General features: G+C 35.6%; 10 protein-coding genes and 2 long non-coding RNA genes across 21 annotated transcripts; 5 read left to right on the plus strand and 7 right to left on the minus strand.

Moving 5' to 3' along the window:
- Positions 1–2108: 2108 nt before the first annotated feature.
- LOC131148839 (uncharacterized) lies at positions 2109–17152 on the minus strand. 3 transcript variants are annotated; one of them, XM_058098775.1, is made up of 2 exons: positions 16649–17152; positions 2109–2650 (listed from the first exon to the last, which is right to left on the minus strand). In XM_058098775.1, the coding sequence occupies exon 1, from the start codon at positions 16963–16965 to the stop codon at positions 16681–16683; it is 285 nt and encodes a 94-aa protein (XP_057954758.1). In that variant the 5' UTR covers positions 16966–17152; the 3' UTR covers positions 2109–2650; positions 16649–16680. The 3 variants fall into 3 exon arrangements, with proteins under 3 accessions (XP_057954758.1, XP_057954757.1, XP_057954756.1); XM_058098774.1 differs by lacking the exon at positions 2109–2650 and adding an exon at positions 8025–8383 and having other exon boundaries at positions 16654–17152; XM_058098773.1 differs by lacking the exon at positions 2109–2650 and adding an exon at positions 8025–8383.
- Positions 17153–20829: 3677 nt separating this feature from the next.
- On the plus strand, positions 20830–56836 carry LOC131147595 (lysine--tRNA ligase, chloroplastic/mitochondrial). The gene is made up of 14 exons (XM_058097094.1): positions 20830–21116; positions 22666–22884; positions 38869–38980; positions 39695–39803; positions 41130–41187; positions 42100–42168; positions 49768–49875; positions 50947–51039; positions 51198–51302; positions 51694–51900; positions 53104–53198; positions 54158–54248; positions 55410–55586; positions 56204–56836. Exons 1-14 carry the CDS (start codon positions 20889–20891, stop codon positions 56294–56296), a joined length of 1764 nt encoding a protein of 587 aa, XP_057953077.1. The 5' UTR covers positions 20830–20888; the 3' UTR covers positions 56297–56836.
- Positions 56837–57825: 989 nt separating this feature from the next.
- On the plus strand, positions 57826–70723 carry LOC131147596 (uncharacterized). 2 transcript variants are annotated; one of them, XM_058097096.1, is made up of 3 exons: positions 57826–58187; positions 68860–68940; positions 70247–70723. In XM_058097096.1, the coding sequence occupies exons 1-3, from the start codon at positions 58152–58154 to the stop codon at positions 70448–70450; spliced, it is 321 nt and encodes a 106-aa protein (XP_057953079.1). In that variant the 5' UTR covers positions 57826–58151; the 3' UTR covers positions 70451–70723. The 2 variants fall into 2 exon arrangements, with proteins under 2 accessions (XP_057953079.1, XP_057953078.1); XM_058097095.1 differs by having other exon boundaries at positions 57982–58538.
- A 9628-nt stretch (positions 70724–80351) lies between these two features.
- On the plus strand, positions 80352–88746 carry LOC131147597 (uncharacterized). Its single transcript, XM_058097097.1, has 3 exons — positions 80352–80572; positions 80911–81335; positions 88269–88746. Exons 2-3 carry the CDS (start codon positions 81001–81003, stop codon positions 88330–88332), a joined length of 399 nt encoding a protein of 132 aa, XP_057953080.1. The 5' UTR covers positions 80352–80572; positions 80911–81000; the 3' UTR covers positions 88333–88746.
- A 3860-nt stretch (positions 88747–92606) lies between these two features.
- LOC131147598 (receptor-like protein 46) lies at positions 92607–95951 on the minus strand. Its single transcript, XM_058097098.1, has one exon. The coding sequence runs from the start codon at positions 95334–95336 to the stop codon at positions 92814–92816; it is 2523 nt and encodes an 840-aa protein (XP_057953081.1). The 5' UTR covers positions 95337–95951; the 3' UTR covers positions 92607–92813.
- A 1109-nt stretch (positions 95952–97060) lies between these two features.
- On the plus strand, positions 97061–144271 carry LOC131147599 (beta-amyrin 28-monooxygenase-like). 3 transcript variants are annotated; one of them, XM_058097099.1, is made up of 4 exons: positions 97061–97714; positions 136518–136973; positions 142990–143177; positions 143475–144271. In XM_058097099.1, the coding sequence occupies exons 1-4, from the start codon at positions 97189–97191 to the stop codon at positions 143766–143768; spliced, it is 1464 nt and encodes a 487-aa protein (XP_057953082.1). In that variant the 5' UTR covers positions 97061–97188; the 3' UTR covers positions 143769–144271. The 3 variants fall into 3 exon arrangements, with proteins under 3 accessions (XP_057953082.1, XP_057953083.1, XP_057953084.1); XM_058097101.1 differs by having other exon boundaries at positions 97577–97714; positions 136522–136973; XM_058097100.1 differs by lacking the exon at positions 136518–136973 and having other exon boundaries at positions 97063–97714; positions 143475–144088.
- Positions 97804–150812, minus strand: LOC131147601 (uncharacterized). The gene is made up of 4 exons (XR_009134886.1): positions 150697–150812; positions 137890–137959; positions 137594–137771; positions 97804–98007 (listed from the first exon to the last, which is right to left on the minus strand). It is a non-coding gene; the product is annotated as an uncharacterized LOC131147601 (long non-coding RNA).
- Positions 150813–166391: 15579 nt separating this feature from the next.
- LOC131147604 (uncharacterized) lies at positions 166392–174079 on the minus strand. Its single transcript, XR_009134887.1, has 2 exons — positions 173670–174079; positions 166392–166947 (listed from the first exon to the last, which is right to left on the minus strand). It is a non-coding gene; the product is annotated as an uncharacterized LOC131147604 (long non-coding RNA).
- LOC131147602 (beta-amyrin 28-monooxygenase-like) lies at positions 173690–178324 on the plus strand. The gene is made up of 4 exons (XM_058097102.1): positions 173690–174239; positions 174581–175036; positions 177494–177681; positions 177876–178324. Exons 1-4 carry the CDS (start codon positions 173756–173758, stop codon positions 178179–178181), a joined length of 1434 nt encoding a protein of 477 aa, XP_057953085.1. The 5' UTR covers positions 173690–173755; the 3' UTR covers positions 178182–178324.
- A 285-nt stretch (positions 178325–178609) lies between these two features.
- LOC131147603 (protein MET1, chloroplastic) lies at positions 178610–182238 on the minus strand. Its single transcript, XM_058097104.1, has 7 exons — positions 181513–182238; positions 180255–180361; positions 179999–180093; positions 179695–179771; positions 179439–179559; positions 179149–179208; positions 178610–179050 (listed from the first exon to the last, which is right to left on the minus strand). The coding sequence occupies exons 1-7, from the start codon at positions 181935–181937 to the stop codon at positions 178913–178915; spliced, it is 1023 nt and encodes a 340-aa protein (XP_057953087.1). The 5' UTR covers positions 181938–182238; the 3' UTR covers positions 178610–178912.
- Positions 182239–183259: 1021 nt separating this feature from the next.
- On the minus strand, positions 183260–195025 carry LOC131149409 (pumilio homolog 12). Of its 5 annotated transcripts, XM_058099837.1 has the most exons (9): positions 194922–195024; positions 192500–193756; positions 192097–192430; positions 191822–191984; positions 185108–185271; positions 184658–184916; positions 183923–184037; positions 183650–183765; positions 183260–183546 (listed from the first exon to the last, which is right to left on the minus strand). In XM_058099837.1, exons 1-7 carry the CDS (start codon positions 194923–194925, stop codon positions 183930–183932), a joined length of 2289 nt encoding a protein of 762 aa, XP_057955820.1. In that variant the 5' UTR covers positions 194926–195024; the 3' UTR covers positions 183260–183546; positions 183650–183765; positions 183923–183929. The 5 variants fall into 5 exon arrangements, with proteins under 5 accessions (XP_057955820.1, XP_057955817.1, XP_057955816.1 ...); XM_058099834.1 differs by having other exon boundaries at positions 183650–183786; positions 192097–193756; positions 194922–195025; XM_058099833.1 differs by having other exon boundaries at positions 192097–193756.
- A 3135-nt stretch (positions 195026–198160) lies between these two features.
- On the minus strand, positions 198161–203660 carry LOC131149411 (ruBisCO large subunit-binding protein subunit beta, chloroplastic). Its single transcript, XM_058099838.1, has 15 exons — positions 203394–203660; positions 202167–202412; positions 201930–202055; positions 201644–201781; positions 201446–201541; positions 201052–201294; positions 200708–200942; positions 200393–200562; positions 200197–200274; positions 200030–200101; positions 199803–199907; positions 199502–199594; positions 199325–199417; positions 198529–198652; positions 198161–198403 (listed from the first exon to the last, which is right to left on the minus strand). Exons 2-15 carry the CDS (start codon positions 202404–202406, stop codon positions 198390–198392), a joined length of 1827 nt encoding a protein of 608 aa, XP_057955821.1. The 5' UTR covers positions 202407–202412; positions 203394–203660; the 3' UTR covers positions 198161–198389.
- Positions 203661–238276: the final 34616 nt, after the last annotated feature.

Genomic DNA, 238276 nt, shown 5'->3' on the forward strand with positions numbered 1-238276 from the left:
AATTTTTTGTTATTTTATCAATAGAATTTCTAAGTTGCTATAGGCTTATGCATCTAATCAAATATCTTTTGATAGATTATTAAGAATTTTCGTAATATATAGTTTCTTGTCTCCATGTGCTTCTTTCTCCTCTCACCTCTCTCTTCCTCTTGCCCAATATCCCAAGCCCTAATTTCTCAAAACTTGGCTAAATTTTCAACAAGTGCAAGCAATGAATTGCACCCAATTGATAATGCAATAGCAATTCTCCTTATTATTAGTCAATAAGCAAGATTACACAATAACTTTTATTTCTATCCTTCGCCCGGCCCCTTAATTTATGAGGGTGGGAAGAGAGCCGACACAATGTACGCAGTCTTAATACTATTTTTATATAAAAATACTATTTTTGTGGACTAAAAAGAATGACGTACCAATCATAAAAGAACAAATTTACTATTGATCCAAACTTGTCTCAATGCAATTTCACAATTGGACATCCATTTTATTCTATTTTTAAAGCAAAATCTTAGTGTGCTACATGTGTATATATACAGACATACATAATTGCACAAGAATTCATTTAATTTACTGAAGTTGGCCACATGGGCTAGCCTGCTTCAAGGGCAATACTCATAATTATTAAACCATAACATTTCCATCATACACAATAGAATATGCATGCAATGCTGTGCAGGGTATAGATAGTGAATAGATTGTATTTATTGAAACAGTGGACTGTGGGGTTGGGCATATATATATATATATATATAGCAAAGGTTATACACAGAGTATTATAGTTTGTGGGGTGGGGGCTAACTGTCCTGATGAGGAATCCTCAATAAAAGAAAAGAAGGAAGGAGGGTGGGAGGGAGAAAGGGGTACCCACACGTTTGAAGGAGACAAAGAAAGCCATAATTTAGGGGTTGGCCTCATTTCGGCTTATGCAGAGAGAGAGAGAGAGAGAGAGAGAGAGAGAGAGATCATAGCTATTAGCCACCACACGCCCTCCCCTCCCCCACCATTTCAGAAGTAGAAAAGTAGTAAGTAAAAAGGGAAACTCAAGAGTCGCTCAGACTATAAATTCAAAGCTGTTTTGGTTAAATGATTAAGATTCGACTCTTAGGGGCTATGATTTCTATTTGAGATAATACGGTAGAGAAGCGAATCCATTATCTAGGTAGATTATCTAGGTGAGAGAACACTGTGCTCCTTTTGCATTTATGTTATATTTCATTTTAATGCTAACCCCCATTCACTTCAAACAAAAAAATAAAAATAAAAATAAGATAACAGACACTAATCTTCTTGACATTTGACGAAAAAAAAGTTATAAAAATTCTAAAAACTTCTCCTGCTGTTTGTCAATATAGAAACCACCCCTTACATTTTGTAAAAAAATAAATTTTTTTAGGGGGGAGGTGTGCCTGTTCGGCAAACCTCAAAGAAGACGTATGATATTTTTAAAGAGGTCCGTAGTATTTTGAAAACTTAAGAGCAGTCTCTATCGTCGTTGCTAGAGGTGATTATTTTTTGGCATAAAAAAATAAAAATGAATGAGTAAAAGTTGGCCTATCTTCATTTTCAATAGATATGGATATTCTGTATAAATGAGGGAAGCATGGCCAAAGATACCCTTTCGGCTTTTGGTTGGAGTTATGGGCTCCATATGGGTTTACACTTTACGGTCATCCCGTGATTGGTGCAAAGCCGCCCCCCCACCCCCCTTCTCTCTCTCTCTCTCTCAACTTAATAATTTATCGTACATGTTTCGTGTGTGTGTGTTTGTTTTCGTGGGCCTCTGTTTCTTTGTTTTTTCGCTTTTATTTTATTTTATTTTTTATGTTTTTCATCAGTTTGATAGTTTTCACAAATCAAATCAAATCAAATCAATGGTTTTGGTGAGTCCTCTAATGGATAATTTATAAGTCTAAATTCAAGATTTGGAATTCATAATTGCCTGTTAATGTTATTGTTTCATTATTTATTATCCTCCACCTTTTAGTTTTGTCTATTATTTTCTTCAAGACAATTCCACATTCTCATTTTATTCCATAAATTTTCTAACCAACCCCACTTCAAACCTTATGTAACATAAAATGCTTTGACAAAATACAAAACTCAACACAACAAGTACAAACCATAGTTCACATTTCACAAGCCCTGAACTGAAAAACATTTTCTTAATTAACAATAGACAGTGCCTCTTAATTAATCACATGGTTAGTCCTCAAGGGGTCATCACCTGGTGGGCACTTTCATGCTCGGTGCCTCATTAGATGATCCTTCCCTTCCTACTTACCATCTTACATATCTAGTGAAAAAAACAAATTGGGCATCTGAGATTTTGGACAGATTTGGTAAAGTCGTCCAAAATGGATGGAGGGTGTATTCATGGATGACAGAAGTGTCACAGCTAATCTTGGAATTTGAGAAGTGATCGTACGGTGGAGATGATGGTCCATGGGTTGCATGTGATCCACTAGTACTTATTTTCCCCCTGTTGAATCACATGCCCACAATTTGACCCTTTTGTGCAATCTCTATTATCCATCCTTTTTGGCTGTGTCATCCAGCATCCCTCTTTGACTTTTGTATCCCCCTTCCCTTCTCATTTTCTTCTTCATAATGATGCTGTCCATACCATGACACTAGACTCTTGCCCTCTTACCTTTGATGCGTTAAAAATAAATAAATAAATAAATAAATAAATTTTGATCTCATATTAATTGTAAAAAAATTCTGTATTTGTGTATCTGATAAATTTGGATTGGCCTAGTATCAAACCACTTGACTTCAGCATTTTGGGATAATCAACCAGCTCAAAAGATTTTGGACTGGTAGACTTTGCCTGAAATTTTATAACAGTGTTAGGAATAAAGTGTGGAAACAATGCTATGCCCATGACTACCAAACTGTCATCTCTCTTCATTTCTACCCTATTCTATTATGCAAGCTAAACATAAAAGATATAATCACATACAGCCCAAGGGCTACTACAACTATGGTGAATTGCAAACATCTCTAGCTGAACAGAAATACAATCCTTGTAGTCGCATTCTCTTTTTAAGCATACAAATCATCTATTACAATGCTGTTGGTCACTCTTTTCACCACCATAATTTGCATAATTCCCGCAGGACTATATGCATAGGAACATCCAAAAAAAGTGAAAAGAAAAAACAAAGGGAAAAAGAAAGGGCAGAGGGCACAAGAGTACTTGTTCAGAAAGTTATGATGACAATTTAAAGAACTAAGCACCACCAGCCAGCCAATTTTGGAGGGTTACATTCAGAGGTGGAGAAGTTGACACAACACTGGAAGCCTAGACGTATTATTGAAGTGATGATGAGTGTTTTTGTTTTCTGGGGAAATGTTCTGATAAAATGCTGATAATGTATCAGTCACAAGTTGGATTATGAGTTCTTTGAACCTAAATTATCCTACCAACCACTAAAACAATAAATTTTGGGATGAACAGGATTGACAATGTTACCATTTAAGTATCTTCTTCTGTTTGTGCATTGAAAGAGTTTCTTGGGGGGGGTTCTCAAATCTCCACATGGAGAAAAACTCAAACTTTTCCCATTCCAAAAGATGGATAAACTCACACCCAACACACAATTCATAATGAGATGAATTATCCCATCAAGAAAACCAAAATCAAGTAGTCTATCGAAGAAATCTCCAATAAACTCTATGATAAGCTTTTGCCAAATCAATTTCAATAGCCATCAGCCCTCTCCTACTTTCGTTGCCCAAGAAGTTATTGAAGTTAATTGTATGAATAACTTCTTGGGCAGCAACGATATTACCTATGGTACCTCACACACAAATGAAACTACTCTCATGAGAAGAAATGACTTCGTTTAAATGAGGCCTCAAATGATTAAGAATCACCTTGGTTAGCAACTTGAAAACCACATTACAAAGGCTAATAGGGGCAAAATTGACATACCTATGTAGGTGTCGTTCTACTTTGGATTAAGAACAAGAAAGTATCAACCAAAAAATCAAGAACTAAACCATAAAGGAATGCCTGATTTATCATCCTAACAATCGAATGCCCCACCATGCACCAATATCTCTTAAAGAGGATAGTTTGGAAAGCAATAGGAAGGACCCATGGTTATGTTCGGTAATCTATTCTAGGAATATACGTTCTGGATTGCATTTCATTAGTCTAGATTGCATTTCGTGTTCCCAAAAGTTGTGTACACTTTTGGGTAATAGCGTGTGTAAGTCCTTGCGCGCGCACACACACACACAAAAAGGTGGGGTGGGTGGGACTTAAGTACCACGCTAAGTTGTGTGAACCACTGTTAAAATTTGTCGCGAGCCACCTGTTGAACATTGAAGCTTTGAGCTCATGATATGAGATAATGACATGGCACAACAAAGGCATCATGCAATTTAGCGAGGGAGGGTTGTGATCTAATTCCTGATCCCATATCAATAGTGGAGGGTATATTAATGTGACTTGTAAGGTTAAAGAAGCCTACCAAGCAAGTTAACTTACACAAGGCACTGCTACGCCATGACAAAGGACCAAGCAAGAGTTGACACTCTCCCTACCCTCACAAAGTGGGGAGACTTATGGCCTGGGGACCCTTTTTTGTAAAGTCAATTTTTAGCTGTATTCCAGATTAGGCAGAATAATACAAAGTTTTGTATGTTGGAGCCTTAAATGGCACAAGATTATTATTGGGTAAAAATATCTCTATGGAATTAACAACTTCATTTCTACCCGATTCTACTGTGCAAACCAAACATAAAATACCACATACAGCCAAACAGCTACCACCACGGCACCACTATTAAATGGAAACATCTTTAGACCCTAAAGCTGCACAGAAATACAATCCTTGTAGTTGCTTTCTCTCTTTTAGCATATAACTCATGTATTACAATGCTTGTAGGTTAGTCTTCTCACCACCATATTTTGCATCATTTTCGCAGGATATATGCACTCAGAACATAAAAAAAACAAGCAACAAAAAGGAAAAGAAAATAAAAAAGAAAAGGTAAGGACACAAGAGTACCAGAAAGTTATGAAGAAAGTTTAAACCTAAGAACCACCTGCCAGCCAGTTTTGGAGGGCTACATTCAACAGTGTCATTGATTCAACTTCAAGACAATATGGGAGGAAAACCATCAATGGAGAAGTTGATGCAACAGTGGAATCCTAGGCATATTACTCGCATAATGATGAGTGTTTTTTGCCTTTTGGTGAAAATTTCTGATAAAATGCTGCTAAATGGATCAGTCACAAATTGGATTATGACATCTTCAGTTGAACTTAAAGTGCCTTATCAACCATTAAAACAATAAATTTTGTGATTTAGAGGATCCATAAGGTTACTGTTTAAATACCCTCTTCAGATAAATCAATCTCCTAGCTCCGAGTTGATGCTGGCTACCACTTTCAGCTAGTTCAACTAATTCTGCACTGCTAAGCAACTCACCAAATGTGTGCGTGTTACGAATAAGACCTAGATTATACACATGCAAAGAGCTAACTGAAAGAAAAATAGAACAAAAGAGCAGATCAATTTTTTTAACATGATTGAGCAGTGCAACTATGTCTACGTAGCCCCTGGGAACTCTCCACTATACTGTTAACAAAAACTGCCATAGGATTCAACACCCTGCTGCAAGTATAAATAGTCCGCTAATCCCCATCGGAAAAATCCAAACTAGTTCCATTAGTCCCCATCGGAAAAATCCAAACTACTCAAAACTGGAAAAAATAAAAAATAAAAAATGAAAGCAACAAGAAGGAAATATAGGGTGTACATTTTCAAGACCTTAGTCAAAATGAGCCTATAACCACCATTAGTTTTTGGGAAGCTTTAGAAGCTTTATTTACAGTTTATCATCTGGAGTAAAGGATTAAAACTAGAAAGAAGGCCAATGATAAAAGAATTTAACCAAGTCATACCAAAGAATAAGCTACTTTGATAAATGTGATGTTGCTATTGGATTATTGGAAAGACCATCTAATGTAGGACAAGAAGCAAGCCATTTGGAAGATCCTTGTAGGAGAATAATTACAAAGAAATGAGATTGTGGGTTTAGTTAGTAGTTTCTTATGTGTTTAGTTTAATTAATATAGTATTATGTGTATTTGGGGGCTGGTTTGCAATACTTGTGTATTCTAGGGTTATGTTTGCAATGTAATGTAGTTTTAGGGGTATACATGTAGTTTCATGTAAAGAAGCTTTCTTATAAACAGTGTGAAAGCCATGTATCTCCTCTCTCCTCTCTTCCTTCTTCCCCTTCCTCCCTTCTATCTCTCATGGCTGCAGATCCTTGATGCTGCCCCTGCATCACCATCACTGACCTTTTACCAACATAAACATTACCAAAACTACCCCTGGGCCCCAGCATTGAAGATGATAAAATGTGGAACACTGGCTTAGCATTGAGGAAGCTTGAGCAAGGACAAAAATTCAAACCTGACATATTTTCAAGTTAGGTTCGTTTTTTTCATTTCTGTTATGGTGATAGGTAAAGTAAGTCTATAATACTATAACAAATATATAAGCATTTCCAGTATATAAGCATTTCCTCATTTTATACGTATTTTGTTTGCCTTTTGAAGTTCAATAATCTTTCTATAATCTTTTCACAATGCAATGCAAATAGAATGTATGAATCAACCCCCATTTCAATCGTTACATAAATCTACTTTACAGTTATTTTATTTATTATATATATATTTTTTAGTTTTAGTTTAGTTTTAGAAATTTATTCAATTATTACAACCAAACACGCAAAATCTAAAAATGAGTTTCAAAGAACATATGCCTAACACATATATAACTGACGTAAAGCATATAAATATGATTGGCTGCTTGGATGAATCTTAAATGGTCAAAATTTGTCTATTGGGGGTGGATTACTCCTAATCAACACACTATGTCTACAATAAGCCAAATAACTTGTTCCAAATCCTCCAAGAGAAAGAACAAACACATAAACAAACACGAGGCATATTCACAACTATCAAAGCAAAGAACACACACAAGTGGAGATAATTCTCAGAAGGCCTCCTCCTCTGCAACAGATTGTTAGTGTTAACTCTATTAAGAACCAACCAAATGCAAGCCTTAATTTCAGAGGGAACCATGCCCTTCCAAATCATATGAAAGAAAGAAAATGACATACTCTCTCAGATCAAGAACTCAAAAGGAAAAATTTCAAGAAAATTGTCCTGAGGAGTCCAGCAATCATTTCCTCACATCCTCACTAGTCTCCAATAAACTCAACAAAGTTCAAGCTCCTCCACCTCTATTATTCAAAGATCAATGGAAATTAAAATCCCAAGAAAAATTATCCCCATTAGAAAGCAAAAGGGAAGAAATAGGGCCGTTATGTATTGAAGAAAGACAATATAAACGAGGAAACAACATGGAAAGAGCCAAATCTTCTATCTATCCAAGGCTCTTCCCAAAAACAAATATCCCATTGCCCACGTCAAATTTGGTACTAGGAAATTAGGTATAAAAGTGGATACAGCGGAGATATAATCTCCAAGGACTCTTACAAGAAGATCTAAAACACACTTTAGTATCCCATCCATTTCCTTGTATGCCAAATTTAATTCAAATAACTTTATGCCAAAGTGAATTCTCCTATAAAGAAAATCTCCGTAACCACGTACTCGTTAAGGTAATATTTTTAGGCAATCATTTATCATTCTTTCCTTCTTTTTCTGCCAACAATTCATCTCAACAAGTACTTATGTTACTAAAATCTAGAAATACTTGTACCTTGCAACCATCTACAAAACCTTGATAGAATGAGTGGTTAAAAACTTTAAACATTTGGGTATACTGGGAATTGTGATATGGTTATACATGATAGTTTAGATATTCTGCTCTTTTTGGCGTGTAAATAATCTGCGATTGTACATGGGCTCAAACCCCATTGGCACATGTCCTCAATATAAATATAATTTATTTGTAAACTCCAAATCCATGCACTTTACCCCTTATTGGTGCACATGGGCAAAGTAAAGCACATTGAAACCAAAACAAGGGTTTGATTTAGAATGATCTTGTAGTATTAATGAGTAATATTTCAGTTCAGAAAAGTGAGTATCTGCATTATAAGTAGGAATGCCTACTTTATATGGGTTGGAAAAATGGGTAGCACCACTCAAAAATCTAGAAGACGATAAGTGAAGTACAATAGAGGCAGCTGGTTCTACAAGCATAATAATTTTCATTAGAGTTGAGAGAAAACACCAGGGGTGTAAAACACCAACAATGCAGTAGTGGTGGGCATGGTCTTAAATTTCCACGAAACTGTCGAAATTTCCGATTTCCGTCACCTTCGAAATCGAAATGGCAATCAATTTCCGTCTTGCATAATTTCCGCCGAAATCTCAACGAATCATCTGAAATTTATCGAAACCTCGAGAGTGAAGTGAAATTTCTATTTTAATTTATTTTATTGAAACAAAAGGTTATCACAAGTGCTTTTGAAATTATATGAAAAAATAAACTTATAGTAATATTTTATTTAACCATTCATGTCTAAATTATCAATATTTGTATAATAAATAATATTTAAATGATTTATGAATTTCATTTGCATTAACTGAATATGTTTAATGTACATTATTTTACAAACATGTTTGATACACATACTATTTTACAACTTTTCCACCTCATACAAAACATAGATGTATTTAATTTGTAATATATTAGTCTTAAAACTTATATTTTTATGTTTGTTCACCATTTCTAAAGTAAGAATTCCATGCTTTACTACTAGTTTCCGTTATTTTTTCAAATCAAAATCGAAATCGAAATCGACATCGAAATCAAAATTTCTGTCAAAATTTCCGTACTTTTGGAGCTTCGAAATTTGAGTCGAAATCGAAATTTAAGACCTTGGTGGTGGGACAAAATCAAAGGACATTCTTTCATGTCTTCTCTTTCTGACTGTGACAACCCACATCTTTGAGAATCAACTGCTCATTTTACACAATAGTTTATTAAAGGAGCCTTGAAGGTAAAAATTTGAGGCACAAGTAAAAAAATTTATAGGGTGTCGAGAATTACAGTGCATTCTTGCTTTTGTGTGTTTGAGGACGGGGCACAGAGGGTGACAGGCACTTGGAATGTGCAAACAAATTATGGAAACATTTGGATGTCATATTTATCGGGGATGATCCCATTTTGTTCCTGTTTACATCACATCCTTGTTTTCTATATTCTAGGGGTGAGAAAGATGGGGTGGCAGGGACTTAGGGGGAGGATAGCTGCGGCAGTGATAAACTAGGGGGGCAGTAGGCATCATGTATAACTAAGACCACCCAATCTTGGTTCTGCAAAGCATTGTACGTCAGGGATCCATCTTTTGCAATGACAAATTGAAAAAAATATGGAATAGAATAATTTCAACTGCAATTAAAATACAACTGAATTTTTGGAAAGATCAAAGTGGAAAGGAAGAGTGGAAATTAAGTCTGGGGCTTTTCTACAATTTCTTGTCGCAGTTACTGAAAGTTCCCTCTAAGAGCAAAGCATTTACTTGTACCTTGGCTCTTAACAGGATAAATACTAATGGTTTGTTGAGTAATTACAGGATAGGACCTAACAAGGCAATCAGTATGAATATTTTATTTACTTGATTGTACTAACTCTAACGAGACTGGTGAGCATTTATTTCTTTATTGGTGCTTCAGCTTCTAATGGAACCACCTTGATGCCTTTCCTTAATACCTCGTATATTGAAGCTTAAACATGCATATAAAACTCAAAGCATGTGGAAACCAATAAAAAGGGTTTGACGGAGCTCAATCTGTTAGAATTGGTGAGCAATATTGGTTTCGAGGGAAGAGAGTGCCCACTTTCTGGCTAGGTTCAGCTATGCATACTTTATGAGTAGCAAAAATGGGCAGCATCACATAAAAATGAAAATGTTAAGTGATCCATTATAGAGTCAGGTGGTGATACAAGCAAGAGGAGGAAGGATACCCACCGTGCAAGACTCCAACAATGAAGCAGAGGGGAGGAAGGAAAAATCAAATGACTCCTGGTCCTCTATTTCTGGCAGTAACAGCCAACTTCTTTGAGAGCTCAACTGCTCATTTTATGCAATAGTTTCAAGTCCAGGGATATGTGGGTACAAATTTGCAGCACAAGTACACAACTTTAATACAGTGCCAACAATTCAGTCTAGGGTTAAATTTACAATGCACTCTTGCAATTAAAGGAGAGAGTGCAGGGGGGAGGTAAAAATACATTTATAGAGAAAAGAATAGAGGAGTAAGAAAACCTCCAAAATCTTACAAAAGCTCAAAACAAAAGAAAACAGAACAGATACAAGAAATCAAAAGCTACAACACCATCCAATATCTTTGAGAATCAATGAAACTGTAGTACCACCAACATCCAGAGGCGAAAACCCAGGATGCTAAAAAAAAAAAAAAACAAAGGATTCTATTTCACTTCAAACCAGAAACTAGGATTAGATTAGCAACTTTGAATATAGGGATACTTACGAGCAAACGCATGGAAATAGTGGAAACAATGATCAGAAGGAAAATTAACTTGATCTGCCTTCAAGGGATGAAATGGGTAGGCGAAAAAACTAGAGAAATTGAAAAATCAGGATTTAAACTTCGGTACACTAGTAAAGAGAAACAAAAAAATAGGGTAGGAAGCATTGTAAACAAAGAACTAAAAGATAATGCAATAGATGTTAACAGAATAGAAGATAGGATCATTAAAATCGCGATAACTCTAGGCTTGGAAATAGTAAATGTCATTAGTGCATAGGCTCTCCAAATAGGCTCAGCCGAAAATCTTAAAGACAATATTGGGAAGATATGGATAGCCTTTTTACAAGGGATACCCATATGAACTGATTTGAATGGACACATTGGAAAGGACAATATAGGTTATGAGAGGATATATGGAGTCTATGGATATAAAAATAAAAATGAGGCCAACAATATAATTATAGATTTTTTCATATCTTAAGATTTGGTTATATTGAATACATGCTTTAAAAAAGAGAAGAACAATTAATAACTTTCAAGATTGGGCAAACTAAAAATCAATAGATTTCTTCTTAACTAGGAAGGGGGACAATCATCTTGTAAGGATTGTAAAGTTATCCGAGGGGAAAGTTTGGCTACACAACATAAAGTTCTAGTATTAGATATATATATATATATATATATATATATATGCATTTAAAAAATGGAAGAGAAATAGTAACATAAATTAACACAAGAGGGCTAGGTGGTGAAGCTTGAAGGAAGAAAATATAGTAAAATTTAAAGATAAAATTATCAAAGAGTGTGACTGGACAATATAGGATAAGGTATAAAACAAGGCAAAGCTGTAGAAATATAGAAAACCTTGAAAAGTATAAAGAGCCAAGAAAAAACGCAAAAAAATGCCATTAGTGAAGCTAAATATAGAGCTTACGATACTTTATATACTAGACTAGATACAAAAGAAGGAGAAAGAGACATTTATAAACTTGCTTGAGCTAGAGAAAGAAGATGCAAAGATTTAGATAATGTAAAATGTATAAAGGATGAGAATGATAATGTCTTAGCTAAAGAAGAATATATAAAAGAGAGGCGACGGAGATACTTTGATAAACTATTTAATGAAGACAAAATTGAAAGCTTGAGCTAGGAAGTGACAAATGAGGAAAAGACTAAAAGTAAAATATTTATTCGCAAAATTAGAGTCCTTGAAGTTACGATTAAAAAAGATGAAAAGTGGGAAATCTATTACACCAAATAACATACCAATTGAAGTTTGGAAATGTTTAGGGACAAAGGAAATACATGGCTTAACTAATATATTCAACACTATTATAAAAACCAAGAAAATGCCAAAAGAATGAAGGAAAAGCACGTTTATAACTTTATACAAAAACAAAGGCGACATTCAAAATTATAATAACTATCGAAGAATTAAGATTATGAGTCATACAATGATACTATGCAAAAAGGGTAATTGAACAAAGAATAAGACTAGAAATGAGGGTTTTGGAGAATCAATTTGGTTTTACACCTAAGCGATCAACAACAGAAGCTATTTATCTTTTAAGAAGATTAATGGAAAGGTATAGGGAAAAGAAGAGGGACTAGCATATGGCTTTTATTGACCTAGAGAAATCCTAAGTTAGAGTACCTTTGGGTGTTCTTTGGTGGGTTTTAGAAAAAAAGAGAGCCTACAGTAGATATATTAAGGTCATAAAGGATATGTATAATAGAATAACAAATAGCACTAGGACTGTAGGAGGGGAATGTAGAGAATTTCCAATCACAATAGGTGTACATCAAGGTTCTATTTTTTTGAGTCCTTATCGTTTTGTTTTAGTGATTAATGAACTCACGAAAAATATCAGAACGTGATCACTTGGTGTATGTTATTTGCCAATGATATTATCTTGAGTGAAGAAAGTTGGAGTGGTGTGGAATATAAGTTAGAACTTTAGAGAACCATTTTAGAGTCTTTAGTTCTAGGATAAGTAGGAATATGACAAAATATATGAAATATAATTTCAATAACGTAAGGGGGAGTATTGGAGAAAAGATTAAACTTGATAATCAAGAAATATAGCACTATAGATTTCGATATCTTGGATCTATTATGCAAGTAGAAGAGGAAATTAAAGAGAATGAAATACATAGAGATACAGCTAGTTGGGTAAAATGGAGGAGTGCATTACATGTGTTGTGTGATTGTAGAATATCCTTAAAATTAAGAGGAAAGTTCTATAAGATGGCTATTAAACTAGCTATGCTTTTATGGTTCAAAATGTTGGGCAACTAAGAAACACATGTACAAAAAGTAAAAGTTGTCGAAATGCGTATATTAAAGTGGATGAGTGGCATAAGATTCAAAGATAAATTAAGGAACAAGCATATACGCAATAAACTAGGCATAGCACCAGTTGAAGACTAATAAAGGGAGGGGCGGTTAGATGGTTTGGGCATTTGAAACACAGGCCAAGTAGTGCACCTGTGAGGAAAAGTGAGCTAGTTATTGTTTCTAGCATGAAAGGGGGTAGAGGTAGATCTAAAATAACTTGAAATGAGGTAGTGAGAAAGGATTTAGTAGCTCTTAAACTAGCAGAGGAAAATGCTCTTGATTAGATGAATTGGCAGAAAAAGATTCATGTAACCGACCCCATCTAGTGGGACTTGAGACTTCTTCTTCTTCTTGTTATATACATCAAACCAATAGTCATATAACAATCATGGAAAATGTGAACATGTCTCTTAAGCCAAATCATCCATAAAGTAATCAAAATTGCACAACATCATAAATTCCTTGCTCCTTTTTCTTCCCAAAACCTCTAAAAGTGATTGAAAGAAAATCCTCTAATGCGGTAGGGAAAACCCAACTCACCAAATAAATCAAACAACTTGCTCCAAAGACTCCAAAGACCAACACGATAAAGAAACAAGTGATCATGACTCTAGGGCCTTCTAGAGTACTTGTACAACTGATAGTTTGTGTGAACTATATTTAGAATGACCATCCACGCAAAAGCCTTAACCTTAAAACGGACCTTAGCTCACCACAAAAATAAATAAATAGAAAGAGAAAATGAATTTGGGGACTAAATCAAATAAAGATAGAAATATTTACAAGAGAACAAACTTAAAACATCAAAAGTTGAAACCCAAATATCGTATCTACTGGAAGGACTGAAGAAAATACGACAAATGAAGGACATAAAGTTCCTCTAGCTCTTTAGCATTAATGTTCCCACAAAAAAATAAAAAAGATCCCGTAAGGCACAATGTTCGTTAATAACAAGAAATTGACAAATTGGAGCATGCAAACACAAAGAAATGCAAAACAAAGAAGGAAACTCAAAATAAAAGCATTGCCCTCCCGACTCTGACTTGAAGATCCTCTTAAAGGAAAACCCAAGAACCATCAACTATTTTATATTCAATATGAGGAAGGAAAAGAGTTGAAATTTGCAAGAGAAATTTCCATTCACTTTTATGAGAAAATTTGTTTCCAATTTTAGCATCCCAATCATTCCCATGAAAACCAAATTTATTTTTGATAACTTTATGCCAAAGGGAGTTAGTTTGCAATATTTTTAGACATCAAATTTCCAAGATCAAGCCCCCTCTAATCTTACTCCTACAACAATCTCCCAACTCACAAGATGATCCCTCCTCTCCTCCAACTTTTATCAAAGGAAACCCCTCATAATCCTCTCCAAGCTGGCTGCTACACCAACAAGGACCTTAAAAATCAAGAAATACAAAGGAAAACAGGAGAGATGCTGAATTGAAGTAATATGACCCCCAAAACATAAAGAGCACTCTTCCTTCCATTTATGCACTTGGAGACCTTAGCAATAATTATGCCCCAAAACTGAACAGATCAAGAATTCCTACCCAAAGGAATTACTAAGCCAATATACATCCCACAAGAGTAACAAAAGGCAAAACTTCGTCGCGGCTCAAGTTATAGCCAATAAGCCGCACATACCCAAATTACACTTTAACCCTAACACTAACTCAAAGACTTGAAGGATGGTAAAAACATTACAAAAAAAGAAGTTTTATCACCAAACACGAAAAACATTAGTATCACAGCAATTGTAAATGTGAAACAATTGCATCATCATTCCCCAAAGATAGACCCTTACCCACACCCTCATCCTATTCAAAACATCACCCACAAGAATAAAGAAAAAAGGGGCAACATATCATCTTTCCTCACCCACCTGGTCCCTAGAGGCCAAAAACCAGGCCTTGGAAGCTCCACTTGCAATTACTGAAAAAATAAGTAAATAAAAGACATCCTTGCCAACCACTCCATCTTTAATTAAGAAAAAAAAATAATAATAATAACACCACTATACACAAGGTTCCCACGCCATCAAGGGCCTAGGGAGGGCATGATGACCATTGGGCTTGAATCCTTCCTATCTAAAACTATATCCAATAAAAGCCGATTCACTTTGTATAAGCCTTCTAAAAATATAGCTTAAAAGTTAAACTCTCCCTCTTGCTTCTTTTAATATCTTCAACAGCCTCATTAGCTATGTGCATAGAACAAAATCAGGGACTAAGAACTAGATACAATAATCATCTAAAACCTCCCTCATCTATCTACAACAATCTTACACACACTCGTATTCAAATTAATAGGTCTTAAAATCATCAACCTTGATGGGACGACCTTTTTGGAAATTAAAGTCATGATAGTGAATCATGTTTTTAGGAATTAACCCATCGCCAAAAAATTCCAAAAAAACATTCAACAAATCATATTTGACCACATCCAATAGTGCTCAAAAGCCTTCTCCAACCACAGCCCCTTATCCTTGAAATAGGATACCAATCCAACCCCTCAATTATAGGCCTACAACTAGCATCGTCTGAATAAAGGCTCCTAAAAAACTTGTGATCTCTTCTTTTATTATGCTCAAAATCTCGGATCAAGTGAGAATAGACCTTCTGCTAGCTTCCACTCTTTCATCACACTCTTCCTCCACCAACCATTAGCAATCAAATGAGAAAAGTTTGTGTTCCAATCCCCCTCTTTGGCCTACCTCCAACTAATATCTTCCTTTAAAATCATTTCTTAAGTTCACTCATAAGGGAAGCTCTCCTCACCCATAACTCTCTCAAAGCAGCCCCTATTCTCCAAGTTATATGGATTTCATGATCCACACATCTCCAAACACCTCCGTGTTCCAATTTTTGAAGCTAGCTTTAAGATGTTGCAATTTCCTCATAAACCTAAATCCTTCCCAACCATATTCCGAAGTGCAATGGCGGAAGTGTGCTAGTTTTGCTGCTCTTTCATTTTGTGGAAGGAAAGGAATTATAGAATTTTTAACTAGTTTCTCCTTGGGCTATAGCTTCTTGTGTTTTTAGGACTGTTTCTTTGAATGGTATGTAAAGGGGAGCGAACTCCAATGACTCATCTGTAATTTTTAGTTTTCTATTGAGGACAGCCTGTCCTTCCTTTGTATTCTCTACTTATTTCTAATTAAATTCTTCTTAAATCCAAAAAATTGAATGATTTCATTTCAATTGAAATCTTAATATTCCTAACCATGGGCATTATCTTCATAAATAGCCAATCATAAATTCTAAAGCATGAAATCTATATCAAAATTTCAATGGAATATCAGAAGAATCAGAAGCATGATAACTAATCTAATAATCTAATCTCAATAGCTTATGGCAAGTCAACAAATGAGCAGCATTCAAACATCAAAATTAATCCAAAACTTCCAATGTCTACTATACACGCAGTTTGCCAATCCAAACAATTTACCAAAAGCAACAACTAGTAAACCTGAGCTACCAATTGATCTACAAAACCAAAGGGCATCAAATTGAAGGGCCGGCTATGGATGGACAAATCGGATGGGGGGTTTTGCAGTATATTCGTCGTTATTAGTTCAAAGATCAATCTAACATTCTAATCTCAATAGCTTACAGCAACATAGCGAACGAAAAACATACAAACATCCGAATTGATCAGAAAAATTCCAATTCCAGCCACATATATACAAATGTACCAATCACGCAGTTAGCTAATTCAAACAATTTGCCGAGTACATCAACAAATTCATCTAGAAAAGCAAAGCACGCCAAATATACAGAAGGAGAGGAGATGGATGGAGAAGTAATTACTGTACACGCAGGAAGGGGCGGAGATGGATGGATCAATCGGAGTGAGAATCGTAGTAGTAAACGTCGTCGTCGTCGTAATCGGAGGATGAAGAATCGGAATCATAGTAATTGGAGGGATAGTAGTAGGAGTCCGGTGGGGGCAAGCAGAAGAAGGTGCAGAAGCAGATAGCGAGACGGCCAAGCTGGTGCAAGGGGAAGCAGCAGATGAGATCCAGCAACTGGTCGGGGCTTATGCGGTCGGGAATGCATGCTATTTGTTGCCATACGTCTGCAGATGTCTTCGCCACCGATAGAACAAGCAAGCTGTTGAACACCATCTCTCTCTCTCTCTCTCTCTCTCTCTCTCCTACTTAACCAGAGGACAGACGGAGAGTCGGAGAGAGAGTGAAAGAGAAGAAGAAGACGACGGGGAGGGGGGCCTCGGTTTGGAAATTTCCTGGGCAGCGCCGCTGCGGAAATGGGGTTGACGATGTTTGTTCAAACATGAAACGACGTCACTCCCAAAAGACGGTTTCAGTTCCCCCTACCAAGCCTACTTTGCTAAGGGCCCGTTTGGTTCGGGAATTATACTCGGAGAGAGGGGGAAAAACAGAAAGAGAAAATATAAGAAAAATTAATTTATTATTATATATATGAATCTATTTTGCTATAATTATAAATTTTTAAAAAGTAAATACTAATAATGTATAAATTAAAATTTTAAATTGATTTAACATATTTTTTTATTTTATTTTTTTTACTTTTCTTCTTCATCTAACATGAAAAATGAATTCATTCATTTTTTTTCTTATCTTAACTTTTTCAAGTTCCAAACAAGATTTAAAAGAATAAAATTATTCAAAGATATTTTAAACTATTTTTCAAATATAAAACTCTCCCAAATGTTTATAATTATTAAATATTTTTAAGGTTTGTGTTAGAAAATCAGTGATTTTTTTGAGTAAAAATTTTAACAAAAAGAGTTTTTAACTCCATGCGATTGAATTTAAATAATTGATTATGAACAATGACATGTGACTATTTGAAAATATATAAGATATATCTTCTTCCTCTTGTAAAAATGCAAGTAAAGACTGCATACTATAGACCCATTTGGTCCGCCCCTTCCCTAGACCCTACATACATGGGAGCTTTGTGTACTGGGTTGTCCTTGTAAATTATTTACAAATTAATCAAACTTTTTAAAAATATTTAATTAAACTCATTGTGTAATGTGAAAGTGAATGTTAATAATGAAGAAGATAATGAAATTGACTTGTCAACATTAAAATAAGTAAAAATTTACTACTTGTGAATACTTATCTCGTGTTTAGAAGCATATGTTTCGTGTCTTGTATTTCGATTTGTCTGGATTTGAATAAATTGGAATACAAAATCGTATTGAATTTATTTCAAATTCACACAAATTCGAATCCAAATCTAAAATTTCATGATCCTAAACACTACCTTAGTGATTTTTTATATTGAATTAAGGTTAATAGGTTGAATTGTAAAAGATCCATTGTGGTCCACCCCTTCTCCAGACCCGCATGCGCGAGAGCTTTGTGCACTAGGCTGACCTCTTTTTTTTTTAGGTTGAATGGTAAAAGAAGAAAGTTAATGGGTTTTATGATTTTGACTCATTGTTTTCTTTTAAACAAATTAATGAAATGATTGACTCAATTAAATGTAATGGTTAATGAATGTTTCGTATGGAATTAAATCAGAGTAATAGACTGACTTTTAATTTAAAAAAAAAATAATGAACTTATTTGATTTTAACCCAATTTTTTTTATGCTAACGTGATATGTATAATTAGTAGCAATTATGATGGTTTTAATTTTTTGGGAACAATCGACAATAGATTGATCTTGAGATGTCAATTGTGTGCACACACTAAATGATTCGTGAGGGGAAAAATCAACATAACTCGACATAAATAATTGTTAGATTTTAATCTAATATTCTGCTATAATTTTACTGAAATAGGATGTTTAATTATCATGATTTTCCCATATATATTACCTTTGATGCGGAAAATTAAAGAAAGCCATAAATTAACATACCGGGATCGTTCATGATATATATCAATCGGGAAGAACAATTGAATAAATCGTTTTTTTCGCTTCACACTGATCTCTTTCGGTACTTCGCCAGATCTTATGGGAGTAGGGTTGATGAGAAGAGAGCAAAGGTGGAGATAGGACAATTTCTATATATCTCTTTCTTTTCATTCCATTAGATTACTATATATTAGCTACTCCCCATAAGAGTAGATATATAGGAAAACCTTTCCACTTCCATCAATTAATCCTCACATTATTCTCAAAGCTAAACTCTTTATTTAACCCATAAATGTGACATTTCATTATCCTCATCATATGTCATTACTCTTATCATATGGGACATATTCTTACAATAATATCATTAAAATGGATAACTCATTATAAGAAATGTAATTGGGAACATGGGTTTTGAATTTTAGATTTAAATTAATGTAAATGTAAGAGAAATTCCATACAATTTAAATTCATACAATTCTATAATGTGTTTGGCTTAAATTTACAAAAATTCAAATTCAAACCTCGAGATGCATGTTCCAAACACAAGGATACAAGATTTTAACATGTAAATTTTCATGAAAAGTAAATTCGTGCATGCATGAAGATCCTAACATTAGCTAGATTAACAAAAATCCATTTTCTCTTTTAGAAAAAAAATAAAACTAAAGAGACGTTAATTAGTTAATTAAGCAAAGCCATTGAATCATGCATGTCCTCATTTCCCTCCTCACCCTTACACTTGGGAGGCTCCTCTCCACACCCATAATTGAAGACTAAAAATTATCCTGCAAAGGGATCTCCTTCTCATTCCCAATGGGATAGTAAATTGAAAAGGCAACAAGAAAGAAAGAAGGAAAGGAAGAATGGCAAAGAAGATGAAGCAGCTCATCAGGAGATTATGTCCTTCTTCATCATCACCATGGATCTTCATCTTTGTCACCATCTCTGCGTTAACGACGACAATGGCAGATGCTGTAGATACGACTAAGCATGATAGTGAGAGTAGTAGTAATCAAAAAATAGCAATGCCTGCGTGCTTGGAGGAATGCATGCCCATTTGCATGGGAATAACTCTAGCCACCAGCCCTGCTTGCACCTTCGCCTGCACCCTTGGTTGCACCCAATTGCAAGGCAAGGGTCGCACCCCCGGCACCCCACTTAAGTAATTCCTTACGATATGCCCATTGATCATGGGATCTCACTTCATCTACATACAAGACCATTCATCCCGCCATGGATGTGTGGTTGTCTTTCTCCATCTTCAAGAATATACATAGAGTTTCCAAGCATTAGTTTTATAGGTAAAGATCATTTTTGTAGATAGTGGCTTACTTAAACATAGTCTTGATCATGCCACGATCAAAAATTTGTAATATATGTTTTACTTTTTAAAGTACTAGTTTTAGCTTGATCATGCGGTACTAATACTTAATTTATTTGTTTAAGTTGTCGATATGTAATAAACACAACATATCTTTAAAATACATCTCACATTACTTACTCTACAATCATCATTCGTAATATTACTTGACAAAAATAGAAATGCAAAACTAATGCATTGCATGTGGATCGAAGTGTCATAATGTGTGTGTTGGGTGGTTGAATTTCAAGTTTTAATTAGATCTGAATTTGTGTGAATTTGGATAAAATGGAATACAAAAGTATATTGAGTTATGTTAAAATCGAAAACTCAAAATTCATTCACCCGACACAATGCGAATAACTTTCAATGAAATATTTTATTAGTTGGGATATATAGTTTTCCCAAATCAAACTATTGACGGGCTTCTTATGATTTCATTTAAAGTCAATATTTCGAGCCTACTTAAAAATTCATAAAAGAAGCAAAACTCACGAGCCAATAAACAAACTATATAAGCTTAATGGCGTAATTAATGTCGATGTACTTAATACTAATCTTTATATTAATAACATGCGTTGGGATTTAAAAAAGAAAATGCCTTGTTTCTACATAAAGCAAATGAGAATTCAAAATTTTCTATGAACCATAATATATAATGAAGGTTGAATGATTATTATCGAATTTTATAATTATTTTTATCCTATTTCGGGATGAATGTAATAATTTTATTTTATTAAAAATTATATAAATTAATTGAAAATTGGAAGGCATCTTCAATATATTCCTAAAAAGGATTTTTGGGTGGGGGGAGAGAGCAGATAGTAGAGAGTAGAGATGGAGGTGCTGAAGGTGTGGGGAGTGTCGTCGCAGCCTTTCAAGCACCTCATCCACTTCGCTTCTTCAACCTCCAGACGTCGACCCTCTTCCCGTTTGTTGCTCAGGTGCTGCACCACTACCACCACCACTGCCGTCGGCAGCGGCGGGAGGAGCCGGAGGTCCTCTTCCTCATCTTCTTCTTCCACCTCCGACAGAGAAGCCGTCCGCGCCATTCGTCTAAAGAAGGTTGTAAAATAACATCCGTTGTGTTGTTTACGAATTGATATCTTTTGTTTAGAGAAAATTGTTCGCTACTTTTTTGTTTTAATTCGTATCCGTTCTCTGGATTGTTGAACGCGACAATGCAGTCGTTGTATAATTTGTGTTATACTTTCCGAATTTTTTTAAGCTCCATATGGGTTACGCATTCTGTGTGAGGAAAGGAAGTGAAAAGATAAGTTCGAAGGAAATGGATTTTACATTGTCTCTGCTCTCTATACTGTTAGGAGTGAAAATATGTTCAAACATGATCGAAATTAAGAACATTCAGAGGTTGATGGCATGTAAAATAATTTTTTTGTTCATTTATCTGCTATATATTTTGTTTCTTCTCGGTTTTCTCAATAATCAAGCAAGAAAGATTGAATTCCTTTGTAGTTTTTTTTTTTTTCCCTTCATTACCCAAGTTATAACATAACCTTAGGGTTTGAATGTGCTTTAATATGATTTTGAATTACTTTCCTATAGATTGAAGCTTAACCTGGTCTGAGAAGCTATAACTGTTGCGGTGCTGCTATAAGTAAATTAAACTTTGTGCCTGGGAATTAAACTTCCTATTTTGTAGGAATTTTATTGGGGAAATGCTAATTTGAATATTAGCACTGTATTGACGTGAGCATATTTAGATATAATTGTGAATATAATGAACTAAACAACAATTGGGAAGAATAGTCTGTACAAAATCAAGAACTGATGGCTACTCATCCCTGCCAGAGTTATGTATATTGCAAATGAGGTTTTGGAGTCCATCTAAAGTGTTGCACTGAAATTATTTATTGAATTACATTTCCTATCTTATATGGCATATTTTTCAAAAAGAATAGGTTTTTTTCCCATAGATGAGCGTATCTTTGTTTGTTGAACTACTTGGATACATTTTTCTTGGATGAAGACCATGGATACTGTTTTATTGGATGAAGTATTCCATTGTCTGGATAGACTAAGCAGCCCTAAATTAATGCGGTGTTTGGTGATTTATAGTTGCAATAGTACAAAAAGTGACTTTCTTTGGAGTAATCTTGGTATAGTACGCTGGAAGTCAATATAGTGGTTCCTGGAAGTTCTTCCCCAAGTTGGCTTCAAGTGGCTTTTGGAAACCATTACAGTGGTAATTAGAAGTTGTTCTTCCTTAAAGTTGGCAAGCAATGCAGGAGCAAAATGGAGTTGCTGACAGATTAATGTTAAAAATGTACATAGGGTTGTTTGGAAGCTATTGAAGTTGACAAGAAAAGGATGAATGAACTAATTTAACACCCAAAATAAAGAGATCGTTAACATTCTACATCTTCAGATTATTTGAACACATACTATCTAAAATTATACATCTTCAGATTATCTGTACACATACTATCTAAAATTGTCATTACCATAACAGTGTGGTTGAAAGCATTTTAGACATAGGTTATTTAACTATTTGCAAAAAGGATGGTAATTTGCCTGTTATTTGAAAGAATTTGAAGAGAACCATTATCTACAATTTTTTATTCTTGGTCAGTAAACACAGTTTGTTTTCTAGGTTGAAGAATTGAGGGGCAAGGGTTTTGAGCCCTATGCATACAAATGGGATAGGACTCATTCTGCCAATCAGCTGCAAGATATATACAAGCATCTGGGGAATGGTGAAGAATCAAACACCGAGAGTGATTATGTATCGATAGCGGGAAGAATTGTGGCTCGTAGAGCGTTTGGGAAGCTTGCCTTTTTGACCTTAAGAGATGATTCAGGGACAATTCAGGTATAGTTATTTACCCATTTAAAGCCTTTTTACATAAATCTATGAGCCACTACTTGAGATGGATTAATTGGCCCCATACTTGTTTTCTCTACAACATCTCTGCTAAATATAAATTGGTTTGATGTGAATTTATAATTTGGAGTTCAGCTGCATTAGTTAGTAATTGTTTTATAATTTTTAAATGTCTTATTTCCTTTGAGAATTATTGTTGGGGCTTGATACACATTGTTGGCCTACAACCTAACAGCTTGAGCTTTTAGGTAAAGTGGTAATCTAACAATTTATGGTTTCACTGTTTAATAATTAAATCTATAATAAAGGCAGAATGTCTATTGTCCTTTCATACCCTTGAAAAGTTCCAATATTCTTGTGCTTATTCTCATGCAAGATTTTAGTTGTTTGTTTTGTTTCTATTTCCTTACCTTCTTGCTCAATGGTGCTTGAAAGAAAAGCAAAATTATAGCAATTTAAATTTTCATCTTACTTTATATAAACCTTAGAATGTGCATCTCTTGTGCTCGACTATTTTTAGTTGAAAACATTGAAAAAATAGCATACAAATTTCTCTTACCATACAATGCAACCTAATTTAGTGCAAGAAGCAATGAATATTAAATAATAGATTAACAAAGGTTTAATAGCAATATTGAAAAAACCTTATGCTCTTTTATTTGTGTGCAAATGAATTTTTTTATCTGGTTCTAATGTCTTTTAAATTGCAAAAATGCCTAAGTACAACTTTGTAATATCACACACTTGAATTGGCATTTTTTTTTTTTAATTTAAAAATTTTTTCAACGTTGGGCTTTTGACAAAGTGAAGATGCTTCATCAATCTCTCGTCAAAGGATGACATTTCTTGTTGATGAAAAAAATGGAAGCAAGCCCTGGAAAATCGTTCAACCTTAGGTCAGAGAAAATTAGTGGAGAGTCATTTGTGATTATTTGTGGGAAGAATAAGATTTGCAATCTGTTGGTGAAAGTGCCACTGTTGGTTATTTGGTGGACTGTTCAAAGCGTGACCTTGATGAAGGCTTAGTTGAGTTGCTTCGTTCTTAGGGAAAAATTGGTTGATTTGAATATCTGGTGGCAATTAGACCAACTTGAGCTGGAAAATTTCTAGTAGTGGTTTTGATTTCTAGAGTTAAGGTCTTGTAATGCCCCGAACCCTTAATCCTGGGTCCGGTGCGTTATACCTGTCATATCCTGATAAATCATAATCCATAACATATGTAACGGAAAATATAATCATAATCTCTATATAACATAATACCAGAGTTTACTAATTCTAATTATAATTCATATTAAATCACCCATCACCTGCATTTCCATAAATCTACATGACTTCCAAAACAATTCAGTATTTTTACAATCATTCCTTACCCAATAGCCTTAAAACATAAAGGCATAAAACACAAATATTTACATTCTCCCAAAGTATATAAAAATATACCCTTTCTCCTTATACAATTCTCAGAAGGCTAAAAACCCTCGAGCTCTCAAAGCTTGATCTTGAGGAAATCCTGAAAAAAAATAAATTCATATTTGGGTGAGACACATATTAGTAAAGGAAGAAATAATATATTAAAACAGTGTGTGACCAAGATGAGTTTATAATCAACATAATATTTAACATTTGCAAATTCTTAACATAATTTCTGAAATCATTTTCTGATCCTATTCAAACATATGCAAGATATTTTACCCACGAGATTACCCAAGGATAGGGTTGATCACCCGCCCATACAAGTAGCATCCCTCTGCTCTGATACATTTGGCAACCCAAATGTCACAATTAAAGCATACCAGGGCACTCATCTTACTCAATAAGCCCTCAAGTGATAAATTGATCTCGTACTCACATAGTTCATACAAAAGTTTACTGGCAAAGGCCCTAAGAATAGGAAAATCTACCCGCCCATACAAGTAGGTTCCCTTTGCCCTAGTACGTTATGCGGCTACTGCTGCATCTGTAGCTACTAGTGCATTCGCCTTACTTAGCAAGCCCTTAGACGAAAGGTACGTCTCGCCCAATCGTAACATGTTTTACATACATACATACTTCTAATATCATAATACATCATTCTTTTTATCATTATTCAATCATACACATCTGTTCATATTCATAGCTTAACATTGCATTGCATTTCACTTTAAGTGACTCTTTCCCATTCGTATCATTCACGTTTCACATTTCATTTCATTGCATTGTCATTCCATTGTCATTTCATTGCATAACGTTTTCATTTCATTCCTTTGTACAATAGCCGCTCTTTAGCCGTCATCAGTTAGTGCACATAGAAATGCACTAGAATCTGCTAACAGTTAGTCCACATAGAAATGAGTTAGATCTACTAACAATTAGTCCACATAGAAATGCGCTAGAATTTGCTAACCCGGCTTTCAGCTGTTTTACCCAATATCTTTCAGCTGTTTTACCTAGCATCTTTCAGCTATTTACATGATTGCATTAACACACACAAGTAACATAGTCCATTTCATGTTTTATTCACAATGCATTACTTACTTAACCTGCATCTCATACATTTAACATATATTCCACACAACATTCTATTTACTCATGCCACACAATTTAGCAATAAAATTCATACACTGCCTGTAAAATAAGACAACCAACATTTAATATTTATATACTGAAAATACCTTTCATTTTTTACATAATTATCCTGAAAATATTTCCCACTATCATCAGTTTATTTTCGCATATACATTATCTAATAAACAACCCTAAACTCGAAAAAATATAATTTAAACAGTTGGCATTTTACCCATACCGAAACATATACACGTATATATAACACAATTTATTTTTCCATTAAATTCATAAAAATTATGATTTAACATATATTTTTCCCCTTACCTCGTTTCTTGAACTACGCCAACAGGGACCCCGAAAAGATGCCTGCGGTGCTCACTCGGATCCTGAAATTAAATTCCTAGTTCCAATAAATTATTTCTAAATAAAATATTATTTAAATATTTCCTAGGGCCATAATTTCTAAATAAATAATAATACCCTTAAATATAGCTAAATTACCAAATTTCTCAAATCCCACTCTCGCTTTGGAGTGAGGTCTAGAAAACCCCAATTGAAAAATTACCTACGCCAAAATGATGACGACGACAACTAGGACCTTGTGGTGGTGTCCGATCGTCAATTTAACCGCATATTAACAGCGAAATTGAAAAAATGGGAAAAAATTACCTTTCCCCAGGAGCAGTACCTAAGCTGTTTCTATGAAAAATCTGCTCCAGTAGAAATGTCGGCAGCGGAACCAGGATTCTAACGACACCTTCCGTTTCCCGATCCGTCGCAAACTTGCCGAGAAATTGAGAGAGAGAGAGACGGAGACGGAGCGGCCGTAGGAAAATCTCAGAGGGGGGGGGGGGTTGCCGCCTCTGTTCTTCTCCTCCTTCTTATTTCTTCTTCTTTCTTCTTTCTTCTTCTTTCTTTAACTTTAACTTTAAGTTTATATATATATCTTTAACTTATACTTATTATATATATATATATATATATATTTTATAATATATTCTTCTTATTTCAATTAGTTTTTTTTTTTTAAAATCCTATGTAAAAATATTTAATTTAATAACTAATTATTTAATTTATCTTAATTTAATTTAATTTCTTAATTTTATTATTATGTTATTATTATTTTTTTCTTTTTCCCACACCATTCCTTTTATTTATTTATCTGTTATTTTATTTATTTATTTATTTCTAATTATTTTAATCATTTTAATTTTTCGGGTCTTTACAGGTCTATTTTATTTTCATTCTAGAGGGTTGCAAGGGCTTTGTTGGAGAATTTTTGTGAATGGGTTGCAAGGGTTTTTAATGCAACAGGGATTGAATATCCTTAAATCAAAGGAACTGCAACCTAAAAGTTGATAGGGTCAAATAATTTGAGGAGGGAGGACAAGTTGATGTTTTGTGCATGTGTAAAAAATGACTTCTTTTGGGATTAGTTTTTGAAGCTGGCGGTGGAGATTAGCAAGCGTTCTTTTGCCTTGTTGGATAGAAGGGAGGGGGCGGTGGGGCTGGAGAAAGGTTGTAAATTCAGATAATTTGAGGAGTCAAAAGGTTTATGCTCGGCAAAGGGAAGTGCAAAGGGTTTCAAATTGAGGAAATATTTTGAATTTTTTTTTTTTTTTTGAGATTCTTCTGGTTAGATTACAAAAAAAATTCTTGAAAGACATACAAATGGTGTTTTGTGTGTAATGGAGGAGCTAATTGGTGAGAGGGCTAGCATTTGCTAGGATTAAGAGGTGGGGGGCATTCTCTGAAGATGATAGTGAAGTAGTGATTTTGAATGTGATAGAGATTTGCTTTGAAATTTGGGAGCTATATTTTTAACTGTTCTTCTAGTTGTTTTGGGGATTTGAATTATGTGTCACTGCCCCTAATGGTAGTATTGGGAAGTGGGGGGGATGAGTATTTTTGAAGATGACAGTACGGTCACTACTACAATTAAAGAGCAAAAGGGTTGTGATGGAATATTGGCCACCCCAGCTCATGAGATTTGTAAGAAAGACCTTCAAGCTTAGATTTTGTGGGATAAATTGGACCTTTAGTTGGCTAGTTGTGGAGGAGTTTTTTACCAAAATATTAAAAAAAAAAAAAAAATCAAAAAACAAAAATATGAAGGAAATTGAGAAAATTTACACAAATGTACTCAACCGACTTTCCAAAAGTTGGTTTGGGCTTTAAAATAATAAAAAAAAAAGGTCAGCCGTCAACTCTTGTCAGCCAAAATAAAAAAAAAATGAGAACCTTCTTGACTGCAACAAGCCTCCCTGCCCCCCCCCCCCGCGGGTGCGCCCAAAAATAAAATACCACCCCTCCCTCCCAGTTCTGCCCCCTGCCTCCCCCCTCAAATCCCACTTTAAAGTGGGAATCATAAATTTTTTTTAATTTAAATATTAATATATATATTATTTTTAAAATTTTAATAAAAAAATATTTTTAAGTGTCATTTAATACAAAAAGGATTTTTTATTTTTTATTTATTTTTCAAATGAATTAAAAAAAGTAAGTTAATTTTTTTAATTTAAAAATTTTATATAAAAATGAATACAATAACAAAAAATTTTGAAATAATTTACTTTTCGGAATATTAAGACAAAAAAGGGCATCTTACTTCCTAATTACATAAAAAAAATTATTTAACATATAATTAAGAATGAAATAAAATTGAACTGAGTTTAAGTGTCATTTAATACTAAAAATATTTTTCACTTTTTATTTCATTACACTTTTCTTCCATTCCATTATTTCATTCTACTCCCATTTTTTTTTAATTTTAATATACCAAATATCAGTAAATTTATAATAAAATTATATTCTAGTGAGCGTAAAACAGGATATTTCAAAATGAAAAAAAAAATTATTTTAAATAGGAAAATATTAAAATTTAATATTTCTTACCTAGGCACAAAAAACAAAAACAAAAAGTCAGTTTGGATTTAAAAACAAAAAACAAAACAAAAAACTTGCACAAAAATCTAGGCACAAAAAACAAAACTGGCTTCTTAAAATATATATATTTCTTTTAAGAAATATGTTAGGTCAAAGTTCATTAGCCCGCCGGCCCTTTACTTCTACATGTTTCATTCATAAAACTAGTGCGCTCTGTCTTTTTTCTCTCCCTGTCTCTCTTGTCTCCCTCTCTGCAAGTCTCTCTACTTCCTGAAACCCTAGCCCTCTTGATTTTCCCTCCTCTCCGTGAATAGTTTCCTTACCAAGGAATTCAACTTCTACTCAAACTATCAAGGTCGTACGAGACCTCTCCCAATACCTTCATCAATTAGCAGTATCTCCTTCACCCCCCATGATCCCCCACAATACTCCGCAAGTTTCAACAATTTCTACTCCACTTTTGTTTATTGAATAATTATAAAAATATTACATTCTTTTTTATTTTTTTAAATTTTATAAAAATATTATATATTTGTACAAACCTGCAAAAAAATAAATTTAAAATCCATATTTTTATACTCTCAAATGTAGGCAAGAAATATAAAATTTTAAAATTTTCCTATGTAAATTTATAGATGCTTTGGTATATTAAAATAAAAAAGAATGGGAGTATAATGAAATAATGGAATGGAAGAAAAATGTAATGAAATAAAAAAATTATAACATATATACATATATATAATTACATAGACTAATTCAATTTTATTTCATTCTTAATTATATGTTAAAAAATTTTTTCTATGTAATTAGGAAGTAAGATGTCATTTTTTGTCTTAATATTCTCAAAAGTAAATTATTTCAAAATTTTTTGTTATTGTATTCATTTTTTATATAATATTTTGAAATAAAAATATTAACTTACTTTTTTTAATTCATTTGAAAAATAAATAAAAAGTAATTTTTTTTTTTTATTAAATGACACTTAAAAATATATATTTTATTTATAAATTTTTATTTACATATTAAAATTTGAAAAATAATATATATTTTATTATTATTTAAATTTTAAAAAAATTATGATTCCCACTTTAAAGTGGAATTTATTTTGGGTGCGGGGGGTGGGGGGAAGGGGACAGGTGCATGGGTGAGGCAGGGGGCAGAACCTTGGGGGGGAGGCCTTTGGCAATCAAGGACCGACTTTTGAAAAGTCAGTTCTCAATTTTTTATTTTGGCTGATAAGAGTCAACGGCTGACCTTTTTTTTTTAAAATTTTAAAACCCCAACCTACTTTTGAAAAGTCGGTTGGTACATTTGTGTAAATTTTTCCAATTTCCTCCATATTTGTGTTTTATTTATTTATTTTTTAATATTTTGGTAAAAAACTCAATTGTGGAGGAAATGAAGTTTGGCTTGATGGTGGTGAATTTGAGGCGAAGAAGTGTCGAAGGGAATTAGCGAATTTGGAATGTTTGGTGAATTATGATGGGAAGGGCTTAAAGAGGGGTTTTCTTGGTTAATTCTAAATTTGCATAAAATTTTTTCCTCTTTCAATTTTCTTTTTAATTTATTTTTAATGTTATTTCTTGTTTTCTTTTTGTGGATTTCATATCATCACCCAGATTGTATATTCTCTCCCTTTTAATATATCTTTTTATTATTTTTTATCATTTTTTTTTTTTACAAAAAATGTTAAATTATAGTATAAATAGCTAAAATTAGTAGCTCCAAAAATTGAAAATTATGATTAACATATTTAGTTCAAAATGACAAGTAAAAATTCTCTTGAAGAAAAACAACAATAATAAAAATAAATATTAAAGAATATTATCACAAATATTTTAACAAGCATCTAGGAGTGGTTTTGATTTCTAGAGTTAAGGGCTATTCTATTTTCATTCCAGGGGGTTGTAAGGGCTTTTTTTGAGAATTTTTGTGAATGGGTTACAAGGGTTTTTAATGCTGTAGGGGTTGAGTATCTTTAAATCAAAGGAACTTCAACCTAAAGTTGATAGGGTCAAATAATTTGAGGAAGGAGGACAAGTTGTTCTGTGCATGTGGTGGAAAAATGACTTCTTCTAGGATTAGTTTCTGAAGCTGGCAGCAGATCAGCAAGCATTCATTTGCCTTGTTGGATAGAAGGGAGGAGGTGGTGGCGCTGGAGAAAGGTTATAAATTCAGATAATTTGAGGAGTCAAAGGTCTATGCTCGGAAAAAAGAAGTGCAAAGGGTTTCAAATTGAGGAAATATTTTGAAAAAAATTGAGATTCTTCTGGTGAGAAAACAAAAAAAAAATTTAAAAGACATTCAGATGGTGTTTTGAGTATGATGGAGGAGCTAATTGGTGAGAGCGCTAGCATTTTCTAGGATAAATAGGTAGGGGGATTCTCTGACAATGATAGTGAAGTAGTGATTTTGAATGTGATAGGGATTTACTTTTGAAATTTGAGGGCTATATTTTTGACTGTTCTTCTGGTTGTTTTGGGGATTTGACTCATGTGTCACCACCCCTAATGGAGGGATTGGAGGGGATTAGCATTTTTGAAGACGACAGTACGATTAAAGAGCAAAGGGGTTGTGATGGAATATTGGCCACCGTAGCTCAAGACATTTCTGAGAAAGACCTTTAAGCTTAGATTTTTTGGGATAAACTGGACCTTTGGTTGGCTAGTTGTGGTGGAAATGAAATTTGGCTTGATGATGGTAAATTTGAGGTCAAGAAGTGTCAAAAGGAATTAGCAAATTTGAAATGTTTGGTGAATTATGATGGGAAGGGCTTAAAGAGGGGTTTTCTCGGTTAATTCTAAAGTCACTTAAAATTTTTTCCTCTTTCAATTTTCTTTTTAATTTATTTTTGTGTTTTAATATTATTTTTTGTTTTCTTTTTGAGGATTTCATATCCTCACCCAGATTGTATGTTCTCTCCCTCTTAATATATCTTCTTTTCACTCTCCAGGCTAACCATTGACAATAGTATAAATGTTGGTCAAACTCAGACGAGCTCCGATCTATTTTCCACGAATCCTAAGGCCTTTTCTACTCATCATAATATCCAAAAAAACCCAAGTCACTGCCCCTTCTCGAAGTCCAACTTGAAAACTAGCCCCTTCCTGCTCCTCCTCCTCAATTCCTCTGCTAGGATGGTAAAAAACACTCAATAATGTGCCAAATACCATGCATTGCTATGCCTCTGCCTCCAAATGAATGGTTTGCAATTGAATTGGGTTACTATGTCTTTATGACACTAGCGTTAAACAATGGTAAGCTTGCTTTGCCAAAGCATTCTTTCTATCAACAAAAGAAATAGCTCCTTTTTGAGGGAAAAGAGAATTCATTGTGTGTCATTGAGAAAATCAAGTGTAGTTTGTCCTCTAGCTCATTTTTATACATTGAATGTTGATGGTTGTCAAAGGAGTTGCTATTGTTCATCTTTGTAAAAACATCGAACCCATGGGGTGATGACTTTTAGGGCATCCAATGATTTCATTTTGGTTTGTTTGACGGCTAATGCCTCTGGGTACTTTATTTTCATGAATAGAATTAAGGGAGTCATTTGAAGGATCTGCTGCACACCAGATGGAATGGGGGTGTTGGAATGGAAGACCTTTTGGGAAGCAATGCAGAGGACAAAAGAGGAAGGTAATCCAACCAATCTCCACCTAAAGATGCAATGCATCAAGTGCGGATCTGTGAAGGTAGGTAGGGGTATAGAGTAAAGTCAGTCTTCTTTTGATCAGATGCTCAGCCTCGTCGATGATGACATAACTTCAATAAGTCTACTGGTGTAAGGAGAATTTTTGGGAATGGAAAATTTCATGATGAGGGGAGTCAATATGGCAGGTTCTTGCCTACTTAAACTTTGCACTTGGAAGGCTAGGGCCACAAAGTTTTAGTCCAATTGTGGGAGGGCCCAAAAATGAGAAACCAACAGGCCCAATGAGAAGGCTGGCTTTAAGAAGGCATCAAATAGGCCGAAAGCAAGTAATATAAGCCCAAAAGAAAGACCATCTTAGTTACAAAGAAGCACTTGTGCAGGGTGTTTCTAAGCCCAAGCTGCCATTTCTTTCTAGGGCTGGAGGCTTGGATAATCATGAAAAGAGGGAGAGGCCACATGGATGTTCTGGAGAGGAGGCACAGTTAGCAGTAGCAAGCAAGTCTTAGAAGGGTTTTGGATTAACCAGACTAGAAATGTTGGGCTACTAGACGTAACCTTGAGTTGATTCTCTGAGTTCTACAAGAGGGTGAAACAGAAGTTGATGGCAGAACAGGATAAGTGATTCAAAGGAGATGCATACTCCTCAGGTTTTGAAGACAAGGATTCCTCATACTCCTCGTATGAATATGTGAAAGAATGGCTACTGATTGAGCACTTTTGAAGGAAAGGAGGTGCATCCAAGGACAATATGGAGGCTAGCCATGCGAGTCTGGAGAGGTTGTGGGATCTGACAGAGAAGGTGGTAATGCTTTTAAGAGACACAAGTTTAAATGTTGTCCTTAGCAGAGAGGACCTTGGGTATTCTCCCTCGAGAACACATCTTGTAGTCTAGCCATTGTCTCATACATCCATTGTTTCCTAATGCAGATCCATCCTTGTCAATAGTGCACCTTGGAAATGAACAACTTGAGGTCCACTAGGTAAAGGTTGTTTCTTCTGATAGTGTTATCTCAGAATTGATGGTATCCTGTATAAACTTCCTGCACCACCATGCCATAAGGAGTTAACGGGTAACCAAAAGAGGGGGATAACAAAGATACTCAGGATCTCCTAGATGAGTTGGGTTGGTCTTTGGTGAACTCTAGTGGCGAGAGAGTTAAAATGAGGGTAGAGCAGCCTGGGGTTCGGAAAAAAGTTAAGAAGTTAAGCAAATAGCTGTTGAAGTTAGCTTTGTTGGTTAATTATGATAAGGAAGGCAAGTCCCTAGGGGTTCTTTAGATTGTTAAATGAAAATTCTATCTTGGAATATCTGAGGATTAGGAGGGTGTAGCAAGAGGATGGTTAATGGAACTTGTAAATAATACTAATCCTGATAGTTTGTTCCTGCAGGAGACTAGACTAGAAGTAGTTGATACTGTAATGTCCCCCTTTCGGGTGTTGTCACTTTTCTTATGGGCCTTGCGCCCGTGGCAATACCTATCAGAGCACTCACTAAGATTGAGGCGTTACGTATCGCCGTCCCTCAATCCAGCAAGCCCCCGGGCGGAGAGTCTTACTTCGCCACAATCGTTCATAAGCGAGAGTTCCCGAGGTAACTACCCCTTTGCTCTGATACTACAATGTAACGCCCCGAACCCTTAAACCCGGGTCCAGCGCGTTATACCTGATAAAATCCCTAAATAGTCCATAATTCATAATATATACAGCGGAAAACATAAACATAATCTTGATATAACATAATACCAGAGTTTACTAATTCTAACTATAACCCATAATAAATCATCCATCACCTGCATTTTCATAAATCTACATAACTCCCAAAATATTTCAGTATTTTCACAATCATTCCTTACTCAACAGCCTTAAAAAAAAAAGACATAAAACATAAACATTTACATTCCCCAAAATAACATAGAAATATACCATTTTCTTTTTCTATTTACCAAAAGTGTTATAAAATCTCGAGCTCTCTAAGCTTGATCTCGAGAAAACCCTGAAAAAGATAATTTCATATTCGGGTGAGACACATCTCAATAAGGGAAGAAATAATATATTAAACTCAGCGTGTGGCCATCATGAGATAATACATATCATTTTATAATATTTGCAAATCATTAACATAATACTGAAAGTCATTTTCTGATCCTAATCAAATACATGTAAATGTTTAACCCACGAGATTACCCGAGGATAGGGGTGATTACTCGCCCATACAAGTAGCACTCCTCTGCTCTGATATTTAGGCAATCCAAAGGTCGCAGCCAAAGCATACCAGAGCACTCACCTTACTCAGTAAGCCCTCAAGTGATAAATTGATTTTGTACTCACACAGTTCATACAAAAGTTTATCGGCGAAGGCCCTAAGGATAGGGAAATCTACCCGTCCATACAAGTAGGTTCCCTTTGCCCTAGTACGTTATGCGGCTATTGCCACATCTGTAACTACTAGTGCACTCGCCTTACTCAGCAAGCCCTCAGGCGAAAGGTATGCCTGGCCCAATCATAACATATTCTACGTACGTACATATTTCTAATATCATATTACATCATTCTTTCTATCATTATTCAATCATACACATCTGTTCATATTCATAACTTAACATTGCATTGCATTTCACTTTAAGTGACTCTTTCCCATTCGTATCATTCATGTTTCACATTTCATTTCATTGCATTGTCATTCCATTGTCATTTCATTGCATAATATTTTCATATCATTCTTTTGTACTACAGTTGCTCTTTAGCCATCATCAGTTAGTCCACATAGAAATGCATTAGAATCTAACACAGCTCCTTTTAGTTGTCATCAGTTAGTCCACATAGAAATGAGTTAGATCTGCTAACATGGCTGTCTTTCAGCTGTCTTACATTTACATGGTTGTATTTAACATACACGGGCAACATTGTCCATATCACATTTTATTCTCATTGCTTTACTTATTTAACCTGTATCTCGTACATTTAACATATATTTGCACAGAATCTAATGCCACACAGTTTAGTAGTAAAATTCATACATTGCCTGTAAAATAAGTCAACCAACATTTAATGTTTGTATACTGAAAATACCTTTCATTCCTTACATAATTACACTGAAAATATTTTTCCACTTTCATCCGTTCATTTTCGCATATACATATCTAATAAACATCCCTAAACTCGAAAGAAATACAATTTAAACAGTTGACATTTTACCCATATCGAAACATATACACATACATATAACACAATTTATTTTTTCATTAAATTCATAAAAATTCTGATTTAATATATATTTTTTCCCTTACCTGATTTCTTGAATTACGCCAACAGGGACTCCGGAAAAAAACCTGCTGCGCTCACCCGGACCTTGAATCAAAAATTCTAATTCCATATAATTAATCTTGAATAAAATATTATTTTAATATTTCCTAAACCCATAAAATTGCAAATAGAGCACAAAATATAAATAAAAGTATAGTAAAAAAAAAATTCGAAATAAAAATATATATATTTATATATAATATGTTAGTTTAATGTGTGTGTATCATATATATATATATATATATATATATGATATAATATTATTATGTTAAAGTAAGTAAAAAAAAAAAAAAAAAAAAGGGGGATTAGGAAGCCTGAAGAGGCATCCTGCGAAAAAAAAAAAACAGAAAGCTGCGCTCTCTCCTACGCTCATCATCCACTCCTCCGTCTTCTCTCTCTGTCCCCTCATTTCTTGATGGATATTCAACCGATCGGGAAACGGAAGATGCCGTTGGATTCCTAATTCTGCCACCAATATTTCTATTGGAGCGGATTTGTCATGGGAGCGGCATACGTACCATTCCTTGGGAAATGTATATTTTCCCTAATTTCTCAATTTTTTGGTTAAATCTACTGTTAAATCGACGATCAGGCACCACCATGGGGTCCTAGTCGTGATCGTCATTATTTTGACATAAGTAAAGTTCCAATTGAAGTTTTCTAGGTCCTACTCCAAAGCGAGAGTGGGATTTGGGAAATTTGGTAATTTGGCTAAATTTAAGGGTATATTTATTTATTTTGAATTTATGGGTTTAGGAAGTATTAAAATAATATTTTATTCAGGATTAATTATATGGAATTAGAATTTTTGATTTAGGGTCCGGGTGAGCGCCGTAGGTTTTTTTTTCAGAGTCCTTGTTGGCGTAGTTCAAGAAATCAGGTAAGGGAAAAAATATATATTAAATCAGAATTTTTATGAATTTAATGAAAAAATAAATTGTGTTATATGTACGTGTATATGTTTCGATATGGGTAAAATGCCAACTGTTTAAATTGTATTTTTTTCGAGTTTATGGCTGTTTATTAGATATGTATATGCGAAAATGAACGGATGAAAGTGGAAAAATATTTTCAGTGTAATTATGTAAGGAATGAAAGGTATTTTCAGTATATAAACGTTAAATGTTGGTTGGCTTATTTTATAGGCAATGTATGAAATTTACTGCTAAATTGTGTGGCATGAGATTCTGTGCAAATATATGTTAAATGTACGAGATACAGGTTAAGTAAGTAAAGCAATGAGAATAAAATGTGATACGGATAATGTTGCCTGTGTATGTTAAATGCAACCATGTAAATGTAAGACAGCTGAAAGACAGCCATGTTAGCAGATCTAGCTCATTTCTATGTGGACTAACTGATGACAGCTAAAAGGAGCTGTGTTAGATTCTAGCGCATTTTTATGTGGACTAACTAATGATGGCTAAAGAGCAACTGTAGTACAAAGGAATGATATGAAAACATTATGCGATGAAATGACAATGGAATGACAATGCAATGAAATGAAATGTGAAACGTGAATGATACGAATGGGAAAGAGTTACTTAAAGTGAAATACAATGCAATGTTAAGCTATGAATATGAATAGATGTGTATGATTGAATAATGATAGAAAGAATGATGTATTATGATATTAGAAATATGTACGTACATAGAATATGTTATGATTGGGCGATGCGTACCTTTCGCCTGAGGGCTTGCTGGGTAAGGTGAGTGCACTAATAGCTACAGATGTGGCAGTAGTGAGTGCACTAATAGCTACAGATGTGGCAGTAGCCGCATAACGTACTAGGGTAGAGGGAACCTACTTGTATGGGCGAGTAGATTTCCCTATCCTTAGGGCCTTCGTCGATAAACTTTTGTATGAACTGTGTGAGTACGAGATCAATTTATCACTTGAGGGTTTACTGAGTAAGGTGAGTGCTCTGGTATGCTTTAGTTGCGACCTTTGGGTTGCCTAAATATCAGAGCAGAGGGGTGCTACTTGTATGGGCGGGTAATCACCCCTATCCTCGGGTAATCTCGTGGGTTAAACATTTACATGTGTTTGATTAGGATCAGAAAATGACTTTTAGTATTACGTTAATGATTTACAAATATTATAAAATGATATGTATTATCTCATGATGGCCACACGCAGAGTTTAATATATTGTTTCTTCCCTTACTGAGATGTGTCTCACCCGAATATGAAATTATCTTTTTCAGGGTTTTCTCGAGATCGAGCTTAGAGAGCTCGAGATTTTATAACACTTTTGGTAAATAGAAAAAGAAAATGATTTATTTCTATGTTATTTTGGGGAATGTAAATGTTTATGTTTTATGTCTTTATGTTTTAAGGCTGTTGAGTAAGGAATGATTGTGAAAATACTGAAATATTTTGGGAGTTATGTAAATTTATGGAAATGTAGGTGATGGATGATTTATTATGGGTTATAGTTAGAATTAGTAAACTCTGGTATTATGTTCTATGGAGATTATATTTATGTTTTCCGCTGCGTATATTATGGATTATGGATTATTTAGGGATTTTATCAGGTATAACGCGCCGGACCCGGGTTTAAGGGTTCGGGGCGTTACAGATACCCTCTTGATTAGAAGCATTTGGGACTCTAAAGGGAGAGATTGGGTGGTTCGCTGCTCTTACGAGCGTGTCAAGGGGTCAAATGGTCATATTGAACACAAGGGTTGCTTCTTTTAAGGAGTTTCTTATGGGGTCCTCTTCTCTATTGGTTTTTCTTGATCTTAAAGGCTATGTCGAGTGATGTTTCACATTCCAAATTTTTCATCCTTGTGGAATTTGAAGAGTTATCTGGTGTCTAGTCTGCAGTGGGTGGTCGGGGTGACCTCAATGTTACTTGTAGCTCTAGGGACAGGCTGGATCATTCTTCTCCTCTCCTAATTGTTGGTCATCTGGGGCAATAGTGGGAAAAATGTGTCTTGTTAGAAAGTCGTTGCATCTCTCTTTTAGTTGGTTGAAATTGTTAGACAAATAGTTGTCATGACCTTTCATCTTTGTCATTGTTATTGCATTGAATCACCACTCTTTCACATCTTTTGGTAATTTGTAGGGCATGGAAGGATGCCCAAAATGTAAGAATGCGTGTGGGCACATGTATATATCAAATATAAATATGAGATCAATGCAAAGATGTCCTGAAATTTGGAGTGAGGAACATTTTTGAACTTGGGAATATAGAAAGTGAGAAATACATGTTGGAACACGAAGAGGCACACTGAAATATGGAAGAGAGAAAAATTAAGGACCTATAATGCTTAGAACAAAGACTATGATTGTAAAGGGGCACTAAAGGCCATTGGTTATTGCTATTTATTTTTTGAAATAAATCATAAATAAAAAAAGAAAAAAATGAGATGACCTATTGCTTAATGATAAGAAAACTCATCTTGAGTTTACAAAATTTTATATATGACAATATATTAGTTGTTTTTTTTTTTTTTTTGGTTTTTTTCCCCATTGTTGGCATTTCAAATTTTCTTGTCGTTACCATAACAATCCTTGAAACATTTTCCCGTTAAGCTAAGGATAGCAAGGTAATACCTAATATTTTTTGTTTGTGGTTGTAGCTTTACTGTGAGAAGGAAAGGCTTTTGAATGAACAATTTGAGCAATTAAAGGCGCTTGTTGATATTGGTGATATACTGGGTGCAAGTGGTTCAATGAAGCGGACAGAGAAAGGTACTCTGTTGCTTATATGATTCTTTTCTTTTTGTTCTGTTTCTTCATCTTTTTGATGTGGGTTGGGACTTTAGATTAGATTTAACTCCAGGTACATTTATTTTACCCTGCGATGTTGGCAAAATTTTGAAGATTGATAGCATTTTACTTTCAATTGATCTCCTTTTCTTTTTGTTCGCCTTTTGTGCAAGAGGAATATTTGAGTATTTGGTACCGTTTTCTCTTTAGTATATAATTGAAATATTTGTCTGGGGTCGTGCATCAGCAAAATTTTCTTCTTTCAATATGTGAATTGTTGAAAAGTGAAGCACACACAATGTGATTCTTATGCTTGGTACAATTGTTATACGTGATATTGTGGAACTGTCATGTTATTATTTTGTGGTTTTCTTTCAAAAAATACTCTGTGATCCTTATTTTGCTACTATTGTTGTTATTTGATATTTTGGGACATATCATGGTATTTTGTTTTTCTTCTTCTTTAAATAAACCTGTATTTAATTGAAGATTATGTGCTATTTAATGAATTATGTAATTGTGTTTTAGTGTGTTGCTTATTTATAAATAAGTGAGAAACCTTGTTATCTGGTTTGCAAGTTGCAGATACCTGTCTTTGAAATGAAATAAATGTATATTCCAAATACTGATGATTTGATTTCATATCTGGCTTACCTTCGCTAGACCTTAGTTTTCCTTTTCTGGTTGATTCTTCAGGGGAGCTCTCTGTTTGTGTGGATTCGTTTGCAATTCTTACAAAATCTCTACTCCCTTTACCAGATAAATATCATGGTTTAACCGATGTTGATAAACGCTACCGCCAGCGGTGAGTTATTTCTTTTCTTTACCCTTCTTGGACATGCAATGTGTCTGGATCATAACATAATTTGATGAGATGTTGGAGTGGTTTTTTATGTGAAATTTAATGGGAACATTCACTATCTAAGGGCTTATAAATTCACATGCAATGTGGTAATTTTCACTGTGTCTTCCTGTGAAGAAAGTTCTCTTCTTGCGTGTGTGCGCAAACATGTGCATACAGAGCATGCTCTTTTCAATCTTATTTAAAAAATCCAGATAATGATTTTTTTTGATTGAAAAAGAAGAATTATGTTAATAAAAAGAGAAAGTGTAAAGAAGGAGAATAAGGAATTGTCCTAATGAAAACAGTGAAAAAAAACTGAAAAAAGAAAAAAAAAAACAGTCAATGTAGAACAGCCAACAAATCGTATTAACATCCTTAGAACACATTTCCTTGTAACAACCTGCAGCAGCAGCCTCGTGTAAAGAAGCCAAATGTTGATATCTTGTACTATACCAAAAACCATGAAGTCTTATTCCCCTTAAAATGTGAGTGTTCCTTTCCATCCAAATACCCCACAACACAGCATACAACCCACATCTCCCCAGGTTGATCTTTCTTAGCTCATGCTAAAACCCCATAAATGGAATGGCCAACATATTCTCAACCTTTTTTTTGGATTTTGGACAAACTCAATTTTCCCAATGAAACCAGAAAGCTTGTTCCATATCCTCTGAAAGAAGGAACAATGCATAAACAAATGAGAGGCAGATTCTGAACTACTGAAACTTTGCAACAGATTGTTAGTGTTAAGGATTCCTAACTGAATCTGAGCCACCTAAACCGAGTCTAAGGATTAACGAACTTTTATCCTTTTTGCAGGTCTAAGCTTGACATGGTGTTAAAACAATTTAATGCACTTAATCCTTAGGGTTAAGCCAATCCAAAGTGATTTCATGCACTTGCATGCGTATCTTGTTAATGCTTGCTTGGTACTTGGGTTTCATTTTGCTTCACACCCGAAAAGTGAGTTATGTTTAAATATTGATGATGGTCTTCCTGGTTTGTTTGACAGTGAACTAGGACCAACCTTATAAGTTTATTTATTACTTTGCTGGCTTAGAAAAAATTGACTGGAACCTCTTTTCGTTTGTAAGAATGCATGCACATGCCATGATGCCAAAATGAATCACAATCAATATGAATTCTCCTATAATCAATTTTGAGACACCTTAAAATTTGTTTTTGACTTCCATATCCCATATATCTCCTTTGATGCTTCACTTTTGGTAATGCTAGATTCCTGGGTTATATACTTGACTGATAAGCATTGCCATTTTCTGTGCTTAGGTACGTAGATATGATTGCAAATCCTGAAGTAGGTGATATATTCAGGAAAAGAGCAAAGGTGGGTATTAAGGTGGTGGTGATGGCTGTAGTCGTTATCATTTAATTAGTTTTTTTTTTTTTTTGTGTCCGCTTAATATAAAAATTTTGATAAATTTAAAAACATAATGCTGCCTTTGCCATCATTTCCATGCTTAAGGTTCACGTTATATCTTAGTTATCTCATTGATTATCACTGAAGTGAGATTTGTTTCCATGTATGTCTTGAGTTTATTTGTGAACTACAATGTCAGAAGAATTAAAATCATGTTTGTGGGAAAGTTGCAGGCCTCAACTACATCGTATAATTTTGACTCCATTTTATCTGGTGTAGAATGAATCTAATGGAGGAAATTTTTTCCTTGCTGTTTGATGGGCTGTATATTATTTGTTTGACATGGGAATATGGGATGTGTGAGGCCGAAACCTACAGAAAATAAGATGTGCGAGTCCAACTTCCTGGAAAGTGGCTTCTAGAAAAAGTGAAAAATTTTTGTCTATGAATTGTGCTCATAATTATATGCTGCATGCGCCGCAGACGCAGTTTTCCTGTTGTCCTAGAGAACAATGGAGTGTTGATTTATTCATGGCCATTGGGCTTGTCTGGATGAACCTTGAATCTTGGCTTAAAAATTAAGGTTTAATAATTGGAAGTCAAAAGGGGTTATAAAAAAAAAGGAAAATTGGAAGCCAAATGAACAGCGCTATAGCCCCCAACTTCTTGTATTATAGACCAGATTTGAAAAATCTAGCATGGCTTAAATGAAAAGAACTTTGAAATTCTCAAAAATCTGTAGGAGCGTTCAGCCTTCACCTGTAGCGCTCCTGGATTATGAGCTGCCTTCACATATAAGTTTCTGTTCTTTCCTATGCTTGAACAGTATAGTATTTCTTGCATGAAATCTAGTATTTAAATTGAATCTGCTTTCAGTAGATTGTATCAGAGATTCGCAAGACAGTGGAATCTTTTGGCTTTATTGAAGTTGAGACTCCAGTTTTACAGGTTTGTCAATGTCTTTGTCACTGTTTATGGCATTATTTCATTAATGAACTTTATATTTGAGTAGTTTAATTATTTTGTTTATTTTTTTGTAATAGTTGAGGGCGGGGGAGGATAATAAAATAATATGTTTGCCCTTCATTGATTGGATTGTTTATGTTCATAGGCATATATGATTGCTTGACATGGGTTTTCTAAATGTTTGCTTGGACCGACCTTTCAAAGATGTTTTTAGTCAAAAACTTAAAGTGTGCTCTTGTCTGTTGCTGATGCTGTCATTAATTTGTCATTATTATTGTTGTTGTGTTTTGAAACTCAATTGTTGGTTTAATGTACACAAGAAAAAAATTTAAGAAGTTGAATAAGATGAGAAACATATTGAAATATGCTTCAAATCTTTGTTAGATTTTGATGTTTTGTCTTGTTATGTAATTAATCTGAAGTGACTAAAATTCACATTTCTTTAGTGAAAACTTCATATATATAAGTTCAAAAAGGAAAAATATATAAAGTAATTTGGTGGCGTCTTTCCATATAGGAATTTTGATTTGTTTCCTGAGATGTGAATAAGAGACTTGTGGCATACAACTGTTTTTAAAATCCAATTGGAATTGCACACCTTGGAAATTGAAAACCAGAGCAGTGAGAGCTAAATTATATGGACTTATGACTCTAGAAAGAAACCCCATTTTCTACCTGAAAGGAAGATTTGGTAGGGAGCATGGATCTGTTCGTTTTGGCTGTTTGGACATTGAACTTATGCAACACGATTGAGACATACAAATTCATAATCAATATGGCTTATGGAGGAGATTAGATGGGCTATGTTTGATATGGATAGGGACAAAACATTAATTCTACTTTTGTTCTCATTCCTAAAAAAGAGAGGTCTAGGAAGGTAAGGGATTTTAGTCCGATAAGTCCAGTTAAGAGGGGTTGTGGAAGGAACAGTTTCCAAATCACCATTTGAAGATGGTGGTTTGGGCAACAATTCAGTGTAGGGATGGAATATTGCCTACTTCTGTAGAGGAAATTCCCAGGGAGGATTTAGAAACTCAAGATCGTTTGGATAAGTTGGATTTAAAGTTGAGTGATATTGAGAGAAAAAAGGTTTGCATGGATGATGGCAAAAATCGTAAATTGAAGGGTCAACATTAGCAAATTTGAAGAGTTCAGTAAAATATGACGGAAAGGGTCTGAAAGGGGTTTTCTTGGTTAATTTTATCCAGTTTCATGGTGTGATCTTCAGTTTTTTGTTTGTGTTTTTTTTTGTTTTTTATTTTTTCTTTCTTTCTTTTCTGTTTTTTTGGCGGATTCCTTGTCCCTGCATGTTGTACCTTCTTTTTTTCCTATCTAATATACTTCCTTTTATTATAAAAAAAAAATCAATTACTTTTTCTAATCTTGCTGCAGCAGCACGAGCCCTTCCTGCCTGCCACAAATGATCTACAAATAGAAGGAATCTTAGAACAACGTGAGAGGTAGCTAACAAACTTCTAGGAGAGACATAATTGACTGCATTACTAGCATCTACAAATTCCTCACTAAGGTCTTGTTGAGGATTCTCAAAGAGGTCTTGGGGGAACCATATATTTGGCCCAGTCTACCTTTGTCCAAGAGAGACAAATTTTAGATGTAGTCTTGGTAGCTAATGAAGTGGTTGAGGATGTGAAAAGGAGGCGTAAAAAGGGCATTATCCTTAAATTAGATTCTGAGAAAGCTTATGACATGGTCAATTATGGCTTCTTGGATAAGATAAAAACAACAACAACAAAACCAAGCCTTAGTCCCACTAGGTGGGGTTGGCTATATGAATATTTTTCCGCCAATTTATGCGAGGCTTCTTGGATAAGATGTTGGTTAAAAAGGCTTTGGGCCTTTATTGCATAAATGGGTTAGAGGATGCCTTAGTTCAGTCAATATGGCAGCGATTGTCAATGGCCAGCTCAGGGTTTGGTTTGGGGTTTCTAGGGTTTAAGACAAGGGGATCCATTATCTCCTTTTTTTTTTTTGGATACGCTGGGTTTCTTGGGCTTACGCACCAGACTAATTCCACGCCTACGCCAGTCGTGCCCTCAGCCAACACGTAGGAGGTAAATTGCAGATGTGTGCTGTAGGCGGCAAGGTTTGAACCCCAGACTTCACCTTTGTTCAAGGCCTTCTGGTGAACCTCCTCACCACCTGAGTTTATGCCCGAGGGCCGGTTATCTCCTTTCTTGTTCATGCTGGCAGTGGATGATTTGAGTAGGCTTGTGCTTTGTGCCTAGGATCTAGGTGTGATTAGGAGGGTTGGCATATGGTAGGAAGGAGGTGGAGGCATCTCATTTGCAATTTGCTGATGGTACTATTTCTTTCTTGGAAATAGTATTGAGAAAGTTTGTAAGGCCCTTCCCTTGCTAAGAATCTCTTGGAAGATTTCAGGGTTGAAAATAAATTAGTCTAAGAGGCGCGTAGTAGGCATTAATCTGAGTAATAGGGTGATAGAGGACTTTAGATCTCTAGTAGGGTGCGATATGTTAACTTAGCTTGACCTTCCTTTGCGGGGTTACCCTTTGTCAGCTGCTTTATGGGGCCTGGTGAATTAAAGAATACGAAAAAGATAAAGAGGGGTCGAAGAAAGCTTATCTCTCTTAAGGAGGTAGGATTACTCTCATTAGTCCTTTCGTTTCTAATATTCCCATTTATTTATTTTTATCTCTTTTTAACTCTGCCTGTGATGCACTTAATGTCCTAATTTTTTCACACACAGCCGGTACCAAGCTCGGGTAAAGGAGGGTTGCGTTAGGTAGCTGACAGCCAGTGTAAAATTTGTTAGATCACTATGAAATGAATCTTTACCGAATATTTGCTAGGGCGTCCCCTACGAGCGACACGTTGCACTTGAACCACCTGGATGTAGCGAAAAGTGTGCGAGGGTTGGCTAGGTCGTCGCCTCAAAGCAACGTGCCGTGTTGGCGCCCAGGTACGGTGTCAAATATGCGAGGGTTCTTGCATCATTATGGACGTGGGCAGGTAAAGACGTTATTTCAGGAAACTAGGATTAGATTAGCAACTTGGAATATAGGGACACTTATGGGTAAAAGCATGGAAATTGTGGATACAATGATCAGAAGAAGAATTAATATAATTTACCTTCAAGAAACTAAGTGGGTGGGGGAGAAAGTTGGAGAAATTGATAAACCAGGATTTAAACTTTGGTACACTGGAAAAGGAAATCATAAGAATAGAGTAGGCATTATTATAGACAAAAACTTAAAAGATAGCGTTGTGGATGTAATTAGAGTAGGGGATAGAATTATAAAAATCAAGACGGTATTAGGACAAGAGATAATAGATATCATTAGTGCTTATGCTCCTTAAGTTGGCTTGGCAGAAAATCTTAAGAGACAATTTTGGGAAGATATGGATAGTACAAGGCATACCAAGGACTGAGAAAATATTTATAGGAGGAGATCTGAATGGACACATCGGAAGAGATAATAAAAATTATGAGAGGATACATAGAGGATATGAATATGGAGACAAAAATGAGTCTGGGGAGGTGATCTTAGATTTTGCTATGTCATATGATTTTAGTATAATGAATGCTTGTTTTAAGAAGAGAGAAAAACACTTAATAACCTTTAAAAGTGGACAAAATAGAAGTCAAATAGATTTTTTTTTAAACTAGGAGGGTAGATCGTTTATCATGCAAGGATTGTAAAGTTATTCCAAGTGAAAGCCTAACCACACAACATAGAGTGTTAGTGTTAGATATATGTATTAAAAAATGGAAGAAAAAGAATAAAATAAACCAGTGTAGAAGAACTAGATGGTGGAACCTAAAAGGAGAAAATATAATAAAATTTAAAGATAAAATGATCAAAGATGAGGATTGGACCATAGAGGATGAGATAGATTTCGAATAGATTAGTTCTATTAAAAAATAGAAAAAGAGATTTTAGGTGAATCAAGGGGAAGATTCTCGAATAGCAAAGAGAGTTGGTGGTGGGATAAAGATGTACAAAAAATCATAAAGACAAAAAGAATTTGGTATAAAACGTGGCAAAAATGTAGAAACAGAGATAACTTTGAAAAATATAAGGAAACAAGAAAAGATGCAAAAAGGACCGTTAGTGAAGCTAAATATAGATCATTTAATAGTTTGTATGATAGGTTATTTACAAAAGTAGGGAAAAGCGATATATTTAAACTTGCTAAAGTTAGAGAAAGGAAGAGCAAGGACTTAGGAAATGTAAAATGTATAAAAAGTGAGGATGATATTGTCTTGGTTAAGGACGAAGATATTAAAGAAAGATAGCGAAGTTACTTTAGTAAGTTTAACGAAAACCAAATAGAAGACTTAGAATTGTCAATGGAGGAAAAGATTAAAAATATCAGATTTATTCGCAAAATTAGAGTTAACGAAGTTAAGTTTGTACTAAAAAAGATGAAAAATGGGAAAGCTCTCGGACTAGATAAAATCCCAATTGAAGTTTGGAAATGCTTGGGTAATAACGGAATTATATGGTTAACTAATTTATTTAATACAATTATAAAAACTAAGAAAATGTCAGATAAATGGAGGAAAAACACTTTAATACCTATATACAAAAATAAAGGAGATATTAAAAATTCTAATAACTATCGTGGAATTAAACTTATGAGTCATACGATGAAACTATGAGAAAGGGTAGTTGAACAAAGATTAAGGTTAGAAACGAAGGTCTTAGAAAATCAATTTGGTTTTATGTTTGGGAGATCTACCACAAAAGCTATTTATCTTTTAAGAAGATTAATGGAAAAGTTTAGGGAAAAGAAGAGAGACTTGCATATGATTTTTATTGACCTTGAAATAGCATATGATAGGATACCTAGGGAAATTCTATGGTGAGTTTTTGAAAAAATAGGTGTATGTAGTAGGTATACCGATGTTATTAAGGATATGTATGATGGAGTAATGACTAGTGTAAGGACTATAGATGGAGAAACTAGAGAATTTTCAATCACCATAGGTGTGCATCAAGGATTTGCTTTGAGTCTTTATCCTTTTTGCTTTAGTGATGGACCAATTGACTGAGAGTATTCAAAAAGAGGTTCCATGGTGTATGTTGTTTGCAGATGATATTGTATTAATTGATGAAATTAGGGATGGAGAGAGGCCGAGTTAGAATTATGGAGAGAAGCTTTGGAATCTAGAGGCTTTAGGATAAGTAGAAATAAGACATAATATATGAAATATAATTTTAGTAATGATAAGAGGAATGTTGGGGACAAAGTTAAACTTGATGATGAAGAAATAAATAACACTTGTAGATTTCGATACCTTGGATCTATTATGTGTGCTGAAGGAGAAATTGAAGATGATGTAATGCATAGAGTTGAAGTAGGTTGGGTAAAATGGAGAAGTGCTTCAAGTGTGCTCTGTGATTGTAGAATACCCTTCAAATTGAAAGGGAAGTTTTATAGGACAACTATAAGACTAGCAATGCTATATGGATCGGAATGTTGAGCGACGAAGAAACATAATATTCAAAAAGTAAAGGTTGCCGAGATGAGAATGCTTAGATGGATTAGTATAGCATTGAAAGATAAATTAAGGAATGAACATATTCATGGTAAGTTAGGTGTAGCTCCTATAGAAGATGAGACAAGGGAGGGATGAGTGAGGGACGACTCAGATGGTATGGACACTTGCAACGTATGCCACATAGTGCACTTGTGAGGAAGAGTGACTTAGTTATTGTGGTGGGCAATAGAAGGGGTAGGGATAGACCTAAAATAACTTGGGAGGAGATAGTGAGTAAGGATTTAAGATCCTTGAATTTATCAAAAGAAATGGTCCATGATCGCATAAATTGGCGGGAAAGGATTCATATAATCGACCCCACCTAGTGGGACTAAGGCTTGGTTTTGTTGTTGTTGTTGTTGTGTTTATTTTTATCTCTTTTGACAGTTTCGAAGAAAGCAGCTGGGCGCTTGGAGAGTCTTATGAGAGATTTCTTGTGGTTTGGTTTTGGGAAGGATAAGAGGGATCACATTGTTAGCTAGGATGCAGTTAAGGTGGGGGCTGCGACTCAGCAATGTGGCTTCTAAGAACATCTCCTCAATAGGCAATGGTTATGGAGATCCCCTTTGGAGTCTAACTCCTTATGGACAAGGTATATGAGCAAGTATGGTATTAATAGGATGGGTAGGATACTAGGGGAGTAGCTGTGTTACTCATGGAAGCCCCTGGAAATTTGTTTCAGAGTTATTTCCCCCCTCATTCGTTTCATTTTTTGCATTGTGATGGGGTTTGTTATAGGGAGGTTAATTAGGCGGGTGATACTTCTTTGGAATTGGCAGTGCTTCGATTGTAAGACTATTTTCCATCCATAAATTTCAGAATCCTATTCTTCCAAGGTCTTTTCTTCCAAGGGGGGCTTTGTATCATGGGACTTCCATTTTTTCAAGAGTCTTAATGAAGGAGAGGTAGATGAACTTACTCTCCTATTGAGCGTTCTGAATTCCTTCAATCCTAGTGGAGGGGGGATGCTAGGCTTTGGATTGGGACTCTTCAGGAACTTTTTCTTCAAAATCTTTTTTTCATTCATCTTACAAAATCTCTAATCCCCACTTCATTCCTTTTGGATAAAGTTGGGCGTAAGGCTAAAGCCCCTTTTAAGATTAGATTTCGGCATTGGTTCTCCACAGGATTAACATGAATACTTGCTTTAGACTAAGAGGCCTCAGGCTCTCAGGCCAGATGTATGCATGATGTGTCATGAGGTGAAAGTGAGTAATTGTCATTTATTTTTGCATTGCAGGGTGGCGAGGTTTTTCTGGAACAATTTGTTTTCCTGCTTTGTTGAGGTTTGGGTGGCACTGCACACTGTTCATGAATTTATAGCAGTGTACTATTGGGGTTTTGGAAGGGATATAGAAGGAGAACCTTTTGGAATTGTGCAGTTTTTGCTTCCTTGTGGACATTCTGGCTTGAAGGGAATGCTAGATTTTTTAAAGACCAGAAAACTCCTCCGAGTTGATGTGGGAGAAAGCTACACTTTTGACTTCCTTTCAGGCTCTTTCTTTTGGGGTTTTTGAGGGTCTCTTGCTGTCTGATATCCGTAGGGCCTGGAAGGCAGCGATGATGTAATCTTTTGTATTTTTACCTTTCCTGTTTTGTCGACAATGTTGTAGATTGGCTCTGTGTTTAAATAACACAGTCCTGGAAAATAAGAACAGCAAAAGAAAAATCTAATGAGCCACGAGACATGGAGTTGAGATCTTAATATTAATTCCTTTGTGTGTGCATTGGTAAAGAACTTTGGTGACTATTAAAGCAATTGGATTAATAGATTGTAGATTAACTGAGCTAGCTATTGGAGATTGTTAATTATTATATTTTTTTACTAAAAAAAGTTTGCCAGTTATTTCTGCTAGTTGAGTGGTTGGGGTGAGTAGAATATATATATATATATATATATATATCTATTTTGTTGTTTCCCAATTTCTTAACGAATTTCATGTATCCATAAAATATATATTTTTTTCTTGAACATTTATTTAACATCTGATACTTGTTAAAGAAAAGGAGCATTTGCATCTGGAGCTTGGTTTTTAATCTATTTGATCAACTAGGGAGCAGCTGGTGGAGCAGAAGCTAGGCCATTCATTACATACCATAATTCACTTGCCCGGGATCTTTTTTTGAGGATTGCTACTGAGCTACACTTAAAGAGAATGCTGGTTAGACTTACTTATATCTTACCTTCCATTTTCCATATTGAATCTTTATTTGTCCTATTATTGCTTTGTTTGAAGTTCATGATAAGCTGTTGTTTGTGATGTTAAACATACTATATTTTGAAGCAATGAAGCATCTAAGTTAAGTGGAGTGGCTTTTGGGCGAGTTATGTTGCAAAGTGACTTGTAACCGGCTAAATTTTGTGTTATCAGTAAACGAAGATTTTAATAAAATAAGAAGAAAAGAGAGTGTTAGCTAAGGTGTGATATCATCTGCTTGTGTGATGGAGGCCTGGGGTGTGGGTCAAGTCATAGTTCCTGAATCTTCATCATATGGAACAGAAAACTCTCATCAGTATTGTCCCAAGCTTTTTTGAAGTCAAATTTAAATACACTCCTTGTTAAAATTTCCAACCAACAATGATTTAGAGGACTTCATTGAGTGAAAGAGAACTTAGGCAGTAATCAACTAGAGTCTAGAAGCCAGGCTATGGCCTTGAAATCTTGAGTTTCACACCTTCATCAGTCTTGAGTATTGTTAGATTACCACTATACCTAAAAGCTTAAGCTGTTGGGTTGTGGGCCAACAATGTATATCAAACTTGAACACTCCCCTGCACGTGCAGCCCGACTGTGTGTGGGGAGATAAACACATGATAGATAACACGCATTACAGGGAATACAATAATTTTTTAAAACACCACACAATAAACAAGAGCATGAAACTAGAACCTAAGACCTTTTGGTAACCAGATCTGATTCCATGTTAGATTACCACTTGACCTAAAAGTTTAAGTTGTTAAGTTGTGAGCCTACAATGTATATCAAGCTTTAACAAGTATCAAAGTGGTGCATTCAAATCAGCGCTCTTCTTGGTCATTCCTTTAATTTCAATTAATTCTAAAATTTGAATATCAAATATATGCATCAAGCTAAGTGGGCAGCATGTTCTAACTCCGTAGCAATTCTTTTCTCCCAAGTCAAGGCTAAAATATTATTGGGTATGTTTTCTTCTTCATATGTGCTTTGCTGAAGTTTGTGTCTCAAATAACTATCTCTATTCGCAAATGACAGGTTGGAGGGTTTGAAAGAGTATATGAGATGGGCCGAATTTTCAGAAATGAGGGCATTTCAACTCGTCATAATCCTGAATTTACTACCATAGAGGTAATGTCTCTTGGTATGCTATTTTCGTTTGATCTAGTACATTTTTGTGAATGTTTATTTCATGATAAAAACCATTAATTCAATTATTATAACATATATTAGCCATTCATCTCTATTCAAACAAGCACTGATCAATATTTTTGTTAGCTTGATGATAGATGTATGAAGCATATTCAGACTATCAAAGCATGATGAACATGGCTGAGGAAATTATTACTCGATGTGCTCTTGCAGTTCATGGGAAGCTTTCCATTGATTATCAAGTAAACATGCTTTTAAGCTATCATTTGATGAACATAGATATCTCAGTTGAAATATTGTTTGGTGAGACACAAAAGAGTACTAACTAATTTTGTTCTCGCCAAATCAATAAACTTTTGACAAAACCTTATATTTTCTCATGTTGACATTGCTTCCATGATTGGCTGAATTTATTTATTTTGTTTATTATTTTTATAACTGTAAAAATAGTCTGTGAGCTTTAATATTTGGGTGCTGCTTGTAAAGGACTGTGGTGGGTTATGGCACCCACCTCTGTGTTAGATACACTGTTGAACTCTTAATTGACACACTTGTATTCTAATTACATTGTCAAATGGCTTTGAACTCTAATTTTAGGCATTTAAAATTTGTAAATGATGGTGTCTCCTGCAGGGAGTGGAGATTTGTTTGGAGCGGCCTTGGAAGAGAGAAACTATGCACAATCTTGTAAAAGAAGCAACTGGGATTGACTTCAATGAGTTGGGTAGTGATTTTAAAGTTGCTCAAGAAGTTGCATTGAGGACGCTTAGAGCCGAGCATGACATTAAAGAAATATCTTCCATTGAAGCATGCCCATCTGTTGGCCATCTCCTTAATGAGGTTGATCTGTATCTCTTTATCCAAAAATTCAGCTCTTGATTTTATATGTTTATTTAATTACTCATATTTCCAACATGCCAGCTGCAGTAGCTGCACAGTATTAAATCCTGAAACATTAGATTATTTTTGGGGTTGAGATGTTCGTATGTTAGTCCTTGGTAGGGGATTTCACAGTTACATACTTTTTTTATTCCTTACACAACTTTTATTGGGTTGGTAGGCTCCTTATTAAGTTTGTTGGGTTGGTAGGCTCCTTTCCAAAGGAGAGACCCTTGTTCTCGGATTCTTGATTCTTCAGGGGAGTATTCTTGTGAATCTTGTTAATGAATAAAAACTTGTTTTTCCCACTAAGATTAAGGTTTTTATTTGGAAGGCTACAGTCCCCTCTAAGATTGAAGTTTTTATTTGGTTGGTCATTCTTAACAGAGTTAACACTATGTTGCAGAGTAGGAGGCCTTTCAAGGCTTTATCTCTAGATGTTTGTTCTCTCTGTTTTCAAAATTCAGAATTTGTTTTTCACCTTTACCTTCATTGTTCCTTTACTTGGAGGTTGTAGAACAATCTTTTGGGTCTGATTGGAGAGAATTGGGTGTGTTTGGAGTCAGTGGAAGATCCATATTTTAGGTTTTGGAAGGGGTAAGGATGCTTCGGCACTGTGGAAGAGTGCATATTTTGCAGTTTTTGTGGGGGATTTAGTTGGAATGGAATGCTTATATTTTTATGCAGAAATGGAAGTCTTTGGTTTTGCTTTAGGATAGATTCACTATTTGGCCTCCTTGTGGGTTTTTTCAGCTGTGTTTCAAAAATTCAACCTCAACAATCCAAAACAGCAAAGGACACTGGTTCACTGCAGTCAATGGCTGGGCATAGCAGGACTATTATTAAGGACTATAATGTAATTTTTGATTTGTGTGACACTCGTCAGGGTGCTTGATTAACTGTACCATGGGCTGGCATCCCTTTATCCAAAAAAATTGAGGGGGGAGGGGGTTTGTTTTCTGATTTACAGCATGATTGGTTGGCTGTGCTGTTTTTATCTATTTTTATTTTGTTTTTTTCTTTCTTCTTGCATCATGTAAGGAGGATTTTTTAAGCTCATTGTTGTACTTCTTCTTCTTAATAAAATCTTCTTTTTCAATTAAAAAAAATAGATTATTTTTCTTGTATGGTTCAACTGAGCTTTTAGATGTTTGATTTTTGCAGGTTTTTGAGATTGTGGTAGAACCAAAGCTTTTACAACCAACATTTGTTTTGGATTATCCAATTGAAATATCTCCTTTGGCAAAACGACATCGAAGGTACCGATGCCTTTCCAGGAAATGAGACAGTTTTGTACTACTCTGTGTATTGAAATATTTTCTGTTGTGGAATTAAGACATTAATGAACCTGTTGAAGGCCCATGCTATTTTGATTGAATTGGAACTCATAAACTTTTTGTTCATTCTCTTTTCTAATACTTTTGAAACTCAAGTTACACTTTGCTCTTTATATAATTAAGAAGTTTCAAGCTATTCTCTTTTCTAGTACTTTTAAAACTAAAATTGCACTTTGCTCTTCATATAGTTAAGAAGTTTCATTAGCTTGAACCTTTGTTATACTCATCTAGGGTGGCAACTTACTTTTTTTTTTTTTTTTGTTTCCAAGTGACAGTACTCCTAAATTAATCATATGTAGTCCCATCCTGTTGGTTGCCTGCTTCTAATTTAATCTCCATATTACTTCAGCTGAGAGCAAAAAATCCTATCTTTCATTTGATTCTGAAACTTTACATGGCTTTAGATGACTCCGGTTATTTGCTGCCAATTTTCACCTCAATTGGGTGTATGATGCAACACCTGTGTCCAGTGAATACTTGTATGAGTTTTATGCTGAAAATCAGGAGCCATGGCCTGATTGAATGAAATTTATTGGGTTGCCAACCTGTTTAAACCATCCATAATTTGTGGTTCAGTTTACATCACCAGTTTATATCATCACTCACAGGGATCTTTTCCCCCCTTCTAAGCAGAATAAATTGATCTTGTTGACCAAATTTCTCTTAATACTAGCATAATTAATTCTGCTTATAATATTTGTCACTAGTTTGTCTGCAGCCATGTTTAGTTTCTCTGTCACATGCCTTCTCTGTCATGTAGTCAGGAGTTTATGAAATGCGAAGTGGGGCAAATAAGCATTTTAGTGATATAAATACTGCAACTATTGAAATGTTTACTGTTTTGAGTTCTTCTTATCTTACTTTCATTCCTTCCACTATAGGTGTGCAGGCTTGACTGAGAGATTTGAACTATTCATCTGTGGTCGTGAATTGGCCAATGCATTCTCTGAGTTGACTGATCCTATGGATCAGGTAAGCATTAGTGCATCTTAGTGGATTTGGCTTCTTGCTGAAAGCAATTATGCTGGTTGGGGTTCTTTCACTTTGATAATTGTACTTTGGAGAGCCCTGATAAGGAAATTGGGATAAAATGTGGTAAATGAATTGTGTCCAATTTGGTTTCTCAATTTGGACAAACAAAGCAAGCCAACTTGATGGAACATATAACCTGGTGTGGAACTTTAGAGTTAAATTCTGGGTGCTCCTTGCCTCAATCACGGACCAATGGGCAGGTTTAGAATCCTTCACGATGATTTTTGTCCTAGTCTTATTCTCATTTTATTTGGAGGTGTAAGGTGGATAGTTGGATTGTGGTCCCTGCCCCTATCAGTATCTTCTTTTGATTTGCAAAGGTTCATATCTTTTCTCCATGTCCCTTTTTTTGGTTGCATTGAGTCCTTTTGATTGAATTTTTGAAATATTATATAGCAGTATATACTGTGAACGTAGTTGGAGATATAGTGTACCTCATTGGTGGCAACTTTTTATTTTGTTGACTAGTTTTGATGGAGAACTACCAGAAATGGTGTGATGGCTAAATTTCTGAAAGAGATGAGAAGGAACTTCTGACACTTGTAGATGGAAAAAATCTTGATTATTTATTATTGTAGATATCTTCACATTGTTGTGATTAGATAACATCTATTGGTAATAATTACTTGTAGTAGACCAAGCAGCATAAACAAAAAAAATGGCATGAGCAATAATCCTCAGTTGCTACAGATCTATAACCCTCCTGTTTGTAATTGGAAAATGCACTTTGATTGGAGAGCATACTTAGATCTACTTTAATAAAATTAAATTTTAATCTTTTGCCATTGTGATACGGAAATGAAAAGATATAGATGGCGTTGACCTTGATACCATTAGCTTCAATATTTGGTAGATTCTGGATTCATGCTGAGGCTGGTGTTTATTTATTTTGTTAGTTCTTTCTTTGGCATCCATGAGAATTATGCAGGAAGACTTGTTCCTAAGATTTTGCGAATGCCTCAAATTGCTAAACAAACTGAGCCAAGGTCCTTGGTTGGAGAAGAAAGCATTTGTTTTCCTGTTACCCTGTATTTTATTTTGTAGTATATCATGAAGAGCACTTGTAAAGCTAAAAATTTATCATTAATTTCTATGGTGCAGAGAGGACGCTTGGAAGAGCAAGTGAAGCAGCATAATGAGAAGAGAGCAATGAATATTTCAGAAGCACAAATTGTAGAAGAGAGCAAGGAGAAATGTGATGATGATTCGTATGAAGTGACACTCGATGAAGACTTTCTAACAGCTTTGGAATATGGAATGCCTCCAGCTTCAGGAATGGTACGGTTACCCATTCATCTGTGTTGGTTCACTGAGGGGTTGGCAGTTGAAAAAATCATCCAACTAATTTGATGAAGCTATGTTGACTTGTTCTTAAATACTTGTAGGCAGAAACCATACCAGAGACCTAGACTTAATACACTTGTACCCAAACTTCACAGATTGCATCATTAAAAGTCTGCTCTGTTTGCAAAATGTGCAACAATATCCAAAATGAAAGAATTATTTTATTAATTCGCATGCCTTACAACCATGCCCCCCTCCCCACTGGCCTAGCTTTCCTTCACTGAATTCCTAGCACTTAAGACTTTCTTGCCTATTTTCAAAATTTTGGCTAAATTCTAAATTATTTTATGCCAAGTAAGTACCCAATCTGCAATTCCTCAGATACACATAACAGATTGAAGTGCTGCAGCATCCCCCATTTCCTGTTCCCTTCCCTTGACAAAAAATTGTGGGTTGGGGCAGGGGGTGTTGAGGTTGCTACATGAGCTTTATTGTTGGATAAAATGACCAGAGGAACTAAATTCAAATCAATAACCTTGAACATAAAAACATAATTTGTGTTTAATTGCATTGCTGATAATCTTCTTAGTGACTTTGAAATTCATTTTTAGGGACTTGGAATTGACCGGCTGGTGATGCTTCTGACCAACTCTGCAAGTATTCGAGATGTTATTGCTTTTCCAGTCCTCAAGGTTCAGCAGTAATTCTGCAGCTAAAAGGTCTGCTGTTGTAGTTTTCTTCTAGATTATGAAACTGTTGAAGACAAAAGAGGAATTTAGTGCCCTCAGATTACAGCGCTTGTACCATGGCTGGATGGTGCTGCAAGTTTCTATCAATTACATCAATATGAAGAGGAAAAGTTAGCTGCAACTGTGGGATCTCAGTAGAGCTATATGAAAAGGAAAATTTTTGCTGCAACTGTGAGGACTTCTTGCTGTTGTTTGGATCAAAAGAAAGTTCTGATTTGATGATGTTATGTTGTATTTTCTCCATGCATTTTTCGCCAAGGTCACCTCTTTCTGGTTTGTGGGTCGAAAGAAAGCCTGGCTCCTTTGATGGTGTTGAGTTATACTTCTTCATACAATTTTGGAAATCTGTGATGCAAAAAAGGAAAAAAAAAAGAAAAAAAATATATTCCTTTAATAAATTTATTTGTTTGAAGTATATGAGTCTATGACAGGAATATTTACATGCACTTCATCATGTGAAATGTATTCCATAAATAAATTTATTTCTTTGACATTACTTTTGTTTCATGCTGCTCTAGAACAAAGATCCATCCTTAAAGAGGTTGCTTTTGTATTGCAGCCATGACATACAATTTCTCATAGCTTCTTATTACTAATATTTTCGTTCCTTTCTTTTAGTCTACTAAAATAAAGGAAAAATTGCAGCAGGTAACCGAGAGCGGGCATTAAGGGTAAACCAATACAAGTTATTTTTTATAAACTTTATTTCAATAAATGAGAGCAATTACCTTGTTTTGCTAAGTTCATTTTTTAAAAAGAAAAAAAAAATAAATGAAGGAATTTTCTACACTAAGAATTTTGGTGGTTGAATAAGAGTCGAAATTACTATTTTTGTAGTCGCGCCTAATTCAATAAAATAATTATAACTCAAAATATCTATGAAATAATACTTTTAATTTTGCATAAACCCCTTCATGGAGGGAGGTGGGTACACCTTCATTTTGAAATGGTATTATTGTTTGTATTAATATAAAAAGTTTTATTTAGAGTCACTTTTCTAGAGAAAAAGATAAAAGCAATGATGTACTGTATTTTGGACATTTATAAGTATTGCTTTAAAGAGATGATGACAAAAAATTGTGCTGTCTAAGTTTATATTTTTTTTGTCTGCATCTCTTTTCGATTTGAAAAAATTGTGGTGTCTGAGTTGTTATCTTTTATTGGTATCTCTCTTAAGCATGTGCGTATGTTGTTGGTGTTTTGCCGAATTAAGGGTTGCTCTTTTATACCTCTCCTCCTATTTAGGAATTAGTAATGAATAATAAAAAATAATGATCATATATTGCTTTATTTAATAGAAAAGATTAAAATGTTAATTAAAAATATTAATAAAAATGTTAGTTTATTTTATAATATTAATGGTTTGACATAATTTAGTTATCATACATTATTTTTTATTACGTATTAATAATATGTTATTATTATTATTATTATTATTATTATTATTATTAAATAATGGTACTCTAATAAATTCAAATAAGACTCATAATAAAAGCTGAGCATTCAACTATATCTTATTTAATAGATAACAATTTATTTACAAATATAAACAATATAAATACTTTATTCATGGATTGTGATTTCTTAGCAACACATCTCACATATATAGTTTCATCAAAATCAAATTCGTAATGCATGAACCCACAATTTTCTGCTAAAGAAAAAGCAAAAGGAAACGAAGCAAAAGGGTCGAGGCCCACAGGATCGACGGTGTTCTTGCTTCGTGCATCTGTGCAGTGACTCATTGCGTTTATCTGTGGCCCTTTTCTCATTCTCTCTCTCTTGCTGGAATATATTTGCAGCCAGTCGAATGGTGACACAGGGAGAGAAACAGACAGATTTAGCAGTGAGTCATTACTCGCTTAGTTCTAAAAATTTATCAACTGGAGAAAATTTTCTCTTTATGCAGCTCGATTTCTCAACAGCCCATTTGTTTTCATGCTTATTTGAATTTGAATTTGAATTTTCCTGTGTATAAACCATCGGCGATGATTTTGAGTTGAGGGGATTAACCAAAAAAAAAAAAAAAAAAAGAGAAATGGCACCGAAGAGGAAGGTAGAGCTCACTGCCATTGATGAGAGTGACGCTGCATTGTACCCCGTGTTCCGCAATGCAGCCAATGACCTCTCTCAGCTCTACAATCAAGCGCTCAGTCTGCAGAAGACGGTGTTTGAGGCTGGCCAAAGACATGCTCTTGTGAGAATTGACAACCCTTTGTTGAATTCCGCGGTTTCTGCCTGTTTTTCTTGTTCTATTTGATGGGATGAGACCTTATCTTTGCTGTTGATGCTGTTTGCTAAATGCCCATTTGAGGATGGCTGCTCTGATTGGCTTTTGGGGAAATACCTGTGCCAATTTGAGACTCTTTTCTTTGATGTTAATTGGAAGTTTTAAATATTTTTTTCTAATGCCCATTTGGTGGATGATTGCCTTGATTCCCAATAATTTATTCTTTTGATCGGTTAACTTTTGTTTAATTTGAAATTGAGTTTGCTACAGGGCCAACTGGCTTGGGTGGAGGAATAATTGTGTCCTATTTCAACTTAACTGATTGTTAATTTCCTTTTTAACATCTACTTAGGTGGTTCAGTTGTGTGTGCGTGCGCACCCGTGTTTTTTTGGGTGCACTTGTGAATGTTGACTTTTAAGGCTGAAAGCCTGAAGCATATTGGGGTTATGGCAAGAGCATTGGAGAAATTGGACAGAAGCAGGCTGGAGTAGTTGCTTTATCTTTTGCAACCATTCTATCTACTGATCGAAACAGTGACAGGTTTTATTTATTCTCTGTAGATGACTCTTTTAGGTATGGTTGCGGAATGGAATGGTTATAGCATAGAGATACAATAGCTTACAAAAATATATATATACATTATCACTATGAAGCAAATAATCATGCAAGATTTTAATTAATCCAAAATCCATAACATGAAATAGACAAGGTATAAGCAATTCTTAAATTTCACCGAATGTCTATTCATATCCTATTCATGTTGGATGGAATAATACAACATTTGCATGTGTGACATTTTTTTATCGTAAATTATTATATTCCTAAATTTATATTTAGTCTTCACCCTATTAATTGACAGAAGCGTTTTTGTTGTGATTAGGAAGCTGTGTTCTGTACTTGGTTTATTGGTATTGTGTTGAAGAAGAAAATGATGATCACATCATTAATGAATCCATAAAAATAGATTTTCTTCATTTTTGCTATCTTGAATACCTTATATATCTCGCAGGTAGTGAATTGCAATCCATAATAAAAATAAAACCAAAATACGATGTTCTTCTCTCTCTCTCTCTCTCTCTCTCCACAGACGACCACCTCTCCCTAACCCCGCAATAAACTATTTACCTTTTTGTTACTGTGGAACTTTATGGAATGGACTTCTATGTATTTTACATTCAATCTAAACTATAAGAAACACTGACACTTCTGGAAGCCTGAAGTTTCTTGCCTGGCACTTCTTGACACGTATCCTACATGTGTCGGAAATTAATTAATTAATTATATATTTTTGGACACAGCCGACACTTCTTGACACTTTCAAACCCGGCGAGAACACCTTTGGGACACTTCTCGCATTGAAATGCTGTGTTTTGTTGTCCCATTTAATTCTATTGACAAAATCCTAAGAGGAGAAGTCAAGAAACTGAGAGTCAAGAGGTTCTTTGACATTGGAGTTGGACATTAAGCCATAGCACCACTATGCCAGCCTTGCGGAGCACCATCAGACCTCCCAGCCCCCTGCATTCCTCCTCTCTCTAAAGCCATCGCTAGTTTGCAACATTCTGTTGATCTATTTCTTTTTTACTTGATGAGCCATGCTCATTGCCCACCATCAGCCATGCCCTTGAGTTGTTTTTCTATTGTTGGACCAACACTCTATAATATGAATGTAGTTGATGATTGCATAAGCGTAGTTTGTAAAATGTCTATTGATAATTTTGTGTAAGTGGTGCTTATACTTCTTTTTAAATCAAAGTTACTACAACACTTGTTATCTGAAAGGAAAAACATAACCTAAATATGTATATTTTTATATTAATTAATTTATCTTGCTGTGCCATATCCTCATCATTTCAAAATTGACAGATCGCCGTGTCAGTACCATGTCATTTTCATCTCTCGTGTCATTAACGGTCCTTCCTAGACTTAATTTTGTGTTAATTATTTAATATTAGATTTTCTGTTCTTTTACCTTTTTTTTTTTTTGGCATGATGTAGGATGTTGGGATAAATTTTGTTTTTACTTTCTTTATAGATTTATACTTCGTAAGCTTAAGAGGTAAGAATTTAATATGAGCTGGTTTCAACATTGATAAGATGTTTCATCTTTCAAGCTAACGTGTTGCAGAATCTAAATAACCTTTTTATACCATCTCCTAGATTTGCCTCATAATGTTACTCCACGTGGCAGCATCATGTAGGGAAAAATAGTTGCCTCATATTGTTACTCCACATGGCAGTGCGTGGAGAGAAAAATAGGTGAAGTCAAAGTGTTTTATATATATATATTTTTTTTTCCGGTCTTTCAAATGGAACTTGAGGGCAGGCCTTGGATCAACAGTAAGGTTGATTCATTGTGACCAGCTGGTCATGGCTTTTAGTCCTAGGAAACAACATCTTTGCATAAAAGCAGGTATAAGGCTGTGAACACTAAGATGACCCTCTCCTTTGCAAAGACAGGGAGCCTTGTGGCCTATGAACGCCCTCTTTTTTTTTTTTTCAGTTGGAACTTAAATTATGGAAATATCAAATATTGTGAAACCAACTGAAGCAATGAGACATTCCATGTTTGTGCTTGTATTTTTTACAGTTGTTGGATAAGGGAAGACTTCAAATTTGATAAAGATACAGAGTTATTACCCAATTTAGCATGTACATAAGGATACTGGAGTAGTAGTTATGTTACTAATAAGTAATTAGGGTGAACTCTATCATTTAATCGTTTCCTGCTTGTAGCTTCAAGACGAAATGGATCTTAATGATTTAATTATTGTTGAATATAGTGAAGACACTGTTTTCTCACGAGTAATATTGTAAGGAGCCATGAGACAGTTAAACTAACTGGTTTGATGGACCTATTAAATTCCTTATGTGATTAGTATTTGCCAGGAATGGTTGAACTATGGTTTTATGTATAAATATTATTTCAATGATCAACTGATTTAGAATAGAATTGCTGTCTTGAAGACCTAATTTTATGTACTTTGCTTAAAATTTTAGGCTTTTTTTAATTTTATCTTTAGTTATTTCGGGATTTTATGAGTTGGCTAGAAGGTTTAATTTTAGGATTTCATGAGTTATGTAGAAAGCTTGATTTTTGGGTTAACTCTAGAGTCTAGGCTTAATATTATTTTATTAAATTTCTGTTTAATTAGCCCTGTAAGGCCGCCATTCATTGACAATATTTTTGGATTAAAAAGTTCAGTTTTCCTTCTATCTTGACTCGAGAATTGGTGTAGGACAGGATTAATTACTTTTACGTTAATATCTTAAACACCTTATGCTTTCATTATGTGTTAGTTGGTAAGTGATGAGGCTTAGCTTGACTGATGGCTAACAATTAAGGAGGAAACAACAACTCTGTGAGCAATGAAGCTCTTACAAGTGTCGAAGCTGGCACTGCAGCATTTTTTGTACTGATGTATAATCAAGCAAAATATCTATGATGTAATCATAGATTGCAGGAGCAGCGAGAGTATTTTGTCCAAAGACATGGTCAACATTGCAATTGCAAACTGAAAAAGCATCCAATCTAATATAAGATCGGTTGGATTAAGGAAGTTGGCAAGATCAATGTAAGCAAGCCATGCTTAATTGTTAGATTACCACTTTACCTAAAAGCTTAAGCTGTTAGGTTGTGGGCCAACAATATATATCAAGCTTTAACACTCCCCCGCATGTGCAGCCCGACAACACGTGGAGAGATAAACACATAATAAATAGCACCTATAGTAAGGAATGCAATATATATATATATATATATATTTTTAAATTATGGGCAACAAGACTAGAACCCAGGACCTCCTGGTAACCAGCTCTGATACCATGTGAGTGGAATTCAATACTTCTTGAATTCTTCTATTAATTATGTACATCCCATTCTTACATTATATAATACAATCAACTATTCTAAATAAGGAAATAATCCGCCTATAGAATAATATATAATCTTCTACATTTACCCACTTTCCTAATTTACTCATTATTCACTAAGATACTTGGGATATTAAAACCCAGGCATAAAATCAAATTGATTTTCTGAGATCTTCGTTTCTAATCTTAATCTTTGTTCAACTACTCTTTTCCATAGTTTTATCGTATGACTCATAAGTTTAATTCCACAATAGTTATTAAAATTTTGAATATCTCCTTTATTTTTGTATATAGGTATTAAAGTGCTTTTCCTCCATTCATCTGACATTTTCTTAGTTTTTACAATTGTATTAAATAAATTAGTTAACCATATAATTCTGTTATCACCCAAGCATTTCCAAACTTCAATTGGGATGTTATCTAGTCCCATAGCTTTCCCATTTTTCATTTTTTTAGTGCAACTTAACTTCGTTAACTCTAATTTTGCGAATAAATCTTATATTTTAAGTCTTTTTCCCATTTGACAATTCTAAGTTTAAGCCTTCTATTTGGTTTTCGTTAAACAACTTACTAAAATAATTTCGCCATCTTTCTTTAATATCTTCGTCTTTAACCAAGACAATATCATCCTCACTTTTTATACATTTTACATTTCTTAAGTCTTTGCTCTTCCTTTCTCTAGCTTTAGTAAGTTTAAATATATCTCTTTCCCCTTCTTTTGTACCTAATCTATCATACAAATTATTAAATGATCTATATTTAGCTTCACTAATGGCCCTTTTTGCATCTTTTCTTGCCTCCCTATATTTTTCAAAGTTATCTCTATTTCTACATTTTTGCCACGTTTTATACCAAATTCTTTTTGTCTTTATGATTTTTTGTACATCTTTATCCCACCACCAACTCTCTTTGCTATTTGAGAATCTTCCCTTTGATTCTCCTAAAATCTCTTTTGCTATCTTTTTAATAAAGTTGGCTAATCTATTCCAAAGAGTATTTGTATCTATCCCATCCTCTATGGTCCAATCCCCATCTTTGATCATTTTATCTTTAATTTTTATTATATTTTCTCCTTTTAGGTTCCACCATCTAGTTCTCCTACACTGGTTTATTTTATTTTTCTTCCATTTTTTAATACATATATCTAACACTAAGACTCTATGTTGTGTGGTTAGACTTTCACCTGGAATAACTTTACAATCCTTACATGATAAATGATCTACCCTCCTAGTTAAAAAAAAATCTCTTTGACTTCTATTTTGTCCACTTTTAAAGATTATTAAGTGTTTTTCTCTTTTCTTAAAGCAAGTATTCATTATACTAAAATCATATGACATAGCAAAGTCTAAAATCATCTCCCCAGACTCATTTTTGTCTCCATATCCATATCCTCTTTGTATCCTCTCATAATTTTTATTATCTCTTCCAACGTGTTCATTCAGATCTCCTCCTATAAATATTTTCTCAGTCCCTGATATGCCTTGTATAATACTATCCATATCTTCCCAAAATTGTCTCTTAAAATTTTCTGCTAAGCCAACTTGAGGAGTATAAGCACTAATGATATTTATTATCTCTTGTCCTAATACCATCTTGATTTTTATAATTCTATCCCTTACTCTAGTTACATCCACAACACTATATTTTAAGTTTTTGTCTATAATAATGCCTACTCTATTCTTATGATTTTCTTTTCCAGTGTACCAAAGTTTAAATCCTGATTTATTGATTTCTCTAGCTTTCGCCCCCACCCACTTAGTTTCCGGAAGGCAAATTGTATTAAATCTTCTTCTAATCATTGTATCCACAATTTCCATGCTTTTACCCGTAAGTGTCCCTATATTCCAAGTTGCTAATCTAATCCTAGTTTTTTGAACTAACGTCTTTACCTGCGCATGTCCAGAATGATGCAGGAACCCTCGCATAGTTGACACCGTACCTAGGCGACAACCTAGCCCAACCTCGCTCACTTTTTGCTACACTTGGGTGGTTCAAGTGCAACGCGTCGCTCGTAGGAGATGTCCCGGGAAATATTCGATAAGGATTCATATCATAGTGATCTGACAAATTTTACGCTGGTTGTCAGCTACCTAACGCAACCCTCACCCTTAACCCGGGCTTGGGACCGACTGTGTGAAAAAATTAGGACATTAAGTGCATCACAAGCGGAGTTAATATTGTAAAAAGACAAGGATTCAAAATAGATCCATGATGTATACCTGTTCTCTAGATTCCCCTCCTATAGTCTTAATGCTAGTCACTACTATATCATTCATATCCTTAATGACCTTAATATATATACTACATACCCCCTTCTTTTTTAAGAACCACCAAAGAACTTCCCTAGGTATTCTATCATATGCTTTCTCTAGGTCAATAAAAACATGTGCAAGTCCTTCTTTTTCCTAAACTTTTTCCATTATTCTCTTTAAAAGATAAATAGATTCTATCGTTGATCTCTCAGGCATAAAACCAAATTGATTCCCTGAAACACTCCTTCTAGTCTTATTCTTTGTTTAATTGCCCTTTACTAAAGTTTCATCATATGATTCATAATCTTAATTTGCGATAGTTATTACAATTTTGAATATTGCCTTTGTTTTTTTTATAAAGGTAATAACGTGCTTTTCCTCCATTCCTTCAACATTTTTTTAGTTTTTAGAATAATGTTGAATAGATTAGTTAACTATATACTTCCTTTATCCTCTAAACCCTAAACATTTCCAAACTTCAATTGGTATGTTATCCAGTCCTATAGATTTCCTATTTTTCATTTTTTTAAAGCCATCTTAACTTCAAAAACTCTTAACTTTGCAAGTAAATCTCCTATTTTTATATTTTTCATCATTTGTCACTTTCAAGTTCAATCTTTCATTTTGGTTTTCATTAAACAAATTATCAAAGTATCTCCACCACCTCTCTTTTATTTATTTTTCTCTGGTTAGGACATTATCATTCTCATCCTTTATACATTTTATATTACCTAAAGTTTTGCTTTTTCTTTCTCTAGCTCTAGCAAGTTTATAAATGTCCCTTTCTCCTTCTTTTGTATTTAATCTATTATTTTAAGTATCGCACACTTTATGTTTAGCTTCACTAATAGTCTTTTTTGCATTTTTTCTTGCCTCTTTATACTTTCCAAGGTTTTCTATATTTCTAAAACTGCCATATTTTATACCAATTTCTTTTTGTCTTAACGGTTTTTTGAACTTCTTAATCCCACTTCCGACTTTTTTTACTTCCCGATACTTCAGGCTACCAGAAGTGTCCATGTTTCCTAGTACTCTACACTGACCATCTAACTTTGAAGTAATTCAAGAGTCCAAAAAATTTGAGCAAAATGCATTATTATTGAGTTTCGTACTTCAAGTAGTTCAACTTTGTTCTTGGGCAGGTCAGGCCAGTAGAACAAAGTGGCTAATGCGCTTAGCCTATGAGCTGGTCACACAAAAGAGATGAGTTTTGAAGGGGTTGTATGCGCAAGATGAGAATTTTCAGGATTGGTTGCATACGTGCCAATCCAACCAACTGACTTTAGTGATCTTGCAGGAAGGATTTTTGTTCTTTGGTAGTAGAATGTACATCTGTCGTTGATTGTTGAGGGAGAAGCTTATTTCAGAATTACATGTTGGTGGCCTCATGGGCAGTTGGATCGCAATAAGATAGTGTCTTTAGTGTAGGAGTGTTATTTCTGACCTTAGTTGAAGAAAGACGTGATCAAGTATATATATAATTGAGGAGAGTTGTTACCGTATATATATATATATATATATATAGAAAAGTACCTTTCTGGAAAAATAATTATTTGAAAAGTACTTTTCTGGAAAAAGTACTTACCTGAAAAAGTATATGTCCAAAGTGTGTGATTTGTCAGACTACCTAGAAAAAATCTGTAACACAGGACTCTACATGTTGCTGCTGTCGACCTTAGGAGGATATTTCCATGGATTTAATGTTGGGTCTTCCATGAACTCGATTAGGTATGAACTCTATTTTTGCTGCGGGTGACAGTTTCTCAAAGATGACACATTTCATACAATGTAAGAAGACATCAAATGCATGTCATGTAACCAGTTTATTCTTTAGCAAGGTGGTCCAGTTGCATTGAGTACCAATGTCAATGACACTTGACTGAGATTGACAATTCCTTAGTCAGTTTTGGGACTTCATGGCAGTTCTTTCCATCCTCATACAGGTGGTCTGCGTGAAGTAGTGAATTAAACTTTTTGGCAATATCATTCCATGCCTATGCAGTGACTGACCAAAACAATGGGATCTTAGCCTTCCTATAATCATGTTTGCCTGCAATAAGTGAATAGGTCTATAGAAAGATGTCTTTTGAGATCATTTATTAGTGGGGCCCACAACGAACCTTGATCTTCTTCCTTCATCAAAGATCCGATAGAGCATATGGCTAAATGAATCCAAGCAATTCAATAAGTCAAGCAGAAGCTGCAACAGTTGAATGCGAAGTACAAGGAAGCTGCAAACCAGCATCATCGCAAGATCTTTAAAGAAGTATAACCAGTGATGGTAGTTTTGCGTAAAGAACAATTCCCAGCAAGTACCTATAACAAATTGAAGCAGAAAAAGATTGAGCCTTGAAGGATTTTACAGAAGTTCAATGACGACGTTTATGTTTTGGATTTGCTATAAGATTTGGATCTCTCATACTATCCATGTTGTTGATCTCTTTGATTGTCACTTTCCCCAGATGTTCCTTTTTCATCCAAGCTCAAACTAGAAGGTGAGTTTTTTGCAAGTTAGGGGGTTTGTAAAATTGGATTAATGTCTTAAAGACCTAATTTTAGGCTACTTTAGCCGTAATTCAAGGTTTTATTTTGTTTATTTTATTTTAGATTTTTCTAAGTTGATTAGAAGGTTTAATTTTAGGATTCCATGTGTTATCTAGAACACTTGGTTTTAGATGGAATTCTTGGCGTAATTTTATGTTATTAAATTTATGCTTAATTTTTTGGGTTTTGAGGGCTATAAAAGGCCACTGGCCAGTAATGCTGTCTTTCAATTAAAAGATTCAGCTTTCCCTATATCCTTGTTTGCATGAAATCCTAGAATCGGTCAACAGGATTAATTGCGTTGCCATCAATACATTAAACACCCTACTCTTCGGTTCTGTGTCATCAATAGTCAGCATTTCTTTGCTGTTATGGGGTATTATAAGTGTGCCCTTTTGTTGAAATTCTAGTGCCGATTCTTGATTCATAAATTAAATGGTTCAAGTACATGGTTCAATCCCATATGATGCACTTCTCTCATTTAAAAATCATTCATTGGTAGAGCTTTTTTATATTTTTATGAGTATGATTGTTCAATTCAAGATTTGATTCCTTGTAATTTGATATGTTCTTTTTTCTTTTATTTAGTACTACGAACAATAAGAAAAAGTAGGCTCATGCCCATCTAGCAATATTTTAAGGCAATTAATACTAAATGATTGATGTTCAATTGAGGATGCCGTTACACCTGCTAGGGTGGAACAAGCATATACTGATGCTTTGGCAGGCAAAAGTAATTGATCTCTGTAGGTGCCTGCAGATGAAAAATTGACAGATAGTTAAAGAGGATGGGAGGAAAATTGCTCCCCACTTTTTTTGTCAGTGGCTGTCTAGGAAACTGCAATTTTATGTAAATATTCTTCGTGTAGGATGTGTCTTTTCTTGGAACCAACGAAAATGGGATGAATTATAAAGGTATGGCCAGTTTCTTTCCCTGGTTGATGATGGAACTTTAAAAATTGAGAAGATTGAGTTCAAACCTAATACAGTCAACTGAATTCTCCCTTCCAGTTTCTTAGCAAGGCTTATTTGAGATCATAGTTTTAGGATCATTCAGGCTTTCTATCTATGAGTATTTGGGGATTACTTCCTTCTATGATTCATGCCATTATTTTGTTGTATATAAATCTTTACCATATTTCTAGGTTTTGTGTAAATATTCAAAAATGGCTTAATTGACACTTTCTATGGAAAAACTCATTCTTAGAGTACAAAATCTTAGTGTATCTAATTAAAATCTACATTGCATTAAATTATATGTCATCAATATTGATTTTAATGGAAAAAATTTATTCATCATGAGTGCCTCTCTTCGGCTATATAGACAGTTTTTCTAGCAATTTCATGAATTCAGTTAATTTATTGTTTTTGTGATATGGCCAGTAGTGTCTTGATTTGGCGTAGTGATTTACTTATTGACAAATAAACATAGATTTAGAATGATCATCAAAATTTTGGATGCATCATGGACTTAATGTAATCATTTAATCTGTGTTTTGTTTGAACTGCAATCTGATAGATAAATATTATTGTTACACAATTGACATTTCTGTCCTCTTATAGTTTAAAGTGTGATTGACATGATCGTCATTCATTTTACATTGCTGCGATCTTGCAGGAGACTCTGAATGAATGGATGGCACGAAAACTGCAAGAAGGAATTATGATCACTGTAGGTGATATATATGCATACCTGCAGGTTATCTCAGACTCATGTTTATTTTTTGGTCATTTTCCCTCTTTTCTGTATGTTTGTTTCAACATTGATTAGTTATTTAAATTTGTATGTGCTTTAAATTTGTGCAGGCTTTATAATTTTGCAAGGAAACTGTTCTTGGATTTAAATAATGCTTTCCTGTGATGGTTATAAGCATATATTATTGGTGCTGTTGAATATCAGCCAACAATTTCTATGAATAACTTTGTATTGCTAACTTTCTCACAATTTGCAGATTTCTATAAGTGAAATAATTAATACCGGGTTTTCAATACTCTTTATTAATAAAGAGAAGGTCACTTCGCATATGTGGCAATAGGTGTTAAGCTAAGCCCTATACGGATCTATATAAGCTTTTTTTTTTCTTTGCCAAAAATGCTTGCAGTGTGTCCAACATAACTCTTAAAAGATCCTCGTATCTTTTTTAATTAGAGAACAATAGGTTGCGTGTATTTGTTAATGCTTAATGTATATATATATTTTTAACTTCCACCTTTCAATATTAAAAAAAAAAAAAAGGCCTTCCTTTTTGAAAATTTATCTTTTCCTTTCTTTCCTCCAACACCTTTTGAAAATTTTAAAAAATTTCTCAGGAAGGTTCTTTTGTCATTCGCTAAATAAATCTTTCTTTCGAAAAGTGGATTTTTCTTTTGCTTTTGTTAAAAATGCTTGTCTCTTCTCTTTCTCTATCACCATCAAATCCTATCAAAATTATTGGAATATGCTTCTAAAACTCCAGCTTGATTTATTTATTTATTTTTGATAGAATCACATAAATAAACTCCTCTGGGCTAGAATGTTGGTGCTTCAATTGCTTTCGATTTCAGTGCACTGTAAGGTAGTGTTTGGGAGTATGGATTTTGGATCTTAAATTTGAATTTGGAGGGATTTGGATAGATTTCAATACAATTTTTAACTATATCTTATTCAAACCCAATACAACTCCAAATCTAAGGCCTCTCCAAACATGGGGTAAGAAAACCTTGGATATGATTGTGAATTTCCACAGAATAGCTTTTTGGAGTAGGAGAAGATCCTGAAGTGATAAGCTCAAATTTCTAGAGTTTTGTCCGAATCATTTTGTAGCAGCTTTCTTACTCCCTTTTTAACCATTTTGCTCAACTTAGGGTACAATTTTATTAAATCCTAGGTCATATGATTCATTTCTACTTTTGCATTTGTCAATAATTGTTTTTTGGGTGCCTCCCCTTGCTGTGCTTAGATAAATACCTTTGGATAATCATAAAACATTTTCCAACTAAAAATCTTTTGTATGCTTTGGTTGTAGAATGAGCTGAACGAGACCCCGCCTGTTTCTCAGCCTCAACAGCCATGTAGTGGCAGATCTCACCAGAGTGGTGCATCCCAAAGTGGGCAGGTTGAGGTGAATTTATCTTCCTCTTCTTCTATGCAGACTCGAAATGCAGATGGAAAGGCATTTGATTCTCATGATATGGAAATGGTGATGAACATGGACGATCCTATTCATTAATGCCCTGAAGTTCATTGCTCACCATGCTGTAGTGTTGTGTGCATCTTAATAACAATATCACAAGTTTGGATAATTCTGTCGTCTGTCATCTTGTTTGGTATTAGCAATCTCTATGATCTGGGTCTTGTTCTTAAACGGTTCGTCGCTCGAGAAATACCTATGTATGGTTTATGACTTTGATACTATACATGAACCATGGTTAATGGAATGTGAGTCAACTCATCCAAGAGTTTTAGTAATATTTGAGGCTTTTGAGCCGTAGCTTTTGCTCTATTGTTTGAACGCTTGCAGCCGTGCATGCTTATTCAGCCCTCCAGGCTTGGACCGCTGCCTTCTGCGCAAAAGGATCCCATTTAAGACAAGCTCTCATTACTTTGATCTCATATTAATGTCTTGTTACTACATGACAATTATTTAAATATATATGAAATACCGAAACTATGCATCGATGCATATAGTAGAGGAGTTGAGTGAATGGTAGAGGAGTTGGAGCTTTCTCAATGCACAATTGAAGGAGTCGAAAGGCCAAAATCGATGCTCTTCGTGATATCGATTTAGCATTTATAGAAAGAAGTCAAATTTTGGAATACATTCTTATGGCAGAAGACAAATGCATTTGAAGGAGCTCATCCATTTAACTGAGTTTAATTTGCGAGTTTTGAATTTTTTTAGCATGTATTGAAGACTCCAAGTTTTCTATTAGGTTCATTGAAAGAGAAAAAGTTGCAATTAATTGTTTTGATCATTAATAGATGTGAACTACTTAATGTTAAAAAGAAAAAAATATTTTAAAATTTAGTTAATTATTCATTGCTTTTAAAATGGAAATATGCTTTTAATGTATAGCTCAAATGAAATTGCTATTAGCTCAAACATAATTCTTCTAACTTATGACCATTCGAAAGCCATAACTTAATTGCACCATCAGCTTAAATATATGAAAATAACATAAAAGAGCGGTTAGTAATTAATTAGTTCTCCTTGTATCAAAAATAAAAAATTTAAAAATATCCAAAAAAAAAAAATTGAGTTTGTTGAACTAAGGATGAGAATAATTATTATTTGAGAGGAAGTAATTTATTGTTCATTACCATAAAAGGTGCTCATGCAAATCAATACAACATTGGAACCTAAATAAATAAATATAATCTACTTCTTTATTAAATGTATGTTGTTTTGAGAAATAACAAAAATGGTTTTTTTAATAATTTGTCAAGGGAGGTTGGTAAATTAATGCTCTTATTAGTAATGGGTTAAAATATGTTGGACCTAGCATTAAAAGCATAATAAATATGTCTCCTTTTATTTTCGAAGAAATCTAATTAAATAAGAATAAGAAAAGAATGATTAGCATAAGTATGTGTACCTTCTTTATTAAAATAAAATATGTTTAAAATTTAAGATAGGATATTCAATTTATTAAAAAAATTATTAACCTTAGATGTGTACTAAGGAGATCTTAAACTTGTAAGATTGGTTTGGGCTCCAAGTATGTGAGACGCCATTTATAGAACAAAACTGTGAGGCTAGTAGGACATAGCAATAATACCTCGTTAGAGTTTAACCCAAGACCGTTACATTTGACAGACAGTTCCTTACCAAAGTTGAAGTCCAAATCATCCTTATAAGTTCAAGATCTTCGTAGTACACATCTGATGTGGGATGGTGACACTTAGCCTTTAAAATTAAGATGAATTTTGCATTTCCATTCAATAGCCAAAAATATCTAACTACTTGACTCATAACATACCTTGTTTCTTCAAAAAGTATATTGAATTAGTCATGTGACGAGAAGAATGCCTTGTCACCACACTCTGCAAGTATTCATAATATTGATATTTAGATAGTGACTACATGTTTTTATATTGTTTGGAAAAGCATTTTTAGTGAATTATGTGTCAACATTATAGACATTATATTAAGTGTTTTTTATTATAAAATGAGATATGAATAGTAATACCCTTGAACAAATACAAACCATACTCTCATCACACAAAAGAAATTCAAAATTATAGATACATGTTATCTAGCTCTAATCATTATAAAATTTTTAAAATAATGAGGGTGTATTTGGATTAAGAATTTTATTTGAGGGAAAAAAAAGAAAAGTAAGGAGAAAACTTATTTTTCCTTATATTTTCTTTCTCTATTAAATACTATTTTAAAAAATAAGAGTTTATTTTAATATGACTAAATATTAAGAGAAATTAAATATTAATGATGTATAAAATCTGTTAAAAATTAAACTTGACTGGAGATGGTCTGCAGCCCACCTCTGTTGAATTTGGGCTGGAGTCAGCAGCAATCTCACAAACTTTAGCCACCATTGTTGATTATATTGTTCTAACCTTACTATAAATAGATGTGTGTGTGTGTGTAATGTAAAATGTGGTGTAGAGAGAGACATTAACTAGTGAAAAGAAGTGTTTGTATATTTTGGATTCCTCTGTAATTTTTTCAGATTATTCATTGAAATTAATTGAGTGTATTTGTGTGCAATCTTCATTGAGTTTCAATCACAACCAGATTTTGAGTGAGTCTCCTCCACCCATCAAAATCAAAATTTTGTTCATAAATTTGGAATATTCTTATTTTCTTTCTTACTTTTCTTGATAATCAAACATAAGAATGTAAATTTTTTAAATATTTTTCTTTTCTTTTCATAATTTTTTTATAGTCCATTTGGATTAAGGATTGGTGGGGAAAGGAAAAGAAGATGAGAACAAAACTTATTTTTCATTATATTTTTCATTTTATATCAAATACTACTAAAAATGAAAGTTTGTTCTAATATAATTAAAAATTAAGGAAAATTAAACGTGAATGGTGTATAAAATAAAATTTTTTATTCTTTGATTTGATATATCTTTTATTTTTTTTAAATTTCTTAATAACCAATATAAAAAATTAAATTCATTTCTATTTTCCTTTCTTTTCCCTCATATTTTTCGAATTTCAAATGATTATGAAGAAATATAACCTTAAATATCTTACCACCCTCATTAAATAATTAAACCAACCCTATTAATGGAAATAACTTGAAAATCTTTTAAACTTGTTCAATCCTATTAGTGGAAATAACTTGAAAATCTTTTAAACTTGTTCATACATACATACATACATACATACATATATACATACATACATATATGTATGCATATATATATATATATATATATATATATATATAAGTGAGTGATTAATAGCAATGATGACGTGGGGGGTCATTGGAGGGGTATGATGGGTTAGAGGGACAGGGCTGCAAGAAGGGATGGGGCATGCCTCCCACAATGGAATACAGAGGGGCATGCCCCTGTCCTCTCCTATAACTGCTAACCATAAAAGTCAAAAGCAACAACAAACAAACTAAAATACCCATTTTACCTTCCTACCCACATCCATCTACATGGGCCTTTGTTTTTTTTTTTTTTTTAAAATTTTATGGGCTCCTTCCATTCATTTGATTTGGTTTTCCACTTTCTTCATTGGGCCCCTTGGCCCAATTCCTTCCCCTTTTAACACGTGTCACCACCATCACCAACTAATTGCAAAGGAATGTTTTCTTTTGATAATGGAAGTATGAGCTTTTCTTGCTTCTCTTTTTCTTTGTTTTAGAGGTTGAGCCCATGTGGGTGTGGCTTGGAGAAGTGTTATTCTAATACCAACCCATGATCAAAGAAAAATTTATTATTATCCTAATATAAAATGAAAAGTATATTTTTATTCTTTTTTTATGGTGTATTCTTTGCTCCGTAAGTACAATTGTGATTCTCGATAACATAGAATTTTTTAAACTGCTTATTTTAATTTGATAAAATTATAAAATTTTGAGTATAAAAAAGTTTAGATTTGATCCATTTAGTTAGAATTTTCGGAAGGACTTTCTGAATTTTTGAAATTCTAAACCATGTTATTCATTTCACTTGTTCACTTTCACTAGTTGTATGACAAAATATTGATGTTTATTTTGAGATTTTGTCAAAAGTTATAAAAAAAGTTTTAAGTATATAGGTAACACACCTTTTCAAGCATAGCCATCTTTCTCTGTTTTCTTTTCATGATTACGATGACTAATTTTTGCCACTAGACTTACTAATTACTATGGTCACTAATTAAAATTGCAGGTATTGTTCTTATAATTAATTATACAAAAATCTCTATACGCACACACACACACACACTCATCTACTGTCTTATGAATAACGAATAGATAGAAAAAAAAAAAAAAATTAAAGAGTCAATAATTTTGCTGATTAGTTGAGAGAAAGAGACCATTTGACTAATGCAAAAGGGGGAAAAAAAATCTCCTCTCGTGTTTTTCGAGCCTCAATTTCATATTCGTGATTACATTAATCAACACTTTTTGTTAAAATATTTTAGATTATTTTTTTTATAAATTGAACTTCATGAAAGATATTGATTTATTTGATTACATTGGGTATTCGTATTTGAGTTCACTTCTAAACTCATAGACATGGTATCCACTTAACAAACAACCCTTAACTTTTGATATAGGAAAATCACCTTTTTGACGAAAAAGAATTTTACAAAAACATTAAACGATCAATATTGAAACGCCCCAAACCCTCAAACTCGGGTCCGGTGTGTTATACCTGATCACATCCTCATAAATCATATTCCAAAACATACGCAGCGGAAAAACATGATCATAACCTCCATATAACATAATACCAGAGTTTACTAATTCTAACTATAATCTATAATAAATCATCCAACACCTGCATTTCCATAATTACATATATCTCCAAAACATTTCAGTATGTTCACAACTTTCTTTTCTCCACAGACTTAAAATATAAGGACGTAAAACATATATATTTTCATCCCATAATTAAAATAAAAATATACAATTTTCTTTTACTATTTCCCAATAATGTTATAGAACCTCGAGCTCTCTAAGTTCGATCTCGATGAAATCCTGAAAAAAAGATAAATTTATATTTGGGTGAGACACATCTCAGTAAAGGAAGAAATCATATATTAAAACAGTGTGTGGTCAACATGAGTTTATATATAATATAATATTTAACATTTGAAAATCCTTAACATAATTTCTGAAATCATTTCCTGATCCTAATCAAACACATGCAAATGTTTAATCCACGAGATTACCCAAGGATAGGGGTGATTATCTGCCCATACAAGTAGCACCCCTTTGCTCTGATACATTTGGCAACCCAAAGGTCACAACTAAAGTATATTAGGGCACTCACCTTACTTAGTAAGCCTTCAAGTGATAAATTAATCTCGTATTCACACCGTTCAACAATAGCTTACTAGCAAAGGCCCTAAGAATAGGGAAATCTGTCCTAGTACGTTATGCGACTACTGCCACATCTGTAGCTACTAGTGCACTCGCCTTACTCAGTAAGCCCTCAGGAAAAATGTATGCCTCGCCCAATCGTAACATGTTCTATGTACATACATACTTCTAATATCATAATACATCATTCTTTCTATCATTATTCAATCATACACATTTGTCCATATTCATGGCTTAACATTACATTTCATTTCACTTTAAGTGACTCTTTCCCATTTTACATTGTTCACATTTCACATTTCCTTTCTATTTCATTCATTTTCCTTTTCATTTCATTTTCATTTCATACTCATTTTTATTTTAATTCATAAATACTCGGCATCTTTCCAGCCGTGGTTGGTTAGTTTCGGCATCCTTTCAGTCGTGGTCAGCATCTATTCAGCTGTGATTGGTTAGCTTCGGCATCCTTTCAGCCGTGTTTGGTTAGTTTCGGCATCCTTTCAGCCGTGGTCGGCATATTTTCAGCCGTGGTTGGTTAGCTTCGGCATCCTTTCAGCCGTGGTCGGCATCTTTTCATCCGTGATTGGTTAGCTTCGGCATCCTTTCAGCTGTGGTCGGCATCTTTTCAGCCGTGGTCGGCATCTTTTCAGCCGTGTTTGGTTAGCTTCGGCATCCTTTCAGCCGTGGTCGGCATCTTTTCAGCCGTGGTTTGTTAGCTTCGGCATCTTTTCAGCCGTGGTTGGCATCTTTTCAGCCGTGATTGGTTCCATAATTGCATTAACACTCACATGCAGCAATTTCATAGATCATTTTCATGCTCATTTCATTTTCTGTATATCTTGCATCTCGTATATATATATATATATATATATATATATATATATATATATATATATATATATATATATATATATCATAATTCCACACAAAATTCTATTTTACTCATGCCACACAATTTAACAATAAAATTCATACAATGCCTATAAAATAAGCTAACCAACATTTAATGTTTATATGCTGAAAATACCTTTCATTTCTCACTTAATTATCCTGAAAATATTTCTTACTTTCATTAGTTCATTTTTGCATATACATATCTAATAAATAACCCTAAACTCGAAAGAAATATAATTTATATGGTTGGCATTTTACCCATACCGAAACATATACACATATATATAACACAATTTATTTTTCTATTAAATTCATAAAAATTCTGATTTAATATATATTTTTCTCCTTACCTGATTTCTTGAACTACGCCAACAGGGACTCCGAAAAATACCTGCGGCGCTCACCCAGACCTTAAAATTAAATTCCTAGTTCCAATAAATTAATACTTCTTAGGGCCATAATTCCTAAATAAATAATAATATTCTTAAATTTAACCAAATTCTCAAATCCCACTCTCGCTTTGAAGTAGGGCCTAAAAAACCCCAATTGACAAATTACCTACGTCAAAATGACGATAACGACGACTAGGACCCCGTGGTGGTGTCCGTTCGTCGATTTAACCACATATTAATGGAAAAATTGAGAAAATAGAGAAAAATTACCTTTCCCTAAGAGTAGTGCCTAAGCCGTTCCCATGAAAAATCTGCTCTAGTAGAAATGTCGGTAGCAGAACCAGGAATCCAACGGCACCTTCTGTTTTTCGATCCGCTACCAATTCACCGAGTAATTGAGAGAAGAAGAGAGACAGAGACGGAGCGGCTGCACATAGGAAAAAAATATTCAAGGGGGGCGGGGGCGCTGATTCTTCTTCTTCCTTCTTCTTTCTTCTTCTTCCTACTTCTTTTACTTTTCTTCTGTCAGCAACTTTATATATATATATATATATATCTTATTTTAATTAATTTTTTTATAAATCCAATACAATAATATTTAATTTAACAACTAGTTATTTAATTATTTAATTTATCTTAATTTAATTTAATTTCTTTATTTTTAATTTTTTTTCTCCTTTCCCACGTCATTCCTTTTATTTATTTATCTGTTATTTTATTTATTTTTTCTAAATTATTTTAATCCTTTTAAATTTTTGGGTTTTTACAAATATTATTGGTATAAAATGCCGTAAATTAATTTTATTACTTGTTTTGATAGTAGAAAGTAATTTTGGCTTTGTTAGGGTGAAGGTAATTTTTTATACTGAAGAGGAGGAAATACTCAAACACCCAAAAATGAGGAGAATGTTTTCCAAAGGGCTATTTAGGGTGAAACAAATGGAGCTTAATTGGGGAATTATTTTTTGAACATGTCCCTGGATAACTGCATTGGAACTTCTATAAAGGTCAATGAGGTGTACAACTCTGTTCAACAAATTTCTTTTTAAATTTTTTTTTAAAAATCCAACTAGGGGGATTTTTTTTTAAAATTTTTTATTTTATCAATTAAAAACTTACTCTGATTTAAGTTACACAATGGGAAGTAGCATATTCCTTATTTTATAGCTTTTAATTGGGTGAATGTTTAGTTGGTGTTGTGATTATGATGATCATTTTGACTTAGATTCACCTTGTGAAAGAGAGAGAAAATAAATTTTATTTTTAAATTAATTATAAAAATAGTATTTTGTATTTTATTTCTAAATATTTGCATAAAAACTTAAAAGATATATTTTTCAATTTTTTTTTTGTGAAAAATTTAAAAGATAAGAGTAAAAGACACTTACCTCTCCTGAAGTTTAGAAAAAAGATAAGGACCTCCCTTGCAAAATACAAGGGGAGATTTGTATCTTTTTAACAAATTTCAAGAAGAGTTCTTAGAATTCTTGAAACCTCAAGGAAAGTTTTTGGGATTTTTGATACCTTACGGGAGAGGTTCATGTCTTTTTGCAAAACCTTACGGGAGGTCAGCATTTTTTACCCTAAAAGATAATATCTTTAAGGGTTTTCAAAAATAAAGAATATTTTTTTTCCTCCAAATGGGATAAGTCACATTTGCACTTGAGAAGAATTAGGGGAAAAGAAACCGATTAAAGCCGCCTTTCTCATTTGGATTAAGGATACTCTTTAATGAAAGAAAAGAAAAATGATTTTTCTTTAAAAAAATTATTTTTCAATACATTTTCTCAATATATTAAATATTGTTAAAATGATTATTTTTTTATAAAAAATAAATAAATGTGATGATGTGTCAAAACTAATTTTATTCATCAATATATATATATATATATATATATATAAATAAATAAATTTTCTTGATAAATAAACATAAAAAAAAAAATTATTTTCAAAATTCCAAGAGAGCCTTATAGTCACAACCTTTAGAGCACTCAATGACTTGCTTTGGCCCCAAAGCTTCATAAATTGGTTGGAGGGAATTGAAGGTAATTAATCAATTAATTAGAATGCATGCACATGTACATGTGAGGTAACTTGGGCTGCTTTTGATGGCTAATCATTTTCAATAAAGAAGCAATTTCCCTCTTTTGAGTCATAAGCATGCATGCTGCATGAAATTAAGATCACTAAAAATATTGTCATACCAAACATCTTTTTGAGTAAAATTAATATTCAAAAATTTATCTTCAAATTTGAACCCCCTCTATAATAAGATTGTTTTGAGTCTTTGAATTAGTCCAAAATTTTCTAAATCCTAAGGCTATTTTGTGTTGAGGATTTTATTTGAAAAAAAAAAAAAAAGAAAAGAGAGAAAAATAAGAAGGAAATTCATTCACTGCATTTTCTCTCTAAATAAAATATTATTAAAAATAGAAAAATTGTTTTAATATGGTTAAAAATTAACAAAAATAAAATATTAAGGATGTGTAAAATTAAAATTTTGTTCATTGATTTGATATATATATATATCTTTTTCACTTTTCTTGATGACTAAATATAAGAAAGTGAAACCTTTCCTATTTTCCTTTCCTTCCTCAATATTTTTCCATTCACTTTCTACTATGTGAGTTAATTTTTTTAGAAGGTTAATCATTTACTTTCTTTTTGATTTACTCTTCTTTTTTTTTTTTAACTTCTTTTGTGTGACTTACAAATTACAAATTCTTTTTAGTAATTTGGGCATGCCTTTAATTAATATGAAGAATCTCTTAGATATTAATACTAAATATCTCATTAAATGATAGTAATAAATATAATCATTTATACAGATGAATATAGGGCTCTCCAATTTTGACTGGATATATAAACTATCAAGGGATCTAATTTGGAAACAAGAGCTATGTGTGAGGTGAAGTCCTGCTCATTGGAACAACAGCATAATCTTTTTTGTGTGTTAAATTGACACCAACTATTAGTTAAAATTCTCTTTCCAATATACTATATAATCCATGATGCGTGCATCTTGTTCTTATTCCTTTGCAGCTGCCTACAATCAACTTCTTATTTATTTATCATTTATTTTTTTCTGTCGTGATGGAGAGGATTTGATTTCATTGTAGCATCCATTTATATTGGATTTGTGAGAAGTCCTACCAAGTGTAGGAGTTTTTATTACATGTTGGTTGGTGAGGAAAGCAACTTTAATCCACCCAAAAGTATTATATTTATGCTGACAGTTACTGTTGTGAATTTTTTTTTTTTTTAAAATTTGTTTAGGGGAGCTACAGTTAGCTGTTAGATCAATGAAATTAATGAATAATGAATAGAATGTTTGGATAGCTGGGTTTGTCATTCACTCTGGTGTGTCTTCTTTAGGCTCTCCACCTAAGCTCTGCCTTGTTCTTTTGTCATTCTTTCATTTCAGGAACCTTGCTTGCTAGCCTGCCTGTTACTATTTGTTTCTCTGGAAGATCTGCAGAATAAGGTGTCTTTTCCTTCATTAGAAAAAAAACACCCACGAATCAGAGATTTCTGATTTCTGCGTGGTTTCAGGTTTGTTTGAGAAACACCCATTTCTCAGTTACGTCCAAAACTGAGAATCCTTTCTGGGTTTGGACCAAAAAGGAGATTCCTTTCTAGATTTCACTTCTTCCCCTCAGAAAGAAAAAGAGAATTGTATTTTCTGTCACCCAAATCTGAAAATTCAGAACTGGGACTACTTGGGTTTCTTAAAAAAAGAACTTTGATCTTTAATTAGTGAATGATTTGGGATTTTAGTCTCTTCTAGTTCTGTTTTAACTGTACTTCGATTTCCATATTCACAGTGATGAGTCGTAACTTCATAAGAATTGAGTTCCCATTTTCTGATATGACCTTGTTTTGAAATTCAGCTTCTGGGTATGTTGATTTGTGTCTAAATTGGACCTGAAAATGGTGTAGATATGAGTTGTGATGAATTGTTATCCTAAGCAAAAATTTTCATGAGGGTTTTGTTCTGCAAGATCCACTGTCCTTTCATTTGCTTCTGCAAATCCTCTTCTCACATATACGCTCCTGGGCCATTGAAATTGGAAAACACCCGGCGTCAACATCATGTGCCTTCATCCACAGTTGATGCCTCTGATCAGTTATCTGTTCATACTGTTGAGGTCAGGGAAGAAGATGGGAAGCAACGAGATGGGAACTTGCTCAGAAGCAGTTTGAGAAAGGCACAGCCTTCGGAGGATGGTGCTGTGAAAGAGGTCTCACAGAAGAAAGTACAATGGATGGATTTTTTAGGACAAGAGCTTGTTGAGATAAAAGAATTTGAATCCAGGTGCTGACAATCTCTCTCTCTCTCTCTCTTTAAATTAGTTGTGTGAAAATCATTACTTGAATAATATTGATTAGATGAAACTATACAAAAATCTGTTGCCAACTGTAGCTTACGGTTATGGAAGCATAATCCTTCCGATTTGGGTAAAATCTTTAATGTGCAAACATTTTTTCGATAGAAAGATGGATTACTCATATATTTTAGTCCGTTGTTGGATCTTTGAAAGGAGTGAAAAGGAAGAGTTTAAAAAAAAAAGCTTTTGAAAGAGATCTGTTTGTGAGCAGTTTGCATGTTTTCCTTTTCTTTACTTTCCCTCATGCTTTTGGGATCCCAATGGAGCCTAAGAGAGACAGGCTTTGTGTTTGCGTTTCATTTGTGACTGCAGAAAGGTTGAATGGTGGTACAAAATATCATGGCTTTCTTAATGGAAAATAAATGTGCTAGTTATGGGTATTCCATCCATCAAAAAGGTGAAAATGTGATGGGTTAGATGAATTTTTTGTGCTTTCCTTGGTGAAAGAGCATTCTGAAAGAAATCTTGAGCCAATCAGGGTTTATGGCATTATATCCACATACTAATCACAGCAGCATCTGGACTTGAAAATAGCATTTTGTTGCTCGTGGTCTATGTTTTGATTGATGAAATCAAGGTTGTTGAAGTGCAAATTTGACCATGATGGTGAAATATTTTTAGTTCAAACAATTGCCTTCTGGCCTTCTGGGCTTTCAATTATCTGCTTCAAGATGGTTTCAGGGGCATCATACTGGCTTTTCTGCATGTAACTGGATGACTTTGGAGTCTCGAAAATTGCAGAAATTAATTCTGTTATTTATTTTTTTGAGATGGTGAAACAACATAATGCTGTGCCACCATATGAGGGAGCCTACTCCCAGAACGAAACATGGCTTACATGCTACAAAGCTTAACCCTAGAATGAAACATGGCTTACATGCAACAATCTGATTCATTATTGAAGATTTACATTTTATTTGTCATCCAACAGTTCATAAGCATTCTTTCTGTTGTTTATGATGTGGCTCTTATATTTCTCGGGAGTTTATAAACAAAGGGAAAAAAACATATGAATGTGGTCTTGGTGCAGGGTAGCAACAAAGACTCGTCAACGAGTGCGAACTCGTCAATGAGGAGGTACCGAGAGTTAGGAAATCTTAGAGTTCAAAGCCTCGTCGATGAGTGGACAAAATCGTCGACGAGTGACCTTCTCTGGCTTGTCGACGAGTGCCCTTTTCTCGTCGACGAGTGGTCGCTGGGCTGTGAGAAAGAATTTAAATTTTGAATTTGAACGTTGGAGTGGTTGGGTATTCGGAGGGAAACCTACGAGGGGTTGTTATATATGTCATTCAGGGCATATTTCAACATTTAAGAGAGTAAGAGAAGAGTGAGAGAAGGAGAGAAGATCATTGAGTGTGTATCTTTGATTTTCATAGTGAAATTTCTTGCCGATTGTTTCCGTGGATGTAGGTTTTGCTGAACCACGTAATTCCTGGTGTCGTTGCTTTTATTATTACTCCCTTTATATTACTATGGTTGTGGAATGTTTTCTGTTTGTCACCATTTTGTTTGTTGCAAGTATGTATATGTGATCCTTTATACAATGTTCATTCCGCTACGCATTGTTGGGAGAGGTCGCCCTTATTTTTTTCACAACAATTGGTATCAGAGCATGTTGTATGACCTCTGAATTTAAGGATCTCGTGTTGTAACAAGGTATGGTGAAGGTTTATACAGAATTTCAACCGGATAGCATGGATGCAACGACTTGGAATAAATTGGGAGCAATCATTCATTTTTGTTTGGCTAAGGACGTGTTGTATTACGTCATGGATGAGAATTTTCCAGCATTAGTTTGGTGAAAACGGGAATGCCGATATATGTCTAAGGGTTCGTCAAAATCTGCAAGTGTAGTGGAGAAAGACTCAAAATGTAGTATTAGAGATATGCTACGTGTTTCATCGGGTTCGGAGTGCCTCACGGGTGATTCTTAAATCTTAGTCACCAGATGCTTTTATCCTAGAAAATGGTTTGACACCGACAGGTCAGTTTATACTGGTTGTATTTTGATGGAAAATGATATTTCATGCAAAATATTTGGTATTGGAAATGTCAAAATCAAAATGTATGATGGTGTTGTAAAAGCCATATGTGATGTAAAGCATGAATCGAGTCTAAGGAAGAATGGTATTTTCATTGGAAATTTTAGACCGTAATGGATATTGTTATGAGTCTAAATTCAAAGAAATGAAAATGTGTGGTAACTCGATAGTGATAAAAGGGGATAAAGTAGCGGGAAACATCTTTGCACTATGAGATGTTACAGTCGTAGGTGGAGTTGCAACTGTTGAGTATGAGTCGGGTTTCTTGTGGCATATGCGGTTAAAGCATATGGGTGACTACATGTATTCAGATGTTTGGGAACCAATGATGATAGCATTAGGGGATAGACATATGTTTTTCGTGGGAATATCACAAAAGGTCTTGGTGTACTTCATGCAGTGGCTAAGGTTGAGAACCAGACCAGAAGAGAGTTTCTCAAGTCAAACACTGGGGTTGAGTACGCTGGTTTTGTTCAACTAGTTTTGTGAGCTGGGCAGGTTATATGTAAGGCTTGTAGGGTACTTCTTGGTGAAGTCAGTGAGTATGACGCATTTCTCGTGTAATCGATTGCCAAAGGTATCGCTAGATGAGAAAGTTGCAGGTGAATGGTGGGCAGGTTTTGCGGTAGACTACTTGATTGTGAGTGGATGTCCACTAGTGCACTATTCTAGTGATGGAGGATTTAGGCTTAGTGTTGTGTTCGGACAATACATCTTTCTGGATTATAAGAAAGGTGGGTGCAAGTTAGGTGATCTTATGACAAACAAAAGGGTGATCAAGGACATAACTTTTGGTGATAAAGTCATGGGGCAGCGTACTCAGGTAAAAGGAAGAGAAACAAATGCCAAAAAACTGCAGTAGCAGCAATCGTGTTATTCAGGTGGAGTTAGGAACTCAGGGCAGGAATGCAAGGAGTTCTATCTCGGGTCAACAGTATCACGGTTTGAATGGGCATGTGATGCAGGTGGAGCAATAGACTCAGGGTAGAGATAACATTTTTTATATTGCAAGGAGTTTTCAGCTCGGGAGACCAGTAGGATCACGGTGGGCTCATGTGTACTATCAGACCACTACTCAGGTGTGTGAGTTAGTGAAACTTCCAGTGTGGAAGAGGGTGATAGGATGTCGTGGAGTGATGTATTTGTTGTGTGTGAATGACATGTTATTGGCTGGAAAGACTTTGACTGAGACTAATCAGTTGGATTCTTTGTTGGAAGGTTTTGACATGAATGTGTTGGGTACGGCCAAGATGGGTCTTGGTTTGCTGATTCGCTTGAAAAAAACTGCAGGGAGATTGATGTTATCTCAGGGTAGTTTTGTAGACAGGGCTAAAGGGAGATTGGTGTTATCTTAGGGTGGTTTTGTAGATAGACCTATAGGGAGATTGGTGTTATCTTAGGGTGGCTTTATTGATAGAGTTACAGGGAGATTGGTGTTATCTCAGGGTGACTTTGTTGATAGAGCTACAGGGAGATTGGTGTTATCTTAGGGTGACTTTATGGATGGAACTGCAGGGAGACTTTTGTTTGCTGTCTCAGGAGAGTTCTGTGGAGAATCTATATGCAATGTTTACCGCTTGGTACCTAAGGACGGGTTGTGATGTTTGGGATATGTCAAAGGTCCTCCATGATTGTACAATGGAGTGTTTCAGCAGGCAACAGAGTGGACTTTCAGTTGTTAGTTTTGTTGAAGACTATGCAGGGGGTTTTGGTAATATAAGGTTTGCAGTAGCTTTTGTGTTTACTGTTGTGGGATGGTCTTATTGGAAGCCTAGGGTAAAGTCTTCGGGTGTTGTATCTACAACTGTATCGGGGTTGATGGTAGAAGCTAAAGCTACCATCAGCAAGTTCAAGCGGCGTTGCTTGGACTTGGTGCATTTCTTCAAGTGCTAGAGGGGAGACGGTCTCAACCGAACGTTCAGAGTTCAAGGTGGAGCAGTCAGATATGTTTTTCGGGTTCTCCTAAGGGGTGTATAATCGCCAAGGTGAAGATTAGACTTTATGGTGTAGCTCTTATACTTCGGGAGTTTATAAATAAAGGGAAAAACATATGGATGTGGTCTTGGTGCAAGGCAACAACAAAGATTTGTCGACGAGTGGCCTTCTCTGGCTCGTCAATGAGTGCCCTGTTCTCGTCGACGAGTGGTCGCTGGGTTGCGAGAAAGAATTTAAATTTTGAATTTGAACATTGGAGTGGTTGGGTATTCGGAGTAAGAAACCTACGAGGGGTTGTTATATATGTCATTCAGGGCATATATTAACATGTAAGAGAGTAAGAGAAGGGTGAGAGAAGGAGAGAAGATCATTGAGTGTGTATCTTTGATTTTCATAGTAAAATCTCTTGTTGATTGTTTCCGTGGATGTGACTTTGCCGAACCACGTAATTCCTGGTGTCGTTACTTTTATTATTACTCTCTTTATATTGCTATGGTTGTGGAATGCTTCTATTTATCACCATTTTGTTTGTTGCAAGTATGTATGTATGATCCTTTATAAAATGTTTATGCCGCTGCGCATTGTTGGGAGAGGCCGCCCTTATTTTTTCACAACACTTTCATTCTCCTTATTCTCTTAATGAGTTTATGTTAGGTAATTGTTGTCAATGGCAAGAATAAAATGTGGAAAAGGAATTCCTATGTTTAAATGAAATTTCAATGTGTGAAATTCTTGTAAAATGACTAAAATGTAAAAGCCCATTAAAATTTTGAAGATGGAGGAAATTTCAAATGCTTGAAGTTTTATGGTAACTAGAGAATATAAAAGAGATCCCCTGGCTGCAGGTATTGCAATTAGCATTCCAGTCAAGCGAAGAGTCATAGAGAAAATAGTGAAACTGTGGCATTTATGTGTGTGCTTAGCATTAAGGTTACACTCTGTATATTGTATGGCCAAAGTAGATTTGAAGACAGCTTATGGAAGACTTTTTAAATGATTCATTTGTTGGATTTTAGGGATCAATTGAATAAAAATGTTACATCTCAAATTACCTGCAAAGGATTTGTGTAGCATGAGAACTAATGTGGTGAGATAAAAAAGGTTTTCAGTTTCGCATTAGATAAGGGTATTAGTTTTGATTAAAGTTACTGAGTTTGATTCAACTCCCTATGATAGAGGTCAATGTAAAATGATGGTGAAAGCTGATGATAAAGTGAGATCTCCGATCAGCAGTTTTGATACCTCAGTTTCATTTAGAGTAAGAAAGGTTGAGCATGTTGTTTATAGCATATGTTGAGGAACATAATGAAGTAGGTGTCTGTCTCCAGTTTTATTGTATTGATGGATCCAAATGTGAGTGGCAAAATCCTGAAAGTCAAATGGGTGAAGTTTGGAAGGAAAGTTAAAAAATTACTTAAATGGTTAATATATAATAAGTTGAACTCTTGAAAATCTCGAAAGAGGGAAGGATTTTTAAGTGCTTTCCCTGATAGCTGGGATAAGGCATGTAGCGTATGATATTTTGACATACTATTCTTTCTTGATGCTGGGAAGCTCTTGTTAGAGAAAAGTCTTCTCATATAAGTGACTTGGTCTATTCTGTTGTGATTTTAGTCATGGGACAAATCACATTCCCATGCTTAAGATATTTGTTAATGACCTTCCAATGGTGGTCAAAATCGAAGGGTAGCCAATCACCCTGGAAATATTATGGCTCGTGTCCTTTTCAGTTCATGAAGAGAGTCAACAAAAACCTGAAATGATAATTGACCGCATTTATTCATGCCATCTTTGAGTTGGGAATGTGGTAAAATTCTATCATGCACTTCCATATCTAGCTTGAAATGACATCTGTCACCCTCTCTGCAACTTTAAGTTTTGTTCTGTTCTTTCTCTTTCAGATTTCTTTGTTTTTAACTGCTCATCATGTGAGACAAGACAAAAAAAAAAGGGGAAAAGGAAAACCTCATTTCTCCAAATTCAAATATTAATGGAATTGAGTATTTCCTCTTTAAAGTAAACTGACATGTTTCATGATAGGATACTACTCACCTTTCACAGGAATGTAATGCACTTAAAACATTGGCTGAAATTGGCTTCTGCAGAAGAACAGGACATTAACATGCACATCTAAGTGGAACTGGGATCCCTAAATTGGTTGTATACTTGAATGGATCTGTGTACAATTGTTTGCTTTATTCTGTAATTGTGCCTCTCCAATTTAACTGAACTCGTATGTGGATCATATGGCTAAAACTTGTCAGTCATGCTATATTCATGCATGCAACATATATTATGTATGTCCATGTATATGTATTACTTGGTTCCACAGGTTTATAATTCTTTGAAGCATGTGGCAGTGAGATGCACGTGATGTAAATGCTTTTAGCCATACGAAGGTTCTGATACAAGACGTGTGCAGACTTTTCTTGCCAGTCAGAAACTAATCTCGTTGCTATTTACTTGGGAAACTGGAGCATGTCTATAATGCTTATTACATTTTATGCAGAATGGAATTTAAAATAGTGCTCTCTGTGTTTCATTTGGCTAAATGAATTTTTGTTGGTGAAACACTTAGAAACTACCTTTTTCCCCTCCCTCCCCCCCCCCCCCCCCCCCCCCCCCCCCCCCGCGCGGGGCTCAAATCAGAAGAAAACCATGGAACTTCCAAAACACAACTCAATAAAATGCCTCCACTTAGACAAATTCAGGAAATAATTGGAAGACTAATTTTTCAATGCATTTGAAATATCCCAAACTATTATGGGAACATTTTGGAATTGAATGTGCATTACTTGTTGCAATTTTTAACTTTCTGTTCATTCTCATGCTGAGTTATTGATTGTTGTAATCTGATGTTTTTTTTCTTTTGTGGTCCAACAGTGAAACTGAAGATGCTAACAATGAAGTGGAGGAGAGTAGAGGTTGTCTCTGCACTATTCTTTGACCCAGCTCCATCAGTTTATCCGCATGCAAATTCTTATGGCGGCAAGAAAAGAGCTAATGACTTCATTCCATTCATTCAATGTGTTTGGATCTAGAGAAGGGCTTCGAGTGAATTGTGGTGTCGATCTTCCTTTATTTTAGCCCTTGTTCACCAGCTTCCACACCAAGAGTTTTCTGTGGCGATTCTGTTTAGCAAACAGTTGTTTTTTCCTTGGAAGATTTTGAAGCTATTGTTTCTTTTTCCCTTACACTAGTATAGTGATTCTTCGACTGATTACAAAACCTCATACCAGGTCTGACACTTTTTCTAGTAAATATATTGCTCAATCAGTTGCAAAACTTCTGTATTTTAGGAACCATGTTTGAATAATGGTAATACAAACCTTCAGGCTTCAGATTAGCCATTTAAGTAAAACTTCTTAACTGCTAGCCTGGAAACACTTGGTAATTACAGTTCATTTGTTTGCTTAATGTATCTCGCAATGATTGGTTTTAACCGGTGTTTTAAAAAGCTCAATCAAAGCTTGCCTCAAGGCAAGACATGCTTCAAATGCCTTGAGGCTCAATCTAAAATACTAAATTCTAAAAAGGGTTATGCTTTTTAGCCAAAAGCACACCTTTTGCACCTTTTTAGTTGAGACTTACACATTTTGGGTGTGTGATTCTCAAGTTAGAATTGGTTAAAAAATAACTACATGTTTGTAGAAAAGAAATGCCATAATATGAGTTTATTTCTAAAACTTTTGAACCTCAACATTTTCAAAATAACTGTATCTTTAGTAATGAAAATAGTTTCAACTTTGTAATGGTATATCTCTTGTCATGATTTATGTCATGTATTTAAGTTAGTAATTTTTGAATGGCCGACAAGTATTTTGCGAAATACATCTAGTTTTTCTTTTTTACATCATATTTGTGATTTTCTTAATTTTTACTTTATTTTAAATATATATAATTTATTTAACAAATTTTTATCTTAAAAAATAAATTCTCAAGAGGCCTACTGTAAAAATCCTAGAAAGAGATATAAAGGATTAATAGAATGATTCCAAAATAAAAATAAAAATAATAAAATAAAATAAAATTAAAATTAAAATTAAAAAAATAAATAATTAATTAAATAATTAAACGAATTTTTAAAAAAAAAATAAAAAAAATTAAATAAATAATAATAATAATAATATTATTATTTATTATTATTATTATTATTATTATTATTATTATTATCCTCCTGAAGCTTCAACAAGCTTAAGGAGATTCAAACTTTTATATATATATATATATATATATATATATATATATATATATATATATATTATTATTATTATTATTATTATTCTTCTTCTTTTCTTTTCTTTTCTTCTTTGCAACTCTCTGAACTCTCTCTCTCTCTCTCTCCCCCTCTCTTCGATTTCGTGACAGATTTTCGCCTGATCGAAAATTCGAAGATACCACTGAACTCCATTCGCTGCTGCTGTCATTTCTACCGGAGCGGATCGGTGGTAGGAGCGGCGTAAGCATATTCCCTAGGGTAAGCCATTTTTCCCTTTTTCTTTAATTTCTTGCAAAATATAAGTCCAATTGACAAACGGACACCATCACGAGAATCTAGGGATGATTCTCTATAAGTCTAGTGGGACGGAATTTTCGTAGGGGTGTCGGACCAAAACCCCAAATTTGGGGTGCGGGGGTTATTAAGAGGCTTATTTTTAATTAATTAGCATTAATTTAGAAATGCTAAAATATTGAGCATTTTGGGTTGAAGTAGGATTTCTGAAATTAAAGGCCCACGTGAGCACCGCGGGTATAATTTTGGGACCCGCATGAAAAATTTAGAAAATTAAGTGAGTGTTTTAAATAATAGTTTAAATATTAATTTGAGGTATATGGGGCCTAAGGAAGGCTAGATGGGTATTATTTTGGAAAAATAGATTAATTAATTTGGAAAAAATGTAAATTGTAGGAGTTAAATTTTGGGCGCTAAGGGCGTGAAATTTTGGATTCTAGCGAGACTCTCAGTAAGCCAGGTAAGGGGAATAAATTATAGCAGTGTTTTTAAAATTATTATTTGAATTAATATATGAAAATGAGCATATGATATTTTGTCTGAAAATTATTATGATATAAATATCAGATAAATTATATGGCATTTGAGTGATGTTAAATTGTGGTATTTTGGAGTGTAAAATATAACGATAAGTAATTTCTAAGAAAATATTGAGATGAGAATTACTTATGTGATTAGTGAAAAATAATGTAATATGGTATTATTATATGAGTAGAAATGTTTTACTTGGAAAATGGGATTTTGTCAATTATTGATATTGAAAAATAATAAAATGTGGTATTTATTTGTGAGTGAAAATTATTTGCATGAGAAATAAGTATTTTGGGAAAATGTGAAAAATACATGAAATATGATATATGATATTATGAGATGATGAAATGTGCACAGAAAATTATGAGAATATTTATATTGAACTGAATTGTGATATACTAGAATATAATTGATGAAATGCCAATATCGCATAATGATTGCGGGTATGTGGTGGTAAATCCCGTTGGATGGTTATGATATTCGGCACGGTACCGTTGCAAGTGGTGTTAGTGCAACCACACGGACTCTTGGAGCGTGTGGCGTGACAGTCGACTGTGCCATTGTGTAGGGTTGTTGGGTCTCTTAAGTCCGGATCAGGGTATTAGGCCGGCCAGTTGTATTACAGACGCAATATGTGATATGATATTTGATCTAACCGGGTCGGCCAACCACGGTTAGATTCAGCCTTCGGGCCACACAACCTTGACCATGGAGGGAAGCATGACATGTATAGAAAGATCCTCAAGGTGGCCATGAGTTACAGACGCAATATTGGTATTTGATACCGAAGATACTCATGAGTCGGAAAGTAAAGTGTAAATGAAAAGTGAAAGAATGATAAAATTGGTTAAAATGAGGAATGAAAGAAAGAATGAAAATTGAGAAATAAAGAATGATAAAATTGAGAAATTGAACAGTGTGAGTTAATAATATAAATAATTAAGGTGAAGTGAAACTCTCCGCCTGAGGGCTTACTGAGTAAGGTGAGTGCCCTGATGGGTATCAGATGTGGTCATACCCGGCTACATAACATGTTAGGGCAGAGGGAAGTTACCTGTATGGGCGGGTAATCTTCCCTATTTTCAAGAATTTCGCGGGTAAATATGTGTTGGAAATCATTGAATTTGATAAATGATTTTAAAGCTTATAAAAGCTTGTGTTGTATATCTATATGATTATGTGTATGTCAATATTAGTGTATTTTCTCAGATGAAATGGTGATTTGAAAAGTAAAGTGTATTATAATTGTACTCATTTGGCCACACACTGTAAATATTTTATTCCTTCTTACTGAGATGTGTCTCACCCAAATTATCTAAATTTTTCAGGGGATAGAGATAGGCCAGGTGGTAGAGCTCCGTGATCATAGGGAGCTGGGACCCTGAGATACAGGGTGAGTTTTGACTAGGGAGGTGTGGTTCCCTAGGGTTGTAATATTTTTTGGTATGAAATAGTGTTATGTATTTATGTACGTTGATACTCTGGGTATTGTATTATGACTAATGTGTATATACTGTCTTTTACTGTTAGGTTGTTTAATAAAATACTTCCCAATGCGGGTCGGGTCGTATGAATGATAATAGGATTGTTGACGTGGCCGATTAATGGATTTATGACATGATTATTTATTTATTATTAAAAAAAAAAATTGTATGAAAACCGGGGCGTCACACCTACGTCCCAACGCCTTAAAGCTTATGCCTTGCCTTTTGAAGGTTAAAACACCTAACACATACGCCTTTGAAAAAACATTGGTTTTAACCACTTAAGAAAAGAATTCATGTGTCATTCTAGGCACACCAGAAATGGATCCTCCAGAGTTACTCTCCCTAGAATTCTTGAAATTGAATCATCTAATTATTTTTCAACAGTCCTGGTATTGCCACATTATTCATGTATTTGCCATGGAAAGGGAGGGAGAGAGAGAGTTTTTCAACTTCAAGCAAGTAACTCTAAAGGATCTTAATGCTAAGGGCATCATGCTGATGGGTTTTATGCACTGTCGACTGCCAAAAGCTTAAAAAACTCGTCAATGCTTCCATCTTCCATCCCAAACCTCTGCAACATTTAAATTATTTCAGTTAGTTTTCCTTGGGACTTTTTTTTTTTTTTTAATATAATTCTGTTCACGGAGTTAGCTTACATTCCTTGTGTGGAGAGAGAGAGAGAGAGAGACCTTTTAAATCCTCTAGCCTTTCAAAGTTCTTTTTAGCTAGATTATACTAGATACATGACATCTGTGCCCGCCTACTTATGTTGCTCTTAGTTTTATTCTGCAGTTCCACGAGAATATTATTGTTTCTAGCTTTCATTGTAATTGAGGAAAGAACGTTACTAGTATTCTTTACTTCATACTCCTTAGGCTCCTACGGATTTCAGAACTTTTACCATGGAAGCCAGAGCCTGGCATAGATCCCCCTCCTTGTTTGGCCACGATGATTTGTACGTGGTGCTGGGCCAAAGTAGCCAGCAAAAAACATGATTGCCACTGCCCAGAAAAATCCGACCGGGTAGCCAATCCCCATAGCTGCCCAGGAAAACCATCTTTTGTTAGTTTCTTTTTCTTTTTCTTCTTCTTCTTCTTCTTCTTCATGTGGCTCTGGTGGTGGCATCTGATCAGGACATGGCGTCTCAATTTGTGTTCCACACAATCCACTGTTGTTGGCAAAGTAATTTGGATAATTCATTGTGTCCATTTGGCCACCCACTGGAATATGACCCACGAGCTTGTTGTTGCTCACATCCAAAGTTGTGAGTTGTTGCAGGTTTGTTAGTGTTTGTGGAATTGAGCCAGAGAGTACGTTGTGTGACAAATCCAAGCTCTCTAAACTCTGCAAATTTCCAAAAGTAGCTGGTATGTTGCCAGAGAGGTTGTTATATGAGATGTTGAGTAGCTTTAGACTCCTCAGGTGGCCTAAAGAAGCAGGAATTTTGCCTGAAAGTTGGTTTTTTGACAGGTCCAACAAGGAGTAGATTTCAAGACTCAGACTTGAGAGACCTCGTTTCGACTTTTTCCAATTCACGATCAAGTCATTGAACTCGATCTGGAAGGTGAACATATAATCAAAAGTTGATGGTAATTTGGAAGTCGGTGTTTCAGTCATTCCAGTGAGATTTCCCAGCTGTTCAGGTATTTCTCCAACCAGGTTGTTGCTCGAGAGATCGAGGATTCGGAGGCTAGTAAAGTTGGAAAAGGTCTTGGAGATTGAGCCTTCAAGGGAATTGTTTCGCAGATTTAGAACTTGAAGGGTGGAGATTTGGGAGAGGAACTGTGGCAACTCACCAGTGATTTTGTTGCCATGGAGATCAAGGTATTCGAGCTTGCTCAGATTAGTCAGGTTCCAGGGCAAGCTTCCAGAGAATTTATTTCCTCCTAATGCAAGCATTGAGGTCTTTTGAGGGAAGGTCACTGGAATCTCCCCTGAGAACTCGTTGTCAGATAAATCTACGTAACTAAGGAAGGCGTCGGGGTTAAAAACTGGGAAAGTGTTGCCAGAGAATTTATTTCTTGACAAGTCTAACAGCAAGAGCCGATGAATTTGGGAGATGGATTTCGGAATTGGCCCGGAAAAATTGTTTCCGGCCAACATAAGAAGCATGATTGCAGCGTCTCCGATGGTTTCTGGCAGCTCCCCGGAGAAATTGTTCTGCGAGAGGTCGAGGACTGATAAACTTTGAGATTGAAATAGACGAGCAGGAAGAGTTCCCACAAGCTTGTTATCTGACAGAATTATGCTTCCGAGGTCCATTTCAGCAAGCCATTGTGGGAATGTTCCTTCAAGATTGTTCTCACTCAAATCCAGGAAATCAAGACCTGTTTGCGTTGAAATCCAACGTGGGATTTCTCCAACAAGGCCACAAGACCGCAAAGATAGTCGAGACAGCATACACTTGGGCACTATCTCAGCATTGTTATTCCAGGTAAGATTGTTTCCTCCAAGAGATAAGACTTTCATATCCTTAACGTTGAACACTTGAGCTGGGATTTCTCCCTTAAGCCAGTTGCTTTCCAGCTGAAGTGTTTCCAACTTGCTCAGTTTCTGTATTGATGGTGGGAATCTGCCAGTCAGCTTGTTCTTGCTCAAGTCCAGAATGGAAAGGTTGGATAAACTTCCAATGTCGGCTGGAATCTCCAGTGACAAAGAGTTGTTCATCAAGTTCAATTCTTCCAACTCCTTCAAAAGCAGAACTGTGGATGGAATTCCACCAGAGAATTTGTTTCTTGAAAGATCCAACTGATGCAACTTTGTAAGGTTCCCAATCTCTTCAGGGATATTTCCGCCAAGAAGATTGTCATCCAACTTCAGTGTCATCAAGTTCCCAAGCGAGCCCACTTCTGGACTTAGAACACCATCGATCAAATTAGAGCTGAGATCAAGATACTGTAGAAACCTCAAGCGGAAAATTTCAGGAGGAATGGGGCCAGTGAAGCTGTTTTGCGCCATTTCAAGGTGAACCAGGCTGAGGTTACGAAAGCCGTGCGCTGGAATTTCACCTTGTATGTTATTCTGAGATAGGACTAGCAGCATCAAGCTTCTGATGCGAAACAGTGGTTTCAAGACTCTGGAGGGAACCACCACGGGCTCTGAATAAGATTCAGAGTTTGGAAGAATGAGGGAATAGAGATCCAGGCCGATGATGCTCCTCTTCGTACTCGACCTTGATCGAGAATCATCGCACACGACGTGATCCCACCGGCAACAGTCAGAACTGGAATTCCAGAATTCCAGGCCCAAAGTGAAACTGTCAATGGGATAGTTACTTGTGAGGGCTGTGATGAGGAGTGATTTGAACTGGAGAAGGGATTGCTTTTGATCTGCAGGACAACAGAAACAAGAGAGGAAGAAGATGAAGAAGAAGAGGAAGGACAGAAGCAGTGGGCATGTTTTGGACATTGTTGGGTTCATTTTGCAGTGCTGAAGTGCATTGGAAGTAGGAAGTGGAAGAGAATGCTTTTTAAAGAATTCACATCTCTTTCGGTGGAGGATTCTTCAGGTCAATGGCAGTGGAATCTTTTTCAATGGGTAGAAGTCATTGCAATCTTCATGATATCCTTGATTTCCATGGCAACAAAATAACATAATATGGAGAGAGAGAGAGAGATGGAGGAAGGCTCATTTCCTCGTTTCTTTTCATGGATCATTTCACCATGACTTTGACTTTGAATGCTACAGTATGGTTGACCTTAACTACAGTGTGGGCGACCATCCTTCAAGATATCCTTCACCAAACATTTCGGAAAAGGGCTACTTTAGGGCAGAAGTTATTGACATCTCTCAAAAAAAATAGCATGAATCTCTCATGAGATTTTAAAAATGAGCACCTATTTTCCTTTGGTTTGGCAAAGAGACAAAGACTTCAAATATTTTCATGAGTTTCTATGGAAATTTATTTTTGAGAACACTTATATCTCCTTTTTGTGTTTAACGGTTATTTGATGGTGGTAGTATAGGTGTCTTAGAAATAGAATGGTAAGTTCTGTCATTTTTTGTCAAAACTCAAGTAAGGTTAATATTTTTTTACCTTTTTATTATGATATTTCTCATATAGCATTTCATTTTTGTTTACTTCACTTGCTTCAGAAATAAAGGTGTGTTTAGTTCGGTAGCTTGGGTCGACTTAAAACCCTAAGCCTAGGTTTGTTGCAACATACTAGTGGGAGAGGATTGGTCAAGGATGGCTCAACCCATTTATGTGATAGACAATGAATCATGAGAATGCCGATCTCCAAAGAGAGACCCAATTGAGATTTTAGTTAAAACTTCATTTGAACTTTTAAAACTAATTGAGGAATTTAGACATGAAGAATGTTCCAATAGAAAATCTCCCTATTACCCACCGGGGAGAGTTGTACGATTGAGGCTTGCTATTGGAGAGTTCTAAAAAGTTTTTTGTTCTCATTTTTTTTTTTGGGTCTTTAGTTTGATTGATTGTCTTTAGTGACAATAATGAAAAAGAATATGTTTTGGAAAATATTAGGCCTTATTTAGTTGTATAAGATAATTTTTAATTTTAATTTTGTAAAGAATTACAAATATATCACATTCTTTTTAAAATTTTCTAACATTGTATAGAAAATTTTGAAAAAAAAAAATGTATTTTTTATTTTTTTCAAGTTTTCTTTCAGAAAAAAACCAAGATAGCATTTTTTTTAATTATTTGAAAACTTAGAAATGAAAAATAATTCTTTTCCACAATTGAATAGACAGACCCTCATATATTATCAAGGCTGCCTACTTGCTACTTTCAGAATTCAAAATTGTTTTTCCACATAGAAAATTAGTTTCTATTTTTAATTATTTTTTAATTACATTCCATGATCTCCCATTAAATTTTATCAACCAGGGCAACGGGCGACGACCTTATTCCAATTCCACATCTGCCTCTCTTTGTCTAATGATTTCTCATGGAATGTAAGAATAGACTGATGATAAGAGTGCACCTAAAGGGCGTTGACAAAAATGAGTACCCCATGGAAATGAAATGGCCTTCCCTCTTTCTTCGCATAAAAATAGGCATACAAGTTTTCATATTTTTAGCTTTTTGTGATGGTACTTAAAAAATGACTTATGACTTATGACTCATACTGCAAAACCTCCATATAAAACAAGATTCCATTTCCACAAAGAAAGAAAGCAAATCCTAAATCATCCCCCATGAGTACAACTTCAACTCCATATAAGTGGGTGATAAAGAGGGTTTACCACTTGCTGTCCAAGTTGGTTGCACAGCCAGAGCTAAACTCTACAAAAATAACTGATGACAGCACCAACACTGCTACTGTTACTGCCCCTCTTCTTCCTGTTCTTCTTCTTCTTCCTCTTCTTCATAGTAAAAATCAAGTTAACAGCCAGGAGAGGAGGGGGGGCAGAGGACTCGAGACTTCCTCCTGGAAGCAAAGGATGGCCTGTGCTGGGGGAGACCCTGCAGTTTCTGGGAGCAAGCCGGAGGGGAAAGCCGGAGAGTTTCATCCAGGAGCGAATGGCGAAATACAATTCCCGGGTGTTCAGGACATCACTGCTGGGAGAAAATGTTGCTGTTGTGTGTGGACCGCCAGGGAACAAGTTCCTGTTTGGGAACGAGGGGAAGCTGGTGGAGATGTGGTGGCCGAGCTCCGTGCGGAAGCTGTTCGGGGACCAGTGCCTGATAAACATGGTGGGAGATGAAGCGAGGAGGGTGCGCAAGATGATGATGGCATTTATGGGACCTGATCAGGCTCTGGTGCAGTACTATATCACTGCCATGGAAGATGTCGCACACCGCCATTTCACAACTCAGTGGGAAGGTATGGAAATCAAATATGATTGTATACTATGTTTTGTTCAAATCTGCATAGATAATAGAACTCAAAATTCAATATCTAAACTCAAGACCTCCCAAACATGAGTTCATTCATTTCTCATGAGATAAGTTTACAGGAGTAACATAAATAATCAATATTGTTTACGCCAGTATACAATACATATATACATCAGCGCTGAAAAGTTTTTACTACAAGAAACTGAGATTGCTCTTTTCCTTCTCCTTTCTTTTTTGTTGGTGGCAAGCATCCAGTTCATGGTGTCTCACTCAGGTAGCCTGGAATTAAAATATATGAAAAAAAACATAAATGGGTTGGTAATATTGTAACTTCAAGATTTCAAATGAATTAAAAAAATAATAAAGTTTTAGTTGACTTACCTACCATGTTACACCCAACACTCAAGAAAAGAAGAAAAACAATTTACAAGAAAAGTAGTGATATTACACTCATCTTATCATGATTCAAGACCACTAACATTATTAAAAGTTGCTATATCCCCAAAAAAATAATGCAAAAATGAAATCCACATGAGTGGATGTGGATGAGAATAAATGGTAGCTATATCTGTTTCCTGTATTAAGAGAAGGTAAAACGTGGGATCCACATGAGTGGAGCAGTATTTTGTAATGGTTTTTGCTAACCAGTATTATGAAAATGGTGAGCCTATTCCTAGCAGAATGCTCTTATTATTGTATTTTCTCAAATGAAGAAAATTTGAGGATAATTATTAAAAATATTTTTAGCATTTAACCAGGTTCAAACCTCACCAGTCTCATTTGACCAAAAAAAAAAAAGACCACACTAATTTCACACTGACATTTCTCCTAGGGAAATAAACAGTAAAATATGGAAAATAAAATAATTAAAATAATTCCCCACAGGATTAAAATAATTCCCCACAGGAATCAATGTGGAATCCAAGGTTCAATGTCCTATTTTAATGCCCATTTGTATTGTATAGCGTTTAGTACCATTAAATTGGAGTCAAGTGGCATGAAAACTGGCTCCTAGGCAAAGAGGAGAGCAGAACAGGAATACCAACTTCTAAGATAGAGGGTTCATATATAGTTTTTTTTTTTTTGGCTAGGTAGGTTAATATTCAGTCTTGACCAAAGCAAATTGATGCAACCACTGGCACAGGCCCGTGGTTCTAGGAATATTAATATTTATTAAGATGCTGTTTGAAATTTAAAGAATATTTAAAAAAATATCAAAAAAATTATATTTTCATGTTTGGTTATTAAGGAAAATGAGAAAGAAAATAAAAGATATATAAAATATTTATAAATAAAATTTTGATTTTACACATAATATTTTTATTTTTCTAATTTTTAATTGTATTAAAACAACTTCATTTTTAATAGTATTTAATATAGAAGGAAAATGCAATAGAAAACAAGTTTCCTCCTTATTTTCTTTCCTTTTCTTTTCCTTAATAAAATCCTTGATCCAACCACACCCTAAATAATTACTTATTCCATTAAGTTTAGCGCAACATGCTCACGGTGGACTTTCTCATCTTATGACCAATTGTTTCGAAACTAATATGCTCTGGTTTTTTTTAATATTATTTTATTTGTTCCGCAGAAATAAAAGAATTAACAGTTAAAATCTAGAAACAAGCAAAATTACGGGCCAACAAGTAAAAAGAATTAAAAACAAAAACAACGAATTCGCACTATAACCATGGATCCTAGAGTTTTGTTGTCTCAATAATGTGTGCCATGTGTTTTGAAGACATTAGTTGAGTTTAATGTCTTCAAGAAAGAGAATTAAAAAATATTAAAATGTGAGAATTGATCTCTCTAAAAGTACAATATGACATTTAGGATTATATTTTATGCACAAAAACAAGACGACAATGTAAAAGACGCAACACAATAATTTTGCATTCATGTGCTATAAGTCCACCCTCCACCATGTCGTGAATGAATCCCATTAAGATTTTGAATGCTCAATTATAAAAATAAATAATTGCATGCAAATATCTCAAAATACTCTTATACAATAATATAGGAATACTATGCCTCAAACTCAAAATACTAAACCATCCCCTCACATTGCCCCCAATGCCCACCCTACACTCACCCTAATCACAAAAATTTTCCCCTCATAAATTTCAAGTAGACCACCCTCTCAACAAGACCCACAACTCAACATTCTCCACTATGTGAACAATCACCCTTAGGATCTTTTTAGCCTTATACTTCCACATGATTGATAAGAGATTATGTATTTTGAGTCTTTGATGTGTATGATGTACATTCCTCTTAGATATAACAACAAATTAAAGCCTTAGGTCCCACTAGATAGGGTCAGCTACATGAATCCTTTTCCGCCAATTATGCAAACATCCCTCTTAGATATGATCTATTTTTATTTTATTTTTTATATATTTGTAATTTATTCAATTTAATATGAAATATAAAATATTTTTAATTTAATAGTCTCAAGAAGCCGAGTGCATCTTCTCTTGCACATAAGAAGTAAGGATTGTAAGTGCTGCTAAGGATCAGTCTAATTCTATATTTGTTCGTTCTCCTTGAAGATAGGAAAGATCCCAATCGATCTTTCTTTAGTTGTTGAATTTTTGAATCTCTCTTTGATTGATCAACATGATATGAATCCTTACCGAATATTTGCTGGGGCGTCCCCTACGAGCGACGCGTTGCACTTGAACCACCCGGGTGTAGCGAAAAGTGGGCGAGGGTGGGCTAGGTCGTCGCCCCGAAGCGACGCGCCGTGTCGGCGCCCGGGTACGGTGTCAAATATGAGAGGGTTCCTGCATCATTCTGGACGTGGGCAGGTAAAGACGTTAGTTCACGAAACTAGGATTAGATTAGCAACTTGGAATATAGGGACACTTACGGGTAAAAGCATGGAAATTGTGGATACAATGATTAGAAGAAGAATTAATATAATTTGCCTTCAAGAAACTAAGTGGGTGGGGGAGAAAGCTAGAGAAATCGATAAATCAGGATTTAAACTTTGGTACATTGGAAAAGAAAAACATAAGAATGAAGTAGGCATTATTATAGACAAAAACTTAAAAGATAGCGTTGTAGATGTAACTAGAGTAAGAGATAGAATTATAAAAATCAAAATGGTATTAGGACAAGAGATAATAAATATCATTAGTGCTTATGCTCCTCAAGTTGGCTTAGCAGAAAATCTTAAGAGACAATTTTGGGAAGATATGGATAGTATTATACAAGGCATATCAGGGACTGAGAAAATATTTATAGGAGGAGATTTGAATGGACACGTTGGAAGAGATAATAAAAATTATAAAAGGATACATAGAGGATATGGATATGGAGACAAAAATGAGTCTGGGGAGATGATCTTAGACTTTGCTATGTCATATGATTTTAGTATAATGAATACTTGCTTTAAGAAGAGAGAAGAACACTTAATAACCTTTAAAAGTGGACAAAATAGAAGTCAAATAGATTTTTTTTTAACTAGGAGGGTAGATCGTTTATCATGCAAGGATTGTAAAGTTATTCCAGGTGAAAGTCTAACCACACAACATAGAGTCTTAGTGTTAGATATATGCATTAAAAAATGGAAGAAAAATGATAAAATAAACCAGTGTAGGAGAACTAGATGGTGGAACCTAAAAGGAGAAAATATAATAAAATTTAAAGATAAAATGATCAAAGATGGGGATTGGACCTTAGAGGATGGGATAGATTCAAATACTCTTTGGAATAGATTAGCTAGCTCTATTAAAAAGATAGCAAAAGAGATTTTAGGTGAATCAAGGGGAAGATTCTCAAATAGCAAAGAAAGTTGGTGGTGGGATAAAGATGTACAAAAAATTATAAAGACAAAAAGAATTTGGTATAAAACGTGGCAAAAATGTAGAAACAGAGATAACTTTGAAAAATATAAGGAGGCAAGAAAAGATGCAAAAAGGGCCGTTAGTGAAGCTAAACATAGATCATTTAATAGTTTGTATGATAGATTAGGTACAAAAGAAGGGGAAAGAGATATATTTAAAATTGCTGAAGCTAGAGAAAGGAAGAACAAGGACTTAGGAAATGTAAAATGTATAAAAAGTGAGGATGATATTGTCTTGGTTAAGGACGAAGATATTAAAGAAAGATGGGGAAGTTACTTTAGTAAGTTGTTTAATGAAAACCAAATAGAAGACTTAAATTTAGAATTGTCAAATGAGGAAAAGACTAAAAATATAAGATTTATTCGCAAAATTAGAGTTAACGAAGTTAAGTTTGCACTAAAAAAGATGAAAAATGGGAAAGCTATGGGACCAGATAACATCCCAATTGAAGTTTGGAAATGCTTGGGTGATAACGGAATTGTATGGTTAACTAATTTATTTAATACAATTGTAAAAACTAAGAAAATGCCAGATGAATGAAGAAAAAGCACTTTAATACCTATATACAAAAATAAAGGAGATATTCAAAATTGTAATAACTATCGTGGAATTAAACTTATGAGTCATACGATGAAACTATGGGAAAGAGTAGTTGAACAAAGATTAAGGTTAGAAACGAAGATCTCAGAAAATCAATTTGGTTTTATGCCTGGGAGATCTACCACAGAAGCTATTTATCTTTTAAGAAGATTAATGGAAAAGTTTAGGGAAAAGAAGAGGGACTTGCATATGATATTTATTGACCTTGAGAAAGCATATGATAGGATACCTAGGGAAGTTCTATGGTGGGTTTTAGAAAAAAAGGGTGTATGTTGTAGGTATACCGATGTCATTAAGGATATGTACGATGGAGTAATGACTAGTGTAAAGACTATAGATGGAGAAACTAGAGAATTTCCAATTACCATAGGTGTACATCAAGGATCTGCTTTGAGTCCTTATCTTTTTGCTTTAGTGATGGACCAATTGACTAAGAGTATTCAAAAGGAAGTTCCATGGTGTATGTTGTTTGCAGATGATATTGTATTAATTGACGAAACTAGGGATGGAGTAGAGGCTAAGTTAGAATTATGGAGAGAAGCTTTGGAATCTAGAGACTTTAAGATAAGTAGAAATAAAACAGAATATATGAAATGTAATTTTAGTAATGATAGGAGGAATATTGGAGACAAAGTTAAACTTGATGATGAAGAAATAAATAACACTTGTAGATTTCAATACCTTGGATCTATTATGCAAGCTGAAGGAGAAATTGAAGATGATGTAATGCATAGAGTTAAAGCAGGTTGGGTAAAATGGAGAAGTGCTTCAAGTGTTCTATGTGATCGTAGAATACCCTTAAAATTGAAAGGGAAATTTTATAGAACAGCTATAAGACCAGCCATGCTATATGGATCAGAATGTTGGGCGACGAAGAAACATAATATCCAAAAAGTAAAAGTTGCCGAGATGAGGATGCTTAGATGGATGAGTGGTACAACATTGAAAGATAAATTAAGGAATGAATATATTCGTGGTAAGTTAGGTGTAACTCCTATAGAAGATAAGATAAAGGAGGGACGACTCAGATGGTATGGACACTTGCAACGTAGGCCTTATAGTGCACCTGTGAGGAAGAGTGACTTAGTTACTGTGGGGGGCAGTAGAAGGGGTAGGGGTAGACCTAAAATAACTTAGGAGGAGATAGTGAGTAAGGATTTAATATCTTTGAATCTATCAAAAGAAATGGTCCATGATCACATAAATTGGCGGAAAAGGATTCATATAGCCGACCCCACTTAGTAGGACTAAGGCTTGGTTTTGTTGGTATTGTTGTTGTTCTTTGATTGATCAACATGTGATATTTTGAATTCTCATTACTAATGGAACCCAATCTCTAGATAGATCCTTTCCATTAGCTAGAATACATTACTTGAACAAAATTGGATCTTGTGGAATCATATTGAACATTCAATGATGCATCTCATACCTTACTAAAGAATGAAAAATCCTTGTTCGACTAGAATGGGGGGCAGTTTAATGTCTGTGTCATTAGTGGGAGAGGGCTGCGTCATGGGGAGAACGGTTAGGTTCCTTCAACGAATAGTGTGGAGATTTTGATTAAGGATTAGGAAGGGTGTGGGGAGGAATTATAGGTCAAAGGTGATAACAGGGGATAAGGTCAATGGAAAAGAAAGCTATAGCGAAAATTATATTGGTAATAAGGTGTACGTTCATCAGAGTGTTGGGGAGAGGTGTGGATATAGAAGAAGGTTTTGAATCCAAGTGAACTAATTCAAATCAGAGATAGCAATATATATAAAAAATAATTTTGAAGGTAGCTTGCATAGTGGACTCTTGGAGTGGTAAAAATGGAGATTTGAAAAGGGAAGAAGAAGAAAAAAATGAGGAGATATGTCAAATAGTGAGAGTGATGATACTAGCCATATTGATTATCATGGTTGCTGTCACGGGGTCCAAGTTCACAACACACAACTTGACACTGTGATGGCATCAAATGGCACACTTGGTTAATCACACTCACAAAATCATTGGTTAAGTACTACAAGTGTATAGCAATTGTGACAATAATTACAAGGCGACAATATTTACAAAAGCAACACCTCCAAACCTTTTCTCTTATTCAAAGACAAGGATTACACACTCTTAACATGTGCAGGAACACCATGCACGAATTTCCTGTGTCCTATGCCATCCACATGTTAAATTAATACATAGTTGACACCCCCAACTGCCTAGGTTGTGTTGGATGCAGCTAGCATTTGCCAACAAGGCTAAAAAAAAAATATGCTTCAATTATAGGGCTAAAAAAACATGCCCAGATGTCAACCTACGAAATTACCCTCAAGCAAAGCTGTCTGCCAACCTTACAAGGAAAAACTATCAAGTAACAGCCCTACCTGGTCAACATGTCAGCACTGAAGCATTTGGCATTGACATTGCATGCTATCCACAGGTCAACACTTTGTGTCAAGTATGCTTTCACCTTAACCATGACATATTTTGTGCCACAGCCACACTATATCTCAATAAGGCACTTAACATACCCATGTCAATCAAAACTAGCTACCATATGCGACCTTGTCAAGGACCATGGCCCCAACCATCCCCACCAAAAGGCACCAACGCCCTCATTCAGAGGCTGTCAACATAGTCCCTTATCTATTTCTCAAATTGCCATAGTGTGACATCTCATTCTCGTGTAGCTTATGCTCATGACAAACCCTTCCACTTCACCAAGTAATAGGTCCTTCAATTCTTCTTACTCTATCCCTCAGTTTTGTGATCAAGGATCCCGCCAACATCTCTGTCAAAAACTATTTCCTTATCGATGGTGGAGCTCTCTTTGTTTGCCTCTTTTCCTCATTTAAGAGGCCTGCATTGTAAGGCTTCAAGGAACTCATATAGAAAGTTTGATGAACCTTCGATCGGTCAAATAGATTCAATTTGTAGGCAACATTTCCCACCTTCTTCTGAATTTTCAAATGGACCATCATACTTGGGGTTCAATCCCCTATGCAGTGTCTTGCTACTAATCTTCTTCCATATCTCAAGTGTTAGTTTCATAAGAACTATGTCTCTTTCTTGAAACTGAACATCCCTTCTCTTTCTGTCAGCATATTTTTTCATCCTCAGAGCTGCCTTGGACAAACTGTCTCTTACCTCTTCAAGCATCTCCTGTCTACTGCGGACTAACCGATATGTAGCAAGACATTTCCCACCATATGTTGTACAAGCACGTCATGAAGGGTGAGTGGCTAAAATCCCAAATCCAACTCAAAAGGACATCCTTGTGGAAGAAGATTTATATAGGTTGTGACAGAACTGGGCAACATCAAGCAAATCAACTCAATTCTTTTGACTTGCACTCACATTGTGCCTGAAATACTCCTCAAGCAAAACATTCACCCTTTCAGTTTGGTCGTCAGTCTGAAGGGTGATTGTTAGTTGAAAACTTCAACTCAGTCCCCATCGGGTTGAACAAATGTGTCCAGCATCAACATATAAATCTGGTGTCTCTGTATATCCTTTGGCATCCCAAAGTGTTTAACCACATGTTTGAAGAACAACTTTGCAACCACCTCTGCAGGACAAGAATATGGTGCCGAAATGAACCCTGCATACTTGGAGAACATGTCCATAATCACAAAAATGGACTGCAGGTCCTTTACCTTCAATAAACCCACAATAAAATCCATAAATACATTTCTCCATAACTTTTCTAGAATAGAAAGGGGTTACAGCAACCCTACCTCCCTCTGTCTCTCCAGCTTGTCTTGTTGGCATACAAGACATGTCTTCAAATAAATAAGCTTCAACATTTTACTCCATTTTAGGCAAAAAATACGATCTGGTTAGTAGTGCCAGTGTTCTTTCCCTTCTCGGATGACCAGCTCATTGTGCATCATGCACCTTTCGCATTAAACTCAGAACTGTCTTCGCAACATCCCATACACGGTCTAAGAACCTGCATTCTAATTGTATGAGGGCTATGACATATGTCTCTACTTATTTTCAACTCAAAGCATCAGCCACTTGGCTTTGTCTCCTCAGGTTTCCACCCATTCAAAATCAAACTCAGCCAAAAACTCTTTCCACCAAGCTTGCATTGGTGAGAATTTCTTTTGAGCCTTGAAGTACTAGCCACATTATCAATCACCATAGTGAACCAAATTGCTAGCAGGTAATGTTTCCAAGCCTCCAAGCAATGCATCATTACAATCATTTGCTTTTTATAAGTGGACTACCGAGTCTCAACCTCTTTCAATTTTTTACTCTCAAAGGCCACAGAATGTCCCTCTAGCACAAGGACTCCTCCGATGGCTCTGTTCGAAGCATTTGTATATACCTCAAAAGGTAGATCAAATAAAGACAATCACTGTACCGATTCTGATGACACTGCTATTTTCAGGACATCAAAGGCACTCTGACATCCATCTATCCATGCCCATGTGGTTTTTTTCAACAAGTTTGCAATGGGGCAACTCTTCTTGAGTGCCTTTGAACAAACTTCTAGTAATAGTTATCCAAACCCAGAAATCAACATAACTCTATTAATATTTGATTAAAATGAATGACCTAACTTGAAGATAGGTCTCTCCCTCTTTTTATAATACAAATTAAATACATTCTAATGAAAATAATACCTTTCCTAACTCTCATTAATTAACATATTAACACAATCAATAATAATAATACTCCCCCTAACACTCCCCCTCAAGTTGGAGCATAAATGTCATATGCTCTTAGCTTGTTACAAAATGAAATTCACACGAGCACCCCCCCAATGCTTTGGCAAACAAAACAGCAAGCTGTATGTCTGACTTCACATAAGCAGTTGTAATGAGCTTCTACACAAGTTTCTCCCAAACAAAGTGGCAATAAACTTTAATGTCCTTCGTATGCTCATGAAAGACCGGGTTAGAGGCAATATGAAGAGCAGATTGATTGTCACGCATCAACTTCATAGGCTGAGAATGCAAAAAACCCCAATTCTTCCAACATGTTCTTCAACCAGACAAGTTCACAAGCAGTGTGTGTCATAGCTCTATATTCTGATTCAGCACTTGACCTTGCCACCACAATTTGTTTCGTACTCTTTCAAGAAACCAACTTGCCACCAACCAAGATACAATACCTGGTGGTGGATCTCCTGTCAAAAGGTGATTCAACCCAATCTGCATCTATATATCCATGGATATAAGTGTGACCCTAATCACAATATAAAAGACCTCTCCCAGTACACCTTTGAAATATCTCAAGATGCGAATTACTGCATCCCAATGACTTATCCTCGGAGAATCTAGAAATTGACACACTTGTTGCAAAATATGTATCCGACCAGGTAATTGTGAGATAATTCAAATTTCCAACAAGTCTCCAGAATTGTCCAGGATTAAGTAGCAAATTATCCATAACAGAAATTAACTTGCTGTAAGGATCCAAGGGTGTATCAACCAGTTTAGACAAGCCAGTTTCATCCAACAAATCAAGAACATACTTCCTTTGTGACAAAACAGTTCCGATACAAGATCTAGATACTTCTATACCCAAGAAGTATTTCAATGGTCCCAAATCTTTAATATGAAACTTAGTCGAAAAAGGTTTAAGACTCTGAATACCTTTATCACCATCACCTGTAATAAAAATATCATCCACATAAACAACAAGAAGGATCCTACCTGATAAAGTATGATGATAAAACACAGAATGATCCACAATACACTATCGAAGACCAAACTCGAGTACTACATCACTGAAATGACCTAACCATGCTCTGGGAGACTGTTTTAAACCATATAAAGCCTTCTTGAGCTGAGAAACTAAGCTCGACTCCCCTTGAGTAACAAACCTAGGTGGTTGCTCCATGTAAACCTCCTCCTCAAGGTCACCATGCAAGAAGACATTTTTCACATCTAACTGATGTAGAGGATAGTGATAAGTAGTAGCCAAGGAGGTGAACAAACGTAGTGATGTAAGTTTGGCAACCAGAGAAAAAACATCAAAACAATCCAGACCATACACTTGAGTGTGTCCCTTAGCAACAAGATGAGCCTTTAGATGAGCCACAGAACCATCAAGGTTGACTTTCACAATATAAACCCAACGACAAGCAACCACAGACTTGTCAGGAGGAATAGATAGCAAGTCCCAAGTATCATTGTCATGTCAAGCGTTCATCTCTTCAACCATTGCATCTCTCCACCCAGAATAGGCTAAGGCTTCCAAAACAGACTTAGGAAGGGTAGTAGATGATAAAGCAGTAACAAAACAATGATAGGAGGGTGATATGGAGTCATAAGAAACATAGTTGGACGTGGGATGTTAAGTACATGTGCATTTACCTTTCCAAACAGAAATTGGAGGATCAACATCATGGGGAGTATGATCATCCGACGAAACCAATGGCGTAGTAGTAGAAGCTAGAGGGGATTCTCTTCCTTGGAGCTGCCGTCGGGAATACACCTACAAATTAGGATGATCAAGACGATGAGAAGGACTCAAAATATATGGAAAATTAGATGGTTGGTCGGGCAAGGACAGCAACATTGTTTTAAATAACGGCAGTTACATAGGGTAACGGCTGTTGCATAACATAATTTCAAGGCCCCGATACCGATACGGGCTGCTATAGCGGTGAGGAAAGAAATCACGGCCATAATGGCCATTACGCTTTCGTAATGGGCTGCAATGGTCGTTATGCTTCCGTTACAGGCTGTTACATCCCATTACACCATCGTTCCCTGCCGACAGCCCTATATACTGAAAAATACCTCATTTGTTCCTTTTTTTTTTTTTTTTTTTTTTGAGTTTAACTGCAATTCTCCCTCACCCCAAGGTCATCCAGCTTAGATCCAGTGATCTATGGATGCCAAATCAGAAATGTGTGCTTAAAATCGCCATATGAAGGCGACCTACTGCATCCCCTTCCCTCTAAAATTTTATCCATTTGGGAAGAAAATTTGTTGCTATTTGGAAGTGATTTGGGTAGATTTGAGTAAAAAATAAAGCTAGAAACTTGGTATTTGAGTAGATCCGAAGAGGATTTTAGGCTTTGAGGCTTGAGCTTTGAAGAGGGTTCGAGAATGGGAGATGCTTTGCATTCGTGAGTTCCTAAGTCCTGACTTCCTTTTCGTGGGTCTGCCTACTGCCAGCATGTACAATTTATTCCACCCCACTCTTACTTTTTTTTTTGGCTAAAGCAAGTTAGGCAGCTTATTAGCTTAACTAATTAATTTGCTACTTATGAACATTAAATGTAACTATTTCACATACTGATATAAATTTATTGTGTATGTATAATTGAATATTGACTCATCTTATGTCTCTAATTAATTGGATTTCATTTTCAATTACATTTCTAAATTTTTGAATCATTAAAGTAGTGAAAAGTATTAAAAAAAATGACTTTTCCTATAAACAATGCACTAAAATTAGTATAAAAATAATGTTGCAGATTAAGAAGTGTTTGTTTGTTGAATAAAAGAAGTCAAAATTCATTAAAAACCATGTCTTAAAAGATTCCAAGCATATTCTTCAATTTTGGCATGGTTGTGCATGCATGAAAAAAATTCATGACTGCTAAAACCGCTTTTCGTTATGTAAGAGCGTGCTTCCTCTACGCCCTACGACATGCACGACCATTACGCAACGTTACTTGCAACCACAATTTAAAACCATGGACAACAACATAGAATTTGGAAGATTGGGCAAAGGAAGAGACTCATTGACTAGGTGTAGTAAGGTGTAGACTAGGTGTAGTTAGGTGTAGACTCAAAGAATGTAACATAGCTGTAAACAAAGAAGTGATGCGGACCCGGCACGAGACTATGACAACGATATTCCTTTTGAGTATATGAGTAGCCCAGAAAGACACATTTTATAACACAAGAATCCAACTTATCCGCGCCAAGAGTTAGTTGATGAACAAAGGAAACATCCAAATATACGAGGAGGAAGAGAAAATAAAGGTGAATTAAGAAAGAGAATGGAGTAGGGAATTTTACCACTACGAACAAAGGATGGCATTCTATTTATCAAATAACAAACAGTAAGTACAACATCACTCCAAAGTAAGGTGGCAGTGATTTCTAGATGTCTATTGTTCCGCTCTGTAACCCCATTTTGTTGAGGAGTGTGGGCACAGGATGATTGATGAACAATACCAAACTGAGTCATATAAGTAGTGAATTGTGCACTGAAAAACTCTTTAGCGTTATCACTTCGAAGTATTCGAACTGGCAAATCAAATTGAGTCTTTATTTTAGAACAAAAGGCACAAAATACATGAAATAACTTAGAACGATCTTTTATTAAATATAACCAATTCATTCTTGAACAATCATCCACAAAGGTTACAAACTACAAAGTACTGGAAACCTAACTTTGACACAACCCTACTAGGACCCCAAACATTTGAATGATAATTTTAACTTTTCCAATGAAGGATGATCCGGACGACAATGAACTTCAAAAGGTGTGGCAGCAACAATGTACGCAGTAGAAGGATATAGGGGCTCAAAGCGATAGAGTTCACTAGCTTCACGCTCTCTACCCATAGTCTTCCTCATCTTCAAATCCTAAATAACCACAAAATCAAGGAAGAATGTTACTAAACAATTCATAGATTTAATAAATTCGCTAACTGACATAAGATTGAAAGGAAATTTGGGAATATATAAAACCTAAGGAAGAGAAATAGAAAATGTAGGATTTATAGTCCCACTTCCCATGATTACAGTAATGGATCCATCAGAAAGAGTAACACAAGGTAAATTTATAGGATATTGAAGAGTGGAGAAAAAGAGGTGGGTATACCTGTGTGTCACAATTTCACATAGGATGTGTATTGGGAAGATCTTGGACTTATAAGGAGGGTTTGGGCTCAAACTAAGTAAGGCTCCGTTTATAGGACAAACTCGTGAGGCCAGTGGGCCAAAGCAGACAATACCTCACCATATGTAGACCCAAGACCATTACATTTGGTATTAGAGCCATCCAGGGAGTACTATCATGTGAGTGGATCTGCCCTAGGGGTATCACGTGAGTGGATTTGCCTTATGGGTACTATCATGTGAGTGGATCTTACACAAAGGTGTAAGCCACTTTGACTAGGACGTTAGAGATTAAACGAGAGAGCCTATCACGGTCTCACATCAGATGTGTACTAGGAAAATCACTTTGACGAGAACGTCAGAAATTGTACAGGAGAGCCTGTCATGGTTCCACATCGGATGTGTATTAGGAAAATTGCACTGACAAGGTTTGCCTTGAAGATCCCAACACTGCTCAATAGTATGATGACTCCATCCACAATGAGTGCACTTGTGAGTTCCTCTACCTTGTCTATCTCTACCACTACGACCACTCGAACCACCACGATAACTTTTGCGATTGTTTCGTAGAGAACTAGAAACGCCCTGTGTAGCAAAGGCTGTCCTCTCAAAGCCACATGCAAGAGCAAGAGAAAGTGTGCTAAAGGAAGTACGACATGTGAGAAAGTCGTGAACCTACTGAAGTTAGTTAATTCAGTTATTTAGTTGAAAAGTCAACAAACAACTCAGCTTACAGTCAGCAGAACATTCAGCAATAAAATTATTCAGTCAGCAAGTTGCAGCCAGTGTGATTCTTATTCAAAGTTCTGTTCAGTTTTCCAAAGTGGCATACAGCTGTCATTCATTAATAGCACAAGAGTGAGTTATTTAGTCTAGAAACTTGTCATATTCTTTGCCTTGTTTCTAGGTTTATTTAATGAGTTGTTAAGTCCCTAGAATATTAAAATTTCCCATCTATTCCCCATGTACTCTGCCCTATAAATAGTGGCCTTATCCTAGTCATTTGAAGTAGTGAAAAAATAGAAAAGAATCTCAAAATTCAGAAAAAAGTGTTGCAGCACTGTAGCTTTTTATATATGTAATTTCTTCATCAAGTCAATAAATTAAAGAGGCATTTTTTAGTATTTTTCTTCTCTGTTTTTTCTGCTTTTCTATTCTTCTGTTCCAACAAAATTTGGTATCAGAGCCATGTCGTCCAGCACCTCTTCCTCTGCTGGAACTATGTTTATTCTCAAAACCAAGTACCCATCTTTGAAGGGGAAAATTATGGGTACTGGGCCAATCAAATGAAAATTTTATTCATTGCACGAGACTTATGGGAGATTATTGAAGAAGGGTATGATGATTTAACTTCAGCAAATGATGATTCATCCTCTACAAACACAAGCACAAAAACGTCATCTCAGAGATCTGCCCAAGATAAAGAAAAAATAAAAAATAATGCTCTTGCTTTGAGTTATCTTTCATCAAGGGATTTGCAAGACCATCTATCCCCACATCTTTGGCATTCAAAAGGCCATGGGAAACACTGCAGAAGGAATTTCAAGGAAACAATGAAGTAGTCTCAATCCGACTACAATCTCTTTGGAAGAACTTTGATTGCTTGGCAATGAAAGATTATGAAAGCATCAAAGATTTCTTCTCCAAGGTTGCTAAAATAGTCAACCAAATAAGAGCTTATGGTGATCAGATAGAATAAAAAAAGATCATTGAAAAAATTCTCAAAAGTTTACCACCAAAATTTGATCATGCAGCTGCAGCAATTGAAGAATCAAAAGACCTCTCAATTATGACCATGTTTGACCTCTGGTTCTTTAGAATCACATGAGGAAAGAATTAAAAGATCTTTAGGTCAGCCCTTGGAGCAGGCTTTTCAATCAAAGCTCAATTTGAATCGGAAAAATCAAGAGAGGAAGGGAAATTTTCAGCAACAAGACCAGTCTCAAAGAGGCCAAAATAATCAATCCCGTGGTCGTGGAAGAGGCCGTTGCAGAGGCAGGAATTTTCAGCCTCAAAGGTCTAGCAATCAAGGAGGACAGAATTGCATCATATGCAAGAAGTCAAATCACACCTCAACTGAATGCTATTTAAGGTGTAAAAGGTGCCACATTCCAAACCATTTAGATCGGGATTGTTGGCACAAGAAGAATGAAAGTTCAGAAGCAAATTTCTGCAAGGAAAATGATGAAGAGCAAGTGTTTCTCACTTGTCTCAATGCTGAAAGCAACGACGACAAGGTTTGGTACCTTGACAGTGGCTGCAGCAATCATATGATAGGTAACTGTGAGCTATTTGTTAAAATTGATGAAAATGCTTCAAATTTTATTTTATTTTTTTGGTGATGGGAAATTTGTAAAAGTTAAAAGAAAATGAGTAATAGCAGTGCAGTCTAGATCAGGTGAGCAAAAATTCATCCATGATGTTCTTTTATGTCCCAAGTCTAGCTCACAATCTCTTAAGTGTGGGGCAATTAATTCAAAAAGGATATTAAGTCCATTTCAAAGGAAATGAATGCAAAATCATAGACAAGAAGAAGAACTCACTAATGGCTAAAGTTGAGATGACTCGAAACAAGGTTTTTCCACTCTCCATCAGCTAAACAAGTCCAGTGGCTTTGAAGAGTAAAATTTCAGACAAATCTCAACTATGGCATCTCAAATATAGGCATTTAAATCAAAAGGGACTGCAACTTCTCAAGCAAAAGGATATGGTTCGTGGTCTTCCCCAAATAAATCAAATTGAAGGAGTTTGCTGTATTTACGGGAAGATGCACCACCTTCCTTTCCCCAAAACTTCTTGGAGGGCCAAAGCTCCTTTGGAGCTTGTTCATGCAGATATATTTGGTCCCACAATAACACCATCTCTTGGAAACAAAAGGTATTTCATCCTTTTTATTGATGAATTTACTAGAACGATATGGTTGTATTTTATTCAGCAAAAATCAGATGCCTTCTCAATATTTCTGGCATTCAAAGCCCTCGTTGAAAGGCAAAGTGGGCTGAAAATGAAGACCTTAAGAACTGATCATGGAGGTGAACTCATACATCACCTGTTCATGAATTATTGCAAGAAGGAAGGCATTCAAAGGCAACTAACAGTGAATAGAAGCCCTTAGCAGAACGGAGTTGCTGAAAGAAAGAACCGGACCATTGTTGAAATGGCTCGGAGCACGTTAAAAGGTAAAGGACTTCCTAATTCTCTTTGGGCTAAAACTGTACATGCCACTGTTTTTATATCTTAAACAAGTCACCAACAAAATCAGTGAAGAATAGAATTCCCTATCAGGCTTGGAGTGGGAGAAAACCAGATGTTAGCCATCTGAAAGTGTTTGGTTGTCTAGTCTACTCACTCAAAAAAGCTCGTAATAAGAACAAGTTTGAATCAAAGGGCTACCGGCTACTGAATCTTGTTAATCACAAGCTGACAGTGGCAAGAGATGTCATCTTTGACAAAAGGGGAGTATGGTAGTGGACTTCCAGCAGCCAGAACTCAACAAATATTCTATATTTTGTACCAGCTGAAGCAACAAGACCTAAATCAGCTACTAAATCTCAAAATCCAGCAATTTCAGAAGTTGAAATTGCACCCGGGAACCTTAGTTCAAAATCTGAAAATTCAGAAAATGAAGGAACTTCATCCTCTTCACCTGTCCTAAGAAGATCTGAAAGAGTTAGAAGACCTCCAGGGAGGTATGGTGATTTTAGAAGCTATTTTTCTAATGAAAATTCAGAATTTGCTCTTTTCTCATGTGAGCCACAGAATTTTGAAGATGCAGTGAAAGATAAAAAAATGGAAAAAGGCCATGGAAGAAGAGCTGAACGTGATTGAAAAGAACAACACATGGAAGCTTGTGGATCCTCCTGAAGGCAAAGACATTATTAGTCTCAAGTGAGTTTACAAAACCAAGTACAACGAGGATGGTTCCATTCAAAAGTACAAGGCCATATTGGTTGGCAAAGGTTATTCTCAACAACTTGGAGTTGATTTCAACAAGACCTTTGCACCGGTTGCAAGAATTGAGACAATTCGGCTTATACTTGCAATAGCTGCCAAATTGGAGTTAAATGTGTATCAAATGGATGTTAATTCTGCGTTTCTCAACGGAGAACTGAATGAGGAAGTTTATGTTGAGCAGCCACATGGATATGAAGTGAAGGGCAAAGAAGAAAAGGTGTACAAACTGAACAAGGCTTTGTATGGCCTCAAACAAGCTCCACAAGCTTGGAATAGTAAGATTGATTCTTATTTTCAGAATTCAGGATTTCAGAAAAGCTCTCATGAACCAGCTCTTTATTTTTTTTAAAAAGAAACTGATTTCATCATTGTTTGCTTGTACGTTGATGATTTGATTTACTTTGGAAGCAATCTTCATTTACTTGCTGATTTCAAGCACTCAATGATGAAAAATTTTGAGATGACAGACTTAGGGATCATGAAGTACTTCCTCGGGATGCAAGTTAAGCAAGGAAGAAAGGAAATTTTCATTTCCCAAGAAAAGTATGCAGTTGATATCTTGAAGAAATTTCATATGGACTGTAAGGCTGTAAGTACTCCTATGGCTCTAAATGAAAAATTAAATTCTGATGATGGAGCTAAGAAATTCGACGAAAATCAGTATAGGAGTTTAGTTGCAGCTAGTGTGATTCTAATTCAAAACTCTGCTCAGTTTTTCAAAGTGGAATACAACTGTCATCCATTAATAGCATAGGAGTGAGTTATTTAGTCTAGGAACTTGTCATATTCTTTGCCTTGTTTCTAGGTTTATTTAATGAGTTGTTAAGTCCCTAAAATATTAAAATTTCCCATCTATTCCCCATGTACTCTGCCCTATAAATAGTGGCCTTGTCCCAGTCATTTGAAGTAGTGAAAAAATAGAAAAGAATCTCAAAATTCAGCAAAAAGTGCTGCAGCACTTTAGCTTTTTATATATGTAATTCCTTCATCAAGTCAGTAAATAAGAGGCATTTTTCAATATTTTTCTTCTCTGCTTTTTCTGTTTTCTATTCTTCTGTTCTAACACGACAAACATGAGAATAAACATCGGCAAGTGATGGCAGCTCAGCACTACGCCTTAAACTCAGGTCTCAAGCCTACTAGCACACGAAGAACTATTATTTGCTCCCTCTGCTTTTGCATCTCGTGAATGTCGGCAGTTATAGGTTGCACAACGTTCAACTCCTCATAAATATGCTTCATCTCTCCAAAATAATCTGCGATACTCGTATCTCCTTTATGCAACTAAAAGTACTTCTAGGATAAATCAAACATATGTGTAATATTACTGGAGTATAGAAGTTTAACATAATCCCAAATCTCTTTGCTTGTATCAAGATATATACACATCTGTGCAATCTGTGGGCTCCATCAAATTCCATAAAAGGGAAACAATCAAGGCATCTTCTTAAACCCACACATCTTTTCTCTTCTCATTAGAAGGATTAGATTGGAGCAAATGGTCAAATTTCCCTAATCCTGCTAAATAAATATTAACAGCCTTAGACCATTGAACATAGTTCTTTCCATTCAACTTTTGAGTCGTTACTTGTGGCAACGATGTAGGAAACAAATTTTTGGGATTCATAGATTCCTTCCCAACACTCACAAATCAGCAACCACACTATAAATAAAAAATAAAATAAAAAAAAAGAACAATCAAAACTAATCAGGACAATCACAAACTACGTGAAGCACCAGCAAAACCACGGAAAAGGTGAACTGCTCACCGACGGATATAGCACTGCCACAGCCTCACAACTGAACATATGAATGCTGCCACAGCTCCAAAAAAACTCACAAAGAAGCCTTCATAAACCTTGAATAGAAATTAACGAAATGCCATGAGTGCATAGCTGAAAAAGGTTGAATTTTTGAGCAAAAAACTTGCCTAACAATTTGATAATGGAGTCTAGAGAAGGAATCAGAGCATGGCAGAGGGAAAAGATGAGAAAACGAAAAAAGTGGCCAGAACTTCACTCACGCGCTGGTGCATGGGGTTGGCCTTGCCAACATTTGACCAGCACGATGGGCGTCCTCCGACGATGGAGTTTTGTGGGGTGAGTCATCAGGCAGGTCTGTTTATGGGTGTATGGTTGGTTTTGTGAAATAATATGGGATGGAGGTGGATCTGGGAAGGACAGCCGCGGGAATGGTGTTTTTCGGCGATGGCCGAGGGGAATAGGGTTCAAGTTGCATCACACTTTGATACCATGTTAAGATTTGATTAAAATGAATGACCTAACATGTACATAGGTCTCTCCCTCTATTTATAATATAAATTAAATACATTCTAATGACAATAATACCTTTACTCTCATTAATTAACATACTAGTACACTAAATAATAATAATAGTGCTGTTTTCTACTTTATTATAACGCGTAATAAAATATAATAATTGTTCGGTTTCAAATTTTTTACCATGCAGTTTTTACTGGTGATATCTATTATATAACACAGTAAAAGGTCCCTTAAAATTTCATCCCCATAAGAACCATTACTTGCTGAATTAAAAATTTTCTTGCACATTTCGCCAAATTGAATTATGTCTAAAATATTATAGTTTCTCGTATTCAAATTTCTTCATGTGCTGTTTTTTACCAGTGATATTCATAATATCATGCTTAATGGACTATTTATCATGCCCAATAAACTTATTGTCACACGTAACAAAAAGTCCCTTCAATTATATAAGAATCATTACTTGCTCAATTGAACTCAACCACCTTTGATGGTGCAGGCCAGTCAAGGAATGCCTTTATCTTCTATTCATCCATGTGCACCAACTCTTTGCTAACTTCTGGACAATAAAACTCACACTTCTCTGTCTTGACATACAATTGGTTTTCCCTCAACTCAGCGAACACTTTCCTCAAGTGATGCACATGATCTTCCAGAGAATTGTTGTAAACAACAATGTTACCCAAATAGATAACAATAAACCGATCTATAAATTCATAGAAAACATCATTCATTAAATTACAGAAAGTTACAGGGGCATTAGTCAACCAAATGGCATTACTAGGAACCATATCTGTCACACAAGCTGTTTTAGATTCATCCCCCTCTGTAACTCTTGCTTGCCAATAACCGGATAGCAAGTCTAGCTTTGTGAAGAATGATGCTTTTGCCAATCGATCAAACAACAACGCAACATTGGGGATTGGATATTTGTTCCATATTGTGACCTTGTTCAAGGCCCGATAACCTACACATACCGCGGTGAACCATCCAACTTCTTTTGGAACAGCACTGAAGCCTAGGAGGGTCGAACAAGTTCTGCACTCAGCAACTCATCCAATTGCTTCCTCAATTCTTCCAACTCCAAAGGTCCCATTTTGTATGGGGCTTGTGCAGGAGTTTAGAACCAAACATCAACTCTATTTGATGATCAATAGCAGTCTGGGTTGGAGAGATTTGGGGATTTCTGCAGGCATGCCATCAGAAAATTTCCCCAAAAGTTTTGCAACCACATCAGGAACTTCCACCATCTTGGTTTGATCTCCACAAGTGCAGCAAAGAATGTGGTGTGCCCTTTTCTTAATTTGTCATTCAATTGCATGGTTGAGATGACACCAATCTTCCGTTTACCACACTTCTTGCTTGAATCCTTGTACATTGTAGGAACAAACCAAGATGTCTTCTCATCAGAGAATAGGATTCCAGCAATATACAGCATCAACATCACTTTAGCCTTCACAAAGAATTCCACGCCAAGAATGACATCAAAATCATCTAGAGGCACCCTCATAAGACTACATTTTCCTTCCCACATCCCACGGTTAGGACAGCAATGATCCTTCCATGAATAGGCCTTGCTTTTGAATTTGCAACCTTGATTTGACTTGAATTCTAAGTGAGTTTGAGGCTAAACTTTGTCACCTCATTCTCTGTAATAAAGTTGTGCATAGCCCCAAAATCAACCATAGCACTTAGGGGTGAGCATAATTCGGGGAAACCCGAATTAACCAAATTAACCGACCAATTTTGGTCAGTTCGGTTCGGTCAAGAAATAGGGTTAGTTCGGTTCGGTTACGATTTTACCAATTTTCGGTTAATTGGTTATCGGTTCGGTTAATATGAATTATCAATTCGGTTAACCGAATTAACCGAATTGATAATTAATGATTCTAGTGATTCTACTCTTATAGTTTAATACCAAAATATCTTTTTTTTTAATAAAATTAATAGATGAGATGCTTAATTAAGCTCGAATTAGTAAAAAAGTTATAATTATATTATGTTTTTAATAATTAATTTCAAATTATTTCTGTTAAATTCGGTTAACCGAATTACCCGAAAAGGTAATTCGGTCGGGTTCGGTTCGATGAGCTTCCTTTGTTCGGTCGGTTCGGTTATCAGAAATCATTAACCGAAAATTTCAGTTAATTCGGTTAATTAACCGAATTTGGCCGAACCGACCGTTTGCTCACCCCTAATAGCACTTCAATACCATTGATCTTCACTGGAACATACATTAGGTCTTTCTAAGAGAAGGGCTAATGATAGCAATCAACAACTGCAGTGGGTTGACGTGCAAAGGTCCCTCTTCATCTAAATCACCATCCTTCTAATATGAGGCTACGAAGGCATTCAACTTCTCCAGCTTAAGACAATCATGGGCTTGATGAGGACCCTTGCAAATGAAATAACTAGATTTTTGGAAACTTTAGGAAGCACCGTCCCCTTTATTCTGGTTGTGGCCTTCACTTTTAGACTTCTCCTGTGTATCCTTCTTCCCCCTTCTCTTCCTTGGCCTTACCCTTATCCCTATCTTTCTTTGTCTTGGCCTTGGGACCCTCGGACTTGGCATTAATTCTAAAATCAACGAAGCCATCTGTTGCTGCAATAACTCCTGGAAGATCTATCAATCCTTGTCTACGTAATTCCATTTGTGCCACAGTTGTAAACCAAAGAGGAAGTTGAACAACTTGTCTTCCTCCAACATGTTCTTTGTGTCCAACATCAAGGAGCTGAATTCCTTAACATAATCTCACATGGCTCCAATCTGCTTCAATCATTTAAGAGCATTCCTTGCAAGCCAAGCCATGTTGCAAGGAAGGAATTGATCTTTCAACTCTTTCAATGTCTCTCATGTCTCAATTCGAGGTATGTTTGCATCTGAATCATCCTCTGCCCGAGTATGTCACCATAACTTAGCATCACCTGATAGATACATTGATGTTATGGCAACCTTCCCATTCTTTGGAATGTGCGTAGCCTTGAAATATTGCTCCATGTCCCATAGGAAATTCTCAAAGTTCTTTGAAATGTGATTGCCCTCGAAGGATTTCAATTCAGGATATCAAATTTTATGAGAGGTCTCAACCCCACCAGAGCTTGAGGAGATGGCCCTCTTTACAAGAGTAATTTCACCATCTATCGAGCCAAGTCTGCCATGCAAGGTTTCAACAAGCGTTGTGATGTCACTAAACAATGCTGAAATTGGCTTCTATTTCTAGCAATTCAACCAATTCCTTGGTTAAAGGCTCACACTGCACCACCCATGGAACTGCATCATCAGTTTGTGGAAAACCAAAGAAGTTCCCCAACCGATCCAATTGATCCCGCCAACATCATCAAACCAGAATTGATACCAATTGTCACAGGGACTAAGCTCACAGCAGACAATTTGACACTCCGATGTCACCAAGTGGTACACTTGGTTAAGCCATGTCACACACACACAAATTCGTTAGATAAGTCATGCAAGTGTATAGCAATTGAAACAACATTCACAATGCAATAGTATTTATAGAAGCAACAACTCCGAACCATTTCTTTTATTCAAAGACAAAGATTACACACTCTAATATGTGCAGGAACGCCATGCACGAATTTCCTCTATCCCATGCCACCCACATGTTAAATAAATAAATACACAGTTGACATCCCTAACAACCTAAGTTGTGCAGGATGCACCCAGCATTTACCAACAAGGCTAAAACAAGTTATGGTTAGAATTATATGGCTAAAGACATGCCCAAATGTCAACCCACAAAATTACCCCCATCAGCCAAGCTTGTCCACCAGCCTCACAAGGGGAAACTTCCAAGTAATTGCACTGCCTGGTCAACACTGCAAGCATTTGACATTGACACTGCATGCTACCCACAGGTTAACACTTTGTGTCAAGCACAGTTTCCCCTTAACCATGACTTATCCCACATCCCAACAACACCATTTTTCAATAAGGCACTTGACATACCCAAGTTAACTATCTAACCATGTCAATGGAAACTAACTACCATGAGCAACCTTGTCAAGGCCATGGCTCCAACTATGTCCATCTCTGACCACATCGAGTAGGCAACTTTGTGTTTGTGTTTTCTCCCTTTAACAACATAGACAAACCAACCATCAAATCTCAAGATAACCCATGACAGGCCATCTCTTGGAAAGTTTCCAAATTAATATAGTCAACTCTCCTAGATTATAGGAGAAATTTCTGTAATTATGTAAATATTCTTAGGAGATATTCTGGGAGATTTGTTAGCAACTGTCATTCTTTCCTTTTGTTATTCTTTCCTTTTAGATTATCCTTGTAGTCTATAAGACATTCAGATTGTACCTTATTTTAAAATAATAAGAAACACTATTTCAATTCTTCTCCACTTCTAGATGGTATCAGAGCCTGGTTTTCTTTTCCTTTCGGCACTCATAGTCTCTAAAACCTAGGCCTTATTGCCTTAACCCTATTCAGCCTCCATTATGTCAGAAATTTCCGAAACTTCCACCATGGCCAGACTTGAACCTATGGTCAACACCAAAACTAAAACCAAAGTAGCCCGTACCAAACCCCATTCAATCCAAATCACAAATATTCGTCTCAATGAAGCCAACTTCTTGATATGGTCTCGGTCAGTTCGAATGTATATCCACGGGAGAGGTAAGATTGGGTACCTTACAAGTGAAAGCAAGGCCTTTGACAGAGCAGACCCATCACATGCTATATAAAAATCCACGATTATGGCTTGGCTTGTGAATGCAATGGTGAAGATATTAGTGCTAATTGCATGTGTTATCCTACTGCAAAAGAACTCTGGGATAATGTAAGTCAAATGTATTCTGACCTTGGAAATTATTCTCAAAAATTGTAGCAAAAAATTGGCAAGACCCAACAAGGGGAAGACAGTGTGACTATGTATTTTAATGTCCTTGAGGGACTGTGGCAGGACTTGGATATGATAAATGATTATGAATGGAAGAGCCCTGATGATTGCAACTACAACAAGAAGATGGCGGAAAATGCAAGGATTTTTAAATTCTTGGCTGGACTCAATGATGAGTTTGATGAGGTCAGGGGGAGGATTCTTGGAAGACAACCCCTGCCTCCAATCGGAGAAGTATTTTCTTAAGTAATAAAAAAGGGGCTGATGGAACAGTGGAGAACTCAGCTTTGGTTGCTGCTAATCCTACTGTTTTGGTTGCTGCTAATGCCTTTGTACAGCGGTCATATCCCAATCAAAAAACTCGAGTATGGTGTGACTATTGTAATAAGCCACACCATACCCGAGAAACCTACTAGAAACTACATGGAAGACCATCAAATTAGAAGAGCAACAAACTCGGACTTGGAAACAACCAAGTAATTCCTATAGCAAATGAAGCCCAGACCAATGTTCTAAGTTAAGAGCAAAAGGATCAACTTTTTCAACTGTTGAAATCCAATTCGATATCCGATACATCGATTGGTCCCTTGGCCCAAACAGGTAATATGCCGAGTGCCTATTCCAGTTCTTTAGTAGCCTTTGCACCATGGATTACTGATTCAGGTGCATCAAACCATATGACTAGTATATCTCAATTGTTTCAATCTTACTATCCTTGTCCATGTAATAAAAAGGTGAGGATTGCAGATGGGAGTCTTCCATCCATTGCAGGAGCAGGTTCAAGTAAAATTTTTTGGAAAATAGAATTAAAATCTGTCCTTCATGTTCCTAAACTTACTTGCAATCTTCTAACTGTTAGTAGATTATCCTGTGATTCTAATTATCGTATCATATTCTTTGATTCTCACTATGAATTTTAGGACCAAAACTCAAAGGCAATGATTGGCAGTCTAGGATGATTGATGGCCTTTATTATTTTGATGATACCCTATTCAGCAATAAACATGCTCAAGGCTTGAGTGGTAGTACTAGTTCAATCCCCGTGCGTGATCTAATAATGCTTTGGCCTCTTAGATTTGGGCATCCTAGTTTTTCTCATTTAAATATTTGTTGCCGAGTTTGTTTAAAAATTTGGATTGTACTTCTCTTCATTGTGACATTTGTCATTTATCAAAAAGTCATCGCGTTCCTTATAATTCAAAAGGCTATCATGCATCAAAACCTTTTTATTTGATTCATAGTGATGTTTGGGGTCCCTCTAAGCAAGGTCTTAAATTTCGATTTCAACTCAAATTTCGAAGCTCCAAAAGTACGGAAATTTCGACAAAAATTTGGATTTCGATGTCAATTTTGATTTCGATTTGAAAAAGTAACGGAATTCCGTAATAAAGCATGAAATTCTTTGTGAAGCTTTAGAAATGGTTAACAAACATAATAATATAAGTTTTAGGACTAATATATTACAAATTAAATACATTTATGTTTTGTATGAGGTGTAAAAGTTGTAAAATAGTATGTGTATCAAATATATTTAAGATAATATACATTAAACATATTCAGTTAATACAAATGAAATTCATAAATCATTTAAATATTATTTATTATACAAATAATGATAATTTAGACATGAATGGTTAAATAAAATGTTACTGTAAGTTTATTTTTTCATATAATTTCAAAAGCACTTGTAATAATCTTTTGTTCCGAAAAAATAAATAAAATAAATAAAGATAGAATTTCACTTTACTCCTAAATTTCTCATTTGAATTTCAAGGAAATTTTATTGTATAGTTAAAATTTAGGCAAGTTTCGCTAAAATTTCGAGATTTCGATAAATTTCGGATGATTCATTGAGATTTCGATGGAAATTATGCAAGACGGAAATCGAATGCCATTTTGATTTCGAGGGTGACGGAAATCGGAAATTTCAATGGAAATTTCGACAATTTCGTGGAAATTTAAGACTATGCCTCTAAGGTTACTACCTTATCCGGGAAAAAAAATGGTTTGTGACTTTTACAGATGATCATACTCGGAATTTTTGGGTATATTTAATGAATGGAAAATCTGGAGTTGAAATATTCAAGAATTTTTAGAATATGATCGAAAATCAATATCACACAAAAATAAGCATACCTTGTACAAATAATGGAACATAATATTTCAACCAAGTTTTGGGAAATTTTTTGAAAGAAAGAGGAATTCAACATCAATCCATGTGTCGTGACACCCCACAACAAAATGGCACCGCTAAAATAAAAAATTGCCATTTACTTGAGGTTGCACGGACTATAATGTTTTCTACGCATATTCCAAAATATTTGTAGGGGGATGCTATTCCAACTGCTTGTTACCTTATTAATAGAATGTCTACCTGTGTGCTGCAGTATATCACTCCTTTGGCATGCCTAAAAAAATCCTTTCCTGATAATAGGATAATTTCTGATCATCCTCCAAAAGTATTTAGATGCATTGTTTTTGTTCATATTCCAGCTCATCTTAAATCTAAACTTGATCCTAGGGCTGAAAAATGTGTGCTTCTTGGATATGCTCCCAATAAGAGAGGGTAAAAATGTTTGAATCCAAAAACAAAACAAAAAAAAAATCACATCAATATGGATGACATTTTTGTTGAAAATCAGTCTTACTTTAACCAAACTTATCTTCAGGGGGAGAAAGAGAGCAGTGAAGATTAGTTTTGGCAAACTTCTATACCAATGGCTAATGTTTTCCTTGACATTGACATCCCTCTACAAAACATTCAAGGAACTGAAATTTTAAATATAAAAAAAAAAAATGGAAATCCCAATCTGCCTGTACAAAGCAGAAGGGAATCACAAATAGGGGGAGAATTGCTACAGAATAATCCCTCTTCTGAGCTTCATGTTTATACTAGAGGTAGGTATCGTTCTAATACTAAGGATCATCCCACAATTTCAGAGCGGAATCAATCATCACCTCCAAAAATTGGTCATTTGGTAATCCTTCTACTACGCTTCCAGTTGATCAATCTACTGACCTCGATGTACCTACAACCATTAAAAAAGCAGTTAGAACCTGTACCACACACCCCATTGCCAAATATTTATCAAACCATAGACTTTCTCATAATCATAAGGCCTTTACATCCAATATTTCTCACCTATTTGCTCCAAGGACCGTTCAGAAAGCTATGGATCATCCAAATTGGAAGTTAGTAGTTCTTGAAGAGATGAACGCACTATGGAACAACGTACTTAGGAAATTGTTGATTTACCAACGGAAAAGAAAACTGTAGGTTGCAAGTGCGTGTTTACAATTAAATGCAAGGTTGATGGCAATATAGAGAGATATAAGGTGAGACTCGTTGCAAAAGGGTTTACACAAACATACGGAATTTACTATCAAGAAACTTTTGCTCCAGTGGCCAAGATAAACTCAATCCGAATGTTACTCGCCTTAGCTGTACATTCTAACTAGCCCTTACACCAATTGGATGTAAAGAATGCCTTTTTAAATGGAGATCTATAGGATGAAGTGTTTATGGAATTGCCACCAGGTTTTGAAGGTAATCTTGGCAGACATAAGGTGAGTAAATTGAAAAAACCATTGTATGGGCTCAAGCAATCTCCGAAAGCTTGGTTTGAACGCTTTGGGAAGGCTGTAAAGGGTCATGGTTACAGCCAAGGTCAAGCTAATCACACCATGTTCTATAAACACTCAAGTGAAGGGAAGGTTGCTATTCTAATTTTCTATGTTGACAATATTGTTTTGATAGGTAATGATAGCAAGGAACTTGAGAAATTAAAAAAGATGCTTGCTAAAGAATTTGAGATTAAAGACTTGGGTGACTTGGAAGTATTTTCTCGGTATGGAATTTGCAAGGTCAAGAAAAAGTATTTTTGTTTCACAAAGAAAATATGTGCTTGACTTGCTTGGATAAGCAGGTTTAGTAGGGTGTAAAGCAACTGAGACACCTATAGAGCCTAATATTAAAATGCAACCTACCAAGCCTAAAGAAGTAACCAATAGAGACCAGTACCAAAGTTTGGTTGGAAGGCTACTTTGTCTATCACATACACATCCTGACATAGCCTTTGCTATCAGTATGGTTAGCCAATTCATGCACTCACCAGGGCCTGACCACTTTGATGCAGTTTATAGAATCCTGAGTTATTTAAAGGGAACTCCAAGAAAAGGTCTATTGTTTGAAGACCATAGACATCTACAAGTTAAGGTATACACTGATGTAGATCAAGCTGGGAGTATAACCGATAGAAGATCAACTTCTGGTTATTGAGCCTTTGTTGGTGGAAATTTGGTTACATGGTGAAGTAAAAAAAAAAATGTGGTAGCTAGGAGTAGTGCAGAGGCAGAATTTAGAGCAATTACTTATGGAATTTGTGAAGTGTTTTGGATTAAAAAATTATTGGAAGAATTGAAAGTCACTAATCCACTACCTATGAGACTATATTGCGATAACAAATCTGCCATAGCCATCGCTCACAATCCAGTGCTTCATGATAGAACGAAACATGTTCAGGTCGACAAGCATTTTATAAAGGAGAAGTTGGATAGTGGACTGATTTGTTTACCCTATATATCTACTATTGAACAAGTAGTAGATATACTTACAAAAGGACTACCAAAGAAGCAATTTGAAAATTTGATCGAGAGTTATGGTGCGATCCCAAGAGGGGGGGTGAATTGGGTTTTAAAAACTTTTTGGCTAAATTAAATTACGCTGATTCACCAACAATCATATCCCAATTAAATTGAAACGTGTAAGTAAAATAATTATAATAATGAATGCAAACATACACGTGCGGAATTTAAAGTACAGAAATATAAACGAGATACAGAGAAAGAGAGAGAATGACACAAGATTTTTAACGAGGTTCGACCAATCCTGCCTACGTCCTCGCATTGGGCAATCCCCCTAAAGATTTCACTAACCTTACTCACTTAATCGGGTGGAGCAGAAACCGTTTACGCTCCTTATAGGGTGAAGCCCCCCTAGCTCCCTTAACCAAGCAGAGTCAAGCTGTTACACACTCCTTATAGGGTGGAGTCCCCCTAGCTCACTTAACCAGACGGAGCCAAACCGTTTCTCCTTACAGGGCAGAATCTCCCTAGCTCACTTACCGGGTGGAGCCAAACCGGTTCTTCCTACAGGGCGGAATCTCCTCAGCTCACTTAACCGAGTGAAGCCAAACCTCTCCAAGTGATGTACGCTCACTTGGCCACGTTTCACAACCCGAACCGGGAAGGGCTGTTTCGAAAAACAAATTTTTCATACAATAAAGATGCTTCTGAAAAAGCTGATTTGTACACATTACACACTAATGCACTCTCATATGGTTTAAGAATGAAGCTCTGTTGAGTATATAAGAATCCTCTCAAAATATTTTTCAAGTAAATTGGTGAGAGTATGGAAAATGATTTTTCTTTTCAAAATGACCTTTTATAATTCAATTGCTAGTAGGTCTATGAGCAAGATATATGAAAGTGAATATATGCTCAAGCCATTATCAAGAAGTTTTTCAAGCACAATATATATATCAATGAATATATGTGCTCAAAGCATTCTTGAACAAATCCCCTAAGTTTTTCTCAAAAATATTTTCAAATAAAAGAGTGTGAGAAACTAGGGTTTTCTTTCAAACTATGATTGACCTTTTGAAATATAAAACACAAGAAGGCCCTCAAGCAGTATATATATATGTATGTGAAATATATGCTCAAGCCTTACTTGAATAATTCAAAAATTTCTCCAAAAAATAATTTTGACAAAGAAGAGTATGGGAGAAATCTTATCTTTGAAAAATACAATAAAAGAACTTCAAGCAATATACATGAAATGATATATGCTCAAGCCTTTTGAAATAACACCCTCAAAAATATTTTCTCCAAAAAGAATTTTCAAAATGAATGAAGGAGAAATTTTAACTTTGAAATAGCACAAGGGTAAGAAGTCTTTGGAGCAATATATATGAATTAATAGGTGCCCAAGACTTTCAAATATAACTCAAAGGATTTTCCTCCAAAAATATTTTTCAAATAAAAGAAGGGGAGGAATTTTGATTTTTGAAAAAACAACAAGAGTAACAAGGTTATCAAGCAAAATATATGAAAGGAAATACAAGCTCAAGCCCTTTAAAAATAAACCCCCAAAATATTTTCCTCCAAAAAGATTTTCAAGAAGAGGAGTAGGAGAAAATAGAAATTAAAGCTCAAAAGGGATATAAAAATGAAGAGAACCACAAAGCTATTTAACTAATCTTCCAACATGATTCTCTAGCATTTTTCAAGTGTTTTAGCTTGTGTTTATAGGCTAAAAACCCAATATAGCCGTTATATGGTCGTTGGGGGGTTAAAATATTATTATATTTCGAAAACTAGTCGTTTTACGGCTGTTGGGGCACTTTCCCGAGAGGGCCGGTCAACTGGGGCCAAGCTTCGGTCGGCTGGGGGCTTCAAATAAGCAAGGTATGGTCGGCTGGAGCGAAGATCCGGTCAGCTGGACTTGGGTTTTCTGTGCAGACACCCTTCAGTGTTTTAGCCATAACTTTTTCTATACAACTCCGAATTGGACGTTCTTGGTATCAAACAGAAAGTTAAGAGAAAATCCCACAACTTTCATGTTGAACACTTTTTAAAATATGAAGTTATGGATTAATAAAAATGCTCATCAATGATACGGAAGAAACATGAAGGGAATTTTCTGCTACAGACACCTTTTAGTATTTTGGGCATTACTTTTTCTAGAAAACTCCAAATGGGGCGTTCCTGGTATCAAAAGAAAGCTAAGAGAAAATCCCACAATTTTCATGTTGAACATATTTTAATATGAGAACTGATTGATCGAGAAAACTGCTCATCAATGTGACGGAAGAAGCATGAAAGGGGTTTTGAAAAACTTGTTTTGGAGTTTTTCATTCCAAAAATGATTTTTGCCCTCGTTTTGATTTTCAAAACCAATTTAAACCTTTTGGTATAAGTTTAACATTTTGAATAAAAGGTTTTCATTAAAATCTTGGGTCCTAAGGTCTTGGTCATTTTGAGAGATTGAGAGAGAACTTCAAATTAAATCAATGATCATGCATGCACACATTAAACCTAATTTACTATTGCAACCCAATAATAAATAAAGTCTCTAGTCTTTTGCTCCTAATGTTCATGGAATATGCCAGAGATTGTTCTTGATTGAGTGTTTCATGGCTTCCATTTTGCATTTCTCATTTGCGCCTTTTGCATCATAAATCTATTCAAAGACTAAACACACAAATGAGATACTGTGGTTTGTCATATTCAAAACAAAGATCGGACTCAAAAAGTCAACAATCGGCAAGTTGACTATGGAAGACATCTTCAAACCAGCTTGAGGGGGAGTGTTGGAAAGTTTCCAAATTTATCCAGCCAACTCTCCTTGATTATAAGAGAAATTTCTGTAATTATGTAAATATTCTTAGGAGATATTCTAGGATATATTCTTAGGAGATATTCTAGAAGATTTGTTAGCAATTGTCATTCTTTTCTTTTGTTATTCTTTCCTTTTAGATTATCCTTGTAGTCTATAAGACATTCAGATTGTACCGTATTTTAAAATAATAAGAAATACTATTTCAAATCTTCTCCACTTCTAGACCATCTTAAGCTACTGCCTTGGAACATGGGCACATGAGATGCCCAAGCCATGTGCCTTGGCAATGTGAAGCTACTCAAGGGTCTGACAGTTGCCTACTTAATAAATTTTGAGAACAATATGGCTACGAGTTTGGGAGGTTTTACTTTATTTGAGGATGATGGAGTGGGTTAGGAGCAGCAATGAAAGGACAAATTCCACCTATCCGTATTGAGGAGATTACTGGGAAGGGCTTAGATGTTCAATGATTACCAGATAAGATGAGCGGATGGTTCAATCCTGGATGTAATGAAGTTGTTTGTATGGGGTTAAATGCAAGAGGAAGAGGGGTAGCAATATTCGGCTAACCTATTGTATTTGGTGAATTAAAATGGGAAGGATTTAAAGAAAGGCTTTTTCATTTGGTTTTGTTTTGATTTTCTTTTTTTGTTTTACTTTTTCTTAAGGATTTCTCATTCTCTCTTTTAGATTGTATTTTCTTCTCCTTTCTTAATATAGTTTCTTTTTTTACCAAAAAATGTTGGGTTCTTTTTTTCTGCCCAACTTATTCTTAATCATGTACTCAATATTTCCTAAAGTTCCATTTGTAATTTCTATAATTTATTATAATACGTTTCCATTGTTTCTTTAAATAAAAATCAAAATTTCTATCAAAATCAAAATTTTTGTTAAAATGTTCGTAAATTGAGACCCTCAAAATATCTATCAAAATCCAAAATTTAGTCCTTACTCAACTATGAAAAACTCTACAAATCTACAAACCCTTTTTAAACCAACAAATAAAAGCCAAAGTCAAGAGATGAATTTGAAAATAGTCTTGCCACTATCTTGCACTTTTTCCTTGGAAAGTTCTGCATGCACCTAAGCCACCCATGATTTTTACCAACATGGAACCCATTAACTCATACAAAGTTTTCAATTTGAGATACACACAAGTGAATCCAATGATATTTTGATAGATTCAAAGTATACCATCTTGAAACTAAATTGAGGTCCTCGAAATTTCTATTGAAATCTAGTTTGTGCTCTCACAAATTGTGAGAGACTCCAAAAGCCCTTTTTAGACCAAGAAAGAAAGACAAAACCAAAAGATGACTATGGAAATAGTCAATTTACTTCCACCACCTTGCCCTTCTTCCTTGCAAAGTTTTGCATGCACTAGAACCGCCCCTATTTTTACCTACTTGGTACCAATTAACTTAAACAAATTTTTAGTTTGAGATACACAGGAGAACCCTTTTGATATTTTGATACCCACTAAAAGAAGGTTAAAGTATATGGTCGTGAATCTAAATCCAAGAGCAAAATGCTTCAATTCTATGCTTGTTGTCTTGATCTTTTCTATACCTACATTCTTTTTCGACATGTTTCTTTTTGCATGTCAACAAACACATCTAATATTCTAACTTCTTGAATGATCCTTCATGATGTCCCACATTCACTTAAGGATCCTCTAATAGCAAGAACTTCATTTCTACCTGTTGCTGCCAAAAATTGTTTGGAAGAATTAGAATCAATCACAACTTCGATCACTTGCCAAGAATGAGAGAAAAACAGCTTGGAGGACATGGGTGTACTTTGGGGAATCACTCTGATGCCTAAGTTAGGGAATTTGGAAGGATTATATGATAGCAAAAGTAGAGGAGTGAGTGAGAGTGAGATGAGATGAGATGAGATGTCTTACCTTCCTTAGGAGGTCCTTTCTATAGGCATTCGGGATACCTACCTACTGATTTCCCTGCTAATGGATTGCAGGGGTTACATTTTGGCCATAGATATGTTACTAATGAGTAAATATTGATATGCTAACCCCTTGCTTTAATTAATGGATGTTACCTCCTTTTATTTGAACCCTGGATGTCCTTTCATTTTTGGGTCTTACATAAGTTAAAGCCGAGTTTAATTGCCGGGTCTCGTTTTGGTTATATTAGTTGTCCCCCTTCAAGTATGCTTTGTGATCGTAGATTACCCTTAAAATTAAAAGGGAAGTTTTATAGGACGGCTATAAGACCAACTATGCTATATGGATCAGAATATGGGGTGACGAAGAAACAAAATATCCAAAATGTAATAGTTGTCCAGATGAAAAATGCTTAAATGGATGAGTAATATAACACTAAAAGATAAATTAAGGAATGAACATATTTGCAATAAGTTAGGTGTAGCTCCTATAGAAGATAAGATAAGGGAGGGACGACTCAGATGGTTTGAGTACTTGCAATATAGGCCACATAGTGTGCCAGTGAGGAAGAACGAGTTAGTTAACATGGGGTGTAGTAAAAGGGATAAGGGTAGACCTAAAATAACTTGGAATGAGATAACGAATAAGGATTTAATAGCTCTAAATTTGTCAAAATAAATGATCCATGATCGCATAAATTAGCGAAAAATGATTTATATAACTGACCCCACCTAGTGGGACTTAAGGCTTGGTTTTGTTGTTGTTGTACTAAGTCCTTGTATTATCATGAAATTCGAATTAAGTCATCAGATGGGCATCTTTGGGTCTTATGAGCGGTGCTCATCAGATGTGCCAATACTTTACCGAGAAGTGCCCGTTTCTTGTTGCCTCGTGAGCGATACTTATCATATGGGTCTATACATTGTTGAGCAATGCTCCTCTCTTATTGCCTCATAAGCAGAGCTCATAAGATGAACATTTTTGGGCCTCATGAGAGGTGTTCATCAGATGGGCCAATTTTTTTGTTGAGCAGTGCTCATTTCTTGTTGTCGCATAAGTGGTGTCTCATCATATGGGCATTTTAAATTTACTAGGCAAAGGGATCTCCATTATTTCCTTGGCAAAGGTGAAATTGGAAGATCTAAGGTTTCCTCTATTAAGGGTTGGCTATGAACTTCTTTCACCAGCTTTTCTAGTTGATCAATTTTATTAAGTTTTCCTTCAAATTCCTAGGATTGTTGCTCATTATGGCCACATTTTGGCTCCTTCTACTTTCTTTTTCGGATTTGAAATTTTTAAGGTAGCTTCATATGGTACCACCAACTTGCCCTTAAGTTCCATTTCTACTTGAACAATCCCTGGGTCATTTTTTACATGATCTTTTCTCTATTGTAAGATCATACTATACATGTCGTAACCCGAACCAAGAAAATAAAGAAATAAATAAAAGAAAAGTGAAAGGAAAATAAAAGAGGGAAATAGGTTTGGCATAGGGCCAAACTGTCGACGGTTTCAGAAAGGCTCAAAAAAACCGTTGACAGTTATGATTTCAGGAAGCGGAGTAAGTGCCAAACCGTCAACGGTTTTGTCAAGCTCAGGTCGACGGTTTTCTTGCGGGCCTGTTTACTTGAGGGCTAAGTTATGTTTTATTTTTCATAACTCTCATATCCTCTCTCTCTCTCTACTTAGACTTTTTGGAAGGCTCTCTCTCTCTCCCTCTCTCCTAAACCTCCCGGATCATCTTCGAGTGCTCTTCGATCTTTTGTCCCATCTCCCGGCATGTAGGTCGTCGATATTTGGCTGATTCGTGCGGTTAGCGTTTTCGTGGTTTCGAAGGTTTTAGACATTTTCTTCAAGAACAAGTAAGGGGATTATATTATGTCAGTTAATTTTGTAAGTTCCACCGATTAAAATGCGGTATATGTTTTATATACATATGATTAAGGCATTTATTTTCCAATCCAACTGTTCAAACTGAGGTTTTCGAGCCTAGGGTTCGGTTAATTGATGTTATTTTCGAAACCAACCGATTAAATTTGAATATGAGATTATTGGGCTAAAGTACTAAATTTTCTGAACGTTTTGACCGATTGAAATTATTGATTTTGAATTGTTATGCGTGTTTTATAAAGAACCAAAGTGAGTAGGATTAGTTATCTCCGTTTTTCCTTTACAAATATATATTCTTAGTTAAACAAAAACGGTGGAGATGATTAAATCCGTATTTTTAACAAAGCAGATATTTAGTATGATATGACATGTTTTCAGTCGATAATATAATTATGATTTATCAGATGAAAATTGTGTAGCATGAGAATGATTTAAATGGGATATATGAACAGAATGTTTTCATTAATACTATACAGTATGATATGACGGCTATATACCGAGATATGATGTGATGGCTAAAAGTCGATATGTATTATGCCAGCTATAAGCCGAGATTTGATATGACGGCTAGATGCTGAGATTATGATATGCTGATTTTTATACCGAGGCAGTATATGACAGATATTTTACAGAATTATGAACAAATTATGTTTTATACAGCTTTTATTGCGTAAATTGTCATATATGATTTAAGAACCCTGAGGATCAAATGTTGTATTATGAGCACGATACCGTAGCTAGTTTTGGGAGGTGGTGCAATCACACTGGGATGATAGTGCGATGATGGATAGTCGATTGGAGACATAAGTACAATACTACCTCGAGGCAGTTCCGGGGACCCCATCCGATGTAGTTCCGGGTGACCCTTCTCGATGTAGTTTTGGGTTAAGGGTAGGCACAATCGTACTTACTACCTTTTTCTAACTCAGCTATGATCGGACGGCCATATACTAAGTCCAGCCTTCAGGCCGCACAACCCATCATAGAGGGAAGCATGTCGTATGAGTATGTGAAAGTGTGACAACGCTAGTTCAGCAGTCCCAGTTGTATCTTCTACGCAAACATGGGCAAATTTACTATAAAAAGGGGCTATATTGAGCTAACAGTTTATTATTCTGAAATTATGTATTTTCAGATATATAGTGCAGTACATTTTTAAAATGTCATTTCAGATACAGTTAAATCATGACAGTAATGTGTTTACACGAAACCTCATGCTAGCCACACACTTCTAATAATATAATTCGTCTTACTAAGAAGTGTCTCACCCCATTATACAAATCATTTTTCAGATCCTACAAAGAATCGAGCCTAGCATACTATGGGGTTGGGATTAGATAGTTAATAGTGATGGTCAGAGTTGGTGAGACATTGGACAGCAGTTTTTGTTCTTTTTGGGTTATAATATCGTGATATGGAGTTATGTATGTATGTATTTGGGAACAGATAGAACTCTGGTAAAGTGTTTTGATGTTTTAGTATTTTCCGCTGTGTGTTTATTTTTAGTAATGACAGGACCACCCAGTTTTCCCTTATTAGGGCGGGTAAGGGGATATTATGGTATCAGAGTATTTTATTCATAAAGGGGCCCACGTGGCGGGTCAGGGCACTATCGGTGGTATCAGAGCATTTCTATATTTATAGCAGTTTAAATTTTCGGGTAGTTACAATACATGTCTTCCACCCGCCTTTGGAAGGATAGAGATTGCTCGAAAGACACAATTTGCCGTGAATTGCCTAATAGTGGAAAGTGAACCGATTAGGGCGCGTGATCCCCAACAATGAGTTCAGACTCGAAATTGCATAATGCAACCATGATTCAATTTTGGGAAGAAATCCTTCCAAGTTTCCAACAAACGATGCCAACTATTGCTGCCAAAATTTGTCCAAGAGAATTTGGATTAATCACGACTTCAATCACTTGTCAAGAATGAAAGAAAATAGGCTTGGAGGACTTGGGACATTCTCCGAGGGATTGCTCTGATGCCTAACTCAATGAATTTGGAAGGATTGTGCAATTGCAACAGTAAATGAGTAAGAATGAGATGAGATGAGATAAGATGCCTTATCATCCTTAAGGGGTCCTTTTTATAGGCATTCCGAATACGTCCCTATTGATTTCCCTACTAATGGATCACAGGGGTTACATTTTGGCTATGGATGTTCATAAGGAGTAAAGATTAATGTGCTAACCCCTTGCTTTAATTAATGAACATTACCTCCTTGCTATTGATCCCTTGATGTCTTTTTATTTTTTGGTTTTACATAAGTTCATGCCGAGTTTAATTTCGGGATCTCTTTTTAGTTATGTCACCACCAAACCAAAAACTCTCCACAATTACATCCCTATGAAGCTTGTTGGCTAATAATGTTATTGTCACATCATTTAACTTGAGTTTTCTCTTCCTTGGAGCAACTTATCATCATGACTAGATTATGATAGCTATCCAACAATGTGCATAGCAAATTCATAAATTTGTTTCATCTTCTAGCATCACATCAATTCTCACTAATTGACCAGATGTCACTGAAAGCATTAAGTGATTCGGGATCTTGATGCCATCATTTATTATTAGGAGTAGAGCTTCTAATTCAATAGAATCTCATTAAGAAGGGATTTATCTGGGTACAAGCTTCCATAAATTGATGATATTTTCTCCCTTTTTATGTTGAACATGAATGACTTGACAGACATAAATGAAATGTCGAAATTGCTCTCACATCCTTCTCTTCCTATTCATGATTGGACATCCTTTCTAGCTTGATCTCTTGGGAAGATAAACAAGCACGTTATGTAGGAAGGAGTTCTGCAAAATAACATTCACCAATTAACACCTTGCTAAAAAAACCCATGCAAGCCAACCAAACAACATTTAGCCTTATAATTGACCCATGCATAGAACCTACCAAAACCTTAGAAACATAATTGCAGCCACAGATTAAAAACTGCCATTCATGCCCCCACAACCTTGAACATGCAATGACTCCATTTTTCAAGTATTTTTTTCCTCACCATATTGACGGACAACCCAACGTAGATAGGCACAGATATTTTTCCATTTCACATTTTTTTTCATACCTTGTGTTTGAGGGCTTGAAGTTTGGAACTTGAATTTGGATTTTTATCCACACTAATCCATATCAAATGCACAAAATATGTACTCCTAGACACAACCTTAATGCATATCTTGAGTTGACATACAAATGAAGATTCTGACTAAATAATTTAATTCCTGCAAAGGTAGAAAGGAGGTAAAGGTGTACCCAGCAGTCAAATCCTACGCCTTCGAACTCGCTTGCCGCCTACTTGCAGACATTGAAGACCCAGAAAGCATTTCAAGGCTGGCAGCTCAATTTAGTGTGTTCCTCAAAGGGGTCATTCAAATTCCCCTCCACTTTCCTGGCACAAGATTCTATTGGGCAATGAGAGCTGCTGATAATATCAGGAAGGAGCTTCAAGCCATAATCAAGCAGAGAAGAGTGGCTTTGGAACAGGAGAGGGCCTCATCTTCTCAAGACCTTTTATCACATATGCTTGTGACACCAGATGAAAATGGGAGGTTTTTGGCTGAGGTGGAGATTATTAATAATATACTCACACTATTGTTTGCAGGCCATGATACTTCTGCCTCTGCCATAACAATGCTTGTGAAGTATCTTGGAGAATTGCCTCAAGTATATGAAAAGGTGTTCAAAGGTCAGTTCCTGTCCATCTAACTTCATTTTTTTTTTTTTTTCACATTGTGAGTATATTATTTTACTGCACTAAATTTTCATTTTATTTCTTATGGGGCATGACTTGGAAAATTAAAGTTCGCTTGATTCATTGGTTCTAGGTCCCAAATAAGAGTGGGCCATGTGATTTGAGACACCACTACCAATTTTAGACAGGTCCTACTGTTTTACATAGTGTGTGTACTCTTCTTGGAGACTAGCATGAAATGCACACAAAAAATTTTACCTAAATCCATCCCATTTTAACATACACATCCCTATAACCCACAATGTGGGCACATAATTTTGACTACAGATCAACGTTCACTTCTGAAAATTTTGTTATTGGTTAAAATGTTCACACCTCTTCTAGTTCTTTATTTTTTTTCCGGATCAGTTGTTACACGATTGCATCCTGCTACAACAAGAATGCAATTTCTACATGGACAAATATTTAACGGAAGTTTCACCAATGTTTTAGATGCTATTCACGTGCGTTGTCTAATACTTAGCCAATATATAAATTTATTTTCAAGGATCACAGCTTAGGTATTTTTATTTTTTTTATAAAATATGAAATGCTGGATACAAATGTAAACATACCTCGATTGGTTCAGTCAGATTATTTAGTAAGATATGAATTGATGTTTGAGGCATCACTTCATTAATCAGAGTCCATTCTTTGTGAACTCTGCTATCTACTAACAAGTCCATCCCTCTCCAAGTAGTCAGTCTGTTCTCTTCAGGAGAAAGCCTTAATCTCATCAACGTCAAATGTAGCCTGCAAGAGTCAAGAGGCTGTTGGGTGACTTCCAAATAGAAGATCTAATGATAATCACAATAGTTTATAATGGATTATAATAAGGGGAGGACATTGCAACACCTTTGGAGCTCGTTACCTAGATTCACTAAGCGAACTCAATTGTTCCACGCATCAAAAGAAGCTAAACACCAAAATCCACCATCAACCTAACAATTTCACCACAAGAAATAGGCCAATTACGCAACAAAAACCACAACTAGCAATTTGCCAATAAGAAAAAAAGGAATAAAAAAGAACTCCAAGCAAACACATGCAGCAATCTCTTATAGCACCTGGCTCTGATTGCAACTGGCCCAGGAAACAACACCTAAACAACCCAGCAACAGACACATGGCAACCAGCTACCAAGTCATGGATACAACAAACAACAACTACAAACCAAGCCTTAAGTTGGCTACATGAATCCTTTTTCCACCAATTTACATGATTGTAGGCAACTCCTCCAACAATTTGAGGGCTATTAAATCCTTACTATCTCATCCAAGCCATTAAGGTATGCCTATACTCCTTCTGCCACTCATAGTAACTAGCTACTCCTCACTGGTGCATTATTTGGACTATGTTGCAGTTACCAAATCATGGATCAACAACACAAATTCAGTAGCTTAAGACAACTAAAACAATAGAAGATCACACCATCCAGCAACTGCAGCAGCTATGCAGTTCAATAAACTCCAAACGGCAGGACAGAACACTTATCACCAAAAAAGCGATATGGTGGGCCAACTAGAAAGCTGGTAAAACACAATAATGGAATTTAAAAAACAATAGTTGTTAATATAAACGGTTGCAGCCATCATAGAAATTACACAATGGGAAATGAATGTCATGTTTGTGAATTCATTTTTGTATTGAACTCGTTAGACACCAATAGATTCACATGTTTTGATCCCATAATCCAACATAATAATGTTTCAAATGATTTTCATTTAAGTGTAATCAATCTATAATAATGCATCAAAAAAGTATTGAATGTTATCTAAGGGCCTGTATAGCATCATTTTTGTTTTCTATTTTATATTTTTATTTCTCCATAATGAAGAAATAGATTATAAAGATGCGTTTGTTTATGTTGTCAGTTTTCTATTTCTGTAGCCGGTTTTTTGTTTGCCAAAAAATTGAAAACCAAATTTTATAGTTTTCAGTTGTTTTGGCAATCTATTGCCATAAATTTTAATATCCAAAAATAGTATTTTTGGGTTAAGTTAGCCATTTATACACTTTTAAATTAAAATAAAAATTAAATAATCATATGAATTTAAATATAATTAAAATAAAAATATACATAAATTTAAAATATTAATAAAGCCAATTAAAAAATACATTTACTATTTTTCAATTGCCATGTCCAATAAAATTTTTAATGTAGAGTAAATTTCTAAATTAGAACAATTAAGTAAAATAATTATAAAAAATTTAACTTTTATTATAGTAATTTTTTAATGTGTATTATTTGTAATTTTATTACTTTAATCATATTTTTATAATATTATTTGAGTTAAAGATGAAAATGACCTTTTCTTTAATTAATTTTTTAATTTTTATTAGTTTTGTAAATGTTAACCAAACAGGTTGCTAGTTTTTAATTTTTAGTTTCTATTTCTTGTCTTTTAGTTTTCGTTTCTCTAACTTCTGACAATGATACCAAATGGCCCCTAAAAAATTTCTTTAGCCACTTTTGGCACAAAAAGGCTTGTAATTGCTACTTTTCCCTTCTATATTGAATTGAAAGGCCTCCAAGGTTCACCCTACAACAGTGTCCAAAAAGCCACCATTATTATATGTAGATAGCCAATACAACCATTAAGCATTGATTTTTAAAACTACGCAACACAATAAGAATCTTTTTTACATCAAATTGCCTAAAAAGGCATGGACAAACACTAAAACACTAGTCAATAGAAGATAGTCACAAGAAGAAGAATCAATCCAGGCATACCTCAACAAGGTTTCAATGCCAGATTTCATACGGGGGTGCTGAAGAGGAGTTTGCATGGTGCTCCCAAACAAGAAAACCTAAGGAAAAGGAAAAGAAGAACTAAAAGAAACGCAAAAACAAGAAAGTAGTGTCGCCACCTTATTTTTTTATTAAGGGGAAAAAAGAAAAACCCTAAAATATTTACAAAACAAAGAATGGGTAGAGGAGTACAATTGTGTGTAGAAAATGTGACTGACTAACCATCCTAAGGGAAATTTGCCAACTAGCACCCATAGGCACCTCTTCTACGAATGGTTACTATAGCACATTGTATATGTGTCTTGAACAAGAAGAATAATATAGTAGAACAAATCTCCTTTTGATCTTCTAGTGAGACCATCACCATTAAGAGTATACAAGATAGAGTTCTTGGAATCCAAAATCTAGTAATACTCTTTAAGAAGGAGGTGGCCTCAGAAAATCCTAATTTTGAAATTTGGAAAGACGGGATATGAAAGATGCGTTTGTTTGAAAATAATGATTGAGTTTGAAAGAGATTGGGTTTGAATACCAATTTGAATGAAAAAAAAAAATGTTTGAAAAAGATGAAATTTGAAAGAAAACATCAATTTGAATATTGATTTGACCGAAGCATGCTTGGAGAGATGAAATTTGGATGAAAACAAAGGGTTTGTATACCAATTTGAATGAAAACATGTTTGCAAGATATGAAGTTTTGAATAAAAATAAAAAACATCAAGTTTGAATACTGATTTGAATGAAAACAAGTTCAAAAAAAGAGATTAATTTTGAATGAAAACCCCCTAGGAATCATCAAATGACAAATAAAGAAAGAATGCTTCGAAAACATTTATTTTAGAGGTGTTGTTGAAAAGCAAGTTTAAAAAGACAAAAGGGGACTTCATGTAAGCCCCTGAAAGCTCATTCTCCTTGATGACAGCACCTACTTCCATCGATCATCTAGTTTTAAGGAAGAAATACTCTCATTTTGCCTTGGGAAGGATAAGAGAAAGGATCATCTCATAGAGTTCTCCCAACAATTCCATCATTAGCCGAGATGGATCATGAAAGACAAAGATAGACAAAACACATAAAAGCCAAAAGGATCACAACCCAAATGTACACTTGAGAGAGACATTATCAATTGAGAAAGGGATAAACACAAGCTAATATAAAAAATAAATGTGCAACAAACAAAGCTAAATCAAGCCCTGAGGGGTATTCCTTTAAAGTTCCAAGCCCTTTCTAACACTTTTTCCTGGATTTTTCCTTATTTTTAGGGATTTTTATTGCATTTATTTGAATTTTTTGTTAAAATCAGAATATTAATAATAAATGTTTTAAAATTAACGTAAGACAAAATCATCAATGATAATGATAACAATAATAATAATAATAAAAATAATAGCAATAATATAATAACCCTAAAAAAACAAAAACATGAAATTAAAGCACTTACTAGAAACAAAAAATACACATTTTTTGGAATTTTGAATTTATTTGAGTTTTTATGATTTTTTTATACTTTTTTGGATTTTTGGCATATTTCCTATTTTTTAGGGTTTTAACTCGATTTAAAAACAATTAATTAAAAAAATAAAACGAAAAGAAAAAGAAAAGAAAACAAAATGGGTTATGGTGAGTTGAGGATGATTTCTTGTTCAAGTTTGGTGACAGCTCATGGATTTAGTATGACCTTAGCATGATGAAACGTAAGAACATGCTACAAACATCAACAAACATGCAACTTCAACAAGAATACCATCAAAGGGAGAGTATGGAGAACATGCCTTTCAAGAAAGAGAAAAGATTTTGGCTTCCTCTCACCTTGACCTTCCTCCTCAATCTCAAAATACCTGAGTCTTTCAATCTTCTTGTGCCTCCCTTTGTCATTGTCCCCCTAAAGTGCACCCCTAGCCTCTATTATAGAGAAACAAGGCTAGGGTTTTGCCCTAAGGCTCATTTTCTGAGAATATCATTAAAAACAAGATGGCTTCCCACCTTGTCCTAAAGGGGTGCTTGGAAACAATCTTGCCCTATCCTAAGCAAAGAAAGCTAAGAACAGGCCAATGATGCAATACTATTCCTACAAAGTGGCCCCCAAACTCAAAAAACATGGAATTGGAGCTTAGAATTAACAAAACTATGCTCAGGATTTACCACATGTAAGGAAAGGTAGGGCATTCTCTAATTTTAAGGAAACTACAAGTTTGAAAACATGTTTAGTCAAAATGACCATCGAACTTAGTGTTTATGGTCTGCTATTAAGAACAAGAATTGAGAGAGAAATACTCTCATACAATGTCAACGCAAGAGAGAGAAAGAGAGAGAGAGAGAGCTTACAATCTCCCTTTCCACTCATATATTAAGATTAAAAAAAATGTAGGAAATTCTAGCACTACCCTTACACTTTAGCTTGTTTTCACCACATCTCATAATCAAATAGAAATAAAGCATGAAAATAATTATCAACTATTTATCATCATAGAACATCAATGTCCCACATTTGAAAAATTTTTAAAGTGTTTCCATCTACAAAGATACTTAAATGAAATCTAATTGACTATAAATGAAATATAGATAGCAAAGTTGAAGTTCTATCAATAGATGCCCAAATCAAAATTTCATGGGCCTTCCAAAGTTTTATCAAAAAATGAAATCTTCAGCGCTATCATAGGCTTCAACACTAATGCAAAGGAGAGAATGTTTGCATGTGAAAGGCAGATTAGGCAATATTGATTTGGCACCCTCTCTCAATGCAGGGACTAAAAATGTCTTGACAACTTTTACTTTTATGTCATAAAGAGGAGAAAACGAAGGGGGGGGGGGGGGGAAGGAATGGATAATCATATCACAAATTTACAAAATATTTGTGGACTGCACATGCAGAGTGATGGATCAAAACCACCATTAATGAGTTTCCATTTTTTGTTTTTTCTTCACAAACAAAGAATTTTATTGAGAGAAAGGCAGAAAGATATATCAGAGAGGACAAGGCATTCTCCAACAATCAAAAAAGAAACAAAACAGAATGAATATATATGTACCAACAGTACAAAACTAATGAAGCAAAGCATTCCATCCTTCCTGCATTTTGGTAACCAGCATCGAGTATTGCAATAAGAGAGGGTGCTGAGACAAGTAGAATTCTTTCCATAATCTTGATAAAACATTTACATTGAGGTTTAAGACGAGAACAAGATCTACATCTGACCTTATGATGATTGTGCACACCAGAGCAAATCAACATTGCAATGTCAAAAGAGCCAGGAGAATCGCTGCAATGGGAGGACATCCAGAAGATGAGATACTCATGGAGTGTTGTATCTGAAATTATCAGAATAGCGCCACCAATAATTGGTAGTTTTAGAGAAGCCTTGACAGATTTAACATATGAAGGTTATACCATTCCCAAAGGATGGAAGGTACATCATTTCATTTATTATCAGGTCTAATTTTTTTCACTCTGATTTCCAAAATGGTATCCTAAACTTTGAGCTTTTGCGCTTTTTCTTTTTTTTCTTTTTTTTTTTTTTTAGAGAAAAGGCTTGAAAGTATGAGGATATTTTAATTTAGAAAAAATAGAAGCAGGTGAACTAGAGTTTCTTAATAACAAAAAATTTAAATTATGTAAAGGTTGTTCAGTGCCCTTCAAACATTTAGCTTCTAAATGCACTCAAATTGCTGAAAACAACTAATTGTTTGGCTGTTTCATCAAACAGTTGTACTGGAGTGCTGCTTCAACGCACAAAGATCCAAGCTTATTCTCCAGTCCAGAGAACTTTGATGTTTCAAGATTTGAAGAAGCAGGAACTAGTCCATTTTCATATGTTCCATTTGGAGGGGGGCCCAGGATGTGCTTGGGGAAAGAATACGCACGGCTTGAAATACTTGTCTTTCTACACAATTTGGTGAAGAGATTCAAATGGGATTTAGTGATCCTCAACGAGAAAATTGAATATGATCCAATGCCTACCCCAGCAAAAGGACTACTAATTCATCTTCGACCTCACTAGTCCAAAGCCTAATATCTCCACTTTAAATTACCAAGTAGTTAAGCTGCAAAGCGTACCACTGTATCATAAAATGCCATCCAATATAACACCCACAAGCAAAACGTAACAACATCACATGTCTTTCATGTTACTGATGACCTGTATTTAACACCCATTTCCTGATGTGGTAGATCAAGTTGAAGAGTTCTATGGAGTTCTACATTACATGGACCTGTACATCCTGAAACAGCACTTTTATATTACTCCTAGCATGTTGTCATATACTATCCCATGCTATATGCATATTCAAGATTCCAAAACATACATATTAGAGGAGTCCCTAATCCAATGTATGTGTCTGTGCAATTGTGCATATGTGCAAGTACACCTTTATCTATGCATACACATCTGTGTTCAATTCTAGGCACAACTTTTACTTTTTTTAGCATAAGCATAGTGATTAAACAATGATTCTTAATAATGGGACTAAAACTAAACCTGCCATCAGAAATGGTGTTTTGTCTTTTCTCATGAATAATTGGAACCGCTATTCAACATTTATTTCCATAGTGTGCTTACAGATTTCGAGTAAATATGAATTAGGTGTCATGGTGCTACATATGTTTTCAGAGAAGCACTTTTCCATTAAATTTTCCAGTTAAACACTTTTCTGGAAGTATAAATGCTGCATTTTGGTGTTTAGATGCAAATTGTTATTTACTTTTGATGAAATGATGAATGAGTGTTTTTTAAGTTGCAAAGTGTTTGGGAGCTAAAGCAAATAAGTACTTACTTTCAAATATTTGTACTTGCAAATTTTTTGTTAGTCTCATTTAAACCCAATGTTGGCTTTAAATAAAATGTCCACATCATATTACCCAAAAATATGCCAAAATAAAATTAGTATGCAGTGTAAAAAATAATATATAACATCACTAGAAGAAACCTGGAGGAGTTCTCTTCTTTGTTGTGGGGGGTATTCGCTCCCCGATTTTAGATTCTGCAAACATTTTCTTGTAAATCATTTTTTGAGCATTTGGTTCATGCTGACATGCCCTTTTTGAAGCATCATACTATTTGGAAGGCTAAAGTCCCTGAAAATATTTATTTGGTTGATGTTTTCTTAATAAAAATGAACAGCAACATTCTTTTGCAAACTTGCAGAGTAGGAAACCTGTGAAGGCTTTATCTCTGAATATATAGCTCCAAATCTGCCTCTCATCATTTTTTTCTTTTTTTTTTCATTGTTCTTTCCTGGGAAAGTTTGGACTAAACCTTGATTTGTTTGGAGAAGACTGGTTCGTTCAGAATCAATGGAGGATTGTTGGCTATTTCCCATACAGGTTTTGGTAAGAGTAGACATGGCTCAGCCTTGTTGAGAAGTGGGATTTTTGCAGTTTTGCTGAGTGTTTGGTTGTAACAGAATGAGCTACATGAGGTGGATATTTCACATTTGTATGTATGCGAAATTGAATTTGAATAATGAATAATATTGCATAGGGAGGTATTTTTTTTCTTACCCCCACACTGCTGTTTTTTTGGGCATACGTTGTACATGATTTAGGGGGAGCACACATCTTTTGATTTACATGTTAGAGGGTAGTTTGTCATCATCAAAAAGAGGGAGCTTGATAGACCCAAGGTTTCAATATTTGGACTAAGAATATTTAAGTAAGAGTTATACATTTACGAGTTTAGATCAATTGAGTGTGAAAGAGCTTCAGGATCAGAGATCTTTATTTATTCTCTTTGCTCTTGAATTCATTGTGTATTTGTTTAAATTTCATGCATGCTTTTTTATATAGTAAAAGAAGATTTCATTAATAGGAAAACATTTTACAAAAAGGGGGATGAGAAATCTCCTGAAAATATTTTAGGAAAAAAAAGGGACACAAACTAAAAACAACAAAGAAAAAATAAACATCAAGCCAGCATGTTCCTCCAACATCTTTGTAAATCCAAGAAGCTAGCACCCCTAAAAATTCCAAACCTGCCACACCATAAAGGGCTATAAATCTTTTCCCACACCAGTAACCAATTTAACTTTTTCCCTATAAGAGATCCGTGCATTATGCTCCAATTATACAACCCACCCCCCAACAAGACTGCAAATATGACACATTTCCACAATGCTGCCCTATACTTCCTCCTTCCAAAAACTGCGAAAGATATAGTGAGCAAGCCCTCCATTGAAATACGGCAGACCCAACTCTCACCCAAAATTCCACATCACTAATTTCAAATCCAGTGCAAAAGAAGATGACAGAAGCAGTCTCAGAATTCTTATAACAGAGCACACAAACGTCTGGAGAAGAGCCTTCAGAGATCTTCTGATCTACAAGAAGTCATTGGTATTGATTTTACCAAGCACAACCAACCTAGTAAAAGCATTAATTTTGAGGGAACTTTGGCCTTCCAAATAATAGACTAGAGAGGAAATAAAGAATTGGAACAGGTCAAGAATTCAAAGAATGATTTGCAAGGATACACACCCGAAGGATCCAAGGACCAAGAGCAAACATCTCTCCTGAAGAAAGATTACAATTATTCAATAAGGACAACAAGGATGACAACCCCACTAATTCCCTATCATTAAGAGATCACCCGAAATAGAAATTCCAAGAAACCAAAGGACTCCTAAAATTGCCAGCAAAGAAAGAAATGACACTATTCTGCCCTGAGCTCAATTGGAAAGGATGAGGGAAAGAAGTGGAAAGTACATCATCCCCCAAACATGGGTCATTCCAAAAATGAATCCAAGAACCACTCCCCACCTTAAATTTAGTGTTAGGAGTGAGTAAGGGATAAAAATAAGAAAATAGACCTCCACAGACTCTCTGAGGAACATCTTAAAACTAGCATTGATAACCCAAACTTACTTCTTTTTACTCTATACCAAAGGGAAGAATCTTCAAGGTGGAAGCGCCATAACCATTGAGCTGAAAGAGCAATGTTTTTAGACACCAACTTACCAACGCACAGCCACCTCTCCTTTTTAGACCTACAAACCTCTTCCCAGCTCACAAAAGTGGTCCCTACCCACACCAGACCACAAGGGATCTCTCAGTTCTCTCAAGCTTGCTAGTGATTCTCACTAAATCTTAAAACAGACAAGAAACACAACAAAATACTAGAAAGACAAGCCTGAATAAGAGTAATTCTAGCCCCAAGAAAAAAAAAAGCCCCTTCCAACCATCTAAACGCTTCATTATCCTTTCCACTACCAAATTTCAAAAATCCACACCTTTAGAATTAATGTCCTAATTTTTTCACACACAGCCGGTCCCAAGCCCGGGTAAAGGAGGAGGGTTGTGTTAGGTAGCTAACAGACAGCGTAAAATTTGTCAAATCCCTATGATTCAAAAGAAATGGTCCATGATCGCATAAATTGGCGGAAAATGATTCATATAACCGACCCCACTTAGTGTGACTAAGGCTTGGTTTTGTTGTTTGTTGTATAATCTGTCTCCAAGGAACTAAGGGACTATTTGGTATCACTATAAAAAATTATGAAAATAAAAAATAGAAACAAAAACTAAAAATGAAAAAACAGAAAAAATAAAAACCAAAAACTAGCAACATATTTGGTTAATATTTCCAAAATTGAAAAAATTTAAAAATATAATTGAGCAAATGACCATTTTTATTCTTGATAAATAACAATCAGAAAATATAATTAACAAAAATTACAATAAAAAGGACATTCTAGTACATAAAGCTCTAGCATATGTGCGTTCCAGGGAACGGGCAGACTACAATGAATCTACTGTACACAACTTTACCTTGTATTTTTGCAAGAGGTTATTTCCATGCCACAGTTTTTAGCTGTTTTGAAACAACCTGAAAATCATATTTTATAATTTTAGGATAAGTAGAAATTGAGGTGGCAAAATAACTGCTTTGGAAGGGAGGTTAGGGAATCAAAGATTCGGCCAGCTCCACTAGGACCTTACTGGGGACATGCTTATGGAGATTTACGGTGAAGAAGGTGGAGTTGTGGACGATGGTTGCAAGGACAAATATGGCAGTGATATACTAGAGGGATAAAAGAACGAACTGTAAGGGGTAGAGTTATGAAAGGATGTAAGGAAAGATCGGCAGTATTTTGCTGACCATAGCACCTGCATTGGGGATGATTGGGAATCTGCTCTCTTCTGACTCTTCTTGGATGGCTGTTGGTGTGGGGGCACACCTCTGAACTTGTAGTTTCCTGACTTACTCCTACTGGAAAAAAACGAAAATGACATTATGAGTTCCTACTAGCAGATTTCAGCAATGGGGTTACGTGATCTGCCTTTCATTAGAAGGGCCCGGGATTGAGAGCTTGATATGTTCTATAGATTTTTCAATTATTTGTAAAGGTCTTTTGTTAATAGATGGGGAAGAATGGGGTCAAAAGGGGGAAAAAAAAAAAAAAGGATTAGATGTTACTACCCATATCAACAAGGTGCACCTTTCTTTTCGGGAACTTTTCCATAAGAACTTCACGATTAAGCGTGTTTGACTTGGAGTAATCTTATGATGGGTGACCTTTTGGAAAGTTTTCTCAGGAAGTGTGTGAGTGAGGACAAAACACACTTAAAAGGATATGTGTTGGTCTGTGGGGTCAGTCATTAGTCCAATAAGGCCTGTCCCCCGTTGTCTGGTCCAGGTGGTGGAGGAGAGACGCAGTACTCCCTAACAGACCCAGGTCAGGGTGTTACAAAATGGTATCAGAACCATTACCCAACCGGAAGTGTGATGAGATTCACATCGCCTAAATTTGGAAATGTGGGTTCGTAACGAGGACGTTGCGTTCTGTAAGTGGGGGAGAATGTGATACCCCGTGGAAGAAAGGCTTAAAAAAGATTAAATGTTACTACTCATATCAATAAGGTGCACTTTTCTTTTCAGGAACCTTCCCATGAGAACTTCACGGTTAAGCGTGCTTGACTTGAAGTAATCTTGGGATGGGTAACTTTCTAGAAAGTTTTTTCAGGAAGTGTGTAAGTAAGGACAAAACACACTTAAAAGGACACATGTTGGTCTGTGGGGCCAGTCATTAGTCCGATAAGGCCCGCCCCCCTGTTGTCTGCTCTAGGTGATGGAGGAGAGATGCAGTACTCCTTAACAGACCCAGGTCGGGACGTTACAGTTACCCTGAAAATCTACAAGGAAAACTAAAGATCCCACAAATGTTGCTTTATTCACTTGGGAAACTGCAACTAAAAAGATTTCAACACTTAATTTGAAGAAAAGGGAAATTGTCCTGGTGAACAGATGATATTTGTGTAAAAGTGAGGTTGGGACGGTGTATCACCTCCATGTCGACTGTAGCTGAACTAGGACTCTGTGAGAATGTGCTTCGAGTATGACTGAAATCCATTGGGCAGGTGGAGACTTGCTTCGGGAGCATGTGGGCTCGGAGGGGTATCTTGACCGAAGAGAGAGGGGAAGGATTGTTGATTTGATCCGACTTACTATTTTTTGGTTAGTGTCTAGGCAGAAAAACTGAGAGAAACCGAGAGCTTTTGAATGCTGTAAAGGATAATTGGCTTAAAACAGCTTCTTTTTTTTTCGTTTAGTGGGCAGCAATTTGTAAATTGTCAAACTGCCATTGATTTTGTGGATGTAATATCTCTGCAATTTCTTCTTTTGTGTTTGGATTGCACCACCTTGAAGCTAGTAATATACATTTCTCTTTACTTTTATATATATAAAGAGTTATTTCTCAACTTAAGAAACTCATTTCTCAAAATCTTCATGCATTTTTCTAAGCTTTTAAGGTTGCATAAACACATGGCATCCGCAGTGGTATGCAAACACAGGTAGGAAATAAATGCATTAATTCCCAGCAGAAACATTATAGATAGATCCTCAATCATCAAATAAATTATATATCACAGATAAGACCTCTATTCTAAGAAACAAAACTTCGTCATCTATTGCTAGGGCATTGGTGGCACTTGCAACCTGTTTTACAAGGCTCACTATTTTATTTTGTCCTTAAATTCAATGCGCTTAGCAACAGCTACACCATCTATTATCTCCTCATAAACTTCTTTATGGATCCATTTGGAACATGGAAAATGTTACCAAAAGTAAAGGAAAATATGAAAGGTTTGTTTGGTTAACAAGGAAAGAAAAAAAATAAATAAAAAATAAAATATACAACAAATCAATTAACAAAGTTTTAATTTACCACGCCATTATTATTATATTTTTCTTAATTTATAATCATATTACAAAAAATTAAATATTTTTAGTAATATTTCATATAGGGAGAAAGTATAATGAAAAATGACTTTCTTTCTTATTTTCCTTTCCTTTTCTTTCCCCAAACAAAATCCTTAATCTAAACATACCCTATGAGTCCATTCAAAGAAATTTGGAGAGGATACCAACTTCATATTACTTCTTTAGAATAACAAAAATACTTAGAGAAAGAAAGTTTATCGTTCTAGTTAAAAAATAAAAGGTCAATTTAATAAAATCGTCTAAAATCCTTCTTTTTTCTTCAATTATCCAAACAACGCAAGCAAGAAATCACCTATTTCCTTTTCATTTCTCTCTAGTTATACAAATAATATATGGTAGAGAAATCACTCACCATTCTTTTCCTTTCTCTTCATTCAAAGAAACAGCTATCATTTCTTTTCTTTTTTCCCCTATTTATCCAAACAAAGTGTAGAATCAAAAGAGAATGGGCGACGCAAATCAAAAACCCAACCAAAATCCCAGAAAAAAAAATAAATTAAAAAATAACACCCGTGAACTACACTCGAGAAGAAAGCCGAGATGAACCCAAATCACAGTAATTCCATATTTCAAGCAACAACCAGCGGTCAAACGTCACTCATTCGTATTCAAGCAGTACGAATTCATACCAGATAAAGTAGAAATTAACTTCAATACACAAAATTATGACAACACAAAAACGATTGATTGAATGAAGTTCACTTCCAAGCACCTTTAGGCTTCCTGCCCGGCCGATAATTTCGCCGGAAAGATCAAATGCCACTAGCGGCGAAGCGCGGTGGAAGAACGAAGGGCGGAGGGAACGACGTCACTTATTATCGTCTTAAAAACACTACGTGGGAGCATGCAATTGGTGCAATAGTACCTACTTGTACCCCCAAAAAAAAAAATACAATATAAAATAACATTAAAATTCGTTTAAATTTACACAAATTCAATTTTTTATTTTGAAATTATAACACCAAACACAATCTAAGGCCTCGTTCTTTTATTGAAAATAATTTTTTCTACTTCAATTTTCTAAATAACTTTTAAATGTCATTTAAAATTATATTTATAAATTTTAATTTTATTATAAATTTTAATTATATTTATAATTTTTTATTATTTTTCTAAATTTATCATATAGATATTTGAAAATAAAGTTGTGTTTTGTAATTATTTAAAATTTTAAAATTAAAAATATTTTCACAACTAAACAGCTAACAATTTTCACCTGAATCTTGTTCGTAATTTTTTATTTTCAAGTACTAAATCACATCTTTAAAAGAAATATTAAGTTGTTGCAGAACACAAAATAATCCTCCTGTTTGCAGTTAAAAATTATCCTCATTTTATAATTTAAAAAATATTTCTACTAATATTTATTTTTAATAATAAAATATATAATAAAAATAATGGAGTAATTTTTCACCAAATGCTCTCAAACTAATAACTAATTATGTTTGGCTTACTTGCATTTTCAAATGTTATAAGACAAATTTGAAAAATTGTCAATGCCATATCTTGCCAATAGGATATGCTAATGCATTTTTTTAATATTATACAAGGGATGAATATGGGCGAATGCATCTTGAGAGAAGGGAAATATATTTTAAAAAGACATGTGCATCTATAATTAATTATGTTATTGATAAATAAATTTTATAAATTTTAAATACTAATTAATCGAACTCACATATTTACTTGATCTAAATGCATCTTATAGGAGTTTATATATAATGAAATATCATAAGTATCTATTCAATTGTTATTTTATCAATAAGTTAAGAAGTTCTTTTGTATGATTGGTCTAAATCGCAGAGGGCTTGAATTCTTTTTAAGAGAAAATAAGGTTTCTATGCATATTAAAATCGTGTTTGTACATAATCTATTAAATTTTGTTCATTCTCATTTTTGTGCTAAATTCTCAACAGTGAACAATCGCAATATAAAATATTTTGTTTCACTTTCATTTTGGAACATCGATTTGTCTAAATGGAAGCTTGAACATTTGGAACTCATGAGATTTTAGCCTATAAATATTCCAATTAATGGCAATAAGCTTAGTTGTAAACTGTAATGCACCAAAAGGTATTTTGGAGATTGATTTAGGGTTGATTCAACTTTTTAAAGAGTTTTTGGTATTGTAACAAAGCACCATTTTGGTTAGGTGATAAAAAATGATCACGATTTACTTGATTGTACTATAATTTTACAATTTGTACAAATTTAGATAAAACATGAAATAAATTTATATTAAATTATATTGAAATATACATAAAACTCAATACTTTAGATCCATGCTCCCCACTCAACTTGTGAACTAGGGATGGCAAAATGGGTCGGAACCCTACGGCTAACCCGTGACCCGTCTGTTTAAGTTGGGTTTGAGTTTAGTAAAAGATTATCCGTTTATAGACGAGTTAATCCGAACCCAACCCATTTAATAAATGGGTTGGGCGGATTTGGGTTGGGTACTGGCCGGATGACCCATTTAAATCTTGACACTACATTACTCTTATTACTTAATGTTTTACATGCTGAATGGAATGAACGGAAAGAGTTAGGAAATTCAATACAAATATAACCAAAAAAAACTCAAAACAAATGCAAATAAGATTCACAATAAGGTTGAGGCACAGATATCTTGATCTTTTTAAGGAGACTCAAACCCTCTGCTATTTTTTTCACTTAACCCACAAATCGGTGCAGTAGAACTCTCCCCTAAGATACAACAACCCTATTTGAATCATGTGACTTTCTCCAATTCTATACAAAATGAAAGATTCCAAAGTTTAACAAAAGAACACTTTTCTTTAGTTATCAAACTTTTTGGACTCAAATGATTATGAGGATTATGTAAAGATGTTAGTATATAGAAATTATGTTGTGTAGAGCTAAGACTATAGGGATTTATTTATAGGTATACTAGACTTTTCATTACTCATGCACTTAATAAAATATGATAGGATGTATCTACACTAAATTAGATACATATCCAAAATCAAGATATACTCACATAAATGACTTATGGATTAATGGGATACAAGAATCAAAGACTCATCTAAAGATATATTCACTCCATATTTAAATTAATAATATAAAATATTAAAATACAAAGTGAAGTAAAATGAAAATTATATAGCAAAATTTTGTTTATATTAGAAAGGCTAATTTCATTGGATTTTCATTTCATTCATGCATACCAAACAAATCATTGGCATGATCTTTGGTTTCATTATGGAATGTGGTAGAAAAAGATGGAAATTAAAATTTAAAGAAGTGTAATGAAATAAATTATAAATTTGATTCCACTCCTCTCAATTTTATTTCATTCGTATGTGTCAAATGTGCAGTTAAAAGTATGGTATTCTCTAATTCTAACCAAATGCTTAGTACCTAGAAATGAAACAATTTGAAAGAAGATGATTTTAAATTAGTTGACAGTGATAATGATATGTCATATGAAGCAAATGTGAATACTGTTAGGATTGAAAGAGGTGTAAGAAACAGTCAGGGGGTCAGTCAGCGTCAGTGTAGCTTAAGTGAGAATTGGCATTTACAAAATGAATGTTGAGATTTCCAATTGCGAGTTTGTCCCACATTGGAAAAATTGAGTAGATGATGGATGTTTATATACATAGTTGGACAAGACCCAATAGGCTTAAACTTTTGGATCAAATTGGTGTTCACTCATGCATATAAAGCCAACCCATGGGCTCATCTGGTCCTACCAAGTGGTATCAGAGTCGACGATTCGTAACTCTGGGTGTGTGACATCGTGAAAATTCAACACATTAAGCTAATTCTCCTAACGTGCTAACAGTTGGAGGACCAAGTGTGTGACCAAGGCCAATAAGAATCATCTAGTCTAGGAGGTAGGATTGGTTTGTAAGCATGTAGAATGCAATCCGAGACACGTAAGGCGTAAGTGGTAAGACTCACTTGAGCAACTGTTGGGGAATTGGGGTTATTTCCATCAAGGAGATGATTTTCGTTCAAGGGGAAGCAGTTGGAACTCACAAGTGAGGGGGAGATTGTTGAGAATTCCACTTGTGAGTTTGTCCCACATTGAAAAAATTGAGTGGATGATGGATGCTTATATACATGGTTGGGCACAAGACCCAATAGGCTTAAGCTTTTGGGTCAAGTTGGTATTCACTCATGTGAATCAAGCCCACCCATGGGCTCCTTCGGTCAAGAGCAGTAGTTTGAGGATATCCAGTTCAATGAGTGTTTCATATGGTTAATCTCATTAAGGTTGAAATTCACAATTTATGTTACAATGTCAGCACAATAAATTATTGTAATTAGTTTGTGTGTCCAAGATTGCTAATGAGACAAATTGATGTTGGGAAATGGTTGTTTCAAAACTCACCACATGTTTGCAGAAATACCTAAGCCATCTTAATACAGTTCTCAATACTGCTTCTTTCACAGATAGAAGGTGAACTAAAATGCAAGCATGCATGTATTTGGTTGATAAGGTGAAGTTATGTAATAACCCCAAAAATGACTATACATGTAACGACCCGAAGAATAATGATATTTAAATAATAGAGAGGGTGGGAAATGGAAACAGAAACAGAAGGATGCAACAGGCTTCGTCAAAGAATGTTTCGCTTTCGTTGACGACATTGCACTTTGGACGTAATAACCCAGAAGTTTTACACAGGGCCTCGTTGACAAACACAGGGAGTTCTTCGTCGAGCTCATAAGTAGGTCTCATCAACGAAGCCATGCCTCGTCGACGACAAGATGCCGAGAGGGGTTTTTGGGCAGTCTGAATTTCGTCGACGAGGAGGTAAGGTTCGTCGACGAAATTACTTAAGAACTCGTCGACGAGATGACGTGTCTTGTCGACGAATCTGACCCTATAAATAGTTGAAACCCAAATTTTTTGATGATATTTCAGCACAAACTCTCTCTCTCTCTCTCTCTCTCTCTCTCTCTCTCTCTCTCTCTTTTTCTCTCTCTAAAATGCCTCTCCCTCCTTCTCTCTTCTATCCTAGCCCCATTTCTCTCCGAATTGAAGATCTGAGGCCACCACGACCCTCCTAGCGAAGTTCTCTACAAGTCTGCCGGAGCTGATCGTGGGAGAAGTTGGTTTGGAATTCATCCTAAATCCAGGGTAAGGCAATTTATTTAGATTATGTCTTCCTCATAGTTATAAGAAATGTTGTGGGTAAGAAAATACTGATGTTTTGTTCTAGGGGATGTTGTTTTCAGAATGTTGAGTGGAGAATCCTGCGAGTGTAGGGCTAAAGTTCGGTGAGAGGCTTTTCAAATTTAAGGTAAGGGAAATATACTATGCTAGGAGAATTACTTACGTTATCAGAAATTTTATATATATATATATATATATATATATATATATATATATGCATGCATACAAAATATTATACAGGATGTGAATTTTTAAAGTATGTGTGGCCTAAGTACATGATATTGATATGGAGTTTTATGCAGATTTTCAATATTTCAAGTTATACAGATATAGTTAGATAATTGCGGATTTTATACAGACAGAATATGTATACATATACAGTTTTATTCAGATGATTACATTGATAGATATATATAACAGTATACAAATATTTATTCAAGAACAGTATATCCAATGTATATAGAAAGTTATGTTTTCCTAAATGTCATAACACTCATATTATAAAGAAAGAAAGTACAGACAGATTATATAGTTATAACATCAAGATGCTACAGATATTATAACATTTACAGTACAACAATATAGTGTTATGGTTATTTTGGAAATATCATAAAAACAGTAAAAAGAGTATAGTATATATATATATATAGTATCAGATCCCTGTGGAAAGATTACCGACAGATACAATACAAATATAGAATACAGAGCACGGTACCGTTGCTAATATAGATAGAGTGCAACGATATATCTCAGATAGTGTGTGGGTACCGTCAACCGTACTCGGAGAGTATGCAACTTCCCAGTTCGCTGGGTTGAGAGGACCGATTTGATGAGGTAGCATCCAGTCCCGCGCCTAGGAGAGTACGTAGTTTGGTCGGGCAGAGGTAGTGTAGAGTATAGTGACTTATTTGGAGGACCGACCAGATTAAGTTTCTCCTACGGGCCGCACAACCCTATCATGAGTGTCACGCCCCGAACCTGGAAATGGGACCCAAGGGTGAAAATGTAACCTAACCTGTCCCTATATTATACAAATCATCACAGATACAATACAATGGATGAGGGTCTGACCCCGTGGGGTTCCTAGGCACCCTAAGCACATCCAACCACAATCATATACGCAGCGGAAAAAGTTATTCTATATCAACATATGCAGTACCATACTAGAGTCTATACAAGAGCAGAACATAACTCTAACAAAACGTACAAACTGGGTGCCTAAATACAACTCAAAATGGCAACCCAACAAACTACAGTCCTAGCACTTACCCAAGCGCTAACATAGTACACCGGCCACTACGCTCCCTACACTAAGACGCTAGTTCCGGTTACTCGAAGGACCTGTAAAAATGTAGGTACAGCAGGGGTGAGACGCCTCTCAGTAAGGAAGAACACAGGTTAAATCGGTGTGTGTCATTTGAGTGTTATCATGATACAACATACATGTAGTTGAATGCAATCCAATACTAATTCACACAGTGCATACACGCACGCATACGGAGGCCATTTATACGCAACCCCGTCACAATACACACACATGATCAGTAATACATAGTGCCATCACACTCATCAGCCCGAAGCCAGTCCGGCTTTCTGACGTTGGCCCGTAGCCAACCCGCGAAGCACGGCACCACCGGCACATGGCTAGTCCTCGACTCCCATGGCATCGTACCGGCGCTAACTGGTGGATCCACACCCTTCGGCCTGATATGCCAGAATAGGCTCACGCCCTCGAATATAGAGTCGGACACTCTTACCTACACAGCAGGCGATAAACACAAGCCCTCGGATATAGAGCCGGACACCCTCAATACCTGGAATCATTTTGGAACCGCGTTCCTATCAGTAATTCTGCATATCACACACACACGCATGCTCATATAACTAAACAAACCACACTCATTTGATAATCTAAATCATGGTTTTCCAAACAAATACAGTTTAAACAAAGTCAAGGTACGGCCATCCCAATATCACAGTATAAATCATACATATACTCGATTTTCAACACAACTCGGGATTCAGCCTATTGCCCATTTTTTCCCAAAACTGCAATAATGAAAAACCCATAGTTTTCCCCATTAGATCCCCCCAAATGAGTAGCCAAAACACACACAAGACCGTGGACCACAGTTCCACTGAGTTCGATTTTGAAAAGAACCAATATAAACATAGTTCCCCTTATCTTAACCCCGTATAACAAATCCCGAACTCCAAGGCTCCTAAACAACGAACCGAGTTCCAAAACCTACAAATCACAATACAAAATATACTCACAAGACCATCCTCTACAAAACTACAAGATCAGAAATGAAAACTGAGCCTTACCTCGATTTTTCGCCAAAACTCAAAAACCTCCGAAACAAGATTCCATTCCGTAGAAGTTGTAGAGAAGCCTTCCACGATCCTCGTGGCAACTTCCGTTTCCCGATTCTATCAACGATCAGCGAAGAAATCTAGAGAGAGAGAGAGCAGGGAGAGGTTTAGAGAGAGAGAGAGAGAGAAAGAGATAAGTTTGAGATTTCTTAATGAAGAAGTAATGAGAATTTCCTTTTATAGCCCTTCGACCCGGCCCAATTTCATCGACAAAATGGTGCCTTCGTCGACGAATCTTTCACTGGCTTCATCGACGAATCGGTAGCCTCGTCGACGAATCTGAGATCGCCGGTTTTTCCGAGACCCCTCGACTTCTCCTCGTCGACGAGAAGAACACATGCTTTGTTAACGAATCTGCTCTTTTACCAAAATGTCCCTCTCTTTATATATATAAATGCATTATCACGGTTTGGGTTCTTACAATCTCCCCTCCTTACAAAAATTTCGTCCTCGAAATTTGTCATCTCTCATTCACAAATTCATACATACAATCAAACACATAGACACAACTCAAGAGCGAACCGGCGATCACCACAGTGCAGTCCCATCATACATATACACATACATACCCTCACTTATGGCAAAGGAATACCGTGGCTACATATACAATGGTCTCACAAGTTGATAATACACACATACTCCCGACGACTAACCACCTATCCCAACCCATAGTAGGATCATGTACAAGTGCTCAAAACAACTGTGGATACTTCCGGCATATTTCCGTTTCCAGTTCCCAAGAAGCTTCCTCAACCTCGTGGTTTCGCCACAATACCTTCATTAACAGTATCTCTCTAGTATGAAGCTTCTGAACTTTACGGTCCAGAACCTGAATACGTATCTCCTCATATGCTAAAGTATCCCCAATTTCCAACTCATCATAACTAATAACATGTGAAGGATCCAACACATACCTCCTCTACATGGAGACGTGAAACACATCATGGACCCTCGAAAGTACTGGAGGTAATGCAACTCTATAGGCTACTGGATCCACTCACTCAAGTACCTCGAATGGTCTGATATGCCTTGGGCTCAGCTTGCCCTTTCTCCCAAATCTCATCACCCCTTTCATTGGAGCAATACGTAGAAATACCATACCTCCCACTTCAAACTTTAACTCACGGCGGCAAACATCTACATAACTCTTCTGCCGACTCTGAGCTAATCTAATCCTCTCCCGGATCAAACCCACCTTCTCAGATGCCTACTGCACAAGTTCAGGTCCTAACACTTGACGTTCACCAATCTCATCCCAACATAAGGGAGATCGACACCTCCGACCATACAAAACCTTGAACGGTGTCATCCCGATACTAAACTGAAAGCTGTTGTTATAAGCGAACTCCACAAGTGGCATAAACTGTATCTAGCTACCACAAAAGTCTAACACACAAGCTTGCAACATATCCTCCAATATCTATATCGTCCTCTCCGACTGTCCATCAGTTTGGAGGTGGAACGCCGGACTGAAAGTAAGCTTCATCCCCAATGTCTCATGCAAGCTCGTCCAGCATTGAGAAGTAAACCTCAGATCTCGATCCGACACAATGGACACCGGTACTCCGTTCATTCTTACAATCTCATGCACTTACAACTCTGCTAGCCTACTCAAAGGATAGCTAACTCTTATCGGTATGAAATTAGCATATTTTGTCAATCTATCAAAGATCACCCAGATAGCATTCTTCCCGTGAAGCGCTGGCGGCAATCCGGTCACAAAATCCATGAAAATATGCTCCAATTTCCACACCTGAATAGGCAAAGGATGCAACTACCCTGCCAGCCTCTAATGTTCAGCTTTCACCTGTTGACACGTCATACACTGCTCCACGAACTGAGCAATCTGCTTCTTCATACCAGACCACCAGAAGGTCTCGCGCAAGTCCCAAATCATCTTTGTACTACCGGGACGTACCGTATACATAGAACGATACCCCTCCTCTAGAATCATCCTTCTGATCTCATCATCGTTCAGAACATATAGCCTGGTCCCAAACCTTAGCACACCTTCCTCACAGATGTTAAAGTATGTAGCCAGTCCCTGCTGTACCTTTTTCTTAAACTCGGTCAACTCTACATCACTAGCCTGCGCGGCTTGTATACGCTCAAACAAAGTCGGTTGGACCACCAAACTAGTAAGATAAGCCTGATGATCACCAACCACCAACTCTATACCTAAGCTCTCCAAATCCCATCTGATGTGACACGGAGTTATAACCGCAAATACAGCTGTAAGCCCTGACTTCTGACTCATCCATCAGCTACCACATTAGCCTTCCCTGGGTGATAATTGATCGTGCAATCATAGTCCTTAATCAACTCTAGCCAACGCCTCTGCCTCATGTTCAACTCCTTCTGTGTGAAGAAATACCTGAGGCTCTTATGGTCAATGAAGATCTCACACTGCACCTCGTACAGATAATGTCGCAAGATCTTCAGTGCATATACCACAGCAGCCAATTCCAGATCATGCGTAGGGTAGTTCTTCTCATACTCTTTCAGTTGCCGAGAAGCATATGCTACTACCTTACCCTTCTGCATAAGCACACATCCTAGGCCTTTCAAAGACGCGTCGCTATAAATCACAAACACACCATCCCCTGAAGGAATGGTCAACACTGGAGCAGTAACCAGCCGGTGCTTCAATTCTTGAAAGCACTGCTCGCAATCACTGGTCCACTCAAACTGAACTCCCTTCCGGGTCAATCGTGTCAGAGGTCCAAACAGTTTAAAGAAACCCTCTATGAATCGACGACAGTAACCCGCCAGTCCTAGAAAACTCCAAACCTCCTGCACATTCTTCAGCCTTACCTAGTCGACCACAACCTCAATCTTGCTAGGATCAACTGATATACCATCCCCAATAACCACATGGCCTAAGAACGCAATCTGACTCAACTAGAATTCACACTTCTTCAATTTAGCATACAACCTCTTCTCCCGTAGAATCTGTAATACTAACCTCAAATGTTCAACGTGCTCTTTCGTATTCCTCGAGTATACCAGAATGTCATCAATAAATACCACTACGAATCGATCTAGGTACTCATGGAAAACCTTGTTCATCAGATCCATGAACACCGCTGGTGCATTTGTCAATCCAAAAGGCATGACTAAGAACTCGTAGTGGTCATATCTGGTTCGGAAAGCAGTCTTTGCTAAATCATCTGCTCTGACCCTCACCTGATGATATCTTGACAGCAAGTCGATCTTTGAAAAGACTCACGTGCCCTGTAACTGGTCAAAAAGATCATCTATACGAGGTAAAGGATAGCGATTCTTCACAGTTACCTTGTTAATCTCACAGTAATCAATGCACATCTGCATCGACCCGTCCTTCTTCTTCACAAACAGTACTGGAACTCTCCAGGGTGAAACGCTAGGTCGAATGAATCACCTGTTCAGTAATTCCTGCAATTGCTCCTTCAACTCCTGAAGTTCTACTGGAGTCATCCGGTACGGAGCTTTAGAGATCGGTGCCTTACCGGGCAGCAACTCTATCGCAAACTCCACCTCACGATCTGGAGGTAAACCGGGTAAATCTTATGGAAACACATCTGGGAACTCGCTGACCACCCGAATGTCCTCGAGTCTCAACTCATCCCATGGCTGTACTTTTATACAAACTAGGTACCCCTGACATCCGTCCAAGAGTAACCTTCTTGCCTGTAGTGCTGACAGAATCTGTGGTGCTGAACGCACACACGATCCCACGAATTCGTACTCCTGCTCCCCAAGAGGTCTGAAAACTACCACCTTCCTACGACAGTCGATCACTGCATAACTGGAGAACAACCAATCCATCCCCAGAATGATGTCGAACCCCGATATGTCGTATACCACAAGATTCGCTGGTAGCAGCTTCTTCTGAATTTTCACTAAGCAGTCTACTAACATCTTCCTACAAAAAGATACACTCCCCGATGGCGTAGTAACAAATAACACCTCATTCATGTCTTGGATCTCAACCCCACATCGTCCCACAAAATTCATAGATACAAAGGAATGGGTTGCACCCGAATCAAACAAGATAAAAGCTTTATTCGAAAGCAATAATAAGGTACCTGTCACCACGTAACTTGCATGCTTAGCGTCCACTGGAGTAAGAGAGTATACTCTAGATGGAGCTGTATTCGTCTGAGCGGTTCCCCAAGGTATCTGGTTGTTCCCTCGATCCCCACTAAATGCAGGCACGTCTCGCCTCGGTGCTCGACAATCATGAGAAATGTGGTCTGGCTGGCCACAGTTGTAGATCTACCCCCAAATGTCTGGCACTCACCCTCATACCGCCTGTGGCATCTGGTACAACGACCACCAGCCTGGCTCATCTGAGAATTCTGGCGCTCAGTATTCTGGAGGTAACCCGAGCCCTTGCTCCTCTTCTTCCACGATCCCTGACGAGATCTTGTCTAAGAACTAGAAGGTACTGTCCTCTTCCTTGATTCTTGATCTGCCTCATCCTCTCAAATACTAGTCTCGATCACTGTGGCCTTATCCACTGATACCGAGAACTCGCGAATCTGAAGCATACCCACCAGTCTACGAAATATCCTTCCTTAAACCCTTCTCAAACCTTCGAGTCTTCTCATATTCGCTCGAGATCATACATGGTGCAAAACAGGACAGCTCTATGTATCGAGCTGCATACCCCTGCACCGTCAAACTCTCCTGCGTTAGAGCAGAAAACTCATCTGCCTTTGCATCACGTACTGAAACTGGGAAGTATCTATCAAAGAACACCTCCTTGAAACGGCTCCATGTCATCTCCTCAGGACCACCTCTCTGCTTCTCCAGCAGATTCACTGCAGTCCACCATCGACCCGCCTCCCTAAACAGCTGGAAGGTGGCATAAAGAACTCGCTGCCTATTCGTGCAGTGCAAGACCTCCAAGATCCTTTTAGTCTTCTCCACCCAATCCTTTGTTGTCGTTGGGTCAGGTCCCCTAGAGAACGTCAGAGGATGCATGCGTGTAAACCTCTCAATGGTGCACCATGCAGCAGTAGGAGAGCGCTCGCATCTCCTTACACTCTACTTGATCTCTCGTAACACCTGCCTCGTCAAACCTCGAGGCAGAGAAGGAGACTCATCACTCGCAGTCTCCTCGGAGCCACTTCCCAGGTTATTATCCTTGGGCTCCATGCTGTAACACAATAGGAATCTATCAGTATCCCTACAACACATACAGTTAACACCATGATCTTCACTAATCGTATTAACTACTCCCTACCAGGTTTAGGTCTGTCCTATCATACCAACATGAAAGTTATTAATGATCTGCCCTGCTTTTACTAGAATCGTCATCCTAGGAAAAACACGGAATACCGTTGACAAATCCTAGCCTAGCAACTGAACAACCCTCAACCAACTCTACCCATATCCACATCCTATACTTTGGTATGTACTCATAACTAAGCCTAACCAAGTCTACAAGATCTAGTAACCTGGATAGCTCTAATACCAAACTATCATGCCCCGAACCCCTAAATGGGACCCATGGGTGAAAATGTAACCTAACCTGTCCCTATATCATACAAATCATCACAGATACAGTATAATGGATGAGGGTCCGACCTTGTGGGGTTCCCAGGCACCCTAAACACATCCAACCACAATCATATACGCAGCGGAAAAAGTCATTCTATATCAACATATGCAGTACCATACCAGAGTCTATACAAGAGCAGAACATAGCTCTAACAAAATGTACAAATTAGGTGCCCAAATACAACTCAAAATGGCAACCCAACAAACTACAATCCTAGAACTTACCCAAGCGCTAACACAGTACATCGGCCACTACGTTCCCTACACCAGGACGTTAGTTCCGGTTACTCGAAGGACCTGTAAAAATGTACGTACAGCGGGGGTGAGACACCTCTCAGTAAGGAAGAACACAGGTTATATCGGTGTGTAGCATTTGAGTGTTATCATGATACAACATACACGCAGTTGAATGCAATCCAGTACTAATTCACATAGTGCATACATGCACCATACAATGGCCATTTATACGCAGCCCCGTCACAATACACACACATGATCAGTAATACACAGTGTCGTCACACTTATCGACCCAAAGCCGGTCCGGCATCCCGACATTGGCCCGTAGCCAACCCGCAAAGCACGGCACCATCGGCACATGACTACTCCTCGACTCCCATGGCATCGTACCGATGCTAACTGGTGGATCCACACCCTTCGGCCTAATCTGCCGGAATAGGCTCACGCCTTCGGATATAGAGCCAGACACTCTTGCCTACATGGTAGGCGATAAACACACGCCTTCGGATATAGAGCCGGACACTCTCAATACCTGGAATCATTTTGGAATCTCGTTCCTATCAGCAATTCCGTATATCACACACACATGCATACTCATATAACCAAACAAACCACACTTATTTGATAATCTAAATCATGGTTTTCTAAACAAATACAGTTTAAACAAATTCAAGGCACGACCATCCCAATATCACAGTATAAATCACACATATACTCGATTTTCAACACAACCAAGGATTCAGTCCGTCGCCCCTTTTTTCCCAAAACTGCAATAATGAAAAACCCATAGTTTTTCCCGTTAGATCCCCCCAAAATGAGTAGCCAAAACACACACAGGACCGTGGACCACAGTTCCACCGAGTCTGATTTTGAAAAGAACCAATATAAACATAGTTCCCCTTACCTTAATCCCGTATAACAAATCCCAAACTCCAAGGTTCCTAAACAGCGAACCGAGTTCCAAAACCTACAAATCACAGTACAAAATATACTCACAAGACCATCCTCTACAAAACTTCCAAATCAAAAATGAAAACAGAGCCGTACCTCGATTTTTCACCAAAACCCAAAAACCTCTGAAACGAGATTCTGATCCGTAGAAGTTGTAGAGAATCCTTCCACGATCCTCGTGTCAACTTCCGTTTCCCGATTCTATCAACGATCGGCGAAGAAATCGAGAGAGAGAGAGAGAGAGTAGGGAGAGGTTTAAAGAGAGAGAGAGAGATAAGTTTGAGATTTCTTAATGAAGAAGTAATGAGAATTTCCTTTTATAGCCCTTTGACCCGGCCCAATTTTGCCGATGAAATGGTTTATAGCCCTTTGACCCGACCCAATTTTGCCGACGAAATGGTGCCTTCGTCTACGAATCTTTCATTGGCTTTGTCGACGAATCGATGGCCTCGTCGACAAATCTGAGATCGCCGATTTTTCCGAGACCCCTCGACTTCTCCTCGTCGACAAGTCTCTGAATTTCATCGACGAGAAAAACACAGGCTTCGTCGATGAATCTGCTCTTTTACCAAAATGTCCCTCTCTTTATATATATAAACGCATTATCACGGTTGGGGTTCTTACAATGAGGGGTCAAATCATGACATATAGAGTCCCGGGGAAAGAACATAGTTATGTATATGTATATAGTTTTACAGTTTTTGTCGTATGTAGTATGATATAGCAATATAAATGATAGAAATCTTAGATAATACAAATGTTTTAAGCTTCTATACCCGTGTTTACAGATTTGCCAGATCATGCAGTTTTAAATACTATTATCATAGTTTTATGACTCGGTCGCCACACACTAGTAATAGCATTTTTCCACTTACTGAGCGTCGACTCACCCCATTATTTTACCATTTTTCAGGTGAGCTAGCTAGGCGAGTAGATCAAGCTCGCGAATAGAGAGTCTTCTTAATTACCCTGGTTATAGGGTGAGTTTGTGACAGAGTTTTTGTATTTTTGGGTAGTTGACACTATAAAGAGAGATATGTATTATAAATGTAACGACCTAGAAAATACTGATATTTAAATATTAAAAAGAGAGGAAAAATGGAAACAGGAACAGAAGAAGGCAGTAGACTTGCGTTCGTCGACGACATCGCATTTTGAAGATAATAATAATTGGGGATAATATTAATAATTTCAAGGAATTGCCAGAACTCGTCGACGAATACAGGGCTTTGTCGACGAGTACATAAGGAAACTCGTCAACGAATACAAGGCCTCGTTGATGAGAAAATACCGAGATGGGTTATAGGGCAGCCTGAAATTCATTGACGAATACAGGGATTCGTCGATTAATTTATTAAAAGATTCTTCGACGAGATGATGTTTCTCGTCGGCGAAGACCACAGTATATAAAGGGAAAACTTATATTTTTATCACTTATCCGTGCCCCTCTCTCTCTCTCCTCTCTCTCTCTACAACTCTCTCTCACTTCTCTCTTCGTGTTTAGGCTTGTTTCTCGCCGGATCGAAGATTTGAGGCTACCACGACGCTCCTGACGAGATTCTCTGCAAGTCTGTTGGAGTTTATCGCTTGAAAAGTTGGGTTGAGTTTCGTCCCAATCTCAGGGTAAGGCATTTTATTCTGTATTTACCTTTTTCCTAGTTATAAGAAATGTTGTAGGTAAGAAAATACTGATATTTTGTTTTGGGGGATTGTGTTTTCAGGATGTTGAACTAGGAACCCTACGGGTATAGAGCCAGAATTTTATAGGGACTTTTCAAAGTTAAGGTAAGGAAAATATGCTATGCTAGGATTTTTCATAATGCTATCAGAAATTTCATAGACACATATTTATACCAGTTTATTATACAGTATTTGCAGAATATGAGTTTAAATGCTTGTGTCGTCTGAGTAGATTTTCATGTGATAAAGGAATTTATATAGCTTTTATAAAGTATCATACTATACTGAATATACAGATATAGACAGTATATATAGTTTATATAGTTCTTTTCTAGTATATGAGATTACATAGAATATACAGATATAGATTCATAGTCACAGAGAGTATTCAGAGAAATGTACATGCATATACAACTTTTATATGAATAGTTTCATGAAACAAGTATATATACATATACATGCATACAGTTTTACTCAGATCAGTATTTATATTACAATTTTATACAGAATAGTATATACAGAGTTATAGCATGTCATGTTTCCTATCACCATAACATATAGAGTATATAGATAGAGTATACAGACAAAGATACAGAGGTAGCATCAAGATGCTACAGATACAGTATACAGAGATTATAGTATTTACAGTACAAAAAGATAAAGTTATGGTAATTTTGGAAACATAATGAAAACATTAAAAGAGTATATATGTATATATATATAGTATCAGATCCCTGAGAAAAGATTACAGACAGATACAGATAAAGATTACAGAGCACGGTATCGTTGCTAGATACAGATAGAGTGCAACCACATATCTCAGATAGTGTGTGGGTAGCGTCAACCGTGCTCGGAGAGTATGCAGCTCCCCAATTCACTAGGTGGAGGGGGTCGATTTGACGAGATAGTAGCTAGTCCCGAGCTTAGGAGAGGATGCAGTTTGGCCGGACTGAGGTAGTGTAGAGTATATTGACTTATCTGGAGGGCCAACCAGATGAAGTCCCGTATACGGGCCGCACAACCCTGTCATGAGGGGTCAAATTATGACGTACAGAGTCCCAAGGATAAAGCACAGTTATGTATATGTATACAGTTTTACAGTATATGATGAGTATAGTATGATATTATCAGTATGAAAAGAAGAAAAACAGACGATACAATATATTTTAAATTGTGAAAGAAAGATATGTTATATAGATGATTTAATGCATTACAATTCAGTTACTATATTAAAAATATCTTTAACTTAGTTGTCACACACTAGTAATAGCATATTTCCACTTACTGAGCGTCGACTCACCCCATTACTTTACCATTTTTCAAGTGAGCCAGCTAGGTGAGCAGATCAGACTCACGAATAGAAAGTAGTTTGATCACCCTAGTTATTGGGTGAGTTTTTGTCAGAGTGGTGTATTTTGAGTAAATGATGCTGGAGGGGTATTTTTGTTTGGCTATAGTCTGTATATGCTGGATTTTGGTATTGTATAGTAAATATGTAAATGGTTATATAATATGTGTTTCCGCTGCTTAGATATGGATATGGATATATATATAAAAATGGTATGAATTTTGAGGGCGTTACAATTAATGTGATACCCCATGGATGAAAGGCTTAAAAGATTAGATGTTACTAGCCATATCAACGAGGTGCACATTTCTTTTCGGGAGCTTTCCCATAAGAACTCCATAGTTAAGCGTGCTTGGCTTGGAGCAATCTTGGGATGAGTGACCACCTGGGAAGTTTTCTCAGGAAGTGTATGAGTGAGGACAAAACACACTAAAAAGGACACATGTTGGTTTGTGGAGCCAGTCATTAGTCGAATAAGGCCCGCCCCTTGTTGTCTGGTTCAGGTGGAGGAGGAGAGACGCAGTGCTCCCTAGTAGACCCAGGTTGGGGTGTTACAATGTAACTATGGTTTGAAAATATTGAATTCTGGTATTGTATATATATGTATATGTGGTTATATGATTTATGTTTTCCGCTGCTTAGGGGTGCCCATTACATACAAATATTAGAGTAAATTTTTATTATATAAAAAATGATATAAATTTTGAGGACGTTACAATACAAGATTAGTGGGGTGATTCCGAAAAAAAATTTTAAATAAAAATTTTTTTTAATTTAATTTAAAATAAAAAATAATAATTAATTTTTATTTTTATTTTTATTAATTAAATAAAATTATTATTATTAATTATTATTATTATTATTATTATTATTATTATTATTATTACTCATCTTGAAGCTTCTTTAAGCTTCAAGATTTCACTCTCCTTCAAAACTGCGCAGGACTAGCCCCCCTCCCCTTTCCTCTAAAATTCTCTCTCTCCTCTCGTTCTCTCTCCCTCTCTCCTCAGTTTTATGACGGATTCTCGCCTGATTGGAAATCGAAAAATACCGTTGGACTCCATTCTCCGCTGCCATCATTTCTATCGGAGCGGATTGGTGGTAGGAGCGGCATAGACGTATCTCCTGGGGTAAGCTAATTTCTGCTTTTATATTAATTTCTTGCAAATTATAAGCTCGATTGATGATCGGATACCACCACGAGAATCTGGGAATGATTCTTTACAAGTCTAACGGAGCAGATTTCTCGTGGGGTCGTCGTGGGCATAATCCCAAATTTGGGATAAAGGGGTTATTAAGGGGCTTATTATCATTTAATTAGTATTAATTTAGAAATATTAAAATATTGAGTATCTGAAATTGAAGTAGGATTTTCAGAATTTAGGATCCGGGTGAGCGTCGCGGGTGTAATTTCTAGACCCGCAGGCATAGTTCAGAAAATTAAGTGGGGGTGTTTAATATTAGTTTAAATGAGCTTAGGAAAAGTTAGATAAGTATTATTTTGGGAAAATGAGTTAATTAATTTGATGAAAATGCAAATTGCAGGATTTGAGTTTTGGGCGCCAAGGACGTAGGATTTGGGTTCTACCGAGACTTTCAGTAAGTTAGGTAAGGAGAATAAATTATAGCAGTATTTTTTGAATTTCTGTTTAAATTAATATGTGAAAATGAGCATCTCCGTATGACAAGCAGTTTCCACCCTTGGAACCAAGATCATACGCAGACTCCAACCTTCATACCAAACCCTTCATCCAACCCTCTGAAATCCAACCAGACGGTTCCAGAAAGCTTCCATCACAAGCTGAACAAATTCTGAACCGGCAAACTCAGAATGCCAGATCACAGAATACAACGTTGACTGCCATTGATCACAAGGTTGAAACTCATACATCATGGCACTCAGATGGAACAACGATTTGGCAACCTTGATTCCAGAATTGAAGCTTTATATGTTGATCTCAATAGAAGAATTGATAGTCTTAATGCTGAACTCAGACAATTTATTTCTGCAGGATATTTTGAATCCATGTTCAATGATAAAGAAGCAGAAATCAGAAGGCTCAAAGACCAATTATCTCAGATTGAACGAGATCATCGTCCGATCCCTTCAGCCACCTATGTTCCTAAAGCTTTTCTATATACTCCACCGTACTCTTTCATTCCTCAGTCACCACCAACTCCATCCTACCAACAGCCAGATTATTCCAAGCATTTCAAATCCACTGCTGAGATCTTTAAGAGACATTCTCTTATTCCATCCTCACCCATTACTCCAAGATCTCCAATTCCGGCAAAACCTTTACCTTCTGAGCCTGTTGATCATAAACTTAAAAGCCCATTTCTATCACTTGATCAATCTCCATCTTTCCTTGCTGACATTATCCCTGAAGTACCCATTGATGATAACAATGACGTTTCCACCGAAACATCGTCCTCCTCAGATCAAGAGATTACTGATCTCACCGATATGATGATGGCATCTCCCACTGATCCAGGATCATCCAGAACCCAAGAGTTCCATGAAGAGACTGACACCACAGTTCCCATTGTGGAAGAACCTTCTGAGGCCACTTCAACTACTCCTCATTCGGATCCTCATCATTCAACCAATGGTTCTTGGTTCTCTTTTGATGGATTACCTCCAACTAAATGGCGTGATCGAATTGGTGAATTTGGTGCATGGATTGACCTGCAACTTTCAAAACCCGGGAATACTTTAGAATCAGTTCTCGTTGAATTCACATCCAGATTTACTGGAACTTTAAGAGACTGGTTTCAAAGTCTTGGTGAATACAGACAAGTAACATTCATTAAATCCCAGACTCCCTCCTATGCTTTGGGTACGCTCTATCAAGAATTTGTTAGAGATCCAGATATTTATGCCAATGAAGTTCGACAAGAATATTTTGAAATGAGATGTTGTTATTTAAAAAGAAAATATCTTGATTTTCACTATCAAATGATGTCCAAGCGATATTATCTTCTTAGTGGATTTCATGATGACAATCTCAGACAAGTTTACATTAATTCTCTGCCAGAAGACATCCAGCAGATTTACAGAGAAAGATTGCATCTCTGTCACGACCACTCAGAGAAATCTCATTAGGAGAAATTCATCAACTGACACTCACTACTCTTGAAAAATTATGTGATACCCATCAGTTGTTTTCAAAAATGATGAAACAGAATCATAAGTTCACAAAGCAATGCAAGAAGCCTTACTTGTAGATCAAATGTAAAGAAAAGGATTGCATCTGTAGTCCTAAAAAGAAGAAACATTTCAAAGATTATGGTTCTGACAAACGTTTTAGGAAAGATCCCAGAAAGAAGAAAAAATTCAGATTCTTCAAAAAGAAGTTCTGACGAGGACATGACAAATCTACTCGATGTTTCATTTGCAAGAAGAAAGACCACTATGCAAAGCAATGCCCAATGAACAGGACAAAATTTGCAAAACTTGCCCAGCAATTATAGAATGAAGAACTTGATGATGCAGAATCTGTTCTTTTAGAACAAGAAGAGATGATTGAAGAAACTATTCTCGTCCTTACTGATTCAAAAAATTCTGATTCAGAAGATGACTATCATTCAGATGAAACTAATTATGATGACATAAATATTAGATAAATTGTGTGGCATTTGAGTAATATTAAATTGTGATATTTTGGTGTGTGAAATTAATATGTTATGAATTAGATGAGAATTGTGTGGCATATGACGTGTATTGAAAAAATGTGAAATATAACGATGAGTAATTTCTGAGAAAATATGGAAATGAGAATTATTGTTGTGATTAGTGAAAAATAATGAAATATGGTATTTATATGTGAGTAAAAATGATTTACATGAAAAATGAGATTTTGTGAATTATTGATATGAGTATTTTGAGAAATGTTGAAACACGTGAAACACGATATATACTATTATGAGATGATGAAATGTGCGCAGAAAATGATGAGAACAGTTATATTGAGATGAATTTAGATATACTAATATATGGTTAATGATGTATATTGATTTAGAAATACTGAAATGTGAAAATGGGAAATATGAATACTGCAATATGGAATTGTAATGTAATTAATGAAATTCCAATACCGCATAATGATTGCGAGTATGTGGTAGTAAATCCTGCTGGATGGTTGTGATATTGAGCATGGTACTGTTTCTAGTAGTCTAGTGCAACCACACGGACTCTTGGAGCGTATGACATGACAGTCGACTTATCCATTTTGTAGGGTTGTTGGGTCCCTTGAGTCCGGATCAGGGCTATAGGCCGGCCAGTCGTACTACAATTGTGATATGATATTTTGATCTAACCGGGTCGGCCAACCACGGTTAGATCCAGCCTTCGAGCTGAACAACCTTGACCATGGGGGGAAGCATGGCGTGGAAAGAAAGGTCCTCGGGGTGGCCATGAGTTACAAACGCGATGTTGATATTTGATACCAAGGATACTCATGAGCCGGAAAGTAAAATGAAAACGAAAAGTGAAAGAATGACAAAATGGGCTAAAATGAGAAATGAAAGAAATAATGGAAATTGAGAAATAGAGAATGATAAAATTGAAAAATGGATTCGTGTAAGTTAATAATATAAATAATTGGGGCAAAGTGAAACTCTCCCCTTGAGGGCTTACTGAGTAAGGTGAGTGCCCAGACAGGTATCAGTTGTGACCATACTTGGCTGCATAACGTGTTAGGGCAGAGGGAAGTTATATGCATGGGCGGGTAATCTTCCCTATTTTCAGGAACTTCACGGATAATTTGTGTTGGAAATAATTGAATTTGAGAAATGATTTTAAAGTTTATAAAAGCTTGTATTGTATATCTATATGATTATGAGAATATATTTATTAGTATATTTTTTTCAGATGAAATGTTGATTTGAAAAGTAAATTGTATTATAACTGAACTCATATAGTCACACACTGTAAATAATTTATTCCTTCTTACTGAGATGTGTTTCACCCAAATTATCTAAATTTTTCAGGGAACAGGGATAGGTCAGGTGATAGAGCTCCGTGACCATAGGGAGCTGAGACCCTAACATACAGGGTGAGTTTTTGGATTATGAGAGGTATAGTTCCCCTAGAGTTGAGTTGCTTTTGAGTTTGTGATGGTGATGTATATATATATATATATATATATATATATATATATATATATATATATATATATATGTTGATATTCTGCGTATTGTATTCTGACTGATATGTATGTATTATCTTCTGCTGTTAGGTTATATAAATAAAATGACTTTTTACCCGGTACTCAATAAGGGTCGGGTCGTATGAATGACAGTAGGATTGTTGACGTGACCCATTTATGAATGTTGTTGATGACGAGTGAATATTTATTTATTATTATTTATATAAAAAAAAATTGTACGAAAATCGGGGCACCACAAGTTAGTTTTGGAATTTGGGAGCTCCACTTCTCATGTATCTTATGCATGTTAAAACTTATTCAGCTGGGCAAGAGTTGGGCTCAATTCATATTCTATCAATTGTAAAGAGTTAGGAAACAAGCGTGACCATGATGACTTCTTAATCAATCAGCTTCTCAGTGCCTGTAGCATCGGATCCCACTACTGAAGCCTTCATTCTGGCTTTTATTTTCTGATGGGTATGTTTCTTGTTTCTATTATTTTCCAATAGGCTTTTATTGTTGTTCGTCATTTTTGACTTTGGATTCAGTGGCGGAGCCGTGAACTTTATTCAGTAGGATTCAGTAAAGATATGATCAACAATATTTAATGAGGGGCTCTCTAGTAAAGAGAAAGTGTTAAATGACAGGAAGTGTCACATCCTTTTCCCTCCGAAAATGTGATAAGGGACAGAAAGTGTAAGGCTTGTGTCCCTCCATTTTGACATGCACTGTGGCCATACAAAATTTTAAAGTGATTAGGCCCTTCTGATCATAGAAATTTCGGCATCTGCATTATCATTTCTTCTTTGTCTGAAAGCCAAATAAATTGCAAAACTTGTGTTGCTTGATGTTCCTGCGTGTTGACATGCATAGTCGCCATGCCAATATTTATAGTCATTATGCAGTTTTGATTAAGACATCTGACCTCTGCATCATCACTTTTTTACTTTTTGGTCTGGAAATGAAAAAAGCAATAAAATGCATGATACTTCATCTATGTGCATATTAACATGAACATCAGTTTATGCGTTGCATCACCATAGCATGATTTAAAGTGGCATCGATTTAGTTATATACTGCTATTACCGGCGGCCTGCGTGCTATCGTTTTTCTATTTTTGGGTCTCAAAATTAAATGAGTGACAGAACGAAAAGAAGCGTAGGGAAGAGGTAATGGAAATATCACAAAATAAATAGGACAGAATTGTAAAATTGTTGTTCATCTCAGACTATAACTAAGGGAGCTACCTGGCCAGCCGACCCTGCATCTTGAAAACGAAAGTGTGCAGAACACCACGAAGAGAGTCCCAAGTAGTAAAGCAGTGGACGTGCTGATGGTCTTACTCATAGCATGTGCTGCAGTTCTAGCGCTGCTCCTCTTGGTCTTTATGTATGTCAACACTAAACCCAGAAGGTGTTCAAACCTTCCCCCAGGGAGCACTGGATGGCCTCTCCTAGGCGAAACATCAGCGTTTCTTCAAGCACACCGGAAGGGAAGGCCAGAGAGTTTCGTCCAAGAGCGAATGGACAAACACAACTCTCGAATCTTCAGGACATCGTTACTCGGTGAAAACATCGCTGTTTTATGTGGTCCTCCGGGGAACAAGTTCCTGTTTGGGAATGAGAACAAGCTGGTGGCTCTTTGGTGGCCTAGCCCTATCAGAAAGCTGTTTGGTTGCTCCTTGATTAGTATGGTGGGAGATGAAGCAAAGCGGGTACGTAAAATGCTCATGACTTTTCTGGGACCTGAAGCACTGGCACGGTATATCACAGACATGGACAACGTCACACAGCACCATTTCAGAACTCACTGGGACGGTTAGTATCACCATGCAGCTGCAACTAACTAGTGCACATTAGACCTAAAACAATGTATTTAATTACCCTTTGTTTAACTTTTGCATGATTCGTATTAGTTCAGGCTTTATGTTATAGACTAGAATCACATAAATGAAAATATATATGCATGATTAAAGCAGTGCAGTAATATATTCTGAAAAATGATATATGCTGAAAAGAAAAAGGACCATTAGAGAGAATTCAATTTCTGAAGACCTACTTTTTGGCACCATTGCTGGTTTTGGTTTCCAACTCTTTCTTCTTTGCATTTTTAGAACATCTTGACAGACAATGAAATTCCAAAATTTGTCACTGTGAAGGTAAAAGGGAGTTGAAGGTCTACCCGGCAGTCAAAATCTACACATTTGAACTAGCGTGCCGCCTATTTGCAAGTGTTGAAGACCCACAGGATATTTCAAGGCTTGCAATTCAATTCAATGTGTTCCTTAAAGGACTCATGGAGATTCCTCTCAAATTACCTGGCACAAGATTCTATCGGGCAGGAAGAGCAGCTAATAATATTAGGGAAAAGCTTCAAACAATGATCAAACTGAGGAGAGTAGCTTTGGAACAGAAGAGGGCATCACCTTGCCAAGACCTTTTATCTTACATGCTCGTAACACCAGATGAGAATGGGAGGTTTTTGACTGAGGTTGAGATCATTGATGATATACTTACGCTGTTATTTGCAGGCCATGATACTTCTGCCTCTGCCATAACAATGCTAGTGAAGTATCTTGGAGAATTGCCTCAAGTGTATGAGAAGGTGTTTAAAGGTCACTTACTGTCGATCTCACTTCATTTTCTCATATTTTCTGTCTACTCTTGAATGCTTTTAGAATGTGCTCATCTCCACCTGTGTTTTCCAAACTTTTTTATAATAATCTGTTTGCACATAATTTTAGTAGACTAGTTAACATCCAACAATCATACATATGCACCGAACGATTTCACATGCTCAGTAATAGATCAAAGCTACCATCAAATGAGCCTTCCAATAAGGGAATGTTGATGCTTGACAGTTTATAGTAATCCTGATCAACGTTATAAGGTGAGATGATTTAAATATAATTTAGATCATATTTATCTAGGTGTGCTGCTAGGTGGTAATCCTAGAATGGTTGGGTTTTGGGTTGCTCCGGCAGAGAAGGTGTCTAAGAGGCTGGATGGGTGGAAGGGTGCTTTATTTTCTCCAGGTGGGCATATTACCCTCATTCAGGCTTGCCTTGCTAGTATTCCTATTTATTATTTCTTTTCTATCTTAAGAATGCCTGTGAGGGTACCCAATAATATTGAGAAAATCAAGAGAGAGTTTCTTTGGTCTGGGTGGGGGAGAATAAAGATCATTTGGTCAATTAGGTGGTTGTTTGTAGGTCTAAAAATGAAGGTTTTGGGTCTTGGTAAGTTCATGTCCAAGAATGTTGCTTTAATTGAGCAAATGGTTGTGGCCTTTTCCCTTAGATGAGTCTTCCCTTTGGCATAAGTTATTAAGAGTAAATTTGGCTTGCATTATAATGGGTGGGATGCTAATTTGTGGTTGAGATGTTCTTGTGAAAGTCCTTGGAAGGATATTTCATAGTTATATCCTTTTTTTATTTGTTTATGTACAAATTTTATTGTGGGAAATGGGTAGTTGTATTCAGTTTTGGGGAGACACTTGGGTTGAGGGTTCTTCACTTTGCTCATCTTCTCCTCATTTGTATGGATTGTCCTCTTTGCACAATGAATCTATTTTTTCATTGTTTATTTCCAACAGGGCTGGTTTCTATTGGGATTTCATTTCCATAGGGCTCCTAATGATAAGGAGGTGTTGAAGCTCGCGTTGTTATTAAGTTTGTTGGGTGGTAGCAAGGACTTAAATTTCAGTTGAAATATCGAAAGAGTTTCAAAGGGTATCAAATGGAAACCCACTACCAAATTCATTTTGGAAAATTTCGACCAAAATTTCAGTAAGTTTCAACAGAAATTTTGAAAATTTCAATAAATTCAGCACTATAGCTCAAATTTGATGAAAATAATAATAATAATTTTGAAGCCCTAAACAAAGCAAATTTCTTATTATTATTATTATTATTATTATTTAATTAAAATGCCTTTTCACCCTTGTTTTACTATTTTGTCCATCCCAATTCCCAATTAATCTTTACTTAATTACAACACTTCCCCACTATTTAACTATGACTCTATTATAAATGTTCTTTATTTCCTTCCTTGCTTTGTAATATGCAATTTATATACCCTACACACTAAAAAAGTATCATGCATGCAATTTCTAAATTTATTTTGATTACGAATTATGCATATATATTTATTTCAATATTTCCAAAAGTTACATTAAAAATTTCCATCATTTACTATAAATTTTTGTCATTTCTTTAAATTGAAATCAACACTTCTTCCAAAAATTTTGTAGATTGAGACCATCGAAATCGAACTTTAAGTCTTTGAATGGTAGGATTCTTTCCAAAAGGAGAGACTACCAGTCCTAGATTTTTTATTCTTATGGGGGCGGATTCTTGTAAATCTTTTTTGAACATTTAACCAATAAAAACTTGTCTTTTCTGCTTTATGGATATATTTGGATGGCCAAAGTCCCATTTAAGATTAAGGCTTTTATTTAATTGGTTGTTCTTAATATAGTTAACACTAACAATCTGCTGCAGAGTAGAACTTTTTAGGCTTTTATCTCCATGCATGTTCTCTTTGTTTTGAAAATTTAGAATCTGCTTCTCATATGTTCCTTCATCACTTCTTCTCTTGGAGGGTGTGGAATAATCTTGTTTGCTTATTTGGAGAGAGAGTTAGGTGTGTCTGGAGTCGATGGAGGATTTGTTGGCTCTTTTTCAGGTTTTGGAAGGGGTAAAGATGGTTTGGTGTTGTGATGGTGTGCAATTTTTGCAGTTTTGTGGGAAGTTTTGTTGGAGGCTTGGAGCAGAATGCTTATATTTTTATGGGGAAGTGGATGTCTTTGATTTTTCTTGGGGATAGAATTCAGTATATGGCCTCCTTGTGGAATTTTGAAGCAGGATGTTTCAAAAGTTTTTCTTTTTCAGATTTACAGAGTGATTGGCTGGCTGTGCTGCTTTAATTTCTTTTGATTTTTTTTGTTGTTTTGTTTGGAGGATTTCTTATGCTACTTGTTGTACTTCTTCTTCTTAATAAAATCTCTTCTTTTTGATTGAAAAAAAAAATATGATTTGCTTATGAACTTGTGATTACAATGTGGACAACAGAGCAAATCGATATTGCAATGTCAAAGGAAACAGGTGCATCACTGCAGTGGGAGGACATACAGAAGATGAGATACTCGTGGAATGTTGTATCCGAAGTAATGAGACTCACGCCACCAGTATCTGGTAACTTCAGAGAGGCCTTGGTTGATTTCACCTATGAAGGTTACACCATTCCCAAAGGATGGAAGGTACTTGATAAAAGCTTTGCTTTTTCCATTGTCGCGATCCTTTTATATCTTTTGTTTTAGCTAAAATTGAGGCAAGCAAACAGCTTTCCTAATGATGAAAATTTTGAAATCATGTGAAATTTGTTCTTCAATGGATTGCTTCCTTATGCACCCCAAATATTTCAAACAACTTATTCAATGGCTTCATCAAACAGTTATACTGGAGTGCTTCTTCAACACATAAGGATCCAAGCTTATTCCCCAGTGCAGAGAACTTCAATGCTTCAAGGTTTGAAGAAGCAGGGGGCACTCCATTCTCATATGTCCCGTTTGGGGGAGGACCTAGAATGTGTTTGGGAAAAGAATATGCACGGCTTGAAATACTTGTTTTCCTGCACAATTTGGTGAAGAGGTTCAAATGGGATCTACTGATTCTTGATGAGAAAATTGAATATGATCCAATGGCCACCCCAGAAAAAGGACTTCCCATTCATCTTCAACCTCATGCGTCGAAGTTTTAATATTTTCACTGGGTATTCCTAGGCAGTTCTATTATATGCAGTTCTGGTTATACACACAACTGCCTTGAGATACAATATCGTCCAATGTAATATCCACAAACTAAATATATCAACCTAAACGCACGTGCACGTTTCATCTATTATTGATAATCTGCATTTCTCTTGCATTTTCTAATATGACTAAAGCAGAGGGAGAGAGATTTCTCAATGATTTCATTGGTACTTATATTAACCCATAGTGTTCAATGTAATCTTGCCTTGTCTCATATTATCCAATCTGATAATTTTAACTCTTTCAGTTTCTGAAACCTGCCGGGTGGATATACCCCACATTCCTTTAGATACAGGCCATGACGTGCACATTTGTGTGTATATGTGTATCTACACCCCTAAGTGCATATTCTGAAATATTAACTAAAATGAGCGAGGAAGCCAAAAAAATGAAGATTTTCTTTCTTTCTTGTTTCCTTCAATTTTCTTTCATTGAAATTACAGATAACAAAACCAAGTTGGTCAAATCATTAAAAAAAAAAAAAAAGCAACTTACAATTGAAATAATTTTGAGCTGCTTCGATAAAAACCTCATCTTCATCTATAGCTAAAACAAATCTGACAAGAGAATCTAATTGGGTGAGAATCACTAGACAGCTTGACTCAACCCTGTATCAGCTCTCTTATAAGCGTGTGCTCCCAAACTGAATCTTTTGAGTTTTCCAAGCAAATTCCTGGCTCTACTTGTTGAAGCCAAACAGAGATTTAATGGCATTAATAGCATTCTCATTGATAAATGATTCATCAAACCTCTTCAGAAGAGGCTCGAATTCTTCTGATGCTCTTAGATTGACTAGATCAGGATCTATTCGGATTCTCTGAAACAGTGGAAACAGTTTAGAGCAGTTTGTATCTATCAATATTCCATTCCCTGTTGTTTAAACCAAACCACATTACTTTTTGTTCAATTCATTACCTTGAAATCTTCAAATCCTGCTTGCATGGCATCCTCAAGTGCAGAAAGTCCTGCTTGTATCTGTTTATTGAAAAAGATGGGAGCAAAGAAACTAAGCATCTATATTAATATGAAACATGACAATGGAATAGCTATCAGGCATGGATAATAGGACTGCAAGAATATCCGCCCATTATTAACCACCACTGTATGTTCAAGTAGTAGCTGATCAGAAGAAGAAGAAGAAGAAGAATATCCACTTTTTAGTAGCATGATCAGCAATACTGGACATGGCAGCAAGAGAGCAGTACCTGATTGAGCTTAGAATAACAACATGCAACATTGTAGCTTGCCACTGATGCTTCATTGGGATCTGGTTTTGATCCCAGTACAGACTCAAATTTCTCAAGTGCTTCTTCATATTTGGCATTCCTTTATGAATAATTTAAAAAAAAAATGTAATTTAATACAAGTTTGAGCTAGCAGGAGCAGCTATCAATGGGGTGTGGTCTGTCAACTTAGAAGGGAAAAAGCCAAAGAACAACTACTATAATAGCATGGACATACTTGTAAAGCTGCAGTCCTTCGCTAAGTTCCTTCGCTCTGCGTTCTTTCTGTTCCATCTTCCTGACGTAATTTTGCATCTGAAATCAATTTGAAGTTTCAGATGCTCATATGCTTCTCTCACATAAAGAATAAGCAATCAAAAGAGTGGGGCGGGAGCAATATCACTCCTTGTGAAATTGGAAGTAACGAGTTCAAGCCTTGGATTTGGAAGTGTGTGCAATTTGATAAAGCAATTTCAATCTTTAAAACTTGAAAGTATTGCTCCTAATTACAATATGATTTTAATTATAAGGGCTACACTCACTTGGATTTCCCTCACTCTGCTACTAATTACGCCAGAGTTCCTCTCAGCTCTAATAATCTCCTTTTCTGTTAATTCACCAGTATTATCCATCTTTCCTGGAAACAGTTTAAAAGAATTCAGTCAGATATTATGATTCATGCCCAGTTGACAATATGACTCAGAATTTTATGTCAACCTGTGGATAAAGCTGGTTTTGACATTACAAAAGACAAAAGAACAGTACAAAATCCAAAAATGAGTGATGAACTCAACTAACCATATCTCTTCTGCATTTTCATGAGTAACGGGCCAATTCTCTGGCGAATGGTGTACATTGTTCTCCCATATTCAGCAGCAGGCCATATTTCTGTTCCGAACACTGCACTGCGCATACACATTATAGAACTCCTTTGTCACAGTCTCAACAAAGGCAGATGGAACAAAAAAAGCATAACATGATGAAAACGGTAAATAGAAGATTGAGAAAAGAGAATGCTTGTGAATAGTAGTCCAAGTAGCTTAAGCTCGCCAATGAGCTAAGCATGACTTGCTTCATGGCCCATTTCAACTTAATTCTATTTGAGTTTAGGGTCAAGTTCAAGCTATTTGACCAGTTTGACAAGTTGAATTCAAATTTTGTAACACTATTAACAAGTCTAATCAAGCTTAATTGACTTCTTGTTATTTTATTATATATATTTCAAACATATTTTAAAAGAGGAGCCTTAACTCAACAATAAAGTTGTCGCCATGTAACGTGGAGGTCATACGTTTGAGCATGGAAACTACCTCTTGCAAAAATGCAAGGTAAGACTGCGTACTATACCTAATACCCCCATCATGGTCCATCCCTTTTCGATACCTTGCATATGGGGAAGCTCTGTGCACGGGGCTGCCCTTTATATGTATTTTATAGTCACATCAAGTTGAATTCAAGTTCTACAATTATAAGTTCGACCGAGTTCAAGATTGAATTTTGAGCATAAAATTTTCAAGGCAAGTTTAATTTAAGTATCCAAACATGCTTGAAAGTGTCAAAAAGGCATACTACAAGCCAAAGAGCCAAAAATAATCAACTTCTCAAATTCATAATAAATTCATAAAAATATAAATCTAAAAGTTTCTTTGTGAGGAACAAAAGGGGTCGCCCAAAAGAATATATACAAAAATCTTCCTTGGCTGCACCAAGCCAGCCCTCATTGTCATAGCTTTCTCATAATGTACCAATTAAGGACACATTAACATCATTCGAATAATATCATTCAAAGATGAAATACTGTCAAATCCTTACTCATTGCCTCAGTCAAAATTATTCAACATGTATCACTCCTCTCATATTGCCACTAAAAACAACTATATCACTCCTTCGAATTGTTATTTAGACTATCTAGCAAGTGCCAAGACCATCTTAGCCGTTTTTCCCTTATTTTATATTCTAAAGAAAGATCCCAAAGACATGCCATAGATTGGCGAAGGTAGATTTTCTAACAACAGCGAAAAATTATCAGAAGCAAAATAATTAAAAGAAAACCAACCTGGTGGCAAGCACTTTATCCCCAACAGTGAACAATCCAGTTTTGTCAGCGGATCCTCCCGGAGCAATGGCATCTATATAAGTTCCGCCATCTCTGCCCTTGGTGAATCTTAACCCATAAGGCTGCTCCAGTTCTACTTCATACTCTTCATTCTCTTCTTCTTCTTCTCCCCCCTTTTCTTCTTCTTCAATTACCTCGCTTTTGCTCTGTGTTTTTGACCTCTGGGCTTCGTCGGTTTCCGATGATGCTTTCGAGATCAAGATGAAGGGTTTGAGCAAGTGGGTCTTGCTGAATCTTTCTGAATTACTAGGGAATGAGTGAAATTGGGGGGAGTGAAGCTTGGTTTGGGAGAACAGAGCCGCAATTAATGGCTTCTTTGCAGGGGAAGAACAGAGAGATGGATATGTGCTTGGAGCTATGGACATGCTTGGCGGACTGAATATTGATGAGTGATTGTTTGAGGAGAGGAGATAAAGATCAGCGGGTGATTGGTGAAACTTTGTGAGGAATTGCAGAGTGGCCTCCCATTTGAGAGGGACAAGAAAGAAAGATTACAGCTAAATGTTTTGGTGGCTCTAATGTGCTGTTGGGGTTCTATTCTAGGCCATTGTTGTCTTGCCACGTGTCAGTATATGGGTGATGGAACTTGGGAGGATGCATGGCTGCATTACAAGTAAGTGATTTTTTTTTTTTTGAAGGGACAACAAACTCTGTGTATCTGCTTTGAAACTCATTATACAGAGTCGAAGAAAGAGATCATATAGTTCCAAAGTTTGAAAGTTCGAAGACAAAATTCTCTGATGTGAAAGTCAAATAAAATATTCAAAATGTGAAACTAAGATAAAAGAAAAAATATATTGAGAGAGATAAAAACTTGTATAAAACATTTTTTTGCTTTAAGAGACTTAGGATAGACTAGTGATTAGTTTAGTGGACACTTAAGTCCATTTATGTTAGTGGCATTTGTCAATTAGCTTCTTAATGATCAATTTTTCTCCTTCATCTCAAATTTCATACTTTTTGAACTTTACTTCATTAATGTACCAGAGAAAGAAGCATTATTGTCTGTCTAAATATAATTTTTTCTTCTTGCACTGAAATGATGGATTTGTCAATTTTCCCTCCATCCATGAAATTATTACTAGAAATGTAAAAGAAGCTACACGAGCATGAGCCCACAAAGCCAGAGGATGCAATGGAGGCTTCATTTGGATATCGTCTCATCTTAAGACCATTTGGTCCGAAATTTTTCATATTCACAAATCCTATTCCTAAGAATAGAATGCCATTTTCATAGAAATCTGAATTATCGAAAAAAATAAATCTCCCCAAACAAATACATCAAGAATTTTCAACCTATTAGCCAAAACGACCAGTTAGCCTTATTCCTTTCTGTTAGGAATGATGAATCAAACCCATCTCTTCTGCAATATCACGAGGAACTGATCCAAATCTCAACAAATCTCAATAAATCGTCCTGCCAAATTCAAGAGAACTTAGCTTATTTATTCAAGGAACCAATTACCAATCCCAGACTTGCTTTACCAAAGGAGCTTTAAAATTAGGCTCAAAATCACTTATTGTGAATAAACAAACTCAACCGAGCCTTTAAAAAGCCAAGCATCCGAGTAGTTGATAGAATATCCCTAACCCTAACAAAAAGAAAAGGGGAGAATAAAAAAAAGAAAAAAAGAAAAGAAAATCAGGTGGTTTCTGAGTAAAAAACAAGCCATGAACCATCAAGGGATGGAATTAATAATAATTCTCATAACTCAAGATTGCCAAATGATTGGTCTAGAAAAAGGAATTCGAAGGAATGTTACAAACTTAAACAATAGTGCCATATACATACGACAAAATAAACAAGGCATGACTATGCAGATTTATAGACATGGAGTGTACACCAAAAATTTAAGGTCTGGCATGAAAACCCAGATAATGCAAAATCAGCCCTCAAATCTTCCAGGCACGAGCTTTGGTACGAGTTCCATATTTAGCTTTAAAAAACTCTACAACCTTCGCATTTCTTTGTTTCTGCGCAAAAGGAAAAACATCAATCCCCAAACATGTGAATGGTGTCATCATAATTTGGCTTTGAAGGAAAATAAAGTGCAGGGAAAGATGAACAGAAGTTCACCTTCCATCTGTTCAGATGAGCTGTTAAATGCACTTTGATCCTCTATTTTTTCTATGAGCTCCAAGACTCGATGTTTATTACAACAGAGTCTGCAGGATCCTCTGGGAAAATAAAACCTGCATTCAAATGAAGCTTAGCTTCATTGCCCCCATCAATGGATTAAAAGAAGAAAAAAAAAAAACTAAAAGTGTTGCCATGAAAGTATGAAACAAATAAAGCTTTGGAAAAATGTCAAGGAAAAAAATATCAATGAAAGAATGATTATTTTCATACCCATAAATTATTTCCTCAAACTATAACTTGATAGGACTTTCTTCCCATATGGGCTGGTCCGCAGCACAGAAACATGAGGTTTAATGGCCTCCACTAATGCAGCATGAAGAGCTCCCTGCGCAATTAGAGAATATAAAACTCACCTAATTAGATCCATAAAAATCTATTCCCATCACCACCATAACTCAAATACCAGCTAGCTATTAATTTTAATTATCTCTTCTAGCCAGTCAGTTTTATAGACCAACTTTGCTGGGCAAACAATGGCTAATATATATACAAGGCCCATAATTCAAGTCATTATTGAGTTGAATGTTTCTAAAGTTTGATATTTACTTTAAATTATTATGCTATCAAATTTTAAAATGTGTCATGTAGGAAGGTAAAACTAGAAGACTATTCATAAAAGAACATTTATTGAACAGAAAAAGCATCAAATGCTACCAAGTATGACAGCTGTAATAACAGTCATTAACAGCAAGTAAAACCCAACAAAAATTACTTCAATCACCACAAAAGGAGCAAAGGGTGCATAACGCCTGAAGCTCTTTCCCTAAAGCATATGATCATTAACAAATCAGTTTCCATATACAACTTAGTATGATCATAAACAAAACTGCTGAGGGTCGTTGTTGCATAACCCCAGAAGCTCTTTACTCGTGCATTGACATGATAATAAACAAATCAGTTTCCATAAAACAGAAAAACAATGACTATATGGGTGTATTTTCTAACCTTCGAATAATTTAATGCTGCTTGGATAACATAATTTCCATATGGATCTTGCATGATTTGATCTAACCGTGGATTATTTATTAGCTCCTGAATAATACCCAAGCGGCATTCTTCTCCTGCATATTTCAGGCATTTCTCAACCACATTACTGCTACATTTCTGCACGGACAGGTCCCCATAATTGCCTTCCAGTTGGCCAAGTATATCCATGGTTGCCCATGGAACCTGAAGCTCAAAGACAAACTGAACAACATAGTTCCTGCACAGTTGAAGTTAAGATTTATAAACAATTGTATAGATTCAAACATGAACATAAAAAGGGAGCATCTGAAACGACCAAGTAAAAACCTCAGGGAGATTCAAGGAAAAAAGAATAACAACACTTTTTACATATAATATGTTTTGAAGATGGGAGAGTTAAAAGAATAAAGGGAAGAATAAATACAGTACCCAAACGGATCCTGGGATAGAATTAGAGCATTTGACGTGATCTCACAAATCAAACGGCGTCTTTGTTCACCATCAGAATGACTAAGACATTTTTGAAGCACACAGCAGCCATGACGGTCTGTTGCAAGCTCGACACAATTAGCAGTCGCAGCTTCAAAAAGGAACTGCAACAGAGACCATCACCAGTTTCCATTCAATGTCACAAATTTGCTTCAAATAGCACATTTTTTTTCCAAAAAGCAGGAATACCAGTTAATGATTCAGCAAGTAAGAAACGAAAAAAATGATGGAAGACAATAAATTAATAAATTGTCTGAAATCATTTAAGAAACAACTTCAGTTTGCTTTCCATGTAATCATCAACAAAAACGATCAATTAAAATCATAAACAATTCAAATGATCTATACAGAAAAACAAAAACAAAAAAAATCCCAGTGCCAAGAAAATTTTCTTTTAGTGCAAAGACAACATTGCTAATGCTCCAAACTTTTTCCCACTGCATTTAACATTGTTTTATTTGAAATAACCAAACTTGTCCACCACATTCTTTGTGACTAAAACCTGGTTTTCAGAATGTAGGATAACCTGAATGCCAATGAATTTGCAAGGATGGATCATCTGAGAGGTAACTGAAGAGTGTAACTTGAGCTAATTATAACTTTTTGACACAATTTGATCATTATGATGCAGAATTACTATTATAACATTATAAGGCAGTTATCTTGAGAGTTGGAATAAATATTAATGCACCTAGGGAGCAAAATCCAAACATCTAACCAGCAGTCAACAGTTGCCCAAATTGTCTATTCTGATATGACACTAAGCAATAAATCAAAGCTAAAGCAAGAAAGCAGACAATTGAAAACACAAGGAAATATTTATTGACCACAAAGACGGGGGGATATTGCCCCCCAACTGGGCATGTGGTGCAGCTGATTGCAATTTGTCACAACGTCCCCGAGAAGGGTCTAGAATGGAGAGGAATAATAATATTGAAAGTTCAAACTAACCTGTTATTTAACTAGGTGCGGTTAGTTCACCTAATTACTACTATTCTCTAAGATTTTTAAAGACTCTTTTCACTCAAATTTGATGATTTTATTTGATTATTATCTATATATATATATATATATATATATATATACATATATATTCTATTTTTGTGTGTGTGCGTCCTAATGATTTAACAAAGGTAAAGAGGTATTTCAAACCTCACCTACATTAATACTGAGGGGGTTTATCTAACAAGACCCTCTCCTTTGGAGGTCTTATTAGACATTCCTAAATCACACTTTATTTTTCATTTTTCCTTTAAATTTGTTATTATTTATTTCTTTATTTTAAAGGAGTTAATTAAAGACCATTAGATTCAATTTAGGATGATTCATAATTAATTATCATTCATAGAACGGGTGTGTAGGGGTAAGAGGTGCAAGTACTTTCTTCTCGCATAACTGAACTCCCGATCCCAACTTTGATAAAAGAAGATTGAGACTATTGTTTCCTTGGCCTAAAATTAGCTTAAAGACCAATCAACGAGTAGTAATTAGGTGAACTAACCACACCTAGGTAAATAATAGGTTAATGGCGACTCCTTTGAACTTTCAATATTATTATTTCTCGCCATTCCGACCCCTCTCCGAGACGTTGTGACATAGTTCATTTATGACTTGAAAGAACAATTACCCACAGTTAATAATAAAAAATAAAAAATTTCAACAACAAAACGCAACTATAAGAAAAAAGAGGATTTGACATTTAGATAGAAGAGGACGTATGTTAATAGGAGAAAAAGAATGCATAATTAAGAGGACAAGAAATCAAAAAGAGAGAATGAAAATAAAATACAGTTATTTTAATGAACCTGTCCAGTCCAGCTGAAAATCCTCAAAACATGTACCCTTCAAACAGCCTCCACTAGAAGCCCAAAGAGATGCTACATATCAAATCTTGTCTCAAAGCAAAGACGGAAACAAGTTTTTCCTAGTGAAAATCTGTGCATTCTGCTCTGACCAAATCCCCAACATAACAGCAAAGAGCACACACCTCCACAAACTTACAGCATCCTTCCTCTTCCCAGACACTATGAAAGAAATCCCCAATAGCTCTATCATCATCTTTGGGCATACCCAGTCCTTACGAACAAAATAATCCAACAATCTATTCTACATGCCCCAAGAAGATGGTGTACAAATTGGTGAAAAACAGTCTCAAAACTCTTAAAACACAAGAAATAACATCTAGGGACGGTGCCTTTGAAGGCTTCCTCCTCCGCAGCATATTGTTGGTGTTAACTCTATCAAGAGCCATAAAACATACAAATGCCATGATCTTAGAAGACACTTCCGTCTTCCAAATATGTCGATGAAGTAGATAAGACATATTAAACTAGATAAGATGACCAAAAATAGAGAAAAGAGGACTTTCAAGAAAATTCATTTGATGAATCCAAAACCCACACCCTAACATCCCTCCTATCAGAAATATGACAATCCTCCAACACATCAAGCAAAGAAGAAAGCTCCTCCAACTCCCTATCATTTAAATCCCTTCACCATCATAAATCAAAAAAGAAAAAAAAATGGCATTATGCACCAAAGAATGACAATAGAGCTGAATAAGGTACTGAATAATACTGAATCCCCCACACATACATCTTACTAGAAGTGTATACAAGAACCAATTCCCAAATTAAACTTGGTCAAAGGAGTAGAGCAAGGGTATTGCAAGATGACCTCCATGGCCTATCATATGAACATCTAAGCCTCATATCAGCATTCCAAGATTCCAACCATTCACCTGCAGGCCAAATGTGCTTTTAATAACTCTGTTCCACATGTGCCACGGGGATTCTAGCTCCAAGGGGAACTGTCATAATCACCCAACAGAAAACACAAAAATTATCCATCCATACATAACTAACCATAAGTCCAACAGTATGGTGTTAACCTGTAGATCACACGTTCAAGTCAAAGGAACAGCCTCTCCCAAAGTGGAAGTAAGGCTGTGTACATCATGCTTTCACCCCCCAAATATCACAGGGGAGCCTTGTGTACTTGGTATTGCATTATATATATGCATATGTTTAAATATATCCAACCATCAACCATAAGTGCAATTGCAATCCATACAGCAGCATGCACTCCAGCAGAATCTGCCATTGTTTGATGGGGTTCCGGCAAGATCTCTAAGGCCAAATCAACACCAAATTTGCCTGTTATTTAGACAACACAACAATATGCTTTTGGTTTTGGAATGTACATAATAGTGAAAATTTTTGAAGCTAGATAATTAGAACCTTACAATCAGAGTAGGAGTTATTTTGTCCGATGACTACTAGATATAGAAGCTCGATAACTATAGGAGAACCATCAGCTCTTCATGAAAATGATGTCGGGAGTTATTATAAGACAATTAAGAGTAATACAAGACCAAGATAATAGTTCTAATTTTAAAAATTTGCATGCTTAATTTAAGAATTTCCATGGAAACTAACCATTACAGTTACTACCATTAATTAACTTTTTTTCCTTCGTCAGAAAAACTTTTGTTTTTCAGCCCACACCCAGGGGCTCCACACGCGCCCAGGGGGGGTGCAGCAGGGGAGGTGGGGGTGAGGTCATTGGTCGGACAGAGGAGGTGTCAATGGTTAATTATCTAATTTATCTCAATCAACCTTTCGGCATGAAGACAAATAACTATAAGAGAACTATACACAAAAGATGCACTTGATGCCTTTACATGACATAAATGGTGATGCTAAAGTGTTAAATTGAGATTGTTGGATATGTAAAAAATATATTACTTCTCTGTTAGAGAATGCCAGTGAATAAGTGACTTGTACACAATAACAACAACAATAACAAGCCTCAAGTCCCACTAAATGGTGTTGGCTACATGAAATTATGAATCCTTTTTCGTCAATTCACACCATCGAGGGCATTTTCTTCAACCAACTTAAGAGCTGTAAGATCCTTACTCACTACCTCATTCCAAATTATTTTAGGTATATCTCTTCCTCTTCTAGTACCATCAACAATAACTAACTCGTTCCTCCACATTGGTGCACTAGTTGGCCTGTGTTTCAAATGCCCAAATCATCTAAGCTGCCTCTTCCTTACCTTATCCTCTAGGAGTGCAATGCCTAACATATTGCAAATATGTTCGTACCTTAATTTATCCTTTAATGTAATACCACTCATCCACTTTAGCATGCACATTTCAGCCACTTCCACTTTTTGAACATATATATATGTATAAAGCCCAAACCCCCCCCCCCCCCCCCTTCTTCTCCTACCCCTACCCCAAAATCCCCCCTCCCTTTCTAAAACAAGGAAGGATCCTCACTAAGCAGATTTGATCCCTAGACCTCCTCAAAGGGAGCCAAGCAACAATCCACTAGACCAACGTCCAAGTTCTTTTGAATATGTTGTTTCTTAGTTGCTCAACATTTTGATCCATAAAGCATGGCTGGTCTTATAGCCATCCTATAGAACTTTTCAACATGACAAAGGGAGAGAGAAGATTTTTTAAAATGACAAAAGAAGCATTTTTCAGGGACTAGTCTTGTAAGTCTTTTTTTGAGCATTTGACCAATTAAAACATGTGCTTCCCGCTTCATAGTTCTACCTGGAAAGCTAACGTCCCCTCAATGATAGGTTTTTATTTGGTTGGTTGCAGCATCAATCTGTTGCAAAATAGAAGGCCTTTTAAGGTTATTTCCAGATTTTTGTTCCCTTTGTTTTGAGAGTTCAGAATCTGTTTCTCACCTGTTCCTTCATTGCTCTTTTTCATGCAGAGTGTGGAATAATCTTTTTGATTTAGTTGGAGATAGTTGGGTGTGTCAGAGTTGATGAAAGATTTTTTGGCTATATCATTTTCAGGTTTTGGGAGAGCTAAAGATGGTTTGGCATTGTGCAGGTGTGCGATTTTTAGAGTTTTGTGGGGGATTTGGTTGGAGCAGAATGCTTGAATTTTTACGGGAACAAGGATGTCTTCTATAGGCGCAACAGTAAGGTTGTCGTCGTGTGACCTGGACAAGGGTTAGAGGCGTGGAAACAGCCTCTTGCAAAAATGCAAGGCAAGGCTGTGTACTATAGACCCATTGTGGTCTGCCCCTTCCCCGGACCCCACATATGCAGGAGCTTTGTGCACCGGGCTGCCCTTTAAGAATGTCCTCCATAACGCTTTAGCATAGGATTCAGTATCTGGCCTTGTTGTGGGCTATTGCAGCAGGATGTTCTAGAGGAGTTTCTTTGTCAGATTTACAGTGTGATTGGCTGGCTGAGCCGTTTTGATTTTTTTTTTTTATAATTTTTTTTTTTGTTTTTTGTTCTTTGATCTTCTAAGGAGGATTTCTTATGCTCATGCTCCTTGTTTTACTTCTTGATCTCCTTAAGAAGATCTCTTCTTTTTCAATAAAAAAAAAATTGACAAAAGAAGCACATCAACTAGATTATAGCACATGGCCATGCCACTCGATGTAGAGTAATATGCTACAATGCAGAATATTAGTAAATGAACCAAATGACAAATGAGAAATACAAATGCATTAAAAGAAGAAAATGGGTGAAAGCTGCAGTTCACAAATACCTTGTGATAAAAATAGGTAACTAATGGTTCATTCATCTATCAGGTCATTGATTAAGACTTAAGTTTAAATGGTCAGCAGCATCCTCAAGCCAGCGATAAACAAATAGCGCTCAAAACATCATTTTTCCCTCTTCCAGCAATAAATCCTTTTTCTTATAACATTCTTTCTTTAACTAAATATTCAACCTACTTGAAAATTAAAAGTGAAACACTCCGAGTATGTTTCCAATCTTTGCAAAACCATATAGTTGAGACTTTTCCTAGTGTTGGTGTGATTTATAGAATCTTGCAAGTGCAAGGAACAAATATTTCCAGAGCTGTTGTACATTCTCCAGAGTGTCAGCCAAGTATGTGATGATAGATGTAGGTGTTGGACACCTACATCCATATGTTGCAATACATTAAGGCACTTTACACAACTGTTGAATATATAAACAAATCAAATTCTAACTGAAACAGTCGGACTGTCATCTGACTAATGGTAGATATTTCAAAGCTTAAACATATGGGAGTGCAGTGATACATAGTGATCCCACTAACTAATGCAGTTCTAAGGTTCCAAAGTCATGATCTCATTCAGTAGCCTTGAGTATATTATAAACCAAAAAGAAGCATCCTTGTCTTCTAAAAAACTCACTATACTTGTTCAAGCTGATAGAACAGGCACAAAGCATAAAACACAAGATTCTTATTTGGAAAAATTTTCCAGTAAGGAACGGAGGTTAGACAAACAATTATTTCATGAAAAAACTACTAATATCTCAATAAAAAATAAACATTAAATTTTTATGCTTCAACTTATTCGCATGGAAAGGTAAGAAACAGAATATTTCTACAACCCTGTTGTTTTCCGAATAATAAAATAGCATATGCCCTACCCACGCATGTACTTAAAGACAACAAAACACACATAAATGGAGAAACAAGAGTCTTCAAAGATTTGCACTTTAATGTCTCTTATCCATTTTTTGATTCTGTAACTCATAAGCAAAAAAGATCAAGCCCCCTGTAAGGCTACTTTTATTAACAAACTAATTTCAAGAAACAATGGATTTTCAGCTAGGTTATAAATATATTAAAAAACATATGTACAAGCAAGTGTGTATGTGCAAATTTCTCACCTCACTATATTCAGGCAACAAGTACTGCAAACAGCGTTGTGCAACATGGTTACCATTCATGTTTTTCATCAAAGTCACTATACCCGGCTTTAGAGAGGAAACAACCATGGAAAACTGTTCCGGAGTCTTGAGGGTCTCAATAGCCTTCTGAACAGCTCGGGTCCTATATTTGGAAAGAACAACTCAAACCACAACCAAAAAACGGTAACAATACATGAAATGCGCAGAGGAAAGAAAGAGATGGGAAAAGTGGAGGGCAGATTTTTGGAGCAAACCCGTGCACATCACATGAAATTCTAACAAGGTCCCCAGCTTTCCTAGTAATTGCATGAAGAATCTGCATCTGCTGATCCTCATCACAAACCTCGAGCAGCTTCTGGACAAGATAATTCCCAAATGGATCTGTCATGAGCTCAACAATGTGATCTATAATCTCTACGAAAATTTTCTCAACATCTTCAGGTGTTCCCTCCATAAATTTCCTTTGTAAGAATCGACAGCCATTCTGGTCCTTTGCCATCAGATATATTTTACCAGAGACTTCATCCAACAAGTAAGACTGCAGCCTCTGATTGTTATGTTTAACATCTGTTGTCTCAGCCAACAAACCTAGTGAACTGAGACTATCAGAGTGGAAGCATGCAGCATTTGAAGTGGATAAACTGTGACGGAAATTACCATTTGAGAGAGGATTGTGGTTGAAACTATTGACTGATTCATTTCCTCCAATGGTGCCAAACTTGACTGATCTGATTGAGTTCAATCCATGTGATCTTGTTAGAATCTTTTCAGGAAAAAATTGTTTACCAATTTTGTCCAAAATGTGAGGTGTGGTATAATCAGTAGAGGAAATGGCAGGACTGGTTTGATTTAAACCCTTTCTAACAGCATAGCTATTCCAATATGATTTTTGATTACATTGTTCATATTGCTGAGGGACTGGCATCTCATAGTATGGTTGCATTTGTTTCCGACCAATCAGCCTAGTTGACACATTTCCATTTGCTTGAATTGGAGGCCGAGCTTCCAAATTCTGATTCCAAAGTTGTTGCAAGTACAAGTTTTGCTGATGCATCCTATAATATTGTTCCTCTTCCATATGACTCCATGTAATATGAGGCTGGCTTAATTGTTGTGAATGCAAGTATTGGAGTCGAGATTGTGCCTCCAAGAAATATTGCTGCTGATTGGCCATTACAGGGAACTCCACATGAGGGACAGTCATATCTGAGAGAAACTGAAAACCTTGCACTCCATGAGCAAATGGCATGGCACTGGTGAAATTTTGTACGTGCTCAGAGTAACTAAATGGCTGTTTCTTCAGTTCTTGAACATTGAATTTTAACAAATTTGAACATTCACGTCTACTCCTTTCCACATCAAACTCATTAAAACCACCCAACGAACTATTTGGCGACTCTGGAGAGTGAACTGCCATGATCTGAGAATCCATAACAGAAGGAGGTTTCTTTAAGCCATTTGGGTATTGGTCATCAAGCATTACAGTATTATTGACGAGAGATTTATAAACCACAAAATTTGGATTCACAGCATCCACTGTCACTCCTTCGCCAAAGTTCAATTTTGACAATGCAGATGTCAAGGATTGGTCATCAGGCAGATTTTGGCCCTCTTGCCGAAACCTTTTGATGGGTGATTGAAGAACATTATTCACTGGCATCTTTCCATCTTCCACAATACCATAGCTCTGGAGTTTGTCATGGAAAGATCCCTCAGAGGAATTGACACAAACAGGCCTGGGGATTTCATGGGACAAGCTATCATGCAAGGACACCCTTTGGAAATCCTTGGAGGAGGTGTTTAGTCCAGAGTCCTCAGAATGTGGGTTCCCAGAAGTGACAGTTGGTATCTCACCAAGAAGTATTTCTAATTCATCAAACTCCGGTTCATTCCTTCTTTCTCCCATTTTGTTAACTGCAGAAACAGAGCAATCTACACTGAGCAATGCAGATCCACAAAGAAACCATTCAATGCAAATAGATTCTCTATTATTTAAAAGAAAATGTCCTATGAAAGGAACCCATCAAATTTTAAACTAACTGTACACAAAACCATAAACAAAAATATTATCAATTCAACGAACTAAAACACGGCTACACAGCAAGCTCCTGAAATTGTTTTCTATCAAAATTTAATAAACCAAAAATCTGATGAAAACCCATTAATCCAAACATCATCCGCCATTATTGCTAATTTGTAAGAACCATTAACTTAATCGCCCAAAAAATAAAAATCAACTTTGTTCCTTTACTAATATACTAATGCCCAGAATTGAAACACATCCCTTGAATCGACCAATCCATTTATGGAATTACAATTATAAAAGCATAAATAAAAGTATATACACTAACATACGAGCGTCAGCGAACACCGACAAATTCAAAATACTAGAAAAGCGATCAATGCCAAAACCCCAGCTCGAAACCAGAGTTCAAACAAAACAGTAGGATCGTCTTCGTCGTCGTTGGAGTCATCAGGCCAACCCAGTCGAGTCTTTCCTCGATTTTCACGTCTAATATAAAAAGAAAAAAAAAAAGTAGAATCGGGATTTTCTACATAAAATAAAACCCTTGTAAACAGAGCTCGATCAAACACAATCAGTAGGCGAAATGTGCCAAAACCCAAAACCCAGAAAGCCCCGATCATCAAAACCAAACCTCAAAACGGCAAAACAAACAAGTGGGTAATTTTGAAAACACGAGAAAAATTCCCAAAAAACAATTATTAGAGAAAATACCAAAAAAGCATAAACGAAATAAGCCAGCCCATAGAGTGAGAAGAAAGTTGATGATTAACGTCAAACGGAGACATACCAGTAACAGAAGCGCCGGCATTAGAGAGATGATGAACCCATGGCCAATGGGACTGATTGGTAGTAAAAGAAAAGAAAACAAAAAGAAGGTTTTGGAGCAGAATTCGGAGAAAAGGAAGGTTTTGGGTCAGGTCAGGAGAAGAGGCGGCGTGGGGAGGAAGGAGAGATTATCAAAGGAATAGAGAGAGAGAGAGAGAGAGAGATGACATTGGCATATCACAAACACCAAACAACACACCAACTACAAGCTATAGGCAATTACCATACCCATGCATGGTTCCTCCTTTTTCCTCTGCTTCCCTGTGGTCTGTTTGGTACGTTTTTGGTTTTTGGTTTTTGGTCTTCTCTTTCATTTCATGTATTTACATATACATATAAGTAGAATAATAATGTTGCAATTTGATTCATGTTCAACTTCAGATTCTTCAATAAATTTTTTCTCTTTCTTTTTTAATTTCCACATCCATCCTTTTGCTACTGCCATTCCCCTGCTGAGTTTTTGTGCCTCATTTTTTTTTCATTGCTCCAAAAGTATGTAAAAACATTTGTTTTTCCTTTTTATTTGGTGATAGGCTCACATTCATCCAAATTATATTTATTATAATTTTTTAAAAAAAAGATATATTAATCCAATTCAAATTTTACTTACAAATTCGATGCTCATATTTCTCGTCCTCACATCTAAATTATATAATACACATATGTATGGGCGCTTATGCACTCTATTTCTATGTACTAAAATTTACAATTACCTAATATTGGGTATGTTAAAATGGGATGAATTGAAAGTGAAATAAAATTTATATATATATATATATATATAAAGACAAAATGTAAAAATATAAAGACAAAATTATATCCTATTTCGATCTTTGGTCTTTATATTTTTTATTCATTCAAAAGAATCTATAGATTTTTCATTAGAACTTATAATTTGTTTGGTATGAAGAATGGAATGAAATATTTTTTACCATATGATTTTTTGTTCCATTGATACGGGCAAACATAAAGGGACAAATTTTTCATGAAAAGGAAAAAAGAATGTAACCTGCTATTCATTCGTTGTCCACTTAACACAAATGTTTTTCTAACTTTTTAAATTGCTGCAATGAAAACAAATGATGTTTGGACAACTTTTACCGACATATTTTGTATTTGTTGAGGAAAAAAAAGATACTCGTAAATTTTTTTTTTTTTTTTTTTTTCAATTTGTAATTTCAAAAAAAAATTACATAATTTTAATATTATGAAAAAAAATTAGAAAATATATTTTGCAATCCTTCTATTGATTTTTTTTTTTTATAAATGATAAAAAAAATAAAAGTTAGTGTGATATTTTTTTTTAGTTTAAATTAAAAATAAAATTGTTGAACAATTGAATTGGATCTAATTCCCAGTGTAGCTATGATGTCTCCGAGATCCTTGCATCTCTATTAGATAGTTAGTTAAAGATATTATATTTGAGGTTTACTTGGAAATTCAAAAAGAAAAAAAGTATTGATTTTTGTTTTGTTCATTAGGGTTTATCTTAGGGAAAATCAATATATTGAGAAATAGAAATGGGAATGCTTCGTGGGGATTGCATTTCATGAATTACCAATATTACAAATTGGAACAAATGACATGCACCGCCATCAGGGTCCATTTGGATTAAGGAATTTGGTAGGAAAATGAGAAGGAAATTCACTTTGTATTATATATTTTTATTTATATCAAATACTACTAAAAATACAAACAAAAGAAATTGGATTCCTTTCTCTCTTATTTTTTAAGTTCCAAACGAAGCCTTAATGTTGTCCACTAAGAAAAAAAAGGAACAAAGAGATGTGAAGTGAAATAAAAGAAAATGTTCCTCATTCAATTTGTGGTCAATTTTATTTTCCCATAATTTATGTCTTGGAGGAATAGAGGAGAAAAAAAAAAAAAAAAGGCCCTTCCCATTTTCATTTTTTTATTTTTCTTGCCTATTCTATTTATCTCAACTCAATGTAGCAAATCTCCCATTATGTATGGGTCAAATGGAGTAGGTGGGAATAGAATGAAATGGAAACTTGAATAGAAAATTTGAAAAAATCAAGTGGTAATTTTAATTTTCCATTCCATTTGTACAAATAATAGAAAAAAAAATGTAGTCAGGAATGACTAAAATGGCAAATTCTTGGATGTACTTCGTGTTTAGACTTGAAAATTTGCTCCCATTTGGTTCATGGAATCAAATTAGAAACAAAATCAAATTTCAAGAATGGAATCTTATTCCTAAGTATGGCTTCCGAAATCAAAGGCGCAATAATATCGCATCAATTATAGACAAATCCAAATGAATGTCACCGTATGAGCATAAATGAATGGGGGCAAGTGCACAAAATGAGAAAAAAATATATATAGAGATTAGTTAAACAAGAGAAAAGAGGGGAGCTATGAGTAGAAAATATTGATGACCCGAAATTCTATTATTTATAAACCTTCCTCTCAAGTCAAATCGAAGCCTAGAGCCACCATACAAAATTTTGCCAACAATTAATTGCAAAGTCGATGTTATAAACAACTCCTTCCACCCACTTGAAATTTCTTCGATCACACTTCAAAAATATGCAAGCTTGATTACTCCATATTTTAAAAAATCTTAAATTTGAATTTGAATATCTACGTAAATGCGTTTAAGCTCTCAAAAAAAATTGAGAAAGAAAAAAAATATATCAAGAAATTCATGCCCCATCTCAGCTATTTGAAGCATGACACATGGTGCGCACTGGTTTGGATTGATCTGGGAGAGAATGATTGTAAAGCATGATAACAGGGCGCACTCCTGAAGACACATGCTATTATGATCTTTTAAAGAAATAGGGATTATTATTATTCTACTACAAACGTGACTATTTCCCTTTTCCCAATGAAAACATGCTCTGCCTTTTGCCGCCCCTGTATTCACGCATACATGTAGTAAAACGTAGCAGCCTGCTCCCACTGGGCCACTGCTGCTAGCGTAGTCTAATATTTTCTTGTTTCTTAGACTTTATTTATTTGATGACTATATAGAAGTTACCTGCATCAGAAATGAAGCTGTGTACATTTAACCCTACTTCATAACCTACCCTGCCTTTTCTTTTTTCAGCTGCCCCAGGCATCACATTTGCCTCCAAAAGCAAAACACCTTCCCTTACGCCTCATTTTGAAACCAAGCTGCTCCCCCAAGATGAATAGTCTATAGTTACTACTGTTTTAATTACTAAAAACCTAATTTCACTTGCTGCCATATCATTTTGAACCTACAAGAAGGAATCAAGAACTAACAATGCAGAACTGTCCATCCAGTTTCCATGCAATAAAAACAGAAAACAGCGCAAAAAATGGTAATCCAAGCCTAGCATCAACAATCAACCCGAATTTGTAGTGAAAAGACTCGAAGCAGATGGGGAGGAAAGCAGAAAGATAAATAATATATGGGCATCTCAAATAAGAGAGAACTTGAAAGGGGGTAAAGGGGGGCAAGGGAAAAAGAGGGCATGGGCAGGTTGAATTTTCTTCTACACTCAAAATGTTTTCAAGATATCTGCAATTGTATATTCTTGCATCATATGCCGTATCCCAGCACCCTATTCCTTGCTGAGATTTCAATTTCTAAGATGCTTCAACAACAAAGTATACAAAAATCAAGCCCCATTACCAGCACATGAACAACCAAGGCTCCAACCATGCTCATTTCTTGCTCTCTGGATCTTTGCTCAACCCGCCTCATCAATAGCCATATCCTGTCAGAACAAGGAAGAAAACAACTAGGGTTAAATTAAATACATTAGGAAACTAAGACAAGGAAAACAGTACTCAAACAGAGCATCAGGAACTCAGAATTATGCATTCTGTTATCGACCAAAACCTGAATTGTCCATTGGGTTTCCAGCAGCCACAGGCTCGGGTTCCTTGATCTCAACCACCACACAATCGGACATCAAGAAAGTTTTAGCTACTGATGCTGCATGCTCCAGGCAACATCTCACCACCTGAATCCAGAAAATTGTGAGTCCATTTACTTCTATAACAACACTAAACACATCCAGCTCTATGCTAGTGCAAGGGCATTTTGAATGATGCACTTGCTTCGACACTCCTCAAAACACTCTTTCAAGAGAAAAAAATGAACTTGTGTAGGATGATAGTAATTAAAGGAATTCAAACAAAACAAATGCAGTGACACATTAAAATGCAGACTGTCAATGAAAATATCTGAAGAAAGAAACAAATCAACCCTAAAATCCTCCAAAAGAAGGGATACCACTTCAGATTTCAAACACACACAATCAGATGGTTCCAATTCTTTATTACTCTAAATTATCCATAGTTACTTGCAACTAACAATGTCTCATTGAAAGCTTTAAAGAGTGGAATCAGATTAATCCACATTATCTAGTTTAACTAGTAATCCACAACAACTGCAGTCATCTACTCAATGTCGAATTATAACGTGCCTCCTTCAAGGCCTGCTTCTAGTGCATCAGAAGGCCACCAATTGCCAACAACTCATAAACAAAGTGAAGGAGCCTTTCATCATAGTATAGTCTACACTGATTTCAAACAACATGCTGCCTCAGCAGCAAAAGTGGGTTCTTGATATTGTAAGACACAGTGGTCCACCCATAAACTAATCCATATAAAACGAAACAGTGCAAACTCACTTTTGTTGGATCAATAATGCCAGCAGCCATTAAATCTTCATAATTTCCAGTTGCAGCATTGTATCCATATTTTGGATTGTCACTTGAAAGCACCTGAACATAAATTTATATGGAGTGTCGTGATAAATAAATAAACAGAAATCCCATTCATCAGTAAGCCAACAATTGAATACATACCTTCTCACTGACAACACTTCCATTAACACCAGCATTCTTGGCAATTAACTTCAGAGGATAACTCAAAGCTCTCTTGACAATATCTGCTCCAACCTGCAAACCATTCACAAGGTGGCGATTCCAACATTTAGAATACTGACAATCTTCACATGTTGGCATCCAATTCTAATACCTATTTCTATTAAGCCATTTAAATACTTGAAATATATGAATATCAATTTCTAACACAAACTGAAAGTACCAGCAGGAAAGAATTTTAAAACACTAAACGAGTCTAATGATAAACAACACCCTAAATTACCTTCTCCTCATCATTATCAAGGTTGCCCTTGATGGCATCCACTTTTGAAGCAAGTCTCAGCAGGGTACATCCACCCCCAACTACAATACCTTCCTCGACAGCAGCCTGAAATCACGACAGAAACAAGTTCAATGCTCTTCATGACTCCATGTTACCCTAAATTTGAAATGGGAATAACTTGCCTAGAACAAACCAATTAAGCCTTTATGTTTCATGGATGGCATTACCTTTGTTGCATTTAACGCATCTTCAACCCTCAGTTTCTTTTCTTTCAGTTCAGTCTCAGTTTGTGCTCCAACCTTCAACAAATCAAATAAGAAATTAAGAGTTTATGTATAGGTATCTCAACTTATTTCTTAAATCATTTCTACTAAAAATGAATGCAACCTCTTACCTGAATCACAGCAACACCGCCTGATAATTTTGCAATTCTTTCATTCAATTTCTCCTTCTCATAGTCTTGCTCTGCAACCTGCACAAAATGCTTTCATGATTAGCATCAACAATATTAAGAAAACTGAGCAAGGACAGACAAGCATGTGAATGTGTGTGTGTGACTGTGAGAGAGAGAGAGAGAGAGAGAGATGCACCTCAATAAGGTTTCTAATTTGCGCAACTCGTTTATTTACTACTTCCTGGGTGCTTCCATCCCCAACAACTGTTGTAGCATCCTTGGTAAGCACTACCTTGGCAGCATGGCCGAGGACTTCCTTGTCTGCTTTGTCTAAGGTAAGCCCCACTTCATCTCGGATCACAGTTCCTGCATGCCAATGATGCAAAAACTCTCAATGAAATAAGTTGGAGACAAAATAATGCATATTGAAAACACAATGTGCCCATATGAAGATCCCCCACAAATCAAGAACCAAATAAGAAATTGTGTAGATTATAGTTCATGTGCTGACCTCCAGTCAAAATGGCAATATCATCAAGGTATTGGCTCTTGCGCTCTCCAAAACCAGGAGCTTTAAGTGCAGCGATTTTCAGTGCCCCTCGAAGCTTGTTCACCACAAGAGTAGCTAAAGCCTCCTGTTCAATGTCTTCTGCTATGATCAAAATTGGGTACCCACCTCTGATAGCATCTTCCAGAACGTTAATAAGATCTCTTGCATTCGTTATTTTCTTGTCAACAAGAAGCAACTGCAATAGACAAAATCCAAAATTAGAAAACAAGAACTATCTAAAATGTATTTGTTCTAAAATTTTGCCAAACATTGGATCGACTCAACAAGTTCGCCATGGTGCATACCTTGCAGTTCTCATATTCAACTGCCATCTTCTCACTATCAGTGACAAAGTAAGGTGAGATATAACCACGATCAAATTGCATCCCCTCAACAACATAGAGGCTGTTCTCTGCACTTTTTCCCTCTTCAAGAGTCACCACCCCCTTCCGACCCACTTTGCTCATGGCTTCAGCTATCATATTTCCTATTTCATAATTGTTCCCTGCACTAACTGCTGCAACATCTGCTAGTTCACTCTCTTCAACCTGCAATGCCATATTCTATCATTAAATAACAGGCATTATCTAACAAAAACTAGGATATGCCATCAAGTTTTTCCCTTAACAGAACAAATAAGACTAAGAGCTTCCGCTTTCTAAATCTCTTATCAGAGTACAGAGATCATTTAGATTTTACCTCCTTTGACATAGATTTAAGCTCAGACACTAGAGCTTTTGCGGTCTTCTCAATGCCTCGAGTGATTAGAACAGGGTTTGCACCAGCTGCTACCACCTGATCATAGGATCATAGAATATGTTAACAATGCCAAAGATATTTAGATATACTGTAGAAGTTTACCATGCAAAACTGTACAATGAATCTCTCTGCCCATACCTTCACACCTTCCGCAATAAGACCTTGGGCAAGCACAACAGATGTTGTTGTACCATCCCCAGCCAAGTCATTTGTCTTGGCAGCTGCTTGCCTCACTAACTTAGCACCTATGTTCTCAACTGGGTCCTCCAATTCAACCTACAAGAAAAATATTATCCTCCAGTTCCACATACTTGCGTAATATAATCAAATAAATCAAATAAGAAGTTGAGCTGTCAGTCCTCTAATCGACATCCACGTCCAATCATTATGTTCAATAGGAAAAAAAAAATTCTAGCAAGCACACCTCTTTGGCCACAGTCACGCCATCATTTACAATTTTGGGCGAGCCATACTTGCTCTCTAGAACGACATTCCTGCCTTTGGGACCAAGAGTTACTCCTACTAGATCCGCAAGCTTGTTCACACCAGTCTGAAGCCAAACAACAATAAAATGATAAGGGACCAAAAAAACAGGGGGAGAGGGGCGAGGGTAGTGCACAAAAAAATAAAAAAGAATTTAGAGTCCTATATGCAAACACACTTGCAGCTTCTTAATAGCAGTTCCATCCTTGTTGAAATGCAAATCCTTTGCCATAGCACTAATCTTGGGAGTACGCGTTCTCCTTAGAATCACATTACTCTTCCTACCCAACGAGCTTGAAGAAATGGAAGCAAAAGATGACAACTTGTTCGAAGAAGTTGCGTATTTCTTATCCGCAATATGACCACCAGGGGCAGCCAAGGAGCCAACTGAAGACATGGCTGTAAAAGCAGACGCCATCTAAACCTTAAAAGCAGAAGAAAACTTCATCAGCCTCACCAATGTCGATGAACCAAATCAATCAACAGAGCCAAGATGAAAATCCAGAAATCATGTACATTAAACACCGCAACAAAACATGTGCAGTCATCGTGAATCAAACTAAGGTTAATTATAAGTCAATTGCTGAATAATACAACCGCTTCATGAAAATATTGATACATTAGTTATGATTTATTTTGAAATGAAACCAACCACATGAAACAATTTGGCGAGATTTGCAGACATTGTTAATAGTTTACAGTCTCCTGTCATAAAAATTCTCAGGTGTCTAGCTTCTACTCAGCACTAGCCACTAAGCTCACGGGAGGCCAAAGAAGCCGGTAGAACTACCTAATCACCATCAAAGTTCCAGGATATATATGCATATAAAACAAAATAAACATTATCAGTTCAGTGCCTTCCTAGCAATATAACTGGAAATGACCCAGAAGACAAAAAAAAATAAGGAAAAATAAAATGTAACCCAAATTCCATCTAAGCTCAACTTAGCTCAAACATATTGTTTTGACGTTCAATTCTGTTTAACAACCTCGGGCTTGACTTTTATTTCAATAAGAAATGAAGGAAATTTCATCAGCAAACAATCAGAACCTCGGCATGCGATTAGCAAACAACATAACCACTTAAGCTGCTGAATCGCTATTAAATTCGCGGAACGGGTGGATGTGTGTGCGCGCGTGCATGTGAAACAAAATGAGCAGCAGCAATTCAGTTCCTTCAGGTCAATATGAACGCACAAAACCCCAAAGAACAAAAACAAAGAAAATTCAAATTCCGTTAGCTCCAGCATATTTTTCCATTTCTTCTTCTGGTTTTCAACCTCAGGCTCCATTTTTCCTTCACGAAAACACGTGGAAGAATTGTTCGGAAGCAATGGGAACCTCAGCATGCTAGAAGGGAATTTTGAGAGAGAAAACGATTAAGAAGAGACAGAAGAGAACTTACCGACGAAAAAGAGTAGTCAACGAGAGACGGGGTAGGGTTCAAGGAGCTAGGGTTTATCAGAGAGAGCAGAAGCGAGAGAAGAGTGGGGATTAGGTTGGATACAATATGGAGAAATGGGGAAGAAGAGAAGGGGCCCGTTTGGTTCTTGAAGCTTCGGTTTAATCCAAGCCGTCGGATTGGATTACTAGGCCGTTTTGATTGTCATACGTTGGAACTCTCTAGAACATTGGATACACTTCGTGTGTGTAAATATTGCTCCGCCACACGTGTGTGGATCACTCGCGCTATTGGGTATTGGGTGGTGACGACTCCTCAATCCTCATGATAGCAATTTTTTTTTTTTTTTTTAAATTTACCAAAAGCCTATTCAAACTGCATAGAAAAAAAAATCAAATTAAAATGTAACTTATGCCCATAAAAAAAACCGTATAAAAGTTGTCATATGTTCTTTTCATTTATTTCACATTAGATGTTTATGAACTCTTTTCTATGTCCCGGGATAATGATGTCTTACATATTATGACCTTTACAATAACGGTACTGTCCATAGACAAAATTATTTCGAAATTGAATCTCACTGTCAGTCTATGACTCTATTACCTGTATTTTAAATCTAATATCATTTATTAGTAACTCCACAATTAGATGTGTTGTCGTTATCTTATTTTTTTGCAACAATTTATTGAATTAAAAAACATTTAAATATTCTCGTATCTTTCATATTTTTAAATAACAATTCTTTGGTAAGCCCGTTATAATAAACAAACATCAAGACATGTAAAAATCCATAAGTCTCCAGTAGGGGTGATCATAATTCGGTTTCAACCAAATTAACTGATTAATTGACTAAATTCAATCAATTCGGTTCGGTTTCAGAATAGGGTAAATTTGGATATTCGATTTTCGAGTCGGTTATGGGAAGATTGTAATTCGGTTAACCAAATTACCTGAATTGTAATTAACAAGAAGAAGAAGAAGAAGAAGTTTTACGCTGCCTGTTAGCTACCTAACGCAACCCTCATCCTTTACCTGAGCTCAGGACCGGTTGTGTATGAAAAAAAATTAGGACATTAAGTGCATCATAGGTGGAGTTACCTGAATTTTAATTAATTAATAATTAAATATAAATTATTAAATTATATGATTTTAGGCTAGGGTTCCAATGTTCCATTCGGTCATTCCCTTCCCAAGTTCGCACTTCGCAGTTCGGAACTTCGCTGCATGCAGCACCACAGTGGCATGCCAGCAGTCGGCACTCCCAGTCCTAGTTCCCTTCTGCGTCCACCTTCCCTTCCTAGTTCCTTCCCACCTCGCAGTGCGCACGTAGTCGACGACTCGAAGGCACTCCTAGTTCCCCCTTCACAATTTCGTGAAGACGACTGCCGCGACTCCGTGAGTTCCTATTTCTAGTTTCAGATCTAGTGAGAGTTTTTGTAGCGCCTCGACCCGCCACATGGGCCCGGAGTGCTAATAAAACTTACAAATATTTATATATCTCTTTCTAATACCACCTGTAGCATATATAAATGCAACCCACCTTAACTAGGGAATCTCGAGTGTACCTGCCATTACTAAAATTAAACCATACAGCGGAAAATTTCTAAAACGTCCAACGGATTTACTAGAGTTCTATCTAATTCCAAATACATACACACCACTATCTGTCTACATATTACAATCCAAAAATGACAAAATAAAAGTATGGTATCTCACCAGTTTTGATAACCACTCCTAGAAATCTAATCCTAGCCCCGAGGTAAGCTAGGTATGGTTTCCTGAAGGACCTGAAAAATAATTTGTATAATGGGGTGAGACATTTCTCAATAAGGCGGATTATATTAATATCAGTGTGTGGCTAGCATGAGTTCTCGTGTGAATATAAAACTTTCATTATTTAACTGTATATGAAATGACATTTAAAATTGTACTACATCGTACATCTGAAAATACATAATTTTTTAATAATAACTATCGGCTCAATATAGCCCTTTTTATAGTAAATTTGCTCATATATGCATAAAAGATACAACCTCAAGTGCTGTATTAGCGTCGTCACGCTATCATAAACTCATACAAGATGCTTCTTCCCATGACGGGTTGTGCGGCCCGAAGACTGGATTCAACATATGGTTGGCTGACTATAACTGAGTCAGTAAAGGTAGTAGGCACGATTATGCCTACCTGTGTTCATCCGGAACTGCCTCAGATGGGCCCCCCTGATAAAAACCTCAGAGTAGTACTATGACCCAGGTCACCAAATCGTTTATCCATCACCACACTATCATCCCAGTATGATTACACTCTCTACCAACATATAGCTACAGTACTGTGCTCATGACATCACATTTCATATCCATAGGCCTCTAGAATCATATATGGAAATTTACATAATAAAATTGTATTATATCTCATTCATATAAAATCTATCATTTATTAACTCTTGACCCCAGACCGTCAAATTAAATCTCAGCCCCTGACCGTCATATTAAATCTTGGCCCTCGGCAATCATATCAAATCTCAGCCCCTGGTCGTCATATCAAATCTCCGCCCTCAACCATCATATCATGCTTTGAATTATCAATAAAAGCATTCTACTCATATATATACCATTTAAAAACTGTTCTCATGCCACACAATCTTTATCTCATAAATCATAAATAAAATAAATTGACGGGAAAAGACATAAATTGCTGAAAATAGGGTCTAAGCATCTCCAGAGCTTTATTTAACTTAAACTGTTTATTTTATAAAAAATAGAAGATTTCAAACCAATCACGTTAATTTTCCCTAAAACATATAATAGTCAAAACTATCATTTTTCATATACCCAATTTATTCAAAAAATTACATTTACTATTTCTGAAATTAAATTGGTCCATATATAAAAATTGACTAACATAATATAATCCCCTTACCTAGCTTACTGGGAATCCTAAATCCACGCCCTACAACATTCAAAGATCAAAACCCTGAAATTGCATTTTCCCCAAATTAATCAACTCAACTCACAAAATATTTCTCATTAAGCATTTTCTAGGCCTCATATACTCCAAATTAACCATAAAATCCTAAAATACCCTACTTACCCTAGTTTTGGAGTGGTGCCAGGAAAAACTCAGGTCAAAAATCTGCTCTACTAGACTTGTAGAGAGACACCCCTAGATCCTCGTGGCGGCTTCCGATCGTCGATTCAGGAGACAAACGGCGAGAAATCGAAGAGAGAAGAAGTGGGGGTGCGAGTTAGAGAAAAAGAGAGAGAGAAAAAAAATTAAGTTTCTTAATGAAGAAGTAATTTAAAAAATAATTGGAAGTTGTATCATAAATCTTGAAAGTAATATGAACTTTGTAATTTTATAACTTTCTCTTGACTTGATTTACTTAATGAATTTAAGTTAGCATTTTGAATAACTAAAAAATAGTTTAAAAAGTATATTTATCTTTTACATCGCATTTATAATTACATTGTTTTTCCTTATTTTTAAAGTACATGTAATTTATTTATGTATTTTTATCTAAAAATTGAAATTCTCAAAAGGTTTACACCTTAATGCCATAAGGCTTATGCCTTGCCTACTTATTACGGGCTCCATATGCAAAATTAATTATTGTCATTTCATGTATACATTGAAGTTTAGACCCATTCAAGAATGGTTACTATACATTCATGTCTCATCGTACATGTGGAACAAATCATTTGTTAAAATTCAATTGATTATTAGTCATATTATGTAAACTAATAATCAATTGAACATGTTGATTATTTGTTTCATTTACGATTAGTGATGTTTGTATTTCAACCATTTTTGAATTGTCCAATGTGGACAGTTTAGGAAGTTGTATTTACATTGTTGTCATTGTTCACGCTGTGGTCATTGTCATTATATATTTCGATCGTGTCTCTTCTTGTGTTCTCTGGGTGCATAGTGGGGTATGGTGACAATTTGTTAGTGATGGAAAACTAGCATGTGATGTGCACTTCCCCCATCTCGTGTACTTGGAGAGCCATGGGGAGACGCTATTGAAATTTATAATGACTACGACGAAGGAATTTGAGCGATTGATCGCAATGTAATTGCAACATTCCTGAATGGGATAGGATTCGTACCCTTTAGACAGAAGGTGGTTGATTATAGGATTCACAATGCATGCGTCATAAACATTCTGACAATGTAATCAACACCATTTACTTGAACATGTTATAGGGAATTAATGAACATGGATAAGAGTTGGATGAACGCTCGGGATAGGTTTTTGCCAGAATACGTGAAAGGGGTACATGATTTCATAGAGTTCGCGCATCCTCGTGCTGACGGTGCTAGTAGAATAAGGTGTCCTTGCAAGAAATGCCAAAACATAACATTCAAATACATTGATTTGGTTCACACACATTTATTAGACTTTAGAATGGAGAAAAGGTACACAACATGGGTATTCCACGGTGAAGACTACGCAATTTAGAGCGATGATGATGATGATGAAGATGAGGGGGCAAATGTAGTAGGTGGTGATACACGTTCAAAAGGGTTAATCGAAATGTTAAATGACTTACAAGGGGGATTGCAGTGAACATGAAAGACGTCAGTGTGTCACGTACTGGTGATGAATCTACTTCAGTAGGTACCATACCTTGCGATCCTAGTATGTTAAATCGACTTGGTAAACAATTTGCTAATCTCGTGAGGGATGCACGGGTGCCCCTATATCCAAATTGTACAAAGTTCTCAAAATTAGAGTTCCTGATAAAGTTGCTTCATACAAGGACAATGCATGGGTTATCTCAAAGTGCATTCAACATGCAATTAAGCCTCATTAAGCCTAGAGGATTGGCGGGTGGTGTGTCGCCATTTTCACGACCCTAACTATTAGGTGATGTGTTTCTATTAATTACAATAACTACTTTTCATATTTATGTAAATAATAAAAAGTCATTGCATCTATTTTGTAGGCTATCTATGAAAAAAATGCTGCAAATTGCAGTAAACTAGATACGATGCATTGCGGTGGCTCGAAATTATTTGTCAATCATCGAAAGGTAATTGCTACGAAACTATCTGACCATTACTTGACATGTAATGACCCGGAAAATAATGGTATTTCATCGATGAATTTACTGAAGGACTCGTCGACGAGGTGACGTGTCTCGTCGACGAATCTAGCCCTATAAGTAGTGAAAAATCTAATTTTTATCACATTTTCAGGGAAAAGGGGTGGTGTGTTTTATTATTTATACCATACTTTTGTACTCAGTTATTCATGTTTATATGAAACAGATTTCATGATATGTAGTAACTCATTTGCCACACACTAGTAATAGCATATTTTCTCTTACTAAGCGTTGGCTCATCCCAGTGTTGATATATTTTTCAGGTGATCCAGGTGGGCGAGCAGATTAGGCTCTCAAATAGAAGGGCTTCAGTAGTGCCCTGACAGAGAGTGAGTATCATTTTTGGGAACATTTTTGTATAGCCCTCACCAGTTGAGGATATTTTGGGAATACAATTATATTTGTATATATTGGAAAACATTTCAAAACTCTGATATTGTATGTAATGGTTTAGGTTTTGCTTATATGATTATGCTTCTCGCTGCTTAGGATAATGTTATGGTATCAGAGTATGATAATTATTACAGTGGAAAAAAAATCAATTTATTAAGCAGGTCGTTACAATTTGGTATCAGAGCCTAGGTTTGCTAGGTTCTGTAGACTTTAGAATGCAACAGAAGTAATACCAGAGTATAGGAAAAGGATTTGAGGTTGTTCTATGTTTGGGTACAGGATTACCGCAATGGTTTCTGTGCTTTTCTTGGGGTGACGATTTCAGGAAAACCATAGTAAACTATTGTCGGGTCGTGTGTCTAGATGACATGATTGGTTATTGGGTAGAGGCAGGGAAGATAGCTAATTGTGAGTCGGTATAGGATAGGTCCTTATAGGGGATAAGATGCTTAAGTGTGCTTCTTGTTTTCAGGATGGATCCAGGAAGTAGTGGTATGAACGCTGGGAGGGATGGAGCAGGTCCTTCCAGGATGGGTGGAGAAGACTCAGATGCTGTACTGCGCAGTGTCACTTAGTGGGTGATGGCTGAGATGGCTAGGAGCTCTAGGGAGCGTGGCTGTTCGATAGAGCAGTTTACCCATATCAAGCCCCCATCCTTTGCTGGAGGTGATGACACAATCATAGCTGAGAATTGGGTCCATGATATTGAGGAGACATTGGCAGTGCTTCCATGTACGGACGAGCAGAAGGTAGCATTTGCCACATTTAAGCTGACAGGGGAGGCAAAGCGCTGGTGGAGAGCATCGCGTTTGATAGAGGAGCAGAGGCCGGTTCCAGTTCCAGTGACGTGGGACCAATTCAAGGAGTTGTTCTTCGACCGATATTTCTTTGCTATCGTTCGGAGTGCGAAAGCTGCAGAGTTTCTGTATTTGGTACAAGGGCAGACGATTGTATCCCAGTACGCGGCTTGGTTTGTCGAGTTGTCGCGTTTCGCTCCACATTTAGTGCTTGATGAAAAGAAGAAAGCGAGAAAGTTTGAAGAAGGGCTGAGACAGAATTTGTTTGAGCAGCTGATTGGTTTCTGGGCTCAAACATTTACAGAGGTTGTAGACAGAGCTGCGATTATTGAGAGTGACATTCAGAGGGGTGTAGCAGCTCAGAGTTAGAGAAGAGGCCTGCGCCTCAGGGTTTTCAGGCTGGCTTCAGTAGGGGTCCATGGAGAGGTGGTCGCGATAAAGGTGACTAGAGGCAGATGGCAAAACCTTGTGGGAACCAGGGTGTATAGACTTACCCAGTGTATCAGACACGCGAGAGACATCATTTGGGTTAGTGCCAACCATTGTTAGGTCCCGCCTTCGGGCCACACAACCCAGTCATGTGGGTGTAATACATGACAACAGCTAGCTAACCTATCAGGATTGTTTTATGTTATTATTATGATATGAGCTGAGATATGCTTATGAAATGCAGTATGTTCTGCCATGTTTTGATATACATATGTTTTCCTAGATTTGATAAACAGTACTGAATATGATATATATGGTATATGTAGAACACGGTATACTCATGTTGCCACATGTAACGACCTGCTTAATTAACTGATTTTTTTTCCATATTATAATATTCTACATGCTCTGATACCATACTGAGGAAAAAACCATTAATAAACCTAAGTAGCAAGAAGCAGAAATCATACAAACATATCCATAAACCATTATATACAATACCAGAGTTCTAAAATATTTTCCAATATTTACAAATATAACTGTATTCCCAAAATATCCTCAACTGGTGAGGGCTATACAAAAACGTTCCCAAAAATGATACTCACTCTCTGATAGGGCACTACAGATGCCCCTCTATTTGCGAGCCTGATCTACTCGCTTACCTGGATCACCTGAAAAAATGTTTCAACACTGGGGTGAGCCAACGCTCAGTAAGAAGAAATATGCTATTACTAGTGTGTGGCAAATGAGCTGCTATATATATCATGAAATATGTTTTTATATAAACATGAATAACTGAATACGAAAGTACCGTACAAATAATAAAATACACCACCCATTTTCCCTGTTACTTAACATAACAGTATTATGGTTATAATTCAAAGTACTTCTAGTGTACATAAATATGGTCCCTATTTCTGTAAATCCATATGTAAGTAATAGTAATTGAAACTGTTCCCTGTTGCTATCTGTGTGTCATGACTTGCCCCCCCCAATGACAGGGTTGTGCGGCCCATAGGCTGGATTTACCCTAACTGGCCAACCAAGAATAAATCACTGAACTTCGTCAGTCGACCTGCCCACCTCAACCCATATCTGGATGGGGAGCCTAATCTCTTCAAGGGCCTAGGTGGTCGACCTTACCACGTATTATCTGAATAGGTGGTTGCACTAAATAAGTAACATAATATCTATAGCAACAGTACCGTGCTCTGTAGCTGCAAGTCCAACAGGGTCTGATATCATATAATATATTTATATATATATATATATATCTGATTTGTCATGATTCTGAAGTACTGAAATACTCATGATGCTGCATAAACTGTAATTGTAATTCATACGTAATACTGAGAACTGAATAATCATAATACCGAAACTGCATGATCATAATACTAAAATTCATAAAATCATGAAACTAACATTCGTAAAACATATACCCATACCATAATCATAATCACAAGCCACACCATACATTAATACATAATTTTCATAATTAAATAAGTTGTATAGTATTTTAAGAAATACCTAGCATAGCATATTTCTTTTGCCTTAACTTTGAAAAGCCCCTATAGAAAACTGGCCTAACCCTAATAGGGCCTCATACACAACACCCTAAAAATAATATTTTCCAGAACTAAACATAAGTATTTTTCCGTCTATATCATTTCCTATAACTGACAGAAAGCCAAAAACTAGCTAAAAGGCCTTACCCTGAATTTGGGATGAAATTCAACTTCGTTTTCTTGACGATCCACTCTAGAAATCTTGTAGAGAACTCCGCCAGGAGCGTCGTGGTAGCTTCGGATCGTCGATCCGGCGATTGGTGGGGCCGAAAACGAAGAGAGAAGGGAGAGAGAATCGTAAGAGAGAGAGAGAGAGAGAGAGAGAGAGAGCGGCGAGAGAAATGAGAAATATCTTGGTTTTCCTCCTTATATACTGCTAGATTCGTCGACGAGACACGTCACCTCATCAACGAGTCTTTCATAAAATTCGTCGACAAAGCCCTGTATTCGTTGACGAAATTCAGAGCAGCCGGAAAACTCTCTCGGTATTTTCTCGTCGACGAAGTCCTGTGTTCGTCGACAAAATTCTGAAGACCTTTGTCGACGAGACCCTGTGTTCATCGACGAAGTTAGGCAATTTCCTGAAATTTTGATTATTTAATATTATCTCCAAAATGTAATGTCGTCGACAAACGCGGAGCGTTCATCGATGAAATCTACGGCCTCCTTCTGTTTTTGTATCTATTTTCTCTCCCTCTTATTATTAAAATGCTATTATTCTTTAGGTCACTGCACCACACACTAGTATTAGTTTTTTTTCCCTTACTGAAAGGTGTCTCACCCCTAAATCTTATTAACTTTTCAAGAGTCCCGGATAGAAGAGCGGGAAAAGCCCCGCTGATATAGTACAGTCTATCTGCCCTTTTTGAAGGGTAATTTTTGTATTAACAGTTGGATTTTGTGGAAAATGTCCCTAGGTTTTATTTTTGGGATGTATATATGAAAATACAGTGATTGTAGTAATTCTGGTATATTGTGGTATATGGTATTGAGATGTACATGTTTGTATATTTTCTGCTGTTAGGGCTTCTGCTTTATGTTCTGATATATCCCTGGTGCCAACGGGCCCAGGTGGATTGTGACCTGTTGAGCTAGAATATGGGATATGTGATATTGATATTATATAAAAAAAAATATGTTGAAAAATGAGCAGGTCATGACATATGTTTTACAGAATATATAGACAGTGAATGTATTTTATAGCAATTACAGAAATACCATGATTATACAGTTTTACAGTACCATGACATATAGATTTACAGTTAATTACAGAGACACAGTTGATATAGATACAGTTTTCTACAGCGTCATGGTTTGTACAGTTATTACAGAATCATGGTAAAACAGATAGTGGTATATAGAGATATATTATATAGTATCAGACCCTGTTAGACCATACAGTTACAAAGCACTATACCGTAACTACATATAGTTTATAGAGTGCAACCACCTATTTAGATAATACGTGGTATAAAGGTCGATCGCATAAAGTCCACGAGTGGACAGGCTTCCCATCAGATATGGGTTGAGGAGGGCTGATTAGACTATGGAGTATAATGATTTATTCCTGGTTGACCAGCCAGGGTAAATCCCGCCTACGGGCCGCACAACCCTATCATGAGGGGTTAAATCATGACACACAGTTATCCACAAGGAAGTTTATAGTTATTATTATGTTTATACAGCTTTAGAGAAACAAAAAAGATATACATATACTAGCTGTATTTTGAATAGAAACCCAAAGTATAGAAATGTTAAGCAACAGGTAAAAGACGAAAATTATATTTCTAGTATTGTACTTTACAGATCCAGTGATGCATAACTATATAGTAATAGATTTTCTCAGTATTGTAGCTCAATTGTCACACACTAGTAATAGCATATTTCGTCTTACTGAGTGTTGGCTCATCCCAGTGTTTAATCATTTTTCAAGTGATCCAGGTAGGCGAGCAGACCAGGTTCGCAGATAGAGGGGCTTTAGTACTGCCCTGTCAGAGAGAGAGTAAGTATATTTTGAGAATATTTTTGTATACCCCTCACCGATTGAGGATATTGGGGGAACAGTGATATGTGTATATTTTGGGAAACATGTTAGTACTCAGGTATTGTATTGTATATAATTATATATGGATATGTTTATTTGATTATGCTTCTCACTGCTTAGGTTAATGATTGGGTTCAATCCAGTATGGTATCAGAGCATGTTAAATATCATAGTATATATATATAAAAAAAAAAAACCCATGTTAAATAGCAGGTCGTTACATGACAAGTGTTATTTATATTAACACCGCTGAATTAATATTAAAGAATTTTTTTATGATAATGTAGCGTGATCCCATCACTGGCGACTTGGAGTCGAGGCCGGATCTTTATCAGAGAACACATTATAGGCCATCGAGGGAGTGGTGCCAGGGTGCGTAGAGGAAACATGTAAGTCAAGCAGATTATTGAGTTCGGTATTTTATTCAAAACGTCAGTTGTATTCTTATTTCTTCATTTTCATCATTTTCATAACTGAAAATAGGCAAAGATGTTTTAGCTGAGGGATGCACCTATTCCAGAGGACAGTCAGCTGATGACGGATGACGAGATCTGCACTCAGGTGCTTGGGCAACGAACGGGTGGCTGGTTGAATGGTCTTGGGAGTGGATACGTCGCCTCAACATCATCATCTTCTTTCGGTGCGGTGTCTCGTGCTGAGATTGACTAAGAGCGTCGAGCCGCCTAGGCTCAAGCGGAGGAGATGGTTATCCGGATGCAAATGATGGAAGCAGAGAACTAGCAATTGAAAGAAAAGATGTCGAACTGGGAAGCGGAGATGGAAGTCATGAAGAATTGGAAAGTGCAGATCGAACAAATGATGCACCAATCCCGTCCAGATGATGTGGGTGACTCCTCTCATTAGGTAATCTTGATGGTTCACTTTTTTTTCAATATAAATTTTATTTAAATATTATTTATATAAAATAAATGTCTCTGCAAACTAATCTTTAAACGTCTCTATAAACTAATCTTTCATTATTTTTATTTGACAAATAAAAACATCATACACAACCAATTAAAAGGGCAGGCATTTACATCAATGTACCCTTCATCTTTCATCAAAAGATATGTATCTTACACTCTCCCACTCTTCCAACAAACTTATTGATAACTATTAGGGCAACTTGTGTGCAATGGTTTGATGTTTCAATATGCGAAAAAAAAAATGCAAAAATTAAGGGACAATGTGGCAACAGAAAGGGTGAAAGAAAGTTGTCCAAATATACTTCTAGGCCGGATTTTGATTGTATTTTCCTCCCTTGAACTCCCAGTGGATCCTGATTAACATCAATGACTTCCTTGTTTCCAAAGATCGTGAGAATCTCTTTGCTTGAAGATCTGATATCACATCCAATGAGTAAAGGAGCCTGTAAAAATTAGATTTTTGGATCATCGCAGGATGTAAGTTAAATAGAAAAAAAAAAAAAATACTAGAATGTGCACTCTCTAGTAGACTAACTTTCATAAGAGCCCAAATGCTAAAATGAGATCGATACTCTTCTAAACTCATCCCTCCATTGCCCACTTCCAGCATATCAGGATCTATAAAGATAAGCACAAGTTAGAGAACTAAATATTACACAACAAATTTCCCTGGAGTTGCATAGTCCATGCAAATATACATGTATGTGTCCAAAAAATTAAAACTAAAAGTTACCATTCCACCTACCAGGCCCATCATAGCTTCCCCACTTGTCATTTGCATCTGCAATTGACGTGATACTGAAATAAAAAAATTTAAGAAAAAAAAACAGAGAAAAAACAATAAGCAAAAAGAATACTCAAAGATCAAGAATCAGTCTCTGACAAAACCAAGATCATCTAGGAGCATGAGAGGGAAATTGACAAGAGAATGAGCAAATCAAGTTGTTTTTCTTCTTATCGAGTCTCTCAATTTTAAATCTTTTTTTCTGTATGTGTGGTTAAACAAAACTTGGGAATCAGCTGCCTGTAATATTAGATCGAGCTTGTCTTGTATAAGCAAATTATATATTATGTCATAAAGTTCGAACTTCAGTTTAATAGATTATTTAACTTTTGGACTGCATGTTTGGATTGATATATATTGTAAACTGCATGCTGGTAGTGGACATTAGGACTGCATGCTTGATTGGAACGTCACCTGCATGATTGGTGCAGTGATGTGTATTGCCTACTGGTAGATACTTTTAGGTTGTTGCATGTCTTAATTTAAATGACATCTGTATGATGCAAAAATATTGTGAATTGCATGCTTTTGTGACTTACAAGTTTGGGAAATGTTCTATTTATAGATGGCATGCTACCGAAAATATGTTGAAAATTTTAGGGAAAGGGAAGAAAAATTCAAAAGAGACCAATTTTGAAAATTTGTGAAAAACATGTAAGTGAAAATTCTTACAAGTTTTTGTTTATCTGAATCCAGACTGAGAGATGATGAAGAAATTAATTTTGTTTACTTAGATTCTTCAATCAGCTCAGTTGAGGAGAATAATTTTGGAGATGATGAAGAAATTAATAATTTCGTTCTCTGAATCCAAACTGAGAAAATGCAATCTACCCTCCAGATGCAATGTAATTTTAGATTCAGAATCAAGTAAGCAAAAAGAAAAGCTGTTTTATTACTTCCATTGCAATAGACATCTAGAAATTTTTCCAAAATACTTCTCTAGAACATATCTCGAGTTTAGAACATTCTGTTGAAGAAGGGTACTACTGAAAAAATATGCATCACAATTCACAACAAGGACAAGAAACCTATTTAACTCTTCTTGAAATATGCTTTTGCTGCATCATCTGTCCATGATAGAATCCTGCCTCCAAAGAAAGGGGTCCAAACCTGTTTATTAACATTCTAGTTGGTACAACCCCAACATTGAGAGTCCTGAAAAAATAAAATAATAATAGAACAAAAAATAAGCCCGACATGCCAATTCTACTATCATATGCTACAATATATGTCAACAACATTCACACACTTTGGGCGAAACCATCTTCAGAAATGGGCAATTACATGGAGCAAAGATGAATCAAAGAAGAACCTTAACATAAAATTGAATCCGCGTGGGTGTGGATGGAGAAGCCAAGCCATTCCTTAATTTAAATCCATGTGAGCAGTAACGGATCATTAATCCATATCTACGACTGGACAGCTGTTTTGGAAGCAGATCAACGCCCCTTGCGTGGAGTTTGTTCAATCTCAAACTTTCTAGACTACAAGGCCCTCATTTCTGATTCGGTGGATTTTATCTAATTTTCTCGAATTGATGGTTGAACCGCCCAGGATATTTTGAAAATGGTTATTGAATTTTTAAATGATGGGTGTTCCTGTGATGTTAAGGTTCTTTAGACAAAATTTTTTCAATTTAATCTATATATCTCAAGCTTTTAGGGACCTAATTACTTGAACATGGTTTAAAACTTCCAATGCCACTGATAATTTTATGCTCTTAAAATTTGGATGATTGTATAAGCTTAGGTGTGCATTCTATATTATGATTTTTTAGAATGCTAGAATTTTGATTGATATAATTAGCTCTAAATTCTAGCAATGTAGGTTTAACTCCAAAAAGTCAATGAGTCAGCAAAAATCTTTTACGTTAAAACAAGCTTAAATCTGAAAACTTAATGATTTCTATAGCAATGTGATTTATTTACTAGATTTTGTTTATATTGAGTTCTATTTCATAAGCCTATAAAGAATAACCATATTCTTAATTTGAAGTTCTGCAAGTCCAGAATTGTTTTCATGTTACTGCATTAAGAATAAAAGTATTAAATTTTATAAGTTCCTTCTCTCTATTTATACTTAAATTTATGATCTTTCCAACTTCAACCAAAAGAATATGGAAGTAGTACGCACCTTGAAGTATTTGCAGATATTTATTCTATTTACTTAGGTTTAACTCTTTTGAAAATTTGTGACAAACATGTAAGTGAAAATTCTAACTATCATGAACTTATTTGCATTATTTGATTATTATAATTATTTTAGAGTCCTATGGAAGCCTTGTAAACCATAAACATCACATTCTATTTTTTCATAGATCTATAATCTGATATATGTTGTTTGTGGGATGCATGAACACGTTACATTATTTAATACTTATTATATGAAGCTCTTGTGCACTCGTAAAATTTATTACTAGTTGAATTATTATAAACTGTTTATTGTAAATGTCACGATCTGCTCATTTTTCCACATTTTTTTTTTTATAATAATATCATCATAACATTTCACATTCCAACTCAACAGGTCACAATCCACCTAAACCCGTGGGTACCAGGGATACATCAGAACATACTGCAGAAGCCCTAGCAGCAGAAAACATACAATCTCATGCATCTCATCATTTCATATATCACAATATACCAGAGTTACTACAATCGTTGTACTTCTATATATATACATCCCAAAAACAAAATCTAGGGACAAATCCCACAAAACCTAACTATCCATACAAAAAACTTACCCTTCAAAAAGGGTAGATATCCAGCACTAGGTCAGCGAGGCTTTTCCCGCTCTCCTATCAGGGGCTCCTGAAAAGTTTATAAGATTAAGGAATGAGACACCTCTCAGTAAGGGAAATAAACTAATACTAGTGTGTGGCAACATCAGTATTCTGTGTTCAATATATATCATACATAACATGTTCAGTACTATTTATCAAATCTGGGAAAACATACATATACCATCAAAACATGACAAAACATACTGCATTTTTCATAATCATATTTCATCTCATAATAATAATAATAACATAAAACATTCATGGTAGGTTAGCTGGCTGTTGTCATGTATTACCCCCACATGACTGGGTTGTGTGGCCCGAAGGAGGAACCTGACAATGGTTGGCCGACCACTGCCAAGTCAAACAGTAGTCTGTAAGTCCTATGGGTCTGCCTGACCTGGTCCATACACCAGGGGTGATCAGCACACTTCTTATAAACCACATCGACCATCCAATCTCACACCACTCCGTACAGCGGCGTTAACACAGATAACATGATTACGAAGACCATAGACACATAACAACGGTACCGTGCAAGTGCTAGCCTAAACCAAGCCAACCAAGTTCTAATATCATATACATATACTAAAATCGTGATACATGGATATCTCATATCAATAATTATCAAATCAATCATATCATTTTTCACATATACATATTTCATGAAAATCATCGGCCCGTACACTGGAATTACACATTTTATCATAACTCGACCCGTACGTCGGAAAATCATAGCACAGCCCGTACACTGGCAAATCACATCCACATAACATGGCCCGTATGCCGGCAAATCACAGTCACATAGCACGGCCCGTACGTCGGCAAATCATATAAAAATCTCAGCCCATACACCGATTTTTCATCATAAAAATTCATATCATCCACATTCCTAGAAAACAGTATTTCATAACATTTTTACTCATGCCACACAAACGGATTTTCACATATTCAGTCATACGATCATTTTCATAGTATTTTGCAAATATAACATATATATATATATATACAAGTATTTTCTCAAAACTAACTTAGTTTATCCCCTTACCTGACTACTGCAAAGCTCCTAAAAAAATCTTCCCCGCACCCGCAAGGTTCCTAACTCAACGCTCTGAAAATGAAAACTCTCAGTATTAAACTTCAATATTTCTACGTGCATAACATTTCTTATAACTACCGTTAAGTCAAATTTGACTTAAAAAGCCTTACCTCAACTTAGGGATGATTCCTAACGTTCCAAATTCAACACCCCTGGAAATGGAAATTCTCAGTATTAAAGTTCAGTATTTCTAAGCATATAACACTTTTCTCAACTGTCATCAATCCAAATATTGAGTAAAAAATCTTACCTTGAATTTGGGATGAAATCTAACTTCGTTTCCCTAACGATTCGCTCCGGCAGACTTGTAGAGAATCTCGCTAGGAGCATCGTGGTAACTTCGGATTTTCGATCTGGCGTAAAATTGGCCCAAAATCGAAGAGAGAGAGAGAGAGAAAAAAAAAAAAAAAAAACAATGGGGCATCCTAGGGAGGCTTGTACAATTATATATATTAATATTATAATAATTTACTAATTGAAGTAAAGCTTTTGTACAACTTTATATATATATTAATATTATAATAATTTACTAATTGAAGCAAAGCTTCTTGGAGAAGTTTGTACAACTTTATATATATATTAATATTATAATAATTTATTAATTGAAGTAAAACTTCTTAGAGAAACTTGTACAACTTTTTATATATTACATATATATCATAATAACTTACTTTTATATATATTTCCTTATCATACTGTTCATTTTACTTGTTAATTTAATTAATTTATTTCATTTTATTATTATTATTTTTTTTAAAAAATTATTATTATTATTAATATTATTATTTTATTATATATATTTTTTAATTTTATTTTTTTTTTCTGGTTACTACAGTAAACACCTAGATTTGGAGCATATCTCTATAAAAAATGTCATATTTATAGGAGAAATGTTGCCAAAATTTTTCAAAAAGCGTTTACTAATTTTTTTAACTTTCTTAATTTGTAGAGTTTACAACTATGACAACGTCAGCACGATGTCATGCACTACAGATGCAACTTTTGACTTCTTTTGTTATCTGAACAGATAAAATGTATTTGAATTTGAATTTGTATAATGTATTTGTATTTAAATTTGAATTTGTATAATATATTTGTATTTGAATTTAAATTTGTATAATATATTTGTATTTGTATTTAAATTTGAATTAGAATTTTGAATAATTTATGAATTTTTTTTGCAATTATGGTTTAATATTATGTATAAGAAAATGTAATTTAATTACAGATTTTTGCAAGAATTAATAATTGCAAAAAAAATTAATTTATCTACTAATTGTCCAATTTAAGTATTAGTGACGATTTCTAAATCATCACTAATATTGCTTTTTAAAAAAGTTTTAGTAAAGATTTTCAAACCGTCACTAATACTATGAATTTAGTGACGGTTTTAAGGAGAGCAATAGTGACGGTTTTAAAACCGTCACTAATAATAGAGCATTAGTGACGAATTTTAAACTGTCACTAATACTATAACTTTAGTTACAATTTTTGATCGAGTCGATGTAGAATCTATAGTGACGGGCTTAGGTTTTTAGTGACAGTTTTAATCCATCACTAATACTCTATTATTAGTGACAGTTTGAAAAATTCATCGCTAATAAGTATTAGTAACGGTAGATATAGCGACTAATTGAAAACCGTCACTAATAACTTTATTTTTTGTAGTGTGAATATTTTAAAAAAAAATATATATTTTTTTTCAAAAAATACTAATTTTTTCATAAAGAAAAAAATTTAGAAAAATATTCTTTGAAATAAGTATTTATTTAATTGTAAACCAAATAATGCTCATTGATATAAGTACTTCATTTTAAAAAGTAAAGTTATTGCACTTATCGCATGTTTAGTTTATAGAATAAGATAGGGTAAAAAAGCAATTAAAGATTTAGAGGGAATAGAGATCGAAAAGTTATTGTACTTATGGTATGTTTAGTTTGTAGAATGAAATAGGGTAGAAAAGGAACCGAATGAAATTTCGAATAGGGTTCATGATGAAATCGACATAGAAATTTAATTCCATTCCAAACATGTAACTATTATTAGTTTGGTATGCAAAAATAGAATGAAATAGAATAGAATTAGTTTTTATAATTTCACATATACTAAAGAAACAAAAATTAAAAAGTGATTGCTCCACATTATTGTACGCAAAAAGAATTTTCATCATTAATCTGCATGCAAATTAATGACATAAATCAGCACTATAACATAAAAATTATATTAAAATTTGTCAGAAATTCATGTTTTCATAGGTAGCATAAGTCCATGCAACTATGTGTATATATATTAAATCAATAATTAATCATCATGATCGTGATGATGATGAAGATGGATGATGGTGATCGAAGGGTGTAGGATGTCCAAAAACTTGGGTCACCAAATCATACGGGTTGGATCTTATTGCTGCTGCTGCTGCTGATGATGAACCATGGCCATGCAACCCTTCGTATAAGACTCGAATGTTATTAGGCTCTGAGCTTGACCAATCTACTCGCTTCTTTGCTGAACAATTATCCTTCTGGCACTTATAATAGCTCCTATATATATATTCAACAAATTAATCCAAACCCATCAATAATTTATTAGTGTGTATATATGACTTTTTTAATAAAAATCTACTTCATGAAAATGAAGCTAATTTATGAAAACGGTTTCACCAGTTTATGGCATAGTATTTCTCGGCATGTTTTTGTTTAAGTAGTTTATAACACAATTCTTTCATCAAGTCCTATCGTCTAATGAAATCACTTCAAACAATGGACCTCACATGATAGGATTCACACATATTTTGACAGGTCGTACTTTAGGGTATGAGTAAGTCAAATATACTCGCAAGTTATTTGAATTTGACTCGTTCTTTAACTCGATTCAACTCGATTGTGCTCGAGTTATCGAGCTACTCGAGTATTTTAATGAGTTGAGTTCGATTTTGAAGTCTAATTAAGCTTTTTAATTTAATTATTTTTATATTATATAAGTCATATAATATATATTTTATAAACATATATAATACTATATGGACATTATATTTATTTGTACTTGTATTTAATATTTATTTATAATCGAGTCGAATTCAAGTTTAGAAAATTTTAGATCAATCAAATTTGAGTCAACTTTGAGATTAAAATTTTCGAGTCAAGTCAAGTTCAAGTATTTGATGTGTCGGTTTGACTCGAATAGAGGCCTAGTCCTACTATTTAGATCGATTTCGTTGGATAGGAAAGTTTGATGGTAGTATTAGGGCCTAATTTTTTCTCCTCAAAAGGGTTAAACTTCTCATCAAGTTTTATATCAGAGTGATTTTAATTAGGTCCAAACTCAATTTCTAACTAATTAATCAAATTGTAGAAGATCATCAACTTTCAAATTAATAATCTTACATTATAAATCAAAACAATTTTGTAATTAAAACAATGCCGAACAATCTCAAACTTAGTGCATGCATGTGTGTATACGTACAATATGATTAAACATAAACATTGTTAAAGGTTTGGTGTACATTGTTGGCCCTCAATTTAACAGTTTAAGTTTTTAGGTAAAGTGGTAATCTAACTTTGTATCAGAACCAGGGTTGAATCGAAAATTTTCAATTAAAAAATTTTATTAATCAAATTAACCGAAATTTCATATTTAATCGAATTCAAAAGTGATTGAATCGAATTTTGGTTAAATCGGTTGACAGATGTTAACCGATTTAATATTTTAATATATATAAAATAAATAAAATTTTAGTATATATTTTTAATATAATATATATAATTATTTATTATTAATTTAAACTATTTAGTTAATTCGATAACTTAATTAACCGAACCCAAAAATCGAAATTGAATGAAAATGAAAACCGAATCAACCGAATTTACTTAGTTAATTCGGTTTTAACCAAATTATACTCACCCCTAATCAGAGTTGGTTACTATGAGATCTTGGGTTCTAGTCTTGTTACCCGTATTTATTGTGTGATGTTTAAAAATTATTATACTCCCTATAAAATGGTGTTATCCATCGTTCGTTTTTCTCTCCACGTGTTGTCCGACACATAAACTTAAACTTTTAGGTAAAATAATAATCTAACAAACAAACAGATAAGAATATATGCACACATAATAGAGGCCCAAAAAAATAAAAATAAAAATTAATAGCAATAATTCATTTACCTGTATTTAGCAGTATTTTTTATGAATTTTTGGCCGTATTTTTTCCATTGATACCCATCCTCAGGTAAGAGTACTACTGGGTTATTTTCTGCTCTATCCAGATCTTTCTCTTCTCCAACTGCTATTTCTTCTTCGTCTTCCCTGGTTGGAAAAATAAATTAATGAATATATCATTAATAAGGATTAATAATCAATATATTGTCATTTGAATCCAGTTCGATGAATGGGCCATTAATTAGATTAGGCGACAGCTGGTGAATGCATAAATAAAGAAGGAAGGAAGAAGAGTAGTGCAGAAAAATCAGAGAGCGATTGCCGAAACGAGGGCGGTAGCAGAAAAGATTGAGAAAAATTTCTGACGAGAAGTTGCTTAATCGATAGACTGACTGAGTTCGTAGTTCTCAATATCATCATCGATATATGATTGACGGGGGCAGATGTGCAGTAGATGAGCCATGATGATGATATGAAAGATAAAAGAGAGATCATATGAACTTATGTACGTACATGTATACATGCATATGGAGTGTAGAGAGATGGAGTAGTCCGGAGTTATATATATATAAGTTAAAGTGATGACGATGGTCAACCTTTTTTATTTTCCTATATATATCCCATGGAAATCCCATGACACACACACACACACACACTATATATATATATACGGAAACTTTTCCCTCCACATATCCGTCTTGTTATTTCTTAAATTATATGCATATTAAAAATGGATTTCCCTTCTTATAGGAAATTATATAAAAGACGAAAAATTATGTAGGGGACCTCCCCTCCATGTGTCAGTATGCCTATTTCCTTAATTATACACATACTAAAAATGATTTCTATTTTATATTGATGAATGTATTATGATCAATTTATTACACATCTAATATTAAAGAAGCCGTCATATAAATAGGTAAAGGGAGAGATCCCTTATATAATTTCTCATAAGGGACTTTCTCCTCTGCGTGTTCATATGTCTGTAATTTAGATGTCAAATGTATAGTAAATTGGTCCAACATTCATAAAGAAACTCATTTCTAATATATGTATAATTTAGAAATTAAGTGTATAAACTTATGAAGGGAAAGTCTCTTGTATGTATATATATATATATTTTTGATAATATGAGGACTTTAACCATCAATGAGCCTTTTGGACCCTCTGGTGCGGCACCAACCCTCTGGAGTGATGCCCCCCCCCCCCCGAGTGCGCCCCTCATGATTAAACCGGATGCGGTTTACAGCTTTCTTCACCTTTTGGCCAACTATTCACTTGATTCTTCATCCCAGAACACGTGTTGGGATCTCCGTGTGTAGCCTGATCACCAAATGCATCAACTGAGACTAGGAGTAAGTATAATTCGAGGAAACCCGAATTAATCGACTGAAATTGGTCGATTTGGTTCGATTAACAACACAAGATCGGTCAGTTCGGTTATGATTTTACAAAGTTCGGTTAATTGGTTAATCGGTTTGGTTAAGAGGAATGTTAATTCGATCAGTCGAAATAACCGATTAATAATTAATTAAAATTTAAATATAAATATGTTAATTTATTAATATGTTAATTAGTATTTAGTAAAGAAATATATAATTATATTATATTTTTATTAATTAATTTCAAATTAATTTAGTTAAATTCGGTCAGTTAAATTACCCGAAAAGATAATTCGATTGGATTCGATTCGGTGAGGCGCTTCTATTCGACCGATTCGATTAACCGCCGGTATTAATTAAAAATTTCAGATAATTTAATTAATTAATCGAATTTGACCGCTCACCCCGGACTGCATACATATCTAAAATCTGAAGTATAACCACATGAACAAGTAAGGTAGTACTGTGGTAGGTAATTTTGAGTAGGGGGTGATGAAAGAATCAATAAATAGAAGACACGGCAGCAAGCTACTTCGCCGGCCACACCTACTGCATTTGCTTTTGCCAGCTGCTTTCCACATTACACCTACTCCATTTGCTTTTGCCATGCCAAATTGCCACTTACAGCTGTACCTGACGTCATCTTGCTGACGTCACCCTGGCGTTGGACTTTTACTCGATTATTATAGGGAGAGAATGAGTCCGTAAAAGAAATAAACAACTCTGTTAGTAGTGTTTTGAAAACAGTTGGAGGTAGGTTGCATACAATAATAACTTAAAACCTTAATTATTATAGTAAAATAATAGTATTTGATTGTTGGTTATCGTTTATGTTAAGTGCTTAGAATTCATCCCATCTCGAAGTTTTTACTACTAGCTTTCTAGTTAACTTGTTTGTTAAAGGATCTATTAAACTTCTCTCTAACCTTACGTGTTACAAGACAAACCTAACAACTATGTTAGAATTGGTGTATTCCCAAGAGGGGGGTGAATTAAAAATTTAAACTTTTTTTCTAGGTTAATTTATCCAACAGCAGTATATACACAACCTAGGGTCTGTTTATGTAATTTCCAAATGCGTAGATAAATATAATGTGGAAATTAAATCAAACGCATCATTCACACCATAACATGCATATGCGTTAAATATAAAGCGCATAAATATAAACAAGGCACACGATATGTTATCGTGGTTCGGTCAACTGTACCTACATCCCCATCTCTAGCTTGCAAGTCCGAGGATTCCACTAAAGGTTCACTTAAGGGTGGAGCGGCACCGATACAAACCAGGTCAATTAGCACTGGGCTGACCTCAACCTTTACAACTAGGTCAATTAGTGGGGCTGACCTCAACCTACACGCCTTAATAGGATGGCGCACCTAGCTTGTCTAATCGAGTCTAAACCAATCTGGGACTATTTCAAAGGGCTAGTCTCCCTCTTCAGGCCCATGCTTGGAATACAACAGTTTTGTTCAATCAATGAAACAATACAGTGATTGTGCTTTCAAGTAAAGTAGATATGTACCTAATTACGTGCAATCATATACACCACCAACAAGATATAATATGTAAGCTTAATGTGGTTTAAGATATATCAGCTCTCAACTAAATATTTACCATCGATGTAATCAATGCATGAGAGTACAATCACTATAATATTTGTATCACAAGATGTATTCAATCTAAGTGCTCAAACAAAGATATTAGCCAAATAATATATATATATATATATATATATATATATGTATGTATATTTCAATCAGTAGATTTTCTCAATTGTATGATGCTCAAGTAATGTATATGTTTGGTTTGCAAAAGATATGTAATCTTTGTATTAAGCAAATAATATATTAGTTAATGAATATTGCAACAAAAATCAATATCACATAAACAAATATCTTTTCAAAGTTATATCAAAATAAATCCCACAAGATATTTGGAAATGTTTTGAAGAGATATTGCAATCCAAAAATAAACACAAATTTCACAAGATATTGCAATGAATGTGCAATAGTCGGAAGTTTAATATAAATCTTCTTATGAAAGACTTATTAACAAAGTCCCCTAAGAAAACTTAAGTTTGGTTCTCTAAAAAATCGAATCAATCAAATAGAGCAAGGAGAGCTAGCCTATAGAACAACTAGACTTAAACACACTTATAAAGATATTTGAGTAGTAAGATTGGGTAAGAATAAGTGTAAAAGACTCAAAAGTGAGTATTATAGTTTTTTGGATTTTCAAAGAAATTTCTCTAATCAAATCTGTTAATCTCTTGCTAATAATCCCAAATGAGGGGGTATATATAGACATCCCATGAAATATAACCGTTGGGGACATAGCTGAGATTATTAGAAAAGATTAATGATCTTTTAAGTATTTTAACCCTGATAAAAATAAGTTAGCCACAGTAAATATGCAGGGCAACCCGAGAGACCTAGTCGACCAGAAACATTTTCAGTCGACTCAAGTTCATATGGTTCGGTCGACCAGGACAAAAATGAACTGGGGACTCGGTCAACCGGACATATATGTCAAAGGCAATTTTTCGAGGTTCAATCGACTAGGAGAAAAATGAACTATGGTCTCGGTCAACCGTAAGGAAAATCGCGTGATTCGGCTGACCAGGCAGAGATGAACTGAGCCTATCCTTCGACCAGACTGTTGGGACAATTCCCGAGGACTCTCGATTGACCAAGTTGGTGCAGTACAAATTTCACTCGGTCGACTAGGAAGTCAAATTATTGACTTCAAGGGGATTTGATCGATCGGGGTAAAAAGGGCTTTAAAAGCTCGGTCGATCGAACTACGGTCAACATGTTGACCTGATCCAGGTTCGGTCGACTGGAAGTATATGTATTGTGAAGTACGATCGACCGAATGAGCCTATTTCGAGCATTTTGGTCCTGTTAAAGCATGCAGACACCCTATTCAAATGACCACACATATATATGCATGAGTGAGTGTCCTAGGGTCATTTTTAGGTCTTTTTCTTTTTGAAGATACTGAAAAAATCCAATATCGGTCGACCGAAGGGTAATCCCTAAGGTCTTTCTATGGTCATTTTCATTTTAAGCTTATTTATTAGACCATGCATGTGGGGTGTGTGATTATTACATACAAAAGCCCTAATTACTATTACAAACCAATTACATGAATGAATTATATATTACAACACAAAGTAATTGGGTTTTGACTCTTCACTTTTTCTATGTGCATCTTGATGTGACAATATAGGTTCCTGCACACAATCTCAAACATCCATTAGATATAATGAGTATTTGTCATAATCAAAATCGGGCGTGACCTATAAGGTCAACAAACTATATCATTCTATTCAAGTGCATAAGAAGCTATTACTTCATGTATTATTCCATTTTATTCACAAAATTCACTTAAAAATCTTTATTCATATTCCCTTCCTCAATCGGTTCTTAATCTTTTAATTTTTCCCGTCGTTTTGACTTTTAACATAATTTTTTAAATTAACAAAAGCATTTTGACTTCATCTTTTGATTTTAATAAATAAACTATATATATATATCTTGATATCAACAAAGGTTATCAAATATTTCTTACCACCTTTACTCATTTGATTTTTTAAAATCTCTTAAACAATATGAATGAGTTCTTATAATTGCAAACTCCTAATTATCACATATTCAAAAGGTTTTCCAGTAAATTTAGTTTCTACACAAATTTTATATTTTTCTTTTTTGAGGTTACCTAAGGTTGCTATTAGACCTAGATTCCTCATTCGTTTAATAGAAACAAAGTTTATATGTTCTAATATGTCAAGCCAAAATTTTAAAAAATTAACTAAATAAGCATAATAATTAACATTTTTATTTATATCATTAATAACAATCAGCACAAACAAACTATTATCACAATAACCCTTATCCAAGAAGATACTGTTACGAATCAACAAGATCAATTTGTATAACTCAAAAACCACTTTAATACCAACCTTATTAAGGATGGATCCAAAAGTTAAGTCTCTCCTAGTATCTAGTACAAGATGTACATCTGTCAATTTAAGTTTTTCGTAGAGGCAAGCTTAAGGTTCACAACACTCTTTCCTAGCATATGTGAGGAATGGACATTACCCATAAAAATTGATTCCTCATCAACCTTTTCATATATGTTGAAAAGATTACAATCACTGCAAATATGTTTATTGGCACTAATATCCATTACTTAGTCACATGAATTTTTCACAAGATTCACCTCATATACCACACCAACAATCACCTCATCTTCCACTATATAAACTTAATTAAGACTTATTATTATTACTACTATTACTACCCTTCTCACCAAACCTACATTGAGGTGCATGATATCCAAATTTACCACAAACATAATAGCTACATCATGTCTTCTTTATGTTGAAGGAGTTGTACCTCTGTCGACTGTTAGAATGGTTGCTATTCTTATTATCTCTTCAATTGTTGATCTGATTTTGTAGCCGATTGTTGGTCTGATTGTTTCATTACAAACATTATAGTTACCTTATGTCTTCTCTATGTTGGAGGAGTTGTGTCTCAGTCGATTGTCAAAATGGTTGTTATATCAATCATCTCCTCATTTTTATTCAATTATGTGACCAGTTGTTGGTCTGGTTGTTTCCTCTCGGCCAATCATCTTTCACCAAAATTGTCTTTCTTACTACTTCTTTTTTTATTTTTTTGTTTTTTTGAAAAGAGGACAGCACCTTATTTCTTTATTAGAAAACTCCTCACTTATGGTGAAGGAATACCATGGTTCCAGTAAAACAAGTTACAAACAAATAAAAACGAAACATAACAAAATGAAACAAAATCAAAACAACACATTAGACTCTTAAATTAGGAAGACCAATTTTTTCAAGGTGTATCATGCCTTTAACTAGACGAGGTAAAGAAGCAAACTCCAGATATCTCATAGTGGTGCCTTCCTTTCCCTGACGAGCCAATAAGTCCACAACCTTATTTCCTTCTCTGAATTGGTGAGTAATGGTGAAATTAATCATGGAAAGAGCCTCAAGAAGCTCTTCCCAAAAATCCCACAAATACTATACCATGCATCTCCGAGAATGAACCCAATCGACGCCTACCTTAGAATCACATTCAATCTCCACATTCATATAGCCCATTTCTTTGCACATCCGCACTCCCTACGTTAGGGCCCTAAGTTTGGCTTTATTATTAGAGTCATAGTCAAAGAAGGAAGAATAACCACCTAGGAAAGCCCTACTGCAATCTCGAATCACACCACCCCCTCTACATGTCCCTGGGTTTCCACGAACCTACCATTTATGTTCAACTTTACAGACCCAACCCAAGGGTTCCCCCACCTAGCTAACAACATAAGGAGTCCATGCCTTCGGAGTGATAATTAGAATCTCAAGAGCACTTAAAACTTTGCTATCCTAAGTGGAAAGGGATCCACTTGATCTCATATTCTCTAAAATCCTCCTAATCCATACCTTGAATGCCAACCAAACACCTTCAGCCGATTCCTTAGTACCTTCCATTTGGACTCTACACCGACGCACCCAAACTCTCCAAGTTATTAAACTCGAAAAGATACCAATGATTACACCCCTCTGAGTCGATTTTTTAGCATAATTAAATCATTGTTAAGCACAACAAATCCGAGAAACTGCATTCATACAAGGAACCCCCAAGGCTGTAGCAGCAAAATCCCAAACCTTCACAACAATCTCACTCGAGCAAAGGACATGATTCAAGGTTTTTGTTTGCCCCAGCTCGCAACAGTTACATCGAGAAGCAATAGCAATACTCAAGGATTGAACTTTCTCATCCACCGACAATCTGTCAAAACAAGCTTTCCAAGCACATATGCTGACTTTTTTTGGCAAGAGATTGTGCCACAACCAAGCCATATCCCTTACATGTGGCCCTATGACTCTAATTAAATCCCAATCACTTGACGACGTGAAGCTTCCTTTATCATTGAGTTTTCAAATTAGAATATCCTCACCTAGTCTCCCAAGTGCAATATTCTGTATGACTTCTTCGGCTTTATCCTTACCAACCAACTCCATTAAGTGCTGCTTATCCCAGGCACCATCCACCCATACATCTTTAATATTAAGTAGAGGGTTTTGAATATTGTTAAATTGAAAACAAAGCGGGCCATTGGCCAACCAATTATCAAACCAAAATGAACCCTTGCTATTCTTTACCTTCAGCTTCACATTCTCCGTCACCTGAGGTAAGACCCGCATGACTGATTTCCAAAATCGAGAGCTCGAGTCTTTAGAAACCACCATGGAGATTGTTGTAGGATCTTGGACTTAAAAAATAAAACAAAATGAATATAAAAGAGATAAATAAAGGAAAATAAGAGAAAAAGAATGAATTTGGTAAGGCAGGACCAAAATCGTAGACGGTTTTTTGAGTAGGAGAAAAATCGTCACCGATTTTGGATCAACAAGGCGAGTCAACCACAAAATTGGCAACGGTTTTGTGGAGACAGGGGAAACCGGCGCTAGTTTTCCTCTGGGCCCGCTAACCTATAAATAGGTTTGAGCTCATTTTTTTTAAAGGATTTCAAATCTCTCTCTTTTCTCTTATAGGGTTTCAAAATTTTTTCACCATAAGACTCTTCTGAGCTCTCCCTTGCTTCCCAGTTGTCTCTCTTATCCACCGTCTAGCAAATACAAGTATTTTCACTAGTTGGAAGTTTTAGGGTTTTGCCGTTTCGAGCCGTTCAGGTTCCTTTTTCCGAAAATAGGTAAGGGGATTTGTTTACATCAGTATTTTTGAAATCTAAATTAACCGGTAGAACTGTAGGTTATGATATCATGTATGATATGATTGCTTATTTGGAAAATTTTACTGGGTGGAATTGCTGACTTTTTTTTGGTTTTATAATTTTGGGAAAAACTAGGGTTTTGGGGTATGACCTCCATTTTTCCTAAAACTCATTTCTTTGTATTAAACCTAAAGTAGTAGGTGCTTGAAACCCCTTTTTTTTTTATTTAAATTATGTTTTTTGAACCATATACTATACTAATGGTTTATAAAACCAAATGAGTGTGGCATGAGATGTTAACTGGAAATATGCAGAACTGAGAAATACAATTATGAGATATGGGAACTGGAGTTCCAAATGATTATCAGAAAATGTAGAAAAGAGATGTCAGTTAGATATCGAGAGATATATGTGCCAAGGTCAAACCGAGAGTTGTGTGTGCCAGTTTATACTGATGAATGAATGAATGAATTGTGAAAAATACTGAAATTGCTTAAATGCTTTATGAATGAAAACATGTTACTGTTCTTTCAATATAAATTGTATATATGATATATGAACCGCTTGAGAAAGCTTGTTACCAAGAAAGCATGGTACCGTTGCTAGCAGGAGAGGTACAGTGTAACCACACGTTATTCTTGAGTGTGGGTATTGAACTAGTCGACTTGGTAAGAAGAGACACTGGTCGATCACAGACTAGGGTGGTGTAGGCCAAGTCGGACTGAAGAGAGTAGCGTGACTAGCCTAGTGCCCCCAGTTCCTGATCAAAGCATTATAAACGCACAACTCGTACCATGGAGGAAGTAAATAGTGTTAATATGATGTTTCAATGTTGATATGAGTTCATTAGGCATATACATGCTTTAAAAAAAAAAAGGATAAAGTTACAGTTTTGAGTACTGAGCAGAGGGATCGTACAGTGTATGGGCCTATACCCTACCCCAACCTCGGGGACTTTCACTTGTAATGAGTCGAACTATATTATGCAGGATATATATATATATATATATATATCTTCTATATTACAGGTTTGTGAATGATTTAACGTGTAACTAAAAACTAAGGTGTAATCCCAAGAGGGGGGTAAATTGGATTTAAAAATTTTTTTTACTTCTTTTTAATGTATTCTTGACTTCTAGTTAATTTATCAAATACACAAGAACTTAATTCTTTTAAACAATCAACAACACTATTACTTAACCAAACAAGTAATCAATTATTCAACCAAACCAATCAATCAAGCACAATATTCAAACCAAATAATCATAAAATATTCAATCAAGATATACGTTGCAACTTAATAAAATTCTCAGCTTTTTAACTTTGTGTGCAACCCTGTTGTTAATGCAATCCTTTTGATAATGAATTAGCTTTCTCAATCCACACAATATTCACCCTCTTCCTAAAATTCAGAATTCAAATAAACTCTTAGATAATTTATCTTTGGGTGTTTAACCAAGTAACGTACTCCCCTATGGTTTTCGCAAAGTATGATTTAACCAACGTACCCCCTTTCGATTTCTACAATCCCAAATCAAAATTAGACTTTAAGTTTACTTGATATCTAAATATACATAGTATATATGATTACTAATTAAATCATCCATGCAATTTAAATGTGCTGGAAATAAAGAGTAAGGGAAAGAGAAAGTGAGACCGGGACTTTTACGAGGTTCGGCTTATACCCAGCCTACGTCCTCGCCTTTGGCAAACCACCAAAGGATTCACTAAAACTAGTTCCTTTACCGGGTAGAACAACACCATTACACACTCCTTCAGTAGGCTAAAGCCCGTCTCTCCAAACGATGTACTCTCGTTCGGTCACTCCTTTAATTAGGCTAGAGCCCGCCTCTCTAAGCGATATCCCCATGCTTAGCCAACGATCTAAATAACCTTGAACCATCAATATCTACAAGATATAAATCAAATAGATGTCTACAAAGAATGCTCACACAATGAGCTGATTAGTACAATTGAAATCTATATACTTCAAAAGTTAAATATCAAGAAAGAAATACACTTTGAAGCTTAAGAATAGAATTCACGAAACTCTCTTTTTTCCAGATGATAAATCAACAAGTATAACTCAAGGACTAATGATCAATGATCTCAAAATACCAGCACTATCAGTTTGCAAAAGATGAGCAAGTTGGAACTTTGGGAGCAAGAGAGCTTATGGCAGATTTTTCAATACTTGGTCTGTTTTGATTTGGAAAACCATGTATTTTATAGGCATTCAAAAGAGTTTTCTTGTTGCCCAAGTCTACTTGGAGTATTTCCCAAGTTTTTAGAAAGTTTGGAGCCCAAACAACTAATATTTAAAAAATAAAATTTTTAAAAAATTTGTCCGTTAACAGTGTTCAGTCGAATTCAGTCTTCTGAAGTTCCTTAGCCATTGAAAAAATTGAACTTCTTACAGGGCCAAACGACCGAGGTCAAGGGTCAGACAACCAAAGAGTCGAGTTCAGACGACCGAAGTCAGAGTTTAGTCATCTGAGGGGCTTTTGCCAGTTTCTGTCTTTCACCAATAAATCTTCAGACAATTGAGTTTATTCTTTAGACATCTGAAATTGCCACTTCAGGCTTCTGAATAGAACTTCAGTCGTCTAAATATATTGTTTTCTGATTTTTAATTTCCAATAAGAAAATTGTTTGCTCTCTTTCTTTATTCTTTTATAAAACATTTTCCGGGGTTTTAAACAGGTCTCTAAGTCCAAATAATTTTCCTAAAAAGCTTCAAAAGATATTTCAATAGATATTTTGACTTTGAAGTACTTACATTGTTTTTCCTAAAACCTTATATGCTAAACTTGAAATCATCCACTTTATTTTTTCTTTGAAATCCCTTGGATGTTTACTTGAGCTGGTTTTAGCTTCCCATGCTTTGATCAGTATAATGTTGCTTTAAGCTTCTTTTTGGATCACTTGTTAGTTTATGTAGCTTGATGGTCCACAAAGATCCTTGTTTTCTTATCAAACCTGAAACACCATAACTCAGCCATTCCAAGTTAAAATATCCTTTGTTTGTTATCACCAAAACTGATTGAAAAGCCTAGTTAGGCCAACAATAAATGATTTCTATTGGAATAAACTTATGTTGTCACATATTGATGTAATATGATCTACCTTACTGAGAAGTGTCTCACCCGAATATACAAACCTTATTTCAGGTCCAGTAAGAAATCGGTCCTAGCATTCTATGGGGATTCAGGGGCGCAGTGCTTTTGTTAGTTTAAGTAAGTTCTTGTATACATACTGGGCTTTGGCCAAGATATATTTTGGGGTTTGTAATAGCAAGTTATTTTTTTAGTTATATATGGATATATGTGAAGAAATAGTTAGAAACTCTAGTAAGTTTTATTAGATGATGTATGCTTATGTTTTCTGCTATGTATGACTATGAAGATCAGTATGAAACAACTGATTTCCCTTATTTGAGCAGGTTGTATATGTATGGTATTAAAGATTTGCACGTTATATATGTATAGTAACACTCCAGGCACACCTAGAGGGTCAAGGCATTACTGTAACGACCTCAAAGTTCTTATCATTTTTTTTTTATACAATAACCATTCCTACGCAGCGGAAACACAAATCATAAAACCATTTATACATAAACTGTACAATACCAGAATCCAGAATCTACAGACCATCAAAAAATATCCCTTCAGTGTCATCTATTCAAAAACATACACCATTTTGACAAAAACTCACCCTATAACCAGGGTAACCTGAGCTACACTCTATTCGCGAGCCTGATCTGTTCGCCTCACTGGCTCACCTGAAAAAAAAATGTTAGAGTAATGGGGTGAGTCGATGCTCAGTAAATGAAAATATGCTATCACTAGTGTGAAGCAACTAAATTAAGGATACTTTTAAAAATAATAACTGAACTACAATGTAATAAATCATCTGTAAAACATATCTTTCTTTCACAATTTCAAACATATGGTATCGTCTGTTTTTCTACTTTTCATACTGGTAATATAATACTATACTCATCATATACTGTAAAACTGTAAACATATATATATATATATATATATATATATATATATATAACTGTGCTTTTATCCCTAGGACTCTGTACGTCATGATTTGACCCCTCATGACAGGATTATGCGGCCCATAGGCGGGACTCTATCTGGTCGACCCTCTAGATAAGTCATCATACTCTACACTACCTTAACCCGGCCAAACTGCATCCTCTCCTAAGATCGAGACTGGCTACTACCTCATCAAACCGGCCCCCTCAACCCAGTGTACTGGGGAGCTACATACTCTCCGAGCACGGCTGACGGTACCCACATACTATCTGAGATATGTGGTTGCACTCTATCTGTATCTAGCAACGGTACCGTGCTCTGTAATCTATATCTGTCTGTGTACCTTTCCTCAGGGATCTGTTACTATATACATATATACATATATACTCTTTTACTGTTTTCATCATGCTTCCAAAATTACCGTAACGCTATCTTTATGTACTATATATATATATACTGTAAAACTGTATACTGCATCTGTAGCATCTTGATGCTACCTTTGTATCTCTGTCTATATATTACGGTAATAGGAAACATAGCATAACAAATTCTGTATGAAGCTGTGGTATAGAATAAATACCGATCTGAATAATACTGAATACATGTATATGTATATATATATCACTGTTTCAAGAAACTATTCTTATAAAACTGTAAATGCATGTACATTCTCTATATAATCTCTGTGAATATATATATATATATATATATGTATATATCTGCATCTGTTTATTTTGTATAATTTCGTATATTGAGAAAAACCATATAAACTGTACATACTGTCTACTTCCATGCATTCCGTATAGTATGATATATATATATATATATATATATATATTATTAAAGTTATATAAATTGCTTCATCTCATGAAAATCACTTAGGCCACACAATCATTTAAACTCATATTCTAAAACACATATTGTTTCAAACTCATGTTCTAAAAATTCTATATAGTAAAATGGTGGAGTTATGCATTTATAAAATCTCTAATATCATTACAAAAACTCCTAGCATAGCATATTTCCCTTACCTCAATTTTGAAAAACCCCTACAAAAATCTGACTCTATACTCACAGGATTCCTAACTCAACATCCTGAAAACACAATGTCCCAGAACAAAACATCAGTATTTCTTAGTCTACGTCATTTCCTATAACTGCTAGAAAGTCAAAAACTCAATAAAAGACCTTACCCTGAATTTGGGATGAAATCCAACTTTGTTTTCTTGACGATCCGCTCCGGCAAACTTCTAGCGAATTCCACTAGGAGCGTCATGGTAGCTTTGGATCGTCGATCCGACGACTGGTGGGGCCGAAAACAAAGAGAGAAGGGAGAGGGAGACGTAGAGAGAGAGAGAGAGAGAGAGAGGAGAGAGAGAGCTTGGTGAAAAATGATAAAAATCCCGGGTTTCCACTATTTATAGAGCCAAGTTCGTCGATGAGACACGTCACCTCGTCGACGAGCCCTTCGTCGACGAGACCTTGTGTTCGTCGACGGAATTCAGAGCAGCCCAAACTGTCTCTTGGTATTTTCTCGTCGACGAAGCCCTGTGTTCGTCAACGAAATTCTTAAAGCCTTCATCGACGAAACCCTGTGTTCATCGACAAAGCTTGGTAGCTCCCTTCTATTTTTGCTTTCATTTCTCTTTCTTTTAATATTTAAATATTATTATTTTTCCAGGTCGTTACAGTTACAGTTGGTATCAGAGCTTTACTAGCTGGAAGTGTGAAGCATGTTGCCTAGTTAAGGAAATGTTCAGATCTTAGGTTGTTATGTTCTGTAGACTGGGTTGGATGACTTTAGCAGAGTATAGGAAGATGATAAGACATTTAGGTTTTGCTTTGAAGACCTGGAGACAAAAATCCATCAATGGACTTCTGTTTTTTCTGGATCAGTCGATGGGTTTAGAAAATCATGGAAATCCATCAACGGTTTTGTTTCCGAGTGGAGGGGCGGAACTTAACCTAGAATGAGGGTATCAAGTTAGCAGAGTATGTCATTGTTAGGAACGTTAATTCATTGAAATGAGTCTTATGGTATTGTAGTTGTGGTAGATATGTAATGCACTAAGATTCTAAACAATTTTCTCAATTATCTCTTCACAATGGAGTCTAGGGATAATACTGCTAACACCGGAGGCAGTAGCAGTGAAGGGGTTGGTCATGAGGTTGGCAATGACTCCACAGTAGTATTGTGGGACTTTTCTTAGCAGCTTATGGCTGGGGTCGTGCGAACTTCTAGCGGGCAGGACTGTCCCACAACTGAGATGGGATGTTCTATTGACCAGTTCACCCGATTGAAGCCTCCTACCTTCGTAGGGAGTGCAGACCCGATATGAGCAGAGAATTGGTTTTGAGAGATCGAGAAGATATTGGTTGTTTTATGTTGTACGGAAGAGCAGAAGGTGGCTTATGCGACGTTCAAATTTATTGGAGAAGCCGAGAGGTGGTGGAAATCGTAAAGGATGTTGGAGGAGCATCGACTAGTACTAGTAGTGATGACGTGGGGCCATTTCAGAGAGGTGTTCTTTGAGTGGTATTTTCCAACCACTGTCAGGAACACAAAGATGGAGGATTTTATGATCCTGACTCAGGGGTAGCTGACAGTTTAGTAGTA

Source organism: Malania oleifera, chromosome 2, assembly GCF_029873635.1.
Source record: "Malania oleifera isolate guangnan ecotype guangnan chromosome 2, ASM2987363v1, whole genome shotgun sequence".
Classification (NCBI taxonomy): domain Eukaryota; kingdom Viridiplantae; phylum Streptophyta; class Magnoliopsida; order Santalales; family Ximeniaceae; genus Malania; species Malania oleifera.

Excerpts from the sequence above, each read along its gene's own strand:
- LOC131149409 (XM_058099834.1), bottom strand. Across the intron at positions 191,985-192,096 it reads ATTTCATGTGATGTGCACGG|GACCCGAGCTGTTCAGAAGG; the intron begins GTTTGCTCCAAA and ends TTCCAAATATAG. Across the intron at positions 185,272-191,821 it reads TGTTGCCTGAATATAGTGAG|TTCCTTTTTGAAGCTGCGAC; the intron begins GTGAGAAATTTG and ends TCTCTGTTGCAG.
- LOC131149411 (XM_058099838.1), bottom strand. The coding sequence starts at position 202,406 with ATGGCGTCTGCTTTTACAGCCATGTCTTCAGTTGGCTCCTTGGCTGCC. Across the intron at positions 201,542-201,643 it reads TTATTGCGGAAGGTGTGAAG|GTGGTAGCAGCTGGTGCAAA; the intron begins GTATGGGCAGAG and ends TCCTATGATCAG. Across the intron at positions 199,418-199,501 it reads GAAGTGTTGTCAGTGAGAAG|GTGCTTTCAAGTGACAATCC; the intron begins GTATGTATTCAA and ends ATTTATGTTCAG.
- LOC131147597 (XM_058097097.1), top strand. The coding sequence starts at position 81,001 with ATGAGGGTTTTGTTCTGCAAGATCCACTGTCCTTTCATTTGCTTCTGC. Across the intron at positions 81,336-88,268 it reads ATAAAAGAATTTGAATCCAG|TGAAACTGAAGATGCTAACA; the intron begins GTGCTGACAATC and ends GTGGTCCAACAG.
- LOC131147598 (XM_058097098.1), bottom strand. The coding sequence starts at position 95,336 with ATGAACCCAACAATGTCCAAAACATGCCCACTGCTTCTGTCCTTCCTC.
- LOC131147596 (XM_058097095.1), top strand. The coding sequence starts at position 58,380 with ATGGCACCGAAGAGGAAGGTAGAGCTCACTGCCATTGATGAGAGTGAC. Across the intron at positions 58,539-68,859 it reads CTGGCCAAAGACATGCTCTT|GAGACTCTGAATGAATGGAT; the intron begins GTGAGAATTGAC and ends GCGATCTTGCAG. Across the intron at positions 68,941-70,246 it reads ATATATATGCATACCTGCAG|AATGAGCTGAACGAGACCCC; the intron begins GTTATCTCAGAC and ends CTTTGGTTGTAG.
- LOC131147595 (XM_058097094.1), top strand. The coding sequence starts at position 20,889 with ATGGAGGTGCTGAAGGTGTGGGGAGTGTCGTCGCAGCCTTTCAAGCAC. Across the intron at positions 49,876-50,946 it reads TACACTTAAAGAGAATGCTG|GTTGGAGGGTTTGAAAGAGT; the intron begins GTTAGACTTACT and ends CGCAAATGACAG. Across the intron at positions 53,199-54,157 it reads TTGGCAAAACGACATCGAAG|GTGTGCAGGCTTGACTGAGA; the intron begins GTACCGATGCCT and ends CTTCCACTATAG.
- LOC131148839 (XM_058098775.1), bottom strand. The coding sequence starts at position 16,965 with ATGGTGTTCAACAGCTTGCTTGTTCTATCGGTGGCGAAGACATCTGCA.
- LOC131147602 (XM_058097102.1), top strand. The coding sequence starts at position 173,756 with ATGGTCTTACTCATAGCATGTGCTGCAGTTCTAGCGCTGCTCCTCTTG. Across the intron at positions 175,037-177,493 it reads GTATGAGAAGGTGTTTAAAG|AGCAAATCGATATTGCAATG; the intron begins GTCACTTACTGT and ends TGTGGACAACAG. Across the intron at positions 177,682-177,875 it reads CCATTCCCAAAGGATGGAAG|TTATACTGGAGTGCTTCTTC; the intron begins GTACTTGATAAA and ends TTCATCAAACAG.
- LOC131147603 (XM_058097104.1), bottom strand. The coding sequence starts at position 181,937 with ATGTCCATAGCTCCAAGCACATATCCATCTCTCTGTTCTTCCCCTGCA. Across the intron at positions 180,362-181,512 it reads GATAAAGTGCTTGCCACCAG|TGCAGTGTTCGGAACAGAAA; the intron begins GTTGGTTTTCTT and ends GTGTATGCGCAG. Across the intron at positions 179,772-179,998 it reads GCAGAGTGAGGGAAATCCAA|ATGCAAAATTACGTCAGGAA; the intron begins GTGAGTGTAGCC and ends AATTGATTTCAG.
- LOC131147599 (XM_058097099.1), top strand. The coding sequence starts at position 97,189 with ATGACAGCACCAACACTGCTACTGTTACTGCCCCTCTTCTTCCTGTTC. Across the intron at positions 136,974-142,989 it reads ATATGAAAAGGTGTTCAAAG|AGCAAATCAACATTGCAATG; the intron begins GTCAGTTCCTGT and ends TGTGCACACCAG. Across the intron at positions 143,178-143,474 it reads CCATTCCCAAAGGATGGAAG|TTGTACTGGAGTGCTGCTTC; the intron begins GTACATCATTTC and ends TTCATCAAACAG.